Below are 288,358 nucleotides of genomic sequence, written 5' to 3' on the forward strand. Positions count from 1 at the left end.
CTCTCTCAAACTTTTATCTCTCATTACCTCACCTCCCTGGCTCTTTCTCCATCTCGCTTTACCCCATCTCTTTCTATCTGACATTCAGGTTTCTGCCTAATTTCTCTCTCTACCTTACCTCTCTCATTCTCGATGAATCTCTTTTTCTTTACCATTTGTTCACGTCACTTCTCTACCTCCAACCTCCCTCCCTTTTTACCTGTTCATCACCTTCCTTAATAACAAACTCATTTTTTCCTACCTCACTTTCTCTAGCTCTTTTCTCTGTCATTTTCTTCTCTCTCAGTTTTCTCTGCATTTCCACTCATCCTCTTCACCTCTCTTTATCCGTCAAATCACCTTGCCTGTCTCTACCTCTCTACTTCACAACTCTCTGTACTTCACCCTCCCTCTCTCTACCTCATCTTGCATATTTTTCTGCTTCACCTCTTTTCCCTCTACACCTCCTCTCTCCTTCTTCTATTCCCAGTTCTTTCTAACTTCCCTCTAATTGTAACTACTCTTTACCCGACCAGTTTTCTCAGTTTGCCCATCATTTGTTCCTTTTGCTGTTGTCGCCCTAAGTGCGCCGGGTATGCCCAGATGTGGGTCCCGTGGTCACTGCACCACTGGATTCACGCTAGCCTGGCTGATGAGGGATGATACCCCGAAACCGGTCCCAGGATGCTTGTTTCTGGTCCAGGGAGGACCTGGCTTGGATGTTCAGGCTGGACTGTGACCCATGAGGAGCAGGGTCAAGACTGATTTGCATATGGTGGGTCCAAACTGGGATGGCGTGGTGTGCAAAAGAACGATGGATTAAACCCAGATCCTTGTGACTCTGGGTGAGTGTTTGCATTGCTCAGCATTCTGTCCATCATTTGTTCCTTTCAGTGGAGGCTCCTCCATTGGGGCGTTTGGGCGCCGCCGCCCTGCTTTCTCGCAGTGCGAGAAGGCAGAAACATAAATGGTAATAACTACCATTTATTTTCTGCCTTCTCGCACTGCGAGAAAGCAGAAGTGCCTGATCGGGGGTGGGCGGTCCTGCTTGAGGGCAGGGGGGGGGAGTGGCTTGCCCACTGTTGTGCATAGGGACTGTTTGGTCGCCCCTGGGGCCGATCAAACTGTCCGCATGCACAACAGTGGGCAAGCCACTCCCCCCATGCCCTCAAGCAGGACCGCCCACTCTCCTTTTTCTCTATGTAGGCTGCTGCAGCCTACATAGAGAAAATGGTCCCGGCTGGGGCGCTCTCCACTGCGCCTCAGCGTTGTGATTGGCAGAGCGGAGGGAGGGAGGCTGCCTTTCATTGATGACGAGAGCTTCAGGATGGCGCGGGAGTTTGGACGCATCCAGAAGCTGCGGTGTTGCAGGACGGAGCGGGAGTTGGGACGCATCCAGAAGCTGCGGTGTTGCAGGACGAGGACGGTAAGTTTTATAATATTCTTTCATTAAACCCCTCCCGCCTCCACCCCCCGTGACGACCCCCACCCCCATCATGCCGGACATTACTGTGAAGTTATTAATGTACAAATCTATTTTAGGCCCTCCTTAGGCCTAAAATAGTTATGTACATTCATTACTATTTTAGACCCTCCGGTGCCGTATCAATGCCGGTCAGGGCCGGCTTTAGGGCGGTGCGATCGGTGCCACCGCACCGGGTGCTGGCTTCCTGGGGGCGCCGTGTTTGAAAGTTTATTATGCCTTTGAAGCACCTGCTGCAGCGTTTCTTTCCCCCGCAATTACCAGGCCTCACATAAATGTCAAGATAACTCGTGTGATTAATGATCTTCCTGGAGAGAGATCAGCATTTTGTATAGTTGTGGTTTTGACTTAGGTGAAGTTAGTGCAGAGGGTTAATATGCCTGCTGCAAAGAACGTGTACCATGTAGATTACAGATGTAAACAGATCAGCAGGTTACTTGCAATGTATAATTTAAAGTCCTAATATAGAATAGTGAGCTATTAACTTTCATCCTAGAACTGCATAAACTCTGCAAAGTACAGAACTTTGATCAATGTTGCAAAAAGGGTTAATTTGGCTAGAAATCGATTCTTATTATTAAAGAAAACTCCCAACTATGCTGTTTCTTTTTCGACTCTGAGTTTGTGCTTCTCCACACCAAGCACTGTAAAACTATACTGCCTACCAGTATGGATGACATGTGACTCCTACACTTTTAGTCCTTTGGCTTACGTAACATTTCCTACACACTGATTTACACATGTATGATTGAATGTCTGTGTGTGATGCAAAGTGCTCAGACACCCTACACTGGTATGTGTGGCGCTGTATAACTAATTCAATGCATCTGACAGAGTGTGGTTATGGAGACTTGGTCACTGTTAAAGGGTGCTAGTGAGAGAATCCGTGGTGGAGGTGGTCATTGGGGGGGGCGCAAACAAACATTGTCGCACAGGGTGCCACCAGCGCTAAAGCCAGCCCTGATGCCGGTGGGACGGCCCCGCGCCTTATATTCTTTAATTAAACCTGTTACGGTGCTCTGTTCTCTGGTGCGAGGAGGTGATTTACCACATCACTTGTAATATCTCATACTCCCCATTTCCACCTTTTATTTGGCCAACCTTTCCTTCTGAGTGTGGAGTCACCTACGAGGATACACCATGCAAGACAGGCTTGTGGGACACCGGCTCTGGTGCCAAGCGTGTGAAGATCTCTGTTCCCAGCGTCTTGACACCTTTGGGCATTTGTTTGCGCTTTATACATTTTTTTTTTCATTTAGTTTCTGCTGAGTCACAGATGAATGGGAAGAATAAAACTTCACAAACTATGTCAACCAGCACTCGAGGACGTTGCAAAACTTCACTTATATAATAAAAACTTTGCACTTTGGTACGTCCAGGCATGTTTCATTTACTTTAAAGATAGTTTTAGGAATGCAAGTTAGATAAATAAGTTTACAGGGCTATTTTTAGATGACTTCAGCCAAACAATAGGAGCGAACACAGCAATCTTCACTTTGAAAAATCCACAAATATTGAAATATATTTCTGAACGATAAAAACCGAGAAAGTTTGACGTCCATTCCAATTGGATAATAAAATAGATAAGATTTCCCATAAAGCAACGGCTTTATTCCCTTTCCCTAATTATTGAAAAGTTTAAAAGTTCAGAAACTTAATAAGGCATTCCATTTTCCACTGTCTTACTTCATGCAATATTCATACAATAAATATCATTACTTTCCAACGAGTTTGTAATAAAGGGAACTAAAGATATTCCGCTGGGCTCCGTTTTTATGTTGAAATAGGCAGTCTCTCTTGGAAGAGCTCTAATGACAATCTTGCCTTTGCAAACAGCTATAAAAGTAGAAAAAAAGTCCCCCTTTTCCAGTATTAATCCATCAGGAAGCTTTCAGGGATATTTCTTGTCTAAAATATTCATAGACAGCACAATGTCCTGAATGCCCAGTGACTACTAACCTTGACTTTCGCCACAGCCTGTAATCCCTGAGGTGCGTGACTCAGAAGGACCCAGAGGCCTACCCTGGTGAGGAGGGAGAGACTGGGCTGTGAGGTGATTTGGTTTGGTTTTTCGCCTTATAGGTTTTCGACACCCAATCTTTGGCCCTAATGGAGACCTGAGGGGACATATAGTTCATCTTTCTTTGGCAATAAGGTCAGGCGGCTAACGCCAATGTTCCCTATTCTTTTAAAATAATGCAGTCAGGCTAAATGGATGGCACGGGTGCAAGCAGGAATGAAGCACGATATGGGACAGTTTTTAAATGTGTTTAATTATTTCAAGTCTACATATCCTACCTACTTTTATAAATATTCTTGCTTTCTGAAATGTGGTTTAACCTGCATCCTTTGGTCCTTTTTTTTTTGTTCTTCAAAATTTCCTTGGCGTGAGGGTCCTGCAGTTCCCCTTTAGTCAATCAGGCTCGCTACGACACAAAACACATTTAGACCCTTTTGTTTACGCCCACCACTTTCAAATGTCACCAGCCACCACTGGTTCCTTTACATTTTTTAAAGTGGCAGTTTCAGAATTGCAATATAAAATCCGACTTCGCCATTAATTTGGATTCTAAATTGTGATTCCAGAGACACCAGACTTGAAGGGTTTATCTCTTCCCAATTGGGAATTACACTTATAAAATGTAATAAGGTAATCCCATTGTTATCCTATAGGAGAGATAGGCCTTGCAGTAGTAAAAAACAAATTTGAGAGTTTTTCACTACCAGGCCATGTAAAACTTAAAAGTAAATGTCCTGTCTTTGAAATACATTGCACCCGGCCCTCTGGGTAGGCAAGAGCCTATTTTAGGGATGCCTTGTATGTCTAAAAAGGGAAGGTTTGGGCCTGGCGGCATAAGGTTTTTTTGCCACACACAGGCTCTGCAGTGGCAAATACTTAAGTGGGTGACACAATCCATGCTGCAGGCCCACTAGTAGTATTTCATTTACAAGCCCTGGGTACAGGGAGTACCACTTTACTATAGACTTGTAAGTACATTTAATATGCTAAGTGGGGAGGGACCAATATTACCATGTTTAAGGGAGAGAAGACAAGTACTTTAGCCATGGTTAGCAGTGGTAAAGGGTGCCCACTCCTAATACCAGCAAATAACAAGCACAGAAAAAGTGGAGGAGGAAGGCAAAAAGTTGGGGGGGGGGGGCCTAGGCTGTCAGGTCTACCAGCAGTCTAGCGTGGTGATGTATGTATACGCATATGTAACCATGCATGCATATGGCATGAGGGAGCAACAGAAGAGCGGATAGGGAGAAGTCAACATGGAAGGGCATGGAGTGGGTGAGAGAGCAACAGGAGGTGGTGGGGATTAAAAAATAAACAAAAAGTGATAAATGATTAAGTATGAAAAGCATAAATGAGCTGGTGGTTTGGACAGGAGGGAGCACTCAGTGCCCCTGGAAGGGAGAGTGATATTTGGGGGGTCCTTGCAGCCCACAACACTACAGGTGGAAGCAGCAAATCTGGGAGAGTGCCAGAAAACATATATACTCTCATGGAGTGCTGAATGAAAATGTGAAAAGTAGTTACCTGAATGTGAGCAGAGAAAGGATACAAGTCATCCAACCCAAAGGATGGCAAAGAAGACATGCTCCAGGGGGGCAGGAAGAAGAGAAATGAATGCCAGAATGAGTGACAAGAAAGCCAACCAATGATAAGCGGCGGAGTAGTTCTCAGTCCACTGTAAGTTTTGGTATGGTCCACGAAAGGTCATTTGTCAACAGATAGGGAAAAACTGTCTGTAGGAAAGCCCTAAAAAGAAACATACCACCCACCCCCACTACTTCAACCCCTATGCGCCTGAATACCTGTATTCTCGGCCTAAAACCATGCTGAAATGATCGGGGGGGGGCATGAGCTCACAAAATGTTGGAAAGCGACAAAAAGGGGTATCAATACGTGGCAGCGGAAACGGGGAGGGGGTGGAGTCACTAATTGGCTGAGTCATGAGCTGCACAATCTGGCAGTCAACTTATACATTTTTTTTCTCCAAATTCTGCTCCCTGAAGATAGTGGCAACAAGGACGAAAGTGATAGTGTGATTTCTTACGTGGGAAGAAGTGGGCTGCGTTTTTAAATATCTTACGGGATTAAGCACTTACTGCAGAGATCTTCGAATGCCCCACAAATTTCAGGGTGCAACAGCAATAAGATAACTCTGATGGTGCATGCACTTGCTAGAGAAATCTATGTGCAGTCTGTTGACAGGGTTCATTTAATAGAAAATAGTGCCCATTGTGAAGGAGGGTGTATCACTCAGGTAAAAGTTTCATATTTTATATACAAAATTTAGTGAGTTTCTGCTTTTGTTGAAGAGGTCGTGTGTTACCTGGTTAGAATCCTTGTACAATAGCTCACGTAGTGATGACCAAGCATCAAGGAGCTGCATGCAAACAGGCAAAGGATACGTTTAGAACCTTAACTCAATATTCATTTATTCTTTTTTAAATTCAGTAGATTTTTATTAAGAATTTTGTTTTTTCTCCCCAAAACCCATGACATATAACATAACACATACATAAAACAATTAACATGCACTCTGCATCGCTTGTTGTTACAGGGTCGCCCACTTTGGCTATGTAGGTTAAGTTACAATTAGCCTATTTTTGGCTATCTTCCACCCACTGCACTCTTATGGTTCATAGAAAGCACAGAGAGGGACAGGGGGCCAGAGCAAGAGAGAGAGAGGATGGCATAGAATGAGAGTTAGCGTATTCGCTATTGTCTAATGTGGGTTGCTATCCGGATAGTTCTATTGGTACTATTCAGGGCGGATCATACGGGTCTAGGTATATTCTAAGGTTAACAGTCGTGCCTTTTTGATATAATAAACACTCACTAGTATGTTCTATATAACTAATTTTTAGCTTAATCACCCAGAGAGCGATACATCTGACATTCTTGCAGTGGGTGCATTTTTCTTCCATACAGAGTTTGGAAACTTCCAAAAAACTGTCCCCTAAACAAAGTTTCTCCCTTAAGCATTCATACCAGCAAGGTGTTCTTCCTTCCTCTATGACACCGATATCAAGGTGCTGAGCGCCAGACATTTCTCAGCAAGAATGAGACTCGAATTAAAGGAGTGCTTATGGCCTTTTTATGAGGCATATGATTTGAGCCCAACTAGAACTAAAGATGAGACCCCCCCCCCCGTGCAGGTCGCTAGTCTGAAGGCAAAGCACTTAGGGCGCCTGAGGTCGGCTGGGCTGTGATAAGGAATGCATCTGAGCTGTTGGAAATGTACTGGATGTAAATATTATTGCATATTCTAAGTTGTTAGGGAGTTACATGCAGATGTTGGTGCTTAGGGCATCTATGTGTCCAGGTAAATACGATTCCCCGAGTTAAATTCGGGCAGCTTCGACCTATCGAAATTTAGCAACGGGGGGAATCTTTAATACACCTCGTAATTACCAGGTGCCATAAACTGTACCACGTTTAATTACGATTCTACAGAAATTTAACAGGATACTATATTTAAGCCATGCGTGTCCCGGTGGCTGCCATTTACATCCGGGTACGGCCCTAAACCACGGTTGGTTTGGGGTTAAAAACCAGGCCGGGCACGCTAAAGTAGTCTTTTCACAAAACACTGCTTTGGCGAAGTCTTATAATAAGAAGGGGGGGGGCGCTCTGACAGAGGCATGTTATCTAAACTTTACTCAGATAAAACAAACTGCACAGATTAGTCCACACCAGTGGTGGCTGGTGACATTTGAAAGTGGTGGGGCGTAAAGTTTCTGTCGGAGTGCACCATGGCGAGCGATATAGACCTGCAGATATAGACACGTGTAAAGCTAAAAGAACAGTCCAATATACACACATTCGAGGTTAAACACACACACATGCACCAACACACAGTCACACACACACATTCGAGGTTTCTCTCTCACACACACACACTTGCAGACACACTCACAATGTATCTTTGTTTGGCATCCTTGTCTGAACACCTTTTCTCTGAACAAGTGTCCTTTACTGTGTTCTCCCGGTGCATGGATAATTCTCTTTAGTGGCGTCAGCGAAAGAGATTCAGGTAGCTTGCTGACGCCAGTGAGGGGTAAAGGCCAGCCCACCGATGTCAGTGAAGGGACAGAACAGCTTACTGACGTCGATGAGACATACGAGGAAATAGGGGAGCACTCAGCAAAGTAGCAAACTGCAGAAAGCAATACATTAAACAGCGTGATCGCAGCAGAATCGTGAAAGAAAAGGCATTCATAGCATTTTAAGTGACCAGATTTGCATATTTTAAAATTATGTCCAGGAGTGGAACCAGCAGGCACGAGAGGATCACAAATGCGTCATTAGTAATAATGTTTTAAGGTAAAAATAAAATTTAAACAAAGCATTAAGTAAATATTGTGTACAGGGTGCTTAATTCGAGTACAGCAAACTGAGATGACACATTAAGCCTTGGAACAATCATAGCTTAATTCTCATCCCGGCTTCACTATGTCACTAAACTCCGTGATCCTGGGGCGATTGTTTTCAACTACACGGAGCGGGACAAGAAAATAGTTATGTCGCCATTATGCGGAAAACGACGCAGCAGCAGAATTTCATAATTCCAGTGGACCTATCCATAAAAAAGCATAAATTACGTTTCCTCCGTAAGAGAGTTGCAAGGGTGTGGCAGGTGTAATGTTGTTGCTTTTCATAGACATTAATTCAAGAAAAAAATGCATGCAACGTGCGTCTCCTCGTCTTGCCCTCCCTCCCTCACCTCACACTACAAGGCAAAACATAATCTATTTTGGTGAAAGATGGCATCGGTGGGACTGAATTATAGCATTTTCTGGAAGATGCTGTGGGGAGTACCTCAGAGCGACTGCCGGCTGCATTTGAAGAACTACAAAGCGTCTCTACCTCGGAGTCACTCCTTGCTTCAGCCAAGCGTGCGAAGAGCCGCCAACTAGATTTACCGAGGTTTTATTGTAGGGTGTAGTGTGTGCACTCCGTATCGTATGGGAATAGTGATGCAGGAGGAGATGAAACGATTTGCCCAGGGTCACACAGTTTAATGAGGGATAGAAGCTGGGACCGGTAACTATTACAGTCGCGGCTCGCAATACTCGATGGGGGTGGACTCGGGTGGGGACAGGCCCGGGCACCATGAGGTGACAAATGCATGCAAGCCAGAGATGAAACCGAGTGCTGCTGCAAGGCCTTGCAGCGTGACACATCTCGATTTCAGCTTTCTGAAGGAGAATGAACACCCCTTCACAAGGGTGACTTGGCGCACTACCGCGACTTACCCGTCGTGCCTCCAGTCACTCGGGGTCATGCGGTATTAGTGTTATAGTCAGGGGTGTGCACTTTATACCCAGATCTGAGCCTGTAGCCCTAGTCCTTACTGCACAGCAGTCACACACATCATACGCCTCACACTCCAACCAGAAGGTACCTTATGATCTGGCCCGACCACCAGCAGGCCGTGGGACCCACAGACTAGGTATTAGGGGGGTGTTCCACCCGAATTACCCCCCCCTAAAGATACGCCCCTGTGTGGGATGTGTCTCTCTACCATGGCGTCACAGAGGCAACTGAACTAGATGTGTAGCAATATACACTCTACACTGTGAGATACCCTTTGTGTACTGACATCGTACTGTGAGATATCCCTTACTACCGTAACATCATACGGGGACGGGACTGAACTAAACTCAACAATGAAAACTGAACAATTTCCTTTGATCAGTGACGTCGTACTATGGGAAGTCCTACACTGCAGTGACATCACTCTTGCAGATGAAGTGAGCGTATAGGAATGTACAATCAGAACTGCCATTCCCGCGGTGACGTCGTACTGTGGAACATCCGTCATTGTAGTGACACACATCACTACCGCAAGCTAAATGAACCTATAAAAATGCACATTTAAAACTGTCCTTTGTGCAGTGAAATCACACATGCACCATCACTTACGTCCTTGGTAACAACTTCAAGAGTGGAACTGATCATAGTGCAGTGACGTCATACATGGTGGATCGAAGTAGTACTCACTGTTTTCAGCTTGATCACGGCGGGTTTCTCTCGGAGTCCCGACTCCCGGACCGGGTTGAAGCTGGTTCAAGGAAGGAGGGAAATGCTAACTCCGCGCAGGAAGCTGTACTTGAAATCCCGCCTCTTGTCATAGGGTGACTCTGTATCAACGTCATCCAGTCAGGGGAGGATGCGGGATCCTAGAACTTGAAGAATGTTCTGAGCTGAGCTACGTGACTACGTCAGATCAGGGCGAGCCGAAAATTCGACCGAAGTCCTGGAAAACCAGCTGCTTCAGGTAGCGCCTGCTTGCCCTCACCACTGCCTCACAGACACACTCTGCACATGCGTGACGTGGGCGATATTGAAGTCAGAATCAGAATCAGAATCAGAAACAGCTTTATTCGATTTTTAAGATTCAAAACCATAAAAGCATATATACATCAGATTTCATACATAAAATACAAATTTTCAGAGTTAAAAATAGCAGCATGATAAAGATGAGCTAATTCATAGAAATCCTGAATCTAATAACAGTTTTTAAAAAAGTAGAGACCGAAAAGATAAGAAATTCATCATCTAACATTTGTAGTCTGACCAGAGCCGCTCTACATTGTCTCAGCCCTAACTTTTTCAAGACTGGTCGTAAAATACTTTTTCTAGGTTCCGAGTAAAATTTACAAAAAAGAATACAATGTAGGGAAGTTTGGACAGAAATATGGTCGCAGGGACATGGAGTAAGTTCCTTAAGCCAGCAATTCTTCTCGGGGAATGTAACCATTCTATGGAAGATATCAGCCCTAAAACGGGATAGCAACATACGGGTATAGCAGCTGGGAACTACTTTCAAATATGGTTGTATGCCCTGGTGAGTGATAAGTAGCTGATTGGCCATAACAGAGCTCTTGTGTTTCTCTAACATCCAGCGTGCCTCTGAAAGGAAGTGCAGACAAATTTGCTTGAATTTCCTTCTAGAGAAATTCGTCATGCTTGCTGGAGAGTTAAAGAACTCCGGACGGCCTAGCTCGATAAAAAATTTCCTAACATAATTAAGCCAGGGAATTTTCAATGCTCCATGTAAGACTAGGCAGTCCTTTATTATTTCCCTATTTAGGGCTGTCTCAGTTCCAGACCAGACTTTATGCCACAGCAAGATGGGCTCCAGTTTAATAAGGTCAGCAATGTAGGGCACACCCAGCTCTTGATGACAGGCATAAGCAGAAGTTGACCCTGGGACAGCCAGTAAGTACCGCAGGAAGATGTTTTGACAGGTCTGGATTTGGGTGCTTGAGGTATTAACAATCCCCCAAATTCCTGCACCGTATATTGCAGTAGATACACACTTAGCTCTATAAATATCGAGCAAGACTGGTACCGGGCGGCCTCCGACCTTATTTGAAAAATGTTTGACCGCCCCAATTGTTCGTGAGAAAGCTAGCTTACGGGAATCACCTGCCGCAATCCAAGTTCCCTTACTGTCAAAGGTGATACCTAAGTACGAAAAAGTATTAACAGTCATGATTTTTGTGTTAGATAAAAATGTATTACAACTAAGGCTCTTCTTTTTTGTGCAACACATATTAAATGTTTTGGTTATGTTGATCTTTAGGCCTCTACTACCCATATATTCGGAGAAGCTAGTGGTCGATCTCTGGAGACCTATTTGGGTCCGGGACATAATTACCGCGTCGTCTGCATATAAGAGAATGGGGATAAAGGAGTTGCCAATTTTTGGGTAATCCTGTTTATCTGCCAGGAGGTGAGACGCGACCGAATTAATATATAAGTTAAATAAAAAAGGTGCTAAAATACAGCCTTGTCTCACGCCCTTTTCTATGGAAAATTTGGATGTACAATCCCCCTTTTCCCCATAACGAACCCTCGCGCCCGCCTCCCGATATAGTTCTCTGATATTGAAGTCGAACGAACGTCCACCACACGTCATGCGCAGGGTGTGTGTGTTTGTACAAGGCTGGCTGCACTGCTAACACTGTTTCAAGGTGTCTGTCTTGTCTTCCCGCTCCGACCCCGATCCTTGTCCGGAAGCTGGTGGGGCAATGCGTCCGGAGGCTGGTAGGGCAACGCCCCATTCGCCCCTATGCACCAGCCGCCCCTGGTCCACACTAGTGAAACACATCTAAAAACAAGCATTTACAATGCAATGGTCTCGGCATTGTTAAAGTTAGAGCTATTGGCATTGCTCGTGAAATTATTTTTGTTTTTAAACATTTAAAGAAACGGCATTGTTATTTACAATGTCAATAGCTTAATCACTCTAAAATGCGAGACATATTGCATTTGCACCCACACACAGAGCCACACACACAAATCCACCGACACACACAGAGCCACTCACATAGCCACCTACACACACAGAGTTACCCACACAGAGAAAGCCACCACGCATAGAGCCACCTACAAAAAAAGCCACCCACACAGAGCCTCCCACACGCACACAGAGCCTCCCACACGCACACAGAGCCACCCACATGCACACAGAGCCACACACACGCACACAGAGCCACACACACGCACACAGAGCCACACACACGCACACAGAGCCACACACACGCACACAGAGCCACACACACGCACACAGAGCCACACACACGCACACAGAGCCACACACACGCACACAGAGCCACCCACACACACACAGAGCCACCCACACACACACAGAGCCACCCACACACACACAGAGCCACCCACACACACACACAGCCATCTGCGCTCCCTCAGCCGGCTTGTGAGTGTAATGTCCCATGTGCTTGTGCTGGTGGTCACTAGGATAAGCTAGTCCCCATTGTTTGGTTTGCTGCGCGCGTTATTGACCGCTTTGCGGTAATTGTTCATTATATGTAAGACATCAGGCCAATCTGAGCTGTTAGCCGAGACCTAAAAAACAGCTAAACGTTATATATCACTTGTAAGGCATCTCTGGACAGATTTTACACCTTCTGATGGAGTAGGGATGGAGTAGGGATCATTCAAAGATTTCTTACCTCCACACAAGGAGCACCTGTCAAGTTGCTGAAAGAAGAGAAAAAGCAGGAGGAAAAGGCACTTCCTGCAAAATAATGCAAGAATGTGTAGGACTTGGAATGAAGCCAAAAAAGCATGTTTTAGCCCAAAAAAACTAGAAGGCAGCACTTTGTGGATCCTCCTGACAGAAACAAAATGCCTCACTGACCCTTCCCTGCATGGTGGATAGTCTGGATGACTCTGGAGTTCCTTAACGGGGCAGTGTAGTAAATTGTGGGGATTTACAAACGTAGGTCGTTCAGTGATGTTTTCAAACAAATGTATTTACGTTAATTAAAAGGTGTTTCTTTGTTTTATTGACTTTTTCCCTGTTAAATGCTTTACAAAAACGCAATAAACAGATATTTAAAAAAGATAACCTAGTTATTATACAAGAAGAAAAGGACATATATAGACATACACACCCACGTATCCATTAATGAGAAGATAGAAGCAACGAAGCTCCTCGAAATGGTCTGGAAAACTACAATTTGTAGAAGTATCAAAAAGATCACTGAGTGTTGAAAACTATTTTTGTTCAGGATAGATTTAGCAAATGTGCCGCCTGCCCGCTTGTTTAATCACACTGATATCTGGCCCATGTTTCCGTCCAAACAGGTTCCTCAAACATTGGGGAGTGGTGGGGGAAGGGGTCGGCATTTGGAAGAAGACAGTGTACTATTCACGTAGTCCCTGGCCAGCTCTACTCCTCCATCATCGGTCAATGCTCCAGAGGCAACATTCGGGTTAGCGGGTAGGCGTCGGAGTAACTAATACTTTAAGACTGCCCACACGTGACTTGAGTATACTCTCGGAATAGTGGATAGCTATGAAAACGGAGCAGGTGTTGCTCGTTTTCATTATTTCCTTTCTGTGTCGCAGCGTGTAAACAAACAAAACAAGCATTTACAATGCAATGGTCCTGACAGAAACAAAATGCCTCACTGACCCTTCCCTGCATGGTGGATAGTCTGGATGACTCTGGAGTTCCTTAAAGGGGCAGTGTAGTAAATTGTGGGGATTTACAAAAGGAGGTTGTTCAGTGATGTTTTCAAACCTTCGAGCCGAGACCTAAAAAGCTGCCCCTACCCGGGAAGTGGCATTTTCCGAGTGATGTGCACGGGCTGCTGCCTCTGCCCGACTGTGCTGCTGTCACGTGTGCATGCTGGGGCCACTCCTCTACTGCTGAGCCTGGCTGTTCTGTACCAACCCTCGCCTGTGTGGAAGTGACCACTGCACCGGTTGGTGGCTGTTCTTTACTCATCCCGTGAGTCTGTTGGAAAGACTTCACAGCTGCTGGCTTTATTGTACTTTTCTGAGTAGTCAGTGCGCCAGCGAAATCGGAAATTTTATTTTCAGGTCATTTACCTCAAAATGCAAAAACATTGAAGTACAAAAAAAAGGAGAGATAAGGAGATACATATAAAAGTTAAGTATTAAAGTCCTGGGGTATGAGTAACTGTTGTTAGAAATTCATAAGGGTAAGTAAAATGGGGCAAAGCTAAAACGGTAATCTTAGACGAGTATTGGCAAAGCCAATATGTTTCGTCTTTGTGACCTATTTGCTTTGGCAATGGCTTTCGGGCACGTTGAACAGTATCCGCGATGCTGTGGAGCATGGCTAAACTACAAGAAAAAAGCTGTAGACGCAGCCACCCGAGTAAATTTGTAAATGCTGATGCGCACGCGAACAATACGATACAGGTGTGGTTTTGTTGCTATAGTTTTCTAAGCGCGCAGGGGAGCGAAAGCTACACGGGGGGGAATAGGGCAAAGCAACATGCAAGAGAGAGGGGAAGACCAAAGCAACACAGAAGGAGACGAGAAAGTAAAAGGGTGGGAGGGCTGGAGTGGATACGAAACCAACAGGGTGGAAGGCACAGTCTCTAATTGGGAGCAGTAGTGGAACCTACCACGTGCACACACAACTTAACGACACAGCACTCTTGAGTGGTGGTACAGGCACTGGCAACCAGCGGCGAGCGCAACTTTACTTACGGATATCCAAGCGATCTGATCATATCTGGCTGGTAAAGCAAACAATACGATACAGGTGTGGTTTTGTTGCTACAGCAGTCACTTCCGAAACGAACTTCGCCGCCGCTTTCCTGCTGCGGCGTTGCAAGAGCAGTCTCCCGCCTGACGTTTTCCGTGGGAGTGGATTTGGGGCGGGGGAGAGAGCCGCTGTCTAACTCACTCCCAGGCTAACCTCTTCTCAGGTGTTCTTTCGAATGGGGTCCAAGTTTGCGCCTGCGCTGCCCGGGGCCACCAGCTCTACAAAAAAAAAGGCGTCCAAGGCACGGTGCGGATCCCTGCTCATCGAAGGGCAGCGCCGCCAACTATACTCACAACAGCACGAAGATCCTCACGGCCAGAGGACAGCAAAACAATGGCGGATGGAAGCTCCGAAACTTTTTCGGATTCGGGGGCGTGTTCCTGCTGTTCTAAAAGGGCGTGGCTAAAAAGTGGAAAGAACAGCAAAAACACGCCCCCGAATCTGAAAAAGACGGAGCCTATTTGGAGGGACGGCTCTCTCCTCCAACGGCGGGCCTCCGTTTAGGAAGCCAGCCAATGGAGGAGAAGCAAAAAGAGAGGCGGGCTAAGGAGCCACTCTAGGAAACATTAAATCTCGACTTCCGGTTCTGCCTTCGGCAGACCGGTAGTCCTCGACCTAACAAGGGAGGCTACTTCTGCTCAGGCCCCCTGCCCCCGCTCAGTATGCACACATTAATGGGCCGGTCCAGCGAGCGAAAGGGAGGGACACCTCTGCCTGTTGATAAAAGTGAGGTAGTGGACGCCCGCCTGCTTCCAGAAAGGCCACTCAGGCCCCCACTGGGCTGCTGGCGGCATCCGTACAACACAGACACCGCCCAAATCGGCCCAAAAAAGCAGCCCACAGCTGGAACTCAGATACTGCCCCCTTGGCCATTGCCCGAGTGCCCGCCTTACCAATCCGACCCTGATACTGGTGACATATAACTGGCACAGATACTCGTGGGGTCTTTTACCGCAGGCTGGGTTTTACCTCAGTGGCGCAGGGGCACCAGGGCCTAAAGACTTGAGAAGAACCGCTGAAACCCGATTATTGACAGGGGCATAGCTTGCTCAGTAAGATTGTAAACTTCAGATTTTCCAACAATTACACTGGTATATAATCTTAAAATACATTCTCCCTGAGGTGGCAGTGACGGCTGTCTCATCACAGGGATTAATGGTGGCCCAAGGAGGTAGGAGGCAGATGGGGGGGGGGGGGGGTCTCCCAGGGGTCCCCCACCCCAGCTCACACAGAGGGACCCCAAACAAGGTTCTCTGGTCACACCCTGGACTATCTCTATCTTCACCGCTGCCATCCGGTAACCCCCCAAATCTTCTTGTCTTTGCTTATCTATTCCTCTCCTCGCGTGCTCCCTTCTCAGGTTGATCTCATCCTCTTTCCCCCTATTTATGATGCTAGTTCATCTTCCGCTTTGCACTGTCTATCTCTTTATCTCACTCTTTTAAGTGCTTATGCATCCCTGCTTATTCTCTGGTCGCTATTTTATCGGTTTCTCCCTCCTTGTTTCTTTCTTTTCTACCTTTTTTTTGCTTGCTCCTGGTCAAGTCTGATCAATCAATCAATCAGCATTTGTAAAGCTCAACTCTGTCTCCCCTATAGGGTATCTGGGTGCTGATTCTCCATCGAAGAGCCAGGTTTTGAGTCTCTTTCCGAAGTCCGCCAGTGAGGGGGCTGTATGGAGCTGGAAGGGGAGGTCATTCCAGATCTTGGCTGCAATGCAGGAGGAGGAGCGGCCACCGCTGCGGGTGCTGGAGATGCGGGGTGTGTGTGCAAGGGCAAGTGATGAGGTGTGCAGGTGTCTAGTAGGTTGGTGGAAGTTCAGTCGATGGTTGAAGTAGGTAGGTCTTAGGTCGTGTAGGGCTTTGTAGGCATGCATGAGAATTTGAACTGGCATCTGTTCTGGATCAGGAGCCATTGGACGTCTCTCAGGTGGGGATTCTGTATTGTCGGGAGTCTTCTGAGGAGATGGATGGAGATGCCGGCGTAGAGGACACTGCCATAGTCGAGGCAGCTAGTGACGAGGGCCTGAGTGAGTCATTCTGGTGATGAAACATAAGTTCTGGTCCCCAAAAATTAGTGTGGGTTCCCCCACCAGCAAGCATTATGAACTGCCTCAACCCCTTGCTCCATACAGCTGAAAGCCCTCCAGACAAGAGATAGTCGAGCTCTTACACCTCTCTTGCTCGGCTCTGACTGGACTGGAAGCACTGTGGATGCTCAGTGGAAGATGACAAACGCGGGAAGTACGCACAAGCCAAGTCAGGGCCTTCTCTTCACGAGAGCGAGCCTCTCTCAGTCTGTCCTCATCCCGTGTCCCCTTTGTCTCCCCTTTCCCCTTCTTCCTCCCACTCGCTCGTCCTTTGATCCTCCCTCCGCCTCGGCGGCTTCTCCTCTACCCACACCGGGCGCCAGCGGCTTCGGAGAGAGTGGACGGGGAGCGAAAAGGCGGGAAAGATTGAGCGTCTCTTTTCAGCTAGGACTCCGTGCCTGTTGATGATTGTAGGCAGGCATGCGTGAAAAGCACCCTCGTTGCGCACTGTGCAGCCTCACTCCATACTATCAATAAACAGCATATCCTGGGAAAATTTTACCAGTAGTCAGACTTTTTTATATTGTTATTTTCTTTTTGTGGTTAAAAAAAAAAAGGGAGTTAAATCCACGTGTGTGGATGCAACCACCCATTGACAACACATCCTGTTACATAAGGCATCAGTGGGCATGTTTAAAGGCTAACAGACTTATAAACACTCCCACGGTCAAGTGTCAAACGCTCCAAACATACCTTTCTATATTTTGAATCGCCAAGGAGGGTGAGATTGAGTGGGTTTGGGAGTGGCCACTCTGAAATCAAAAGACTGGACATTTACTCTAGGCTGAGGAAAATCTAAAGGGTGGGTGAGAGAAAGTGCCGTCTTTCTGCATCGTTGCCCCCACTTTTTGCTGAATTGCTGATGTGCTCTTTGACTGAGTGTGCCCTGGGCTCCTGCTAATCAAGTACCCAGGGCCTATGTTCTTTCCCTAAAACTGCATTGAAGCCTAAACCCATTTGGCATCTCTGGACACAGGTCAGACCCTGGTAAATGGCACCACAGGTACCCAGGGCACTGTGACCAGAGAAGGCCTCAAAGGGCTGCAGCACTTCTTGTGCCACCCTTTGAGGTCCTGTACCTTTACACTCACACACTGCCTTTGCAGGCTGTATGTTTTGATGCAGAACAAAGTGAAGAGTCGACATGGCACACATCTGTGTGTGCCATTCCTACAACCCACTGCCCTGGCATAGGTCAGTCACCCCTCTAGCTGGGTGCACTATACCAGTGGTGAGGGTACAGGTGCATGAGCCCTGTACCCCTACAGTGTCTAAGTCCATTCTTAGATATTGTAAGCGCAGTGCTGCCATTAAGAGTATATGGTGCTGGGAGTTTGTCATTACGAACTCCACAGCACCATAATGACTACACTGAAAACTGAGAAGTTTGGTATCAAACTTCTCAGCACATTAAACCCACACTGATGCCAGTGTGGGATTCAATTAAAAATGCACACAGAGGGCATCTTAGAGATGCCCCCTGAAAACTAACCTACCACTAGTGTACAGGCTGAGTGGCTGCTTTCAGCTGCCACCACCAGACATGTTTCTGGACCCCTGGGTCGAGAGCCTGATGCTCTATGGGGCCTGAAACAATGCACATCCTGGGACGAGGTGCCAAGCCTCCTCCCTCAGGATGGGCAGGGTTCACGAAGGGGAAGCTTCAAAGGCTTGCCGCCTTTGTGAGCTTCCCCAGGCCACTTTCTGCTCTAAGCAACTGGTCCCCACTGGTTCTGACCCACACTTTGGACGGGAGAACCAGCGGGAAAAACAAGTGAGGAAGAGAGGTGTGCCCACCTCTGCCAACTCCACCCCTCAGGTGAGGGAGGCGAGGTGAAGCACAACTCTCAGTCCACGCAATCTTGAAGATGGGGGGGGACTCAGCCAACCAGGGACAGGCTCATGTCCCCCTCCCACTGGATGGTGGCATAATAGGGGGTGTACCCACCCCAGGGAAGGGACCCATTAGTCCCTGCCTTTTACCTACCTTTAACGCCCCTAAATCTAGTATTTAGGGGCACCCCTGAACCGTGCTTCCTCAGACAAGAACAAACTACAAGAAGAAGGAACGAACAGCCGTGCAGCAAGTAATAAGAAGAAGACGCCCCCTGACTTGGCACCAGCCCTACCGGCCTCTCTCCCCCTCGAACTGGCTCCTACGAAATCCCGGTGTGTCCTGCAGCCATCAACCTCAAATACCCGGTAGGACCTGCCTGCCTTCAGCTACAAAAATGTTGTCTCCCGTGAACACCGGATTTGTTCATCTGCAACCTCTGGCTCCGGTGGGACACGGCGAATACGCCCCACTCTGCACCCGCTGTCCAACAGCCGAGCTCGAGTGGGCAAACACCATGAGGAGGTCCCCCCCGGCGATCCTGACCCGAGATCTGGCAACCCCTGACCTGCAAAACCAAAGGAAATGATGGACGGAGTGTTGAACATTGCAAGCACTCACCCCCAGTCAACTGATCTGGGTTGAATCCACCACCGTTCTTTAGCCCACTCTGCCACCCCAGTTCAGACATGGCCATATGCAAATCAGTCTGACCCTGTGCCTCATGTGAACAGTCCAGCCCAAACTGCCAAGCCACGTCTTCCCTGGACCGGAAACAAGCTTCCTAGGACCGGTTTCTGGCATTTCAGCCGTCTTTAGCCAGGCTTGCTTGAATCCAGTGGCAAAGTGAGCAAGGGACTCACGTCTGAGCATACCCTGCCAACTTATGGCAAACAAAGCAAAACCAAAGGAAATGATGGACGGAGTGTTGAACATTGCAAGCATTCACCCCCAGTCAACTGATCTGGGTTTAATCCACCACCGTTCTTTAGCCCACTCTGCCACCCCAGTTCAGACATGGCCATATGCAAATCAGTCTGACCCTGTGCCTCATGGGAACAGTCCAGCCCGAACTGCCAAGCCACGTCTTCCCTGGACCGGAAACAAGCTTTCTAGGACCGGTTTCTGGCACCAGCCCTACCGGCCTCTCTCCCCCTCGAACTGGCTCCTACGAAATCCCGGTGTGTCCTGCAGCCATCAACCTCAAATACCCGGTAGGACCTGCCTGCCTTCAGCTACAAAAATGTTGTCTCCCGTGAACACCGGATTTGTTCATCTGCAACCTCTGGCTCCGGTGGGACACGGCGAATACGCCCCACTCTGCACCCGCTGTCCAACGGCCGAGCTCGAGTGGGCAAACACCATGAGGAGGTCCACCCCGGCGATCCTGACCCGAGATCTGGCAACCCCTGACCTGCCTCAAACCTCCAGCCGACACCTGCAACCTAAATCCAGAAGGTCCCCCCAACCGCGACCAGCAGCTGGTAAGAAGATCCGACCCCAAAAGGCACCCCTGCACCCAACGCCCCATGGCCTTGTGTGCCCAAACCGACGGAGCCTAACCAAGCCCTAACTTCACAACTTACCTCTCGAAGTGGTGGTCGCACCCAGAAGACCTTCGTCCCCAAGCCTGCAGTGCCTTTGCAAACCGGAGGTTCCTCATTGAAAACAACAGCGCGCCCGATGTTGAAACAGCACCCTGCACCCAGCCGCCCTAGTGCCGCGGAGGGTGCACCTTTGGTGTAACTTTGTTCCTCCATTAGCCCTGAGCTAAAGTACAGGAACTTTGCTCCCACGACCAAATGGCCTGCTTGCCAGCAGCCACCAACCGGAGACCCCCTATCCCCCATTGGATAACACTTGGCCTCAGCACTCCTCACCCGACCAACCTAGTGCCGCTCAGAAAGTAACTAGAGTGCATCCTTGACCCTGGAGGACCCCTGAATCTACCCCGAGAACCTCAACTCCCACTACCAAATACTTACCTCAAAACCGATAACACTATTTTCCTCCGTAGGATAACATTGACTGTTTTTCTGTGAAAAGTTTCTGTGTGGAGTTTGAGAAACTAAAGAAAATCTTTAAAATAGCATAAACTAACAAAAACGATTTTACTCACCTGTTTTCAGGAAATGTCCCCGAGTAGTATCTAGGTATACTACTCCATGTAAGCCTAGTAATCTCAAAAGTTACTTACCTGCTATTTTACTAAAAAGCCTATTCAAGTCTATGTGCTGCATTTACTAAGTATTGCATTTCTCTTCATCCATACAGTAAATCAAATCAAAGTGCATATACAATTATCATTCCAACTGTATTTCAATTGCATTACTACTGTAAAGTATTTATTGCTCACCTGTGCCAGGCTTTCTTGGTTCTAAAAAATAAAATATCTAAAAGAATATTTTTATACAAAAACAATTGGTCTGAAGTTCAATCTTTTGAGTGTGTGAATTCATTTGCTGACTGAGTGTGTACAACAAATGCTTAACACTGTCCTCTGATACTGCCTTACTGCTCGACCACACTACCACAAATCGAGAGTGCGGTGTTATCTAACTTTACCTCTGCCTACCTTTGGGGATCCACTGGACTCTGTGCACACTATACCTCACTTTGGTATAGTATATACAGAGCCAGCTTCCTACAGTGGGTGAACGGACCCTCTGTCTCTACTCGGGCATTTCACTTATTGGCGGGTGAAGGTGAGTCCAAGGAAGGCGACACGCTCCAAAAGACTGAGTGGAGAGGTGCACCCGTGCCCCCATATTTCAAGGTAATTTGGTTCGTGTGTCAATCATGCAAGACCTCATAGTCACTTACTCATTGACATCAGGGGGAATCTATCAAAGTATCAAACGTTTTAAAACCCAATGTAGTCTCACTAGTGTCACTCAGACAATGAGTTTTACTAGCCAAAATACCTCAGTGGAGGTTCACTCATAGAGGCCAACACTTTCAATTTACGAGGGAGGCTCATATTTTTAAAGAATGGCCCAGTTTCTCTCACTCTCTCAAAACTATCTCCCATGCAAGCAAGCAGAGGGGGAAATATTTCCCCCCCTGCCCCCATTTTCCTTTCAAAATATCCCGGCTCCAAGGTCCTCGTATGCTCCCTGGTATGCCAACTTGCTCCTGGATTACATACAAGGGAGTTTTACTCGTCCAGAGACTTCCATGAAGTGGCAATTCTCACTCATCTATGACTGTGGTTAAGTCTCCCTCAGCTACAGCCTTGAGCCTCACCCACAGTAGTAGAAGTCGGTGGAACTTCAACAAGGCCACAAAAACACACAAAGCGTTCCGGAAACAATTTAATACCAATATGAACACCATTACATATCTGTCAACCTGTTGGCCTTTGATTGACGTAAAATGGAAATATCTTCAGATTGAAGTCAATTGAAAAAAAAAAATCTGAACTATATAATAAAGTTATGAATCGTATATTGTGCCTAAGCAACAGATCTGGAGGAGCAGACATAAATTGGGCATAGGGCGGGTCTGGTTGCTCTTCAGGCAAAGTATCCACTCCAGAAACCTATGTTTGCCCGCACGGCTGCAAGTTGCAATCCCTTCAAGCCCACTCAGCCTTTCATCCTTGTGATATTGATAAAACGAGCAGCCTTGTGTAACAATAATCACCTGTTATTCAGGGCATGGAGGCCTCAAGCGGTGCGCCTGCGCTTTACCATACACGGGTTTTGTTACCTCGCTGGCCCCGTCTAGCTCTCCATGAGTGATCGATACAATGTTTCTGAGGCGCACATAGGCAACGCTGGGGGTGAAGATGCGGTGACACTGGGTAACGACAAAGGCCTCACCGCATGGACACAGTGCAGCTCAGCAGGGGCCCGGGGCAGGGTCAGATTGGGATCACAATTAAGCTCGGGCACTCCCAAAAAAGTGGCCCACATTTCCTGATCATCCCTTTCATGGATCACCATCTGGTTAGTGTCACTGGAATCTGGCTGGTCATTTTTTGTTATTGTTTGGATAGCGTGTACTCGGCCAAAAGTAATTGGAGACATGAGCACTAGTTACACTACACAAGATCAAATTCATTTTCATTTTCAGTATGGAGGATAAAGTGACGTGCCCAGAATCACAGGATGTTGAGCTGATGCTGAGACTCAAACCTAATTTCAACGTCTGCAACTCTGACCATAGGGCTACATTGAGTTATATGCAACCCTCTCCTCTCCCCCAACATGTCCTAACAGCCACGGGGAGTAGGGGGGGGGGTTAGAGGTGACAGCACCTGGCTGCTACTGAGGCCACTTCTCTTACTCACCCCCTCCCCAGCCCATTATAACCTCAGGGCATCTAGCTGGCAAGGGAGGTGTCATAAAGCACATTGCTGCTGCTCAGGGGGAGTTTAGGTGGGAATGGCCCAATATCACCTGCCTCCCCTGCGAGGCCCCTGCATACAACACAGTCTCAGTCGTAGAGCCAGATCTTGAGTCCCTTCCTGAAGCCCGCCGATGAGGGTGATGCTCTAAGGTGGAGGGGAAGGGCGTTCCAGAATTTGGCAGCAAGTTGGGAGAAGGATCGTCCTCAGGTGCAGCAGCGGAGATGCGCGGTGTCTGTGCGAGGGTTAGGTGAGCCGAGAAGTAGTTTCTTGGTGGCTAGTGGAATTTTAAGCATTAGGTCATTTATCCTGGTCCTTGGTCGTGGATGACTTTGTAGGCGTGGGTCAGAAGCTTGAAATGGAATTTCTTCTGGATGGGGAGCAAGTGGAGGTCTCTCAGGTGCTAGGAGATGTGGGTCATTTTGGGCAAGATGAGCTGGCTGCTGCATTCTGGATCATCTGGAGTTCTCTCATGAGTTTGCCGGTGGTGCCTGCATAGAGTGAGCTGCTATAGTCCAGATGGATGGTGATGAGTGCCTGCGTCACTGTTTTTCTGGTGCCGGGGGTAACTATTTGAACATTTTGCAGAGCATTCAGAGAATGTGGAAGCCGGCTTCGGAGACGGCGCTAACCTGTCATTCCATGGAGAGCTCGCTGTCTAGGATGATCCCGTGGTTGCAGGCGTGATCTTTCGGAGTGGGGGTCGGTCCGGGGTCTGAGTTCCAATGGCTACCAGGAGTTGTTCCAGAGGGAGATGTGGCTGCAGAAGATCAGTACTTCGGTTTTGTCGGTGTTGAGTTACAGGCAGTTGTCTTTCATCCAGCTTGAGATGCTCTTCATGCAGTTGTGAAAGTTGGTTTTTGTCACAGTGGGGTCCGCTGAAAGTGAGAGGACGAGCTGGGCGTCGTCAGCATAGAGGATGATGTTGATATTGTGGGCTCTGACAATATCTGCTAATAGTGTCATTTAGATGTTGGCTATGGGACTGATGAACGAGCCTTGCAGGACGCCGCAGAATGTGTACTTTGGCTGTGAGGTGAAGGGAGGGAGATGGATCTTCTGTGTGCACCCCAGAGGAAGGATGCCATCCATCTAAGAGCTTTGGTTCCGCTCTGGTGCAGTCGGTTGATGAGTGTGTGGTGAGAGACGGTGCCAAAAGCAGCGGAGAGGTCGAAAAGGATCAGGGCGGCTGATTTTCCTTTGTAGAATGTGGATGTCATCTGTCACGGCGATCAGGGCCATTTTGGTGCTGCGGTTGGCTCTGAATTCTGATTGGGGGATCTAGAAGGGTGTTCCTCTCCAGGTGTTTGGTGAGTTGGAGGTTGATGGACTCCTCCAGTACTTTGGCAGGAAATGAGAGCAGCAAGATGGGGCAACAGTTCTGGAGGTCATTGGGATCTGTTCTGTGGAGGGTTTCTTAAGAAGGGGTCGGGCCTCTGAGTGTTTCCAGGCATCGAGGAAGGTGGTTCTGGTGATGGATGTGTTGAGGATAGTGGTAAGCTAAAGGCTGATCTTGTTGCTTCGGAGGTTGAAGAGTCGATGGGGGCACAGGTCAGTGGGTGCTCCTTAGTGGATGGAGCTCATTAGGGTCTTGGTGTTCGCTGTGCTGAGTTGTTCCCATGTGGTGAGCGGGTGGCCGGTGGCTGTTTTTGCAGGAGTGGGGATGCTGAGGAAGTCGGAGGCTTGCGGATCAAAGTTTCTGAATATGGGGGCTATCTTGTTGTGGAAGTGGTCTGCAAAAGCGTCGCAGAGTTCCTGTGATGATGGGAAAATAATTTTCTGTGGCTGATGGGCAGGAGAACTATCTGACGATGGCGAAGAGTTCCTTGGTCTGGTTGGGGCTGGCCTTTATGCGGTGTCTCAGGGCCTTCTGTTTCACGGTTTTGAGGAGGAGGTGGCAGATATTGAGGGCAGACTTGAGGATGGCTCGATCACGGTTGTTTCTGCTGGAGCGCCATTTTCTTTCCAGTTGTTTGCATCAGTTCGTTCTGGCTGGTTTGGTGGGGGCGATTCGGTTTGCGGTGCAGGTGATCCAGGCGTTGAAGTTCTCTACTGCTTGTTTCAGGTTGGTGGATGCTGAGGGATGGGAGAGGCTGAGGGCATCGGTCTATTGGTGTTGAGTGACCTTGGTCCAGCTGCCGAAAGGGGCACTGTGACGGTTGGGAGTGATGCGAGGGGATCTGGGGGATCCTTCCATTGAGGGACTACCCCGCGGCCAGGGGTAGATTTACGGGCCACATCCCCTGGACCCCCTCTGATTAAATTAGCATTAGGAAGCAGTTCTCTAAAATTAGGGAAAACCCAACCCTGTACCAGGAATAATTACAAAGTGTGCTTGAAATGTATATTTCAAATTGGGCAGATGTGAATCAGTTGCGGAGGCTCAAGGTGAAAGATCAGCTGCTGCAAAAATCAACATGCCCAAGGTTTGGCCCTGGTTTAATGCTGCAAAGGATGCATTACTGAATGTGGCTGTGTGTCTGGTGAAAACAGATTGGACTAAGATTTTGAATTGCCAGCAGGATAAGGGTGAAGCGCAAAAGATTATTTAGACAAGCTTAAAGGATGTGTTTGAAAGATTTTCGGGCATAACCAGTTTGACAGAGATGGCTCTGGAAGCTGTAGGTCCATCTAAACATACCCCAGAAATGTGAGAATGAAGTTCTCGACCTTCTCTGCGAGAACACTAATTGTCTTTCTTCAGTGAACAACAATGAAATGTCTCCAGCTGTAACCTATTTGCATCCCCAGGAACAACCCACATTGAGATCCACAGGTCCCTAAGATGTGGAATTCATATCCTCAATGGAATCAGTAAAAACCAGCATCAACCCACTGCAAAAAGCTACCTAATACATGTCAATAGCTACACAAACTAAAAGCTGAGGCAGTAATTCGTCCCAAGATGGCAGTTTTGAATAAGCAGGGTGTGCTGCTGTCTATTGTCAGCAGGTGTATGTGTTACAGACTTTTAGCCACAGATTCCTTACTTTAGAATAATTCTCATGCGTCGAACTGGATCCAGCAACTTTTCGAAGAGGGCCTCTCTGCGTTAGTAGGTGGTGTCGTTGGGCTTCGCGTCGGCGTACGCACCGGAAGTGATTTCCGCAATGCCTATATAGGCGCCAGCCCTAAAAAGCTAGTAGGTTTAAAACCCGGTGGTGCCCGTCACAGGTAGATGTCTGTGACAGACCCACACCTGGTTTGTCTTCGGTATAAGACCTGCGTGGACAGCTGCGCCATGCACCCAAAGGCATTGCGGGAGTGCTCTTTGAAACTCTTCTCTGCCCAACGACCCTGCCTCAATCCAGATCCCAATCCCCATCTCAGTTGGAGTCATCGGGCACATCCCACAAAAAGAAAAAGTTCAGAAAGTTGAAGTGTTCTTCGACTTCATCGTGCTAGTCCAAGTCTTCTTACAAAAATAATGACACAAATTGAGGTCTTCCACCAAAAGCGTCCACTGCAGACCTCGTTCCTGAGTCTGCTCTGTGCTTCCCAGCGCAACCCCCGCCCAACTCAAGGAGTTTTAGGCGACCATGCTCCTAATATCTGAGGAGGCCAACCCCTCTGGAGCACCTTCCGACTTCTTGGGTTTGGAGGTTGTACCCAGTGGATTCCCGCAGGCTGGTTAATCTTCGGCGCCAGTCAAGCCCCCTGGAGGCTATTGAGTATCTCCGCCCACGAGACTGCGACCTTCCTCAGAGACCGCTCCAGTGCTGTAGTTCCTGGCCTGTCGTCTCCCCGTGGCAGTACCACCCCACTGTCATTACTCACTCTGATACAGAGCTGAATAGGCATCGCCAACTCCGAAGCCGGCCGGAGCCATGCCATACGAGATGGAGCCAGCACCTTTTTCTTTTGACACGCTTGTAGAGAGAGACAATTGGGAAGGGTCTCAGAACCCTAATAGCTACTTCCACCCCCTTGATGAGCCCGAGGACAACTAGTACGAGGAATTGGTGGATGCTGTTGGATTGGAAACCTCACCAGACACTGGCTTTGTCCTCCTCCTACCATGACTATGGAGGAGGGAGCTTCCTTTGCCATGGTGGTGCGGTGGGTGGCTCCGGCCCTGGAAATTTAGTTGCCCTCCGTGGCAGTCAAGACAAATGTCTTGACAGAGGTGCTTGAGCTAAAAGTTGCCTCCTCTGATCCTCTCCTCCCATTTAATGAACCCCTTAGGGACGTCCACCTAAGGCCTGATCCAAACATTTCACAGGGTCTCCTGTGCACAAGACAATTCCCCCCACCATCGTCTCGCTCCTAGGGACCCCCGTTTTCAAAACCAGTACCACACCCCAGAGAACATGGTTGGTCCTATCCTTTGCCTCCATAGTCAACACTGGCATGTTCCCCATCACTCCCCCGAATAGGGAATCCAAGAGGCTGGACACCTTTGGCAAGAAGTTGTTCTCTTCTGATAGGTTAGCACTGCAGGCAGTGAACAGCAAATGCCCTTTGGGCCGATACACCCACACAGTTTGTGATTCGGATGCGCAAGTGCTGCTCATGATCTTGGAGGAGGTCCAAGCCATTCTGCACAGGCGATTGCAGATGGAAGGGATGCAGGTAAGTTCACTATTTGCTGCAGACTGGGCATGACCGACTCGCTAGGCAGAGAGATTGCTTTATTTATGGCACTTAGACGCCACACCTGGTTGAGAACCACTGGCTTTTCAGGGGATGTCCAAGCTACCCTTATGGATATGGCCTTTGATGGCTCTCACCTCTTTGGCAAAAAGGCAGAGCCATCGCTGGATCACTTTAAGGACAGCTGGGCTACTGCCAGGTCCTTGGGGCGCTCTATGGCCACCTGCCAACCCCAGTCTGCTTTTTGCCCCCTCCGTGGTTACGGTAGGTGCTATCAACTGCGTCTTTTCCCGCCTAACCACTAAGGCGAAGAGGCTTCCCAGCCTTTTTGTAGATGGGAACGTGGTACCCACAAACCACATGGGACCACCAGCCAGATGTCAACCCAGTCTGCCCCACCACCCCTGGCAGCTGAAGCCTCAAAACCCCTTTAGTTTGCCCACCTACCATCACAGGAACCCAGTGGGAGGCAGGATTCGCCATCACCTGCTTCACTTGCAGTCCATAACATTGGACAAGTGGGTACTCCAGATCATTCAGCGTGGTTACTCCATCCCCTTTTTGGAAACCCCTCTGCCCATGCCACCTTTTTGCGACCAGCTGACGGAGGACAACCTCTCTCTGATCCGTCAGGAAGTACAGGCTCTTTTGGCCAAAGAAGCCATTAAGAGGGTACTGGCATCAAAAGTAGGTCATGGTGGTTACTCCCAGTACTTTCTGGTGCCCAATGAGGATGGAGTCCTCTGTCCTGTTCTAGACCCGCTCCCTATCAATTTCTTCCTGAAAACTGAGAAGTTCAGGGGTGCTCACATTCATTGTCACTTAGCCCCATATTGGTCTATCTGAATCCCAATTCCCAAGTTCATGTTTATATATTTTGTTGATAGATCATGTCTCAGAAAGGATGATGGAGTCTTGGTTGCAGTTTATGCTGTATGTACTGTATGTCAAATTGTGGAAAGTTATAGCTTACCAAATGTAAAAATTGGCTCAAGCGGCTGACCTTGTTGCACTCGTCTGCGCAAGCATCCTGGCCAAAGAAAAGATAACAATGTCATTACTTTGGATACAGACTTAAAGTATGAGCTTGGAGAGACGCATGACTTTGGGCGCCTTTGGATGCAAAGGCAGTGCCTAACTTCAGCTAGAATGCCAATAAAGAGTGGCCTTTTGTGCAAAATCTACTTAGTGCCCATCTATAACCTCATGAGGTATTGATAGGAAATGCCTTGGCCGATTCAGCAGCTAGAAAGACTGCTTTTGTCTGCAGCCATTTATGTTGTAAGAACTGATGTACTTCCTATACCTTCTCTAAAATATTTGACTCTGTTGTAGGAACGAGACTAAGAGTGAGCAATGGTATTTGATCAAGCAAAAACAGCACTAGGCATGTGGTTGCACTGAAATTCATACTTCCCAACCTTGCAAGGTTGTATCACAGAGCAGCCCATTTTGGTAGGATGGTATATTATGTGCCACAACATTTCACTGGTATGCACCCTTCTTTTCTTCTATTGCTCCAAATCACTGTCACTCCTGTGTCACTTGTCAGTTCCATAATGCTGTGGGATTTAGGACCACCCTAAATGCTCACCTTTCTCCTTATGGCTCCTGTATGCACCTGCAGATGTAATTGTATCCAGATTGCAAGGTGCGTTACATAATCAAATGGCCAGGTGATAGCTTGTATGTTTTTGCAGTGGGTTCAGGCCTACCCCTGCAAAGAACAGATGCAAACAGTCACAAAGCACCTACTTTAAGATTTTATTCCAAGTTTTGGGATGCAGGATCACTTATCAAGTGACCGGGGAACACACTGCATTTCAACTGTAGTGCAGGAGATCTGCAAGCGATAAAGATAGAACAACACTTCCATTGCACATATCACCAAGAGTCAACAAGCAAAGAGGAAAGGAACAATGGCACCCTCAAGAATAAGAAAGCAAAAAGTATGTTCTGAAACAAAACTGAAGCGGAGTTCGTCCACCTGGTGTTCAAAGAACCTGCCAAGTGTTGAACCACCAAGGAAATGCCTTGATGTTCCAGCCATGTCCAGAGACGAATGAGTTACTTACCTTTGGTAACGATGTGTCTGGTAGAGACATAGTCTAGCCGCAGATTCCTTAACTTAGAATATCCCCAGGCATCAGACGTGATCCGGAAAACTTTTCGCAGCAGCACCTCTGCGTGCCGGGGGAGGGCGCCGCACGGCTCCGCCCAGTCGTCGTCCACAGACGTGACGTCAGCAGAGCCATATATGCCCCTCCCAGCGCGCTGACGTCAGTTTTCGTTGGAGAAAGTGTTCCGTGCCGCAACACGGAGCCACCACCAAAAAACTGTTACAATATGGTAACAGTGTGCGAAAATGATGAAAAGACATTGAATGATGAAAAACAGCACCATAAAGGAAAGTACCAGGCACTGTATATTGGAAAGTAGTAAAGGGAAAGAGTAGAGCACCGCTCTGAGAAGCAACTCCGCAAAGTGAAGACCAACCAGCCTGGGAGCTAAATGAAGATGTAAACAACATCATGGCAGACGACAGAAAGTCCGCAACCTGAATGTATAACCGTGAAGGACAAGAAGTCCGGAACATAGGAGCTAGGACAATTTTCCCCAAGATGTCACCAGAAAGAGACGCTGTATCCCCAATAAGAGATTAAACAATATATGGCAGAGCCAATAAACCTCAAACCAATGGAGCACAGGGGTGGTAAGAGACCCCGAGGCGATAAAGAAAGGGAGAGCGGGGGGTGGGAAAAAACACGAATAGAACCCACACTGTACAACCCAGGACACAGGGTTGGAATGGATACATGACACATGAGCATACTGTCCAATTACAAAAATTGGCGGTGTCGAGCTACGAAAGCAGAATGATGCATTCTGTATGGGAGTGAAGTGAAAGTGTCACCCTGCAGAAGGATCAAGACAACCGGAGAGAGGCGAGCGTAGAAAGCCCAAATTGAAAAGGTCCTTTCAGAATGAGGAGGATGGGCAGGCGTTAAGGAATCTGCGGCTAGACTAGGTCTCTACCAGATACATTGTTACCGAAGAGACGTCTAGCCGCAGATTCCTTAACTTAGAATAGATACCAAAGCCATACCCATAGAGGAGGCGGGTCTGCGACTGAATCCCACCAAGTTCTAGAGAGATCTTGGCCGTCAATGTGACCAAAACAAAGCAGTCAATCATGTGACGAAGCACAGTGGGGACAGTGATGTCAGCTTAGCTAACTCCTAGACCACGGAGCTCAGAAGAGAGCGGAGAACAATGGAAGGCAAAGGTACCACAAGCTGACAAGTACAGCATGAAAAACCCCTTTTGTGTGTAATGGGTTGAGAGAGGGAAAAACCCAAGCCAGAATGCGCGTGCTGGAGCAAGAGTTCACAACTTCGAAAGGGAAAGATGAACGAAGCCTAGGGTCCGAGGGATCCGCGGTGTCGAAAGACAACAAAAAGCGATTACCGGTCGACCAGGCAAGACAGTGGAAAAAACACTGTTGAACCTGCGGACTGCAAGATACAAGGGGCAACGGAGGCAAAAGGCTGACTCCTGCCCAGCAAGTGCTGCTACAGAACAAGAAAACGAATACTAGATATGCTAGAGTTAAAAGGAATCTGAGGACACCGCCAGAAGTGGAACTGGACCTAGGGTTTGAGAGATCCACCAGATGTAATGTGTCGCCTGTAAACAAAACACAGAGATGGCAACCGGTATGACAGAAAGCGCATACCGGCCCAGTATGCAGAATAGCGGAAGAAGCACTGTTCAAGCTGCATCAGCTAGACACATGTGACAACATCTGCAGGCGACCAATCCATGGCCAGAAGGCCGGTAGTAAAGTAGAAGACACGCCATGACATAGACGGTCTGTTACAACTGGCGAAAGGGCCAATGGCACACAGCCTAGCATCAAAGTAGGAGCGACACTGTAAGACATCGAAGCATACCAGAAGGCACCTAAGCACATCGTGTGGACGTTGGAACCACACGTAGAAAGAAAAAAGCTTCCTGCAGGGCAGCGTGAGCAGCTCAGATGCGCACGACATCAAGAGGGCAACGACCCAAAAGGGGGACCAGGCAGCCAAGCACCACATAGAGGTGGTGGCACAAGCAGACCGGGTCAGTGACCACAGACACCGCATGAAGGAAAGAGCAACATCCTCCCCTTACGCGGGAGGAACCACAGTCCCCTGCAAGCTAGAAGCACGACAGTGGAAACAGTCAGGATCAATGTAAGTGCCCCGGACCACAAGAAGCAAGTATTCCGAAGAAATACACCCCATGAAAGATCACAGTATGAGCTAAGCAGAAGCGTGGAAACACCTGTGCGGGGCTGCAGGGAATGTGGAAAAAAAAACACTGTAGGAGAAGTGGTGAGAAAAGAGGCCACATACAGCAGAGAAATAAATGCTAAGCTAGTACCTTGGAGGACGAGCCCAATAAGGACTGCGTGCCCAAGTTTGTACTAATAGTACTAAACATCAACGCACAGTGGCGGAGACTGTGTGAGCCATAAAAGCAAGGAAAGAAGCACTACAGACAAGCGGGACCAAAAGGCACCCTTAGTGCGACAGAGCTATGCTAACAATAGAATCGCAGTACAAAAGACAGGGAGGGACTCCCTGAAGGATATCCGCGAGGAATACTCCATAGGAGCGTACGAAGACAAGGCAATCGTCCAGCACCAGCATATACCACACATAGGGTAAGTGTCAACCCCTGATAAGGGGATCCTCTTGGGCAAAACACGCAGTCAGAGGACTGAACAGAAGAGTAAACCAGCCATACGGCTAAAATCTAACAAATCAGAAAAGGCTGAACAGCCGTGGACAGCAATCGGGGAACCTACTATACACGTTTGTGATAGAGGGGTAGGAAAATAAGGCACAGAACTGGTGCAAAAGTTATGGCAACCCGTACAAGAGCTGGGAGACTGCCGAATCCGCATGGGGATCAAAAAGGTCCACATCATTAAACGGTAGATCTCCGAGGGCATCCTGAACATTATCTGGGAAACGATTGTTGGGCAGCCATGCATGGCAGCGCAAAGCCACAGATTGAGCAAGAGCTCATCCCACAAAGTCAGTAGCATCAAGGGAAGAACGGAGCGAAAACTGCGCCATTCCCCTGCCATCAAACAGAAGCAGAAGCAGAAGCAGCTGTGACCGTGGCTCCTCTGGAATAGAAGGGAGAAGGTTCTCTACCGAGGTCCAAAGTGCCGAGGATGAACGCGCGAACACACACGCAATATTCAATGCACGTATACCCGCACTGGTAGAGGCAAAAAGTTGGCGAGCACACGCGTCCAGCCACCTAGACTCCCTAGTGGGAGGTAATGATGGCATGGCGGATGAAGCCTCAACAACGAGGCCCTGAGCCGTAGGGTGAGTGGACAGGCAGAGTGGATCACCTTGAGCAGGACGGTGCCTACGAGCAATTGCCCGATCAACAGGGTCACCAGAGGAGGGCCTTGCCCACGTGCCATGCAAAATGTCAAATAGCAGCAAAGGCTCCACCGCAATAGGCTCCATATGGAGCAGATCCATTAAGGGATCAGACAGCAGGGGGTCCACAGGAGGCTGAAAACCAAGAATAGCAGCCGCCCTGTGAATGGCACGTGTGTAAGCAGCACCAGCTTCAGTTGCCATCCGGCTAGGCGATAATAAGCCATCGGTAGGAGACGGTTGAAGACTAAGCCGTCCACTGGACAACAAAGGTGAAGGAGCCGGAGACTGACCCGAAGGCCAGGCAACACAAGGCACTTGCACCATGGGCCCCCGATCCAAGGAAACCCGAGAAGCGTCAACCTCTTGACAAGGAGGCGTTGTTGCTGGCACCAGCGTCGATCGACACCGCGTGGAGGTCGCAGCGACGTCCGAGGAGTCGGGAGGAGCAGCAACCTCATGAGGAAGCTTGGACGGTGTCATCGGCGTTGATCGATGCCGGGTTGGAGTCGTCTGGATGTCGACGACCTCCAGAGGGGACTCGACCTGGATGCCGTCCGACGTCGATCCCACTGCAAAATTTACCTGTTTGGTTAAGCCAGGCGTCGAGCCTGGCATCGGGGCCGGTGCCGCCTCAGACGTCAACTCAGGAAGCCGCTCAGGGCTATGCGCAGACTGATGGGGTGGGCTGGACAGGCGACCCATGCTTGCCGCTTGTGCTTGCGCTTACCTGCCCTCAAACGACGTTCACGGGAACGACCTCTGGACTGAGCGCAATCCAGAGGGAGAGAGCGGCGACGCGGAGGTGCTGGACCAGACAGCCGTGCGGCCAGCAGTTTCATACAGTGCTCTCTGAGGGATTTGAGCTTCATCCTCTGACAGGCGTTGCACTCTTTGGAGTCGTGGTGCACACAGTGGCACCACATACAGATGAGATGCGGGTCATTGCCAGACATCTGACGCGCACAGGCTTCACAAGCCTTAAATCCCGAAAGCATTGCACACTGTTCCGGCGACACCAAAGGTGTCGAAAAGGCCTAAAAACCAGGCGAAGGAACTGCTGGTTTTCCAGGAACCACGTTGGGACGCGGAAAAGGAGAAAACTGACACCAGCGCGCTGGGAGCGGCATATATGACTCCGCTGACGTCACGCGCAGAGGTGGTGCTGCAGAAAGTTTACTGGATCCAGTCTGATGCCTGGGGATATTCTAAGTTAAGGAATCTGCGGCAAGACGTCTCTATTAGATATAGGGTCCACGACCCCACCCCGCTTTGCTTGTTGCAGTACCACATGGCAGTGGTGTTGTCTGTGAACACCTGCACTACTCTCCCCTTGACAGAGGGAAGGAATGCTTTCAGTGCAAGTAGGATCGCCCGGAGCTCCAGAAGGTTGATGTGGAGCCTGGACTCCGCCGGAGACCAGAGGCCTCTGATCTCCGCCTCTCCCATGTGGCCGCCCCATCCCAGGAGGGACGAATCCGTCACCACTGTGTGCTCCGGTTGGGGAAGGGAGAGTGATCTGCCGCTGACCCAATGCTGGTTCGTGAGCCACCACCGCGATGGTCGTGCAGTGCCCTCCGAGATATGGACGTACTCGGACAGGTTCCCCCGATGCTGCGCCCACTGGAACTTCAGGTCCCACTGCAGAGCCCTCATATGCCATCTAGCATGATTGGTCTGCAGGATGCAGGAGGCCATGAGGCCCAGCAGCCTCAAGGTCATCCTGACCGAAACCCAGGACAAGGGCTGAAAGATCGGACTCATAGCCCAAATGTCCCGGACTCGCTGTTCGGGAGGATAAACCCGAAACTGCGCCGTGTCCAGAACCGCTCCGATGAAGAGGAGCTTCTAAGAGGGAATCAGGTGCGACTTCGGCACGTTGACGGAGAACCCCAGCAAATGCAGGAGGTCGGCCATAGTCTGGAGGTGGGAGACGACTGCCTGGGGCGAGCCCGCCTTCAACAACCAGTCGTCGAGATAGGGGAAGACTGAAACCCCTGATCTGCGTAGATGAGCTACGACCACCGCCATCACTTTCGTGATCACCCGAGGGGTGCTGGTAAGGCCAAAAGGGAGCACAGTGAACTGAAAGTGCTCGTGGCCTACCGTGAACCGCAGGTAATGCCGGTGGGCCGGCAGGACGGGGAAATGAAAGTAAGCATCCTGCAAGTCCAACGCTACCATCCAGTCTTGCGGGTCTAGGGCAGACAAGACCTGAGCAAGTGTGAGCATCTAGAACTGCTCCTTCTGGAGGAAGCGATTGACATTCCGAAGGTCTAAGATAGGACGCAGGCCCTTTTCCTTCTTTAGAACCAGGAAGTAGTGGGAATGACGACCACAACACAATTCTGGCGTCGGAACCCGCTCGATGGCCCCCTTGGCCAAAAGGGCCGCAACTTCCTGCTGGAGAAGTGTCAAGTGATCTCCCGACATGCGGTGGAACTGAGGTGGCATGGCTGGAGGGGTAGTCTCGAAGGGGAGGGAGTAGCCCCTTTGGACTATCTGTAAAACCCACCTGTCCAAAGTGATGGTGCGTCAGTGGGGGAGGTGATGGCAAATCCTGCCACCCTCTGGCGTTTGATGGGCCTGAAACACCGGACTAGGAAGGTTTCGAGGCAGTGGAGGCAGGTTCGGTGGTGGACTGACCCACCCGCTGGTCCCGTGACCCACCTTGGCGGGTCCCACGTCCGAAGCTGCACTGAGACTGTTGCTGCGCAGGCTTGTGGCTCTGAAACGAACATGTTTGGGCGCCCCTTCCATGGCCACGAAAAGAGTGAAAAGCAGAAGCCGAAGGAGTGCGCGTGGACGAAAGGCCCAGGGACTTGGCCATAGGCTGTGAGTCCTTAAAGCGCTCCAACGCACTATCTGCCTGGTCTCCAAAAAGGCGAGTGCCATCAAAAGGCATGCCCATCAGAGTTCTGGACATCCCCTGAAAAGCCAGTTGTCTTCAGCCAGGCGTGACTGCATAGCGCCACTGTCGTGGAAATCACTCTGCCCAGCGAGTCGGCGGTGTCAAGGCCACAACGAATCGTGAACTTGGCTGCATCTCTCCCTTCAGCAATAGCTTGGGAGAGCACTGTCCGGGCCTCCTCTGGACACTGAGGCAGCACCTGCGCCACCGTATCCCACACAGAGTGGGAATAACGGCCCAAGAGGCATGCGGTGTTCACAGATCGCAACCCTGAACTGGCGGAAGTTGCGGAAGAGAATGCGCTCGGGGACGCAGAGGCTTGGACAACCAAGCTCTCAGGAGTAGGGTGTTGGGAGAGGAAAATGGGGTCGCCCCGGGCCGGGTGATGGTGTTGGGCCGCGTTCCTTTCCACAGGAGCCCCTGTGTTGGGCCTGGACCAGGTGCCCAAAAGAACGTCTAAGAGTGCGTCATTAAAGGGCAGCAGCGGCTCCGCAGAGGAAGCCGCTGGCCGAAGCACTTCTGTCAGGTTAGTCCTGACGGCCACTGTAGGGAGCTCGAGGTGAAGAGCCTCAGCTGCCCTACGCAACACAAATGAATAAGTACCACCCTCCTCCGTAGCAACAGTAGAAGGAGACAGTGCGCCAGGTTCTGGAGAAAAATCCAGTCCACCGGCGTCCTCCAAATCCTCTGCCCAGTCCGGGTCTAACTCGCATTGGGCTGCGAGAGGGTCTTCAGACCCTTCCCAGTCCTCCCCGTCCTCCGTAACCTGCTGGGCAGTCAGGAAACAAGCATTTACAATGCAATGGTCTCGGCATTGTTAAAGTTAGAGCTATTGGCATTGCTCATGACATTCTTTTTGTTTATGTTTTTGTTTTTAAAACATTTTTAAAGAAACGGCATTGTTATTTACAATGTCAATAGCTTAATCTCTCTCAAATGCGAGACCTATTGCATTTGCACCCACACACACAGCCACCCACACAGAGCCACTCACATAGAGCAACCCACACACAAATAGAGCCACCCACAGAGCCACCTACACACACACAGTTACCCACACACAGACAGACCACCACGCAGAGCCACCTACAAAAAAAAAAACACCCACACACAGAGCCACCCACACACACACAGACCCTCCCCCACACACACACAGAGCCACCCACACACACATAGCCACCCCCCCACACACAGAGCCACCCCCACACACACACACAGAGCCACCCCCACACACACACAGAGCCACCCCCACACACACACAGAGCCACCCCCACACACACAGAGCCACACAGTAACCTCAAAATGTAACACATATTTACTTTTTGCTGAATCAACTGACAAACCCTTCAACAGGCTATTTTTACAATGCCCGTCCTACTGATAACAGACTATTGACATACATAAGAGTTGCAGGCAGTGGGCTTGTGGAAGAGGGCAGACCATGTCTAATATCAATAGTTCAATTTGGAAAGTGCGGTTGGATTGTCACAGCTGTCTGATTTAATGCGTCTACTGTCCGTCTTAGAGCCTGTCAAGCTCAGAGAAGTAATAGGATGTACGTGGTCAGGTAGGGATCTCAAATTGTCTGTCACAATCTCATGGTTTGATCCCATTCTAGTACTTGTAATCAGTGCTTGAAATGAAAAATAGAAGTGCAGGTAACGAGAGTACCTGCTTGTTTCTGAGAAGTGCAGGTACTCTCAAATTAAAAAGTAATACATTTCTCTTGATACGTGCCTGGACTCCTCCCTCCCCCCTCACCCACACACACTCCACAAATAAAAAAATGCCGGTATTCAGTACCGGGCAGTACTGGTCCATTTATAGCACTGCCTGTAATGTTGATTCTTCTCTATAAACCTATGGACAGTTGGTTACAACAAGTCCCGTCCCCAAAGTAAAAAACATTTTTTTTTAAACGGTTTAACTAAAGCGGCTCTCATCGCGAAAACTTGTGTTATTGCACCTTTTGACACTCCGTATGGACTCACCACATGAATGCATCTACACCATATGGTAGCCATGTTTACAGGGGAATTTGCTTCCTGCAAAGATACTTTCGTTTTAGAGTACAAAAGATGTAAACAGAAACTACAACTCCCAGAAGGCACAAAGATAAAAACAAGTCTAGCGCTTGCAGTACGTCGTCACCATAAGGCTGAAAAGCGATCCATATCTGGACTCCGATGTGGTTCGTGCAATAAACACACTCATAAAACATATATAGTTCTTGCGAAAGTTTACTTAAGTCATGGAGTCTCCACCCCGCTCCCTGCCGCCCTCTCGGCAGCACGCGCTGGAGCCTTACCGTAGCTGCGGCTCCGCGCCCTCCGCTCGCACCGGCCGAAGGGGAAGCGCTCGAAGGCCCTGCGGAAGAGGCACTGCCGCGCGCGGCTCGGGGTCCGGTTCGCCACCATGGAGCCGCGGCCTCCGCAGACTCGGAGGCGAGAGGCGGCCGCTGGGGGCGGAGGGAAGGGGCGGGTTTCTGTCCTCCGATGTAAAAAAGCCAACTGCCACACCTCGGTCCCACCCACGTCTGGGCGAAAGGGCTTTCATGGCAGCTATGAAAGAAAACAACGCACCTTTGCTACAGATGCGAGAGCTGCGGGGCAATCACTTTTCACGTGTTCCGCTTGCCTCGCTTTTTTTTACTCAAAGACACTGCTGGATCTGAAGAGCATTGTTAAAATGCGGCCAAGCCCATTAATGGCGGATTCGTGGTCGGACTGCATAGGAGAAAAGCGTGCAGGGGCACTCGCAAATGGAAATACTGGGCACCGAGTGTGGGTGCAGGCCAATGACACCGAAAGGGGTGAGGGAGGGGCACACCAAAGCGGTCCACAGGAAATCTGGCCTAGGGCTGTAGTTCAGTGACCTCCATAGGTGGAGCGTACGGAAGTTACAGGTTTTCCACCATTCCCAGTCCCGCCGCGCACGAAATGGCACACCTTCGGATGAAAAAAAAAAAAAACAAACACGCCCACCAGCGAAAAAAGGGCCAGGCAGAGAAAATTAGAAAAGTAGACAAAAAAACGCCCCTGAATTCGAAAGGGGCCTGTTCGGAGTGACGGACCTCTTCTCCAATGGCTGGCCAGCATTCAAGAGGCCAGCCAATGGAGAACAGGGGAGAAGAGGGGCGGGTTCAAGCCCCTCTACTCCAAGTCATTATCTCTCGCGAGCGAGACTGCGCAAGCGCAGCCTTCGCTAGCCGAGACCTAAAAAGGAGGAAAATGGAGAAAGGGATAGAAATTCCCCATCGGTGTCGGAATCGGCAGCGATTGACACCAGTCCAGCACAGTCTCCATGTTGGGGTGGAAGACATGACATCGGCCGGGGGGCCTGCCGGCGGCGGTGCCGTAGACGACGACGTTGGTGGAGGTCGTGCTAGGTCAACTGACGTCGGCTGGGATCCATGTGTGGATCCATGGGGGTCTCGCTCCGCCGGAGCCGTCAACGACGTCGGGGCCGGAGCCATCGACAAAGAAGGGCGAGGACCCCCTAGTCAAACCTTTGGGGCCCGAAGGCACGTCGGCAGGGCCCGACAGGCCAAAGAGGCAAGCCATGGCTGACAAAGTCCTGCAGCTGGGCCAGAGTCGCAGACGGACCCGGGAAAGGCGGGTAGGCTGTTGACAACTGCGTAGGCTCCCCCAGAGCCGTGGGGGCGGCACCAGAGCCATGGGGGCGGCACCAGAGCCATGGAGGCGGCGCCAGAGCCATGGGGGCGGCGCCAGAGCCATGGGGGCGGCACCAGAGCCATGGGGGTGGCGCCAGAGCCATGGGGGCGGCGCCAGAGTAATGGGGGCGGCGCCAGAGCCATGGGGGCGGCGCCAACCGCACCCTCAGCCATGTCGCGCCACAGGCTAGGCGAAGAGCGACGGCGCTTATTAGACTTCTTGTGCTTCGCCTTACCTGACCCAGAGTGTGAAGACTTTGTCGAACTACGGTGGCGGCTCCGCGACCGGTGCCTTGACCTCCCACGGGACCCAGACCTTGAACAGCGCGGAGCCAACTCCCGGGCCTCAAGCAACTTTCGGGACCGCTCCCGCAAAGTTTTCGGAGCCATGGCCCGGCAGTCGGGGCACGACGTGGAATCATGGTTGCGCCCCAGGCAGTAGAGACACTCGCGGAGCGGGTCTGTCACCGACTTCATGCGGGGACAAACTTCGCAAGATTTGAAACCGGGCATCCCTACAGCACCAGGAGTCGATAGACTCAAAAAAGACAGAGACAAAAGTCCCAAAAAAACTCAAGTCAAAAATTGAGTGGGGTACCGCTCTCTCCGGATCTTCGCTTGCTGGTGCAGAAAAAGAAAGAACTGACGTCAGCGAGCTAGGGCGGTGTCTAAGTAGCTGCCGCAACGTCATCCTGGCAATCACGACGCCTATGACGGACGCAGAGCCGCACGACGCCACCTTCCGACGTGCAGGGGTACTGCTGACGAAAACTTTCCGGATCCAGTTTGACGCCTGGGGGTAATTCTATGGTAAGGAATCTATCACTAACGTGTCTCTTTCAGATAGAGGCTTGCAACTGAAGGATGATACAGTCTTGTATGTTGTATCTACCGTTTCCATGCTCAGGTCCAAGCTGCCTTATCCTTGTGTCTGACTGAGGCCTTCTGCTCGCTCCAGCCTGAAGACTGGGCCTTCACACAAATGTACCAGAGGAAAACTGATCTGCAACCTCACTGGAATGGCCCATACCAGATCCTGCTCATCCCCAGCAGACGTTAAGTGACATGGTCTGGTGACATGGTTCCACTCCTTCCAATGGAAATGTGCTGCAAACCTCTGGGACGCTTAACTACCAATGCCTGCTTCCACACCTGCCTTAAGACTCTACCAGAGCGGTTCCTGTTGCTCCTTTGCTGCCTGCAGAGGGTCAGATAATCTGTGCCCACTGTCTTTGTCTGCCACTTCACAGCTATGAATGCTGCGCCATTACACCTCATATTTACCACCTCTGCCCAAGTAAGTGGTCCTCTCCCAGATACTGCATCCTTGTTTGGGTTTAGCCTGCTGTTTTTGCTGCTGTCCTTAGTATCTGGCTCTTGGTTGGCTATATTGTTGGTGTGAAATGGGGAGCTGCCAAAAGACCCAATTGTATTGAGTCTGTCCTTGGGTGATGCTGCGGCTCATTGTATGAGAACATGTCCTACATACTGTTGCTTGAGAAATACTGGCAAACAATACATCTGTCTTCTTGCTGATCAATATGCGATGAGATATGCCTTTGATTAGAGTGCCCTTTGATGAAAACAAAACTTGCCTCGACTACTTGTACCATAGGCACAGACTGCCAGAATGTATCAGCATCTTTCTCCGCCCTTTCCAAATGACATGAAAAGTACTGTGAGAACGAACTAGTCGAGTCGAGCGGGAATCCTTCATGACCGACATCCTATGCCCTGCACATAAGACTAGTAGTGCTCCTGGAAAATGAGGTGGGGGGAGAGGCCACACCCCTCACAAAGTCAAAGGGAGAACCAAGAGAACATCACGTTGTTGGGGGAATCGCATGGAGGACAGGACGCCTCGAGACCCAGCGCAACCAAAGAGCAAGAGCAGGTAGAAGCCAATGAGGGGGAAACATAGGACAGAATCGTTGGAGGATCCACAGTGATGAGGAAAGACAGAGACGGGCAGTTTTCCTGGAAGGCGAGTCGCAGGACCGGGCTGGCGGAGGGAAGCAGGTGTCTTCCTGAGAAAGGAGAAAAGGGAAGAACTGGCCGAGCCAACACTTCTGTGTACAGTCACCACGCCCAGTGGCCAGGAGAGTGAAACGGACACCGCGGGTCCCAAAGCCACGACCCTGGATACGGGTCGTGGCCAGAGGCAAGTGTCAGCAGGGCGATCCTTTTGGTGGGGTGCCACAAGAGTCTAAAGACTTGTTCGGGATAAAGGGAGTGTAGGAGAGTGGCATCGCCTGCATAGTTGCCCCCAACTTTTTGCTGATGTTTTGACTGTTTTCTGACTCTAGCCAGGCTGTGGCCCTGCTATCCAGGACCCCAGCCTATCTGCTTCCTCTCTAAACTGATGTGAGTACCCTAGGTACATACCAATTGGATACTGAGGACACCCCATCAGCCCCTTGAAGATGGTACCCAGGGCATTGGTCCCTCAGAGGCCTACCAGGGGCTGCAGCACTTATTGTGCCACCCCTGGGACAGCCATACAAACTGACACCACCAGACCACTACTGTAGTCTGGGTAAGGTGGTGCTTGCACCCCTTACAGGGATATAGTTATCCTGTATCCCCCTTAATACAACACATATATCCTCATAGGTCACCCCCAAGGCAGGCCTTGCTAATCCTACAAGGCAGGGTGCTGAGATATGTGTGAGGGGGAACCCCTACTTGAGTAGGGCCCCTCTGTAACCTTCGTAAAACTATTGCTAGGTTGTTTGTAGTGCAGCCATACCATATACTCTTAACCGCATTATAAGTAATCGCGATAGCGTGATAACTTGAGAGTGGCTGCACAGAACCATGTCGTGTTTGGTGTCAAACATGTAGGAATCATACCCCCCAATCCAACCATGGGAGTGAGGGCATGATTCCCCCCTGCTAGAGGGGTGATATGGTAAAAGCGGCAGATTTTAGACACCAATTTAAAAGTGCACACGTAGTACAAAATGGATGCTACCCGCCACCCACACGACTCTGGCTGCCTGCTGCTGGGCAGAACTCCAGCCACAGCAGCTGGACAATAGGGATCTTGTTGCAGGGAGGTGCTCCCACCTCCCCAGACAGACTATGTGGATTGGAACTGGGTGGGTGCACCATAGGATGTCTTTCAGATTTGCACGTAGGCTTCTCCAGTGCCTACTTCTGCATACACCGCCTCAAACCGGTTCAGGGGCATCCTGTCCCCTGCCCAGGCGGGAAAACGCACAAAGGGGAGAGGGTGTAGCCACCCTTTCCCGCCTGAACTCTCATTGGTGGGCTCTGATTTAGACACTCCCCTAATCCTTGGATAAAGGTGAATGCAGGGTCCCCAGAGCCTCAGATTAATCTTGGACTTCACAGACTTAAACCTTCGACTTGCTGCCGCACAGCTGAATGAAGAAATCTCCCTTGGGGTAAAGGCACCTGAAACACTGCAAGTGACCCGGTTGGAACTTCGCTGCTCCTACGGACATCGAAGACTTCTGCCTACCTTGAGGTGGGTTTCCAAGCATCCCAGAGGCCAGTGAGTGTGCACAGCAAAGCTCAGCACCGTGGACCCCGTGGGTGCCGAGATCCCCAATACCCCAGGACATCGGCCACCTCTTGCATAGCACACGACCCCGACCAGTGGGGAAGTTGTGCTTGGCCCATTATTGAGCCAACCTCTCAGCATCATCTGTGTCAAAGATCGACGCCCTAGCCCGCTCCGGCGACCCGTGGGCGCATCTTTACGCACGCCAAATTGCTGCCTCCCGCGGTCCCTTGTCTCTCGACTGGTGGGCCCTAGCGGAGGTCAATCTTCACTTTAAAGGGCTACCCTGGTTGCTCCAGGCCTGCTCTACAATCTCCTCGCTGTAGACCTTGCTCAGACCTCGTGGGTCTGCACCGTAGCTGTTTTGTGATCCTTGCGTGGGTTGCGGTTGCCAAGGCTTAGTGGATCCAATCCGGACACTAACACCGCAGCGGCCTTCATCCTTCGTGGGACAGTCGCCCTCCAGAAGCTGGCCTTCCTTGAAGCCTCCTGGACCCTGTGGCTGACGATCCAAGCTACCCATCTTCCACCTGGAAGCACCCGACATTGAAGGGCTCTTTCTCCTGAGCCCCCTGGTCACTGTGCCGTGACCCAGACTCTGTCCCCTCTGCTTTCAGGTCCTTACCTTCAAGATCTACATCTTCAATCTGCACGACATCGACGACGCTTCACGCCAGCAGCAGTTCTTCACCTTTTCCCATTGAAAACGAGATCGTGACCCGACATCGAAAACTACCTATGCACCCGGCTTCCCTGGGGCAGGTAACAGTGGTACCTCGGTACTGTTGTGGGTGTGGGTCCTCCAAGAGCTTAACTCTAAGCTGTTGAACTTGAACTCCTGCTAGAAGTGTTTTAATTCTTGCATTTTCCAACCGCGACATTCTCCATAGGGTTTAATCGAGATCCCGACAGTAGTTTATACCACTGAACGCGTCTCCCGTGGGCCCCCTTCCTCACTACCTTGGGTGGTTTCTTAAGGGGCCAGTGACCCCAAGTGCCCTAGGCACTGTCTGTAGAATTGTCGTGGTTCTTATACCACTTTTTTCATATATGGTTTGGTCCCCCCTGGGGCCCTATGATTCCAGTGCTATTTATTGTAACTATCAATGCTTGTTTGAATTGTATCTTTACCTCCAGTTTCATAAAGAGACTAGTGGGATTATTCTTAGAATAAATACATATATTCTATATATATACCTGTGTGGACTATTCTTTCATTTGGTTATTCAAGAGGTGATCTATGGTAAAACAATAAGCTTAACACTCCTTCAAGACTTAGCCTGAAGGGTGCTCTCCACAGCTACCACTAGGATAGCTTTCTTTAAAGGTTGTCTTTTAAACCTATCACCTTAAGAGTCGAATTGGACTGGTGCAAGGTGTTCCCTATAACTAGTGGACAGCATATGCCAGGCCAACTTCTCACATTGGTGTGCAGCGGTTGGATTCAAGCTTGCCATTGTTTTACCAGATAACAAATTGAATTTCTAAAGTGAAAGCCACTTTGGTACTAAAGGTACATATACATTTAGCTTAGAATACAATAAGTTCTACTGAACTTAGGAGTTGTGTGTAGAGGGCTTAGCACACCTTGACTACAACTCAAGAAAGGGTTCAGTAGGCCACACCTAGTGTAGGTAGATGCAACAATCCACTACACTAGAAATGTCTTCAGGATCAGGAGCCCATAAGGCCCTGGAAGGACCTTCAAAGGTCCCAGTCGACAGGTATGACAATCTCACTTTTGCTGAGCTTAGGGAGATATGCACTGCTAGACATTTGAAGACAACCAAAGGTGCCAACACTCAACGTCTCAGAGAAATTCTGCTCATTGCAGACTTCAAGCGGACTTTAGTGTCTGATGGGGTAGACAGGTTGGGTGGGCATCCCACAGAAGAGGACACCCAGGTGGTGGGGACCAGGAAGAGGATAGGATAATGAACTTGACCTGGATGAACCAGACCACTCACAACATGGAGGTGATGGCCCAAGAGGCACTCCCTCCATCCCTAATGGGAGAGTGGTGGATCCAAACAGAAGGGACAGATCCCCCTCAGAGGAATCTAACCATTCTAAGAGATCCACAAGGACCTCTGCCTCTTCTCAGAGAAGAGAGTCCTCCCAAGAGATGAAAAGCAGACTGATCCGGTTTGAGCAAGCTAAGCTTCAGCTCAGGAGAGAACAGTTAGCATTAGACAGGGAGTCCCTGGAGCTTCAGAAAGCTTCAAGAAAGTGGGGTCTAGAGACCCCTGGTGGCAGTAATAATACCCCTAGAGTTAGAGAGAAAGCTCCTGACCATAGGAACCTGCATAAGATTGTGCCACCATATCAGTCAGGGGATGACATCCATAAATGGATCACTGCACTTGAGAGGGCCTGTAAAGTTCAAAGGGTCCCAGTAGACCAGTGGGCAGCAATCTATGGCTCTCCTTTGCTGACAAAGGAAGAGACAAGCTCCTCTCGGTTAGGGAAAAGGATGCAGATGATTATTATATCTTCAAAAATGCTTTGATAGATGGGTTTGGTCTAACCACTGATCAATACAGGTTAAAGTTCAGAGATACCCAGAAAGCACAAAATCAAGATTGGGTAGACTTTGTAGATTGTGCTACCAAGGCTCTGGAAGGTTGGTTAAATGGCAGTAAAGTAAATGATTATCAAGGATTGTACAATCTCATCATGAGGGAGCAGATTTTTAATAACTGTCAGAATCAACTATTGCATCAGCTCCTGGTGGACTCAGATCTGACCTCTCCCCAAGAATTAGGAAAGAAAGCAGACAAATGGGTCAGAACCAGGATCAAGCAAAAGGTCCAGCCCTTGGGGGGTGCAACTAAAAAGGAAGATGCCAAAAACTCTGAGAAGGGTGGGGAAAAGGGAAAAGACCAGCAGTCTTCAACAGGCCCCCAAAAAGCAGCATCTGATAATTCCCAATCCAACAAAGCTAAACAGCCAAGGAAGCCATGGTGTAAAATCTGTAAACAGAAAACCCATTGGACTTCAGACTGTAATAAGGCCAAAGACTCCACAAGTACCACTACACCTGTCCCTAAGGCACCTGTTCCCCCTAGTCCAGCTATAGGTGGTGGTACACAGAACAAGGGTATAGTAGGGTTGACCCTGGGATCTGGAGAGGACTCTGGCCTAGTCAGAATGTCTACTCAGGCTGTGTTGGTTTGTGATGGGGACCTGTCCCTATTTGTGAGTCCCAGTGGCCTGGGCAAATACAAGCAACAGCCTAGGATAAATGGAAGGGAGTCTCTAGCATACAGGGACACAGGGGCTAGTGTCACCATGGTGACTAAGGACCTTGAGGATCCTAGCCAAATCATACTTGGAGAAACTTACCAGGTGACCAATGCGAGCAATGTCAGTACTAACCATGCTCTGGCAGTTGTTAACTTCTCTTGGGGAGGGGTAACTGGCCTAAAGAAGGTTGTGGTGAGTGCAGACCTACCAGTAGAATGTTTGCTAGGGAATGATGTGGAGACCTCAGCATGGGCTGAGGTGGAGCGGACTATTCATGCAGCAATGCTGGGTATCCCTGCAGAAGTGTTTGCCCTGACAAGGTCAAAAGCTAAGCTGACAGAAACTGAACAGGCCTTGCATCCTGGAAAAATGGACCAAGGACCTTCCAAGAGGAGGAGTAGCAGGGGTAAGGCAGTGCCTACCCCCAAGGATCAGTCTGAAGAGACTCTTATAGCAGAAGAGGATCTGACACCTGAAGAAGGAACTGTCTCAGATGCAGTTGAACCTGATCAGGTTGAGTTCTTGGGGACAGGGGGACCTTCTAGGGCAGACTTGAGCCTGGAGCAGCAGAGCTACCCCACCCTTGAACCCCTCAGACAGCAGGCTGCTGCAGAGGCTGCTGGTGGAACCCATAAAATATATTGGGATGATGGACTCCTTTACTCTGAGGGTCGAGACCCCAAGCCTGGTGCAGCCAGGAGGTTGGTCATACCTCAGACGTTTAGGGGTTTCCTGCTCACACTAGCCCATGATATTCCCTTAGCAGGACACCTAGGCCAAAATAAGACTTGGGACAGACTTGTCCCTCATTTTCATTGGCCTCAGATGAGTGAGGACTGTAAGAGCTTTTGCAGCTCTTGCATTACCTGCCAGGCCAGTGGCAAGGCAGGTAAGTCCACAAAGGCCCCCCTGATACCACTACCTGTGGTGGGGGTTCCCTTTGAACGGGTAGGGCTTGACATTGTTGGTCCCCTTGACCCACCAACAGCATCTGGGCACAGGTTTATTCTGGTGGTAGTGGATCATGCCACCAGGTACCGAGAAGCTATTCCCCTTAGGACCATCACAGCACCTGTGGTGGCAAGAACCCTCTTGGGAATCTTTTCCAGGGTGGGTTTCCCTAAGGAGGTTTTGTCTGACCGAGGTACAAACTTTATGAGTAGTTACCTCAAGGCAATGTGGAAGGAGTGTGGTGTTAACTACAGGTTCACCACCCCTTATTATCCTCAATGCAATGGGCTTGTTGAGATTCAACAAGACCCTAAAGGGTGTGATTAAAGGGCTCCCAGAAAGGCTTAGGCGAAAATGGGATGTTCTTCTGCTCTGCCTTCTCTTTGCATACAGGGAGGTGCCACAGAAGGGGGTTGGTTACAGCCCTTTTGAACTTTTGTTTGGTCACCCTGTCAGAGGGCCACTCTGTCTAGTGAAGGAGGGATGGGAGTTACCTCTCAAACTCCCTAAACAGGATATTGTGGACTATGTACTTGGTCTCCGCTCCCGGATGGCTGAGTACATGAAGAAGGCGACAAAAAACCTTGGGGCAAGTCAGGAATTGCAAAAAGCCTGGCATGACCAAAAGGCTGTACTGGTGGTGTACCAGCCAGGACAGAAGGTATGGGTGTTGGAGCCAGTGGCCCCAGCAGCCCTCCAAGACAAATGGAGTGGACTCCATACCATATTAAAAAGAAGGGAGAGGTCACCTACTTGGTGGACCTTGGCACTCCCAGAAGTCCCCACAGGGTACTTCATGTAAACAGACTGAAACCATTTGTGGACAGGGCTGACATGGGCTTGCTCATGGCAACGGATGAGGGACAGGAGGAGAGTGACCCTCTCCCAGACCTGCTCTCTCACAACCCTGATGATGGGTCAGTAGATGGTGTAGCCTTGGCAGGCAGCCTCACTGCCCAGCAACAGTCTGACTGCAGACAAGTTCTCCAGTCATTCAGGCATATGTTTTCACTGACTCCAAGTCAGACCACCTGGTGCACTCATGAAGTGGACACTGGGGACAGTCTGCCTGTGAAGAATAAGATCTACAGGCAACCTGACCATGTCAGGGACTGCATAAGGACAGAAGTCCAAAAGATGTTGGAATTGGGAGTTATTGAGCCATCAGATAGCCCTTGGGCTAGCCCAGTAGTCCTGGTACCCAAACCTCACACCCAAGATGGCAAGATAGAGATGAGGTTCTGTGTAGACTACAGAGGACTCAATGCAGTCACTAGGACTGATGCGCATCCCATTCCTAGAGCAGATGAGCTCATAGATAAATTGGCCTCAGCCAAATATCTGCGCACATTTGATCTGACAGCTGGCTACTGGCAGATAAGGTTAGCTGAATCTGCAAAAGCCAAAACTGCATTTTCTACCCCTGGTGGACACTATCAATTTATTGTAATGCCCTTTCGTTTGAAAAATGCACCTGCCACTTTTCAAAGGTTGGTGAACCAAGTCCTCTCAGGCCTGGATGACTTTAGTGCAGCATATCTAGATGATATTGCTGTCTTCAGCTCTACCTGGGAAGATCACCTGATCCACCTGAGCAAAGTTTTGGAAGCCCTGCAAAAGGCAGGACTCACCATCAAGGCTACTAAGTGCCAGATAGGGCAGAGTCAGGTTGTGTACCTGGGTCACCTTGTAGGTGGAGGCCAGGTTCAACCACTACAGAGCAAAATCCAGACCATCATGGATTGGGTTGCTCCAACCACCCAGACTCCGGTCCGAGCTTTCTTAGGCCTGACTGGTTATTACAGAAGATTTGTAAAGGGATATGGATCCATTGTGACCCCCTTAAATGACTTCACCTCTAAGAGGATGCCCAAGAAAGTTCAGTGGACTGTCAGCTGTCAGAAAGCTTTTGATGACCTAAACCAGGCAATGTGCTCTGCTCCAGTGCTCCAAAGCCCCAACTACTCCAAAGAATTCATAGTTCAAACTGATGCATCTGAGGTGGGGGTAGGTGCTGTATTATCGCAACTGAATGAAGAGGGCCAGGATCAACCAGCAGCTTTTATTAGCAGAAGGTTGACCCCCAGAGAGAAACGTTGGTCAGCTATAGAGAGGGAGGCCTTTGCTGTGGTCTTGGCCTTGAAGAAGCTGAGGCCATACTTGTTTGGCACTCACTTCATTGTTCAAACCGACCATAAGCCCATCCGATGGCTAAAACAGATGAAGGGTGAAAACCCGAAACTACTCAGGTGGTCCATTTACCTACAGGGGATGGACTATACAGTGGAACATAGACCTGGGAGCAACCATGCCAATGCAGATGGCTTCTCCAGATATTTCCACGTAGAACATGAAGACTCAACTGGTCAAGGTTAGTTTAATGTCCCTGTGTTTGGGGGGTGGGGGGGGGGGGGTTATATAGGAGAGTGGCATCGACTGCATAGTTGCCCCCAACTTTTTGCTGATGTTTTGACTGTTTTCTGACTCTAGCCAGGCTGTGGCCCTGCTATACAGGACCCCAGCCTATCTGCTTCCTCTCTAAACTGATGTGAGTACCATAGGTACATACCAATAGGATACTGAGGACACCCTATCAGCCCCTTGTAGATGGTACCCTAGGTACCCAGGGCATGGGTCCCTCAGAGGCCTACCAGGGGCTGCAGCACTTATTGTGCCACCCCTGGGACAGCCATACAAACTGACACAACCAGACCACTACTGTAGTCTGGGTAAGGTGGTGCTTGCACCCCTTACAGGGATATAGGTATCCTGTATCCCCCTTAATACAACACATATATCCTCATAGGTCACCCCTAAGGCAGGCCTTGCTAATCCTACAAGGCAGGGTGCTGAGATATGTGTGAGGGGGAACCCCTACCTGAGTAGGGCCCCTCTGCAACCTTCGTATAACTTTTGCTGGGTTGTTTGTAGTGCAGCCATACCATATACTCCTAACCGCATTATAAGTAATCGCGATAGCGTGATAACGAGAGTGGCTGCACAGAACCATGTCGTGTTTGGTGTCAAACATGTAGGAATCATACCCCCAATTCAACCATGGGAGTGAGGGCATGATTCCCCCCTGCCAGAGGGGCGATATGGTAAAAGCGGCAGATTTTAGACACCAATTTAAAAGTGCACACGTAGTACAAAATGGATGCTACCCGCCACCCACACAACTCTGGCTGCCTGTTGCTGGGCAGAATTCCAGCCACGGTAGCTGGACAATAGGGATCTTGTTGCAGGGAGGTGCTCCCACCTCCCCAGACAGACTATGTGGATTGGAACTGGGTGGGTGCACCATAGGATGTCTTTCAGACTTGCACGTAGGCTTCTCCAGTGCCTACTTCTGCATACACCGCCTCAAACCGGTTCAGGGGCATCCTGTCCCCTGCCCAGGCGGGAAAACACACAAAGGGGAGAGGGTGTAGCCACCCTTTCCCGCCTGAACTCTCATTGGTGGGCTCTGATTTAGACATCCCTCCTAATGCTTGGATAAAGGTGAATGCAGGGTCCCCAGAGCCTCAGATTAATCTTGGACTTCACAGACTTGAACCTTCGACTTGCTGCCGCACAGCTGAATGAAGAAATCTCCCTTGGGGTAAAGGAGTTACCCCCCTGCTTGGCAGGCACCTGAAACACTGCAAGTGACCCGGTTGGAACTCCGCTGCTCCTACGGACATCGAAGACTTCTGCCTACCTTGAGGTGGGTTACCAAGCATCCCAGAGGCCAGTGAGTGTGCACAGGAAAGCTCAGCACCGTGGACCCCGTGGGTGCCGAGATCCCCAATACTCCAGGACAGCGGCCACCTCTTGCATAGCACACGACCCCGACCAGTGGGGAAGTTGTGCTTTGGCCCATTATTGAGCCAACCTCTCAGCATCATCTGTGCCAAAGATCGACGCCCTAGCCGGCGACCCGTGGGCACATCTTTACGCACGCCAAATTGCTGCCTCCCGCGGTCCCTTGTCTCTCGACTGGTGGGCCGTAGCGGAGGTCAATCTTCACTTTAAAGGGCTCCCCTGCTTGCTCCAGGCCTGCTCTACAGTCTCCTCGCTGGAGACCTTGCTCAGACCTCGTGGGTCTGCACCGTAGCTGTTTTGTGATCCTTGCGTGGGTTGCAGTTGCCAAGGCTTAGTGGACCCAATCCGGACACTAACACCGCAGCGGCCTTCATCCTTCGTGGGACAGTCGCCCTCCAGAAGCTGGCCTTCCTTGAAGCCTCCTGGACCTTGTGGCTGACGACCCAAGCTACCCATCTTCCACCTGGAAGCACCCGACATTGAAGGGCTCTTTCTCCTGAGCCCCCTGGTCACGGTGCCGTGACCCAGACTCTGTCCCCTCTGCTTTCAGGTCCTTACCTTCAAGATCTACATCTTCAATCTGCACGACATCGACGACGCTGCACGCCAGCAGCAGTTCTTCACCTTTTCCCATTGAAAACGACATTGCGACCCGACATCGAAAACAACCTATGCACAAGGCTTCCCTGGGGCAGATAACAGTGGTAGCTCGGTACTGTCGTGGGTGTGGGCCCTCCAAGAGCTTAACTCTAAACTCCTGAACTTGAACTCCTGCTAGAAGTGTCCAGATTCTTGCAATTTCCAACCGCGACATTCTCCATAGGGTTTAATAGAGATCCCGACAGTAGTTTATACCACTGCACGCGTCTCCCGTGGGCCCCCTTCCTCACTACCTTGGGTGGTTCCTTAAGGGGCCAGCGACCCTAAGTGCCCTAGGCACTGTCTGTAGAATTGTCGTGGTTCTTATACCACTTTTTTAATATATGGTTTGGTCCCCCCTGGGGCCCTATGATTCCAGTGCTATTTATTGTAACTATCAATGCTTGTTTGAATTGTATCTTTACCTCCAGTTTCATAAAGAGACTAGTGGGATTATTCTTAGAATAAATACATATATTTTATATATATACACCTGTGTGGACTACTCTTTCATTTGGTTATTCAAGAGGTTCTATGGTAAAACAATAAGCTCAACACTCCTTCAAGACTTAGCCTGAAGGCTGCTCTCCACCGCTACCACTAGATAGCTTTCTTTAAAGGTTGTCTTTTAACCTATCACCTTAAGAGTCGAATTGGACTGGTGCAAGGTGTCCCCTATAACTAGTGGACAGCATATGCCAGGCCAACTTCTCACAGGGAGGAAAGGAAAGCATGCATTAGTACAAGGGTGTCTCTTCCCTCACTTCCCCTGTGCATTTCCACCTCCTGATTGGTAAAGGTGTCACTGTGGTTGGGTGACCATAGTAAATCCTTCTAATAGTCTGTTTTGGTTTGTTGTTTCCATTCTGGGTTCCCCCAGGGTCTAGGATGCACTCTCAAAAACACCCTCAGCAGCACTAGGGCGGCCTGGCCTGGTGCAGAGTGCTGAGGCCCAATGTTATCCAAAGGGGGATAGGGGGCCTCCGGCTGGTGGCTGCTTACCAGCAGGCCACTGGGTTGTGGAAGCAAAGCTCCTGGTGTTGGGGTCAGGGCAAAGGGGATCAGAGTCAGCACCCAAGGTAAACCCGCAGCGGCGGCTAGGTGCAAGGTGCTGGTTTGGCGTTGGGTGCCCTGTTGATTGCAATGGGGAGTCTCTGGTTTCAACAAAGACTGCAGGCTCGGGGACGGAGGTCTTCTGGAGGTGACCTCCGGTTGGAGAGGTAAGTTGTGATGCCTGGGGATGCTGGGACACCATCGGTTGGGCCATCCAAGGCTGTGGGACTTCGGGTGCAGGGGTGTCTTTAGGCATCAGGTTTCTCCCACCAACTACGGTCGCGAGGGATCCTCCAGAAAGAGGCTGCAGGCTTCGCTGGGGGGAATCGAGGCAGTTTAGAGATCACCAATTGTCTGGTCAGAATCGCCGGGGAGACCTCCTCGGGGTGTTGGGCCACTCGAACTAAGGCCATCGGCGACGGGTGCAGAGTGATGCGGACTCGCATAATTGGCCGTAGCCAGAGTCTGTGGATGAACAAATCTTGTGTTCACGGGAGACTAAGTCTTTACTTTGGAAGGCAGGGCAGATCCTCGGAGTTCTTGAGGTTGCTGGCTGCAGAATACACTAGAGTTTCGCTTCTGCAGATTCGAGGTGGAGACAGGCCGGCAGGGCTGGGGCTAAGTCAGCGGGCATCCTCCTCTTCTTAGCTTCCAAGCGGCTGTTCGGTCCTTCTTCTTTTCTTCTTGGTTGTTTCTTGTCTGAGGAGGCAAGGATGGGGGGTGCCACTAAGTATTAGATTCAGGGGCGTTACAGGCAAGTAAAGGTTTGGGACCAATGGGTCCCTTCCTTGGGGTGGGTACACCCCCTATTATGCCACTCTCCAGTGGGAGGGGGACATATGCCTCAATCTGGTTGGTTAGGTCCCCCCATCTGCAAGATGGCAGGGACTGAGTTGTGCTTCACCTCATCTCCTCCACCTGAGGGGTGGGGTTGGCAACGGTGGGCTCACCTCCCTTCCTCACTTGGTTTTCCCGCCGGTTCTCCCCCCACAGTGGGAGTCAGAACCAGTGGGGACCAGTTGCAGGTAGTAGCAAAAGGCCTGGGGAAGCTTACAATGTCTAAGAATTGGCTTAGACACTGTAGGGGTACAGGGCTCACGCACCTGTACCCTGACCACTGGTATAGTGCACCCAGCAAGAGGGGTGGCTGATCTATGCCAGGGCAGTGAGTTGTAGGCATGGCACACAGGGATGCCATGTCGACTCTTCACTTTGTTCTGCACCAAGACAAGCAGCCTGCAAAGGTAGTGTGTGAGTGTAAAGGTACAGGGCATCTAAGGGTGACACAATAGGTGCTGCAGCCCTTAGAGGCCTTCCCTGGTCACAGTGCCCTGGGTACCTGTGGTACCATTTACCAGGGGCTGACCTGTGGCCAGATAGTGCCAATTGCATTTTGTCTTCAATGCAGTTTCAGGGGAAAGAACATAGGCCACGGGTACCTGATTAGGAGGAGCCCAAGGCACACTCAGTCGAAATACATCAGCAGTTCAGCAAAAAGTGGGGGCAACCATGCAAAAAGAGGGCTCTTTCTTACAGGGAACATCAAGATCCCAGACTTCCTAAGAAGGGATGTCACTACCACCATCACCTTTGTGAAGGTTTGAGGTGGTGACATCAACCTAAATGCAAGTACATTCTGTCTGCATGCTGGATCGGTTTGTGCTAGTACACATCCTGCAAGCTGAAGGACACTCTCCAGTCTCCTGCTTCTAAAGCCAAAAAGACCCGAGCAAGGGACAGCATCTTAAACTTATCTTGGTGTAGGCAAAAGTTCAGAAGCCTGAGGTCTAGGATCAGACAAAGAACGCCATCCTTCTTGGAAGGCAGGAAGTACCCTGTAGTATCCCTGTTCAATTTCATGTTCAGGCATCAACTCTACAGCTCATATCTGCAGCAGGATTGCCACGTCCTACACTAGTATCCACAGATGTCCCTCATATTGCTGGGCGTGGTTTAAGGCGGTGGCTGCAGGAAGGGTAGGGTATATCCCCTTTCTACATTTTGAAGGACCCTCTCGTCCAATGTTATGGACCTCAAGGAAAGAGCATGCCAGTCCTCCCCTGGCCGCATATGCTCCGTTTGGGCTGAGCAAATACTGTTTTCCAAGTAATGCTTTGATACAAGAGTTGAAGGAGGAGGAAGGCTAGTTCTGGTGCCCTCATACCTTGTACTGATGAATAAAGATGTTTTGCTGTTGGTGTTGCATGCACTGAATCCCTTAGAAAAGGTTCTGAATTTCTAAAACTGATGAAAGTCCATAGCTTGGGATTTGAGTCCTAGGCACCTGACTGACGCCTTTCCCACCTTAAAGCATTCCACCTAGATTCCGAAAGATGCTTATCGTCAAACGACAAGTCCATAACTGTGGCATGTGTATCACCACAGAAGCCAGTAGAACTTAGGCAGGTATGACAGTGGAAGGCCACTGAAGACCCCTTGCCCTGGTCACCAAATATGCTGTGCCCAGACCCGGCTTAAATATGTGTCTGGATCTCCTTATAGTGTTCCCAGTGATGTTCAGGTAGGGTGGCAAAACCACAGCATCCATATGCCACAGGGCCTCCATATAATGTCCAAGAAGGCATGTGGCGTTGAGGGAGTGCGACTCTAAACTACCTGCAAAGAATAGCTTATGCTCCACTCTCTCCAACATCTTAGACTCCCTATCCAGTGGATGGGTAGGAAAACAGCCTGGGTTAAGTTTAGTGGTAGAAGGTGCCTGAACCACCAGACTCTCTGGGGAAGGGTGCAGCAAAAGGAAAGATGGGTCCCCCAGTGCTTGCCTACATTTAATTTTTGTCAGTGAAACTGACTGCCAGGGCTGTGGTTGGTTTGGCCTCGACCTGCTTCCTCTAGGAGGGCCTCATTAAATTGGAGTAGTGGCTCCGCCAATGTGGTAGCAGTCTAGAGGATCTTGGGGAAGATATTTGGTCTGAGCTCCACCAAGCTGGAGGAGCAATTCAAACATCTCAGCTGCTTTCTTGAGCATTGCATGAAAGCATGCCATATCTAATGAGGCAAGGAATGGAGGCCAGTCTATGTTTATATTATTTGACATATCCAGCCCACTTGAATTCTGTAGGCTTAGCAGATGAGCTGTCTCTGATGTTAAGAGGGTTTGGAAGCGCTCAATGTCACTTGTATCCGGGTTGCTTCAAAAAATTGGCAGGGATCCAATCTTTGCCAAAACTCTCATGCTTGGTATCCCAATATCTTTGACACTGCACTGTTCCCCCTTAAGCAAAAGTTGAGCCTCCCTTCTGGACCACAGTGTTTTAACTGGGGCTAATGGAACTTCCTGAGGGAGTGCGGGATATGGTAGAAACAGGAGCAGTCGAGGCACCATCTATGCTGGGACTAGCGGCGTCCTTGGATTTTGGGCGAGTGGAATTGGTGAAGGCCCTGGTGTCGGAACAACATCATATCTCAGCAAAAGTTGTTCTAATGGAGCCGGAGGGATGCTTGGGCCAGAGAGAAGGCTAGTCAGCGGACCCTACAGCAGAGCGCCATATGGTCCCATGAGGCCTGGTGGTGCCCCAAAGAGAACTGCTGCACATTTGAAAGGCCACACCACAGCATGGAGGAATAAGGTTGGGCCCTTTCCCAATATCGTAAACTCAAGATAGGACGTCTCAGTGACATGAAAGGTAGTTGCTTTAGAAGCTGTACCGCCGGCGGTGCCTCCCGAGGAGGAGAAATATCCACCAGTCTGGCAGGAAATATTGAGGCAGGGACTTACCATTAGACATCCCACTAGAGTGTTTGTATTTTTTTTATGTTTCCTCGTCTAATCCTCGGAGGAATTTGACAGGGGAAAGTAGCGGTAAACGGACCTCAAGCACTTCCACCATGATGATTTTCTCTGACCTGGTCCATTAGAGTTTGACTTCCCTCTCTTTAATCAAGTTCAGATTCATTTACAGGCATATGCTGCAAGATCTTGAACCATGCCTCGAACAGAGGCAGACAGTTGTCCTAGGGGGCCGTGATCGAAATCTGACTGTAGCACTTGCAATAACTTTTAAACCTCAATTTCTTTGGTGGGGACATGTGTATAACAGCACTGCACTAACAAAAAAGTTTAACAATCTGGAGAGCAAAGAATATCCTCAAGTGGAAGAGAACAACTCTGGAGCCACATCGGAAAGCAAAGGAAAATCTCCCCTGCCATCTGGGGGCAAGGGTGGGTGCTAAATGGCTCTGGTGAGATCACCCCAGCTCAGCTTTCTGCACCAACATGTAGCCGGTACCCCCTATCAGCATGGGGAAACTATGCAAGAGGTTTCTGCATCCAGCCTGGCACGTGGGGTATTCAAGAGGTGAGGAGTATGCAGGTAGAATCATTCATCAGAAAGAAAGCTTGAACAACAATGATAAAGCCATTTCTTTTTGCGCTTGGATCTAGACTTTTTTGTCGTGGAACAATAATCTTTAACATGGAATTCAGTGACTAATTTGTCCATTCCTCCAGTTATAGGAAAGCCACAGTAAAGTTGACATGATGGCTATTTAATGGACTAGTGCACCATTATAAGATTAGAGGTTATTTTAAGACACTTCGCTAACCATGGATGGCTATAGATAATTTATGAACACAGTGAATGAGGTTTAGTCATGGCCAGGAGTAGTATCAATCAACGGTATGTGATTTATTACACAGTTAGTAATTTTTCACATACTTCTAACACATTAGTTAAATAATGCTTTTACATTACATGTGGATTAAAAAGTTGTGAAACATTCACTATTTTATAAAACTCATGGGTGGTGCTCACACACTCCTTAACCTAATAAATATGGTCACAAGTAAATCAGTGCTGAATAATGGACATACAGTAGAAAACACAAGGATTGCATATGATGTATTTAGATGGACCCAATTGTTTCAGTTCTTAAAATCATTCTCATACACCCTGGCTCTAACAGAAACTGTTTTGTCAAGTATGAGCTGCCATCAGTAGTGGTGTTTTTTCCAATGTTGTAGAAGGCGGTTCTGGTCACTGTAGTCGAACAGCTCAACATTTCCGGAGCCCCAAATGCATGTCCAAAGGCGTACAAATAAATCTGAGGTGGAGTCTTTGTCGTGGTACATTTTGGGCTTCTGAAAGTGTTCACGAGTTACCTATAAATCAAAACTTGGACTTCTGAGAACAATAACTTGCAACACCCATGCCCAACATTTGATAGCAGGAGTGTGCAAAACTTGTGATGTGCAGCTACAAGAGCTACAAACATGTAGTTCCTACATAGCCATTCTCTACTTCATAATTTCACATACATGGAATAATGGGAACACCATATGCTCACGTGTGTACAACAACCATACATTTCATTTTGGACTACAGGCAGCTTAAGCGGTCTGCTGCGAGTGCTCACGTGACATGAATACAATGCAAGTCTGACTCTTTGGCATTCACAATGCTTGCTGTGTTAATAAATTATCCAGCTCTGGTTTCATAGTTTACTATGCTGGGACCACATCAGAAGCATTACTGATGCTCTTCATCCTTTCTAAACAAGTATTTTGCTTGATGTGCCACCATAATAGAGAAGCCTCAAGACATCTGCAAGGCACAGTTACACCAAGAGTAGATCAATGATAGCTACCCTTCATCTTAGGTTGTACATGAATTGCACCTCAGCCCCTTCCATGACTCCTTTCTTTAGGAAAAATAGCACAATGATTCACTGTAGTGAGTTTCCAGCCATTCCAAATGGAAAACTAGCGGGATGGCTCATCACACCACCAGCCAGTTTTCCAATACAATGCGAAATAGAAAGAAGCAAAAGAATAACTTCACATCTAAGCAATGATAAAATATTTCCTTTATTTAAAATGAACTTAAATATACAGCAAAGTCTCTAGAGCCCAAATTATAGTACCAGGCAACTGACAGTTGTCATGTGGCACCCTGCATCTTCCCTAGAGGAGAGGTGGAGGCAACACCCGATCTCTAACACAAGTCACTTCCGCTGTATGAACCCTGACTCACAACAGGGACCTGCAGTAAAGTCTGGAACATGGAGAGGATGCAAGAAGAAAAGACAAAGAAATGAGGGGAGCACTGGAAGGCAGGAAGCAGGGGAGGAAGTGAGGAGGTAGGAAAAACCAGTGAGGAGCTAGGAAGACCAAGGACTAGCTGGGACAAACCAAGGAAAAGCTGTAAAGGCTGGGTAAAAAAGGGGAGCGAGACAGAGGACATAGAAAAACAAGCGAAGAGCAACGAAGAAGAAGGAAACAGAAAGGGAGGCGAAACCATGGGAAGTAATAAAGGGTCAAAAGAGAAACATGGCAAGAAACAGTGTAGAGAAACAGGGGGGTTAGAAATGAACCCAAGAAAGACATGGGGGTGATGGGAGACAGTGAAAAAGGCAAATACAGAGGAGTGAAAAGCGGGGTGACAGTGTGATAAGAATGTTTTGGGGGACAGGCTGAGTGAAAGGAGTAAGTGCAGGAGCTCCAGACTCTCACAGTATTCAACGTCTAGGTAGAGAGCTTGTGCAGAAATCTTTACACCACCATCTTTCTGATCTTCTTCTCCCCCTGCCTTCCAAATAAAATCTCATGACTTTCACCTAGAGACTCGTGGGCTTCACTATGTGAGACATATAAACCTTTATATAAAACATAAAGTTACAAAATGCTATTTACAGAATGAGAATTAAGGCACCAAAGGTGAATATGACACTTATTGGGCGGCGATCCACAGACCACATCTCAGAACCAGGATTCGGACCTACAGGCATCATAGCAAGAACACCCATCGAGAGAAGGACCACCTTATACGTAAGAGAGAGATTACACATTAAAGAGGCATTACCCTCTAAGGGAGCGAGAAAATGTGCATTTGACACGTTAACCCCATAAAGTAGCAAGGCACTGCATATCAGACATATCGATCTCACAAAGCAGCATGAGACTGCCCATGAAGTCAACATTAATTCCTTAACAGAACATGAGCCTGCAGAGGGAAGAGACATTACTTGAACCACTGACTATAACCAAGAGAGACTGAGTGTTAAAGAGGCTTTGCTCTATAACCAAGCAAGGTACTGCATACCATCAACTCAATAACTGAGCAAGCAATGGAAAATGAAGAGACATTCCTATTACAGAGCTAAAGACTGCACTTTGAAAATATATTTTCCCATATCAGCGAGACTGCCCTCTTAGTGACCGAGGGTGCACCAAAGACCCACTAGCTCATCAATAAATAAGAGGTTGACCATTGAAGAGAAGTTCAAGAAAAATAAAGTGGCAAAACACTGAAAGAATATTACCGCATAGTCGAGAGACTGTCCCAATTATGGAGTAAGACAGTGTGCACCCATGAGGCATTACTCTCATAATGTAACAGGAAGCTGTGCACAGAAGAGACATTAACCGGTAGCAGAGCGAGGGACTGTGTATTAAAGAAATATTACTCTATAACAGCAATCAACAAAGAGGCATCGCCCCATAACATAGGAAGGCACTGCAGCCTAAGGAGACATTAGCCTCTTAGGGAGCGAGAGATGGCACAATTACAAAACATGACTCATATAATAATGGAGTGATTTGGAGTGATTTGCCCAATAAGGGAGCAAGAGACTGTCCTTTAAATACATCACCTTCAAAATGGCGAGACATAGTGCGCCAAAGAGATAGTGAAGCGAGAATGTGCACTGAAGAAACATTAGCTGCAAACGATGAAGTGCACTGAAGTGACATTACTCCATAAAAGCGTGAGATTGTGCATCGCTGAGACATTAACCCATAACTAAGCCAGAGATGGTGCACCAAATAGACATTATCCCTGGTACAGACAGACAGGTTTCACTGTGGCATCGTAAAGATATGGGCAGTGTCAAGGAGACAGGAAAGCAACTTGTATAACACAAAGAAAACAGAATATCAATTGATGTAAAGTGCAGGAGGTAGGATATCACCGACACACTGGAAAGGAGTTTGGACCGCCATTTAGGCAATGTAAACAAGGCAGGACATGCACTTGGCCAACGTGGAGGAGAAAGGGTATCACTTCCACAGTGTGAGGGCAGCAGGACATTCAACCAAGCAGTGCGAAGGACGTTGTTCCCACTTAGTACCCTGAGAATACCTCCTGATACACCCAGCTGGATCAATTGCAGTCATGGGTAAGCCTTTCGTTTTCACGACAATTGCATCTACCACATCCTTGTAGAAAGCAACGCCTCTTGCATACAGTATAGCCCCTCCTAATGTCCATTCCATAAACTTGTCCCCCCACACTCCTTTTGCCCATATTTTAAAAGAGTCAATGATGGGTCAGTTAGGAAGTCTTTGCTCCTCTCCATGCCATATGTGGGTGGTCTCGCCTTTGATATAAATTGATGACTGGCATGTGCGGGTTTTCCTTCTCTACATGAGTCTATAGTAGGCACTTTGGTGGCCTCCGCTCATGTCCTTGCCAGTATCTGGGTGGTTATCCCCTTTTCGTGAGTCACTGGCCAGAACTCTGGTGTATTCTGTTAGTTCTGGTTGATGCGCAGATAGGAGGTTGGCACATACCCCTCACCACCTTTCAGTTTCCGCACACGGGTCCAGCCGTCACCTTTATCTTCCTCCATGAGGTTGAGCTCCTCGCCTTCGATCATGGCGATTGTACCCTCGCTGGAGCCTGGAACAAAAAGGCAAAACTCACACCACAAGCAGATTCTGGATTTACAGTTCAAGCCACTTTTCAAGCAAAGGGGGCTGCACACTCCCCAGACAGAACATCAGTGGACACCTGCACAACACCACCTTCACAAGCCAGGAGCTCCTACCAATAGCACTCCACCCAAATTAGACAGGAACACTAGTTACTGAACAGGGATTAAAATCAAGGCCAACCAACTACTAGAAATCTTAAACCCCAAAGAAGGAGGCACAGTCCCGTAGTGTTCTACGACCCTTACATGCCCAAAGAAAATACAAGGGACATTCTACCACAGCCCAGGAACACATCCTGGGGTACTTCATTCTAAAACACCACTATAAAGCAACAAAGCAAATCAGGGGGATTACAATCAAAGACTTGGGTCTTAGCCACTTTAGCAGTCACCCTGAAGGCATTTTCCATCACCCAAGCAGAACTGAAAAAGGACTACATTACTTTTGAATCCCATCAATGATAGCCAACAAAACCAATCCATCCAAACCAGAAAGGATTGCTTACAGAAACCAGGCATCCAGACACTCTTTGATCTGGCAGCCTGTGACTAAGCACCACTTAACCAGGGACAAACAACCACTTTAACAGCAACCAAGAGACAAGGACCACTACCCCCCACACTGTTATGTCACAAAGAGGAGGACCCTGTCCACTACCATACTTCCAGCCAACAAAAAATGTAGGTTCAGGCCAGTAGCCACTCTCCATCATGCAGTCACCAAAACAGTTCGCCACATCCTGCAGACAGAGATTACTATCAATCCCCCCGCATCCACCCCCCAGACACTTTTAAAATGTGATTGTTATTGATAAAGGACTAGCTCTGATTTCTCAACAAGAAAATCACAAATAAAAGCAACTAACAGATCAATGAACTCCAACCTCATGATCATTTGCAACTCCACACCATCACCAAGGTTCTCCTACTAGAGACCCACCACTACTTGTTCATCACTGGCCAGGTTAGGCACAAAGTATCCCTGAGCCAAGTGGCCACCTAGATGTAAGCGGCTGAGAATTCTTCATACCATCGAATGGATAGGCAGCTGTGCACTGTCCGATGGGAGTTGGTGCATCATCATCAAAGTCATCCTCAAATTCGGTGTAGATGGGCTGGTTCGAAGGGTCCTGGCTGTCATCAGAGTGTGAAGCGTCAGTACTGTGGTAAGAGAAGGAGAAAAAAGAATAGGTGTAAGCTAGGAGTGCATGCACCATGGAGTGACAGAGACCAGCTTAGCAGGGAAAGATTTATGCTTGGGCAGAGAGTTGGAATAAATGAAAAAGTTACTTAGGCAACGCTATTTCTGTTGAGCACTATACTGCACTTGTAAATCACTCATACGACGAGCAGCCGTGATTGCTATGAAGAACAAGCATTTGCAATGCAATCGGTTTCGCCTTTGAGACCTTATAAGGATTTAGAAATGCAGCACATTGTGCAGCCCCGGAGCTTTCAGGGTGCTGAGTCGCTGAGGAGCAAGATTCACACCGGTCAGAGGATGGTGAGGCAGGGGGCACTGTTAAACTAAGAGCATTGTCCACAACCCCTCCAGATGGCAGCATTATATGCCTGGAGATAATACATTCAAAAAGTGATTGCCCAAGAGCACACAGGTAGGCCCAATTGGAGGAGTGGGTTGAAAAACATGTCTCCTGGTTCCACAGTTTTCACTTCTGGGTTGGTTGGCAATGATTCTGATAGCAAGGCAAATGACTTCCCAGGGAAATGTAACTCTGTTTTAGGTCCCATCCAGCTTTAGAATAAAGTGTTTATTTTCAGCATATTTAGGTGAAGTGGTCGAGCCGAGATTAGTTGGCAAGTATTTTTAGTTCCATAGCTAAAATGTACCTCTGGGTCACATTTATTTATTTTGTCTGCCCGCCCCAGTGACTTGCCCACCTTGTTAGGGGGTTTTGTACTTTATTTATATATAGTACTCACTGCCTTTTTTTTTGCAGTTGTATATAGTGCGGACTCGACGGTATTGGAGCGCTTTACGGGGGCGCCAGTTACATTACATATTTCTTTGGGTCCTTTGAATCTAGTAAATTACTAGGCACTATGTGTGGTGTCTACTGATATTTTAATGTGCTTGAAATTAGATTGCATTTAATTAAATTTACTTCAGGGCGATTGGTGTCAATACGCCTGGTTGAGGTGGGAAAGAGTGGGTCTCATCATACAACTTAATAGAAAGAGTCCACATCTAAGAATAGAAACCCAGGTGTTTCGACTTGGTTTTTAATAAACTAGTCCGAGCAAGTTGCGCATAGTTAGTAGACCAAACCCTCTTTTCTAAAAATGTATGCCAGGGGTAGTAACGAAATTTGCTTATCAATAGACATGTGCAAATGGCCACGCGCGTCCGTTTCTTCAAACTAGCATTAAGGTTCAGCGTTCACATTTAATTCTTATTTTAAAGCAGGTACCTAGCAAGGAAGGAATCTATGATGTCATCTGCAAATACATTTAAAAACCGCCCTCACTACTGTATTAAAAAGCCCATGACATGGAAAAGGGGTTGAGGCTTGTCTACCAAAGTGCTGCAAAAAAGATCTGCTGCTAAACATCGGCGTTCATGGTGGTCAATGGTGGCAATCGTTCTGTAGGGGGAGCTGTCAAACTTAAAATGCTTGCGCTCCATTAAGAAAAGCTGCCGATAAACATACAAAGGAACGTGTGTGCGATTGGTGCAAGGAGATACCATGCTTTGGGTAAGGGGGGGGGGGGGGGAGGGCGGGCCAGCAGGCGCCTTCACAGCACATTAGGAGAGCGTGTTTGAACCACGCACGGACATTCAGCTGCCCCGGCAATTAACACAGCCTTTCGTTGAGCGCTGCTCATTTCTGTGGCTGTACTTGGATACAAAGGCCATTTCTTACTGCCCTCAGACAATAGACCTTTATATTAAACTGAAAAGCAAACCCGGTTCGGAGCAATACTTCAGAAATCCGGCTGACAGAAATGTACCTCTTGTGCAAGCACCTTTCACAACGCGCGGCTTCTAGCAAGAATGTAACCACTTTGCACAATATCACAATATACCTAAATGCACAGAGTATGGGGGAGGAGACGGGGGTATTGTACCCAAAGGCAACCGTCGAACAGTAGGTCTCAAAGAAAACATACAAAAAGTGTGAGGTTCCAGTCTAAAGTGTCTCGCTGTAAGAGCGTACATTTCAACACCGGAACTAGAGTGTGTAGACACGATAGTGCTGTAGCACCCACTCCCACTTCGCTGCAAGCCTGGGATGACTGACAGAACCTATGAAAACTAGACACGACAAAAACTAATTTAGAAAAAAACAGCAAGCCTAACTTCCTCACATGGGTTGAGTGAAGGGAACCAAGAGCGTCTTGATTCGAATGAAAAAGAGCTGCTGTCAAAATACACCCGAAGTCCCACTCTCGTTTGGACATTTAAAGGCGCAGGGAGGTTTTTTGGTTTTTTTTTGCACATGCTCGATGCAAACCTTTTGAATTGTGTTTCAACAAAGCTATGGGTCGGTCAGCAAGGGAGTTCCATTATTGGGAAGGCCGCTGCCTACTTCCCACGGAGAAGCATTGCGACAGGCTCCTGCTGGCCTCCAGTCAGGCAGAGCTGTCAGGGCAGCCTGGTTGCTAGCGTGCCCCGGGGTGCTCCTGACAGCCACAGCAAACTCAACCCCTCTGCATTTAACGCTAAGGCGACAGACGCAAAGCAGGCCCCCGAGTCCGGCTCGGAGGCCAAAGGGCGTCTACAGAAAACCCTAATTTACAATGGCAGGCCACCGTTTAGCATAAACGGTGACGCCAGCCAATGGAAATGAGGGGTGGGGCTTAAAGCCCTCTTTTGAAAGTCCTGGTTAGCAATAAAGTACGCGAGGTGAGCAGCGCATGCGCTGCCACGGCACGCGAGACCTAAAAATTGTCTTCAACTTGAGAAGACTAAGAGAACAGTTGTGCATCGGCTCAAAAGGAACATGCACAGTTAAGTGAGAACCAAATTAAAGTCCAACTGAGGCATCAAAAAGTAGTTGGCGTTACATACGATTCAACCCTATCAAAAAACTCGCCACAACAGATGATTTGCGGAACAATGGCTGATCAGGTAGACATAAGAGCAGAAAGAAATCTTTAATGGTTGCCAAAACAAGGCCTTGAGGGGCTTAAAAAAAAAAAAGACAAAGCAACAATATATCAGACAATTGTGGCTGGATGTTTCTGGAGGAACACCATACTACAAACTTCTCCCAGAGTCCTGCATAAACAGTTTTGGTAGAGGAAAGTCTTCCTGCCAAGATGAGACCCACAACTTGGGGAAGAAGATCAAAAGCCTTCAACGATCACGGCTCAGTCTCCAAGCATGGTGGTGCAGGATGTGCATGCTCTGGTGCAGGACCCTGCCTTACTGCAGGGATAGGAGGCCCTCTGCAAAGGGTGCCCAGATCGGAGAACAGATGCTCAAGTCCAGAAGTTCCAGGTACCACACTCTCCTCACCCAGACAGGAGCTACTAGGATGATTTGGGCCACAGTCCTTCCTGATCATCTTCAGAACTCTGGGTAAGAGAGGCTGCGGAGGAAAGGCGTACAGGAGTCCCATGCAGAAGGAAAACGTGCCTCAGAAAGAAAGAAGCCCTGGAATTCCAAAGCATAAAAGCTTGGACACTTCATGTTCCCGGAGGTGATGAAAAGATAAAGCCAGGGTTACCCCCACTGCTGGAAGATGCCCTGGCCCACTACTTAGTGCAGCCACCATTTGTGACCTGCTAGGCTACATCAGCTGCGTTTGTATGCCCTGCTGTTTAAAGATCCTGTCAGATACAGTACAACCAGGAGATGCCTTTTTGATTCAGCCACTTCCAGAGGCACAGAGCCTCCTGGTACAGGACCCATGACTCCACTTCGTACTGTCTGTTGCAGTACTAGTGTTGTCTGTGAGAACCTGTACCCGTTCCCCCTTGATAGATGGAATGAAATCCTCCACTGGCAAGCGAACTGTTCGCAACTCCAACAAATTGATGTGGAGGTGAAGTTCCGCCGTAGACCAGAGTCTTTTGATCTCCACCTCTCCTAGATGACCTCCCCAAACCAGTATTGATGTATCAATCATCATCATTAGCACCACATGGATGGGAAGACATAATGATGTAAACAGGTTGGCCATGGTCTGGAGATTGTTCACAACTATGAGGCGATTCTGCCTTCATCAGCCATTCGTCGAGGTAAAGAAACACTGGTATTCCAAACCTCCACAGATGAGCAGCACCCACCACTATCACCTTCGAGAAAACCCAGGGTGCTCTGGTAAGGCCAAAGGAGAGCACAGAGAACTGAAAGTGCTTGTGGCCTAACTGAAACTGCAGGTAGGTTATATGAGACTGCAGAACAGCATGTGGCAGTAGGTGTCTAGCAGGTTCAATGCTACAATCCAGTATCCTGGGCCCAGGGCAGACCAAACATTTGGCCAGGGTCAGTATTCTGAACTTGTTCTTCCGGTGACAGAAGTTCAGAGGGCGAAGATTGAAGATAGGGCAAAGTTCTTCTTCGGCACCAAAAAGGCAACAGGAATAGCCACCAGTTCCAATCTCTGAAGCGGGTGCCCTTTCTATGGCTCACCTGGTCAAGAGAGATTGAACACCCTCTGGAGTATGGCCATGTAGGCCCCTGGCTTGGTGGTATGATGGAAGGGGTGACAAGAAGGAGAAGAAGTAACCATTCTGCACATTGTGCAGTAGCCACTGGTGGAAGGTGATGCTCCTCCACCCAGGACAGTAAAAGGGGATGCGGATCCTACTGGGTGATCGTGCACTGCTGAGGGAAACTTAAGAGCGATTTTGCAGCAGTGGCGCCAAGGGTGTTGTTGAAGTTAGTGCAGGTAATTGGGTAGTATATTGCCCCTCGATGCTGGCGACCAAATCCCTGGCCTCCACCTTGAAAGGCTTGGGAGGCCTGTTGCCGAGGCAAGGTGTGATACAGCCTGTGCTGGAGCACCTTCTAAAGCCTCGAAAGGGACGAAATTGTGGGGGAAACTGTCATACAGGGATTTCCAACCCAAGATAATGTGCCAATACCTTGCTCTCTTTAAAGAGCTCCAGAGCAGAGTCCACCTTCTCTCCGAAGAGACATGTGCCATCAAATGGAAAGTCAATACAACATGCTGGACGTCACTCAAAAAGCCAGTGGGGCAAATCAAAGAGTGGCGCTGCAGTACCATGCTGGTTCTCACTGCCTTACCCAAGCGGTTGGTGGTGTCCAGACCAGAGTGGATGGAGTACTTCATTGGAGGCTGGGCAGGATGTTATCAGGGATGGCTGGAAAGATGTATGCCACCTTGTCCCATAACGCATGCGAGTATCTCCACAGGAGGCAGCTTGTGTTCACAGATTTGAGAACACTCTTTTAGCGAATGCCTACATGCGTTTTGACTGTCTGGTGGGATAGTTGGAAACGCATTTGGGCTGAGGAGACCTGCGCCACCAGGTTCTTTGGAGTGGGGTGCTGCAGAGGGCAGGGTCCCCTGGAGCAGGCCTCTGAGACCTTGCAATCTGCCTGTTCACTGAAGGGCAAAGTACTGGCTTTGCCCAGGTGTTCAGAAGTGTGTCTGTGAGAGTCTCACTAAAAGGGAGAAGAGGATCAGGTTCAGTCGGTTCTGGATGAAGCACTTCAGTGAGGACATTTGTTTTGACTTCAGTGGTAGGCAATCTGAGGTCTAGTATCTTTGCTGCTCTCCTAATCACAGTGGCAAAGGAGGCACATACTTCAGTAACCTCAGCAGGTAAAGGTGAGTGGAGGCCCGGGTCAGGAGTCACCAGGGAAGATGGGGGCGTAGTTACGAGAAGTAGGAAGACACTGACATTGAGCCACAGGCTGGTGTTCTTGGTAGCAAAATCTCCACTGAAAAGGGTTGGGAGAATAAGGATAGTAGTTAGGTGCATACTGTGGGAAAAGGTTAATTTTCAGTGGCAGCTGGCCGAGCCACAATTCCCCCCCACCATCTAAGCAGAGAAAAGAGAGCAGAAAATCCGTAGGAGAAGCATGCAAGACCCTAAACATGAAGTCTTCACACTGAAGGTATGGAGCAAGAGATGGGAAGAGACCATGGAGGTTAAGGAGGAGCTGGAGAAGAAGGTCGCCCAGGATGGAGAAAGTGATCCAAGGAAGTGGTAAAGAGGATGCAGAAATTAGACCTCAAACCAGAAATTACCTGTCTTTCTCTTGGGAGCTATCATTGTTGTTCATGCTCGTGGGGCGTTCCAGTTGGTTGTTGTACCTCATGATGGTATCGCCACGACTGATCGTTTGCCCATTAGCATTAGCCAGCCAGGCCTGACACAGAGGAAACAGTATCAGAGGTCAAAGATCATCCACTTATCAGAATTATGCTCTAATAACAATCAAACTATTTCCTCTAAACTATAGGAAACTTAGTCTCAAAAACATAACTCCACATGCCTCCTCAATAAGAGAGGCCCTCAATACTTCTCTTAGGGGGGTTAAAGGAGGCAGCACTGCTACATTTCTAGATGGACAAAACTACATGTCTGAGTCAGAAAACAATCCACACACACACTGCCTATTTCAGCAGTCAGCATGCCCCACAGGACCCCAGGATTCAATATACATCCTTCTGAGTGATGGAGGGAAGGTGAAGGAACTGCACCATTTCCAAGCTATTATATAGAGGGGGGAAAGGGATTAAGAAAAATACTAAAGAAATTAACACACAAATGCCCAAGGGTTCACCCAGCAACTGTAATTCATGGACAGGCTCGTTTCTTACCCGGGGAACTCCCCAGCAACCTTGTGCAAGGGATCCATCTTGGCAAACTAATAGTGATGGATGTCCTCAAAAACTTATCCCAATGGACTGTCCTACATATCAACCCTGAAAGAATATACCTACAGTCCTATACTAGAAGATTCCACTCATAAACCTACACTAGATGTTTCAGCCCACAGACCTGCAGCAGGAAATCGCCCTGCAGAACAATAGAGCAGAACGGACCCAACAAATGCACATTAAGGTCAGCCTACAACAGGCTCAGATCTATAGATCTACTAGCAGACTTGGCTATACAGATTACAATCGGAAACAATCAGAAGACCTACACTTGGCTAATCACAGACTCACTCATGGATAACCACAGACTGGCCTATGCAGAACAGCCCTGTAATACTCTAAGCTGAATGGTACTTTTGTGTAATAAAATGAAGCACTATGGAGTATCTCTTACCTTATCTGCTCCAGCCCTCTCGCCCACTGCACCACACCACTGCTGGCACCAGCCACATAACACCACTCCCCATGTTTCATGGCCTTGTGCTCCCAATCCTCTTTCATACGCTCACCTCACACTTTTGCACCTCAAGCTGTAGCCTCTGGATGTTGTTCAGGGTTTCTGTGTACTTGGGCAATAAGATGTTTGGATTTCCCATCTGCGGGTTCTTTTCATAAACGTCTTTCATCTTTTCCAGAGCCTCCCTAAACGATCAAATAAAAGAACAAAGCGTTATTTGCCTGTAACCATACTTTAGCAGAATAAAATAATTTTTTAAAACATCCATCTCTTCTGAACTAAAACCACTAGGTGGCCAGATTATGCGGGTTCCCGAAATGTAGAAAAGTCCCCTGCCATTGATTTTATTGAGTCTCCAATAGTGTCACCTGTGGAGTCGATTGGAACTCAAAATGCCCTATGATTTGATTTTAATTTAATTTTTAGGTCTCGCTAAGCCAAAGGCTCGAAGAGACATTTTATATGTGGGATTTTCAAAGTGCTACCCACAGTTTTGGGTGGCCTAAACCTTGAGTGCACGATCACATGCACGTGCACAGCTGCTTCCACTCCCCCCTCCCTTCTCTATAGCTTTGGCTCCTTTGAAGCACTTCAAAGGGTCCGCTCCCCCGCCCCCAAGCGCTCGCGCCCACGCTCCGCCGGGCTTGTCTTGTTTTTCATTTTTCCCCGCCCCCAAGCGCTCGCGCCCACGCTCCGCCGGGCTTGTCTTGTTTTTCATTTTTTTTTTTTTTAACTTTAAGCGTGTGCGGCCAATGCTTGTTTAATGCTTGTTACTGTATTGACATCACACGTCATCCACTCACGCTCTGTAGCCCGGACGGTTTAGTCTGTCTTCAGGCTCTGCCTTGACGTACAGTTAGCCGACGTCACGAGTCGGCTTGAACGTTCTCTACGCCTTCTGCGTAACACCCCGAGCATATAGAAGGCAGTATTGTGTCAACCAGTTGATCTCTTACTAAGAACAACGAAGATGAATATGGTGAGAGTTGCCACCCCTTTCCTTCACAGCGTGATCGGCGTTTGTCCCCGCAACCAGCTATAGATAGTAGATCAATTTAACTCATCGGCCATTCACCCCGACGCTGTTTTTTTAAACGTACGCGGTCACTTTCACTTTGCCGGCTTGGGGGCTTGAACCTCCTCTGACTACTGTCATACGGCATCTCTATTAAATGCACTTGTACGCGACATCACAACGATGCATGTTTACGCTACCATTTACGAGTTGGCGTACTTTTGCCACTCTCACAAACTCTTGAACAGTACCTCCCAGTTAGTCATCAAAGCTTGATACCGCGCGCAGAATAATGTATGTCATTACCTCATTCCAATAATCGGAACACAGAGCCGCCTTTTGCTTTAACGAACTGTGATCAGCGCCACACGGCAAATTTGCAATGTATGCTTAGGTTTAATATCGTGCATTAGTTATCACTTTAATGCACACTCGTGGGTCACCCTTTGAACCGTTCGCACGCATGTATCACGAAGCGGACTAGATGCCAGATCTCCCCTCCCTTATCCCACTTCCACTTATCTCCTTTCCTATCCCTGCGTCTTTTCTTTCTCTCCGCTTCACTTCCTTTTCTGCCAGCTCCTTGTTGCTCCTTTTCAATAGGTCTCGCAGTTACACGAGTTAAAGCTATTGGCATTGTAAATGACAATGCCAATAGGCATTGTTATTTGCAATGTCAATAACTCAAACTCGCGTAAATGCGAGACCTAATGCATTGCAATATATTTATTAGTACTAAGGCACATGCTCCCTCATGGGAGCACCTGGGTACTACAAATAAATACAAAAGAAGCCGAACTAACAAAGCTACAAAGACTAGAAAATTAATCCTTAGAATAAAATGCTTTTTAAAGACTATACAAAATCATTTGAAAGTGAATATAAAGTTCATTACACAGCATGGGACCAGAGTAAATGAGGGTCCTGCCTCCTAACCCTGATATCCGAATATGGGGATGTGAAACAGTCAGAATAGTAGCGTAAGGTCCTACTAAGGACATAAACTGAGGATCCATCATTCAGACATGAGCTACCAATCTGCGAAAACACTTTATGCAAAAGACTCTGAAACAGAAAATATGGTTTATGACACAGACAATGAAGTTTCTGACTAGCAGTCAAACAGGGTAAATTTTCTTCAGATCAACTGTCTGCTAAATTTTGAATCAGTTGGAGTTGCCTTTTCGGGGAGACCAAGGAAAGGGCTGATAAAACATTTACTCCCTTAAAAACACATGTGCTGAGATAATTTTGAATGGAAGGATGTTGGTAAGAAAGGCAGTATTTTGCACAGGTGATGATGTGTGTATAAACATGATGCCGACAATCATTAATCTGAGATCCTTGTGCAGTTTTATATGAAGAGATTTAGATTTTTCAGTTGGAAACCATGGAGCGCATAATAATTGGGGCCAGATGCGACCTTGCCAGTGATGTTTGCTATTCAGATGAGTAGTAGTTGCGTTTTGCTCCCATTTAAGTTAGTATTCAGCCACTTCAGAATAGAGAGAAATCCCCAATGGTAGGAAATTGACTCTAATAAAGATGAACAATTAGCAGAGTACTGCCTGCAAATGTCAGGTCAGAGCGATCAAATGTCCCACTCAATGGTGCCAATGTTTTTATAAACACATTAAAAGGCACCCGAGGTAGTAATGAGACTGAAAATTACAAAGCGTGTCTGCATGATCAAAATGGTTGCAAGATCACAGACTGACAACGGCCTTTCAAAAAGGAAGATAACCATGTGGCTACTGTCTACGATCTTCCACCTCTCCGAGCCAGCCAGAGAGGTTGCTCTATGGCAACAAATAAAACTGCATTCCATGACAATTCCTTAAGCTCATACATAAACACTTGTTCAAAGGGGTCTCCTATACATCTGATCAAAACCAGATTTAATTCCAGCCTTGTATAATTTTTTTTTATTTTTTTTTAAAGGCCAGAATATGAATTGGTGTTCCCTGTTCACTACGTAGGCCACAGCGGCTGCAGATAACCACCTCTTGATGTGTGTCCAAGACCAGATTATTTAATTGTCCGTAAATATAATGGCTTGAATTGCTTTGTGTGGCAGGATGGCACGACACACAAGGGTGCACAAATTGTTTCCACTTTGGTGTGGCTGTCACATTCTCGAGGCAGAACTTCAATTACAAGTTCCTTACTGCCTAGTTGAGTGACGCGGTATTGAGAAGTAAAATCTACCATTCTTCTTAACTAAGGATATTGTTCTAAAGTGGTGGCTTAGTGTGGGTGTCTCCAAACGTTTGAAACATAGTTGGGTGTGCATGTAAGAGCAAACAAGATCTTCCTCATAGGTGAGTGACACATCTTATGTACTAAAAACAAAAGAAGGAGCTGTGGATCAACTGCTTTTGCAAATATCCTTGACCCAGCAATCCACAGCCCATTTCCTCTGGATTGGAGCTAATGCGACAAATGGCTTTAAGTATTTGTGTTTTCTTCTAACAAACCTGATCTAGGTCCGGTGAATTCCATTGTCGGATGTCCTCCTGTAAGTGTGTTTGATTCCAGTTTCAGTGCTCCGACAAAAGATGCTGCACATTGTGACTGCCCAATGCCATAACACCCCCCAATACCCTTAAATCCACAAATAATACATTGTTGCTGAGCTGTTTGTTAAAATCAAGACCACTTAGTCTGTGAAGCATATCTGGATTGCTTGAAGGGCTACCTCTACTGCTTTGAGCGCCTTAAAGTGGAAGTGCAGCTGTGCCTCATCTGAGGTCCATTAATCCTATATCGCAGCACAAATTGGGGTGAATTATAACGAACTTTGCACCTACCTGACCCTTTGAGCCCGTCCCCGTTCCGCCACGGCTGTTGTGCCGATTGTTGCGGAGGGACGTGGCTCCTCCTCTCCCCTCCCTCGCGCAGTTCCGGGGGCTGGACACTCTATATTGGCAGCAAACTGAGGACTCACGCGCCGCAGCTAGCAGCACGAACGCTAGACGCTGGGTGCTTGTAGCGCCGGTAAAGTTTGTGATGTGCTTTTATATTGTGTTTTAAACGTTGGTGAAACCTCTGTTTTTAACCCTGGTGAAACCTTGTTTTAATCTGTGGGGATAGCTCTTATACTTTTAGCCTTTGTACTGTGGCAGCACAACTTGGGGTGAATTATAACGAACTTTGCACCTACCTGACCCTTTGAGCCCGTCCCCGTTCCGCCACGGCTGTTGTGCCGATTGTTGCGGAGGGACGTGGCTCCTCCCCCCTCCTCCCTCGCGCAGTTCCGGGGACTGGACACTCTAAATTGGCAGCAAACTGAGGACTCACGCGCCGCAGCTAGCAGCACGAACGCTAGACGCTGGGTGCTTGTAGCGCCGGTAAAGTTTGTGATGTGCTTTTATATTGTGTTTTAAACGTTGGTGAAACCTCTGTTTTTAACCCTGGTGAAACCTTGTTTTAATCTGTGGGGATAGCTCTTATACTTTTAGCCTTTGTACTGTGGCAGCACAACTTGGGGTGAATTATAACGTACTTTGCACCTACCTGACCCTTTGAGCCCGTCCCCGTTCCGCCACGGCTGTTGTGTCGATTGTTGCGGAGGGACGTGGCTCCTCCCCCCTCCTCCCTCGCGCAGTTCCGGGGGCTGGACACTGCATATTAGTACCATGCCTAAGCGACCGCGCAGCGGACGCGTGCAGCGGGCGCGCCGATGGCGCGCCAAAGGCAAGCCCGTCTGCGCCCGTCCGCGCTCGTTCAGCGACTAGCGCTGGCCACGCTGCTGGAGAGGGACTCCAAGCTCCGAGAATCATCTGGCTACGAAATGAACTCCTCAGCTTCGCTCAAAAAGGCTGTCCGACGCCCTCCTGCATGGATGTATCAGGGTGGGGGAGGAATCTTGAACAATCAAAGGATTGTTGTGATTCCTGTCCCTTCCGCTTGGAGAAGCTTTCCAACAATGGGGTCAAGAGTTGTGGTAGGATGGGGGCAGCATCCTCTATAGCTTTCGTTCAATCACCTGTGATACTACAGGCTTGTATGATTAACTGTAGATCTCTACCTAAATATAGAGATGACATATGGCTTAACTTAAAAACGAATTCTTGGGACATTATGTTTTTGACGTAAACCTGGCTACAAGATAGCTCCAATCCTGATCTTTGCCTGGCAATCCCGGAGGGCTATAGGATGGCAATAGCCAATCGGCCAAACTCCAAACGTGGGGGGGGGACTAGCGGTGATTCTCAGGAAGAAATGGGAAATTTCATCAAAAATTATCAAGTTGGCAGGCCCTATCGAGGCCATGTCCTTTTGTATCAGAGTCACCTCTACTCTTTCATATGCGGGCTTACTTGTCTACCGACCCCCGGACGCTACTCCCTCGCACTGGCAGGAGTTGTTTGATACTTTGCTGTTCTCTCCTTAAAATACACCAATTTTTTTGTCCTTGGAGACTTCAATGTTCATATGGACAAGTCTAATTGCCCTTCGGCTGTAACTCTTACAGATACTCTCCTAGGTCTCAACTTGACTCAGAGGGTCCCCTCCCCTACGCATGTTGCAGGTCACACACTTGACTTGATTTTCTCAAATGACCTCTCACTCAGTGTAAAGGACCCTCTCTCTTTGCCTTGGACTGACCATTTTCTGGTCCCTTTCACGTTAACTGGCCAGATGACGCCCAGTGGGTCCAGTTTGGAGCCTGAGGCAAGAAGAAACTGGAGGAAGGTTCTCCCCGAGCCCATGGGTCTCGAACTTCAAAATACTCTTCTGCCTCTAACAGGTCAACCCGATCAAGACATCTCGGTCTTTGATGCTTGGTTCACGGCGGCTCTTGACAAAGTAGCCCCCATCAATATCACAAAACCTGCTAGGAAAAAGCCCACAGCCCCCTGGTTCTCGTTAGAACTTCAGCGGGAGAAAAGCCTGTGCAAGAGGCTTGAACGGCTCTGGCGGAAAAAGTATGAGGCAGTGGCAAAAGAGACCTACAGAATGGCTCAAAAAAGGTTCCATAAACTAAAGCGAAAAGCACTGAAGGACTATTTCGCAGATCTAATTATGGCATCGGATAATTCCTCTAAAGAAGTCTTTAAAATTGTGAAAGATTTTGTAAAACCACAAGTCCTGAAAAGTTCGATCGCCCCCTCTCTGCACTTATGTGAGGATCTGGCCACCTTCTTCCAAACAAAAATTCAGACCATTTACGCCGCTTTTCCTAAAATAACCACTCCTAGGCCTCCGGCTGAGATCTTGCCTACTACTCTCCCCGCGGAGATCTGGAGTGAATTCCCCCCTTTCAGCCCTGTCTGAACTTTCTAATGTTAAATCTGGCTCTCCAGCCGACCCCTGTCCTCCTAAGTTTTTTAAAATCCTAGCCCCATGGCTGAACCCGGTACTTAACCCTATTTGGAATTCCTCCTTGAAAGGAGGTATTTATCCCACTAACTGGAAAACAGCGTTCGTCCAGCCAATTTTGAAGAAAGAGGACGCCGACCCAGCAGACTTAAAAAACTTCAGCCCCATCTCACTCCTTCCTGTCCCTGCTAAAATACTAGAGAAGGAAGTTCAAACACAGTTGGCTGCATTCCTGGAGTCACAAACTCCTCCACGACTCACAGTCGGGCTTTAGGACAGGCTACAGCACTGAGACGGCCTTACTTGAAGTGGCGGAAACAGTCAGGGAGACGATGGACCAAGGGAACTGTGCGATGTTGGTGCTGCTGGATTTATCCGCAGCATTCGACACGGTGTCGCACCAGATCCTCCTAGATAGACTCGCCGCACTTGGAGTGATGGGTACCACCCTGAGATGGTTCCGCTCCTTCTTGGAGGGGCGTTCCCAAAAAGTGCTTTTGCACCCATATGTATCCTCTCCCACCCCTTTGACATCTGGAGTGCCTCAGGGCTCAGCCTTGAGTCCTTCCCTCTTTAATATATATCTTGCCCCTTTGGCCCCTATAATCGAACATCTGGGGGTGAAAGTCATCTCTTATGCGGATGACACGCAGCTTGTGTTCTCCTTTAGGGAACACTCCGAGGCTGCATTTACGAATTTCAGAAGCTGCCTTCAGAGAGTTGCCTCTTGGATGAATGATAACTGTATGAAGCTAAATACAGACGAAACTGAGGTGCTCTTTTTCAACCAACCTTCCCCCCCCCCCCCCCCCCCAGCCCTAAACTTTGGTGGCCTGCAGCACTAAACCCTCCTCCGATCCCAGCAACCTCGGTAAGGAATTTGGGATTCAAATTCGATGCCTCTGTCAGGAAAAGCCCAGATTAGCCAAGTCTCTGCCAGCTGTTTTTGGAAGCTAAAAACCCTGAGAAGATTCCTGAAGCTTATACCGATCAGCTGCAGAAAGTCCGTTGTTCATGCTCTGGTCATCTCCCAACTTGACTATGCGAACAGTTTGTATCTGGGCATGCCTGAGTACCTTGTTAGAAAGCTGCAGATTATACAAAACGCAGCAGCAAGACTGATTAGGAATGTCCCATTCCGCCATCACATCTCACCACACCTCCGGAGCCTTCATTGGCTACCGGTAAAGAGACGCATCGAATTCAAGGCTTTAACCTTGGCCTTCAGAGCTTCTCGAGACTCAGGCCCTATATATCTCAAGAAAAGACTCCAGAAATACCATCAAGGCAGAACCCTTCGCTCGAATTATCAGGAATTACTGGTAATCTCCCATTTCAAGAAATCTAGGATGGGCGGCAGATCGTTCTCGGAGAGAACTACCATGCCGGAACATCTGCGTAAATCCCCTTCAGAACGTGTCTTCAGGAAAAACCTGAAAACATGGTTGTTTGATCGGGCCTAGACCCTCTTGTCACCTGTGCGTTTTTCTGTCATGCTCTGCTGCTAGCGCCGGGACACCTCCGTTGGAGGTAGCCGCGCGCTCTACAAATGCCAATAATAATAATCGCGAAACCCTCCAAGTCTGTGACCCAACATGCACAGGTGGTTTTGCTTTTATCAGTGAAACTGTGCCCTACATCGGATTGGTCATGTTCCTCCATTGTAGTTAATTCTGTAGCTTGTCCTCACCAGCACAAGATTGTCCCAAAACCAGCTGACCTGCGACCACAAAGGCCAACGAGGCTTTGTGAAACCTGGCATCAGGCAATACACCAACGCTTGATTCCACCTTTTCCAAAAAGACACAACACCTTCAGCGCTCTCGGAGATTTTGACATTTCCAAAATGCAATCATTCTCATAAATCTCTGCATTATCTATTTGGTTGGATAGGATTATGTTGCAAGTAAATCTAAAGTAGCCTTTGTGAATCCTTGCATCTTTGCTGATGTGGGTTTAGCAAATTGAGACTGAAACGTAAATTAAGGAGCAACAGAATGGTCGGCTTGGTTTGAATCAAGGATTAAAGCAAACGATGATAGACTGAGCACTGAAACCTTTCAGAAACTCACCCCCAGTCACAGATCTGGGTTGAATCCATCATCGTTTTTTAGCTCACTTCGCCACCCCAGTTTCGACCCAGCCATAGGCACATCCGTCTTGACCCTGTGCCTCATGGGAACAGTCTGAGGATTACCCTGAAGGACTTCTCTCTTCTTCAGCGACCCATCCACATTGTGAGGGACTTGTGGCTTCAATGTAGTGACACCAATGATACACACGGGAAGGCCTCAGAGTAGAACAGATGCGAAATGGTGGGACAGCTAACTGGATTGCGTTTGCCATTTGCCGCAAATCTCTGGTACTGTTTGAGTAGTAAAGACACGGGGATGAACAAGAAAGTATCATTGAGATTGGTGTGCAGTTTTATAGTCTTCTTCCATTTTTAAATGGTATTCTCTAATAGAGTTGTCATCTTAAAGTGTTACATCTGCACATCGTGGTTGAGCATTCTCCGATATAGGATGGGTCACAAGGTACTATGTGTCCTGGTGATCAGGGAAGTATGGTGTGTGCCCTGCTAACTTTCTGCAAGTGAAACGTACCTCTTCTTGAACTTCTGCTCCCTTTGAATAGAAAGTCTGTTACCTCTTTCAACAAGAGTGGTAAATCATCTGACAGAAATACATCTTATTCATAGTGCAAGGACCTCCTTAAGGTGCCCTTTCAGTGTCTTTTTTAACCTTTTTGAAAACCTCATCTACTTTTAGACCAAATAAGTGATGGACATCAAAATATAGGTTCAGCAAATATAATGATATCACGGTTCAAAATCCAGAGAAATGCAGCTATGCATCACACAATAATAATAGACTGGTGGATGCCTGAAGTCATCCGATTTTATAAAGAGCTGTACTAATGTTAGCATTTCAGCTGGCCCTTCAGCACCATCTCTCTCCTATGTCTTCCTATGAGCATATGGTTAGTGTTGTTTGAAATCCTCCAGCTTGTTTCACCGAAAAAGGTCGAACAGACTAAGACGAGTTGAAAGTTAGTGACATGCCAAGCCACTGGCATGTATATATTCACCTTCTATCCTGTGGCCTTCAGGCAGAGCATTTCAGTATCCTGTGGTTGCCGCCAGATATAAGGAAAATGTTACTTACCCAGTAAGCATCTGTTCTTGGCATGTAGAGCTGTAGATTCACATGCTTTGCATACTCCAGCCATCTAGGGTTGGGTCTAGATGTTTGCAAGTCGTTTTTCTTCAAAGAAGTCTTTACAGTCACGAGGTAGGGTGACTCCTCCTTTCGGAGATAGTGTGCATGGGCATCGATTCCATTGTTCGTTTTCCCTCAGAGGGTGCGAATGGAGTTAGTAAGAGTAGAATAGAGATGTCCATGCATATGTATAGGAGTAAGAAACTGCAACAGGTATAGGTACCCGGGGAGGCATGTGAATCTACAGCGCTACATGCCAAGAACAGATGCTTACTGGGTAAGTAACATTTTCCGTTCAAGTCATGTGAGCTGTAGATCACATGCTTTGCATAGACTATATAGCAGTATTCTCCCAGAGCGGTGGCTAACCTGCAGCTGTTGTAGTTGTTTGAAAGAGTGTTCTAAGTACTGCCTGGCTTACATTAGCTTGCTGCCTCGCTAACACATCTACACAATAGTGCTTGGTGAATGTGTGCGGTGTAGACCATGTTGCAGCTTTACAGATGTCAGCTATGGGAATGTTTCCTAAGAAAGCCATAGTAGCACCTAGTTTGCGAGAGGAATGTGCTCTAAGGGGTATAGTCAAAGTTCTCTTTGCTTTTACATAGCAAGTTTGAATACATTTAACAATCCATCTAGCAATACCTAATTTGAATATAGGATTAGCTTTGTGAGGTGGAGCAAAAGCAACAAAAAGTTGATTTGTTCAGCTAAACGGTTTTGTTCTTTCAATGTAATATAACAAAGCTCTTCTAACATCCAAGATGTGTAGTTTGTTCTGCTATTGAATCTGGTTGAGGAAAGAACACAGGTGACTCAACCGACTGATTGATGTGAAATGCAGGTACTACTTTAGGTAGAAACTTAGGGTTAGTACGAAGAACCACTTTGTCTATGTGAAGCTGGAAAAAAGGCTCTTCTATAGTTAGTGCCTGTAGCTCACCTACTCTTCTTAGTAAAGTAATTGCAAGGAGGAAAGCGACTGTCCATGAGAGAAATTGTGGTTCATATTTATGCATTGGTTCAAAAGGTGAACCCATTAATCGAGTAAGGACTATGTTAAGATTCCACACTAGGGCAGGTGGAAGTCTTGGTGGTATTACCCTCTTCAGTTCTTCCATTAAGGCTTTGATAACTGGTACTCTAAAGAGAGACAAGTGTTGTCTATCTTGTAGGTATGGAGCTATTGCAGCGGGATGTAAGTGGATGGATGTAGAAGCTAATCCTGACTGCTCCAGATGTAATAAATAACAGATGATATTTTGTATGGAAACATCCAAAGGATTGCTATTATTAATATTACAATATATAACAAATCATTTCCATTTAGCTGCATATCAAGCTCTTGTAGTAGACCTTCTGGCATCTTTAATGATGTTCATACAGTTAGGTGGAAGACTGAGATAACCAAGCTCTATGACTTCAGGAGCCAGATCGCTAGGTTGAGTTCTTTGGGAACTGGGTACCTGATTTCTCCATGGCTCTGGGTGAGAAGACTGGATGTGAGATGCAGCTTTTGATGTGGAACTAATGACAGCTCCAGCAGGGTTGTGAACCAAGGTTGACAGGCCCATGTGGGAGCTATTAGGATTAGTGTGAGGGATGTTTGCCTGAGCCTCCGAACCAGTAGTGGAGTGAGTGGGACAGGCGGGAAAGCGTAGGCAAATATCCCTGACCAGTTCATCCATAGTGCATTGCCTTTGGAAAGTGGGTGTGGATACCTGGAGGCGAAGCTTGGGCATTTTGCGTTTTCGTGTGTGGTGAAAAGCTCTAATTGTGGAAAACCCCAATTTTGAAAGTATGGGAGGAGAACTTGAGGTTGAAGTTCCCACTCGTGGATTTGCTGCCGTTGGCTACTGACAAGGTCGGCAATCTGATTGTGTACTCCTGGAAGGTGTTCCGATAGGAGATACATTTTGTGATGAATGGCCCAGTTCCAAATGGCTTGTGCAAGGTGTGACAGTTGGAGAGAGAGTGTCCACCCTTGTTTTTGTATATAGTACATAGCTGTCATGTTGTCGGTACGGACTAGGACAGTTTTACCTACAAGGTGACTTTGAAAGGCTTTGAGCACTAGAAACACTGCTAGCAGCTCCAGATGATTTATGTGGAGATCCTATTGCTTTTGACTCCACAAGCCTTGAATTGTGTGATTTTGAAGATGAGCTACCCAACCAGTGAGCGATGCGTCTGCTGTTAGCACTTTCTGTGGAACAGGGTCTATGAATGGCCGCCCTTTGCATAGATTTTGTGGGTTCCACCACTGCAGAGAGCGATGGGTGCGGCCGTTATCAATACTAGATCGGTTAAATGTCCCTGTGATTGGTTCCACTGACTCGCTAAGCATTCATGAAAGTGAAGCATGCGAAGCCTTGCATAGGGGACAAATATGATGCAAGACACCATCATTCCCAGCATTTGTATATACACTCAAGATTGTAGTAAGTGGTTGGTCTGAAACTGAGCAATTAGAGCCTGTATATTGCGAATTCAGGCTGCATTGGGAAAAGCTAGAGCTTTTTGAGTATCTAGAGTGGCTCGTAGATAGGTTTGTATGTTGGAAGGTTGTAGATGAGATTTCAACACATTGACTGCAAACCCTAGTTGGTGTAGTCATTGTAGTGTTATGTGAGAGGGAAGACATGAAATGGTTGTCTTCTCAGGTGAGCAGCAACTACTGCAAGGCATTTGGTGAATAACCTGGGAGCAGTGGTGACTCTAAATGGAAGCACTTTGAATTGGTAATGCTGCCCCGCTAGCACAAATCTGAGATATTTGCGATGAGCGGGATGTATTGGAATGTGTAAATATGCATCTTTTAAGTCCTGAGTAGACAAAGTCGCCTTGCTGTAGAAGTGGTAGCACTTGTTGAAGTGTTACCATGTGAAAATGATCTGATTGAAGGTAATGATTTAGCTCTCTGAGATCTAGAATGGGTCTGAGAGTATACACCCTACCCTTGATATTGTAGCGGTACGGGCTCTAAGGTTCCTTTTAAAAGGAGAGACTGAACCTCTTGTTTGAGGAGGTGTAGATGCTCTGGTGACATTTTGTGTGAATGTGGGGGAATGTTTGGAGGATTGGCGGTAAGCTCCAGGCAATAACCAGATTGGATGATTCCGATTACCCATTTGTCTGTAGTTATTGATTGCCAGATGGGGAAGAATTGTGAAAGACGCCTCCCGACAGGTGTTGAATGATCGGGGGAAAGCCTATGCAAGTCACAGTTTGTTAGTTGAGAGGGAGGCGCATGTAGTGGAACCTTTACCTCTACCTTTGCTATTGTTGCCTCTGTACCCACCTCTAAAGAAACCTCTCGAGGAAGAGGACTGATTGTTGCCTTTGTATGGAGTAGAGGCAATGTCTGAAGAGATATTCTTGGACCCCCCCATGATAGAAGGAGCGATTAAAGGAGCCACGGTTGGAAGGGGATTGTAGGGCTCCTATGGACTTTGCTACGCCTGTCCTTTTTCATTTTCTCTAAGGACGTGTCTACCACAGGACCAAAGAAATGCGGTTTGTCGAATGGTGTGTTTAGAATGGAAGCTTGGATTTCGGGTTTACACCCGGAAATCCTGAGCCATGTGTGTCTTTTTAATAGTACACTGGTATTGATTGTCCTAGCCGCATTGCCAATGGCATCTAAAGCACACCTAATAGAAGAACTAGAGATGGGCTTCCCTTCTTGCATCAAATCTTGAGCTTTGGATTTATGCTCATCTGGCAGAAATTGCAGCAATTGCTCCATTTTGTCCCAGTGAGCTCTGTCGTACCTGGCTAGAAGGGCCTGGGTGTTAGCAATACGCCAGTGATTTGTTGCTTGGGAGGCTACTCTCTTCCCGGGGGCGTCAATAAGTTTTGACTCTGTCTGGAGAGGGGCATCCCCTGACGTTTGTGAATTGGCTCGCTTACGGACATTGGAGACTACTAAAGAGTCTAAAGGTAGCTGGCCTTTAATGAAAACTGGATCTGATGGTGCAGGCTTATATTTTTTATCTATTGTTGGAATAAGAATGCATGCACAAACTGGGTCTTTAAATTTGTTGTCGGCATGTCTCAACATGCCCTTGAGCATAGGTAGTGTGTAGGTAGATCTTTGTGAACTACTAAGGGTCTCAAAGAGAAAATCCTTTTCTAGGGATTCCTTATGTTATTGTACTCCATGATATTCAGTAGCTCTGCTTAACAACTCTGTATAACCTACATTGTCATCTGGTGGGAAAGGCTTTGAAGGATAAAGGTCAGGATCACTGTCTGTGGATGAGTCAGTATTTTCATCCTTTCAGGGGTCTGCAGGCAAAGGATCATCTCCCCCATCACCCTGATAATCAGGTGTATGTGGCGAATTAGTAGGTGTTATTAGTAAATGTTGGTTTTGTGGGGAAGGAGGTGATGGAGGAGGAGGAGGTGGAGAAGGGTTACTGCCAACATGTTTCCCCTTTAAAGGAATGTGACGAGTGTCTTATGACTCAGCTTTACGTTTATGTGGCAATTTTGTAGAAATATGTCCAGTTTTAGGGTTAATATAGAGTTCTTTCTGTTTCGGGTTCGGTTTTGAAGGTGGGACGTCAAAACGGGTCTCTTGATTCGGTACTATAGTATCTTGGTGTTTAGGTGCCAAGCTTTTTGGCGCCGATGTTTTCGGTGCTGAAGTTTTCAGATCCGAAGTTTGTTTTTGTTTCAGTGTCGAAGGAACCGGCTCCAAGAGTGGTTTGGATTTCGGGGCCAAAGTTCTCGGCTCGGTGCCAGAGTGTGCCCGACTCGATCCTGAGCCGAAAGGCTTCAGTGTGTGTTTCAGTGCCGAGCCGGAAGGCGGGGCGTTGGAAACATTTTCTCTGTGCCGACCATGGCCCGAAGGCAGAGGTGGGACCGGACACTTTTTCTTGGGCAGAGTAGGACTTTGGGGCAAGGGAGGCTCAGTACTCACGATATGCTGACCTTGCGTAACCTCTTCGTCCATATCGGAGCCGGGTTCAGAGACAAATACAGGATCTTTCTGTTGTTCTTCTTTGGCCCCTAGTGCATCGTAGGTGGCTCGCTCGAAATCTCCGAAGAGGTCCGGAATGGATTCAATGCTTTGGCTCTGCATGTCGCAGAGCATTTTCTTTGAGTGGAAAGATCGTCACAGTCTTCTTCGTTGTGCTCTGGAGATACACACAGGTTGCACACAGTCGGTGCGAGGAAACTTTGCGTGGCACTGAGGGCAGAATTTAAATGGAGTCTGTTCCATCGACTGCAAGGTGGACTGATGTGATTAGGCCTGACGGCCTACCACAAATTTCCCGATCTAAATAGAGTTTTTATGTATCCGACACACTACGCGAAGAAATGGTCACTATTTTGGCTATGAGGCGGGAGCAGTTCATACATAGAATAAATATACATGGGCTGAAAAACCCATTCCTACACTGATAGAATTGACTTTGGAATAGTGTATTAAGAAGCCATTCAACAAGCGACTTGACCTGGTTGGTGGAGTTGATGAATAAGAACCCTGAAGAAGCCCTTTGAGGTCGAAACGCGCTGGTTACAGTCGTTTTTATGAAGAATTTTTTCAATAAAGAACCAAAGAAACCGGGACCTGCTGAATTGATGTGCTTCTCTTTACTTTGTTTGAACTTGTGCAAAATATTAATTTTTATACATGTTGGGAGTGCTGAATCATTGATGTTGTAAACGCATGGGATCTTTATCCTTGGAGGTTTAAGGGGTATTGAGCCTCTGATTCTCTGCACCCTTAAATATTACAAAATATCACCATTATAGTCAAAGAGATAGGTGCATTGGTAATTACCCCATACCCCTTGTTTTGTGTTCGTTAAGGTTTGGGCAGGAGTAAAAAAGAAAACTAGAGAGTTGGGCATGTAAGAGAACAGACTTAAAAACAGAGCCCAAAAATGAAACCTAAACCAAAGGACAGGAAGTTAGTGAAATTAGTCAAGGTGTGGAGTGATATGAGCTTGAAGTAAAATGACAATAAAAGAAGGACCAACTAAATCTGAAGTATTTGAAGAAAGGCAAGGATATTTAGGGATAAAAACAAGAACAGAACCTGAACGGACAAAACAAGGGTTTGTGTTAAACGTTTTAAAGAAGATAAAGCAAGGAGCAAATATATTTTGTGAATACTGCAGAGATCAAAATTACAGGTTTCGGAAATAGAGGCGAATTTAGAAAATATGTGAGCAGATGTACAGAATGGCAGCTATGACGGAAGGAAGAAAATAGGAGCAGGAGGAAGAGAGATACTTAATGAAGAAAGGAAGAAAAGGGTTTAAGCTTATTTAGGATTACATTTCACAAAATGAGTGGTAATCCAAACATCCCTATAAAACAGATGAGCAGAAACTTCAGCTTGGAGTTCCAGAAATAAAAAGAAGTAAAGAAAATTTGAGAGCCAGCTTTTTTCGCATGTTTTTATTACTGAATTGTATTTATAGTTGTATTGCCTTTCGTCGATCTGCATGTTGTAATTTGGGTGTCACCGGACATCTGACGGCTCACCTACACATATTTATTTGTAATGTGCTGTTGTATGTATTGTTCAGTTTTTATCGTTTTAATATGAATGGTGTTTATCGCTTTTATAACACGAGCTGTCAAAATAAAGCTTATAATAAAACCATTAAAAATTATAAACGGTATTGGGAGAGTACACAAAGGAAAAATGTAAAAACCCTGGAAGATTATCCTGCAGAACTTCAAAGTGAACAAGAAAGGAAGCTGGCCCAGAGCCCCTCCACAATACAGCAAAAACAGCAGTTAGTTCAACCGAAGCAAAAGCATTTCCAGACAAAACCCAGATATAGTGCAGAGAAATAATTTAGAACAGGAAGTTGATCCGCTGTGTCAAAAGCGGAGTACAGATTCTTATAAAATAATCACAGAAGAAAGCTTGCTATGACATTTAAAGAAGAAAGATGGAAATATATAGCGGTTTCTGTGAAAAACAATGAATCCCAGGCATGTACAGGGGTTGGGATCTTATGTAATTGAAGAGCAGAGATTAACTGGAACAAGGCAATTGATTCTAAAAGTTTAGCTAGGTAAGAAAAGAGAAATAGGAAAGATAAGAAGGGTCAAGAGAAATGTTTTTAAGGAGGAGGAGAAGAACAATTGCAAAGTTGTATAAGTCAGGAAAGACACCAGATGAGAGTGAATCCTAAAATAATACAGAGAAGATGAAAATAGGGAAATAATGAGCACACAATAGAAGGTTGTACCTGATGAAATTATACAGCCATTGCAGGATAAATTAGCAGCTGTAATATGGCAAGCTTTGAGTTCCCTATTATTGCTATGTTTCCTGTCACTGAGGAGAGGCCGGCCTTCTAACTATGTACAGCCCTCTCAGGCCCCCAGGCTCTGGTCCATGACTGCAAACAACCAACTTCTACTTTCTGAGCAAGTCTGCCTTTCGGCTCAAGGTTGACATAAAGAAGAGGTTAAATTCTCATCTCGAAGACTTGTGTCCGCTAAAGCTAGTTCTTCAGATGGAGGCTCATGGGCTGCAGTTCGCCTCAATATTATATCCTTTCAGCAGTAACTTTGTTACAATACTTCATTGCGCACATAAAGGGTGGAGTAATTTGCCTTCCATCACCAACCTTACTGCATTCCTCACTCTTAATCATCCTCGGAGTCTTTTGGGTCTTTCGGTATAAATCATCCTTCACTCACTGCCATTAGTGAGCCCAAAATCAGTTTCTTAAGTCTTACAGCACTGAAGCGCATGAAATGACAGATACAAGGCTAAAATATATTGTTTGAGATTTTTTTTATGAAAGCTGGATAGCCCATTGTTTTTTTTTGCTCTCATCCTATTTTTGGCAATACTTGAGTCTCAGACGACGCTGTATATTAAGTTATTGAACAACAAATTTGACCACTACGGCAGACCGAATGTATTTTTTCTTTTGTCTTATGTATTTTAAAGAAAGTGGATTTTATTATGTGTTGTATAACACTGCTTGCTTTAACTATTACCTTACCAATGGATGAACTGATATTCATGATATGTGTTAATGCTTATCTTACTGTTGACTATATATTTGAAATTTACTTTTTGTATGTATACTTTTTATGCTAGGAAAAAGTAGCGAAATAAAGATTTTATGATGATGGTCACTGATCCAGTGTTGTGTTGATCACTGAATATATAATTGATGCAAACATCATTAATTTATTAGAGGAAAAGCATTGAATAGATCTGAAGTGGGATAATAGGAAGTATTTTCCATAGCCAGTAAACTTAAATATGCATCAAGCCATTCTTAGATAGTGATTCAGCAAGATTGCTTGTTTAAAAATTGTTCCATGTGAAGGACATTGGTCCAAGTTGATTTGATGCCCTGTGTGATGCCCTGATGTTGCATTTTGGTGCTGTCAATGGAAATCCTTAGAACTCTTAATTGTTTGCAATCGGAGAACTCAATTGCACATCCAGACATGCAGGAGAATGGTTGGTTTCCATTGCTGTATGGAATATATATGGTGACGTGGGAAAGAGTCACCCTAAACACGCTCGAGGTCCAAGTAGAAACAAATAAAAATAAAAAAAATTGACCCAATGGTAGATGTACAGTATGTGGATTTATAATAAAAACATACAGCCAAAAAAGAATTAAAAACAAGGTGCATGTAAATTAAAGCACAGAAAAAAGTTCCAATTTGCAAAGACCCAAATACATGTAAAGGATGCCGTCAACCCTGCCTATTGAAAAACCTCCATCCAGAAGCAAACAAGGTGCAGTCATGGGTAATGTCGACGGGAATCTCCAAAGATTGACTGGTGTCATTTTCAGATCGTGTCTCACAGCACAATGATCAAGATGCTCTATACTGGGATTAGGGTGCCAGTCAGACATGGGAGAATCTATCACCTTTGCTGGATCCCACCAGAATTGTGCTGTCAGCAGCCGGAATGGCACAGTGTCCTAAGAGGTACACAAGGACTCCCTCTACTTCCAACACAAACTGATTAAAATTATTGCTTGGCGATTCAACTCCCAATGATTCAGGAAGGTGAACCTTAAAGCCAACATCACAGTCACACTGTTCTCATACAATCTAGATGCCCTAGAAAAACTTTTGTGACGGCTAGCAGCCAGCTGGCTCATCCACCGTCATCGCAGTTTGCATGTAGTTGAGCATTTTGTGTGTCACAATGCTGCTTTCCCTTAAACAGCTCATTCTTTGACAATGCGCAGTAGGATGTGGAATGGAAGTTCAGATGAGCTAGCCAGTTGCCAGCCACCAGAAAGGCCCATCAAAATGCAGTAACTAGCCTCCAGGAAGAAAATACAGAGGGGAGTTAAATAAATGTACCTTTTCCAGTAAAATAAAAAAATAAATTGGTACAAAGGCATCAACCCACTGGAGTCACTGCAAAACCATATGACAAGTAAGACAGCTTGCATACGTTTGGTTAATGTGTAGTGTATGGGGTTCTTTGAGAGACTGTTGCCGGCAGGGCTATTTTGGAATATGTTGTTATTTAGGGTTCTTACTAATGATTGGCAGGAAACAGTTGCTCTGTGGTGTATGTGGTTACTGCGAATGATGAAAATACATCTTCATTACATAAACCATTAAGAGATTCTGCCTTATCTGTGAATAACTGCTTTCTCCACATTTACGATGAGTGATAAAAAAACCTGTTCCAAACCGTTCACAGTAGGTTGCCTAGGCTACGAAGTACTTTTGTAGCAACAGTCACTGGGACTACCAGCACAGCAAGTGATCTATGGACAAAACCATTCAAGTTGAACACGTCTGAAGCTGAAATTGCCATACGTTCCAATGCCAGAAATGTATCAGGTTAGTTCAAAACACCAGCAAGCACCGTGCACCCACTTGACTCACACCTTGTGCATCTGCTGCCAAAACATTCAGTATGTATATGAGGTTATCTTGATTACTAGCCCATGTCAACTGAGTCGTGTTGATCAATAACGTTACTTTTCATTCAGGCTCTATCTGCAAAAAGTTAGTATGAAGGCTGCTGCTCGTATTGTCAATGTGTGACCTCCACATTTGTTTAAATCTCTTTTATTAAGTTTGTAGACAAAGAGAAAATATTAACAAACACCAGGCAATAGGCAGTAGTAGTCAGTCAAGAATACAGTGTATACATCGTTTGTCCACTTCAGTGAAGTTATACAAGATACAGCACACCACTTGGGCAACAAATACAAAAACAACAGGAGGACTCGGCATGGCTAGATAGATAAGAGAAGCCCCCTCCCGGCTCAGAAATGCCAATACTAACCAAGCATAAAGGAGTCCCTCAATTGCTCGAGTCTGGTATACCTGAGCGATTACAATCGTGTCTGCTATAAACCTGTGGATAGCGTGGTGCACTGATACGGAAGTTTGAAGAGACAGTAGTGTATCGCCAAGCAATAAGTACAGCAAAGGGATAAGAACATGGATAGCAATAACAATTATAACAAAAAAAGAATTAACCTGACTGTGGATTATCACTGCAGACCCTAGTGGTGGATAGCATTTCATCAAAATCATCATAGGCTTGTTGCGATCTGTTAGTAACCAGCTTACCAGGGACCAACAGCCGCTAGAGGCACAAAATGCAGCCTGCAACAAGGTATCAGGGGGAGCCCCCATGTCTGCTAGCCTGTGAAGAAAGAAAGGAACAAAAAGGTGCCAAAACAAGAAGCTAAAGAAGGAAGGATAAGAGAAAAGAAGAAAAGAGGAGGGAAGAGGAGAGGGCACAGCGTTCCAGTGGCGAGAACGAGCTATAATGGAGGAGGAGTAAGTCCCCAGGTCAGAGCATCGGATCCAACCACCCCATGGGAGGATTGTATACCCCCCCAGCCCGCCTACCCCAGCTCCTCCTCAGAGTTCTCCCCTAGGGAGCAGAGGGTCATCGAACAGTTGGAGAGCCCGTAAGCGGGGAGGGACAGCTCGAGCATGTTCCAGTTTAGAGAGACTGGAAACTAGGGGTTGTCAAGTGCGCTTGAATTTAGCATCAGTGTGGGCTAGACGATGGGAGAGGAGCTGGCCATTACCTGCCCTAGACGGGTGAGCCACACCGAGGAGGTGGGGGGGGGGTCAAGGCCTTCTTCCAATGGAGTGCTATAACCTGCTTCGCCGCATTAAGCATGTGGAAAATCAAGCGCCAGTCCGAGTGAGTCGTGGCTTTAAGAGACCTCGGCCGGAGTCCAAGAATCCCTACCCCTGGGACACTCGGAATGGGAAAACCAATCACCTCCCTGATGTGGCTCAAGACCTCCTTCCAAAAGATAGTTATTAGCGGGCAAGACCACCATATGTGCATTAATGAACCTGGGGCGGTCTGGCAATGCCAGCAGATAGGCGTGGAATTGGGGAACATCTTTTGTAATCTGAGGGGGGTGTAATACCAACGGGTCATGATTTTGTAAGCTGTCTCCTGTTGCACAATGTTTTTTAAAGTGCCAGGAATGTCCCTTCACAATTGTTCCCAGTGGTCAGGGGAAATGTCTTCCTCAAGATCAGTGTGCCAGCGTGGTTGATAGGTATGAGATGGTAGTGCATATGAGTGTTGAAGGACCTTGTAAGTCCTAGAGATGAGGCCCCGGGAGCCATCAAAAGAGCAGACTAAGGATTCAAAGGCGGTAAGTTGGTGCGTGGCGCCCTCTGTGTATGAAGGAGTATGTAGCCAATGGCGAATTTGAAGGTATTCCAAACGTGCGGTGTTGGGGAGGTGAAATTCCTGCCAGCATTTCTCATAAGAATTTAACCCCCCCCCCCAAGAATAGATGTGAGATTGTACGACACTCCCCAGCTGCCCATGCAGGAAAGGATGTAGGCTGGAGGACTGGTGAAAACCACGGGTTGCGCGCCAAGGGTGTGTGAGGGGAGGGAAAGGAAGTAAGACCTCGGGCCACTGCAATTCTGTCCCATATCTCTAGAACCGTACGCGTTGGGGTAGCAATATATGTGCTACGATGGCGAGCACCCCTTGGCAACCAAGGCAGAGCCCATAGCGGGCGGCAGGCCACACCTCTATTCATGTGAAACCAATGTTTCTCACTTTCTCGAGCCACCCGCTCAGAGACATAGCACAGATGTGAAGCCCAATAATAAACAAGAAAATCGGAGCATGCCAGCCCTCCCCGGTCCTGCGACAGCATTAATACTTTGGTAGTGAATCGCGGCCTTCCCCACCCCTGAAAAAACGCATTAACCTCCCGTTGAAGGCTCACAATGTCCCTTGGGGGAATAGGGGTTGGGAGTGCTTGGAAGAGGTAAAGGATCTTGGGAGAATGGACATCTTGACCGCGTTGAGGCAGCCCAGCCAGGAAATAGGTAGCGATTTCCATCGCCGGAGGTCATCCCTAACTGAATTCCTACCAGCGGGCCAATTTGCCTGTGTCCACGAGTCCAGCGTAGCCGTGACATTAATACCTAGATAGCGTATGGATTGGGAGGCACACTGGAAGGGGATACCATCCCCAAGCTCCTCAAGCTGTTGCGAGGAGAGGGTAAGGTTAAGCGCCTGTGACTTAGCAAGGTTGATTTTAAGCCCCGAGATCAACTCAAAATAGGAGAGTATATCAAGCAGCGCTGGGAGGGAGCTCTCGGGGTTAGTGAGTGTCAAAAGGATATCATCAGCAAAGAGTGCGATTTTGTGCTCGACCCCCCCCAAATGGGAGGCCTTTAATTTCCGCCAATTGGCGGATGGCAATTGCCAGGGGATCCACGGCCAGGGCAAAGAGCAAGGGCGATAAATGATATCCCTGGCGCGTGCCCCGATGGATGGAGAAGGGTGGGGTAAGGAGACCGTTGAGTCTGATCTTCGCTGACGGCACCATATAGGGGGCCATGATACAGGCAATCATGACCAGGCCCAGGCCTATCTTTTGCAACACCGCCTTGAGAAAGGACCAGTCTACCCAGTCGAATGCCTTCTCGGCATCGAGAGAAATGAGGGGAGCCGGGATGTTACGGCGTTGGACCTTTTCCACCACGTGGGCTACTCGCCGGAGATTGTCCGCCCCTTGTCGTTCAAGTATGAAGCCCACCTGGTCGGGCTCAGTCAGACCAGGTAGATGGGGAGCTAGATGTTGGGCTAATATTTTGGTATATAATTTAACGTCAACATTTAGCAAAGAAATGGGGCAGTATGAAGCACACGATGTTGGGTATTTCCCAGGTTTGGGGATAAGCACTATCTCGGCTCCGGCTATGCTCGGTGTGACAGACATTGTATCGGAAAAGAAGTTCAAGAGTCGCAGTAATGGTGCCTGCAACTCTGGAAGAAAAAGACGGTGGAACGGTCTCGTAAGGCCAGCAGGGCCTGGCGCCTTGCCAATAGGAAAACTTTTCAATGCGTTTTGAAGTTCTTTTGCAGTGATGGGTTTGTCCAATTGTTGCTTATGAAAAGGAGCTAGTGGCATTCAGGGACAGGAGGCCAGAAATGGGTCGTTCATGTCCCTACAGGTATCGCCCTGTTCGTAGAGCGCGGAGAAGAAAGCTAAACGCTTGCTGCTTGGCTGATTCCGTGGAAGCCCATGTCCCCACCAGAAGCGCGATCTTGGAGATGTGGTTACGGGAAACAGTTAGACGAAGACGACGAGCCAACAGGGAACCCACCTTGTTGCCCCCCCCATAGAATTTCTGCTTCAGAGCTAGGAGGGAATGTTCTGCTTTGTTGAACCTTAGAGCCTTTACTTGGCCCCGAAGTGAGGCCAGCTGCTTTTGGGTCTGTCGAGATGGCGCACTCTGCCCCTGTTTTTCCAGCAGTTTAATATCGCGAGCTAGATTGGTTTCAACCAGGCGGAATTCCCGCATGCAGTCGATGGAGATGGACGTAATGATGCCTCGAATAGTGGCCTTGAAGGCATCCCATAGGACTTGCCCATTAGTGTCTGGGAGGTCATTATCTACAAAATAGGCCTGAATCGCCTGGCGTAGTTCGGCCACATCAACCTGGTCCCGTAAGGCATGTGGGGGAACTCGCCACCGAGGAGCGGAGCAGGGGTTCCTGCCCATACCCGTCAAGGTAACCTCCAGGTGGGCATTGTCCGAGATAGATATATCCGAGATCGCCGCTGAATCCAAAGAGCGGATGAGAGACTGGGACAGAAAGAAATAGTCGATTCAAGAGTAAGAGCGGTGGACATGGGAGTAAAAGGTGTAGTCCTTAGTCCCAGGTTCTTTGTATCGTCACGCATCTATGAGACCCAAGGCTTCAAAGTCCAGCTTGAGTGCCGCAGACATTGCACCAGTGCCCTGGAAGGAAGATGTGGTGCGATCTAGGCTGAGGTCCCATACTAGATTAAAATCACCCCCGAGGAGGATGGGGTCAGGCTCCCGGGACAGCAAGACCTTAAGTAAGGTCCGGAGATATGCATCTTGTGCATGGTTAGGTGCATAGACATTGAGCATCGTGTGTGCCTTACCATGGATGAGTAGAGTGAGTTTTAAATAACGCCCCTCCTTGTCCCGCAGCACCTGGGAAACTTGTACAGGGCTTCCCACATTAAAAAGAATAGCCACCCCTGCCGTTTTAGTCTGAGCTGACACCCAGAACTGCTTGGGGAATTTAGGGTGGGACATGTGCTGCGTGTCTGTACGCAAGAGGTGGGTTACCTGGAGGAAAATGACATCTGGGTCATGAATAAGGAGGTAACGCCACACCTGCCTTATCTTATTGGGGGCGTTGACGCCATTTACATGGAGGGACAGACATTTAATTTGGGCCATCATCGACTACAGACATAATTGAGCGTGGGTCATTGTGCAAGCCACCATACCACCCTCCCTTGGATCCCGACCTAAGTGGGGCTGGTGTCGGATGGAAAAGAGGATGGGGAGGTAGACAGGATTCGCTCGAATGGGTAGTAGAGTAGCCCCTCTCCCATGCCCAGGAGCTCCTATGCCAAGGAAATAGGATGTCGCGATATATCTGTGCTCTCCACCCAATAGACCAGAGAAAGGAGAAGAAAAGAGAGAAAAAAAGGATAGGGTAAAGAATAACAAACCAAGCAGACAAAAAGCCAACAGGGCCAAAGTACTCCATCCCAGTCCAGGAGCAGCCCAACGGTGCAAACCAGGGCGTCGCTCTGAGGAAGTCACTCCCCACAGGGACTGGGGAATGGCGGGGCGTGCCAGCAAATACAGGAGAATAGTTGCGCCCCATCTGTAAGAAAGTGGCTCTGTATATACTGTTCCCAAATAGGTACAGTGTGTACAGAGTCCACAGTCCCCAGAGGTTTGGCAGAGGCTAAAGTTAGATATAACCTTACTCTCTAAAGTGGTAGCTTGGTCGAGCAGTAAGGCAGTATCAGAGGACAGTGTAAAGCATTTGTTGTACACACAGTCAGTCAGCAAATGGTCTCACACACTCAATAACTGAACTCTAGGCCAATGGTTTATATACAAAATATATGTTTGTTTTATTTTAGAACCAACAATAGGTATTAAAATATACTTTCTCAGAATGAGACGCTTTAGTTGAATACTTTTGAAATATGCAATTGACTTTTGTAGATAGTTACAGATTGTTGCAATAGGCAACACCATTTCAAACACAATAATGCATTGAGCTCAATGGAAGTTTAAAGTTATTTGCAATAGATTACTTTCAGGATTACTTTTGTAACTTCAGGACTGGATCCTAGATTCAGTCCTGGGACAGTTCTTAGAAACAAGTGATAAAAGTCGACTTAGTTACTGTTGTGATTTTTAGGCAATATTTTGCTATTTTAAAAGTTGACACTTAGAAGAAATTTCATAGAAAAACAATCAATGATTCCCTATGGGAGAAAATTCAAGTTGCAGGTAAAGTAGGTTCTCGTTACTTTTATAATCCAGTACTGGGCTCCTAGACTCAGTACTGGGACCTCTATCTAAAACAGGTAAGTAATTACGTTTTCACAGTTGGTACGATTTTTAAAGAATATTTGAAGTTTGCAAAAATCGACACTTAAAAGAAATTTCACAGAAAAACAGTCAATGATTTCCTATGGAAGAAAATTGGGTTACTGGTAGGTATGGTTGTGACTATTTTTCAGGGTCAGTGCTGGGCACCAGGATTCAGCACTGGGATATCTCCTAATAGCAGGTGAGTATTTTCGTTTTCGTTACTCGGTTGATTTTTGGTGAATATTTTAAAGTTTAGAAACTCCACACTTAGAAGAAATTTCAGAAGAAACCAGTCAATGTTACCCTATGGAGGAAAATTGGGTTATCGGCTTTTGGGTAAGTACTCGACTGACAGAGTTAAGGTTTTGGGCACAGACTCAGGGGTCTCCCAGGGTCAGGTAAGTACAGTTGTTACACCCTCAGCGGCACAGGGGCAGCCGGGTGCAGAGTGAGTTAGGCCCAATATTATCCTATGGGAGGCGGGGGACCTTGGTTGGTGGCTGCTAATTAGCAGGCCACGTGGCTGTGGGAGCTGGGCTCCTGGTCACTTGCTCAGGGCAAATGGGGAAGTAGATAAGTGTAGAGGTTACACTGCCAGGGCCACTCGGGTGGCTGGGTGCAGGGTGCTTTTGAGCCTTCAGGCGCTCAATGGATTTCAATGGGAAAGCTCCTGGTTGAAAAAAGGCTGCAAGCTCGGGGACGAAGATTTTTCAGGTGCCACCACCACTTCGAGAGGTAAGTTGGGTAGTTGGAGGATAGGTAGGTACCCAGGAGTTGGGCACAGGGGGCCGCAAGGCGCCGGGGTGCCTTTTGGTGTCAGGAAATCTTACCCTCTGTTGATCGCAGTTGGGGGGAGGTACCTGGTTCTGAGGCTGCAGGCGTCGTCAGGAGCGTCGAGGTGAGTCCTTGGGTGCCGGATTCGGGGTCACCGGGGGGACGTCCTCGGGGTCTTTGTTCACTTCGGCACAGGCCAGGCTTGGCGTGTGCAGGGTTCGCGGTTCCGGGCTGATGCCAGGGGTTAGAAGCTGGTTTTGAGCAGAGCCTCTGTTCATGGGAGTCCCAGGTGCTTAGAGCCAAAAGGTAGCCAGGTCCTCCGGGGTTTGTGAGGTTGCTGGCCACAAGAGGTGCCGGGTTGTAGCAGGAGCAGGTTCGAGGGTCGACAGGCCGGTAGGGCTGGGGCCAAAGCAGTTGGTGTCTTCCTCTTCTTAGCAGCTGCACGGAAGGTCTTCTTTCTTCTTGCTCTTCTATGTTTTCCGGAATCTGGAATCTGAGGAAGGAAGGTTCAATGTGCCCCTAAATACTACATTTAGGGGCGTTACAGGTAGGTAAAGGGCAGGGACCACTGGGTCCCTGCCCTGGGGTGGGTACACCTCCTATCCTGCCACTCTCCTGTAGGAGGGGGGCAGTGGCCTAGTCCTGATTTGGCAGGGCTCCCCATCTTCCAGATGGCGAGAGCCCGGAGATGTGCTTCACCTCGCCTCCCCCACCTGAGGGATGGGGTTGGCAGAGGCTGGCACACACCCTTTCCTTCCTTGGGGTTTCCCGCCAGTCTTCCCGCCAGAGTGGGGGTCAGAACTGGTGGGGGCCAGTTGCTGAGTACTCCAGGCCAGAAATTGGCCTGGAGAAGCTCACAAAGGCGGCATGCCTTTGAAGCTTCCCCTGCCCATTCTGGTGGAGGAGACTTCGCACCTCACCCAGGATGTGCATTGTTGCAGGCCCAGGAGAGCAGATGGCTCTCTACCCAGGGGTCCAGCAACCTGTCTGCTGTGTGGCAGCCTAGGCAGCCCCTCAGAAAAGATGTGGATTGTAGGTTAGGTTCAGGGGGCATTTCTAAGACGCCCTCTGTCGTGCATCTTACAGTAAATCCCACACTGGCATCAGTGTGGGTTTACTGTGCTGAGAAGTTTGATACCAAACTTCCCAGTCTTCAGTGTAGCTATCATGGTGCTGTGGAGTTCGTGTTGACGACCTCCCAGCACCATATACTCTTAATGGCAGCACTGCACTTACAGTTCCCAGGAATGGACCTGGGTACTGTAGGGGCACAGGGCTCATGCACCTGTGCCCACACCTCTGGCATAGGGCACCCAGCTAGAGGGGTGACTGAGGTATGCCAGGGCAGTGTGTTGTGGGCATGGCACACAGGGATGTGTGCTATGTCGACTCTTTGTTTTGTTCTGCACCCAGACACTCAGCCTGGAAAGGCAGTGGGTGTGTGTCAGAGTACAGGGCCTCTAAGGGTGGCACAATAAGTGCTGCTGCCCTTAGGGGCCTTCTCTGGTCACAAGGCCCTGGGCACCTAGGGTACCATTTACCAGGGGCTGACAGGTGACCAGAGATGCCAATTGGGTTTTGGCTGTTAGGCAGTTTTTAGGGAAGAACACAGGCCCTGGGCACCTGATTGGCAGGAGCCCAGGGCACAACAAGGAAAAGTGCATCAGTTATCGGGCAAAAAAGGGGGGGGGGGGAGGGATGGGGGGGGGTTACTGCAACAGAAACCCACTTTCTTACATTGGTTGCTTGGGACGCTGTTCTTTTACCAGATGTGTCCAACAGTTTTGACTCCTTATCAGGAGGTGGAGCATCGCCTGTGGTTTGGGAGTTAGCCCTTTTTTTGGCGTTAAAGACTACTAAAGAATCCACGGGTAGTTGCCCTTTAATTTAAACCGGGTCAGCTGGGGCAGACTTGTACTTCTTTTCCACCCTGGGGTTAATGGCTCTGGTCCTTACAGGATCTTTAAACACTTCTGGAGCGTGTTTGATTACCCCTTTTAACATTGGGAGAATGGAAGTGGACCTTTCAGATGGTGCAAAAGTGTCCATGAGGAAATCTTCTTCTACAGGGTCTGTGTGCAAATTCACACCATGGTATTCTGCAGCTCTGTGTATGAGCTGAGTGAACACTAAAGTGTCCTCTGGAGGGAATGGTCTATATGGGTAGATATCATCTTGTGGTGCATTCGGAACATCGGGTGTGCCATAATCTTCCCATGGGTCCTCTGGGGTGTTAGGGTGTCTAGGTTCCCCTAAAGGGTCATTATCCCCTTCCTCCCCGGAGGTATCCTCATCATCCTGTGGTGGTGGAGATTGTGAGGGTACTGGAGATGGGATAAGAGAGATGTGGTGTGGAGGAGGAGTTGGAGAAGGAATTCTCAAAGGAGAAGTGGCAATGTCTCTCTTCTTTGGGCGTGGAGCTGGTACAGGTTTTGACCATTTTCCTTTTCCTGGAAGGACTAAGTATAAGTTGACCTGTCTTTGGGTCAATTTCAAGAGTTGTTTGGGTTGGATCAGGCCGAAAAAGCTCCTCCCTCAGGAGTGTGTTGTTTCGGTGCAGATTGTTTGTGTGGTACAAGTTTTGGAGTGGTTTACTGCTCCTTAGGCTAGGAATTGGGAGTTTTCCTGGGTCCTGTTGGGGTTTTCAGAACCGGTTGCTTCTTTGGTTCCGGTGATTTTTTCAGATCCGAAGGTTGAGCGCCAGTGGTCTTCGGAGCCGGTTGCTTGTTTGGTTCCGATGTTTTTTTGCGGTAGGAAGATTGAGCGTCAGTGGTCTTTGGAACCGGTTGTTTGGTTGGTTCCGATGATTTTTTCGGAGCGGAGACGTCCATACCAGCGAAATTCGGAGCCAAAGGCACCGATGTGTAACCAGGTGTCGGTGCGGATGAAGACAGTGGTTTCTTCTTTGGTGCCGGGGATGGGGTTTCGGTACAGACGGTAGGCTGACTCGATATCAAGTGGCCCGAAGGCTTATGTATCGACTTCTTTGCCGAGCCCGAAGGCGGGGCATGCAAAGTTTTGTCCCAGTGTACGCCTAGGCCCGAAGGTGAAGGTGTGACCGAAGCCTTCTTGTGAATGGGTGTGGGGGAGGGGTCGACATCAGTACTTACGACCCGCTGCCCTGGAGTGATGTCTTAGACGTCGGACTCATCAGCGTCGTAGGCGCTAATGTTGCCCTCTTCGATCTGCTCCTGCACATTGAAGCCTTCTTGGAAGATATCGTCCAGTATCGATGTTGAAGATCGAGCCATGCTTCTTCGAGCTAGACGATCCAGAATTGTTTTCTTGGAGCGGAAAGAGACACAAGCTGGACAGTCTTTGGACTTGTGCTCAGGCGAAAGGCAATGGTTACACACCTCGTGAAGATCGGCGTGTGGAAACTTGGATCCACATTGAGGACACTTTTTGAAAGTAGTACTTTCCATGAGCCAAAGGCCTAATGGCGCAGCTAGGCCCGAAGGCCTGCGTGGACAACCGGAATCGAAGAATTCAAGTTTGGAGAGATGCGCGTTGAATGGGAAACGCGCTCGAAACAATACAGAAGAACCGATGAAGGATTGCGCGTCGAAAGGTAGAGTGGTAACGACACCGAACTGGAGCGCGACGAACACATCCAAGCCCGATGGCGGAAAAAGCAATCTGAAGATGGAGTCGATGCCCCTGCGCGCTATTGTCCAAAGGAGTCGTCACCTATCTCGTGACTTCCAAAGGTTTATTCCAATACAACAAAGTGCAAACATCCGAGCCCAACACCAGATGGCACAGTGTGTGATCTGCAGCTCATATGCCTCGAACATAGTGTTTCTGTAGGTGATTGCCCAGGCTGGAGTACCTCTGTAGAACATTAGTCTTCACCTCCATAGAAGGTAGTTCTAGGTCTACTACTACTGCTACCCTCCACTAAAACGACATAGAAGGATGCGCTTTCTGTGTTGGCAGGGCCAAGAGAAGAACGAAGGCTAGTTTCTGGAGATGTCCACAAGCCACTGGTGTTTTGTAGCTCCTCATACCAATTTTCCTCATCATATTGGAGAACAAAACCATGCGCTTAAAAAAACTGTTATTGTACAAATCAGTGCCGAAAAGGTTGTGTCAGGTCTGAGTCCTACTTCGTGGTAAAGACAAGGCATTAGAATCTGAAAGCCTGCTGGACAGCTGCACTCTAGTGGGATCAGGGTACAGCCAGGGTAGAGGTAGATTCTACTTGGAGATGGAGAGCACAATGGGTTGTGAATCTCCACCCTCCCTGTGTTGGTACCTGCATTGGTGTGAAGGGAACTGGTGCAGATAGTGATGCCGGAACTGGCATCGGGATTAGGGCTGGTGTTAAACCCAAACTAGATTTGAGGGCACAAACGGCTCTGAGGGCAGACCTGCCGGAGAGGATCCAACTGCAGGTCTCTGTGGAAACCAGTAAAGTGCCAAAAATGTGAAGCATGGCTTCCCTAAAGGCCTACACTTGCTGCGTCCTCACCGACAGACCTGGAAAATTGTGGTCCATCAGGACGAGGCTCAGGATTGGCTCCAATAGACATCAGAAGCGAGGCTAGGGAGCTGGGGCGTAGTGATACCATTGTTGGATTTGGAGATTGGCAGCAAGCGACTGAATTCCTCTTTCTTATGCTTCTTGTATGTACGCAAAAACTTTGATTGCGACAAACATCTCCCTTCAACGTCGGAAGAGGGAACAGGACTTTCCTTTCAACCTCAAATGGTCACAGTGAGGAAGGAGTCTTCCAATGTTTGGTGACAAACACGTACAGCCTTCGGATTCATCTGGTCGCAGTCGTATCAGGCCCTGGAATCATGTTCTGACTCCAAGCACCATTGGCATACAGTATGAGGGTCTTTCACAGACATTTGTTTGTGATAGACCCTGCATAACTTGAGTCCTGTTGGCTTAAGAGATGATATTTTGTCTTGCACACTGAAGTATTTTGTGAAAAAGTCTTGAAAAGACTAAGGAGTAACTCCGGATTTGAGTCAGGAGGTGCAGAGATAAAGGAACTGCCATCCGTGCACATGGGTGGGCGTTTTTATATGGCTCCACTCATCAATTCCGGAGTGGAATGACATTGGTGCATGCTGAAGTACTGCTTAAGTTTTCTGATCCATTCTGACCCTTGGGGAATATTCACAAGAACAATGGGAAAGCGAGGAACAATACAGGGGGTGACAATATAGATAATAATATGCAAGAAAAAATAAGGAAGTAAGATTAAAGAAGAGTATTGCTGTAGAAGGAAAATGTCAAGTTATGACGCTATTGCTGTGGTAGTTTGAAGCATGCAGGGCTGCCTAGTGTGTGACCTGCCCAAATAGTGAAACAATACACTCTACAAACTTATGTAAAAATAACAGTAAAGGGGCACAATAGTGCCAGAACGAGCAATGCATAGAGAGGAAGATGATGAAGATGATGAAGATGAAGTGTTGGCGGTGTCGGACAGTAGTGGTGCAAGGTGCAAAGTTATGTAGTGTGTAGTATCCTTTCTGTGATATTAATCAGCATGGTGTAATAAGGTAAACAGAAGGTTGGATCCACGTTCTTCTTACATTTCAATTGATTTCCAAAGGTTCAGCAGTTTTAAGCTAGAAAAAGCAATGCTGAATATTGTGGTAGGAAGCTCTCTGTTTTGGAAGACTTTGTTGAAGTTCAGGATTAGAAGACTGTATGTATCAAAGAAAGGAAAGGATTTGGTTGGAAGAAGCAAAGAAACTGGAAATGGTTTTAGATCTCAAGCACCCTAAGCAAGTTTTATTGACAAAGAGGTGATGCAGAGCCGTGGAAGAGAGAATTTCCCAAAGTATTTAGTGACAATTGTTGAAGTGGATCACTCAATATTAGTATAAAACCAAATGTCATATCTAAAGTGCACAAAGTCCGATATGTTCCTTTGCCTTGAGGGGATCAGTTTCAGAAGGAGTTGAAAAGGTTGTGTGGCCAAAGGATAACAGAACTCATTGAAGTCTCAGTTCGGTTAAGTCTGATAATTATGGTGCAAAAAAACAAATGGCAAGGAATACGTGTGATAATAGGAGCAATGTGAATTAATTAATTTTCACCCCACTTTACCATAAACCATTAATAACTATGTGGTACTTATAAAGTGGTATAATGAGATGAACCCCCACCAATAGCAGTACGTTAATTATCCTTAAACCAATAACTATGATGTAGCAGCAGGAGACACGATTAAGGAGTTAATGGGGTTAATGGGGTTAATGGTTGAACAAAGAGTTCACCTTCACGCTGTCTTCGCGCATATATCCACGCATTCGATTAAGCAGGGTACCAAGTCTGCTTCAGCTCCCCGCTTACAAAGACTGACTGTCGTAATACATGGAGGCCATCTCTAGAACTAGTGGGCCAGAGTGAATAAGTAACAGCTCAGTAGGCCTGCAACAGAACTTCTAGCCAGTAAGCACACAGTCCATTTTGATGCATATGAGGACGTGCATGGCTGGGCAGTGAAGATGTGCCTGGATTCTCCAGAAGGAATTGTGCAGAGCTATGGTGACAGGGTCTAACCAATGCTCTACATACAGAGATCTTGTGTAGCGACTAAGAAAGCCAGTGTTGTGCATTTGGGGCAAAATCGGTTTGGAGGCTGTAGGAAAGAGTCCCTTTTTAACATGATCACTCCTCCCTTTTGCCTGGAAAATGATGTGATTTCAACTTTAAATGCACTGGGTTCCTGTTAAACAAGTCCCCCGTCCCAGAGCTCCTTCCGAAAACTGTACAGGTGTTCCCCCAATTGGCAAAACCTTTTAGCACTCTCTGTCCGTCCCTAGTAAATGGCACCCTGGTACCTAAAGCCTGAGGTGCTAAAGAGGGCCCCTAAGGGGTGCATCACAAATTGTGCCACCCTCAGGTACCCCTCACCAAGCACATGCAGAGCTGCTATCACCTATTGGCTACTACACTACACTCCCCTAAAGCATGCTATTGCCCAGTGGCTACTTCCCTACACTCCCCTAAAGCCCCAAAATTTAGTATTTAGGAGGGCCCATGGCACCAGAAAAGCAGATCCTGATGACCTAAGAACCTAAGAAGAGAGAGGGCACCGAAGAGCAGCAAAAGCAGAGAGGAGAGAAGAAGCAGACCTGGTACCAACCCAGCCTGCCTATCTGCTTCCCTCGTCCAAAACGGTGCCAAAGTTGACTCATCCTACAGCTGTTGAATCAAGAACCTTGGGAGGACTGCCTGCCTTCAATAAAGACCCAAGATCTCCCGTGAACAGTGGACCTGTTCTCCTGCATCAACTCCGAAGCAAAGACTCTGAGGCCTCCGAAACCGCCGAACACCTGAACGAACCACTGCACCCGTCACCTCTGGCCGAGTTGAAGTGGGCTATTGGTGTCAACAGGGTCACCCTGAGCTCAGGTCCATCGTGATTTCACCACTTGTGGACTCCCCGACATCGCCTGCAGCCTCTGCACGTAGGCCCCCTCGACTGACTGCTCCTGGTAAGAAAACCAGATGCCTAAAACACCTCAGCATCTGCCAACCCTGGGCCATGAATAAGAGTACCCCAGGTGTCCCTACGCCCCCAAGCATTGCAGGCCTTTAACATCCCCTGTTGGTTCACCCTAACTGGCCTTCCAGCCAGAGCTTGCAGCCTCTTTACACAGTGACCAATCTCCATAAAAACCTACTGGGCTCCCAATGCTGTTTTGCGCCCGGCACCTAGCCGCCCTCATGCTGCTGGTAGTGTTCTGTTGGTGATGCCTTGAACCTTGCCCTGGCTGCTCGACCACACTACCCCCTAATAGTGCACTTTTGGATTGCATAGACAGCCCCTGTCTACTCATAAGGGAAACCTCCTGGACTCTGTACACGGTATATCAGCTTCAAAATATATCACAATAAGTGACAGCCCAGACTCAGAGGAAGTGGAGTGTACCTGTCGAGTCCTGAACCCGGTTCCCCAGCTTTGAGGTCAACCAATCTAGCCGATAGGATACATCCTCTCCTCTCATTTTACTTTCTGTGCCTTTCAAAGCCAGATGATTCTCTCTTCATTTTGAAAGACTTTTAGGCTTACACAATTCTCATCATGATCAAGGGAAGTCAGTCATCCTATTTGCCATTTCTGACAGTTTATAATGTTATTCATGATATCAAGTTTGACAGAACGAAACAAGTATGCGCTCTAGTCTAGAAAAAGACACGAAAGAAACTGTCTTCTTGCTATACAGCACTGAAAATGAGGGCTTCCTGCAGTTTCAGATGGCATTTGATATCAACACCCTTTGCCAAAAGGCAATCTTATTAAACTATTTCCAATCTAACTACTTAATGGTACATGTGCAAAGCCTATGAATCTGTAAAATGTAAATCCATAAAAGACTGAGGCACTGAATGCTATGCTAGGGTAACCAGTGTGAACATTCACAATATTTGTATCTTTCAGTGCCAAGGTTAAGATTTCAAACAGTTTTTGTGCAACTAAGTTCAACTTTCTCAGCTGCAGGAGAAGCTCCCTCATATCCCTCACAAAACTATGTGGAAATCCATGACTTTGCTTCAACCTCCTCCTCTCGATGTGAAACCCCCTTCAAGAGACCCCTTTCTATCACCCACTTCTTTTTTCACAATCTCCTCATTCCAGTGCATGTGAAATCTCACTGCACTTTCCACGTGAAGGTTGGAATGGACATTTACAGGGAAATCCATCACTGGGCTGAGGGCTGTTTTTAAGGGCTGCCTGAGTCAATGATTTCTCAGATCCCCCAGCCCTAAAAGCAGTTTGAGAGAGAGCAGCATACGCTTTTGTTGTCAGGGTATACATGATCTGCTTCTCATCAGCAATAATGCTCCAAGGTATTAGGCAAAATGGTGAGGTACTGAAATATTTTACAAGCATCTCCTCAGAATTGCCTCCAAAACCTATGAATTTTCGAAACATATAATTATAAATTATCTGAAAACAAACCTCATGGATAGAACCCCTCTGCATAATAACACACATAAACAGACTTGTTCGCTTTGCTTTCTTGGTGCATTGTGGATCTGCCATTTAAACACGTTTCAGGCACTCCACAGACCCTCCCGGTCAGTGTGAAATCCTTTTACAAATCACCCAAGTGAAAGCCCCATGCACTGTCCATACCACCCCATTCAAGGTACACAACCCTCAGAGTCCTTCCTCACAATGTGAAATACCCTTCCACCCCACACCAGCACCCATCACACCCTCCTCACCTTTGATCATTTTCTTTCTGAAGTTCTCGGTTCCACTCATCAAGTTTCTGCTGCAGTTTTTTCCTCCTCTGCTCTGGAGGCAAGTGACTGAAGTCCTCACTTATAACCGCCTATCATCCAGAAACACAAGAAGTGACATGTCACACATTGCTCTGCACACATGCACCACCTATACTAACAGACACATGCAACAGTATTGCAGCATACACCTTCAACACTTCTCTCACACATACTTTACAACTCTCACACCAGTCTGCCAGTCATTTCACTCCTTTTGAGTAACACACGCTTTATTGTCAGTTTTTAACAACTGATTGGGGTTGTGGCCCTGCTATCATGCACACCTTCGTGAGGTAGTGTTAGTCTTTTGTCATCGTTTTCTGGGAACAGGGGAATTCCGATTACCTGGAAGATGACCAAAAGCCACATGTGCCTTGATTTCTCAGGCACACTGTGATTCCCATTATTTTCCCTTGCCCTGGATCCTGGCCCCCAGCTCACTTCTGGAATCATAAGACTACTTCCACCCATCCACCTATGTCAGGGTAAGAACAATCAAGCTTAAAGTCTAAGGAGGCTTCCTCCTTAATCCATGTATTTGTCCTTCCTGCACTTGAGATACCTTAGGTTTGGGAGTGGGCACTGCCCAGCCCACGGCACTGGAGAATCTGTGTGTGAGACAGACAGACAGACAGACACCCACACACACACACATTAGATGCCCACTGGATTTCCATAATCGCACATCACATTCAATAATTTTTTAATATACAAATAATGTGTTAATACTCTGATACAAATGCAGGAGATGTCATATTCGAACCATTTATGCTGATAAGGCACTATTTATGAAGGCACTGAGTAAGAAGCGCTTACATCTGTGCGGAGAGCCAAATAAAACTGAGGGGGCTCCAGATTTCTCTGGGGTGAAATATTACTGGCATCAACGCCCCGTTGTTTTCCAGTCATTCTTGGCAATAGGCTGCTTCCTTCAGCCAATCATCATGTTCAGGGCTTTGTCGTCATCCCCTAGTGCATCGTCACCCTTATCTTAGCAAGAAGCAGCAGCATCGCTGCCAGGCGATATGTGCCTAATGAAATATCTTTGACATACCCCAATAGGGCGGTGAGGAGAGTGTGGGGCATAGTATTCTGTTATCAAATCTATGAAGTTGAAGACAGCATTCTAGTATTCAATTACTTCTGCCAATGCAAGGTGCAGGAAGCCAGACCTCTCAACACCACAGCGCTCGCAACTCACCTCCTAAGCAAGGCCCATCCTCTGCAGGCTAGCGAGCAGGCTAGTTTGGGGGCAACAATACTTCCATGTTTCATAAGTCACTTCTGCGCCAATGTCCATTTGTCATCTCATCAGCGCTTTATGTGGGACTACTGATGCCTTGTTCTGCATAGCGGCGTACAGACAAATTATCAGTCATCTAGGAGAGGGATTGTCCAGCCTGTATGTGATCTTCACACTTATCATGGTGATCAAGAGGAGAAGGATGCTACATCCTGGAAACCTATGATCCCACAGGGCTTAAAAAGTGAAAGAACCTCATGTATGGGTAGCCACTCACTCAATCTTCATATAAGAAAAAAAGATGAGGGGTGTTCATAGACGAATTTCTTTTATGCACCGCCACAGCTTTAAGAGCAGGTTTCACTTCTCCCCAAAATAAGTTATTAACCTTCACTCTAATGACCCAAGAACAGGGCCATTAAAAACAGCCAGCAAACCCCTTGTGATGCATAGGATTGACCCCTAATTGTTATTCAGTAAAAGATCTTACCATGGGATAACAGGCATGTGTTGCCAAATGTAGAGTTAAAACAACAAAAGACAATCTGTGACAAGTCAGGCTTATATTTCCAGCTGATATGGAATACAATAAGATAAACGAGTGACACTCTGAGATAAAGAAAAAGCGGAATTTGATTGGTCTGAAGAGTACTTAAGTTCACTGAAGTAAAATCGGTGTACATCACTATTGGAATCTAGCACAAATGAGGAGAAGCATGCAGGGCACTATTCTTTCTGGAAAGATATGTTCTGGAAGTGAAATGAATGACTTTCTTGGGCAATGAAACTCTTGTCTGTTCAGCATTAATTAGGCACCTCTTTTAAAGGATGTTCTCACTTTGTGCCCCTCTTAAATATTACAATTAATATCTTCGAGCCTTGTATGGTTTTTGCTAGTAGCTTTCCATGAGTTGTTTACTGGGCTTTTTCCATAATAAAATAATTGATGACGTCCTTTATTGAACACATGATTAAGGTGGCACTGTAATCCCGATATCTTAACTGTGGCGCCCAACCTCAAACCTTGGCAAATCTGGCTTTCTTCAAAGTGGCATGGCACAGGAATTGTCAAAAGTGTAAAGGAGCACATTCTTCTGAGATGCCTTGAAAAGCTCAGGAAATAAGCAAAACAAAAATGAAACAGAGAGGGGCAGCAAACAACAGCTGCATCATGTTTCTGATATTGTAGGTTCAACATGCTTGCTGCAACCTTCAGGGTTTAAAGAGGTGCAATGATCTACCAGGTTCCTCTACACTGCTTGGTGGATTTGATTTGCAGGTCGAGTCAAACCTCCAATTTAACTTTGTCTCTCAATCTGACACTTTATAGAGGGAGACCATCCCCCACCCCACACCTGCTCAAGCTCAATATGCACTTGCACTAGCCCCCTCCATTTCAGTCTTTGATAAATACACATACACAAGTACACATAAAATCCCAGAGTTCATACACCACATGTAAATATTTGCAACACATCCCCTGCATCACACCATACTGAGCAAACCTCAGCTGAGCATTAAGAGCACACTTACCCCCCTCTTCAGGGTGCGGAATGATGGGATCCGGGGTTTCACCGTCCGAGTGATTTCACTCAGACAGTAGGACAGGGGATCCCGGCTGAACCTGGTCGTGAGGGGTCCATTAGCAGCAGACGGAAGGGGAGAGCTTGAGGGTAGAAGGGGAGGGGGTGGAAGCTGAGGACAGGGAGGAGAAAAGAAAAAAACAAGTGGAAGCTCAGATAAGAGAAGAAATAGGCACACCACCACAACTAAGCAGAGACAGAGGACCTCAAGAAGCAAGAGAACCTATGAGTTTACGAAGATATAAGTAAACCACCACCAAAAAAAAAAAAAAAAGTGGTCAGAGGAGAAAGAATGGTGAGACTAAGTAACCATTCTTAGAGAAGAGAGAATATTAATGGAATCCCAAAATGGACCAGCAAATAACACCACGAGGTAAAGGGGGTTAGGAGGTGGGGTAGGGAGTTCGGGGGACTGAAAGAAGGGTCACAGGAATGGGCAGGTCAGCAAATCCCCAAACTAGACTGCAAAAGACTAGGGGACCCTGGAAACACGACAGCAAACCAAACCTAGAGCTTAAAGGAAAAAGCGGAAGAGGCAAACCAAAACTGGAGAGATCAGGAACCAGAATCAAGTAGGCACAGAGGTCACCAAGAATGGAGAACACCAAACCAGGATACTAAGGGACATAGGGGACTCAAAAATGGCAATCAATAAGAAGGCATCCCAGAAAGAGCACCAGCAAACCACTAGCTGAGAAACCGAAGGAATTCTGAGAATGCACAAACCATCACACCATGACCAGTGTCAGGGGGGAGAATGGGAGGGGGCCCAACAAACAAACCCTAGCGTAAAGTGCAGATCGAGGACTGATGGACACCAAAAAGAATGGTCAATGATCCAAAACCAGAGACAGTGAGAATCTAAATCACCACCAAAGATGAGGCCCAGCAAACCACCACCATTGACCAAGGGAGTGATTGCCATGAATGAAGAAATTAGCAATCTGCCATAAGAGACAATACGACAATAAGGGTTTGCAGGAATTTAGTCCACAAAACGAGCTACACGGATTGGCTGGGGACAGAATAACTGGAGGCCAAAAGACCAACATCAACGATGATGGGTCGCTTTACTTAAAAAGATACCAAGACCACAATTCCCCATCAGAGAAAAGAAAGGACATGGTTCACCTCAAGAAAGGAGAAACCATCAAAGTATCACTAAGTCAAGGGTACACTGCAAGGACCCCTACAGCGAACAGCAAACCACTGCCTGAGACAACAGAAAACTGGGGAAATGGGGGAAACCCCAAAATAGAGACCATCAATATACCACCAGAGAACGGGGGGCAGGAGGGGGCGAGAAGAGGCAAGACTGAAAACTTGCATACTACTATCACAAAAAGGGGGCATTGTCTCAATAATTGTCAAACCAAAGCATAACCACCAAAAAAATGAGTAAATGCAGAGCTGGGGTCCACGAATTGTAAAACCAATAATGACCAGCGGGTACAAGAAGAGATAAGGGAAACAGGAATGGGCACCATCAAAGCACTTCAAGAGACATGGGGAGTCTGTGGAGTAATACTGGAGACAAACAAACTACCATCAAAACCCGGGTGAGACCTGGGGTGAAAGGGCATGGGATTACATGAATATGCTCCTAAATGCCACCATAAGGCAGATAAGAAGACTAGGGTTGGGGGAAGGATAACCCAAGAAAGTAGACCAACCACCCCAGGACAATGGAGACTAGAGGGAAGGGACGGTAAATTAAGTTTTGTTTGCTCAACTATAGATAGCTTTAAGTTCAGTCCTAAGGTTGTCACAGACAGGTGTTTGATGTGTAGGTGGCATGTCTGAACCAAGATCCATTTGAAGCTAGAGCTTTAGGATGACATAGGCTGAGGCTAAGAATGAATCCTTGGGGTGGTAATATCACATCTCTGCATGGTGAATTCACTGCCCTGCTCCACGAATACATCTTACCTTGTTCTTTTTGCTGAACAGCCACCGCTTGCCCTTATGTCTTCCTATCTGCCGTGTATCTCCTCTGGGGTCCATGGTACCTTTGGGAGTTCCCAGGCTTCCTTCAGAAGATGTGCGATTCATCGCCTGGCTCAGGTCATCAAACTCTACATCACTAGGCCGCTCAAAACCAGATTTATAAGCCTCGATAAGGGCCAGGGAGTCCTGTTAAGAACAAAAATGAGAACAACTCTCAGCAAGAGGAGAGAGGCCTAAAGCTCAAAGAGGACTACTTGAGGCAGACAGCATTAGTGGTCAAAGGACCTCTTGTAAGTGCTCCCAGACTCTAGAGCAAACCAGAACAGTTCTCATGGGCTAGGGCTCATTCTCAAACCCTGTGTTCTCCTTTTGCTGCCAGCTCTTTCCAAGTCCAAATCACATACCTGTCCTGCTCAAATAATTATCCCCGGTATTAGCAAAACCGATAGCACACCATCACATAGCTTTGTTTACCAGACTTCCTTATTCTGGGTTTTCACAGGGTACCCTGAAGCTCACCTGCTTTTCATCGATTGAGTCTGCGGCTGAATTCATTCCATCCAGGCATTTGCCAATGATTGGAAGCACCTGCCGATCTGTGTCTGCAAAGCCGCGATAGCCGTCCCTCAGCCTCAGAGTCCGTCTCTCATCCATAGCCTGCAGCTTCTGGAAAAAAACACAAGAGAAGGGTGAACAAGAGAGTATTGGAGAGTAAGTGAACTATGAAAAAGGCCCTGCCCAGGAGATGCTTTGGCATGGGGTGGAAGAGAGAATTTCAACTTCTCTGCTGAGAATTTAAAAACCCAAATATAGCTTAATCTTGGTTTCTCTACCCAACAGAAAACTTTAATTTGTGTCCGGTTCAGAATTACTAGCTGCCTTGGTATGAAGGCCTAAGAAGCAGCCTGATCTGCTCATCTCAGAGAATCATTCCTTTTTGAAAACCGAGATTCAGGGAACTTTGACATTTCATTTTCTGCTGGCATAAATATTCAACTACACTGCTGACTTGGTCTGCAATTATTATTAAAAGGAGGAACCATCAACACTGCTCTACCAACCTGACAAATATTAAGTATTTAGAGAAGAAGACGATAAAAAGAGGGAAAAGTGAAAAAATGATGGGTTTCGGTTAAGGGAAAAGAAAAGAGACACAGTGCAAGTTCACTAACGCAATCTCTTTTTTTCTTTTTTTTTTTTTAAAGTATTTATTGAAATTTCAAATAAGGCAGACATTCTACGATACAGGATCATTGAAGGCAGAGGAAACATAACTCCTGCAACATCCCCCCCAACCCCCTCACCCATCCCTCCCTAGTGGAACAGCAGCATAGAGACAGTACACTGTGGACAGCAAATCTGCAATTGATAGTATAAACCCAGAAAGAGTCAGCATTAGGCGGAGCCCATCCCACATAACTGTACCTATTAGTCAAAGGCCCATCCCCATTCTAACGGAACTATGGAAGACAACAGAGGGGCTCACAATATGTCAGAATGGGACATCAGATACTCCGTCAAGGGGGCCAAAAAAATCTTTCGGACGAGAGGATTCCGGCAGTTCCTCATAAGTCTGTAGTTGAGTTTTACAGAACACCAGGTCCCGGAGCCACTTCTTTACAGTGGGCGACGTTTTGGCCCCCCAGCATTGCGCCACCGCCCTTTTTGCAAACAGAGTGGCAACGGCAACAAGTCTCCTATTGCACGGCTTAAAACACTTGACATACCCCAGCAAGCAAATCACTGGAGACCAATCCACAGGCTCCAGCACAACATCAGACAGAATGGCCACCATTGCCGTCCAGAAAGCAAATACACTCCCACACATCCAGGCAACATGGCGAAAGTCTGCACCCTCTGCACCACATCTCACACTATTGGAAGTTTCCTTGAGACCATATATGTATAGCTGCAAAGGGGAATAATATACCTGCTGCAGGAACTTAAAGTGTATAATTCGGAGATTACAATTGGCCGTAAGTCGGCTAGTAAGCCGGCAACACGCGGTCCACACCTCCAGTGCGACAGGAGCACCCAGCGCCGCCTGCCAACGCGAGCAGGAGGGGTGTACCCCAATATCACCCTCGCGCTGAGAGGCATTATAAAGTCGAGTAACTAATTTCTTTCGGCTCGCTCCCGTCAGCAGCACCTGCAGAGTGCTCAAAGTGGTAGGTTCAGCAGGGTAACCCGGATACGCCGCGCCGATAGCCTGGCGAACCCGAACATATGTGAAGTTAAACATAAAGCCCCGCTCAGGGCCACTCTGCGCCTCCCCATACGTTTTAAATCTACCCTTCACATATAAATCACCCAGCCGGTGTATGCCAGCCGCAGCCAATTCTCGCCGGGCAGACGCCTCCCGAGCCGCCGATATATCAGGGTGGGAGAGCAACGGCAATGATGGTGCGTACAAATAAGAGAGTTCAGCTCTTGTCACAAGCATGCGCCAGGCCCATGCCGTGTACTGCGTAGGGTTGATCTCGGTCCGTGGGCCGCCCGACCCCCCCGAAAGTGTCTCCCCCTGCAGCGGCACAAACAGCACCGCGTCCACCTCTATAGCCACATGTGGCTGATACCGCGGAGGGAAATGCCAGTAATGCGCGAACTGCGCCTGGGCACACAGATAGTAAAGGCGAAGATCAGGTGCCTCAAACCCTCCGCGTTCGAAGGGCTGCACCAATAAATCCCATCGACACCTTGGCTTCCTACCTCCCCACACAAACGTAAGCAACACAGACTGGAGGGTGCGGAAGACGCAACGTTCAGCTTGATAGGGATGTTAATAAAGAAGTACAGAAGTTTAGGCAGAAAGGCCATTTTTATCACCGCAATCCTATCCGCCAGGGAGAGGGGCAGGTGGGTCCATCTGGCAACCTGCTCAGTGATGCAAGACACTGTACGTCTGTAGTTTTCAGAGATCACGATGGCAGGATCCCTGTGCACCCAAACGCCCAGATACTTCACTGGGTCAGTGGTCCACGCCAGTTGAAAATCCAAATCCACCTCTTTGGTGAACGCGGTTAGGGGGAACACCACCGACTTAGACCAATTGATCCCCAGGTCAGAGAAGCGCTCAAATTGGACATATTCCCGGAGCAGCGCAGATAGGTGTAACTCGGGCTCTCTGACATATAACAGCATGTCATCTGCGTAGAGAGAGAGTATCAAAGGCCATTGTCGAAACCGCAGTGCAGCTGCGGCATGCCGCTGCCGCAGTTTGCATGCGAGGGGCTCCAGTGCCAGGGCGAAAAGGATGGGAGACAGCGGGCAGCCCTGCCTCGTGCCCCCTCCGATAGGAAACAATGAGGACACCCACCCATTTACTCGAAATGTGGCGACGGGCTCTTTGTACAGCACCCGGAGCCACTTCAGAAAGAAAGGGGGGAAGGCCATCCTTTCCAGCAAAGTAAACATAAATGACCACTGTAATGAATAGAAGGCCTTGGCCGCATCGAGTAGTACGGCCACCGCCTGAAAGTCAGGCTCAAAGTAATGCAAGGTGGAGAAGAGTGTACGCAGATTATGAGTACTGGATCGCTCCGTCACGAACCCCGATTGGTCCGGCAGACCTGAATCCACACCTTCCAAGGCAGAGAGGCGCTGCAGTTGGGGAAAGCAAGTCAACTAGCAATGCACATATAAAGCCCCACGTGCTCTCAGAGCAATATGCAACTGGCACTGATCTCCGCGACTAGCCTCCACAATAATGTATCCTAGAGGCCAGTGGCTCCCCCGCGTCACCAGCAATAGTCCACCGAGGTTATGGCAGCAGGAGAGTCAAGCGCGGGAGGTAGCAAGGAAGAGAGAAGATAGTGCACCCCAGGCCTCAGAAGTGGTTCACTCAGTGGGCTTCAAGCAGCGCCCCAGGCCAGTATTGGAATTCAAAAAGGAGGACCACCAGAGCTCTCGCTGCCCCGGCAAGAGCTCTCCAGAGTTGCGACCAGGCAGCACTGAGAGGGAGCAGAGGGGAGGCTACGCGCACCCCAGTCCAGGAGATGTGAATATGAGGCGCCCTGCAGATGTCAAGATCAACGGTGCCTCCAGCGACAGCGCACCAAAGGTCGAGGCGGGTGGCTCACCGCCCCGTTACAGCAGGGAAGAGCAGGCGGCCTGGCCAGCGGTCCGCGGCAGCGCCTCAAAGGACCACAGATGACCGCCGTGTAGCAGGCCCAGCAGCAGTTCGCGCCTCAGACTCTCTCAGCAGGAGCATTGCGAGCGCCCACCCCCCGCACCAGCCGCAGCTCGCGGGCGGCGGCCCGGCTGCAGGCCCGATCCCGCCTCCGCAGCACAGAGCTCCGCCAGGCCCCGAACCCACTCACCGCAACTGGCGCCGACGGGCGCACAGCAGATCCAGCGACGCTCCGCTTCACCGCAGGGGGGCCGCCTCCGCCGATAAGGACCTGCGTCCAGCCGTCCCCCAGGCACCACCGCTCCTCTCTCCGCCTTAGTTGGACGACGGCCGCGCAGGGGGTATCCAGCCGCACTCCCTCCAATGTAGCCGCACACCAGCTGGAGTCGCCTCGGGCACCAATCCCCCAATGGCAAGGGGGAGACGTGTAGCAGCCGCCGCTCCCCGGCCTCCAGCAACAGCTCGGCCTACCGCGACCCGGCAGCCGCCATCTTCCTTCGGCCGACAGCAAAGCAAGGTCAGTGTATTTTCAACCCGCTATGGAGCCCTCTCCGGCCCGCAATCACCATTGGCAGAAGCAGCAAGCAGGGAGAAAGCCCCTCTGTCGTCGGGCAGGCATACAGGCCAGTACATGCAGCAGATATTTGGCGGATGACGGCTTGGTGTGGCAGAGCCTCACAGAAGTGCGGCCATTTTGCAGCGCGCTCTCTAGCGCCCCCACTAACGCAATCTCTATCTACAGTGTGGGTGTACAGAGGTTAGGTATATTTTTGTTTAAACACAACTGGCCCAATCAGATTTCTTAAATGAAGAGAGCAGAAGTTATGTTTGAAACTTATACAGCACAGCAGTCACCTGGAATTTGGCACTGACAAGAGACATCAACAATTGACCAAGAGCAGTACTGGATGGACTTTTTTCAGTGCACGGGTAGATTTTACAATTGTGAACGTATGAGATCAAACCATAAGTGTAGTTTTGTGAAGAGGATGCTGCTTTCCGCAGCGTTTAGTCTTTGGCTGAAAATGAACGGTCACCAATGTGCACCAGCAGGAGCAAAGATCCTTAATTAGATATGCTGAGGAGGGTCATTAAGTGCTGGAAAAGGCAATGAGTTGGGATTTTTTAACGAAGAAAACATGAGCAGTGGCCAAATAGGGCACGAGAGCCCATGCAGAGAATGAAGAGCCACTTAATACCATGCAGGATAGGTGCAACAGAAGCCTCTGAGAATTCACATACCCTGCCTTGCAACAGCACTCCGAAGCCACAGAGTGAGCCTAAACAAGAAGGCCACAAAAATCCCATTACCTCAGTTCAGTCATAAAGCTACCGCTGCAAATGTAGTTTGAATTTTCTGATCTTGCTCTAAAAAAAGGATGATCTTCTACAGAGCAATAAGATGGGAAACATTCCTGTGTCTACAATTTAGGGCATGAGTTCAGGGCGGATTCTATAAAAGTGTGATGGTAGAAGGGAAGTAGTCAATGAGCTAAGGCATTACAATCTAAAATCTAAGTCCTTGAGTTACCGTTCACCACCAGCTGTGACTTTGAAGGATTTAATTTGTGACAGCCTACCTATCAAACAACCAACCCACCACTCATGCTTTGACTAAGAAATGGTGCAGAGCCAGATGATGTTCATGGTATCACCTCTCGAATGATTTACATGATAACTGTAAAAGTAAACAAAGGCATCTAATGACTAAAGTAATAAATGGTAATGCAGCACCGTGTGAGACTCCACATCAGAGCTCAGTTTTAGCAGAGAGATGGGTCATGTGCTGAAACATCTATCTTGTGTAAAGTATTCAATAAAATTCAGGGTTGTTCCCCTGGTTTTAATTGGACACATTTGAGTTGCAGAAATCAAGTGATTGACAAGTGTCGAACATCCCCATCAGATACAGGACAACAACTGAGCCATTAGCCACAGTTTAGCAAAACAGTCCTATTGTTTTATGCATGAATTGGGGAATCTAAACCTCTAAGCAACCAAATCTGAAATAATACTCTTCCGTGATGGCAAAGGCTGTCATGGAGGGAGAAAGAACTCCTGCGACCATACAGTAAGAACATCGGCAAAAATCTGAGTTCCCACAATGTGTAATAGGAATCATGCCAACAGGGTTTGCACTGAGGATCGCTAATAAGAGTGAGAAAGAGATAAAGGGAGTGGTTGAGAGAAAGAATTAGTGTTGATGAGTGAAATGGAGAAAATGATTAATAAAGAGAGAGAAAGATGGAGTGAGAGAAAGGGAGAGTTGGAGAGTAACAGAAAAAGTATTAGCAGAGAAAAAGAGAGTTGCCAACATATTTCAGCTATCTCTCTCTCTCGATATATATCTATCTAGATCTATATTCACTTAAAAAACCATAGATTTCACACGTTATAGTTAGGTGGACATTTCACTCGTAAAAAACTAATGAAATTCCCCCGTTATAGTTAGTTGAGATAACTATAACTCGCGCGCCTGCAATCCTCTGCTCATGACGTCACATATTACATCACTCATGACATGGTCAGTGGCATCACTCATGACATCACTGATGACATCATCCTTGTGATAGAGTGGCGGTCGCGCGAGTTATAGTTATCTGAACTAACTATAACGGGTGAATTTCATTGGTTTTTTACGAGTGAAATGTCCACCTAACTATAACATGTGTGAAACCTATGGTTTTTTAAGTGAATTTGTACGTTTTTTTAAATGCTAAGTTATGTATGTATTATTATATATATTTTTTTTTAAGGTTTTTCACTGTGCGCTATTTAAAAAAAAAAAAAATGTTTTTTTCACTTCACCCTTCGGGGTCCTTTAGGGACCCCTTGACAAAAGCTAGGGGGTCAGGAACTCTCTACCCTGCCCCCTTTTCACGTTCGCCACCTCTCTTTTTCACTGTTGCACCCTAAACAAACAAAATGGCGGACGACACTTCCTGATTTCGACCGATTCGAACGTTGACTGACATGTAACCACCGATCAGAATTACGCTCGCGCACGTTAGGGTGCGCGGCTATAGATATTTATGTACTTTTAACTGCAATTGTCTCAGGAAATACTGAACAGATTGACTCCATATATGCAAAAGGCACATGCCTGACCTGAGGACTACCTCTTTGCCAAATTTCAAGTAAATCTGTTCAGCCGTTCGGGCTGTACCTTCGACTAAAGGTCCTATGGGAAAATGCATGGGGAAAACGCATTTTGGGACCCCCCATTTTTCTCAGCCCCCGCTTGACGAATCACCCCGAGACTTTCATTGTAGGAGCTGAGCGGAGCGCCCCATTAGTTTTGAAAATTTCGCGAGGATTCGTCAACCGATATATATATATATATATATATATATATATATATATCTCAATGGTGTAGTCAGGGGGACAGAACTTATACGCTCTAATAGTCATAAGAGACCACCCAGTAACGGGGACAAACAAGATCTATATCCCTGTGCCAATCTCATAAGCCCATCAAGTACTAGAGGCAATAGGGTCTATAAACTAGGGCCACTTGTCTGAGCATCTTCTGCTGGCAATTATCCAGACCTCACCAGCTACAAAGTAAAGTTTCACCCTCAGTCTGAAGGCATCAGTAATTTGCTGACTTACGCTGAAGATCTGCGGCATGTCAGAGAAGTAGAAGTGTCCTTGGTCCTGATTGTATTTCTGCAAGTACAAGGCATACTCGTTCTTACTTTCTTCTGCCATCTGCATCCGCTGGTGAGAGAGCACCCGCGCCTAGAGGAAGAGAAGGAAGAGGTGAAGTGAGAGTCCACGGTGACTACCGTAGAACAAAGCGATTCCCTGCATCGATTCCTGGGGTATATGAAAGGAGAGGTAAGACATGGAGTGTCCGTGAGAACAGTACAAGACAGAGCAGTACCTAATCATACCTTGTTAACAAGCATTGGCATAGCCAATAGGTCTCGCCTTTGGGACCTTATAGGTGTTTAGCCATGCAACAGTTGCATAACTAAATACTTATAAGGTGCCAAAAGCGAGACCTATTGGCTATGCAAAGCGGCCCTGCGGCCGCGAAAGTGAAAGTGATCGCAATCGCGATCACGATCAAACATCAAAGCGGCCGCGAAAGTGAAAGTAATCGCGGTAAAGCGTGGCGCGCGCGCCCGTGCACATACACTGTAGCTCTAGGCTGGCCTGGTAGCACTTTTTGGAGCCCTCTCAATAAGTCTCGCCAGACCAGCGCATGCGCTGGGTCAGGCGAGACCTAAAAAGGAGGGCGGCAAAACATGGGTCTCAAGGAGTACAGCACAAAAGGCTATCTTGTAAACGCAATATCAGACAAAGAGGAGAGAGGGGAAACAAGAGGCATCAATGGGTACTAGCAAAGAAGAGAGTGATACCGTGCACCTTCACGATACAGAGAAAGGTTGTGAGACATGGGTCACACCTGGGACTAGCAGCGAGATATATACTGCACCTATACCTGTATGTAAGATGTAAGAGAGGTGAGACCTGTGGGATGCCACGGGCTGTGACAAGCCAGTATCCTGCATCCATCCCTTGGGTGAATGGAGAGGATGTGAAACCTGGGTATTCAGAGGGATCACTGATGTCCAGTGGCTGAGCCTGTAACCACTGTGTAACTGAATAACTATCTCTGCTGTTGGGGCCTGGAAGTTCTGATTAAAGCGAGGAATAGCACTGCATGAAGCCTAAGCTGCAAGACCTCGCACCTACACAATTAGATTTGTTTTCTGAGACTGTGTGACTTTTGTAACTGGAGGGCTATTCCTGTATTCAACATCCGAGCCTGTGACATCTGTGTAACCTGATGGGATGTCTTTGCTGTCCAATTAGTGAGCCTGCAAGGTCTAACTGAAAGCAAGCATATGGTGTCTGAGGCATAATATCGTGATATGTATTTAAATGGGGGGTACGGCCCTTTTGTCTAATACCCAAGTCTGATGTCTGAGGTTTTCGCCTATGAGATCTGTATAACATAAAAGGGACATATTGGCTGATATGTGCCCAAGCGATCAGTGTTACCCAAGGTAAAGCTCTGTTTTACCAGGGACACTGGTGAGATCGGTGCTACTCTAGGTGAACCGTTCCTTTTTCAGGGATGCTTGTGAGAGCTCTGTAACCAGGGAACTATTCTGGTTATCTTAAGGATGCATGCACAATCTCTTGAACCTGATGTGTAGTGCTGCTGTCAAAGGTGGCTTGTAAGGTCTCTGTAATGAGAGGACCAGCCCTTCTATCAAAGGGATCCTTATGAGTTTTTGGTAACCTTATGAATAACCCAGCTGTACTAGGCATACCCTAGCTCTAGGTACCTGAGGTATAACTGTCTCAGAGTTACTTGTGAGCTGTGTGTAACCTAAGGCGTTGTCCTGCTGTCCCAGGGATGCACTAGATCTTTTTAGCAGGTGAAAGTACTAAAGGGCAGGGAAGAGAGACCTAAGGACAGTGAACAGACCTCACCTTCTCCACATCGGCTTTGGTTGCGTTAAGGTCTTGATCGAGTCTTTCAGCCAGCAGCACGGCCTTTTCCGCCTCCCGGCAGTCTCGCTCAAACTTTCGTTTGCTCTGTGGAAGAGAGGAGGTTTACTCTGGCACCCTATGGATGGATGCTCAAAACTATATTGCAACACTGCAAGCCCACTAGCACTTTGCTATATACCAAACATAACCTAACTTCTTCAGGGCCCTAAGTCCTAATCACATCAGTCTCCACAGGGGATGTAACATTTAAAATACTGGAAAGATGTGCTAAAATATGGAAGAAGACTATGATTTGGTTAGGATTTAGTGCCCTGAAGAAGGAAAATGCTACTTACCCAGTATGCATCTGTTCTTGGCATATAGAGCTGTAGAGTCATATGCTTTAGCGTAGATCGCCATCTGGTGTTGGGTCCGGATGTCTGCACTTTGTTTTTGTTCGAAGAAGTCTTGTAGTTACGAGGTAGGGGACTTCTCCTTTCAGTGATAGTGCGCATGGCCATCGACTCCATCCTTAGATTGTTTTGCCATAAAGGGTGATGATGAAGTTAGTAAAGTAATAAAGGGAGAGATCCATGTAAATTGTATCCAAGTAAGATATCAGTGCAACAGGTAAAAGGTACCCGGGGAGGCGAGTGGGCGCATATGACTCTACAGCTGTATATGCCAAGAACAGATGCATACTGGGTAAGTAGCATTTTTCATTCAAGGCATATGAGCTGTAGATCATATGCTCTAGCAAAGACTATAAAGCAGTTATTTTTGAAGCGGTGGCTAACCTGTAGCTGTTGCAGTGGTTTGAAAGTCTTCATAAAACTGCCTGGCCCACACTAGCTTGTTGTTTTGCTAACACATCCGCAGAATAATGTTTTGTGAATGTGTGTGGTGTAGACCATGTTGCAGCTTTGTAGAGGTCATCTATGAGTAGGTTTGCTAAGAATGCCATAGAAGCCCCTAGTTTGAGTGTAGAGTGCGCTCTAGGGGGAATTGGTAAACTGCGTTTAGCTTTGATGTAGCATATTTGAATACGCTTAACTATCCACCTTTCAATGCCTGATTTTGATATGGGATTGCCTTTATGTGGTGGAGCAAAAGCAACAAAGAGTTTGGTTATCCTAAAAGGTTTTGTTCTTTCTATGTAGTATAGTAATGCTCTCTTAACATCTAATGTGTGAAGGGCACGTTCTGCCACTGAATCTGGTTGAGGGAAGAACACAGGCAACTCAACAGATTGGTTGATATGAAAGGCAGAGATGACTTTAGGTAAGAATTTGGGGTTAGTTCTAAGAACCACTTTGCTTTGATGTATTTGCAAAAATGGTTCTTCTATGGTTAGTGCCTGAAGCTCATAGACTCTTCTTAGAGAAGTGACGGCTATAAGGAAGGCTACCTTCCAGGTGAGGGATTGTATTTCACATTTGTGCAACTGCTCAAATGGTGGACCCATGAGTCTTGTAAGGGCTATGTTGTGATTCCACACTGGAGAAGGTGGAAGTCTGGGAGGAATGAGTCTTTTAAGTCCTTCCATAAAAGCTTTAATAGCGGGCACTCTAAAAAGAGACAGGTGCTGTCTATTTTGCAGATATGCAGCTACTGCAGCGAGATGTAAGCGTATGGATGTGTACGCTAAATTAGAACATTGTAGGTGTAATGGATAACAAATTATGTCTTGTATGGAAGCATCTAGTGGATCGATCTGATTGTTGTTACAATAAACGCCAAACCTCTTCCACTTTGCTGCGTAGCATGCTCTTGTGGTAGGGCGTCTAGCCTCTTTGATAACATTCATACACTCTGGCAGAAGATTAAGGTAGCCAAACTCTAGGATTTGAGGTGCCAAACCGCAAGGTTGAGCTGATTGGGATCTGGATGCCTTTTCTCTCCATGAATCTGAGTAAGACACTTGGGGAGAGGTGTCGTTTTGGTGGGGAACTACTGATAGCTACAACAGATTTGTGAACCAGGGTTGTCAGGCCCATGTGGGAGCAACTAGGATAAGCATCAGGGAGTGATGTTTGAGTTTCCGAACCACTTATGGAATGAGTGGGAGAGGTGGAAAAGCGTAAGCAAATATCCCTGACCAATTCATCCATAGTGCATTGCCTTTGGACAATGGGTGTGGATGCCTGGATGCAAAGTTTGGGCATTTTGCGTTTCCGTGGGTGGCGAACAGATCTATCTCTGAGAACTTAAGGGTGAAGTTCCCATTCCTGTATCTGCTGTCGTTGACGACTGAGCAGATCTGCAACTTGGTTGTCTACTCCTGGAAGATGTTCTGCAAGGAGATATATTTTTTGAGGTATGGCCCATCTCCAGAGGCTCTGTGCCAGCTGTGAGAGCTGGAGAGAGTGCGTCCCCCCTTGCTTTTGTATGTAGTACATCGCTGTCATGTTGTCTGTGCGAACCAGGACAGCTTTGCCTACTAGATGAAGTTGAAAAGCTTTCAATGCTAGAAAAATTGCTAGCAGTTCGAGATGGTTTATGTGGAGTTGTTTTTGTTGCAGAGTCTACATGCCCTGAATGGTATGTTTTCCCAGATGTGCTCCCCAACCAGTGAGGGATGTGTCTGCAGTTAGCACTATCTGTGTAACCGGATCGAGAATTGGCCTCCTCTTGGAAAGGGTTTGTATGTTTCACCACTGCAGAGAGATGAGTACAGCCATCTAGCAACACCACATCTGATAACTGACCTTGAGCCGGGTTCCACTGACGTGCTAAGCATTCCTGTAGGGGACGCATTTGAAGTCTTGCATAGGGAATGATTAAAATGCAAGAAGCCATCATTCCGATCAATTGCATGGGCTGGTACTGAGTATTGAGGCCAAAACTGTGATATTAGAGCTTGCATGTTGCGAATCCTGACTGGGTTGGGGTACGCTAGAGCTTTGTCAGTGTCTATTGTGGCTCCTAGAAACACTTGTGTGTTGGATGGTTGGAGGTGAGACTTGGTGAGGTTTACAGAGAACCCCAGGTTGTGAAGCAGTTGGACTGTCCTTTGAGTGGGCTGTAGGTAGCTTTGTTGTGATCTCACTTTTATCAGCCAGTCATCTAGGTAAGGGAAGACATGACCGTGCTGTCTTCTTAGATGAGCTGCAACTACTGCCAGGCACTTGCTAAAAACTCTGGGTGCTGTAGTTACTCCGAATGGGAGAACTTTGAACTGGTAATGTTGTCCGTCCACCACAAACCTGAGATATTTTCTGTGAGCAGGGTGAATGGGAATATGGAAATAGGCATCCTTTAAGTCTAGAGTGGATAGAAAGTCGCCTTGCTGAAGTAGTGGGAGCACCTGTTGGAGTGTGACCATGTGGAAGTGGCCCGACTGTATATACAGATCAGCTGTCTGAGGTCTAGTATAGGCCTAAGAGAGCCGTCCTTTTTGGGAATTAAGAAATACAGGGAGTATACCCCAGTCCCTGGATATATGAATGGGACAGGCTCTATATATGTAGCATGTTTTTCTAACAGAGATAGAACCTCTTGTTTTAAGAGGGTGAGATGTTCCGGTGACATTGCATGTGCTCTTGGAAGAATATTTGGGGGAGTGCTTGTAGGCTCCAGGCAGTAACCATATTGGATAATTTGTAGCACCCACTTATCTGAGTTGATTGAATTCCAGACATGTAGGAATTGGGAGAGACGTTCCCCGGCAGGAGTGGAATGATCGGGGTAGCGGAGGGAAGTCACTGTTTGTTTGCGGGGGAAGTGCAGGTGGAATTACCTCTACCTCTTCCCCTACCGTTGTTTCCTCGATAACCTCCTCTAGAATAACCTCTGGACGAGGGGGAGTGGTTGTTGCCCTTGTAAAAGGTGGAGGCATTCTCAGTGGACACAGTTTTTGAGCCACCCCTGTAAAATGAGCGAAAAGAACCTATACTGGTAGGTAACTGTAAAGCCCCCATGGACTTTGCGAACTCAGGGTCTTTTTTCATCTTTTCCAGCAAGGTATCAACAGCTGGGTCGAAAAGATGCTCCTTGTCAAAGGGTTGGTTAAGTATGGATGTTTGTACCTCTGGCTTAAATCCAGAGATTCTGAGCCAAGAGTGTCTGTGTAATAGTATACTGGTGTTAATTGCACGAGATGCTGTGTCTGCTGCGTCTAGTGCACATTTAATGGAGGTGTTGGTAATGAGTTTACCTTCCTGAATAAGGTCATTAGCCTTAGATTTATTTTGGTCAGGCAAGTGTTGCATGAGTTTTTCTAGCTCATCGTAACTAACCCTGCCATAACGAACTAGCAGCGCCTGGGCGTTGGCAATGCACCAGTTGTTTGCTGCCCATGAAGCTACTCTTTTGCCTGAGGCATCAAAAAGCTTTGATTCATTGTCAGAAGGAGGGGTCTCTCCTGTGGCTTGAGAGTTAACGTGCGTTGGAGACTACAAGAGAGTCTAAGGGCAGCTGACCTTTGATATAAATAGGATCGGTAGGAGCGGATTTGTATTTTTTATCCACACTAGGTGTGATTATTCTTGCCCTTACAGGATCCTTAAAGACCTCGTCGGTGTGTTTTAACATGCCTTTCAGCATTGGCAAGGTATGAGTAGTTCTGTGTGAGGGAGAAAGTGTCTCAAAGAGGAAATCCTCTTCTAAAGGCTCTTTATGAAGTTCTACCCCGTGATAATGAGCAGCCCTGTGAAGGAGCACCAGATAACCAATGTTGTCATCAGGTGGGGAAGGTCTGGAGAGATACAAATCAGGGTCATTATCTGCATTTGGATCTGTGTGGTAATCTTCCCAAGCGTCAGTGTCCTGATCCTCATTCCCATCCCCTTCATCCTGTGGGTCAGGTGTAATAGGCCTTGTTGGTGAATTTAATGGTGTAATAATCAAGTTAGGAAGAGGAGGAGGAGAAGGAGAAGGAAGTGGAATACAAGGAGGGGAAGGGTTAGTGCCCACATTCTTCTTCTTAAGAGGAATATTTTTTTTTTCTCCGAATGGTTGCCTGAATATGTCCTATTTTAGGGTTTATAACCAGCTTTTTCTATTTTGGGTCGAAAGTTGGCTCATTAGATGGAAGCTCTTGGGAGAGAGTCTCTTTCTCTTTCCGTGGAGATTTCGGGCAGAAGTTTTCGGCTTCGAGCCTTTGGGCGTCGATGTTTTCGGCTCGGAGTGTTTGGGCTTGGAGGGTTTCGGCTCAGAGTCTTTGGCCTTGGAAGGTTTCGGCGTCGATTCTTTGGACTTAGAGGGTTTCGGCTCCAACCCTTTCGGCGTCGAAGGTGGAATCTTCGGTCCCGAAGGTATGTTGACCGATAGATGCTTGGTCTTATGTTTTGTTGCTGAAGGTGTCGGTTTGGCATCAGAGCGGGGCTGGCCCGAGCCAGAAGGCTTCTCTTTTTGTTTTGGAGCCGGGCCGGAAGGCGGGGCATCGGAAACCTTTTGTTGGTGCCGACCTGAACCCGAGGACGAAGGAGAGACCAGAGCCTTTGTCTTATGTGGAACGAGCACAGGGGGATGCTGACCCCCAGTGATGTCTTCCTCTTTTTCCATGTTGGAGTCGGCCTTGGACATGGAGATCTGCTCTTCGTCCTCTGGCTCTTGAGCTGGATGTTGGATACTGGAATCTTCTCCGAAGATGTCCGGAAAAGATTTGCTCTGATCCTGCATTTCGTGCCACCGAGCCTAGAGATCACGAAGTGTCTTTTTCGATCGGAATGATCGACACGCTTCGCAGTCCTTCTTGTCGTGTTCAGGGGACAAGCAGAGGTTGCAAACTTAGTGCAAGTCAGTGCATGGAAATTTAGCACGTCACCCGGGACATAGCTTGAATGGAGTCAGTTCCATCGACTGCTAGTGCGTTCGGCACAGGTAGGCCCGACGGCCTGCCTCGAGTTTTCCGATGGAAAGATTTTTGAAGTGAGACGATGTGTGTCGAATGAGGAACCGCGATCGATAACAATACCGTCGAGGGTAGTGGAGTGCGCGTCGAGGGGGTCCGAAAACGGTACCGAATCGGAGCGCAGCAATACACATCTGAACCCGATGGCGGAAAAAAACAATCTAAGGATGGAGTCGATGCCCATGAGCACTATCACCGAAAGGAGGAGTCGCCTACCTCGTGACTACAAGACTTCTTTGAACAAAAACAAAGTGCAAACATCCGGACCCAACACCAGATGGCGATCTATGCTAAAGCATACGATCTACAGCTCATATGCCTCGAACCTGTAGTTTCTGGGACAAAACAGTTTGGCTGTGTTCCATATTGATGTCACAAGAATGAAAGACTTATTTTTTCAATAAACTGTCTTAGTGCCTTTGGGCTACATAAGTACATTATTCAAAATATGTGGATCTGTGTTTTGAAATTGGAACAATAATAGCCTATCTGAAACTTGAAATAAACAAGGGACAACTACATTCTCTGGTGTGCCTCTCACATCTTTTGTAGAAATAGTATGAATATTAAGGGTGTTGGAACAGTTAACCAATGAAGGTGAGCATCTGGAATTTGGAACAACACGGAGTGTGGCAGTGCATGTCACAACAGTTCTAGTTTGTGCTACTTCCATTACTAATAAGTCTGTTTTCCGTAGTTTTCAAACTCCTTCAGTTTCAGTACCTGAGGGAAAACTAGTTAGCCTCTTGGCCTCCAATGCTGGTATTAACAAATCACATTAGACAGTTCAAATCCTTGAGAAAATATGTGAAATTCAAGCAAACGTTTTTACATTTTGGCAGTAAAATCTGCAGGAAAAACATTATGAAATCTGCAGACATGTATCCTTTTACCAAAAACAATCAAATAACATCAAACCAAACTAACTGTAAACCACATTTGTACTACAATACACATCTAAATGGAAAAGAAACAAGGTTTTTTACTCCCTTATCGCCTTCTAAAATTCCAGTTTAAGCTAACAAATTCTATCTCTGAGATGAACCCCTACTATTCAGGATGGAGTGAGAAAAGAGTTCTGTGATCTGGTAGCCTTGCAGGGACCACAGGTTTAGCTTTCACTCCGAGACAGCTGCCAAACTAGACCCAAATAAGTTATTCTCACATACAAGATCATATGCCTCTCACGCACAAACACAGGCAAACACACAAATGCTTGAGATGAGACTCACAGCTTCCAGCTGCTTAAAGCTGTTCTCCAACTGCTGTTGCGCTCTTCTCCCCTCCTGAAGATACTGGAAAAGAAACAGAGAGTTAACTAACAAGTCTGTGATTCATGCAAAGAACACAACCTTGCCCTCAAGGAAGACAACCAGTCAAGCCTTGCGCACCGGGGAGCAAAATGCACACAGCAAAAGGACCTGATGCTGTAGAGACAGGAGGAGATTCTCAGCATGCAAACTCCTGCCCACAGCAGCTTTCTGAAACCTGTTCGGGCATTGCTGCAGAGCAAGGCTCCCTAGATGGGCTAGAACAAGGCTCATGTCCCCTTCAAGTGATGTGAACTATGAAACATACTCATGCTGGAAGACTACACTGGGAGTAACTGGTACGGATTACAGACACAAAACCCAGCACATCCCAATGTCAAGACATAGAGAGCAGGGGACGCAAGAGCCGACACACACTGCAGTCAGTAAGAGCACAATGGCATAGTGGGGTGATCTGAGAGGAGCTCCAATAAGAACAGAGGTGATATTATTCCTTGTGTGTCAAGCTTCCAATATACAGTGAAAGCACCACCTTTCAGGGCCTGGATGTTACAGGTATACGATACACAAAATCCTGGCAGGGGTGTGCAGCACAGGAAGGTCCTGACACAAGTGTACAACAAAAGGTCCTGGTACAGGCACACAACATATGTGGGCAGTGGAAGTAGAGTACATGTCAATGCAGGCGCTCTGGCATAGTACATGACAATTTTAGCAGTGTGGCATGGTACATGGTGGTCAAGGTAGTAAAATACAGATCCAGGACTCCAGGTGGTTGGCCAAGTCGGTCCTGGAAGCAGGATGTAGGAACCTTAGCAGCTCCTTACGTCAGGCATGGGGCACATACTGGCCATGGCATGCAAACTCTTTGCAGGTTGTCTAAGGGACATAACAGTCTTAAGAGAGGGACACATGCCAGCCCAGACAGCATGGAACTTGCGATGCTGCACATGGCAGACCCAGCACCCAACTTGTGCATTACCATCTTTCTCTCCTGCTTGATCTCTTGTGAAAACTTGACAAGGTCCAGGCAGATCCGGGTCATTAACGTTTCAGCCACCACCTCCCGCTGGCCAGCAAAGTCATTGAGCTCCTTGACCACCTGCTGGAAGGAGACAAACTGGGAGAACCTGTGGGGTGGGTGACAAGGGGCATGGAAGGGATCAGGATAAAAAAGGCAGAGTGAGAAGCAACAGAAAGGGAGGAGCGAGGTGCAGGATGGAGAAGAAGGGGTTGTGGGTTGATTGACAGGACAAGAGAAGGAGGAAGAATTAGGAAGTGTGGAGGTATAGGAATGGTAGAGGGTGAGAAGAGAAAGATGAAATTAATAGGGGACAGGTATAAAAGCAGTGGGGCAGAAAAGAGAATAGAAAGACTCAGAGGGGTAGTTGATTCAGATGGTCAAGAGGGCAGGATAGGAAGGTCACAATATGGTGTGGAGAGACCAGAGTAAAAGAAGAGAGGAGAAAGTATAGATGAGGGAAGGGGAGAAAATGGTGAAAAATAAAGGGAGGAACAGTGATAATCAAAAGAGGGAGGGAGAGAGATTGTTAATAACTTGGGTTGCAACAGAAAACAATTCACATGCAGAAGAAAGCTTAATAACCTACGTTTTTGCAAAAATTATATTGGGGGCTTAATTTTCCCTTGGTAATCCAAGGGTGGCAATGCTCTGACCCCGTTGCCTCCAGTTTAAACGCTAATCAGCTCACTGTGACCTATAATGGATAGATCCACTTCAACCACGACCCCCCCCCCCCCCACCCCATCCATAACAGCCTTCTGCTGACACTACTGGGGTCCAGGCCTAAGAGCTTCAGAAACCCCAGTAAAATAAAAGGAGTTGCAGGACAAACACTTCTTTCCAGTGCGACATGAACTATGATCTTCCCAGGCACTATGCGCAACTGTGCGTTCTCTCTATTCTTGGGAAATTCCATACTTCATGGTCACTCCTGTAATTACGCATTCACATATCTACTACGCCAGACCAGTCTTCCTACCTACCCAACTCCTGCCATTTGAGGTCACAAGCAGAGAGAACATTAGATTTCACAAGTATAACAAGCGCAATGTGGGATTTTGAAAGTTGAAATCCAACTACAGCATTAGCAGAAATAAAGATAGGGACTTAAAAACATCACAAGGAAAGATAGCAGCACAGAAGGAGAGGAGCAAGAGTTAAATTAAAAGAACTCTAAGCATAGGCAAACACACAATATAACAGCTCTCTCTCTCTTAGATATGTTTTCATGACCCTTGACGGCAGGACTGGAAGTGGTGAGCACAGGCATAGGCCTTATCCCTCTTCCTGGGAGTACAGCTAGCACCATCATTCACAGGTGGTCCACCACATACTACTCTGGTGGCTAAATCTCATCAGATAAGCAAGTGACACTGGTGTCTGTGTGGCCTTTTGGCTTAAATAGCACTGCTCTTTCAGTGCGCCAACATCATAGCCCTGAGCAACCCACGCTATTATTTGGCCTCAAACAGTTCTTACTGTAGCACAAAGGTTGTGACAACACAAGCAGCTCTAATGCATCTGACACACAATTCTCTGCAGCACGTCTTTACTCCTCTGAGTAATCAATGGGGTGAGGCTTCATGGCCAGTGAGCGAACATACTCTATGACTCCTACACACCTGCCTTCCAAACTTGTTCTCCAGCTATCGCTTCTTTTTGGGATCCTTTTCAGGTCGAGCCTAGAGCAGCGCGCACACGCTTCTCTGCGAGACTTTTAGTAAGGGGCTTCAGAAGGCTGACCACACGCTTGTGCGTGTGTTTTTGTTTTTCTCACAGGCTACTGGGCTTTGCGTGAGTCTTTCCAAGAAAGACAGCACGCAATTGGGCAAAGGCGGGTGCATGTCCCGCCTTTGCTCCACCCATGGCCTATTGCTTGCGGTTACCCGCACGGGCGACATCGGTTTACAATTATCATGCTCTCGCGCACCACTCGCAGGCTTGTTTTAACAGTCTCCGTGTAAAGGGTTCATACCAGGTCATCTCTTAATAGAAGAAACTAACAAAACTACACTCTGATTTGTGCTCCATTGTCGAACTGCAGTACCCTTTGTGTGCCAGACAAGTAGAACACCAGACGATGCGAACATCACTTTAGAACTCTTAGTGCAAGGTGAGCTTGCAGGCAAAAGAAGTATGCAGCGACGAAAAGAACATCCCGCTCCAAAGGACACCATGTACAGACAGCCAGACAACACTGGGAGCAGATCACCGGCTCAGCGGCGGAACAGGATGCGCTGGCACCGAGCCAAGTCTTGAGAGAAGCTTCTGCAGCAGTGCGAGGCTATCCCTGCCGGTGGCGGGAGGGGGCGCTGCTGCTGCCAGCAAGATATCAAGCAGGCTCAGGCAGCGACCGGAAACTTCCAGACCTGTCAGGCAGGCACTTCTGCACACCGGAGCGCACGAGCCAAACACGGCCATCCGAGTTAGACCCTGTAAGACTGGACACTGACAGAAAGTGCTAATTAGAGGGCGCTCTGAACTGACAACAAAATCAAAGGACACGCTTTTCAACCCGAGCAGCTCAGTCAGTCTGCACTTCAGTGACGGAGGTGGGCAGTCTGCCTTTGATCTAGCTGCCAGATTCTTGCGCGCAGTCTGGAAGCGCCTCGGTCCGGCGTTTTGCACTTGCGGTGGAGCCTGAATTAGAAAAGCACACCAGAGAGTCCGGATGAGACCTCGCCGACATCTGTGGAAAAAACTTGAAAAAACCTCGGCTCAGATCCAAATTTTACATAAGGTCCACATCCTATTCCAGATCTGAGCCTGCTACAGTGGTGCCCGATCTATATTTAGCATAACTCTATGTTTAACAATATAATAATTTGCAGTTTCGTTGCCAGATTCCTAAAAATACACTCACCGAGTGCTCCATCCTTTCACTCCACATACCTGTGAGTTGAACTAAGATTAGATAGGAAAATGATAATATAAAATCTGAGGTGAAATGAAAGCCCCAATTAGGAATTTCTGTGCTAATCACCAGTGTGTCAGATATGGTTTTCGAAATGTTTTTCAAACGCATTGCTTTGTGAGCCTGGATGGACAGTGCTTAATTTCAGTCAGTGGTTGCTGGTGGGATGCACTCAGCGGCGGCTCCTCTGCAATGGTGGAAGAGCGGCGCCTTACTGCCTGGCGTAGAGCCAGCAAATGAAAAACAAGCACTGGCATAGCCAATAGGTCTCGCCTTTGGGACTAAGTGTTTAGCCATGCAACAGTTGATGTTGCACCAAGGATATTGTGCTGCATAACTAAACACTTATAAGGTCCCAAAGGCGAGACCTATTGGCTATGCCAATGCTTGTTTACCTTTCTCACTGTCCCGCCAACCATATTTAAATGGAAGCATTATACCGGCTAGAGTGTAAACTTGAAGCTGCACCCCGTGCACCACTAAGTGATCATTCCAAAGCCTCACAACTTTCTAAAAAAGAAAATCCCCATAGAAAAGGGAATACAGTTAGAGAACAAGTGTGTGTTGGGGCAGGGGATGTATTGAGAACATGTATTATAAACAACCTGAACTAGTCAAGTCAAAGAACCTAACCTAAGGGAGAGGAAGGTGTCAGAAATCTATTGGATTCTGAAGTCCACCAAATAGAGAGAAAGGAAAAAATTATCTCTTTGAGTCCCCTCACTCACCAGGGTTTCCCCACGGTGACATGCTTCATCATTGGGGTCCTCCCAGTCCTCTACGGACTGAGGCGTGCTGCGACTTGCGGATTACGTAGGAGCACTAAAAATCAGATTATGTGTAGTGCAAGTGAAAGTGTGGTGGAGTGGGATAAGGTAAATTAAAATAATCAGCTAGTGGGCCAAATATATTTTATTAATGCTCCTAGCTAATTGACATTAAAAACGGAGTGATATGCTGAAGGCCCTAACTATAATGGATAGGTGTACCTAGCATATGGTCAACTAGTTTCGAGCTTCCACAGCTCTTCTTCAGGACTCCACCGGGACCAGCCCAGTGTGAAAGCACCACTCCTAGTTAACCTAATTAAGGTGCAAAAGTGAGACGCTGCAACTGTAAGGCATGCGTTATAATTAATACATACGTAATGTACGTCAGGCAATATCTGTAGGATATAATAAAATACATATATTAAAGGAACAAAAAGTCATATGCACTGTAATCATTATCAATTGTGAGCACACTACACCCAAGTGTTCGTACACTCTTGCCTCTGATGTGCCTCTATGTGGTTTAAAAAAAGAAAGAAACGTTTGGTAACTTTCTCCATGCCGGCGCTGTGCTGCGAAGTGAGTCGAAAATCGCAAATTATACAAAAGAACCTCACACGTCTGACACAACATACAACACACACATGACTAACGATAAAAAGACATTACATACATTTTAAGAAGCAACAGTGTGCCTCATGTTCAACGGAGGGGGTGTGGCGATCTCGTACACCTAAGAGAATGGTAAATGAGGTAGTTAAACGGTGGCGAGCCCCGTATCTGTGGCTGGCCCTTAGGGATAAAAAACGGGAAAAAGAATCGCTCTCCACGATATGAGTGGGCATGGTGGTCTTCCTAAAGGTTATCACTTACTTGTACGTGGACAACCACACTCACGAACACCTACTGGGGCCAAAACCTCACAGACCGCATTCTGGCGTGTCCACGGTGAGGAGCTGCTTATCAATGGGTATTTCCGCATAGAAAGCGAGGAGGGCTCGCCGTCGGAGTCCCTTCCGGGTGGTGCCATTTTGGATTGGGATATTATTACGAGAGAGTGTGTACTTGCGTTACGGCTTCTGTACACTTCAAATCATGCGTGGAATGAAAAAGATAAGGAACAATACCTTCATAAAGCAGAAAATCATGCCTCATGCAATGTATATTAAAAAAAATTATATTGAAAAAGGGAGGGCATTATCTCTATGGAGCGGCCATGATGGATAAGGTCAAGTTACAACAGAAATAACTTGATAAACCTCATAGAAGACGAGTATATAGTGCTTGTCCCGATAGGGGAACCAAACAGAGGTAGTGGAGTTTAAATAAAATCGCAGTGTGATAGATAAATCAGGGCGACCAAAAAGTAGAGGAATCACAAAACTCACGTTAAAGTTAATGAAAGTAAGGAGGCATGATGGATATCAGGGATGTTCAAAATGAACCTGCATTATAAAGGGTTGTAAGGTTAAGGCAAGTACATCGGATTCCATGTCATGTAAATTGTCCCCAAGGTATATCATCATTTAGACCTTTGCAGTCAGACCGTAACTTAAACACCCAACGTTGTTCTTTTTCGTGCAGTTTTCTTTCAATATTGGGGTGATTGTTTACATGTTCCAGGATAACCCAGTTGAGGTCATTAGGTGTGTGTTGTTGTTCCAAAAAATGAGTGGTCATTTTTGTGTTACGTTTACACCTAAAATTGTATCGGTGTTCGATTATTCTTGTGTTCACCTTCCTTGTGGTCATCCCCACATAATGAAGGTTGCAAATGCAGGTGATAAGATATACCACCCCTGTTGTATTGCAATTGGTGAAAGATCGAAGATTCCATGTCATTCCATTGTTATAGGTTACTGTTTTGGTAACTTTGGTTAAATGACATACACTACAGTTGCTGCATGGGTAATGGCCCTCGGGTAGTGGATGGAGCAGACGTAGAGGACCAATGGTTTGCGTGGGATTGGGGCGGGTATGTACCAGATAGCTCCTCAGATTTTTGGCTTTCCGATGGCTGAACATAGGTTTTTGTAAATCCAAACCTCCACTATTCAGGATCCGCCAATGTTTTTTTGTTATTTTGGTTACTTGGTCTGATGCGATATTGAAGGTGGTGATGCAGATTTGTCTTTTTCTGTCTTTTTCTGTGGTCTCAGGTTTGTCTTCAAGTAGTGCCTCTCTGTTATTATTTGAAGCTCTTTTTTGGGCCCTGGACACAAGATGTTGTGGGTATTGTCGTCGTATCAGTTTCTGTGATAGATCATTGGCTTGAATGTTATAATCTTGTCGTGTGGTGCAATTGCGTCTCAGGCGCAAAAATTGTCCAAAAGGAAGGTTGTCTTTTAAGCTTCTAGGATGGAAACTATCGTACACTAGTAGGCAGTTCCTTGCTGTGGGCTTAAAATGTGTAGTAGTGATTATACGTCCTTCGTGTGCTGTTATGTTGAGATCAAGAAAAACCAGATTGGACCTACTCATAGTGAAGGTGAATTTCAGGAAAGGGTCTGGTTGGTTTAGCCAAATAAGGAAAAGATCAGCCTCTGCTTCGCTCTCTTCCCAGATCAAGAACACATCATCTATGTATCTTTTCCATAGTTTTATATGGTCGATGTGTGGATTATTTTGGTGGAGAATCTTTTGTTTCTCGAGGTGATGTACATAGAGCCCTGCTACGCTCGGCGCAAAGGTGCTTCCCATGCTGGTACCGTGCGTTTGTTTGTACAGAGAGTCGTTGAATTGGAAGAAATTTTCTGTCAAAGCCAGGCGACAGCATTCAAGGACCACATGTCTGGGTGTGTGGTAACCCCAATTCTTTTGAAAAAGTACCTCCTCCAGGATATCTAATGTGTCCTTGTGTGGGAGACTGGTATAGAGGCTCTCCACAGCCAGACTAATCAGTATACTGGTTGTGGGGTTAAATTCGAGATTCTGAATTAGACAAAGGACTGCTTTTGTGTCCTGTAGATACGTATCGGTGGCTTGGACCAAAGGTCGTAAGAATGCGTCCGCAAACTTAGACAAAGGTTCCAGAATGGAACCTATTCCTGATACTATTGGTCTACCAGGGTTTTTTTTTTAAACCACATAGAGGCACATCAGAGGCAAGAGTGTACGAACACTTGGGTGTAGTGTGCTCACAATTGATAATGATTAAAGTGCATATGACTTTTTGTTCCTTTAATATTTGTATTTTATTATATCCTACAGATATTGCCTGACGTACATTACGTATGTATTAATTATAACGCATGCCTTACAGTTGCTGCGTCTCACTTTTGCACCTTAATTAGGTTAACTAGGAGTGGTGCTTTCACACTGGGCTGGTCCCGGTGGAGTCCTGAAGAAGAGCTGGGGAAGCTCGAAACTAGTTGACCATATGCTAGGTACACCTATCCATTATACTTAGGGGCTTTAGCATATCACCCCGTTTTTAATGTCAATTAGCTAGGAGCATTAATAAAATATATTTGGCCCACTAGCTGATTATTTTAATTTACCTTATCCCACTCCACCACACTTTCACTTGCACTACACATCTGATTTTTAGTGCTCCTACGTAATCCGCAAGTCGCAGCACGCCTCAGTCCGTAGAGGACTGGGAGGACCCCAATGATGAAGCATGTCACCGTGGGGAAACCCTGGTGAGTGAGGGGACTCAAGAAAGAGATAATTTTTTCCTTTCTCTCTATTTGGTGGACTTCAGAATCCAATAGATTTCTGACACCTTCCTCTCCCTTAGGTTAGGTTCTTTGACTTGACTAGTTCAGGTTGTTTATAATACATGTACTGTTGGAGGGTGAACCTAACCGTTAACCTTTAATTCCCCCCTATTTTTTGATAACCATGTATTGAGAACACACAGCTGGCACGAATCAAAGTATCAAACTGTAGGCGGGATGTTTAATTAATGTACATGTTGAAATGTATTTATGGATTTTGCTGTACCCTTGAGAAAAAAAGTCCATGGGATTTAGAATGAGAGACAACGGTAAAGGGTCCCCTTAAGGCTGTGGCTTTTATCCATGAATTTAGTTCAAAGAAGTAAAAATTAAAATTAGATGCAGACTAATGCACAGTTTGGTTTGTGCAGAAATGGGGCTAACGTTATTAGACCTCAAAAACACAAGTTTTCTATTGAAGTGCAACTCAATCATAACTACACATATGCTATTCCTCAAAATGCAACAGACATAGTAAAATAGTGAGAAAGAGAAAGAAAAGTGTGGGGACAGAATTAGAAGTGGACAAAAGACATCGAGTATCAGTGCGAGTGGGTGAGCATACACAAACACAGAAAGCAAATCTGGTTTTGTTGTTCACCATGTTTGCCCAGTTAACAAGATTCTCAATATGCGAGCATTTTCTCCACTGAAATTTCCAGCTATTTACAAATACTAATATATCCTTGCCTCAAAAAACATACTGTTAAACGAGGTCCCACTTACCGAGGTTCTTGGCCCTAACCACTTGCCTATATTTAGCTCAAATCTTTTTTTAAACTCTTTCAGAGGATCCAGATGCCCAATGGTGCAAGATCGTGCATCATGTGAAATGTCCATCAAAGGAGCGCACTATCTTCCTGCAACAGCCTTGAGGCCTTAATGCCAGGTATTCCTTAGTTTTCCTCTTTTCCTTTTCCATCAGGGCTTGCCTGGTGGTGTTTGATGCGGGATTGGGAAGGGTCCCATCATCTAATTATGATTTTTTCATGAGCAGGAAGTTGGAAGGTCAGCTGCCATAGGTGTTTGTTGCTAATGGCCAGAGGATTTTCTTCAGACAGGTGTTGATGAAGATCTGGACTTTGTTGGTGGTGGTCACTGTTGACTTCCAAGTTACTGCTCCATACTGAAGAAGTGATTTTAGGTTGATTCTAAAAAGCCTGATCTTGTTTTGCCATGTTAGGTCCTTGGAACTCCAGATCTTCTTTAGCTTAATGTAAGCACCCCAGCTTCGACCATTCTTGCCTTGACATCATCATCAGTGCCGCCCTGCTTGTCTATGACACTGCCCAGGTAGGTTAAGGCCTCAGCCTGCAAGAGTGGCTGTAGTTGTGCTGGACGTGTTAGCCTTCAGGATCTTGGGTTTCCCCCTGTGGATGTTGAGGCCAAGTTGTGCTGATGTGGCTGCCACATTGTCAGTCTTCTCTTGCATCTACAGATAGGTATGGGAGAGTAAAGTCAGGTCATTTTTAAAGTACAGGTCGTCAAGATGCGGCCAAGGTGTCTACTGGATCCCATTTCTTCTCCTTCATGTGGATGTCTTAATGATCCAATCTATGACCAGCAGGAAGACAAAAGGCAGGAGCAAACAACCCTAGTGGACCCTGGTCCTCACAAGGCAGGATTCCTTGCGTATTGCTAATGAGCACTGTAGGAAATGTGCCGTTTCTGCCTGATCACACTGGATTTTTCATCTCTGCTGGACCCCATTTTGTTGGCTGGTTTTAGAACACTGTGTGCTTACCTCTGCTAAACTATACTAAAGTGTCCATGCCCCTCCCCTTTAAATATGGTTGAATTGGCCTATTCCAGATTGGTATATTCATGTCATCTGCAAGTCCCTAGCCCATGGAATGAAAAAAGGGGAAAATAGACTCAGGGTATGGAAGTTAAATATCACTAGTGAACTGTAGCACTTACTGTGCCATAACTAGTGTGACAAGGAAAACATGGCTTCAGGCCTACCGTTGTTGTCTGACTGCTGCAGTTTAAATCTAAAGTACTACAAGTTAAAATAACTATATTTAATATGTAAAAACCTCTCTTTTAAATATTAGTAATACACCCCTATGTAGAAAATCAGAGTACAAATTGAAATACTAATGCTGTATCTCGCGAATGTACAGAATGACAGTTGTAGGAAAGTAGGATCTGCTTCTTATGGTTACCCCTACTTTTTGCTTGATGATACACTGTTTTTGACTGGTCAGACTGGGATCCTGCTAATCAGGACCCCAGTCTATCTGCTTTCTCCCTAAAATGTAATGACATGTACTTAGGTACACTCCAGATTGGATACTGGGGTACCCTTATAAGTCCCTAGTATATGGTACACCTGTACCCAGGGCATAGGTACCCCAGAGGCCTCCCATGGGGTGAAGCATGTATTATGCCACCCATGAGAGGTCATGCAAAATGGAACTACAGGTCTGCCATTGCAGCCTATGTAAGATGGTGCATGCACCACTTACTTTATATATAGGTTACTATATCTATAGGTCACTACACTTAAAAGCTATAGCAGGCCTTAACAATCCTGAAGGCAGGGTTCTGGGTTTTACGTGAGAGGGTGCCCCTACATGAGCAGAGCACCCCTGCAGCCTTCAGAGACCATTCGCCCGGGTTGTCGGTGACGCAGCCTGATATATAGGGAGAGGTGTATTATATGCTTGCGTAAAATGCTATGTGTGTGGTGTGAGAGGTATGCTTCCACCCTTCAGAAGCAAGCTTCGTGGGGTCCCAGGACTTCCTGGTACCAGACTTCTCGACCCAGACAGCACAAAATGGTTGCTGCCGACCAGAGACACATTTCTGCCGTTCTGCTGCTGAGCCAAGCTCGAGCAGGGGAAGGCAGCACAATAGGCATCCTGTCAAAGGGAGGTGTGACCACCTCCCAGACAGAATTTAGTGTATTGGAGGTGGGTGGGTGCACTTCCAAAGTGCCTGAAAGTCTGCACGAGGGGCACATTTGGTGTCCCTGTGCATAGTCCAGCTCAAACCAGTTTTAGGAGCCATTGGCTCCTGCTCTGGCGCGAAAAGGACATGGGAGCAACCTCCCCACTGTCCTGATCCTCCCCTGGGAGGGTCCCCTGAATCTGTCCAACCCTCTCCCGTGGGCTTAGATGGCTGTAGGACCCTAGATTCGATGTGGACAAGATTCTGAATAAGAAACCAATGACCTTCGACCGTCTGGACACGCTGGACTTCGACTGGGCCTGACTTAGTCTCCCTCTCCATCCAAAGCCTTGTCTGTGCCCGTGCACCATACAGGCTCCGTGCAGGACCTGTGGCGCATCAAGGATAAATGAAGTATCTCCCTTGGTATGAAGGAGTCACTCCCCTGCATTCGCAGGCACCCTAACGCAACTGACCGGTCTGCTGATCCTGAGCTTATGCGGACTCCGAAGGCTCCAGCAACACAGGAGGTGGGTTCCTACGTTCCTTGAGGTCAAGCTACCCTCTCACCAAGTTTGAGGCCAGCATCCCTCGTGGGGACCGCATAACCCGAACCCCTGTGCACCGCGTACATTTGCAAGTGCATATGCTTGTTGGTGTTCCCCAACTTCATGCATTGGGCTGTCGATAGCCCCAACCTCTGCGTACATTTAGAACAAAGGACTTCGGCCTCCTCCCACTCTGTGCCCTGCAAGCTGTTTTGTGAAACTGCTAGAGGTCCCCTCGCGACTCCTGTGCCTTCAGCCTGTGGGTCCATTTGAGGGACAATCCTGATTTCCTTGGGCTCCCCTGGTTGCTCAAGACCTGCCCTGACTCCCCTTGCTGTGGTGAGTCCCCTGGTCCTTGCTGGGACAGACCGTAACCTTCTTTGACCTTCTTCGTGGGTTGCTGTTGCCAAGGCTTGTTGGTGCTCCCGCCGGACACTGACCCCCAAGCACTCTACATACTTTGTGGGACAGCTCGTATCCGGCTCCTGGTCATCTTCAACGTCTCCTGGTCCCTGCAGCTGTAGAGTCAAGGTCTCCTTCTTCACACCTGAAGCACCAGACATCGGTGGGCATTCGTCTACCGAGCACCTGGTCACTCCTGAGTGACCCAGACTCTATCCTCTCTGCTTTCAGGTTCCTTCCATCAAAAATGCACTTGCGGATTCCACCGGACACTTTTCTTCTTTGCCGCAGTGGCATTTCTTTGAAGACTCCCATTGAGAAGGACTGTGGTTTCCGACACCATTTTAGCCTTATGCACCTGGCTTCCCTGGAATAGGTAACTCTAGTACTTCGATATTCACAGGTGGGGTGGCTCACCAACCTTTTATGCTCCAAAGGGTTTACACGTAATCCACTGGGAAGGATCCTTAAACTTTAAAATTGCAACCGCGACTCTCCCATTGAATTGTACATAGCACGCAGTTGTGTTCTCACACAGCACTCGTCCTCCGCGGGGTCCCTACTTTCTCACCTTGGATGGTTCCTTGGGGTCCCATCAATTCTCTACTCTCTAGACACTGTCTTGACGCGAGTCGTGGTTCTTATACCACTATTTTAGTATATGGTTTGGTCTCACCCGGGAGCCCACTGTGTATTAGTGTTACTTACGATTGTTTATGTGCTACAATATTGTGTGCTTTGGGTTTATCTACGTGTAACAGATACTGTGAGGTATTTAAGGTGTTATAATAATAAATATATTTTCTTATAACTACTGTGTGGTTCTCCTTTAATTTAACTCAAAAAATAAGGTTGCATTCTGGTAAAACAAGCTGCTTAACATTCCTTCAAGACTAAGCCTGAAGGCTACTCTCCACAGCTACCACTAGGATAGCTTTCTAAAGGTCATCTTTGACCTCTTAAATCACCATAAGGGTTGTTTGGACTGGTACAAGATACTCACTTTAATTAGTGGACATCATATACCAGGCCAACTTCTCACAACAATGACATCAGATATTGCAGAGAGACAGTATGTCCTGCAGTCTTTGCACACATTATTCAAGTCAATGAACTCAAAGGGCATCACAGAGACACTACCATACACATTGGAACAGCGAAATTATAAACTTGCACATCTCGTCTAAAAATCTTTTGACAACAAAGAAATCGGTCCTGCTGGTAAATTTGTTTTTTTGGTAAACTTTGAAGCTATATTTGACTGATGGCCTAGGCGATCAGTAGTAGCACGCTGGTGCCGACGAGGTCCTCTGTCACAGATTTCCATTACTGTCACCTACAAGTTTGACCCCTCCTCTTAAATAGGATAACAAGATATGGTGTTATATGTCACTGTTTTATTAAATTATGAAAGTTTTCTCCATTAATGGATATCACCTTGTCCTTTGGTAGAAGTTATAAAAGTGAGTGATTATAGCCAATACCCTTGTTTAGCAAAGAAACAAGCCTGCCTCAATATTTGAGCATTATCCATGTACAACCCTGAAATGGAAGTCAGTAAAAATGTTTTGACAGACTGCTGCAGTGTATTAAAAACCAAGGTGTAGGAGAGTAGGGTCTGCTATCCTATGGTCACCCCAAATTTTTGCTTTTTTGCTTCACTGGCTTTTGACATATTGAGGCTGTGGGCCTGCTAATCAGACCCCCAGCCTGCTGTTCTCTCTACTAAATTAACACTATGCACTCTAGGTGCATAACCAATTGGATCTGGATCACCCTGTGAGCCCCTTGTACCAGTGTACACTAGGTACCCAGGGCATTGGTGTATCTAAGGCCTGCCAGGGGCTGAAGCATGTATTATGCCACCCCAGGCTTGGCCTAACAATTTGACACAACTGGCTGATTACTCAGCTGGGGTAAGTTGGAGTAATCACCTCTTACTTAGGTGTAGTATACCTATACCTAACCTTAAATGGGACACAGAGTAACCTATAAGTCACTCCTATGGCAGGCCTTAACAATCCTGAAGGCAGAGTGCTTGGTTTCATGTGAGATGGTGCTCTGGCATGAGCTGAGCCTGTCTGCAGTGATCGGAACCACTTCCTTTTACTGTTTCCAGATATCGTCATACCATATACTCTTAAGTGCATTATGAACCTCGCGGTTAAATGCTATCTTTGGTTTGGCTTTATCAAAACATGTCGAGTAAGGTGTCATACGAATTGGAATACTAACCCCTCGCCAATTCTGGCGACGGGGTTAGCATTCCACCCTTCTAGAGGGACACGACATGTACAGTACCTGAAACCCGGGTAAAATCAGACATAGCCTCAGCTCCACAAAATGGATGCTGCCACCACAGACACAAGTCTGCCCTCCTGCTGCTGGGAGTCCTTCCAGCTTGGGAGACGTGGACAAAGGGTTTCCTGCCAGGGGAGGTGCATGCACCACCCCAGACAGGATTTTGTGTATTGGTCAGGTAGGGCTTCAATAGAATGAGACATGCCTGAGGCTCACAAGGAGCCTCGGTGCATATGCCAGTTCAAACCGGTCCTGGGGTACACCAGCCCCGGACCTGGGGCGAGCTGGACAAAGGATTGGGGGTGTAACCACCCCCCTTCCTGGTCCCACCCATAGGGAGGGACCTAGCAGGTAGTCCGGCCCCTAGAATCCGCTTAAAGGTAGGAGCTGTGTCCTAAGACTTCAGACATCCTGGAATCAACTTAACTACAAGAAGAAGACGGGAACTTCGACGCTCTGCCGCACAGAGGACTGAAGCCAATCTCCCCTGTGGTCAGGGAGTGACCACCTTGCTAACGCAAGCACCATCCAGCGAATCAACGTCTGCTTTGCCGCCGCCTCCCGCCGGAGCCCGAGCCCAGAGACTGACAAGACCTGGACCTCCAGACCTCTCACCGCCCAATCCACAGTCCCTGAAAAGAAGGAACCCGTGGAGGCACCGAGACACGTGGAGCCAGCCATCTTGAAAAGACCACGACAAGCTGCAAGTGCAACAACCGAGGCTCCCTCCAAGTTGTGCTTTGGGATCTGAGAAGCCCAACACCCGAGCAGCATCTGCACCAAAGGTGAGCCCTCCAGCATCTCCACGATCTGCGTGGGGCCCCTCTGCACTTTGCATCTCGACGCGCCTGCCCGGTCCCTGGCCCGTTGGCTACTGGCCATTTTGGCGACCCATTTGAAAATCAACGACGCTGGTCTGGATGCTCCAGACTGGCCCTAGCTGCTCTCCAAAAGAGCAGCCCCTCTGACCTTGCTGGTCAGAACAATCAGCTTTCCTCTTTCCACGACTCCTGCCTTTGCCAAGGCTTGTTTGCTTCTTTCGAGTCGCCGACACCGCCGACAGCGAGAGCCTGCGTGGGACAGCTCGTGAACCGACTCCTGGACGTCGTCGACCTTCAGGGACCACGTGGCTGCGGAGACAAGCTACCCCTCATCACCTGTTTGCACCCAACATCGCCTGGTACCTACCTGGTGCCACGCCGGTCACTGGCTAGTGACTGTGAACACTGTCCCCTCTGCTTTCAGGTCTTCTACAACTCCGATCCACCCTTGGATCCAACGCATCTCTTCTGGACCGACCGCCTGCAGCATCTTTGTCATCAGGCTCCAATGAATCGATAGAAGAAACCCGACGCACTTCGAGACCTATGCACCCGCTTCCTGTGGGTGAGGTAACGCTGGCACTCCGGTGCCCAAGTGTAGAGAATCATCTCTAGTGTCTGTGTTTCAAATCTTGAGATCGTAGTCCATCCAGAAGATCCTTTCTGCAGTAACTTTATCACTTTTACGCACCCATTGAAAACCTATGGGAGCACGCGTGTGACTTTACTCACTGCACACGCGACCCGTGGACCTCCTGGTCACTAACTGAAGTTAGCTCCTTGTAGGCCCAGCGATTCTAGAGGCCCTAGGCCTTTTCCCTTTCCTGTTCGTGGTACTTATACCACTATTTTAGTATATGGTTTGAGTGGCCACCAGGGCCCATCCATATAAAGTGAAACTTCTGTATGTTATAACATTGTCTTGTTTAACGATTTCTACTCATGTGCTCATAAAGAGTCTAGGGGATACTTTGAGAAATAAATACATATATATTTTGAATATATATCTGTGTGGTGTCCTTTCATTGGTATAAAAGGGGGTTACATTTGGTAAAACAGCCTGCTTAACACGCTTTAACGAGTTTAGCCTCAAAGACTGCTTAGCCTACGCTACCACTAGGGCAGCTAGTCCGAAAAGGTTGACTTACAACCACACCATAAGGGTTGCTTGGCATGGTACAAGGTGCTCACTTTAACTAGTGAACATCATATACCAGGCCAACTTCTCACATTGGTGAGCAGCGGTTGGATTTGAGCTTGCTGTGTTTTACCATTGTAATCTCTTGGTTACCAATTGAAAGATCACATAGGTACCTGTAGGTACATATAAAACAAGATAGATATACTTAAGTTCTACTGAACTTAGTTGTTGTAGAGCAAAGGGAGTAGCACACCCTGACTACAACTACTAGATAGGTTTAGTAGGTAAACCCAAGTGTAGGTAGATTGCAACACATCCACCCACACTTAAGAGCAATGGAGGGGGCAGAGGGGTCCAAGGTACCCATCTCTGTCGAGAGTGACCCCCAGAGGGCACCAACTCTCTTTGCTACCCTAAATCAAAATGAGCTCAGGCAGTTGGCAAATATCAGGGGCCTTAAACAGCCCAGGAACCCTACCTCTGCTGAACTCAGAGAACTCTTAAAAGCTGATGAGGATCAGAAAGCTCTCAAGAAAGCCTCCCAGTTAGGGCCCTTAGGGACTGGAACAGGAGGCTCCCCTTCTGAAGATGCTACTGAGGTACCCCTTTCCAAGAGTCACCCCTTAGATGAGATTCATACTACAGAGGATGAAAGTGATAGGGATACAGATGGTAGTGAGGATGAAGGGAGAAATAGCCCAGTGCCAAGTGTTATACTTGGCCCAGCTAAACTAAGGCTATTGGGGACTGACAATGGGATCATCCCATTGGATCTCCCCAGTGGACTTAACCAGGGGCTTGGAAGGCAAAGGAATCACTCAGGTGACTAATGCTTCTCATGCCTCTAGAGGCTCTCAAGGTCACTCCAGGAGAAGGATGACCACCCCTCAGAGGAGGGAGCATGAGGCCAGAATGCAGGAAGCCCAGCTGAGGATCAGGAAGCAGGAGCTAGAGGTAGCCCTGATGGAAGAGAAACTGAACAAGGCTAGGCAACCTAAAGAGAGTGGGTGTATACCCACTGGTGGCAGCATTGTCCCTAAGGACAAAGATAGGGTCTTTGACAATAGGAACCTGTCCAAGGTTGTGCCCCCCTACAAAAGTGGGGATGACATCCACAAATGGATGACTGCTCTTGAGAGAGCCTGCAAAGTGCAGCAGGTTCCTGAAGACCAGTGGGCAGCAATCTTATGGCTCTCCTTTGAAGGAAGAGGCAGAGATAGACTCCTCACTGTTAGGGAGGAGGATGTCAGAAACTACAGGGTCCTGAAGAGTGTCCTAGTTGATGGGTTAGGCTTAACCACTGAACAGTACAGGTTAATGTTCAGAGACACCCAGAAGACACAGACTCAGGACTGGTCTGAATACATCGAATGTGCCACTAAGGCTTTGGAGGGTTGGTTGCTGGGAAGTAAGGTATCTGATTATACAGGATTGTACAATTTGATGATGAGAGAACAGATTTTAAATAACTGTCAGAACCAGCAACTGCATCAACACTTGGTTGACTCAGATCTGACCTCTCCCCAAGAATTGGGAAAGAAGGCAGACAAATGGGTCAGAACCAGAGTTAAGCAAAAGAACCAGAACCAGGGCCAAGGGGGTGATCAGAAGAAAACAGACCAGAAGGGTGGAGATCAGAAATCTAAAGACCAGAAGTCTTCAACAGGGCCCCAAACTACTGCTAAGGAGGGTGGGTCCCAACAACAATCCAAGGGAAAGAAGAAAGAAGGTCAAAAGAAACCCTGGTGCAATCATTGCAAGAATACAACTCACTGGACAAGTGATTGTAAGAAGGGTGGAGCCCCCAACACTGTTGCCCCTAAGGCACCTGCTCCCAGTTCTACTGTTAGCAGTGTTGGTCCCCAGACAAAGGGTGTAGTGGGAATCACTGTGGGAACTGAAGGAGATTCTGACTTAGACAGAACCCTTACACAGGCAGTCTTGATCTGTGATGGGGACATAGATTTGTCCCTGACTGTGAGCCCCAGTAACCTGGGCAAGTACAGACAGACTCCTTTAATAAATGAAAAAGTGGCTCAAGCCTACAGGGACACATGTGTCAGTGTCACTATGGTGACACCAGGCTTTGTGGACTCTGGACAGTACATACCAGGTGAGAATTACCTGGTGACCAATGCCAGCAATGCCACTACTTCACATAGTGTGGCAGTTGTTAACTTCTCATGGGGAGGGGTAACTGGCCTCAAAAGGGTTGTGGTTAGTGCAGACCTCCCAGTAGAATGTTTGTTGGGCAATGACCTAGAGAGTTCTCTATGGTCAGAAGTGGAGTACAGGACTCATGCAGAGATGTTAGGTATATCATCACATGTCCTTGCTGTGACCAGGTCACAGGCCAAAAAGTGCCTCACTGAACCTCAGGTCTTGGATCCTGGAACAATGGACCAAGCACCTTCCAAGAAGAAGAACAGGAGGGTCAAGGCTGTGCCTTCCCCCCTGCCTACAAGTGTGGATCAGACTTCCCAGGAAGATGATCTCGAGACCCTTGAAGGAACTGTCCCTGAAGAGCTTGAACCTGACCAGGTTGAGTTTCTGGGGACAGGGGGACCTTCTAGGGCAGACTTGGGGCAGGCTCAGTTAACCTGTCCATCTCTTGAACCCCTCAGACAGCTGGCTGCTGCTGAGGCTGCTGGGAATGCTCAAGGTACCCATAAAGTGTATTGGGATGAAGGGCTCCTTTATTCAGAGGCTAGAGACCCCAAGCCTGGTGCAACCAGGAGGTTGGTTATACCTCTGCAATTTAGGGGCTTCCTTCTTACCTTGGCCCATGATATTCCTCTAGCAGGACACTTAGGCCAGAACAAGACTTGGGACAGGCTTGTCCCTCACTTTCACTGGCCTCACATGAATGAAGATACCAAGGAGTTTTGTCGCTCCTGTGTAACCTGCCAAGCCAGTGGCAAATCAGGTGGCACAACAAAGGCCCCCCTGATACCACTACCTGTGGTGGGGGTCCCCTTTGAAAGAGTGGGAATAGATATAGTGGGTCCCATGGATCCTCCCACTGCATCTGGGCACAGATTTATACTGGTGGTAGTGGATCATGCCACCAGGTATCCAGAGGCAATTCCCCTTAGGACCACTACAGCTCCTGTTGTGGCCAGGGCCCTGCTGGGAGTATTCTCCAGAGTGGGGTTTCCTAAGGAGGTGGTTTCTGACAGAGGTACCAACTTCATGTCAGGATACTTGACAGCTATGTGGAAGGAATGTGGTGTCAACTACAAGTTCACCACTCCTTATCACCCACAATGCAATGGGCTTGTTGAGAGATTCAACAAGACCCTAAAGGGTATGATCAAAGGATTACCTGAAAAGCTCAGGCGAAGATGGGACATCCTTCTACCCTGCCTTCTGTTTGCTTACAGAGAGGTCCCACAAAAAGGAGTTGGCTACAGCCCCTTTGAATTGTTGTTTGGGCACCCTGTAAGAGGCCCACTGTGTTTGGTGAAGGAAGGATGGGAGTTACCTCTCAAAAAGCCTAAACAAGACATAGTGGACTATGTACTTGGTCTCCGCTCCAGGATGGCTGAGTATATGGAGAAGGCATCCAAAAACCTTGAGGCAAGCCAGGCCTTACAGAAAGCTTGGCATGACCAAAAGGCTGTCTTGGTTGAGTTTCAGCCAGGACAGAAGGTATAGGTGTTGGAGCCAGTGGCCCCAGCAGCACTCCAAGACAAATGGTCTGGACCCCATACAATCCTGGAAAAGAAGGGAGAGGTCACCTACTTGGTGGACCTAGGAACTCCCAGGAGTCCCCACAGGGTACTCCATGTTAACAGGATAAAAGCATATGTTGACAGGGCAGACATGGGCTTGCTCATGGCTACAGATGAGGGACAGGAGGAAGAGAGTGACCCTCTCCCAGACCTGTTGTCTCAGAACCCTGAAGATGGTTCAGTTGAAGGAGTGACCCTTGGAGGCAACCTCACGGAGCATCTGCAGATTGAATGTAGACAGGTTCTACAATCATTTCAACATATGTTCTCCTTGATACCTAGTCAAACTGACTGGTGCACCCATGTGGTGGACACTGGTGACAGTCTGCCTGTAAAGAACAAACTTTACAGACAACCTGACCACGTCAGGGACTGTATTAAGGCTGAGGTACACAAAATGCTGGAACTGGGTGTCATTGAACCCTCAGAGAGCCCCTGGGCTAGCCCAGTGGTTCTGGTCCCCAAACTTCACACCAAAGATGGCAAGAGAGAGATGAGGTTCTGTGTGGATTACAGAGGACTCAATGCTGTCACTAGGACAGATGCACATCCTATTCCAAAGGCAGATGAGCTCATAGTTTTTGAGCACATTTGACTTGACAGCTGGCTATTGGCAAATCAGATTATCTGAGGAGTCTAAGGCCAAAACAGCATTCTCAACCCCAGGTGGGCATTATCAATTTTTGGTGATGCCCTTTGGTCTGAAGAATGCACCTGCCACCTTCCAAAGGCTGGTGAATCAAGTCCTTACTGGGTTGGATGACTTTTGTGCAGCATATCTTGATGACATTGCTGTCTTTAGCTCCACCTGGGAGGATCACCTGATCCACCTGAAGAAGGTACTTGAGGCTCTGCAAAAGGCAGGCCTCACTATCAAGGCTACTAAGTGCCAGATAGGGCAGAGTAAGGTTGTGTATTTGGGCCACCTTGTAGGTGGAGGCCAAGTTCAACCACTGGAGAGTAAGATACAATCCATCAAGGACTGGTCTCCTCCAACCACCCAGACTCAAGTTCGAGCTTTCTTGGGCTTGACTGGGTACTACAGGAAGTTTGTTAAGAACTATGGGTCCATTGGGACTCCTCTTAGTGATCTGACATCCAAGAAGATGCCCAAAAAGGTTCAGTGGACAGTAAGCTGTCAAAATGCATTTGATGACCTGAAGAAGGCCATGTGCTCTGCACCTATCCTGAAAAGTCCTGACTACTCCAAAGAGTTTATTGTCCAAACAGATGCTTCTGAGTTGGGTGTGGGAGCTGTGCTGTCACAACTTAATGTAGATGGTCAAGACCAACCCATTGCTTTTATTAGCAGAAGGTTGACCCCCAGAGAGAAGAATTGGTCAGCTATTGAGAGGGAGGCCTTTGCTGTGGTGTGGGCCCTGAAGAAGCTGAGGCCATACTTGTTTGGCACTCACTTCAAGATTCAGACCGACCATAAGCCCCTCTTGTGGCTAAATCAGATGAAGGGTGAAAACCCCAAACTGCTTAGGTGGTCCATTTCCCTACAGGGGATGGACTTTACAGTGGAGCACCGGCCAGGGGAATGCAGATGGTCTCTCCAGGTACTTCCACTTAGGACATGAAGACGAGACTGGTCAAGGCTAGTTTAATGTCCCTGCGTTTGGGGGGTTGTGTAGGAGAGTAGGGTCTGCTATCCTATGGTCACCCCAAATTTTTGCTTTTTTGCTTCACTGGTTTTTGACATATTGAGGCTGTGGGCCTGCTAATCAGAGCCCCAGCCTGCTGTTCTCTCTACTAAATTAACACTATGCACTCTAGGTGCATAACCAATTGGAACTGGATCACCCTGTGAGCCCCTTGTACCAGTGTACACTAGGTACCCAGGGCATTGGTGTATCTAAGGCCTGCCAGGGGCTGAAGCATGTATTATGCCACACCAGGCTTGGCCTAACAATTTGACACAACTGGCTGATTACTCAGCTGGGGTAAGTTGGAGTAATCACCTCTTACTTAGGTGTAGTATACCTATACCTAACCTTAAATGGGACACAGAGTAACCTATAAGTCACTCTTATGGCAGGCCTTAACAATCCTGAAGGCAGAGTGCTTGGTTTCATGTGAGATGGTGCTCTGGCATGAGCTGAGCCTGTCTGCAGTGATCGGAACCACTTCCTTTTACTGTTTCCAGATATCGCCATACCATATACTCTTAAGTGCATTATGAACCTCGCGGTTAAATGCTATCTTTGGTTTGGCTTTATCAAAACATGTCGAGTAAGGTGTCATACGAATTGGAATACTAACCCCTCGCCAATTCTGGCGACGGGGTTAGCATTCCACCCTTCTAGAGGGACACGACATGTACAGTACCTGAAACCCAGGTAAAATCAGACAACCACAAAATGGATGCTGCCACCACAGACACAAGTGTGCCCTCCTGCTGCTGGGAGTCCTTCCAGCTTGGGAGACGTGGACAAAGGGTTTCCTGCCAGGGGAGGTGCATGCACCACCCCAGACAGGATTTTGTGTATTGGTCAGGTAGGGCTTCAATAGAATGAGACATGCCTGAGGCTCACAAGGAGCCTCGGTGCATATGCCAGTTCAAACCGGTCCTGGGGCACACCAGCCCCGGACCTGGGGCGAGCTGGACAAAGGATTGGGGGTGTAACCACCCCCCCTTCCTGGTCCCACCCATAGGGAGGGACCTAGCAGGTAGTCCGGCCCCTAGAATCCGCTGAAAGGTAGGAGCTGTGTCCTAAGACTTCAGACATCCTGGAATCAACTTAACCACAAGAAGAAGACGGGAACTTCGACGCTCTGCTGCACAGAGGACTGAAGGAAATCTCCCCTATGGTCAGGGAGTGACCATCTTGCTAACGCAAGCACCAACCAGCTATTGAACGTCTGCTGTGCCGCCGCCTCTAGCCGGAGCCCGAGCCCAGAGCCCGACAAGAACTGGACCTCCAGACCTCTCACCGCCCGATCCACAGTCCCTGCAAAGAAGGAACCCGTGGAGGCACCGAGACACGTGGAGCCAGCCATCTTGGAAGACCGACGACAAGCTGCAAGCGCAACGACAGAGGCTCCCTCCAAGTTGTGCTTTGGGTCCTGAGAAGCCCAACACCCGAGCAGCATCTGCACCAAAGGTGAGCCCTCCAGCATCTCCACGATCTGCGTGGGGCCCCTCTGCACTTTGCATCTCGACGCGCCTGCCCGGTCCCTGGCCCGTTGGCTAGTGGCCATTTTGGCGACCCATTTGGAAATCAACGACGCTGGTCTGGATGCTCCAGACTGGCCCTAGCTGCTCTTCAAAAGAGCAGCCCCTCTGAACTTGCTGGTCAGAACAATCAGCTTTCCTCTCTTTCCACGACTCCTGCCTTTGCCAAGGCTTGTTTGCTTCTTTCGAGTCGCCGGCACCGCCGAGAGCCTGCGTGGGACAGCTCGTGAACCGACTCCTGGACGTCGTCGACCTTCAGGGACCACGTGGCTGCGGAGACAAGCTACCCCTCATCACCTGTTTGCACCCGACATCGCCTGGTACCTACCTGGTGCCACGCCGGTCACTGGCTAGTGACTGTGAACACTGTCCCCTCTGCTTTCAGGTCTTCTACAACTCCGATCCACCCTTGGATCCAACGCATCTCTTCTGGACCGACCGCCTGCAGCATCTTTGTCATCAGGCTCCATTGAATCGATAGAAGAAACCCGACGCACTTCGAGACCTATGCACCCGCTTCCTGTGGGTGAGGTAACGCTGGCACTCCGGTGCCCAAGTGTAGAGAATCATCTCTAGTGTCTGTGTTTCAAATCTTGAGATCGTAGTCCATCCAGAAGATCCTTTCTGCAGTAACTTACTTTTACGCACCCATTGAAAACCTATGGGAGCACGCGTGTGACTTTACTCACTGCACACGCGACCTGTGGACCTCCTGGTCACTAACTGAAGTTAGCTCCTTGTAGGCCCAGCGATTCTAGAGGCCCTAGGCCTTTTCCCTTTCCTGTTCGTGGTACTTATACCACTATTTTAGTATATGGTTTGAGTGGCCACCAGGGCCCATCCATATAAAGTGAAACTTCTGTATGTTATAACATTGTCTTGTTTAACGATTTGTGCTCCTGTGCTCATAAAGAGTCTAGGGGATACTTTGAGAAATAAATACATATATATTTTGAATATATATCTGTGTGGTGTCCTTTCATTGGTATAAAAGGGGGTTACATTTGGTAAAACAGCCTGCTTAACACGCTTTAACGAGTTTAGGCTCAAAGACTGCTTAGCCTACGCTACCACTAGGGCAGCTAGTCCGAAAAGGTTGACTTACAACCACACCATAAGGGTTGCTTGGCATGGTACAAGGTGGTCACTTTAACTAGTGAACATCATATACCAGGCCAACTTCTCACACAAGGCTTTAGCAGCTCGGGCAGAGAAGAACAGATGCCACTGGATACTTTAATAGACTGACAAGTGCAAATGAAATCAGAATTTGTCAACACAAGGGCTGTGCTACACCTGCCTACCCAGAGGAACTGTATGAAGGATATTGGCATATTTCTGACAAATTGACAGAATGTAATGCCGGTTTTTACTAGCCCCTCACTCAAATGTTAAGTGTATTGTTTAAGCTTCGGGGTGAGGTCATTTCTAAAAAAAACCTTACTAGTTCACCACAGAGGGTGCAATCTCACTGGGATTAACGCCCTTTCCTGCTGTTGCATGTGTTAGGTTTCATTTTAGTTCAAATTCCCGCCTGTGCCAGTGCTTAGTTATCACCATAGTTGTCTGTCAGTCCTCTGTACTCCTGGCTAGTGTGTGATACCTTGCAGAGCATTGCATGCCACAGGCTTTATTGCCGACTCACTTGCCTTGGGCAAATCTTGCCAGGCTGTCTGGCTTGCAGGCCTTTTCACACTGCAGGGGTGGTAGGTTAATGCCGTCTCCACAATCAGACGTATCTGGGCTCACCAACACATCTCCGTCTTAATCTTTTGTGCTGCACATGTCACCCACTTTACTCCTCACGTTCAACCAACTTGTCTCTCCCTAAACCCCATGCATTTGTTCCCCTACAAATGGAACCAGAAGAACTTACTTGCATTCCGGGTCATCCTTGGCGATCCGCTTCGGAAGGTACTTCTTTACCAAATTCCTGCACAACGAAGAGGGGGTGCAGGAGAATGGGTTACAAGCAAAATGAAGGCAAGAGACGGAAGAATCAACCGAAGCATCCATGACCACGCAAGCAGCCTGCCCTTGCTGAGAAAGGCCCATCCAACCTCCTCTTAGGCTACGATCTCGCTTCCCCTCACAATAGACGTAAACGCCTCCTCCTCACATCCCCACTGTGGCTTTGAACGGCCATCTTAGAATGCAGCCAAACCCAACACACTATGCAAGGGGACCTGATCACCCAACACCTTGCTAGAGCCACCAACACCACATCCACTGGGAACCAAAGCTCTTCTCCACATGCTAGGACTGTGAAGAACAAGGTGTCCACACCCTGCTGGGGCCACAACTATCCAACCTGCAGTGGTGACCCGACCAGCCCTGCCCTTGTTGGTCCTGGGAGCCCCCTTACACAGATGGGGTTATGAGGCTCCTTTACCCTCCTCCCAATGGGGAACCAAGGCACCCCCACCCCTGCAGAGACCGAGTCCCATCTCCCCAGCGGCCGCCAAGAGGTCTCCAGGCCCACTGAGGACCAGAGCACTTCATAGATCCTCACCACCCGAGTACCCCCAACCTTTGCTCCCACTACTGCTGGGAACCCTCACACCAGCCCAGTTTGGTGTCTGAGCCTCCATCCATACTGGAGACCCAAGGACACTCACTAGTGCTGCAGGTGACCCACCCCTTTTTTTTAAAAAAACATCTTTTTATTACTGAATTATAGAAACCTCTGTATACAACCAATTACGACTTGGTCAGCTTACATTTCCACATCAATCACAACCAATATAGAAATTACTTCAGCGTATTAATCCAAGTCCAATTCTCCCTCGATCACTGTTCCGGGATTGTCATTTTGTCTCCTGGTCCCATTCAGCATCAATGTGGGGTTAGTGCAAATTCCCCCTCTGTAGGAGTTCCATTTTCTCCAGATCAAGTCCCACTTCTTTAGACCCACCACTTTTTGATACTCAAGTCCTGCACCACCCTGCGTGAGCTGTAAACAACTCACCCTTTGGTGTAGGACAAATGACTAGGGGGATGCTAGAGATCAGGGGAGCTGGTTCTCTCCTCTCCATCAGAAAGGAGTTCTCACCACCACTTCCCCACACAACTTTACCTGAATAAACTGAAACTTTAACCCCAGTTTCTTCTCACCTTCACCCTACCAGCACCGGGAGCTCCCACCAAGGGAGGAGCTCAGCTCCCACTTTGCTCACTGCTGTCCACCAGCAAAGGAAGGCCTCACATCCGCTTCCCTCTACTTCACCCAGTCTACTAGGGCTCCCACTTCCACTCTGACCCCCTCCTTAATCCTCAGTCCATAGGCAGCAAATCCCTCACCTCCTCCCCTCTGGCAAAGTAAACACAGACATTTAGGCTCTCTCCCCAAGAGCACCAGGGTCTCCGCTTGCACTTTCCTTGAGTGAGAGTGCACTTACTGTTACCCGTCAGCAGCTCCTGTCCTTCCCTTCAGCTGACGAGTCATCCCAGGAAGGGACTCCTCTCACATGCATCCTACCTCAATACGCTTCTAACAGAGTACGGTCACACCTATGCGCTCTCTTTCTCCATTTCCCTTCTATCCCCCCTACCTCAATCCCAATTAGCGAGTGCCACCTCCTCCCTGCTTGTAGCACTCACTCCCCCAGCAGGCAGCGCTTACACCGATGGTTCTTCCCTCCAGGAGGGTGTCCTCTCATCCACACGTTTCTTCATCATCCCAACTCCTGCTACCATGGGATGCTCTCACCCCATCCCTTCTTTCCCATCCCCCATTGCACAGGTCTCACCCCCATCATGCAGTACCCTCACCGCCACTCTCTTCACCGCCCTTTTCTGGTAGTAGGCGCTCTCATCTACTGCATCCCTAAGCACCCTCTCCCCCACCAGGGGGTGCTCTGCCACCACACTAGCTCCACCACGCTCCTCAGGAGGAGATGCTCATGTCGCCAGCCCCCCCACCAGGGGTCGCTCGTACCTCAGGTGCTTGGCATACTGCTGCTCGATCTCGGTTCGCTCCCTCACAAACTTCACATATTTCTCCACCAACTCCAGCCCCCATTGGGTGTGCCGCTCGATCACGTCAAACTGGTCCTGAGAGAGAGAAACAGAGGAAAGCAGCGAGAGGTCACAAGCGAAGGATACAAAACAGTCCACAGCCACCTCCCTGAGACCTCAGTGCTGAATGACATCTTCCCTTCTCGCGTAATCACAGAGACTTTCAAAGTAGCAGCAGTTGTTCACACCCTTCTTTTCAAAATGTAAGCTAACTATCCCCTCCATACCAGTCATATGATGGTGAGGATGGTAAGGGGTTCTTCATTACGGCAGGAAACCAAATGTTGCTGGTTTTGCGACGTTACGACTGAGTGCGAGCTTAGGAGACGGCACATCAGTGTCAAAGTCAAATGTGTCTGTTAATAAAGGTCATTGGAAGCTGAAACCGACAGGGGATTCCAGAAAGGCCGGCTTGGGGATCAAAAAAGGATGATCTCGAGTCATCACTAACCCCGTGTGGCCACTGGGAAACATTGTCATTGCTGAAGGGAAGGAGAAGACATCCATTTCATGAGAGGGAAAAGGGGAACTCCACTGTCGTCCACAGACACAGAGTACACCTGGGTATGAGGGGTGGATGGGGGCGGTTGGGGGTGCTATAGACATTTCCCTGTAAAAATCTCCTTTTATTGTTGTCCAAGTGACAAGGTTCGGCGCTGTCCCAATCTGTAGGAGTGTTTTCCGATTGTTAAACTAATTATAGGATTATTCTTAGGTGTTCCATATTTATGTTCTGCAAAGAAAATGTTAACTTCATTTCAAAGTGTAAAAAAAGAACCTTGGCGGTGGGCAATTTGTGCTGAGAGCTTGCACTTTCCTCCTGAACCGGAAAAAAAAATTCTGGTAATTACAAGTTCTCTTTTCCTCTGGCAAGCAACAAAACATCCAAGACAGACGGTGTTTGGTTACTGTACTTCTGAGGCACCTCGGAAGTACCCAGAATGAGGTGGTGCTGTGGTGCAGTGAAAAACAGACTATCAAGCAATCAAGAAGTACTGAGTCCCCTCTGCCCCCGCACCTTCAATTCTGCACCCTACCCCTCAACATCTTGGGGCCGCAGACATATTCTGACCCAGCCCTCAGTCACACAGCACCCAGAGTAGCCACTGGCTAGCAGTATAACACTGTCATTGACCCTGAAACCCTTCTCCTCATCGGGGTTGTCAGGCAAACTCCTCCTTTAGGGATTTTTCAGGCAATGTCCCTCCTGCGTGTGACCTACAAAAGACTAGTAACTGATCAGTTCACCAGAGGAGGGGATCACATTCTTATAACCCTTTCACTCTATCTTGGATACAAAGCTGAAAATAAAATCTCAAAACTTCTAGAGATGGGATCTCCTCATCACCATCACCAAGGATATTGAAAAGGAAATAGGAGCTGGAGAAAGATAGATTGGTGGGCAAGGTCGCGTCAGCACAGCAAATAAGAAATGGCAACGCGCAATGAGAGGCAACTCCATCATTCTTTCTCAGGGTCCATCTTTTTAACGTGTTGGGGTTAACATGTGACTGAACTGGCTACAAGAATCCATGGGCAAGTTAAATAAGCCAAAAAGAAAAGGTAATGGCAAAGCCAGAAGGAACAGACAATGCAACAATGTTCAAGCAACGGGTAGTGCCCACCTAGTCTCAATTAGGCCACCCAGAAGTCTACAGTTTATTAAGGACCAGGGCCAATTTAATATTTCCCTGACTCAAAAGCATGTTTCCTCAACAGTGTGCCACATATCCCCTTTCTCCTGCATCAAGTCTCAGAATACTGAAGGAGACAGTTGCCAAATTAGCAAGACAGTCACATATATGTCCTCAAAATGCTAACATTTGTTATTAATGAAAAGACAGTCATTACACTAAACTACAAAGACCTAATTATTCCTGTATATTTTTTTGTTCATGTCTGATACAATGTGTTCTATATATAAAAAAAAATCTAATGTTATTAAAAAAACACAGACTGGGGCAAAGTCCCATCAATCTACTCTCTATTGAAGGCTACAATGTTGACATATTTTGACCAGTAGGACTTGGTTCCAAACACGTCAGCAGGATTTCTCCTGGTAAAAACATTTGAAACATTCTGATTATGTTTAATAAACATTTTGAGAATGCAACAGTAGCAACTTTGCGCTCTGTGTTCTGCAAAACAATGGAAATGGAATGTGACCTGGTCTGAGAGTGCGTTCCCTTTATTTTGAATTACAAAGAGTGCCCCAGATTTGTCCACTTAACATATCACAGACCTAAATCATCCTGACTTCAAATTAGGATACAGCAAACGTTGGCTCAGTGAGTTAAACACTTGTCATCAATATCAGCGGTCTTTGTGGGCCTCGCAGAGGGAGCGTCGCCCCACTGCTCGTTGAGCAGTGGAAAATAAAAATAAAATGATGATAACAAGAAGTTATTATCATTTGCGAGACTCCAGCCAGGTCGCGCGGGCGGGGATACGCTCCCCGACGTCAGAGGGAGAAGGAGTGGTTTGCACTCCCTCCCTAAGTGTGAATGACGCTTGGTCGGCCCTCTGGGGCCGGCCAAACAGTCATGCGCACAGCCCCAGTAAAGAACATGCCCAGGCTCAGATGCAATGCCTGGGCGGCCAAAAAGGCCGCTCAGACCAATCACGATGCTGCTCCTGCAGCGTAGTGACTGGCTGGAAGAGTCTGGGAGCCTGGGTGCTTCCGGTGCTGGCAAGGATGGAGGAGAGATGTGCAGCGGCTGCTGCGGCAAAGAAGGTAAGTTTATTTTTAATTTTCTTCATTTTTCTGCATAATTATGGCTTTACAGCATTTGCCACATAATCCATAATCTGCTGCATAATCCGCAGATTTGAACAAAAGAAGTTTGCTTCTATCTCAAACTGATGAAAAGTTACTAAAAAAAGTGATGGCATGGGCTCAAGCGCAGTGAAAGGCCCTCTGTAAAAGCTAACTGGCCATTTTTCAGTTGTTTCTTTCTGTATTTGGTTGTTAAACTGGTACTAATGAGGTGAAATTTTTGTTGAAAAAGTATTACCATGTTAAAAACTACAAAATCATGAAGTAACATAAAAAATGTGTTCTGCATTATGCCACACAATTTGCTTTTTCTTGCCACATGATTTCGTCAACCCTCCAAATAATTTGGTACTACCCTGCCGCATAATCCCAGTGGCCCAACATGTACATCAGAGTGGTACCAATAATAAGCATATTGTGCCACAAGGTACTTTCAAGTTTAGGGGCGGAGAAGCCCAGCCCACCCAATAAGGCAATGTCAATACTTACAGGACAATTCTGGGCTGTTTTACACCTCACTGCAGCCTGGTCATTACCAATCTTAACTAGTCAAAAAACGTTTGGCTAAGGGGAGTGGGCATGTGCTAGACCAGGTGCAGCAATTTGGACAAAATAATCATTTTCTTAAGAACCAGGCATTCAGCCATTGACAGTCGGAGGAAGATCAATCTGTTTACCTAGCTAGTGATGTAACTTTATTCGAATTCAAAATTCATGAAGTCATAAAAGCAGCAGGTTCATTACAAAGACAAGTATAAAAAATGTTAAATGCATACGAAATTACTCTAAAAATTGATTAAACTTTTCCTAGTGATGTAGTCTATCGCCACTCCATAGCTATTCCCTCCTCATTGGAGATATATATCCCTTTGCACCTGAATATCAAAGTAATACACTGCTGCGTCCCTGTCACTTTGGCAGAACGTCCGTTTCTCATTTTTGCGGAAATGACATCAATGGTGGTAGCACAGATTTAGAACAATTGTTGGTGAATCCCTGTATCCCGCTCCCGCTACTTGATTCCTGATCAGGGGTCGGTCTAGTTTTATGTCTGGGTTTTAACATATAATACAATATTATGTCGCCTGTAGTGAATCTAATTTTTGATGGGTTCCAAATCGTAAGCCGCTGCCAGAGTGGTACTGCCTCAGCCAACTGGCACGAGGTTCTACTGCCTGGGCAAACAGAATAGGTTACAGGAGCACCCTTCTCTAGGGCCCTTAGTTTTTGGATAAGTCAATTATCCCCTTACGTTTGCACCTTGTTTGCATAAATTAGTTTGATCCATTTAAGCAGTCCCATCCCTATGGCCATCCTGCCCACGACCACAAGGATGAAAGCCCACCTGCCCAACTGAAACACTTTAGCTACATCAGGAAGGTCGCATCTGTCCTGATCTCAAGGTTAAGTTGGTGAGGTATAGAGAAAAAAGGTACATAGGTTGTCACTGTGGATCTGCCCGGTATGAATCCGGACTGGTCCAGCAGAACCAGTCCTAGCATGTAGGGCATTTGTCTATTTACCATTAATTTAATCTATTCCTTTTCAAAAGGGCCTCATTTGGCAACTCAAATTTTGCCCAACTCTTCCTCACCTCCTTCCATCATCCTCATATGGCTTGCTCATCTCTCTTTATAAATGGTTGGCCATTGCCATCCACTTTGGTATGAATGTTGTACAGCACCTCCAGTACACAACCCACCGTTGTCTGTACAACACTCTTACGGTTGTGTTCTTTTTCCCTGAATTTGCACTGCAAGCACCTATGCAAATAAGTGCACCTCTCTTTGGTGGTTAGCCGAAGAGCAACACATAATCTGATCTTTCCAGCAGCAGCAAGGAGTTATTGCACCTTTATTGCACAACTCATTCTCCTCTCTGTGACACCCACCCCCCGACACCACACTACTCCATTGTCAGACCAGTCGTCCTACAATGCACCAGGAACAAGGGTCTCTGAAGTGCATCACTGCCACCATCTCGTCCACAAACTTGTGACACAAGGTACTCTCCATGGTGTTCAATCTCAAAAACTTCACTGTCTGAGTGCCACCAAAATCCAACCCACAGAGGGTAGACTTGCTTCCTCCTTCAGGGCACGATTTCTCTGCTCCTCTAGGTCACACATCCAGAGTTGACCAGCAACCACGTGGCCTCACGGAGCACACAGCAGTCGCCGCCATCCAGTGTGCTGCCAGCCACGCACCTCCCACCCCTCACCTTCCACCTTTCTTTCCACCCCCATGGTGAACAAGTCGGTATTTAATGTAAAGGAAATGCAGATATTCCTCATGAAAACCTAACATGGGTTGTATGCATTATTATTATTAGTCAAGCTGGAGGCTTTGGAGTCAATCCAAAAATATCTTTAAGCTTTTGGTATTCCCGGAGCCAACGTCCCCATCTCAGCTAAATATCAGAGGCCATGCCCCTGGCCACATCTTCTGCTCCTAGCAAGATAGAACGGCCTCAGGCCCTAGACTTTGCTGGACGTGCGTCTCAGTAAATTATTATAGTTTGGTTGCCACGAGCCATCCACTCTGAAATTCGTGACCTTAGGGTTCTATCCCCTGTGCAACAGAGCAACTAGGTTTACTGGCTGCATCAGGTCACCGGCTGGGAACAAACACCTTATAATACGCCAGGTTGCCGCATGCCTTGGGCACTAGGGAAGGTTACATGCTGCTAACTTGTGCTGTTCAGTTGACTTGGCCTCTGGACTATTCAAAACTAAAAAGGTCATTTCAAAGTTGATTAGTTGCCTCAGGCCAATGTACCTCAAGGTTAGTACGTCCTAGCTATAGAGGGACTTTGAAGTATCAAGCCATAACGATATGCACTTGGTGCCTCGTGGCAGAAGCTACAGTGGACTTGCGCTTCAAGGGTTAATGCAAGCGCCAGCTTCATGCTCCAGGTTCTAAGGCGCTTGGGCCTCTAACGTTAACACATGGTTGCCTCAGGCACTAGGTAAGACACACCTTGCATGGATAACACAGACTTGTTTGCCTCGTGTCCTGGATCTCTATGAGACCTATGCACTACCTTCAAGGGTTAAAAAGCCCCTGGCAACCCAGGCACTGGCCCTTCAAAGGGTTAAGTCTCTTTGCTTGCCTGCCCCTTGGATACGCAGGTACTCGCGCCTGCAAAAAGTGAATACTTTCTGGCTTCCTCGTGCCCAGAATGTGCAGAATGCGCCAGGACAGGTTCTTCCAGTCCTGGAGGAAGAGCTGGGAAGTCCGTGGTGCCACTCCCCGGCCTACCGGTGAACTCGGCCTTTGCTTTCTACGGGCCGAGAATGTCGGGCTCAGCCCCGCCCAGCCCTCCATGCTGCGCTGCCTAATAATGTGCACCTGGGAGAGCGCGCGGGCAGCTCGGCTCTTGCACAGGAGGCCTGGACGCTGGCGCCCCTCCCGTGCCACCATAACACAAGAGGCCTGACCTGGTACAGCTGGGTGGGTGAAGGGGACAGGCTGCGGCGATGCCTACAACGCAGGACCGTGTTGTCGTATTCGGGCGGGGGCACTGGGTTCAGCAGGCCACTCCCATTTACACATGAGCGAATAACGCACTCCCTGGGGTGAAAGTGAGACGGCGCTGCGGTTGCCTCTACGCAGGTGTCCGACAAGCCACACAATTTGCAATTCTGGGACTCCTATGTTATGGAATGCATAGTAAACGCAGAGCCTGGCCGGGAGAGATCCGAGATTAGGCCCGAAGAGGGCTGCTAAAGCCCGAACGAAACGTGTTCTTGTATTGTATCGTAATTGCATGTATATAGGGTTTACGACCCCGCCCAAGGCGCTGAAGCGTTCTTGCCACCTCAAACTTCCGGGGCTGCAGAGTCCCACTTACTGTGGGGGAAAGGAGGCATTGGTTGAAAACAGCGAATACGAAAAACTGCCCCCTTATTCCACGAGACCCAGCAAAAAACAAAAATGGCTCAAGCCACCAAAATATCACCAGGCAAACACAAGACAACATGTACGTCAACGACAGCCTGGATACGGAAGGCATTGCTGCCTGGAGAGACCCGAATATCGTTGGCCACCATGCAGGCAGGTGCACCCCGCCAGTCTAGAGATGACCGTAGGGCTCAGCGATATTACAGGCAGGTAAAAAAAAGTGAGAGGCAGTGAGCTATGCTGGGGGTGCAAGCAACACAGCTGCACACGGGTTTAAATAACAAGCAGCATAACTGGACAATGGGGAAACGAGTGACACACCTGAAAAGAGAGAGCAGCAGTCGAGTGCTCAGACCAAGATGTAAAGACACAGCGTCACACTCAAGTCAGCGGCAGCCTGGTCTGCTCTCCTAGTTTGCCAATTGTCGGTCTCACCTGAGACAGCACATGCGATGTCGGTTGAAAGAGATCTTGTCTACTTATGGGGGACTTAGAGGCCCTCCATTGCTTATTATTGGTTGGTTCGATCGTCACTCTCGTTTACTTGCTTCTCTTTGGCCAGCTCGTGAAAGCTTCACTTGCACTTCACTATGTGTTCTTTTTTTTAATTAAAAAGCATTATAACGTGGCCAGCTTTAAAAAAATGTTATTACTGACAGACAGGGTGGGGAAAGAAGCATATATACCCTCCATGTCGCATGCTGTTCCTCCAGTCAAGATGCCCCCTGACCCACCGTTCGCTAGCTGTTGTACAACATGGCAAAAAAAGTTACTGAGAAAGGCAATAGCTCGCATAGGTGGGGCTTTACCAATGCTCGTTTCGTTTCTTCCCCCAGTTCACCTGCATGTTTGGTCTGGCATTAGCAAAGACCTTTTGTTTTTACCAAAAACTATGCATGTACATATTCACAGAAAAGGACCACAGTAAAAAACACAATCGTAAAAAACACAATCGCAAAAAACACAGAAATTCTCCAGTAACAGTTAGAAGGTAAAACCACACAAATATAAAAGAGTATTACCCCTTTAAATAGGGCTATGCAAATTTTTTCAATGCTAAGATCCAGGAAACCAAACCGATTTATACCAAACTCCACCATCAGCAAACACAATTCGAATGCCAAACCGCCGCCGCAGCCAACATACTCAGCCTCCTCGCTCCCAAAGTTCCTATATCCAACCACTGGATTACTGTTTGGGAACAGCTCATCACGCAGAGCACCGCTGGTATCATGCACTCCGTCCACCCAGGAGCACCCACAGACCCCTGTCCTGACCACATGTTCAACCTCAGCAACAAGTTAACACAGCCATCTTCTCAACACATTCGTCACCTCAGCCAGTTTACAAGATGAGCGGGTACACGCTAAAGTCAAACCCCTCCTTAAGAAATCGTAAGCTGACCCAAACAAGCTCAATAACTACTGGCCCATCTCCCTGCTCCCCTTTCCCACCAAAGTCCAAAAAAATGCCATCAATCGCCAACTCACTGAATACCTTGAGAACAAAGATCTGGACACATCCCAATCTGGATTCTACACGAATCACAGCACCAAAACCACCCTGACTGCAGCCACAGACTACATCAGAATCCTCCTAGACCGGGGAAGAGTGTCCACCCTGATCCTCCTTGACCTCTCAGCTGTCTTGGACACTGTGTGTCCCACCACACCCTGATCAAGATGCTTCATCAGATTGGAATCCAATAAGACGCCCTAAAATGGATCACATTCTTTCTCACCAGAACACAGAGAATCTGCCTTCCACCATTCACCTCAGAGCCCAACAACATCAACTGCAGTGTACCAAAAAGTTCATGCCTCAACCTTACCCGGTTCAATTCCTACATGACCCCCCTGACCAACATTGTCAGGAACAGACAAAACATCATCTCCTGCCTAGAGGACACCCAGCTTATCCTCTTGCTATCGGAAGACCCATCCACCACGAGGAACAACTTCCACCTATGCATGACCAGCATCGCCGACTGGATGCAAAACAACCGCCTCAAGCTCAACACAGACAAGATAGAAGTACTGCTCTTCAGGAAACACGCTTTCCCTTGGAACGACTCCTGGTGGCCTGCTGAACTGGGTCCCTCTCTCACCCCCACGGACCATGCCCGAAACTACAGCATCATCTTGGGCAGCAAACTCACCATGAAGAACCAGATCAACTCAGTCTCCTCTGTCTGCTTCTTCACTGAATGCATGCTCCAAAAGACCTTCACATGGCTCCTAGTCTCCACCAGACACTCCGTCACTCAAGCCCTCGTCATCAGCTGCTTGGACTATGCAACGCACTCTATGCAGAAATTACCTCACACCTCCTGAAGAGACTGCAGACCATTCAGTACTCAGCAGCCAGACTCATCCTCGACTTCCCCAGATAAGTCCACATCATCCCTCACCCGAAGAAACTCTACTGGCTCCACATCCACAATAGATCCCAATAAAATATCCGGACCCATGCCTACAAAGCCCTGCACAACCAAGCACCAGCTTACCTCAACCACCACCTGAGATTCCACAAACCCTTCAGACTCCTGCACTCCGCCTCCTTCGTTCACACCCCCGCATCCGCTGAAGCAATAGTGGAGGATGCGCCTTCTCCTACCTCGCCACAAAGTCCTGCAACAGCCTCACCCTATCTACAGGAATTCAGAAGGGGACACAAGACCTGGCTATTCAACTGATGCCACCCGAACTGCCTGGCTCTTAGTGCCTAGATACCCTCACAGGTTATTAGCTGCACTTTACAAATCCTGATCAATTGACTGACCAAACCAAAAATAGGGCATACTGAGTAAAGTTCTACTTTCATGCCAAGTTTTGTATAAATCCGTACAGCGGTTTTTGCTTCATATTTTGGCAAGATTTCCTCCGGTAACTGTTTTTGTTCATGACCCATAACATTTTTCCAGCAGACAGACCTAATAAAACTCATCATTATGAAACTTAGCTGACTGAGACCCATCTAAAGGGTCAAACAGTACAGGCAACTCAAACAAGCATTTGCAATGCAATAGGTCTCGCATTTGCGAAATTTTGAGCTATTGGCATTGTAAATGACAATGCCTTTTATTTATGCATTTGAAAACCTGCACGCTGTGCGTAAACAAGCACTTTGTACTTATGGTCCATGCTTATGAGAAGCAAGGCTGGCAGTCTCTTTTACTGCCAGCCTGGCTTCTCGTAACCAAGGACTATACGTACAAAGTGCGTGTTTATGCACCGCTTGCAGGTTTTAAAAACAAATGAATAAAAGGCATTGTCATTTACAATGCCAATAGCTCAAACTTTCGCAAATGCGAGACCTATTGCATTGCAAATGCTTGTTGAGAAATACAGCTATGTCAAAATAATACCCTACAATCATGCTGCTAGTATTGGCGAGGTTTGGATTTGGCCTGAGATTTCGACAATGGGTGGTACTGCTATACACAGATTTGTTGGGACAGGTCAGCGTGAACAACCACACGTCACGCACGTTCGCTCTACAGAGAGGGACCAGGCAAGGTCGTCCCTGTCCCACTTACTGTTTGCGTTGACTCTCGAACCGCTGGCCCACTGGATAAGGCGTGATGCCTCTATAAGGGGACTGCGATGGAGTGAAGACAAAGAGGACAAAATCTCGCTAAATGCCGATGACATCCTTGGATACTTAACCTCCCCCGAGCCTCCATTAACAGTTTGCTTAACGTCATTACCAACTTTGGTAAATATGCAGGTTATTCCATTAATTGGTCCAAATCGGTATTGTACGTATTGCATGGCCCCCCCACCTCGCCTGCCCCGCGGTTACGCAATAAAACTGGCCTCCGACGGCTTAAAATATCTGGGCATTTTTATCACACCCGATCCAAAATTGTTCTATGAGCACAATCTTTTGGGCCCTCTTCAGCGACTACAAGAAGATGTTAAGCACTGGAGGTCGCTACCCTTGTCCCTCCTAGGCAGGGCGGCCTTATTTAAAATGCTAGCGCTCCCTAGATTTTTTATATGTACTTCAAAACTGTCCTTTCCATATAGCAGACACTTATTTCAACACACTAGAAGGGGAACTACGTATCTTGTGCTAGGATGGGAGGGCACCTCGTATCGCTCTTCAAAAGCGTACAAAGGGGTGGCACGACGGGGGAAATTGCTCTTCCAGATTTACGTCTCTACTACTGGGCCTCACAGCTAGTGGCCATTAACCAATGGCGTTACGGATCCCCTACGAATCTGGCCTTCCACTTAGAACACTACCAGGTGGGTTGAAAGGGATATTTGGGTGCGCTTTACAGCAAGGGACGAAAAAAACGCTACTTAGGGCCGATGGCACAAAGCCAACAAATGCCTGGGGTGGGCAGACAAACTCACAAAAGCCACACCGTTGTGGTCGTCTCAGAGGTTGGGCTCACTTTGCTTCCACACAGGGTTCAACAAGTGGGACACTATTGGCATCACTAATCTAGGGGATTTGGTCAGCAGGGGAAAACTTCTCAACTTTCGAGACTTACAACAGAAACGTGCTCTTGCACAAGGAGAGGTCTTCCGATACCTGCAGATCCGACACGCTATTCTTACACAAGTTCCGGACCTTCCCTCCTTGCCAGACTCTTTCCCCCTAGAGGACCGTTTGCTTTCTGAGCCACTCTTGACAAAAGCAATCTCATGTACATATCGTAAAATACGCACTAACTTACCTGACTCCTTCCCGACTCAACTAGACCATTGGCAATCCGACATAGGACTACTGGACGATGAAGATTGGCAGACCGCGCTGATGTCCCCCAGGGAGACAGCGATAAATCATCGCTTCCGCCTGATACAATTAAAAATACTCCATAGATCCTACTTTTCCGGGGTCCTCCTGGCCAAAATCGGTAGACACGCAGATGCGTTGTGCCTGAGGGGCTGCGGCCAAACTGGTACTTTTTATCACGTCTTGTGGGACTGCCCCCATATACGGCCCCTAGGGGACAGGGCAACCAAAAAAATGACCAACACAATGGGTAAACAGATTCCACTATCGTCGCGGCTGGGGATCCTGTACATATGGGAGGCCACAGATCTGACAGAAATAGAGCAGCAATGGGTGGCACTGGGATACTTGCTAGTGAAGCGGGTGATTGCGATGCAGTGGGGATCCAGCACTCGGCCATTGACGATTGGGTGGGTGGCAGACATGGACAGATGCATGATTGCAGAAAAAGAGGTCTATAAACAAAGAGGCTGCCCCAAGAAGTGGGACAAGAAATGGGGACGGTGGAAAGCCTTTAGAGGCGAGATTTGTACTTCTACGACAGAAGATATGGCAATGGAGAGGGCTCGGCTCGTTGACCCTGTGACTCGTTAATGCCTACAATATGCCAACACCATTGTTTTGTATTATGTGCTCCTTGAATTTCACTGTGATACTGTACCGATGATTCTGTGCTTCTTTAAAGAATAAAAATTGTTGTACAAAAAAAAAAAAAAAAATCAGGCTGCTCAATTTTAAAACACATAAATGACCAAAGAAACTGTGACATGACTGGTGCAGTAAAATCCGCCACAAACTTCACCATAAAAGTGGAACTAGTAGACATATGTGGAAATTACAGAGAGCAACCTTGAACAAGCATTGGCATAGCCAATAGGTCTTGCCTTTGGGACCTTATAAGTGTTTAGCCATGCAACAGTTGCATAACTAAATACTTATAAGGTCCCAAAAGTGATACCTATTGGCTATGCCAATGCTGGTTTCTGTTTATTACTGCTCTGTAGTAATGGCGGCACCCGTGCTTTAGCTTAAACATCTTAATCTAAAGTCGGTGATGTTTGGCTCACTTAAAACCACCCACTCTGAACAACTTTCATTTAAAGAGTCATGTGATCTGACAACATGAGCAACGCGCGTCAAAGCATTGGTACAAACGTGGGTGTTTTTTCCCCTCAAAAGAAGGCCATCAAGAAAAATGAAGGGTGATGATTGATCTGAAAAGAGAAACCTGTAGTCCAAACCTTCAACTGAGATATCGGTTTATGTAAAGCGGCAATAGCTGTCCAGATTACACATCATAAAAGAGCAAAGTATGTGCCTACTTTACCAGTTTTTATCCAATTTGTAGCTCACCAGCCTGGCATTAAAATTACACAGTCGCAACCTTGTACTGCACACACCAGCAGAACGCAAAATAATAAAAAGTAAGCCCTGCAACGGAGAGGATGTGCGCATTCTGGTATCAGTGTGCTCATCTCAGTAGGGAGAGGAGAGTGGTTGCAGAAAGCACACACCTGCAGTGACTCTTGACGTTGCGTTCACCTGCGCTTAACAGAGAAATGGTGCATATGCCGAGAATGCTGTTCAAGGGATGGAGGGTAAAACCACAAATAGACAATTAATATTGCTTGTGCTGTAGGCTCCATACACCTGACCCTCCCCCTTTTTTTACAGTATTCAGTGGCAAAATTGGCGTATTTTGGAAAGCTCCTACTTTTACCTTCAGCCTGGACCATCCTCAACCCCCTGAGTGCGGCTCCAGACTGTGATGGAGAGCTCCTCTCAGGTGATCGCACAAAGACCGAGCCTCCTCCCTCTGGGGCGGTGTGCTAGGAACACCTACAACCAGGGGCTGATTTTGGCTCCTCGTTTGGTGGGGTCTTCACGAAGCTGCTCGTCAGGAGTTGTTCCAGGGTTGCAAGCTGAGACTGTCCATGGTTCCTTATTGCCAGAATCCCTGTCAGCCAGTTAGGCTCTTTTTTTTTTTTTTGGAAGGGTATATATTTTGACGGCTATCTTCTTCGGCCTCCCCGAGCTTGCGCTCGCCTAGGTGCCTCCTCTTCCTCTTGTGCACGCGCGAGCAAGCGCCTCTCAAGTCAGCTGACAATGGCAAAGGAGCGCGAGCCGGCGGTACAACGCTGAAGCGTGCGTTCTAGCCTGTCAGCGGCGGAGAGAAAAGCAGAACCCTCCTGCCATTGGCTGCTCTCACGGCACGTGACTTTGAGTTCGAAAACCTCAGAGGGAGCCAGCAGTGGGTTGTATTGACGCCATTTTGGATGCCGGGGAACAAGGTTTGCGAGAGTACGTAGTAGAGGAAGTGGTAGTCCATTATGGAGAGTCAGCGGCGTGTGTTCCTTTTACATCCCTTGAGCTACGAGCAACAAAGCGGGCAATTCTGTTATTTTAAACGTAGTTTGGCACAATTCATCTGTGAGTTACTTCACGTTACCATGAGTGCGGGGAATACCTGGGGCTCTACTAGTCACCACACTTTTCATCTCATCAGTGAAGCGGTGCTTTTGGGGAAATACGTCAAGGTCCCACCTCTCACTTACGAGCATCGGGTGATTCCATTCTGTCACCAAGTCATAGATGCCAAAGTGACCGCATGTTATTTGGTGACGCTGTCTGGAGGAGACGCCGTGCGCGAGCATGCGCGAGCTAAATCTTCAGTCCAGGTGGGTGGGGCCTAAGGGAGACAGGGCGGTCACCAACCCCACTTCCAAAGATACCAGACAGAAAACTAATGATAATAGATCTCGCCAAGGCGAGCAACACATGTGCTGCAACGCAGGCGAGACCTAAAAATGGCTTTCAGTGGAAAGTGCTGTTGAAAAACACACACCCCGACCCGCCCGCACCCCCGCTGCACAATGAAATTTGAGGGCCACCCGCAAACTACATGGAGTGAGCACCCCATGCTCCAGACTGAGTCAGGAGCTCTCAGATCAGGGGCCGGTCGCCCCTGCACAGTGACGGAGGGGCCACCCTGGAACTCGGTGGGCCCCCCCTCGCACAGAAAGAGGCTGCGGGGGGGGGGGGGGGGGAATAATGTTGCAACACTGACACACACACACACACACACACACACTCGTGCACCAGATGTTTACTTTTTTTTCATCACCAAAACCAGATTTTCGAATATCATTCTGGGTCAAACGTGCAAAACCACAGAAATTCATCAGTTATGGCATGCAACGCACAACAGGCACACCATAACTGTGTGTAATCTGCCAGGTTTAACTCTTGGTTTACTGCCTTTTTTCCAATGACATTTGCATATGGATGTTTTTTGTGCATGGCAGGCATCGCAAGTTATGATGTGGGCTGTGTACGTCGCATACCAAGACTGCTGAATTTCAGTGGTTTCGCATTTGAGGCAAAACCATAGCTCAGTTTCTGGGTCTTTTCAATAAATCTAATTTTTTTATGGCAAAGAATTTCAAGCCCATGCTGAGGAAGGCCTCCAGCAGCCTACCATATGCAGTAAACACCTACACTGCGCACAGCTACCAATAATTTAGGAGTGTGTTTTTTGTTAATGTTTTTATTCGTTTTTAAATTAACTTTTTAATGTTTTTTAAAGGTTTCATAACAAAATTTCTAGGGTGGACCCCCACCCTCAGACCTTCTACTGCCAGGTCCGGTCATGTTTATTTGTAAAGAGCACAACTCACCCAGGAGACTATCCTGGTGCTGAAGCAGGCTTGGAACCCCAGCGTCGAGAATTAGGTGAAGAGCCAAATCTTCAGTTTTTTTTGTGAAATTCAAGAACTGAGGAGGTGGGTCTGATTTGGAGAGGCAGGTCCTTCCAGGCTTTAGGAGCAAGGTAGGAGAAGGCGCAACCGCTAGATGTGGTTATTCTTAAGTGGGGATGAGTTGGAGTCCAGACAGCTGAGGTGTCTGATAGGTTTGTGGAAGTTTATGCAATTGTTGAAATAGGTGGGACAATGTTGCGCAAGGCTTTGTATGTATGCGTGAGAAGTTCGAAAAGAGGCAGTTTATGGCTAGAGAGCCAGTGGAGATTTTTGAAGTGCGGGGTGTTGTGGGAGCAGGATGGGAGTCAGATTGTGAGCCTGGCTGCTGAGTTTTGTACTGTCTCCGGGTCAATAATGCATTGATTCCAACTTATATTGCATTCCTGTAGTCCAGCTTGCTGTTGACGAGTGCTTGGGTGACAGTTCTGCGGGTGTTGAGAGGAATCCATTGGAAAAACTTCTAGTGCATCTTCAGGGTGTGGAAGCAGAAGGCAGAGACTGTGTTCACTTGCTTGTCATGGTGAGCTGATAGTCAATTACAATAAGGTTCTTTTCTTAGTTGGTAAGGTTTAGAGTGAGCCCGAGATATGAGGCGTCTTTGCCGAAGATGACCGCTTCTATCTTGTCTGTGTTAAGTTTGAGGCAGTTGGTCTTCATCCATCTGGTATCTTCAGACATGCAGGTGGCGAGATTAGTCTGGGTAATTGAAGTTTTGTCAGAGAGGGAAAGGATGAGGTGGGTGTCGTCAGTATATGAAATAATGTATAATCCATGGGTCCAAATGATGCTGGCAAGTGAGGTCATGTAGATCTTTAACAGCGTAGGGCTGAGGGAGGATCTTTGTGGTACTCTGCAGATGAGGTTGGTGGTAAAGGAGATGAAAGATGTTGATGACTGACTGAGTGCGGTCTGTCAGGAAGGAGCAATTGCATTGTGCTGGATGTCCTTGGATGCAGTTGTTGTGTAGGCACTATATATAAAGATCGGGTAAAGACACGGTATCAAATGCAGTGGAGAAATCCACTAATAGGAGGGCTACGGTGTCTCCTCAGTCCATGACCAGTGACATATCGACCGTGGAGGTGATGAGGGTGGTCTCAGTGCTGTGGTTGGATCTGAAACCGGATTGGGTGGCGTTGAGGAGCCGTTTGCCGCTGAGGAGGGCGGCTAGTCGTTTGTTTACGATTTTCTGTAAGACTTTAGCCGGGAAAGTTATCAGGGAGATGGGCCAGTAGTAGGGTTCCCTGAGGGCTTAAGGAGGGAGGGGGGACTGTGGCATATTACCGGGCATCCAGAAAAGGTGGCTTTGTTGATTGAGTGCATCAGGGTAGGGGTGAGGGCAGTGCTGAAGAGGTCCAGTCCATTGGTTGAGATGCCATGAAGGCATGGATCCAATAGTTCTCCAGAATGTATAAATCACACGGTAGCTGTTGTTTCTTGGATGGTGATGGTGGGTCAGGTGATCAGATTGGTCTTCTAGTTGTCTGAGATGATGAGGAGGATAACTGCGAGGGTTGATGGGTCAGGTTGGGGCCCAAAGTTGTCAAAGATGCTGATGATTTTGTTGCTAAAAAAAGGGACAGCTGGTTGCAGATGTCCTTTGAGGGAGTGATGCAGATGGAGCTTGCTGCCGGAGAGATGAAGTACTTCAAGATTATGAAGATTTCCTTGCCATTGTTCGTGCAGTCCTGGATGTGTTCAGTGAGGGCAGTACATTTTGTGGCTATGATCTGTTGGTGGTATCATCTAGGGGTGAATTGAAGGTGCTCTTGTCGGTGTCATCATGGCCTAGTTTACATGTGACCTCTCGCTGCTTGCAGTGGCGTTTGGTGAGTTCAAGCTCTTCTGTTTGCCAGATTGCCCGAGTTCGGCTTCTGGTGGCCTGGTGATCTTGACAGGAGCTAAGATGTCTGCGCAGAAGGTAATCCAGGCATTGAAGTTGGAGATGGATCAAGTGAGGTCGTTAAGGTGTTGTGGTCAGTGGAGAAGGAGCCCTGAGGACCAGGATTCATCGGAGACCTGGTCTCAGCCACAACAAATGGATGTGATGATGGCGTTCCTGCGGTGGTGAGGAATGAGTATGCTGAAGTGGACGAAGCCGTGGTCGGACCAGGTGACAGGTGTAGGCATGTCCACTGTGAGGTTGCTAAAGTGTGTGAAGTTGGTGTCCAGAAGGTTTCCTACTAAGGTTGGGCCTTCCACTGTCTGGGTGAGAACAAAGTCAAACAGGTCCTCCAGAAGGTTGGATGTTTTGGGGTTGGCAGGACCTCCAGGTGGTAGTTAAGGTCAGAGATGAGTATGAAGGCACTGGAGTATAGTATCAGAAGTGCGACGATATCCATGCTTGTACTTCAAAGGGTGTTTAGGGGTCCCGGAGGTTTGTAGATGAGAATACCAAACATGGTGAAATTGGCAGTGATAAGGAGCTTGAAAGACCTGTGTTCCACTTTGCCATTGACGTCTGATGCTATTGTGGTCCCCCGGATATGCTCCTTTAAGATGATGGCAATTCCACCTCCATGCCTGATAGTCCTGTATCGGGGGGGATGCAATGGCGATGTTGGGGCCGACATGGTAGTCAGCCAGTTTTCAGTTAGGAAGAGCAGCTCCAGCATGCAGTCATGAAGCAGGTCCCAGATTTCGGTGATGTGCTTGGTGGGTGAGCGGGTGTTGAGAATGATGCAGGATATGGAGGGGTGAGGTCGAGAGGTGGAGGAGGTAGGATGAGTGTGGTTGGGTGTGCGGTGTTTGCATTTAGTGCTGTGTATGTTATGTGTGGTGCATGCAGCAGGGATAGGTGTGGGAGGGTGCAGGAGGCCAGGAGGAGGCCCCTTTGGTATTCGCCATGGAGGATCGGCTGTAACGCGTGGCAGAGCGGTCGTTATTGAGGCATGGAAGTAGGTGAAGAGTAGTAGCAGTGGGTGGGGGAGAATCATGGGTCCTATTGCAGAAAGCGCAGGAGGGCTTGCCTTCAGCTCACCGGCATTGTGCCCGCTGCACACGTTCATGATGTGACCGTCATTAAGTAGGGGTAGGGGTGGGCTTCAGGGGCATGGCTTAGAAGTTGTCAGGAAGCAGGAGAGGAGCACTGCACGAGAGAGAAGACAGGAAAGGCCACCGTGGAGGGTAAAGGGAACAAAATTGCGGGAAGAAGGAGAGAAGGTAAGAGACCAAAAGGTGGAGGAAAAAAGTCCAAAGAAAAAGAGAAAACAGGCACATGGAAGTAGAAATGAGAGACTGCCGAGAAAGCAGAAAAGAATGATTACAAACACAAGATGGGACAACACAGCATCTTTGCTAATCCCTCTGGCTGACGCAGACAACCCTTTGTGCAAGTATTCAAGCAAAGTAGAGGATAAATGCTACCTAAACGAAAACAAAAAGACCAGCCCAGATGGAAAAATGGCAAGCCCAAACGCCACATTTTCTTTCTTATTACATTGATGGAAGCTATCTGGCCAGGATACCAAAAAAGTCCCGCTAAATCAGTAACTCCTAAAGTCATATCCCTGGTGGCTTGTAGTAATGGTTTCGTACAATGTAGTATCTTGAGCTAATGGGAGTGGTAATTGTTGTCAACCACAACTGATCGTAGCTCGGCTCTCCCTGTCAATTTGTTGGCTTGTCTGCCTCTAACAAAAAGCTAGGCGAGATTCATTTGGCATAATTCGTAAAAATACTGTAATATCTTGGGATGTCCCTCGAGCCTTCTTTCCTTTTCACTCATCCTCATTTACTTTTTAAGGAACAAATCCACCTGAGAAGTGGCTGCACCACTGCCCCTCCCCTATTACATTGCCCTAAAACCCGCAAACATATTCATTCTCCTCACAAGGGCTGCGTGTAACCGCCGTTAGACGCAGTTGCTTGTGGTTACACACAGCCCCTTTGCTATACAGGTCTTAGGAGTACAGAGCGTTGACACAGAAGTGGAGGAACACCTCATATTCAGCAGTAATTGTACAAGTACAATTTTACTCAGATACTCGCACACGTTGCTCACTTCCCCGCCCTGTGTCTGTGTAATGATCCACTCGGACCGTCCCTCGGTCGGGGCTGCCTCCTCTCCTTGGGCAGGAATAGTGACCCATGTCTGCATCCAGCGCTATCCTAGCTTAGAAGAAGCCCAAGTTTATCGGGATTTAACAGGCAAAACTGTGTGGAGCTCCAGGGCTACGCTCTTCCACTCCCTTTGAGTCCGGATCTTCTGAAACGAAAGTGAAACCCGCCGAGGCATCCACAGAGCCAGGGCCTGCTAGTATTTACCAGAGATACTTGTTAGGTCGAGCCTAGAACAGCGTATGCGCTGTTGCTCGACTTTTAGTAAGGGGATTTTCAAAGTGCTGCCAGCCGCTGGCCTCAAGCCTGCGTGCATGTGCGCGTGAACGCGCGCTGCCGCCATCTGTCTTTTCTCGCGGTGTGATGCTGGCTTTCACAGCATCATGCCGAGCTGCGACTGTGAATGCGACTAGTGTTTAATCAAGCATTGGCATAGCCAATAGGTCTCGCCTTTGGGACCTTATAAGTGTTTTGCCATGCAACAGTTGTTGTTGCATCAAGGATATTGTGCTGCATAACTAAATACCTATAAGGTCCCAAAAGCGAGACCTATTGGCTATGCCAATGCTTGCTTTTCTTCAGAGAATGAAACGTAGGCGACGCCATGCACAAGACAGGCAGTTCTGGAGTTCTCTGTAGTTTGTACAGGCATGTAAAAACAAGCATTTGCAATGCGATAGGTCTTGCATTTACGCGAGACCTATTGCATTGCAAATGGTAGGCATCACGGACAACGGGAGGGAGGGCAGGGGAAGAAGGCACGGAAAGGGGAGGGGGGAAGAAGCCACGGACAGCGGGGGAAGAGGGCACGGACAACGGGAGGGCTGGGGAAGGGGTGAAGGTATGGACAACGGGAGGGCGGGGGAGAAAAAGAAGGCACCAAAGCACGTCATGCCTGTAGTAGGAGAACCTCATTAAAGAAAATAGTGCTTACAATCTAAATAAAACGTATGGTGTAACAGCCGAAGTAAAGGGGCCAGTCACCATGGCAGGCGACCCATGAAGAGGAGGCAGTACTAAGGAGGGACTAACAAGCCTATTGACGAATCAAAAGCCAGCATTTAGGACAGACAATGACACACACCAATGGCAAATATGGGTGGAGTGGGCAGAGCTTCTATTCACCTACTCCTCTACAATAAGTCTCGCAGAGCAGCGAATGCACGCTGGCTCTAGGCTCGACCTAAAAAGCAGGCACCCCAAGCCAATTTTGATTGGTAAGACTTTATTATGTTTGTTATATCTCAATTCAACTTAGAGTTGACTCTGAATCAACTATTTTGACTTGTTTCAAAGAAAACACATATGAAGGGATGGCTAACGCAACACATACTGTTCTTTTTACACATCGTGGCATAGGCGTACCCGCCGTCGCCACTACATTTACCACAGTCCTTTGGGGCAACTTGCTGGTGTGACGAGCAGTGTGCGACCAACTTTTGCATAACATATGAAGGAGTTGATTTGGGACGGAGATTGGGTTCTAGGCCTCAAGGGCAACTTCTTAACTTTCACTTCACTCTCAGATACCAAGGAAGCACCTTAATAGGTTCCTGCTTTAAATTATTTCACCACTCTGGACAGCTCCAGAGTTAGCCTCGGTGCTGAAACTTTACAGCAGAACAATATCCCATTATTCCTATGAGAGAATCCTAAAAGGCTCAGGCGAGACCTGTTTTGAAGAAGGTGCAGCATATTTGGTCACATGAAAGAAGGGATGCTTACCTTTGAGGCTTATGCACGCGACTAAAACTATGTGAATCTGGCCAAAACTAGCACGGTGTGCCTTAAATAGTAACGACAAGAGGTACAATATGTAAATAAGCCTGATGTAAAAAAAAAAAATACCTGTGCTGTTATTTAGTAATGGTACAATTACATTCGCCTCATCACAACCTGTTTTTTTGTTAAATTGTTCAACCTGGCACACACAATATTATTCTATTTTTCATCCAAACATGGTTGAGGTGCTCTTGTCCCCAAAATACACTCTATGCAAAGTGCTGCTCCTTTCAGCTAGGTTCAAGCTACATAAAGTACCATCAATAAAGATAGACGTTCCCTAGTCCGTGCTGGGGGTGGAGAGGTCTTTCTGCAACTTTCCACCATTTGACACGTTGATGCAGTTCATAGTGGGAATTCACCAACGTACGAATGGAAAGATGAGAGCACGCTCCCATGTTCTGTGGTCCTGTTATCCACCAAGACTCGCCGCCACTGCCTGGGACTCAAAAGGGTGAAGTGTCCCCCAAAAACAGATGTAGACATCTGATCTTGTGCACTGGGTCTGTAACCCCACCCACTGTGGAGTGATGAACAATGCAGCAAATAGCTAGCTGTAAAAATTCACTCATCTGCCATCCCACAGGTATGCCGCCCATGAGGGACCACATGTGTGCAAGTTATTTACACACACTGAACCTGGCTGAGAGAGACTTAACGCTGTGCATGGAGGCACCAGGGTACATAAACTGAAGTTCTGTACATAGTTTTGGGGGGGAGCTCAGAATGCAAAGGGGACGGGAGTCATGATCAGTGGACTAGATGCAGCTCGGATAGATGAGTCTTCTCCTCTTTCCTGAACTGCGGAACTGGTGAGATTGGGCTTCCTGTATGGGTGATGTGGTTCTAATTTCTGGGATCGTAGGAGATACTGGTTTTGTTTTTTTAGGTCTCGCCTAGCTATTGCGTTTACGCAATCGCTATGCGAGACTCTAGTAAGAGGGGCATTTCAAAGTGCTCTCAAAAGTGCACAAAAAAAACAAAGAAAAGGTGATTGGGAGTCTTTGCGCAGAGTGGTGATATTCGTGGTAGCAATAAAGTATTCTATTAGAACTGTTGCTTCAAGGTCAACCATACGACGATCACCCTATGTCGTAAAGTATGAGCAAAGCCCACTAAACCGTTATTAACAAGAGGTAAACCGAGCAAAGACAGCCCTTAGAACAGTGAAACAAGTAAAAGCCAAAATGTCCGTTCTATATTAGTTTCTTCTTCTTTAATTCACTCTTGAACATATGTTTCTCTTATTCCTGTACAAGTTCTTCATGCTAATGCCATCAAGCCAAGCCAACACGTGTTTCGTCCTCAAGGCTATCCGCCCAGGACTTCATCAGGGCCAAATACTAAAATCAATATCAAGCCGATAAAAAGGTACAGTCTTCAATGTCCTTAAGAGAGGTGTAGACAAGCTCCTTCACGTATGGTAATTATTGAAGTCAAATATTAGGTATCCTTGGTGTAAATAATATATGGCAGCCAAATATCCTTGTACTGCATTGACACGGTCCGCTATCTGAACCATAAATTCGAAAGTCGACAAAAGTGGATTGCATGGCGAGCACGCGCACAATCACGTGCATCGTGCCGCCATGCAATCCGTTTGGGGAAGCGCTTCAGCCCACTGGCGCGTGCACGTGTAGCCACAGCCTTGGCATCATACTTCAAAGGGTCCGCTCCCCCGCCTGGAATGCGCTCCCCCGCCGCCGCCACAGCATGCCGAGAGATTGTTTCCTCATGGCGCCTCTCACAACTGTCCCTCCCCCACCACAGGGCTAGTCTCATTGCCATCCATCAATTTCACTTTCATGCCCGTGTTCTCTTTGCCTTTCAGCACACAGCCGCCCTCCCCCCTCCATGTTTTCTTGCAGCTTTGCCCAGATCTGAGTCTCAAACAACCAAAATAATAAGTTTGCCCTGCACGCTTTCTGCGCTTACAAAGTTAACATATGCCGCGCTCATTCCCTTTTCATCCTTCTAAGGTCGATAACATTAGCTCCATTAATTCTGCGTCTATAAGGATTTAAATAACCATATGTTTTCTTGCAACTTTAGGCACTTCACACACACAGCCCCACTGCTCACACACACAGGCATCAAGGCAGCAACAGAAAGCTCTGAGCCCCACCAGTGTTTGCCACACACACATGCCTCTCGCATCTCGTGTTTTCTTCCAGCTTTGGCCCGTGTTCTCTTTGCCTTTCAGCACTCAGCTTCCCCGTAACCACCATCTAACTAACATCCTGCCACACTCATTCCATTTTCATCCTCGCTTTCACTTTCATGCCTGTGTTCTCTTTGCCTTTCAGCACACCACTTCTCCGTAGCCACCATTTAACGACCATCCTGCCGTAAACACCATTTAACTACCATCCTTTTAGTTAAAATAAAAGAATTGCCTCTAAGGGTTTAAGGAACCATAGAAATACAAGGCAAGGCAACATACACTCCAAATGCCACTCAGAGCCACATAATTGCATGCCACATCACTACAATGCACTCAATACAACAGACACTCCAAAAACCAATCCGTGCCACATAGTTACACACCACATAATTACACTACACTCAATGCCACATGCACTCCAAATAACACTCAGTGCCAATTAATTACAATGCAAACAATGCAAGATACACTCAAAATAACACTCAATGCCACATAATTACACGCCATTAAAATCAACATACACGCCACACAAAACCACTCAGTGCCACATAATTATATTCTACATAATTACACTCTTTCTATCGCCCTCACTCTCTATCTATCTATCTATCTATCTATCTATCTATCTATCGGACTATTGAACTCTATCTATCTATCTAATCACCACAGCATCACTTAGCACCACCACAGCATCACTTAAGGGCACCACTACATCACTATGCGCTACCACAGCATCAATTAACGCCACAGCATCACTCGACACCACCACAACATCACTCACCGCCACCACAGTATCAATCTGTACAACCATTCAACAACAACTGGCTTTAATATGTTCTCTCAATATTTAGGCTTTATTACAAATGGCACAAAAAAAATGATAATATTTAACTTCTGTTCTTGCAATTAAATACACTAAACATAATCTTCACAAGAGTTATTAACAAAAGTTTAAACGATTGCCATTATAATTTACATTAACATTTAAGTATTAATTATTTGCAAAAATTAAAAGCCATTGTTATTTGTAATATCAATACATCTAAGTCACGTAAATACAACACATATTGCATTACAAATGCTATAGGTGTCACATTTGCAACAGTTAAAACTATTGACATTGTACATGAGAAAGCTAGTAATTTCAATATTTTCAATACCAACACATAAATAAAAAATTAGTCAATTTACAATACAAAAAGCTCAAACTTTCCTAATGTGAGACCTATTGCATTGCAAATGCTTGTTTTCTATCCTGCATTTCTTCATCGCCAGTCTGGTGATGTCCTGGCATCTTGGTTTTCTGTTGATCCCTTTAGGTGGCTCCTAAGGGGAGAATGTTACCACAAAGTCAGCCACATCAGATTTTGGAGCAAATCCAAATTGTGCTTTTTCCTACATTAAAACGAGTTCATACGATTTTCATAAATTTAATTCTTTAAACTAGCCTTTCATTAACCTCTACCGGACCTCCTCAAATGACATACCCTTCGTCTATTTTTCTGAATACATTTCAAGTAGATTTTCCTTTTTTCAATGTGTACACATCTGGTTTACCTTGCCTGTGTTTTCAGCTGTATTGTATTTACTTTTGTTAGGTCTACTCCTCTAACCGGAAGCCTTGTACACAGCCTTGGTACCAAAACAGGTTTAGGCTCAAGACCTGATGGAAGGGAATGGCTGTGGGGAGTCAGCGCTATGTTCACAGGAGGTGCAGTTTATCTTCTGATCTCCTGCTTGTCTGCTCTCTGGGATATGTGTTTACACATCATTTGAATATTTAAATCACCCCCAGGAACGCTGTGACAGGTGAGTAGGAGCAAATAATGTATGCACCCACCCAGAGCCATAAAAGACGCCCAGATTCCGAAAGTGCTATTAGGCTAATGTGCATACCGTATCAGAAAATTAAAATGTAAAACAGTCTATGTGAGGTCATAGAGGGCAGATGCACGAAAAATTATCTTTGTCTGAGATAAGTCCAACACTGATCACCCCAGACGGACTATACCTAGAGAAACGTCAATACTGACTACAAGAATCCGTCCGAAGGAGAATAACCAACCCCCCGGGAACGCCGCCTTGAGAATACCCAACCCTGACCACCCCGGGGGACGGCACCTTGAGAATACCCAACCCTGAACCCACCACGAGGACGCCACCTTGAGAATACCCAACCCTGAACCTCCCCCCCGAGGGACGCCACCATGAGAATACCCAACCCTGAACCCCCCCCGAGGGACGCCACCTTGAAAAAACCCAACCCTGAACACACCGGGGGACGCCACCGTGAATACTCAAAGCTGGGGTGCCAACGGGACACCCAACTTGCAACCCTGCAGGGTTGCAACATAAACCCAGCACTAAGTCCCCCTGGACCACTGTACTGAAAGTACTGTGCTAGCCTACCCTTGTCTACATGGCACCTCCACTGTGAAATGATGCCAAACTAAGCAGCCAACATGGGGCGGTTAAGAGCCCTATACAGATTACCAAACACTGCATGTAGACAGAAGAGGCCCCCTCTTTTTGATTGGGAGGGCAGGATTCCCATGATCTGGGGCAAAGAATCTCTCCAGTAGGAACAGGTTTCTCTTTTAGTAAAGCAGAGTTGGTTAGGGAGGCAGGGCAAGTCAAACCGTACACCGAAGGGGTCTTTCACAGACACTCAACGCCGATGCATTCCACACCCACAACAAGTCCCTGGAAGCAGCCTGGTATTTGTAATCGGAGCCGGGCCTCAGCTGACTGTCACCGGTGTCATGCCTGGACGTGAAGAGGGCGAGGGCACCCGATGGAAGGGGCCCAGAAGGAATCCAGTCCCCTCCACACTGACCCGGCTACTGAAGCAGTGAGGGATGGGGGGGGGGGGGGGGGGGGGTAGGGGTGCAGCCAGAGGAGCAACTAGAGCCAAATTTCGGGGGGGGGGGGGGGCTAAGAAAAAATTTCGGGGGGGGGGCTGAATCTTTAAGCAATGGCAGAGTGGAGCTGCAGGGGCTTTTAGAAGGGGTGAAACAACAGCGAGGCCTCATTAACATGCAAATGGTCTTTTAAAGACCTGAGAAGTACTTGGGTGCGGCCGTCTGTGCCCGGGAAGCTGTCTCATCCCGCGCTGCCACACACGATGGGGGGGGGGGGGGGCTGAAGCCTTTTGAGTCCAATGGGTGTTGCGCGCCTGGGTGCAGCGGGGGCATGAGACGAGCAAAGACGGATAGAGAGGGCTGAGAGGCAGCGAATGGGAGCAGCGAGGATTCTGATGGCCCAGAGTGGGAGAAGCCGGGTTGTGAAAGGGCACTGTGGGGGAGATGGACTCAGGGAGGGTGGACGAGCACAGCTCAGTGTTCGTGTCGTTCGGCCCCCCAACTGCTCCGTGTCTGCTGGCGGTAGCATGTCAAAGGTTTGGTTCAGACGGACCTCTTGTGTTTTATCATTCTAATCTCTGTGTAGATGTAGTGGGCGCACACTGTGCCCCTAGATACTACAACGAGATCACACTCCGTGAAAATCTTAGTTGCCCTTAACCTCCTAAAAAATGTTTCCATCCACTTACTGACTAACTGGGAAAGACCATACTTAAACTTACTCATGGATTCTGGGATGAAAGGTGTCTGAGGGTCTTACAGACTTAAGTGGGAAAAGTACAGGAGTAGAGGGGAATGAGAAGACCACTAGACGGAGTATCTGGGAGCGACCCCCGTGCGCAGTCCACCATGTTTCCAGATCTGGCACTTTCATGTACAAGTCATGGCTATCTGGTTCAACACTCCAATGGTTCAAGGGAAGGGCTAGAAAACTACATTTCCCAGAACACAACAGATTATTAAACGAAGTGACAAAACAGGTAAAACTAGGCCAGGGAGTCAGCACAGAAGTGCAGCGAGGGTGCAGAAACCAATGCGGGGGGTAAAGGCAGGGAGAAGATTCGAAAGCAGGCGGGAACATTGGGCTCTGGGCTGCGCTCGTACAAGGATGGAGGAAACAAAGGGGGGAGTGGCTCGTAAGGGTATCAGAGGATGGGAAGAGGCCGGGCTGAGGAGTGGTCGAGGTGCAAGATTCATGGGGCCCCGTACATGTTCCTGTCCACGGCCCAGCCGTCAGGCTCGCTACGGGCCCTTTTGAGGCCTCGGAGTACTGTGCTTAGTCAGCGCTCTTCCCAGCACTAGGAATTTGTTTTCCTCTCACGGCAGACTCAGCCCCTGAGGGCAAGGGGAGGGTGTCTCCTTACTCGGAAAAAAATAGACCGATCCTTCCCCCATTCCCTCCCTCTCTCCTTCCGCTGTACTCCCAACGTCCCCCACCAGGCCTGCAGAGGAGGCCGAGCTGCACTTCCTGGCCGACAGCCGGGTCAGCCGGTGGCGTGGCAGCAGCGGCCCAGGGCCCGCAGACTCCCGCAGGCCCTGAACGGTCCAGTCACAGAACACACGGGGCCAGACAAGTCTCGGAGTCCCACTTACACACACAGGCGCCTGAGACACCTTAGAAACACCGAGCGCACAGCATGGATGTCAGCTCACTTCACCAGAAAGCTGTGTGGGGATCAGAGAGCTGCGCGGTGGATCTTTTGTTGACCAGGCTTTAGATTAGAAGTCCACATTATCCACGCCAAAGCTTGGTCTTCCATAGGGGAACATAGGAGGGCGCGAACAAGACATTCTCGGTCATGGGCAAAGCCACGTAAAACGCTGGTGATCAGCTAGAGGAGACCGTGGATTGAGCAAACAGAGGTATGGTCGGGTTGACAGGGACACTGGTTGGCCAGGCTGAAACCTGATCAGGCAAGATGGGGAGGGGTGAAAAGAGATGCTGAATTTAGAGGGAACTCTAGCTTGATCAGGGCCCATTATGGCCAGTCAGTCTTTGTAGGGCACCTCTGTGTTGGCCAGGCACACAGTTTGCGATTCCTGGAGTCAGCAGCTGGTTAGGAGGACCCTGTGATGCTCAAGAGGAGGCTAGGTCAGAAACGATAAGAAACGCTTGCTTGGTAGAGCTCAACCCCGGCTATTTTTGGAAGGACTCTTGCTGGCCAGGGTTAGCCTTGATAGTACTTTGAGTGTGTCAGATTGAGGCACGGTCAGTCTGGGGTGTGACCTTGATAGCCTAGATTAAGCCAATAAGATCCAACATTCTGGAAAATATGATCTTCTGCTAATTGCACCAGGAACCAATACCTGCTTCAATGGATGCGTCCAAAGACAAGTACATATAAGACCTCACATTACCAGAAAAAATGCTATCCTTTGTAATTTGCCAATAAGTTAAAGGACTATAAAATGTTGTGAAATATTAACCTTAGTGTTGGACCTGGCCCTTTTTGCAGGTTTCTCCCCAAACTTTTGCCTTCCTACTGTAGTTTTTCTGACCTGTTTTTGTTGGCTTTAGGACTCTGGACATGTTACCACTGCTGTTCAATGATAAAGTGCATGTGCTCTCTCCTTTAAAACTTATGATTGGCTTAGACCCGTTTGGCATATTTAATTTACGTGCAAGTCCCTTGACAAGTGGTATCCCATATACACAGGGCCTGTCAATTAAATGCAACTAGAGGGCCTGCAGCACTGTTTAAGCCACCCATAAAAGGAGCCTTTCAAACCTGTCTCAGGCCTCTGCCACTGCAGGGCCTGCGTACATAGTATACTGCAACAGTGACTTGGCATTTAAAGTTACTTGCCAAGTCTGGAACTCCCCTTTTGGTACTTATAGGTCACCCTTAAGGTAGTCCCTAGGTAGCCCTATAGGCAGGGTGCTTTGTAGGTAAAAGGTAGGAGATGTGCCTTGACTGTGTGGCATGTCCTGGTACTGACAAACAGCCTATTTAGTTTCTCACTGCTGTGAAGTCGGCTCCTCTCACAGGTTTGCATTGGGAATTCCCGGATATGTTTTTCAGTGGAAATTTCTGATCTGGAAGGAGCAGCGTTGCCATGTTTGGTATGTTTGTAATAGTAGTGACAAATCCTGCGTATTGGTGAAAGTGGATTTTTTATTACTATTTTAGAAATGCCACTTTTAGAACGTGAGCAATTATCTGTGCTTATGATTCTTTGTGCTTTGCAGCCAGACTCCAATCAACGCATGCGTGGTTTAGACTGACAGGGACCTATTTGTGCATTCACTCTAGACAGTCACACAAAGGGAGTTGATGTATGCTCTGCATATTGTGATGGCCCATAACACCGGCTGATGGGCCTTTCAAAGCTAGAGCGGTGGGATGAATTGTCACGGACACCTGAATAGGGCTGTGCCGGTCCTCTCACAATGCTGTCTCCACCCTCCGGTAGTGTATATGAGGCCGGGGCTGGGATTGAATGGAGGTGTTGTGCACTTCTAAAGTTTGTTTGAGGTTACCTCCACATCAAAGACATTTTGAGTACAAGTACAGGGGCTTTGACCCCATGATTTTAGACACTGCGTGGACTTGTAAACAGATGCTGCTTGCTTTACATTCTGTACCATGGGGTTGCTGTGCTGCTTGGAGGAACCGCCATTTTGGACTACTTGTTTTGTTGGACTAACCTGCGGCCTGCTAGGATGCTGAAGGGACAGCTACTCTGCCAAGTGACCCTGTGTGCTGGCCTGCCTGCTGTCGCCTGAGGGCTCCCCGGGTGTTCTCCTGGGACTGGGCTGCCCCAGAAGTGTCCGTGGGACTAATAGCGCATGAAGAGAGCTTTATATTTCCCTGTACAACCAGCACATAGCGAGCCCTTTATTTCCTCATTTATTTCCCGAGGAGAGCTTTTCATTTTGTCTCCATAATGAGCGCTCTATCATTCCTCCTCAGTCCTCCTTTGACTACAAGTCAGCGCTGGTGATGGTCTCACATATCGCGTGTTGAGCGCTCTCCTGTACACTGATCAGCGTGGGCCTATCCTAGTGCGCCCCCCCCCGAACCTAGAAAGGGGACCACGACGGACAACCTGCTTGGGAGGAGTGCAGCGCTGAGGGATTGTTCCCCTGCACTTCACTCTGATGCCGGGAGAGACGCCTAAGTCAGGAAGAGTCCCTTTGGTGGCTGCCTTCTGTTCGAGTCGCCGGCAGGTAGAAGCACCTCAGGGGGAAGTACCTGAAAGGAAAACAAAGGAACTCCACTGTCATTCTGCTGTGGGCAGCGTGTGGCATTGCCATAGTCTTTATTTCAACACGGGGTCTGGCGAGGAAAGCTGCGCCCATCCTTCATGGCCGGAATCCTATTCTGGCTGCCTGTGGTCTGATAGCCGCATCGGAGGCTCAATGCTGGCCTTAGAGGAACAGTGTCGGTGAAGCAGCTGCGCCGCACCGTCGCTGGCAGCTTCCTCTCACTGTGTGGTGCGGGGGACCCAGCGAGGTCTCTCTGCAGCACCATGAAGTGTGTGTCTGTGTGCCCTCTTCCAGTGTTGGAACATACCTTTGGGGGCATTGGATGAGTGTTACAGTAAGGGGCAAGACCTCGACGGGGGCCCCTGGCCCAGAACTGGATACCTTTTGCAACACATTTACTGTATCACTTGTAGTAGGCACGCAGGTGCTTCTGCGGCCTACGTGTAAACCAGCAAACCCTTTTTCTCACCAGGGCTAATACATACCATGCATTTGTAAAGCACACGTTCACCCACAAAGGGGCATTTTGGCGCTGAATAACTGATGTTTGTTACCCAACTCAATGGTACTCATTTGATCGACCTCAGATGGATGAAAGGCTGAGTGGACCCGCCAGGATTTGAGCCTGTGACCATGAGGTCAAATACAGGCCCCCACAGTGGATGCATTAGTCCACTGAGCCACCAGACCCGGCCAGATCACTGTAATCCCCGCTAATAGAGTTGCAGGAGTACATTTGCCCATGTGATCTTACAGCTGTGGCTGTATTTATGGTGCTATTTTGTTATTTCTGTAAAACTGGTGATATGTGGTGATTTACGGTGATGCTTATAACCTACCTTGTGCATTTTACGCCACGATTTATGTTGTTTTATGCCTTGCATTGACAGGCTAACAAGTATTATTTCAGGATGTACATTATATGAGCAGTGATGGTGTTTTTATGTCGTGTGCAACATAGAAGCCTTTATTTTATTGCACAAACTGTGATGTTATGGCAATTGCCTACTTGGCAAAGTGACTATTTGTTCATGTTGTCTTGGTCTACGTTTATATGCAATACAAATATGTATTTTTTGTTTACTACTGTGTGTTATCTCGTTTGTGGTGTATTTATCGTGTCACTGGTGTGTGTGTGTTGCACAAAAGCTTTACACATTACGTCTGGGATAAGCCTGACTCCTCCTGCCAAGCTCCCAAGGGGGTGAGCAGGGTTTATCTTGGGTGTGTAACTCCCTTAGCCCGACTAGAGTGGCGGGTTCTGCCTGGTTTAGGTGCATACCCTGGCCATCCAGAAACCCCATTACGAACACTTGGATAAGACTACTGCAAAATAACTTAAAAATTCTGCTCTACAGAATACATATTCTGCATTTCTAATTGCTCACCCATCACTGTGTGGTTGTCAATCTATTCTAACAATATATAATCCGATCTATAGGGCTTGATATGACACACAACCCTTTTGCAAGACTTCAGATATGTTCTGGGATTTTATGCAGATTAGGATTATCAAGCACCCCAGATTTTTTGCCATGGCAATCCATTTGGCCAACACAGAGAGTACCAGACACAGACCTTTGCTCCTAGTAGAAACGTCTTCATTTGTTTATACAACAGCTGTAATTCCGCTAAGTGACATACTTTTCAGAAAGCCTCTTCCACTAGAAGCAGGTGTTCAGACCAGACTGAATGGCAATAATTTATTATAGCAGAGGTGTTGTTTTCTTTTCTTAATGCAGGTGGGGAAGTGATGTGACAGACTGCATTAAGAATATCAGATACACGTTTTATACAGTTAATGCAAGCTTCTATGTATTAAAAGATAGAACACAATTTTAGGTCCACCATCTATACCTTTGCCAGTGCACACAAACTGAGCCACCAAGTGACAATCTAATTGAGCCAAAATAGTAAAGGGAGTACACAGTTCTCAGAATCAGTGCATAATCTTTATTAAAAGTCAAAATACAGCTCTTTTGAATACAGCACTAAGAGGAAATATGAAATGAGAATTTTTCTCTTTATAGATACTTTGGGGACACAGAGCAGCATTAAATGCAAGAGATCAAAGACGTCTTGCAATAAAATCAGGATATAGGGTGGATATTTTAGTTACGTAGCATGAAAACAGTGTGGCAGAGTTTGATGTACACAATATAATACTGAAATTGGTACACGCATATTAATTTGTATTTGTGGCTTTAATGGTTGTCTCATGAAGTTTTGAAGCCCTGAAGAAGCAATAAAATCGTGATACAAGAGTTGGCCAGTGAATTTAATAAATGGAATGAACTGATTCCAAGAACTGTGCTCTTACCTTATTATTTTGAAACAATGTCTGAATATATATAAAGCTAGGTAAGCTGATATAAACTGTGGTATCAATGATCAGACTACCAGATGTGGATGTCCTTTAGAAGTGTATTACTACAACAATCAATAGTGCACCAAAAATTTCTTCTAATATTTTATTGTAAGCATATGCAACATAAATAAAAATAGTTAAACACAGAAAACATGGCACAACCTATACATGGCAGCCATATATTTCCAATAGCAATATTACATTAAATCAAAACTAACCTTCACCTATAATTTTAACAGAACATGCTTTCTAGTAAGTAAGTGTCCTTAGAGGAGGTATAGAAACCTTTTTTCTTTTTAGTGCACATCATAGGAAAAACATTTTGTATGTTACAAAGAAGATTTTTTTCTGATTTAAATTTCTGCAACCTACAAACATTGGTTAAACATGCAAAAATGACTACAAATATATATGGATAAAGAATGGAAACTCCAGGCAACATAGTACATATAAATATATATGTATATGTGCTATGTTGCCTGGGGTTTCCATTCTTTATCCATATATATTTGTAGTCATTTTTGCATGTTTAACCAATGTGTGTGTGTGTATATATATATATATATATATATATATATATATATATATATATATATACACACACACACACACACACACACACACACACACACACACACACACACACACACACACGTATCTACCCACAGTTCTCTGCTTCTTTTTTGCATAATTTATGCGTCACTCTATGCCTGAAAGGGTTTTGTTTTTACTTATACTGGGTGCTCCCTTTTGTCTGGACAAAGCTATACCTCTATGAAGGGCTCTAATGAGAGCGAAACACATGTCAGGGGTTGCTTTTATTAATTTCAAGTTGGCTTGGATGGTATTTTACCAATCCAAAGCTGTAACAATGTGCCTGGAGTGGTAAAAGGCTTCAGTCGTTTTACAGCTTAGCATGGATAGCACTGTGCTATGCTTAAAGACTTTGCTGTAGAAATGGCAAAATGCCATCCCTTTTTATTTAGGCGTGGGGGGCAGTGAGCTAATCCTATGCTTAAAGACTTTGATAGAAAAGCAGACATTTGAGGTGAGCACAAGTAGAGTGTCGCTGGTGTTGAGGGTGCTCTATACAGGAGCTGCTTTCCACCTAAACTTGAGAACTACCCAGAGTTCTCTGCTTCTTATATACATTGACACATATACACACACAAACATTTATGAATGAATTGTTTTGATGACGTGTGGCTTGCAAACAGCTGAAGCCAGTCTTAAAGGAGGTGGATAAGTGATTCCTTATCTCAACTCTTATGATGTTAACTGTAAGTGTGAGATGTGATAAGAGAAAAATTACTGCAGTCTACAGGTCTCAAGAGGTCCCAAACTAAGTGGGAAAAATTAAACGAGCAAGGGGTTTCGGCTCAAACTGGTTACTGTGCAATATGAAAATCAGTGACATTGACAAGACAGAGAAAAAAGAAGGTTTCATGGTATTTGTACGAGGGTTTTACATACAGGAAAATCAGGGGAAGAACCAGGGCAGTGATACTATCACTACAAATGTATAAATATTACACACAGCTCGCGGAATGCACTTCAACAGATAGCAGGGTGCAGCAAATACTACAAGTGGAAGCAGCGTATGACTGGACAAACAGGTATTCCTACTCTAGGGACATCTGTAGTGTCATATCAGAGTATCACCGCCTCTGCTATTTTTAACATACTGCCATAGTACTTTAGCTATGAAGCCCTATGCATATCTCACCTTGCCGCGTGCCTTCATAATAGTCCAGCCAACTGCAAGTTGTCAAAAAGCTGATAAGCCGCCAACTAATCTTTCAGATAAGCGAGCACTCTTTCAGATAAGCGAGCACTGCTCATGAATGTCATGACCTGCACTTTATGTTACACTCACATACTGTGACAGGCACACAGTTAGTGGCACTCGGGTAAGGTACATTACATGGACCTACAATAGTCAGCCTGGTACCACTTCAGACCAAAATATCGAGCTTTATGGGCTATCCGTTCATGTTGATTACTGATCATATACTAAGTCTGACAACACCAGTCTTGAAACCAGCCTCTGCATCTATACTCGGTCATCGAAGTTTCCCTGACTTTAGTTATCCAGCTTCAAAATTGTTTTTCATCAATCTTTTGAAAAGCAGACGTCACCTTTCCACAAGTGCTGATGTTCCAGTGTCGACCTGCTCAGACACATTCTCCAGAGTCTGCACCCTTTTGTGACTCCTGTCCAACCCAGCCGACTCAGTGGGTCTCTGGAGGGACCATGGACTTGGATGCCTCCAATCATACTGTGCAGCTTTTGGTACAAGCCTTTCATCCGTTTCCCACCACCAGCTATTTTGGATGCTCCTCACGGTCATTTTAGGGATGGAAACATGGAGTTGTAAGGCACCCCCACCCCGCCCTGCATGTCAAGGTTTCCTTCCATAGGGTGAGCGGCAACCGGGAAAAGAAACGGCGGCAGCCAATTCCAGGGCGTTGGTCTAGTCAATATAATCAGTGCCACAAGCATGTCACTTCCGCTGCACATGCAGATCAAACTATACTCAATCATCACTCTATAACAATAGTACAGACTAGGCAACTCCTCGTACCATCACGAGAACAGCATGGCTCCAAGCCATTTATTGGACAAAGAGTATCCCACCTCCCTGGAACCACCACATCCAGATGTAACCCTCACTTCATCCTACACCAACAGAAAACAATAAACTGTACTCCGCACCATCATGAGAATGACATTGATTCAAAGCTGTATAAGCCGGATAAGTGTTCACCCCCTTAACAATGCATGCATTTAAGTTATTCTGACATTTGAATTCACAACAACATAAAAGCAAGTAGGTGTGCTGGTCCTACTGAAAGGTAGGTCAGTAAATTCCTGAGTGGTCAAGTCCGAGGGATCTGATCCTTCAGGAGCAAGGGCCCTCACACACCCCAATGGGTGTCATGCTTCATCGGGCAGCTGTGTGTTGGGCCGGCGCTGCAATGCCCAACGGGCCCCGCCAGGGGGTACTTTGCCGGAGTTCTTTTGAGCTGCCGTTTGTGAAGTGCAAGTATGGTGGTGAGGGAGTAGAGTGTGAGTGGAGTACTAAGGATTAGGGAATTGAAGATCAAGTTTAATGTGTTAAACTCTAGGTTATGTCAGAAACAGGTGTAGGCCAAGGTGGGTACAATGGTCCACTTTAGCTCACGGTATAGGTGGTGGCCAACATGTATCTTGCCATTTAAATCGTGAAAGATCAAGGCAGTTCGTCAGGACCGTGAAGAACAAAAAACAAAACTACTCTTAATGAATCAGTCTGAGGCATATGTCTTGTCTAGTGCCGCGCTGTCCCACACGCAAAATGATATAGAATATACCTTATTTTGAGATCAACAAATGTATCGACCTAAAAGGGGAAGAAGTGGGGAGAAGGAATGAGAGGCACAACAACAGTACATACATTTATGTAGTGACAGTAACTGTGCCTGATGGTGTGCGCATGCTAAGTGATTGCATGCTTGAATTCAGTGCCTCGCTGGTCTGACAGTGCGCCGGGATCACATTCAAAAGTTAACCGGATAGAATGAATGATCACAGTAGGTGAGCGAACATTTCTGGTTCTCAAGTCCAAGGGCTGCATAACTGGGAGTGTTGATCCCATGTGTGACAAAGTTAGAACCAAAGCCCCATGAGGCACATCGATATCAAAAAGGTGTGTGCCGCTATGCATCTCATTCATACTCAGAATACATGCCACTATGAGGTTGGCGACTATGACAGGGTTAGTGAGTCGTAGCGTCAGGCATACATACACCAATGTGATCAGTGTTTTAAAATGGCAAGTAGCTTAAACTCTCATACGCTTTGCGAGATGATTTTAGGGCAAAAGGTAATCAAGGTGTCTTATCACTAGGTACAAGGGGCAATGCTCCAATGAGAAGAGTTGCGCAAATCGTCGTTCCGCCTAGAGGCAAAGGGGTAGGGAATAACTATACAGTGCATAAGGTACCGTTAAATTGTTTTTAACCTAGAGCTATGTAGATGTACCCAAGGTTCCGTTTTGCCGCAGACAGAGTGTCACCTACCCGTTGCTCTGCTGGTGCTCGAGTGTGAGTACTTCTGCGAGAATAAGTAAATAAAAACATAACCAGCAACATATATGTGGAGAGGTCCTTTGGAGACAGACACACCAGAGACATCGGATGGGTGTGATTTACATCACCAACAATTACAGAATCTGTCACCACTAGACTGATATTGGATCTCCCTCATGTCTGAAACTCTTATGTATGAGTGTAGGTTTGAATGAGCAGGTTTGAATGGTGAGAGTGACTTGTTGATGGCATATATTGGGTTATATATTTATTTACTTATTGACTTTTAATACATTTTGATTTAAAGATTGCATTGGAGATTACCTAGTTCACACATAATGAATATATGAAATATTCCAAATGCTAACTATACAAGTATAATCCTGCAGATCCTGCCCGAAAAACCTGCTAAAGTGCACTGGAACTGAATGCGGCGACACTGCGCCATCATCTGAGGGAAAATTCCGGGACCTTGCGGCTGGAGCGATGCCATGGGCAGAGTCTTTCCTGAGGGGGGACCCCCCCCTCCTCTAGGAAGGCGGCCTAGTGAGGGAACCAAAGACCGGCGCACTGCTGACGCTGTAGTGACGCTGGATACTTTTAGAGGAGCCAGGAGTGGTGTTGCCAGCAGACGGACCCCTGGTGGCGTGTGAGGCTGGTGAGTGCGCGCTGCGTCGGCAGATACGGACTGCCTCGCTGTTCCGCTGGACTGTGGTGTGGGCCCAGCCGGCCCTGATATCGTGTCGCGGAGAACCGGGGAGTGGATGGTTCCCACCCAGACTGTTGAAAACGGCGAACAACTGAGCCCGCTGGGGGAAGAACATAAAGAGACATCCCCACCCAATCCGAGCCGGCGACCTGAGGTCGGGTGCGGGAACCGCGAGTCGGATCGGGGAATCCCCGCCTGGGCCTGCACAGGGGCCTGCATCAACTACGGCAGTCCGCGCCTAACGATCGCTGCAGAGCCAGGCGCGTTCCTGGGACCATTGTGAAGCCGCGGTGTCCCGGATACCACCAAAGATCCTACCTGCCTCGCCCAGCGTCTGCGTTGCACAGATGGGGCAAACAGACCCCAGGGGGCCCCTACAATTGCCATTGCCAAGTCAAAATTATTGCACCCGGAAAAGCGACCTCTTCACTCAGCGCCTGTTGGACGCTTGTTAGCGAAGCTGAGATACAAATAATTGCGGACTCAAATATAGGCGCCATAACTCCCTAACTACACACCTCCGGAGGGAGGTAACAGCATTGCAATATCCCTACAATAATTAAACGCCGCTTTTAAAATTGCGCATTGAGTATGAAAACGCTCTTGAAACTGTACATGTGACGTAATTAACATTGCGAGGGCCTGGTAGCGTGTTAATTACCTGGTATCGTGTTAATTAACGCCTTCAGAGAGGTGGGGCAGATATCACGATACACCAGGCTGTCTGTTTGGGCGCTGAACTGAGGGAGCTGCTGCACTGTGGCCCTGGCAGTACAGACACATTAGTCATGGACACCTTGCGCTTGGATTGTGCAGACCATCCTGGATACCACCCACATAAAGAGGGCCCACAAACCACCACTGAGACATGTGCCAGCATAGTGTGCGTCCCCTTCCTACTTCCAAGTGCATCAGGCATGCAGGTCCAAGCTGACAATGGGTGAAACAGAACGCAGGCTGCTTCGCCTCACCTTTGAACCGCATAAATCAAGTAAGTCTCATCAACGTGCCACATCGGATTCGCAAATGGACAATCCAATGGACCGCTTATCTACGATAGAAAAGACGGTTGCGGCAGTCCAGGCCAGCCTACAAAGCATTGATGACAAGATTGACAATGTAAATTTACGAATGGATCACATATCCGTTAAATGGATAACCAGGCCCTGCGCATCAGCGAGGCAGAAACGAGAATATCAGTTGTCGAGGACGGACTTCAACAGGTGGCAGCTAAAGCATCGGCCAAGGAGAAAGTGCTGGTGGTGATCCAGGCCAAGAATGAAGATCTTGAGGCCCGGTCAAGACGCAATAACCTGCGCATCACAGGCCTACCAGAGTCCACATACACGAGCCGCCTCGAAACATATCTTGAGACTCTCCTACAGACGATTTTGGAGCAGAGAATCCATCACCGGTGCTGATAATTGAGCACGTGCATCGCTCTCTGGCAGTTAGACCCACGCCGGGGGCCCTACCATGCCCCATAATAGCACGGCTCCTCAACTACAAAGACCGCAATGCCGTCCTCCGTATGGCTAGGTGTGAGAAGTTGGCCTGGCATATGCTGTCCACTAGTTATAGTGGACACCTTGCACCAGTCCAATTCGACTCTTAAGGTGATAGGTTAAAAGACAACCTTTAAAGAAAGCTATCCTAGTGGTAGCTGTGGAGAGCAGCCTTCAGGCTAAGTCTTGAAGGAGTGTTAAGCTCATTGTTTTACCATGGATAACCTCTTGAATGACCAAATGAAAGAGTAGTCCACACAGGTATATATTCAAAATATATTTATTTATTCTAAGAACAAATCCCACTAGTGTCTTGTGAGGCTGGAGGTAAAGATACAATTCAATAAAGCATTTAAACAACAATAAATAGCACTGGAATCACAGGGCCCCAGGGTGGGACCAAACCATATATTTAAAAAGTGGTATAAGAACCACAACAGTTCTGCAGACAGTGCCTAGGGCACTTAGGGTCGCTGGCCCCTTACGAAACCACCCAATGTAGTGAGGAAGGGGACCCACGGGAGACGTGTGCAGTGTTTAAACTACAGTCGGGATCTCTATTAAACCTTATGGGAAATGTCGCGGTTGGAAATTACAAGAATCTGGACACTTCTAGCAGGAGTTCAAGTTCAGGAGCTTAAAGTTAAGCTTTTGGAGGGCCCACACCCACGACAGTACCGAGGTACCACTGTTACCAGCCCCAAGGAAGCCGGGTGCATAGGTCATTTTCGATGTCGGGTCGCAATCTCGTTTTCAATGGAAAAAGGTGAAGAACTGCTGCTGGCGTGAAGCGTCGTCGATTGAAGATGTAGATCTTGAAGGAAAGGACCTGAAAGCAGAGGGGACAGAGTCTGGGTCACTAGCCAGTGACCAGGGAGCTCAGGAGAAAGAGCCCTTCAATGTCGGGTGCTTCCAGGTTGAAGACGGGTAGCTAGGCTCAGCAGCCACGGGGTCCAGGAGGCTTCAAGGAAGGCCAGCTACTGGAGGGCGACTGTCCCACGAAGGATGAAGGCTGCTGCGGTGTTAAGTGTCCGGATATGATCCACTAAGCCTTGGCAACCGCAACCCACGCAAGGATCACGAAACAGCTACGGTGCAGACCCACGAGGTCTGAGCGAGGTCTCCAGCGAGGAGACATTAGAGCACGCCTGGAGCAACCAGGGGAACCCTTTAAAGTGAAGATTGACCTCCGCTAGGGCCCACCAGTCGAGAGACAAGGGACCGCGGGAGGCGGCAATTTGGAGTGCGTAAAGATGAGAGCGTCGTCCTTTGGCACAAGTAATGCTGAGAGGTTGGCTCAATGATGGGCCAAAGCACAACTTCCCCACTGGTCGGGGTCGTGTGCTGTGCAAGAGGTGGCCGGTGTCCTGGGGTATTGGGGATCTCGGCACCCACGGGGTCCACGGTGCTGAGCTTTGCTGTGCACACTCACTGGCCTCTGGGATGCTTGGAAACCCACCTCAGGGTAGGTAGAAGTCTTCGATGTCCGTAGGAGCAGCGGAGTTCCAACCGGGTCACTTGCAGTTTTTCAGGTGCCTGCCAAGCAGGGGGGTAACTCCTTTACCCTAAGGGAGATTTCTTCATTCAGCTGTGCGGCAGCTCGGCGAAGATTCAAGTCTTTGAAGTCCAACATTAATCTGAGGCTCTGGGGACCCTGCACCCACCTTTATCCAGAGATATGGGGAGTGTCTGAAACAGAGCCCACCAATGAGAGTTCAGGAGGGAAAGGGTGGCTACACCCTCTCCCCTTTGTGTGTTTTCCCACCTGGGCAGGGAACAGGATGCCCCTGAACCGGTTCAAGGCGGTGTATGCAGAAGTAGGCACTGGAGAAGCCTACGTGCAAGTTTCAAAGACATCCTATGGTGCACGCACCCAGTTCCAATCCACATAGTCTGTCTGGGGAAGTGGGAACACCTCCCTGCAACAAGATCCCTATTGACCAGCTGCCGAGGCTGGAGTTCTGCCCAGCAACAGGCAGCCAGTCTCGTGTTTGTGGCGGGTAGCGTCCATTTTGTACTACGTGTGCACTTGTAAATTGGTGTCTAAAATCTGCCGCTTTTACCATATCACCCCTCTAGCAGGGGGGAATCATGCCCTCACTCCCATGGCTGGATTGGGGGAATGATTCCACGATGTTTGACACCAAACATGACATGGTTCTGTGCAGCCACTCTCAAGTTATCACGCTATCGCGATTACTTATAATGCGGTTAAGAGTATATGGTATGGCTGCACTACAAAACCAATAGTTTTTACGAAGGTTGCAGAGGGGCCCTACTCAGGTAGGGGTTCCCCCTCACACATATCTCAACACCCTGCCTTGTAGGATTAGCAAGGCCTGCCTTAGTGGTGACCTATGAGGATATATGTGTTGGATTTAAGTGGGATACAGGATACCTATATCCCTGTAAGGGGTGCAAGCACCACCTTACCCAGACTACAGTAGTGGTCTGGTGGTGTCAGTTTGTATGGCTGTCCCGGGGGTGGCACAATAAGTGCTGCAGCCCCTGGTAGGCCTCTGAGGGACCCATACCCTGGGTACCTAGGGTACCATCTACAAGGGGCTAATAGGGTGTCCTCAGTATCCAATTGGTATGTACCTAGGGTACTCACATCGGTTTAGAAAGGAAGCAGATAGGCTGGGGTCCTGGATAGCAGGGCCACCGCCTGGCTAGAGTCAGAAAATAGTCAAAACATCAGCAAAAAGTTGGGGGCAACTATGCAGTCGATGCCACTCTCCTACACTAGGGAAAAGGGAAACATTGATCACGAGGGCAACTCCCTGGCATTCTACCCGGACTTCACTGCAGCAGTGCAAGCAGCACAGAAGGAGTAGCAACCAGCAAAGAAAATATTTATGGCCGAAAAGGTCCCCTACGTAATGCTGTACCCTGCAAGACTGCAAATTGAGATCCATGGTAAATCACAAATCTTCACCTTACCGAAAGGCGCAATGGACTACACGAAGACATTAAAGCGGAAATCCATGAGAACCCCTACTCAAGAGGACGACGACAAGGATGCTTCATCGCAAGGCACAGCAGAGAGATAGTATATTCGCACTACGTTGGTTATTCATTACAAACAGCGCTGGGGACACGTCCTGGCGGGACTCAAACGCAGGCGCACCCCACGTTGCAATGCGCGTGGATACCTCTTGTATGCTGGCCCGTGCTCTGAATCGGCAGATAAGACTTTTGATATCCTTTCTATGTTCCCAAATTTTCTAGTTATTATTGCTGACCACTATTGACCTTTGCTAAGTTTAGGGTGGGTCATTATGTTGTATGTCTCCCTTTACATCTGGGAGTGATACAGCGCTTCAGCGCTCCCCCCATGGGTATACCCCACAACTGCTGTGGCAGTTTCTCTCTCATATGGGTTATTGTTTGGGTGGATAGGGATGGCTTTGGCAGGTTGGGGTTGCTGAAGTGGGCAGGGGGTTGGGGGGGGGAGGTGGGTAGAGGGAAATTCTTCTTGTGGCTTAAAGGTACTGAGACATGTTGGAATATTTATGGTACACGTAAATGAGTATAAGTGAAGACTCTTGATGGCCCATGAAAAAATTATATGTTTAACGTGGAATGTGAGGGGACTTAACTCCCCCCCAAAAATATGACCGGTACTGGCCTACTTAGATCGACACGAGGTAAACATTGCACTCATCCAGGAAACGCACCTCACATGTCATACGGAGGCACGGGTGGGGGCAAAATGGGCGGGCTACCGCAGACCTCATCCTATTTGTCATACTCCAGGGGAGTACTCGCCCTAATAAAGAAAAACTTGCCCTTTATTATGATAAAAAGTTGCTTAGACGACGCAGGACGATATGCCATAAACCATGCTAAATTGGCGGGAGAACTTATCAATTTGGTAAACGTATACGGCCCCAATGCAGAAGATCCTGATTTTTACGACCGCATATTCACCATATTACGTGAATGGCCAGATGCCACCATATTGTGGGGCAGTGATCTGAATGCACATCTAGACCCGAGAAAGGACAAATCGAGCGGGGTGGCGGGACACTCTCCCAGATCATTAATGAAAGTATCGAGGAGCTAAGCTCATCAGATGTTTGGTGACTGCGTAATCCAGAAAAGCTAGCCGGCACACATATCCCCACTGCATATGCTAGATGGTCACGACTGGACTACTGGCTCATGAGTGATAGCAGCACTACTTGGGTCTCAGATATAGAGGTGCTCCCTAGAACTTTGTCAGATCACAACCCAGTTAGACTAGAACAACATATCCCACAAGCATTTTTCCGACAGTTCACCTGGCGTTTCCGCTCTGCGGCTCTGCTGGATCCCCTATACACCCATACCATTCGGGAGGCGATAACACAATACTTTGCGCAGAACAAGAGGTCTATCGATAGTGCTGTGGTCCTCTGGGACGCCTTAAAAGCCACGATAAGTGGAGTATGTATCAGCATGTTGGCAGGGATCCTCAAAGACATACGGGGTCAGCTAGAAAAGACTGAACACACTCTGCAGCGCCTCAAGAGTGCCTATGAATGCTCCCCCAGCACAGTGCTCCTGGCACAGATTAAAGACTCTATAATGGAGTATAACAAGCTATCAGAGGAGGAAAGCCGATATTAATCCCGGCGCCACATTGCTCATGCATACGGGGAGGGGGGCAGACCGGGACACACATAATCGCTCAAAATTAAAGCCAGGGAAGACACACACACCATCACTAAAATAACGGACGCCCACGAAGTAGACCATTATTCAACGAGAGACATCGTCTCACAATTCCGAATAGTTTACACAGACATGTACTCTTCACAGACCAGTGCATCGCCAACAGAATTAGATGAATACTTATCGGATATTGCGATTGCAGGGCTATCAGATAACCAAAGGGAATATCCATGTCAACCTATAACTGAAGAGGACATAAAAAACGCAATAAAATCCGCTTACGAATAATAAAGCCTGAGGCCCCAACAGTCTCACCAGTGAGTTTTATAAGGCATTTGCAGAAGAATTGACGCCCTACCTTATTGAAATGTACGCAGAGGCACACGAGACGGGCTTGCTTCCTCCGACACATAGGGAGGCCCTCATAATCACCTTGCTCAAGAAAGACAAACCACCAAACCGATTGTCCGCTCTCACTCATAAATTTAGATGCAAAGATACTGGCTAAAATTCTCGCAACTCGCCTCACACCGTTAATGCCTAACCTAGTTCTACCGGACCAGTCCGGATTCATCCCCGAACAGTCCACATCACATAATCTGAGGACATTGTTGGCCATGTACCACATTCTCAACCCTGAATTGCAGGTGGCGTCTGTGATGTTAGATGCAGCTAAAGCCTTTGATTCCATCCAGTGAAGTTACCTTTTTGGTATTCTACAGCGGATGGGATTCCCGCCACTCTTCATCAAGTGGATATGGCTGCTGTACACCGACCCATCAGCTCGTGTACGCATAGAGGGTGTTACTTCAGATCTCATTCCGATCCGAAGGGGTACGAGGCAGGGCTGACCCTTTTCACCATTATTACTTGCAATAACGCTAGAGCCGCTAGCCTGTATAATTCAGCAACGTCACAGAGCAGCGGCACTGAAGTTTGCCCATCGCCCGGTGATCATCTCCCTCTATGCAGACAACATGCTTCTATTTGTGAGGGAGCCACACACTTTTCTGTCCCCGATACTGAGAGAATATATTCGCTTTGGACAGTTCTCCGGCCTCAACATCAACTGGTCTATGTCAATAGTAGTCCCACTCACCGCCTCCACTTCTCCCCACTCGCTGGAGTTTCCGCTGGCGTGGTCTACGGAGCCCGTGAAATACCTTGGGGTATGGGTCCATCGTGACCCAGATGTCGTGATCTTGAAAACAACGATATGGCCTGTACAAAGCTGGAACACCAAGTAGATCGATGGATACGACTACCGCTATCACTGGCTGATCGAATGGTGCTTATAAAAATGGTTATGCTGCCTAAGTTTCTTTACCTTTTCAGCACCATCCCCATACCTCTCTCTACAGCGTCGATGGCACGCAAGAGAGCACGCAATAACAACAGACCCTCGCTTTTGGAAACATACCCAAAGCACAAGATGAGATACTTACATGTGTAACATAATTCACATCCCATGGCCATAATAGGCAGGTCTTGAACCTCCATATGGGAAGGAGCGCCCTCTCATGCGCTCTGCCAGGTATGTATGCTCGTATGGGTCTTTGTTACTACCTTGGGGTTTTCACCATCTGAAGATGGCACCCATCTTTCTTTAATCTCATTGAAGCACCTACTTCACTCCAAGATGGCCCTCATTTTCGAAACGCCATCAGTCACAAGCTTGGGCCCGGTTTGCTCTGTACGCCGTATCCAAGTTTCGGTCTATTTGCTTCCGAACCACCACAAACTCCATGCTACTAGAACCACGGATCTTGCAGAAGTACTCACACTCTAGCACCAGCAGAGTAACAGGTAGGTCGCACGCCGTCTGTGGCGAAGCTGAACCTTGAGTACATCTACATAGTACTATGTTGTTTATCTCAATTAATTTAACGGTACCTTATGCACTGTACAGGGATTCCCTACCCCTTTGCCTCTAGGCGGGACGACGATTTGTGCAACTCTGCTCATGCTCTTTGGAGCATTGCCCCTCGTACCTAGCGGTAAGACACTATGGATTACCTTTCGCAAAGCGCATGAGCGTTTAAGCTACTTGCCATTTTAAAACACTGATCACATTGGTGTGTATGTATGCTTAACGCTACAACTTTCCCTAAATCCCTGTCATGGTCGCCAACCTCATAGTGGTATGTATTCAGAGTATGAATGAGATGCATAGCGGCACACACCTTTTTGATATCGATGTGCCTCATGGGGCCTTGGATCTAACTTTGTCACACATGGGATCAACACCCCCAGTTATGCAGCCCTTGGACTTGAGAACCGGAAATGTTTGCTCACCTACTGTGATCATTTATTCTATCCGGTTAACTTTTGAATGTGATCCTGATGCACTGTCAGACCAGCGAGGCACTGAATTCAAGCATGCAATCACTTAGCACACGCACACCATCCGGCACAGTTACGGTCACTACATAAATGTATGTACTGTTAATTAGCCTCTCATTCCCTCTCCTCCCCTCCCTTCCCCTCTTCTTCCCCTTTTAGTTCGGTACATTTGTTGATCGCAAAATAAGGTATACTGTATATCATTTTACACGTGGGACAGCACGGCACTAGACAAGACATGTGCCTCAGACTATCATTAAGAGTAGTTACGTTTTTTGTTCTTCATGGACCTGGCCTTGATCTTTCAAGACATAAATGGCAAGAAACATGTTGACCACCACCTATACCGTGAGCTAAAGTGGACCATTGTACCCACCTTGGCCTACACCTGTCTTTAACATAACGTAGGGTTTAACACATTAAACTTAATCTTCAATTCCCTAAGAGTTATTTTTAATCCTCAACACTCTACTCACACACCACCATACTCGCACTTCACAAACGGCGGTTCAAAAGAACTCCGGCAAAGAGCCCCCTCGCGGGGCCCGTTGGGCATTGCAGCGCCAGCCCACAGCGGAGCTGCTCGATGATGAAGCATGACACCCCTTGGGGTGTGTGAGGGCTCTTGCTCCTGAAGGATCAGATCCCTCGGACTTGACCACTCAGGAATTTACTGACCTACCTTTCAATAGGAACGGCACACCTACTTGCTTTTCAGTTCTCTTTAGGGGCGGGTGGGCTGGACCTTTATTTAGCCCCCTGTCCCTTGATTCACACCAACATACACATTGATGGCATCAAAGCTACACAAGTGAGCAAAGCTCCTTGAAACATAACCACCTGAAGCCAAGCAATGGGTAACCACGCAATCCAGCAGAATGAAACACAGCGAGGGAATTCGCACACATATTCATGTGCATAATGTTCCATGCGGACCCTTAATAGGATCTAGCCAGCCACTAACCAATGTAACCATAACTAAGCAATATATCAGTCCACTTCAACCGGTCAGTCACTCTCCAGTGTGACCTATCTCTAACCAGTCCAAAGCACAACCAAATACAGGATCGACAGAGCACTGACTCTAGCTAACGAGAATCCTAAAACTGAAAAGGAAACCTGGATTCTACAGACGTGTCGAACAAAGGTGGGTATGCGTTATGCATGTACACAATGCATTATGCCAATGCATATACTATAATAATCACACATCCACATTGTAAACATTTAAAAGGTTATGTCTTGAAGCCTTTGAGTTGTGGAAACAGGCTATTACAAACCCTCCGTAGAGGGTCACTTCCCTGCAAAGAACAACACAACAGGAACCCTGTAGTAGTTTTAACGTAGGGCTTCACCAATAGCACAGCTATGCGATGGGCCAGCAATACTAGCCACCTAGGTATGGCATGTCAGACAAAACATCTCAAAGAACTAACACGCAATAGAACACATTACCCAGAACATCTTATCTACATCCAACAAAGAAAAGATGCGATATGCACCCACACCGCACCCCTCCTTACAGCATCAAGAACTGGGATCTGCCACACACAGATGCAGCAGAACGCCTTAACTAGAACTGCTTTTAAAAATCAATCATATGATGGAGATGTTGTGTAGTCTGTAATTTTGCCTCTCCAAAATTCAAGCCATCACTGTGCACGGTCTAACTCCTAATTTGCAGGCCACTTACCAGTCTAAGAGCCTCATAGCCAATAGTAAATCCCTCCTAATACAGACTAAAATCCCATACTTCAACTCAATGAACAAGACACAGCCATTTAAACATCTAACACGACCACTAACGTGGCCTGAAACTTAACCCAGTTCTCAACATTTGTGTCACACAATAGACAGCACAATCTTGGGAAAGGATCAGAACACAATATCCCTGAAAACATACTATTGTAGAACACTGTAGACCAATCTTACAACACCATATGACAGACAGAAGTGTGCACATAAAGAGATGACAACAGAACCCAATAGGCAGTGTTGACCAACCTCGATTTTGGGATGAATACATCAAATGGGGGAAACAACAATATCTCAACCAATCCCAAATAACAGATTTACGCCAAACCCATTACATAATGTGGGACATTTTTAAGACAGCACACATTTTGGAATTATTACAGAGTTTCCAGGGACTATATGATGTGCTTCCTTTTCCATTCAGTTTCCAAACAGTCAAGCACATGTTATACAGACAACCTAACTAGTAACTGTGATTGAATAACTCCTTGCTCCCAAAATATGGCACCTCTGTAATCTGGTCATCAGGAAGAGAGTGGAAAAAAAGACTGTAAAAGAATCAATGTCACATCCAGCAAGGAAACAGACACTACGATCAACAGGCCCATTACACTGTGCCCAAGATAACATGTTAGCTCTAAATAAAACACAAACACAAATATTCACAAACCTTATGAGAGTAACGCAACACCTGAAGCATTAGTATAGAAGACATGCAAGAAGAGAAACAATATCATGAGTTGGTCATGTTATAGATCCAAGATACGTCACCTTCTAAAATAAAGAGAGAAGTGGGGTGCAGAGGGCCTCCAACCACCACTGAAGGATTTCTGACTGCAACCAGAGACAGAAAAAATGACATAACCAGATATTACCGTACACCTTGAACAGTCTTTTGATCAGTTCTTTTGAATAAAATATTCAAATTGATAAGATTGCGCTATCTTGCCCTCGTCTTAGAACCGATATATCCATCACACTGTCAAAAACTCTTACATTCAAGCATTACACGTCTTGTTGCAAAAGATTTTTTATTTCTCAAAATCTTGGGTGATCATCAAGACAGGGGCCCGACAAGAACCCACAGTGCTAGACTTTTTTTTTTTTAACTTTCTTTATTAATTTTTTCCCTAGCCATATACATTTGTAACATGAGCTATTAGCACAAGATACAACAATATCTCATAGCATATAACAAATTAACCCACAGTGCTAGACTTCAGGAAGTCTATTCAAGTAGCTCAGTCGTGACTAGAGCCTTACAGCAATTAAGATGCCAGAAAGCAGTGAATTTGGTTTCAACAGTGTGATGCAAAATATCAGTCTTCTACTAGAAAGCTTCTCTGAATTATTTAATAAACAATCTCAAATTTGTTTTGTGGTCAAGAAGGTCAGCCACAAAAAATATATGGATGGAGATTATTATTTATAGATAGCCTATTCATGCTATAAAGTCCTTCTCATTGTTTAAAAGATTTGTATTGAATTGTATTTGCATTCCTGATTTGATCTTGTAGTGTTCTGTAAATTCAAATCACCAGAAAGAATTCTATGAATGGCAACAGGTAAGTGTAATTCTTCAGAAATTATTTCATTACATTTTTATATGGTGAGGACAACAATTAAAAAACCTGGTATCAACATCATAATAAAATGTTTTACTGCTGCATAGCCATTATAATAGGGTGCAGTGCTAAATACCAATCATCACAAAATGAGTTATCCAGGGAGCAGTGTCTTATTAAACTATGATCCTGCTCAATTAGGTATGTTAGTCACCCACACAATTTCAAATCCCTGGTTTCATAACACTCAGCAATAAAGGGACTGCTACCAAAGAGAGTCTAAAAGTAGGACAATCTTCATAATCTCATGTCTAAAAATATTTTTTTCAATTCAGGACCCTTCATCATTTTGCCATTGAGAATTCAGAGCTTTCACAGATACACATATTATAAAATTAATAAAAACAATATATATCGCAACACATTTAGATTATCCTGGTTAGCAGCTGGTTATATAAAACATATTGCAGGGAACAGTATCTGTTAAAAATTATAAAATGACTGTATAAGACATTGGAGGAAAACTATAGATCTAGCAATGCATTTGAAAGGTGAGTTTTAGAAGGCAAGTCCTGTGACCAGCGTCGAGAAAAGACTACGTTTAAGCATTGCTAGCTTCATTCCGGATAACAATCACCACCCATGTGATGCTGCTGCTTGCTACCTTTAAGGACCACTTTATAACCGTAGTGATTTAAACAAATCAGACTACGGATTCATCAAAAGGAATTATATCTTTACAATTTTCTAAGTGCTAATCCCTGGCTGTTTGTTCTCATTTACAATCGTTGTCAATTACCATATTGCTTTGTGGAGTTTCAGCAGGCTTTAAAACAAAGCATGCATTAAGGTAAAGCACTAGTCAAAGATGATGTCATGTCAATTCATCCAATGTCACTGAGGGGGTTCAGTGGTACTGCACTTCACTACAGCTACCCACATGATTTGCATAAAACGATACTACTAGGAGGTGTACCAAAAGGCAGATCCAAAAACGTAAGAAATAGTCACATCCTTTGTGGAAATGTCTAAATGGGCAGAATCGTTATTACACCCTAGCTTACTGGGCTTGCTAAAAAACAGAAGCAAATATTAAATAATACCCTGTTTGGCGATCAGAATAAATGGAGAAAATATTCTTAAAGCTCAGCGGTAGTAACTACAGAGACAACTGGAAACATTTTACTACTATGAATTCCCTAATCCCTTTCTAGAGATTCTTCCCTCCGTCTCTCCTTTTACTCATCCCAAGCCTCATCTTACTACTATGCTCTCCCAAATAACACTTTCTAGACTCTGATCCATCCATTATCCTATTCAATCCAACTAACAGAATTTCATGTCCACCGCTCAAACTAACACATATTTCCCTATACTAATCCACCACTAATCCTTTTTTGGTTCTGGAGTAGCGTTTCACTCGCCTAAAAGCGATTCGATGCCCCATCAGGGGTAGTAAGTGCTATATAAATACAATTAGAGCTATGAAAGTACACATACCTCCTAATAATATAAAGCATCATTACTGCTATCACATATACAACCCCCATTGGCAAAGCAAGCTTGTGTTATGTGCAACACTGACCCTATACCATACACTTCATGGGTATTCAAGTTTATGTTGACTACCAACCACAGATAAAAGGACGACCTATCCTGCACACGGTGTTCAAGCTGTATACAACTGTTTAGGGAAAAAACAACTCCCTCCAGATACTGAAGCCTTATTACGTAACTAATGGCCTACTAAGGACAGTATTTACCTGTATGAAACCCCCGATAGGCACTGAACATGCATTGGCTACAAGTAGAAAAGTGGGTACTGTTCACATTGTTTACTCTATGGAGAGTTTACTCTGCACCACACTGTTGGAGGATGGTAAAACTCTCATAAGAAATACACCAAAGAGTATTAAAAAGTATCTGCTAAGAACAGCGTACACTCTAAGCAAAACATGTACAAAGAGCAACTATTCACTTAAAATAAACAAGGTCTGAAGGTGCTAAAGATCATACTACTTGCAGCCTTTACAGGCAAGGCCCTTACAAGTAAGAGCAGTAGGGCGGGTGGTGTGGGGGTTAGTCGACAGACGAGGTAAAGTTAAATAATATATCAATAAAAACTTACCTTGCCCTCACCACATCACCGAATCGGCGATGCGGGGAGAGCAAGGTAAGTCGTTTTCCTTTTTTTATTGATAACTTTACCTCGTTGTAGTCTGTCGACTCCCTGCCCCCATCCCGCTCTTACCTGCACGGGCCACTCCAGAGCCTTTATACTGTGGTGAAAACTTTACAGACTAGCCCATCTTTTGAAGCAAAACAAGCACATGTACATACGCTAGTACCTGGTGCATAATGTCTTTTATATTAATCAGAAATTGTCATGCTGAGACACTTCTGTCTCATAACTCAAGACTGCTTACAAGACATAGTACACAGTACGTAGAATCTTTGCCTTGCTGGAAACTTTTTCATAGTACCTCTGTACAACATAATGAACACAAGTCATCAACTGTCACCTGCACACAGAGTTACTCTTCAATAAAAAATATTTATAATTTGTGCAATACCTCACCACTTATGGTAGGAGCACAAGCTTTTTTTTTTTTTTTAAATAAAAATTTTTAAAAAACACACAAATTAGCTGAAAACAAGCTGTACAAAATTAGGTAGAAAAGTGATATGGTAGTTACCCGCCACTATTCACACTACAACACATACTAGCACACTCATTGGATGATGTCATGAGTGATGTCACAGAACATGTCGAATGATGTAATATGTGAGGTCATAAGCATTGCATGGTGTGGGTGCAACTTATAGTTTGTTATCTCTGCTAACTATAACTAGTACATTTCAGGGGGGGTTGTACAAAACACACATACACACAAATAATGTTCTCTGAGGCACTACAAAGAGATCTAAAATATGATATCATTATATAGACCAACAGCCATCCGCATGCACAGGCAACTGTCCGTGCTAAGAATGATCAGAAATTACTCAAATAAGAAATTTTAGAAAAGTATGAGATTATTTGGCAACTGGCAAGAGATGAACTACTCTAGAAACTTTTAAACAATATCAAAAGACACAACCATAAGGGTTTGACCCAGCCTAACGCCACATTTCAGAATAACTGGCTCATACTTAAGTGGATTAACAAATAGCTTGGCATGCCTGAATGGAACACATAATAAAGTTCATAGGTGATCTTCATACCCAATACAGCTTTATAAACATGTATGAGAGCAAATGAGCTCTGATCGAATACTGAACTAAAAATAACAATGATTAAGTTGTTGTATTTTGCATACTATATTTCATCTTTACGATTGCAAAGCACTCCTTACTACCAAGCTCACTCTCAATGTAGAAATACTGAACTAATGAATACATGTAAAGAGTACAATCTGCTGAGTGAACAAAGTAAAAGAAGCGCATCATTGGCTGTGACACCTTAAGTAAAGATATGCAACGCGTCCATCTACTTCTGACACCTGTTTGCACTAAAGCACCTCTATGACACAATCCAAAGAGTGAGCTTGAGTCCCACCTTAGAGTATCAAGACATTGGGAAAAATATTAGAGGTAAAAAAGTATTATAAGGGGTTTGGACCTGGCCATAATCAGGCAGTCTCTGCGTTATCTGTGGTGTCTTTTTTATTATAATTGAAAGGTGCTTATTTTTTATACAACTGAATGCTTAGTTTAACATCTATGACTGAGGTCGGTCTTTCTCTTACTTAGCACCCCACCACTGAACAGTCTCACCCACCATACAAGATCTTGTGCTGACTTTGGAAGGTTTAAAACACTTTTGAAAACCTGGCTTTTTTGATCGGTTGTCTTTGTTTTGAGGAGCACCGAGATACTCCTTCGGGAGGGAGTTATTTGCACTATATTAAGAGTCTGTAACATAACATAATTTGAGTATTATATTAATGGTGGTCAGCAGTTCTAAAATACAGCTGAGGTTTAGTGAAGGTTCCTAAGAAAGCAGAATTTTACAATCTTTCGCTCCATATGGAGGAAATGGGAATATTTAAACTACTGCACTTGGTCTGTTCCTAATTGTGAATTAATTCCAAGAAATAAGAGAAAATGTAAATTACCCAATTCATTCCTGACCGTTTCCTTAGTAACCGAATGTAATAAAATAGTGGGAGTCAATACAGCATGGCCAAGTCTGATTTGTCTCATTTTGAAGATTAAATATTGTTTACCTACTACAGAGTCACTGAAGGACATAGAGGAAAACCAAAATAACCCTTCACTGGGAACTCTCCCAAAGCATCAACCCAAGGGTGCATGCCAGTCAGATAGTTCAACTGGCTAACACGTTTGATGCAGAGATATGATCGTGACGACTGTGACCTGAAGATCACACGGTGCAAGCCCAGCTGGGCAACTGTGTGATCTACTGGCCCAAAGTCAATAAAATGAGTGTAATTATGGTTGGTAAATAGAAAATGTTAAGAAAAATCCATGAGCAGCATACATTGTATTATAGGCCAGTATTCAGAATATTTAACATTAGGGATATGGCTGCGATCATGCTGTGTCAGTGACATTTGTAAAGGATCAATGGAAGAACTACAAAGATGATCTGGTCAGAGGATGCACTCAGGTGTCCAACAGAAACAACTATCTTGACACATGAATGGACATGGTTTGGGAATTAATGCTCGTGTGAATCAATGATGCTCTTCTTACCCACAGCAGATGAAGTTCCAATACATAGGTAAAAGAAATCGATACCTAACTGGTGTGTCCACTCTGAGTTTGCATTTGGAAACTCGTTGGTTCATCATTGAACTGCTTCCACTCTACCTAATAGGTGGTTTACCTTTGTGAGAAGTATTAGTGAATGTAAACAGCTGATAGCTTTTTAATTCAGACACACAATTGTGGATTCAATACATTAACTGTAGCACAGCTGATACTGATTACTCATCCAGTATTTCATTTGGCATTCTCTCCTCCTGCCTCTCGCTGGGGAGAATCATTCAAGTGTTAGTACAGCATCACAGCGCTTTCTTGAACACGGCCCCCTTATTGTAAAGTTCAGAGATTTCTGGTGATTGGAAACGTAGGTTTGTTTGGCTGTATATTCTTGCTTGGATGTTAATACCAGAAGCCAAAACTATGATGCATTTGGACCACTGAAGTACCGCTTTGAGACTCCTCCATATATAACTATCTCAGAAAGGGGGAAGGTGAATCTCCTCCAAATGGCATGTATAGGATGCTGTGGCAAGATATGTGTGATGTTCAAACTGAGAGGGGAAGCTCCCAGTTGAATGTAATGAATGATACATCTGACCTCATGATGTAAACAACACAGCCTTAACAAAACAAACTTTATTTAGTAAGTAAAAAAAGAAGCCATTTATAGATTCTTTCTCCTATACACTGCTCCTGACCATATGCCCAACATTGGTGCTATACGAGCCAGAGTGGAGAAAAGCAATGGCCCGGGTTAGAGCGGTTTGTATATTCGAGACTTCTGGGAGGCAGGGTTTCATTTGTTACAAAGAAGCGTGTCCACTCAAATGCCCCACTTATTGCCACCTGCATTTTGGAACCATTTATATGTTCTTTCACTTCAGCCTGAACCCACTTGAGCATACCAAGTCTCCAGTAAACATGGGCATATTTAAAGTACGCTGGCAACATTGTATTTTTGCCATTTATTTACTTTGTATTATTGGTCTTTTGATTAATTCATTCATTTCTCATATGATTATCTATCTGGCACATTCCGATCACTTCTTGCACAGAACTGCATTTAACAAATTAGATCATATATATATGAATAACATATCTTTAAAAAAACAGTTTCCATGGCTTTGTTGTTCTTTTTCAATAACCTGGCATGTCGGTTACAGCATGTGTGTACCTTAATTTATCTGCAAATTGAATGTATATAAAAATACATACTACTAATTGATTGCACAAACAGATGCCCAGGCGAAAAGAAACAGCAGACTACCAGGATCCAAGTCACAAAATTTGATTCTAGAGAGCCACACTGAACTAGGATGAGAGTACTTAGTTATGAAGAATTTGTAGGGAACAAAGCATCAACAACATGTAATTGTGAAAAGTGTTGATAAGTTGTAATTCTATTCAGTAACAATGGAAAAAACTTTTTTATATTACTGCCATTTTAAAAAGAAAACACTCAAATGGCATGGGTGTGTGTTCAAATTACAGTTTGGGAGAGGGTCCCAATTAAGGTTAAAGTAAATCTAGGTTATGTTTTTGGAAAAGTATTTGGGGTTAGGATTTAAGAGTTGGAGTCAAGGTTAGTATCTGGGATGGTGTCAGGGTTAGGGTTAGCTTGGGTGAGGGCGGGTGAATGCACGTCTTCCCCAACATGACGTACTTGTCATGGATTTGTTGTAGTTCAACAATGGGTGTCAATTCTCTTTGAAGCAAATGGTTTCAATAAACAGGATTCTCTTCTGAAGTATTTTTTTGCATCGGCATTCTTCATAGCAACAGAGATACAACTGGAGATTTCTGGACATGCAACTGTAGTACCTGTATCTAGCATCTACTTCAGCTGAAAACAACCTTTTAGGTCTCATCTACAGATAGCTTTAGCTGTCTACAGATCTATTGATCATATATAGACTTCGAGTGGACTTTGTGTCAGCCCATTGCTCACGATTCGATTGTTTTCTTGTCCATCTCAAATTTTCTGCTCTTGAGTTCAGTTCACTGTGTTTTGATTGAAGATGTATTCTCTACTGCTCATGTCAGAAGGCACTAGGGACTATTTTCTCTCCTTTTGTGTCTGTCTATGCTCCTCCACCACTCGTAATCTCTCTTTATCAATTATTAGCACACCCATCTCCCTTGCGCAATCACAGCTGCTACATTGGCAGCTGGTCATCTTTAAATGGATTCAGCGTAGAGCTCCCGTCATGCCCCATGGCGACGACTACTTCCAGGTGAGTGACATGGGCGGCAGTGTGAACAGTTGATAGTGGCCCTTGGAGGAATATGTGCCTCTGAGTTTCCAGTTTACCGTTGACCCGCGAGGGATTAGAAACAAGGAGGACTTTTGTGCTGTGGAGTGCTTTCGAGCTGCGACGCTGTGGAAAAGTGGCACTGGTGGGAGAAAGCAAAGTTATGATGAGTTGCGTAATTTGGAGGAGGAGCTGGGACATCTGGGCAGGCGGATGGGCAACGCAGCTGGTGCGAGGTTCCGCCATAGGACATCAGCAGTGGGGTGAGATGCGTAGCCACCAGTGGTCGGGCCAAGATGGTGGAAAGGGACATTTCGATGATAAAGGTAACCTGCCTATCTGTATGAGAATCACAAACAAAAATACAATACCCCCTGCTGAAGCTGAGAGCACGAAAATATTTTAGTGAAAACATCGACACGGAAAACAGCAGCAAGGCAATTAGGGACAAGAGGGTGGGCTCCTATAAGAGGTGCATTAGACACCTCTTTTAAGCGAAAAAGTCCCTTTGGGAGGGTCGCTGAGGCAGTCCACTTAGTGATGGTTGCAGCCTGCATCACTCTCGGGGCTTCTGCAGGCTCCCTGATTCAGGCTAGGTCAGATTGTAGAAGCTGGGAGAAGAACCGTGGAAGATGTCCATGTAGGTGTTGAAATAAGGAACTCAATGAAGTGCTCTTCACTTTGTGAAGTCTCAGTCAAAAATAGGCTTACTGCAAAGAGGCCTAAACATCGTTGAGCAACAAAGAGCACAGGTAAAATGATTGAATCACCAACCTTGTTCTCAGGACAAAATGAATTGTCACTGAATACGGACCTTGTGGTGGCTAATAACAATACTAAGCCGGTTACTTGAACGAGGGGACCGTGAGGTGTTGCTGGTGTCCCCTCAACCTCACCTGGAGTCTCGTTGTTGTTTGCCTGGGCTCCTCTCACCGCCGCTTTACCGCGCGGCCACACAGCGGCGAAAACTACCGCTCCCAGGTGCCCCAGCGGCTCCTGACGACGGAGAACGCGCCCGGAGGCGCTTAAAACACTGGTGCTCCTTCCGCGTCGCGGGACGCGCGCGGGCGGACGCCGGGCTAAGCCCGGGCAAAGGGCGGGCCCTCTGTGGCCCTCAGAGGACCGATTGAGGCCGGGACGGGCCCCTCCACTAAACCGTAAGACTTTGGATTGTTTTTAATTGAGTGGTTAATAAGTTTCACTAGGTATATTGACACATGTTGGCGTCGCCGCTCTTGTGAAAGTTTAATTGAAGTTTTAGGCCCTCTCAGGGGCATAATAAAACATGGCCAAAGTGATAGCAGGAGGTAAATCAGCACCTACCTCAACGTTGGATAACTACCTAGTTAAAGTTGTCACCAAAATCAACAGTGATAGACGTAAATCACTAGGTCATGGTTCAAATGCTTTGCCTTCAGGTCCTTTGTTGAATGATATAGACATTGAACTCTCTACCTCACCCCATGTCACAAATTGTGAAAATGAAAAGAATGATTTAACACCTTTGGATGATCACACTCCTAGGGATCAGGATCTATGTGAAGTTAATAGAGATCTAACAACTGACGTTAATGAGACTGTAGAAGATTCTCCGGAACGGCCATCCCAGAGAATGTTAAGATCCCGTAAACGGACTCATCTTAAACAGGGTCCCACACGAAGCAATCTTAAGAAGACGGGCTCTGTGCCTACCACTCAGGCTACTAAGGATACAGCCACTACTAATCATCCTATGGCTAAGTTAGATTCAGATCAACTTGAATCCCTGTTAGGCCTCGTAGAGACTAAAATCTTGAAAATTGTTGAACCCTTAGTTACCAAAATTGGCGAACTATCCGTCGAGATTGAAGGTCTACGTAATCTCTTGGCAAATAAGACCATTTCTTCTGAGAACCCGACCAAAGCAGCGGAGGACCTACCAGTCTCTGTTGATATCACGAAGCACTCAAAGAATACTTTAATTAGCACAGCCCCACCGGTGACTGTTCCATTAGTAAATGAGAAGATTACCTCTCCCTCTGGCAGTTGCCCAAGCAAAAATGACGTAATATCAAGTACACACCTGGGAGGTGCAAAACCAGATCTCCCCCCTGATTGTGCACCTTTTGTCATTGTGTTAAAAAATGTTCCTCCTTTGAAGGATGTTGCCCAGAATTTCTCCTCTGAAACCCATGAATCTCTTAAAAACAAATCAGTATCGTGGCTAAACAGGAATTTTGGCTTTCCAGCACATTTATCCCATTTGATTTTGACCGCGAGAAGAGTTTCCTGGGTTGGGCGATCACGCAAGACTATAAAGGGGGACTGTGTATTAATAAATTTTAGTAATCCCCACATAGTGCACAACATTCTATCAAAAGCCACCTTGCTTCCCTATACAGGTGAGGGTATCACCCTCCATTCATTGGGCCATTTTTATAAAGAACAGAAAATACTACCCCACAGTGTTCTATGGGAGCCCAGAGCAAGTCATCCTGAAAGCCAGTTTCCTCAGGGACTTGCCATTTCAAATCGCTTTCAGGCCCTGAGTAACTTAGACTCTAATGATTGACTGCATCATGGGGGCACTATAAGACCTGGCATGGAGAACTTGCCCGCTGTGGAGGGTGAGTTCATGGTACCAGGTGGTTCTGTATCAACCATATGTGGAGAGGATACACAAAATGTTATGCCTGCATTGGGGACTGTCAATGATGAAAGAGTGGATGCAACCGTCAGTATCCCACAATTGCCCCTTGGCTCAAGCGTCCTTAGTTGGAACATAGCTGGATTAAACAACAAAGTGCACGACCCAATCTGGAGGGACACTCTATTAGGTCATGAAATTATTGGCCTGCAAGAAACTTGGGACACTGAAAACACTTTTCTACTTGATGGTTTTTGTGCCTTTTGGTCACCAGCGGTTGCCTCAAATAGGGGAAGGGCTAAAGGCGGTCTTTTGACCCTTATTGCATTAACTATTGATGGCAAATACAGCAAAGTAGAAACGGGTTCACCTTACTGTTTAGCAGTCGAAATTAATTCCAAATTAAATGGGATCTGGCTTATAGTAAATTTTTATAATTCGTTTATTCAGAATATGCCTAGTGAACACTTACGCAGTCTATCTGATTTTTTACAAATGTATAATGAACTTTGTAAAAATCCGTATTCGGTTATTGTGCTTGGCGATTTTAATGTTCATCTATGTTTTAAAGATTGTTTTATATGGGACAGTTTAGGTCCTCAAGATCAAGGTAACTCCCATTTTGAACATACACCACAGGGGATCCTTTTAGACGAGCTTCTAGTTGGGAATCATTTAGTTTACCCCGCAAATGATATAAATGACACCCCGACTTTTAAAGGAAGCGGATTAGGTTCCACCATTGACTACATTTTTGTTACATCAAATTTAGTTGGAAATGTATGTCATTATAAGGTTAATTGGTCTACTTTTAGCGACCACAATCCTGTCCAGTTAACTCTTATTGATGATCTTAATAAAGGAATAGCGGATAAACCGACTGTCAGTTTACTGGACATAAGGCCGACAGACCAAATGCGACGCCTGAAATGGTGTCAGTTGGTCCCAGAAGATTTCACCAAAAATCTGTGGGAGATGGTTGGGGAGGAATTACTTCTGTGTTCACAAGATGGGATCTGTAGTGATGCAGTGTTGACAGCTTATCAAAAAATCTGCTGTCAGGTGAACAGTGATCTTAAAAAAGTATGTAAGGATAATCCCAAAGTTGGGGAGAAATGGTTTGATCACAGCTGCTCACTCTCCCAACGGAAGCTTATGTCAGCTCTTAAAGCGGTTCCACCGGACAGAGCGGAAATTGCCATCTGTAGGAAGGCCTACAAATTGGCTCAGAAGAAACGTAAAACTGAAATCAGGGAAAATGCATGGAATGATTTACTGTCCACTGATGTCATTAATAATAGTGCGAAATTCTGGTCTATTATAAATAAACCTTTTTTTAATGGTAAAAGCAACACTGAGCTTGAATGTGGCATCCAAGAGGATGCCTGGTATGCTCATTTTAAACAGGTTTATGATGGAGATGGATTAAGGGTGGGGCCCTCATTTAATTCTGATAACTATACGTTGACCTTCACAGAATTAGAGGTGACAAATGCTATTTTACAAATGACAAGTAATAAGGCCCCGGGACCCGATGGAGTCCCGGCTGACCTTTTTAAATCAGATATTAAACTCTGGTCTAAAATTCTTTTTAATGTTTTTACAAATGCATGTCAAAAGGGCCTCCCATCAACATGGGCAAAATCGGTGATCGTCCCTATTTTTAAAAAGGGGGATAGAGGCGACCCGAGCTGCTATCGACCAATTTCTCTTATAGACTCCTCAGTGAAAGTCCTGGGGAGAGTTGTTCTTGCCCAACTAAATGGTTGGCTAGAGGAATCTGGAAAACTCTCTATGGTCCAGTATGGATTTAGGAAAGGGATGGGTACCATAGACCAATGTTTAAACTTACAACTCTTAATTGGTAAATACACGGTGGCCAAAAAAGGAACCTTATTGGTTGCCTTTATGGACCTGTCTTCGGCCTTTGACCGTGTTAATAGATCAAAACTATGGCCCATGCTCCTAGATCTTGGTGTTGATAAAGAGATTGTTTATTTTTTAGCGGACCTACATAGAGAGTTAATAGCCACAGTTCGTTATGACCAAAAGGGAAACTGTACCAAAGATATACCCATATCTTATGGGGTCAGGCAGGGGTGCATTTTGGCACCTCTCCTTTTTACTTTATATATAAATGATTTGGACACTACCCTTGTCGCCTCATGTAAAGATATCCCCCATGCGGGGAAACACTCAGTCCCTGCCCTTTTATATGCTGACGATGCTGCCCTAATCGCCAGAACGGGAGTGGGCCTTCAGCTTCTGTTAAATTCTTTCGCTGATTTTATGAAGGATTTGGACTTATCTGTAAATTTTGTAAAATCTCATGTCATGGTCATTGGCCCTAAATCTGCCAAATCCAAAACTTTTTCTTGTGGGGGCCATCAATTATCGAGAGTCTCTTCTTTTCCTTATCTGGGCGTCCTCTTTGATGATCGAGATTCCGGGGTAACCCAGATACAGGCAAAAAAGATTGTGTTTTCAAGAGCTACAGTAGGAGTGCTGGGTTTTGCAAGAAAACTGGGAGCCAGACCACTGAAGGCTCTTATCCAAGTTTACAAGGCTAAGTGTCTATCCATAGCCTTGTACGGAGCTGAGGTTTGGGGCATTAAAAATGCTAAAAGCATCCAGACTGTCGAGGATAGATTTTTAAAAAATCTCCTCTCAGTACCAATTTGCACGGCTAATTATATCGTCCACCAGGAATTAGGAATTGGTTACCTTGAAGACCGCATTGCTCTGGCCCCGATCCTGAAATGGATTAGCATCTGGCTCAACCCGGATTTACACCTGAACCACACCATTTTGAGGGATTGTCTCTCGCTCGATTATTGCCCGCATATACCATGGTTGAAATATATTCGGACCTTGGCCAACAATCTCGGGAGACCAGAGTTGTACCTTTCCCCCGAGAATTTGGTAAAAGGCGACATCAACTGGTGCAAAGAAAGTTATAGTTGCATATCCTCTTTTGCAAGGGAAGAGAAGGAGCTGGTTAAGGGTTCCGTTAGGAGCCACCAGCTCTGTAAAACAACACCTCTCATGGAACCCTATCTGGGATATGTAACAAACCCAAATCATCGCTTTCTTTTAACCAGATTTAGGTTGAATCAACTATACTCTTTGATTGGAGCTAAGACAGATTGGAAAAGGGTGTTTGACCCTAGCCCTTGTTCCTGTGATAATTTCTCCACCCAGGACATTATACACCTCTTTTTCTTTTGTGAGCACTTTATTGACATCAGGAAACGTTTCTTAATCCCAATTTTAAAAGATAAAGGCTTTGTCCAAGTGAGACCTGCTTTTTTGTATCTACAGCTTTTAAATAATGTTTGGGAAACCTTTAATATTGCAAGTTTTTTAACTGTGGTAATTCGTACTCTGAAGAAATGAACTGTACCCTTTTTAAATGTTGGTAATGTGTTATTAATGAAATCTCTGTTTTTAATATGTATTTATTGTAGTATGCTTTTATGGTTTGCACTAAACCGAATAAAGACTTTTGACTGACTGACAATACTAACAGTGACGTGAGGTCTTGGATTTCGTCGGCCAATATAGGTACACTTGGGCTACCCTGTTTGGCACAGGTCCACAGAATCAAGCAATGCAACAATCAAAGGAGTACTGCATCAGGACAATTGTCATTGGCTCCACCCACAAAGTCAACATGCCCAATATTTCCACAATTTGCAAAGCCATCCCTCTAGGATCAAATTCTGCTGCCGCTCTCCTCGACCACTACTAATCTAGGGCTTCATAGTCCACCACACAACGAGGCATCATCACTGGAGAAAGAATTTTCCAACAGCAGCAACCTCTAAGATGCCTCTGTATTAAATATCAATAGTAAGGAGGCGGATATTTCTATTACTGAGTGTTTGAACCTTTAAATGCTCCTCGTTTCGCGGACACAATCAGACCAATTGATGCAGGCACAGAGTTCGCAGCAAGGGAGCTTTCATGTTTTCACCTCAGTTCAGCAAGCAACTGACTATGTGGAGAGTATACATTACTCAATAGTTGAGGACTAGTAGCTGCAATCCTTCTATCTCCTATTTACTAGTCCCCCTTTGGGGGTTTTAGTTCTTTCTTAATTTGATATTATGTTTTCGATCTTTGAATTGTATATTGAGGTTTTTTTAATTTGTGCATTTAAAATGGATGGCACAATGATCTAAATTGACATTATCTGGTAGGTCGACATTGTGAGCAGTACACTTTGTTTAATAGAGTCGCAGATAGGATACAAGTAGCTTATGTAGCCATGCACCCACTCCACCTGAGATAACAAACCTGGATGCACTACCAAGGTACCGAATTCAGTGTGGTTTCAACGGGGGTTCACTATGAGAGATGGCACGAAGGAGGGAGTGTGGTGTTATCCTCGGGAGCCCTGACTGAGGAGGTTCCAAGAGGAATTGCTGGGGGTGGTATTGGGTGGGGGAGGGCTCACTTTAAACAAACAAAACAAAAGTCCAGATTGAATATTCTCGGTAGGTAGGGATTAGAAGTATGAAAGCGAGATTCTGCATCTGTTAAAGAAGAATACAAGGCTGTAGGTCTTGGCGAGTAGAGATCCCTGTTGTACTGAGTCAAGTTAGGCTTCCCTTCAAGCAGATAAGGCAATTATGATCCCTAAACTTATAATGTAATGTAAATGGAATTAACAATAAGATCAAGTACAGGAAAACACTGGCATGGTTAACAGCATCCAATGCAAACGTTATTTTTTGGCAGGAAACCCACCTTAAAATCTACTGTGCCTCTGCTAATTATCCCAGGCCACATCTCTTATGCGTTTTTTGCCTCAGCCAATGCAGCAGTCATACTGTGGTCATACTGATTTTCAAGGTGCTCCAGTGTGATGGGTAGCAGGTGATAAGGGGTCCAGGGGCAAGGTGGATTTGAGCAAGCAGTCTGATACAGCAGCAACTTGTCAATTTTATAATCTATTATGACTTCATTGAAGATAACACCACCGTTTTATAAGCAATATATAGTTTTGCCACATGATCAAGGTGGTCAGTTGTGCTTGGGGGTCATTTTTATGTTATCCAGAATGCAAGGCTTGACTGTTCTGGAGCCAATAAACAGCAAAACAAGCTAAAAATCGACTTATTTTCTGCAAAAGTTATAACATGACCTTGCATTAATAGATTCATGGTGGTCTGATTATCCGCAGGGTAAACTATATACTTGCTATTCTAAGTGCTTTTATTCAGCGTCCTGGTTTGATTTCTTTTTAGTATTGCATTTTTTGCGTTGAGGTAAGGTGGATACCTTAGCAATACCTTCTCTGATCACTTAGTTGTCTCTATTGAGATGAAAATAGAAGATCCCAGGGCGACTCGCCCTAGATAAGGCTTTGACAAGTGTCTCAACTAATGAGACTTGGGTTGCAAGTATGTGCACCACATTAGAGGAATTCTTGAAAAGAAACATCAGTACTGCTACTTCCTTTTCTATATGGGGAGGGCTGAAAGCCTCATTTGAGACGAAGCAACATCTTTCAAAGCGAGAATCAGTAAGCAAAATAAAGCGATAGCTAACCAACTTCAATCTGCTTTAAATGCTGCTACTATAGCTTTTACACAGTCCGATACATCAATAGCCAGGATAAAGCTAACACAAGCATGGCAGAATTTAAAAGATTACTTGACAGCTGCCGAAATAGTGAACCAAACATGTTTTTTAGAAAAGCTATGAGGAAAGAGAGTATGTTGGCGTATATTTAGCATGGTCAATAATGAAAAGAAGCAATAATGGCATGATCAAATCAAGCTTTGATGTGGTCACCAATAAAGTTGTTAGTCGACCAGATTTAATTGGAAAGGTTTTTCTCAAACACTATGTAAATGTAAATGTTTTGTACTTGTATAGCGCACAGCTACCCGCAGGGGGTCTCCCGGCGCTTGTACGACTACCGCAATGGAACCCTTCCTGGTTTTCCTTGTGAAGTGTCCACTCCTGGGCACCCCCATGGTGAAACCAGGCATCCCTCGCGCTGTGGGGGCCGTTGTGGAGACTAAGCAAGCTATTGCCCAGAGTTGCAGCGTGGGACCCATGATTAGAATAGGCACTGAGGCAAGAATATCCGGTCAGAGGAATTTATAAGCCCGAGATTAATGAAAAGAAGCAATAATGGCATGATCAAATCAAGCTTTGATGTGGTCACCAATAAAGTTGTTAGTCGACCAGATTTAATTGGAGAAGTTTTTCTCAAACACTATGCAGAACTTTATAACAGAAAAACCCATAATCGACATGATGGAAAACTATATGAAAGCTAAACAGTTGCCTGCTCTTATCAGTTGATCAACAAGCAGCAGCTGTTGCTCCTATTTCACTATGTGAGGTGGAAAATGCAATAAAAACATCCCCTAATCTAAAACGTGTGGGAGTGATGGTCTACCTGCAGAAGTGATAGCTATTTATGAACCAATTAAGTAAATGTTTGGTCACTCTAATGAAATTTTAGAAGGTAAGGGCCTTCCCAGGTCCTTCACAGAGGCAGTCATTATAATCTTTTTGAGAAATGGTAAACCACGGAAAGCCCCGGATCTTTTTGTCCAATTAGCTTCTTAAATTGAGACTATAAAATGTACGCAAAAATAACAACAAGTAGAATGGCCCCATTAACACATACTTTGGTCAATAAAGAGCAAAACGGCTTTCTACCAACAAGACTGATAGCTACTAACACTAATTATTTAGTTCAAGCTATCGATTATTATTCAGCTAATGAGACCAGGCCAGCTATTATTATGCTGGATGCTAAAATCGCTTTCGACATGGTGCAGTGGGAGGCAGTGGTGTGGAATTCCTACAGCCAGACGCCCAGGACATATCGCTTGGGGTCAAGAACAACATGTTTTCCAGCTTAATTTGTCCTTGGAACAGGTAGGCTCAACCTTCTGCACCACAAACTCTTTGGCTACCAGTTTACAATACCATATTATTAATCAGGTAAAGGCATGGTCTACAATTAAGGAAATATTTGAGTACATATGTTGATGTTGTTCGAACTTGGATTTAGGGTTCATTAATGCAAAGCCTTTATGATTAGGGTGAGCATTCTAAGGAAATGCTGTAAGCTCGGCCTGCACTACAGACAGTGGTTTAAGTGTTTGCAAAGTTTAATATAAGACTACACATTATGCTCCCAGCGTGGTCTCTGGTTAGATGCAAATATTTGCAGAAGATTGAAAGCAAGATTCATGATTCTTTGCTTTCAAAATAAAAAAATGCAACTTGTAAAAAATGTTTTACTAGACTACTGTGAAATTTTAGGTACCATTTCTTCTAAGCCTTATATAGTAAAATATGTTAATTTAAAAAAATATATTTTTTATTGGCATTTTATAGTTTATTATCTTACAATCCACATTTTGTGCCATTTGCAGTAGTAGTACATTCAAGATGACATGTTTTCATGAGGAGGGTATAGGAGTAGAACAGCAATAGGCGTATACATATTCAGTTAACTACCCATATTTCCTTTCTTAAGCAACTTGCATGTCTGAGTGTTGTATTTTTCTACTCTATAAAGTTAATCTCATGGTCCTGGTGTACCAATGGTTCGTGTGGGGGGTACGTTGCGTTGGCTGCCAATATCTTGTACCCATGTCACTCTATGTGCAGTATACTTTTTTTTAGAAACAAAAAAACTCCAAAAACAAAGAAGGAAGAATAAACCCAACTATTTCAACCTGGGGTCAAAACTCAATCTATTTACAGTTCCCTGTTCTTTGCGAGGGTCTGATTATCCCAAAATCTTCATAACGGAAAATCAATGTAACTGGTTTCAACAAAATTAAGGGAAACATGAAAATAAACAGGCATTGGCAAAGCCAACTGGTCTGCCATTGGTGGTCAGCCTTTTGGTTTCATCAATGCTTGCCTTGTTTTGACACGTTTTTGAAAAACTTTATTCTTCTGAGAACTGCCAGACTCCCATCATTATTGCAAACCTTGGCAAAAAGCAAAAATAGTTTTTGGTCTCAAAAGGTATGCATTGGCACAGTAGTTCCTGGCACTGACAAAACTACTTTGTGTGCAGATATACTCCTTGTGAAAGAGCAGAATGCTGTCACTCACGGCGAAGACAGCCAATAGATAGAGAGAGAGATAGAAGTTTAATAAATACAAAAAGGTCTTGGTTAACATCAGACTTAATTAGGGACCCAATACTTAAAATCATAAAAGTGCACCAAATGTAGATGCCCTGGCATTAGTGTAGATTTACAGCTTCAGAATTCACAAGAATTTACAGAAGTAAGCCAGGAAATCGTACTCCTCGAAAATATTTGTGAACTGCATTTTAGCACGACCAAATATGCATGTGTAATTTGCTCACACGGAAATATGTTGAGCTTTTACAAGTTCACTTTCCATCCAACCACTTTTTTCCCAGACCTGGACGAAGTTTTACGTCTGCCATTGTTGGGAGAAAATGTTGTACCTTTCTCAATATGGGGAAATATTAAATAAGAGCTGGTGAAAACCCCTAAAACATGCAAGTTAGTAGCTGAGTTTGACTCAAAAGGGCATTCCAAGCCTGAAGCCATTGCTTACTGCAACTCCAGCCGCAGTATGTAGATCTGTGGAACGGTGTCAAAATAAGGGAATTGCTAGCATTCAAACCCTACTATAGTATCAGCTCCGGCATAATCAGAGAGCCTATTATCAGAGCTCTTATTTAATAAGAGTGCTGTCATAATTTGTTGCCGCACTACATGGCAACAAAGGGACAGGTGTTTTCATTTTTTTTAACACAGGACAAGTAGGTTTATGAAGCAACCTGTCCATGGACAAGAAGATATTTTATTAAATTCCACACCCTGGGGGGGGGGGCGTGTTATTTGCTATATTGATGAAATTCAGGTTCCCGCCTAGACTGGTTGACCTGCTGTGAAATTTATATAAAAAGTCAGAAGTTAAAAATGTAATCAACCCCAAAGTAGTGGGGCACATTCCTACTAGGTGGGTGAGGCAGGGGAGCCCTATGTCATCTGTTCTCTTTACGCTATTTAGCGAGACCATGGCAAGTACACTTAGGCAAGATCCTAGCATTTTTCCACCAGTCAGTGGTGCGGAGACATTAAAATTGTTTGCGGATGATACAATGTTGTATCTGGCTGCAGAACAAAACAACATTAGGAATGTGTTCAACAGAATTGAGGAATTCACTCGTATAGTTTTCTATAGCGCAAACTCAACCCAAAGGTATCAGAGCACTTTACATGCGCACCAGTTGCATTACAGCCAGACACATTCATTGTTGTTAGGCACGGGGAGATTAAGTGATTTGCCTAGAATCACAGGATGTTGAGCGTGCCTGCTGAGACTCGAACCAGGTTCCCCAGCTTCGAGGTGGACCGCTCTAACCATTAGGCCACATTCGCTCTCATTCAAATACATTTTATCTCGGTATGATGTTAGAAGAGGCAGACGTTAAGCTCTCCACGTTTCTAAAAATAACTAGGCTGCCAAATCAAGCTAGGTACAATATGCCCCACTTTCTTGCTAATAGATTTGATAAAGTATGGCAGGAGTTTCATGTTCCTTGGCTTCACTTATGCCCAAGCTTAAGAACTTGTCGCACAATAGACCTACAGTTAATAATGTCTGCTATATCCAACGGGGAGATGGCGGGGGTGTCTCAAGCTTGAAGATTTCACGCACACTGGTTTATTAATATCATGGCAACAGTTAGTTAATAATCATCCCGAAATCGCTCCCAGTTGGTAGTTTAACTATATACAAATCAGAAATGTTCTCAGTGAGAGCAGACAGGTATTCTGCAAATTAGCAGCGAGTATTAGCAAAGCGTACTTTGTAACTTGTCTTAAAGGTATAGGAATTTGATATAGTCTGTGGCACCAGAGAAAGTGATACCTTCTTTTTTAGATACCATTGCAGCCACCACGAATTGCAAGATTGAGCGACGTCATTGGGAATTCGATGACAAAATTGGCTGCAAAGACATACAGTTAGCGAATTACAGAAGGATGTCCTTTTTCAGCAGGGAGGATTATATATCGTACTTCATACCTTATCCATCAGATGTCCCAGCATTTTCAGCTGAATTTTTCAGGTGTGATAACGTGAACGGTGATTGGTTGCATATAAGCTTTACATGTTCAAATCTTCATTGCTTTTGGGTTCAGGTGTTCAGATTCGTTAGTGAAAAACTCCAGCTGATTTTACAAACAGATCCCTATGGGGCTTTATTTGGAATGATTTCACAACCTAGTAATATGATTGTATGGCAACAGCAATTTGGATTTGCCACCTTGCTGACTGAAAGATCATTAATATTACAAAAATGGAGATGGATTGAGGTGCCTACTCTTAATCAATGGCTTAATAAGAGCAAAAGGGTTAAGCAGTATGAGAGTTCATATCCTGCAAGAATTAGGTCTACAAAAAAAATTGTTAGAAATGTGGTTATTTCTGCCTCTAGGAGTTGTTCATTTTTACAATTAAATGGGTTATTACTTAGTCGATATTAGATTTGTGCCACATAATGAACGATGCTGAACATTTTTAGGGTGCAATGGAGAAGATGATAATATATTGGACTACTATATATAATGACTTGTTTTACTTATTAAAAAACTTATTATAAGAGGTCATACTACCCACCAGGCCATGTATTCACCCACTCACTTTTAAATATTTGAAAATAAATACCCCACCCCACAAAATCTTCATAATTTTCTGCTTCCTTCTCTTTTTCAAAAAAATGTATTTAAAAACAAGTGATCTTTCTGTAAGGTGCTCACGCAGCATGTGTTTTTTCAGAAAATGTAACACGGATCTGCCCCCATCCAGGACCTTTTTGGGGTACCCCTATTCTACACCAGAACATAACACCACCATAAAATCTACCCCAACCCCAAAATGCAAACATCCCATTACTAATGATACGTTGCATGTGTGGTCGTAATTATACAAATATCGTTTCCGGACTAATTTAGCATAGTTTAGCTTCAGCGTCTTATACGTGTAAGAAGTTTGTTTTTAGAATAAGGTATTTGCAGCAAGAAGTCAAACGTACCAGCGGAGCGCGGGGAGGCGAGGGTAGAAAGGGCTGATTAGTGCAGATTTCTAGCAGAGGGCTCTGCTATCTGACTAGTCAAAGTGCAATCTCGGTGCCCCACAGAATTCAAAAAACATTTTTCAAGCAGCACTCAAGCAGTGCCAAGATACCAGGGTGAGGGCCTTGCAGTCCGTGGGGGACCCATGAACCAATGCCCAACTCCCACCTGTGAAGTGTTCTTCAGCGTCTAAGGATACATTACTTTAGATCAGGCTTCTCCGAGTGGCTAGTGAGCTGCTGGTAGTTCTCCAGCCATCTGTAAATAGCTGTAGTACATCCCAGTCTACTAAATTTGAAGCTTTTGCTTGGCTGAATTAATATATACAAAAATTGAAAAGTTTGCATCCGAGACGAACATGTGTGGTTCTCAGACATCATAAGCGGATGCTTGGAGAAAAATAGTTGAATTTCCAAAATACATTTAAAGCGGATATTTAAGTGATAAATCATGTAGCATTGGGGGGAGAGTTATTACTAGTATTGTTCACTTGCCGCCAAAGGCATTGTAGCTATAGTTGCTATGTATTACCAAAGTAAAGGCATTACAAATTGACAAAGCCTTTTTTATATTGCTTCTTGCAGCCCTGCAATGGGGTGACCACTGATGGTAATCTGGTCTGATATGGATATTATTACAACACTGACAATATTAGTAGCTTGAGATGATTTTCATTGAACATAAGTAGCTCGTCTTACATAAAACGTTAGAGGACCCAACTTCAGATCTCCTATCAACCCGCACCCTTTGATGTCCACCAACCACTGTGAGCATGCTGCAGCTTCCTGGTGCTTACGATGCCTCAAGGAGCTTAGTAGCTTCAATAACGCAGAATATTAAAACTATGTAAAACACTGAAAGAAACAAATAATCCCTTATAATAGGTATGCAGTCTCCCAAAAAGAAAGCATGCACAGTGGACAGCTCTGCTGGAGGATGAGTGTCAGCCACATCAGAGCACTGCCAGACTCTGCCTTTAATCCTTCTGAGATCGACAATAAGGGAACTAATGGGAGAAGTAAATATCAAGCATGGGCACCGCCAATAGGTCTGCAGTTTTGTTTGGGGAAGTGGGCCACTGAGTGTTGCCCTTAGCTGTCCTAGTAATATCCCATAATGAGGCAACATTGCAGGCTACAAAAAATATTGAAGCTGGGAGTGGGGCCCCTTTCATGAACAGACTACACGGTCAGATTTAAGATCTACACTTAAAGAAAAGTGTTATGAAAAGGAGTCATGTGATGCAGCCTACGTGTGAGCCTAAAAAGCAAACACAGCTTAAATACTGTACAGGAGTTCCTTTTGGCAAAGGGTTAATATTTCTGCTGCACCTTTAAGAAGGGCCTTCTAATATGAGAAAAAAGTTAAACAACATTTCAACATGACAGTAAAGTAAAACAAATATATGCGCACGGGCGATTAGAGAACAGCATAAAGGCATCCAATTGGCAAGCACTACCTAAACAAATAAGCCATAAACTGACAAATAATGTCATGTCACCAAAGTAAACACATCGAAATACACACAATGGCAGTAGTCGAACAAAACAAGCATTTGCAATGCAATCAGTCTCGCCTTTGGGATCTTTTATGTATTTAGCTATGCAGCACATTAGCCTGGGTGCTGAACCATCTACTGTTCTTTAACATGAAGGGAAAGTAAGCACTAAACTGTGTGACACGCCAAGTATGGGAACACATGGAGAGAAATATTGCCTTTCAGAGGGTATTGGTATAGTCCAAAGCTCTGCTTTTAATATAAAATCATGGCCTTCGGTGGTCACTGAAAATACTGAAAATATTATTGTCTACGGGTGCTCCTGGAAGACAATTTCTATGGACTGGAATCTAAAGAATGCTAAAGTGATTCTGGTATTTTACTGACCTCTGCTCGTCGTTTTCAATCAAGAAAGTTTAATAGAGGCAGTTGAATAAGCAGAAAGCAATTCTGGTATTTTACTGACCTCTACTGGTCGTTTTCTATTAAGACAGTCAAATAGAGGCGTTGAACAGAAAAAAATCACTAAGTGGAAGCAGACAAGTCCGAGGATTGATCTCCAGAGCCCACAAAGTACATACACATATAAGGATATACTAAAGTATATACAAGAGGTCTCAAATGCTCGACCTAAAAAACACTTGATGCCCCATCACCAAATCCTAACGGGAGTATAAATGATATAATGTAATCATCCACAAAATGATATGGCCTTGATAGACTGCCCACCCAAGCAATGGTAAACCCTAAAGAACTGATGAGAGCCAATGGCTTAGGGGTCAGACACAAATCCCACCATCTGTGTACTTAGTATTGTACTTTATTTAAAGAATTGATGACAAGGCTTTCCGAACGGCTAAAGCTATCTGAGCCACATCTAAACTGGAGAGATATAATTACAATGAGACTTCCTGTCATTACAGTGATTCTCACATATCCAGGAGGAAGGAGCCTGAGGGCACTATCTAAGACGAAATTCACCTTCTGGATTTGTGAGCACCCAGTCCACTTGCATTCTGTAAACAACTTCTGAGTTACACCTAGCATATTACTAATCGAGCACATCATCTTACCTATTTAATGTAAAGCCAGTCGTCTCGTTCTGTAGCTTTGAGAAGTGCTCTTTGGGGTAGGTTTGTTCTGTCAAATAACCTAAACAAATGCCATTGTAATTAGGAGTGTTATGCTCTCTAGAGCCTGGAACATCGTCCCAGGTATTTCCATGCCTATGGAGATGTCTTTCCTGGCTACGAAGGAAGTTAACCTGGTGGAGACTGGGTTGTGGGAACATTTAGATCCCTAGGTCCTCAAGTTCAGGATCACTGCTAGAGAGGTTTGGAATGAATGGCTGTGCTGGTCTCAGGCCCACTTGCTGCCAACTGCACTGTCTGAGAAACACTTGTAGTGATCCTCTTTCTGCTGCTGGGATAGACCGCTCTGGGCAAACGACAACCCTTTTATTCTGAAAGGCCTCAATTATCTCCTTCCCATCTCTCGTGGGGGCTCTTTGAGGCATACCACCATGAAGTCTAGTTATAATTTCTACAGAAGTGCATCACATTGAAAGAGAAGCCATACCATTCAAATGCAGTGGCGCCTCTTGTGGCAAAGTGTGCTGTCTTCATCTATCTGCTTGTCAGAGTCATTCCAGTAGTGGCAACTTGGGAAACAAGAATATAGCCCTATTCATCCATATTCTCTGGCTGAATTCTCAGCAGCATGTTTGCTTACTTGTTGATCTGTGACACGCTGCACAACTCTCAGTATCATATGTGCTAGATAGAGGAGACAACGTGATAGGTCGCCACCAACTTTGAGGGACTATTCTCTACAGACATTTGTCGATGCTCCTGAAACTCTGGGAAAGGAGTTTTCCCTAACTTTGCAAGGACCAGCTGAAACTAAAAACAGTGCTGGAAGTCCAAAAATAAGTTCAATTGAATTGTTTAAAGGCAGCACCTAGCATAAGGCATTGCTGGGATGACTGGTGTTGCATGTCAAGTACAGTCACATTTGGAAAATGTATGCTGATAGTTGTCTGAGACAGTGGCGTGCACTATGCTGCTGTAACTATTAGAATGCAGCTATTTATAAGGCAACATTCCAAGCACTTCCTACTTTGAAAGTCTTCTGGTGTTTGGTACTGATACTAGAACAGTATGTTAAGAGATCGATGAACTTGCAAGCAGCGGCTGAAACTTAAAACAGCACAGGAAATACAAAGTGAAACTGACAGGAAATTCTACATTTACCATAACGTATTGCTGGGATGACTGGTATCGTAGTCTAGCACAGTCACTACTGACAAAGCAATTAATAAGTGTGTGCTGCATGGATTGGGGTGGGGGGGGTCTTAAGGGAGCGTTTGTCGACCTAAAAAAAGGACGACAAGCTGTTTATTTAACCCAGCTAAAACCATGAAAGAGCTTTTCTGACTTTCAAAAGCTTGGGGGTTCTAAAATGAATGTAAGCAAAATGGAAATTATTCTTCTGAACTGCTCTATAGACACTTTAGCTCCAGAATTTAGGCGGATATACAATACGCATACAAAGAGATATCTTGGAGTACTTTTTTCGGATAGCCCAGATGATCTCTTTTCACTTAATTTTTTACCTTTATTAAAAAAGGTGGGCTCACTCTTAGATCATTGGAATTTACTACCCTTGTCTCTTATGGGGCGGGCATCGCTAATTCGAATGTCGGTGTTACCCCTTTTTAATTTCCTTTTTAGCGCAATTCCCTGCGCAATCCAGGCCTCTTACTTTAAAAAAAATAGAAGCTTTGATCTCCTCTTTCTTATGGGCAAAAAAATCTCCCAGATTAGCACTGAGCACTTTATATTTATTATCCACACAAGGAGGGCTGTCCCTCCCAAATATCAAGCAGGGCTCGACAAATTCACTCGACCGCTCGCATTTGCGAGTCAGATTAATTCAGGACGAGCTATTTTTAGGTCCTACTCGCCCTTACTGGCAAGTAGGAATACAAACTGACCCTTGACCTCTGCCTCTGAAAACAGGGGAAATGTGACAAGATAGCAAGATTTAAAGGCATCTTTATTGCTCACAAAGTAAATGAGCAATAAAAATGCTTTTAAATCTTGTTAACATGTCACATTTGCTCAGCTTTCAGATTAGAGGTCAAGTGCATTTCAGCTGGGTCGAGGAGATTTTGTAGGTTACTAGACCTGCAGGTCTAGTGCATTTTTAATGATTTTTCGAGCCCTGTCAAGGAATATTATTTCGCGTCTTTTGCACATCATAGCCACAGTTTTTTTTTAGATTTGCATGAGACAGATAATTTCTTTATGAAAAGGATGTTGTTAGAATTGAAAATCCATGACCCGGTCAGAACCATGAAAGATCAAAAAAAAAGTACGATATAAATCCCTCCAGTGGATTTTCAAGGTGAAAACTCAGTTTTTTAAATTTTATGATTTACCCATTCTAAGTAATAAGACGAATTTAATAAATTTTAGCTTGGGAGACGCTTGTTGTATGGACAAAAAAATATTAACACTTTGGAAGGAGAATGGTTTTGAGAAAATTGAAGACTTCATGCTGGGAAATAGGTGGAAATCCTGGGATGAAATTCATAGCCAGTTAATCCACTCGCACTTAACGCTGAACTGGTCCTTTATTAGGATAAATCCAAAACTCAAAGGAGAATGGTTTTGAGAAAATTGAAGACTTCATGCTGGGAAATAGGTGGAAATCCTGGGATGAAATTCATAGCCAGTTAATCCACTCGCACTTAACGCTGAACTGGTCCTTTATTAGGATAAATCCAAAACTCAAAGAACTTGATATTGGAAATTTATCCAATAAAGAAAATATTTCCACTATCCTTAATAATAACATACAAAAGAAAATGAGTTTCTGGATTAAAATATTAAAAGAAAGTAAGGACCAGGACTTCTACAGCAAGATTACTGAAAGATGGGAAAAGAGGGAAGATATTACAATTAATCAACAGGTATGGGACAAAATAAATAAATTCAATAAAACCATCTTTCGAGGAGCAAATTTTAAACGTATGCAATTTTACAACAAATGGTTAATATATAGAACCCCATCCTTTTTACATAATATCTTCCCTCAAGTAGCCGACAAATGCTTTCGTTGCGATGAAAAAGGCACTTGGAAACACATTGTCTGGGAATGTCCAAAAATCCAGGTTTTATGGAAGGAAATAGAAAAATATCTTTCAATCGTTCTCAAAACTAATATTGTATTTGATGATCTAATTCCCCTCCTAGGTTGCTCTCATATCCATACCCAACATGATGAGTCCCTTTTTATAGCTTCTCTAATAGCTAAATCCCTTATATTACAGTCCTGGAAAACAGATCTTGTTCCATCCTTCCAGGCATGGAAGACAAAACTACTCCGAATCCAGGATAGGGAAAGAAAATATGCTCTTAGATCAGGGGCCCTTAAAAAATATGATAAATATTGGAGGGTGTTTGATCTTTAAATTTGTCCTGCTATTACTTAACTAGATTTATACTTCTGCGAGAACATCTATTTGTTTACTAGTCGTTAACGACTGTCTCGATTTCGCACACTGCACTTTACAATTCAGCTCTGGATTATCAACTGAGTAGACGCTCATTGTATTTAAATACTATGTACTGTTTTTATTCTAACAAAATCTCTTGAATATTAATGACAGTTGATTGATCGTTTGCTTCTATACAACCCTGCACTTTATAATTTAAATGTTAAAATGACAATCTGTATGAATGTTTTCAGTACTCTTTTTCTCGCACTGTATTAATCGGATTCGACTGTATCCTTTTTTCTATATTGTATTGTTATATTTGAACTCTCAATAAAAAAAATAAAAAATAAAAATTAAAGAGCTTTGATTGCTCAGGAAAGAACCACACACTTTGGTTACTATAAACTGGCTATCTTTTAATAAAGGGACCCTCTATAAATAAGGACTTAAATTAGCAACTTCCCTCATTTTTGTTTGCTTTTTGCACCTAAAATAAGAACTAGCCTTTTCAGGTTTGTTTCTGATACACCAAATACTGATAACCTTTTCAGATATTCCATCCATCCTCTCAAAAATGATGAGGTCTGTCTGTTAAAAACATACCGCTCTCTACCTTAAGTTTAAAATTTAGAAAATATTTATTAAACACACTTGTCTGTAGGCTTCCTGCAGTGGAGGAATTGTTTATGACGCTGCTCAAGGCCTACTACGCCTGAGGAGGGAAGCAGGTACAACTCTAGCCAAAGAGATGGCGATGAGTGCCAGAGAAACTACACAAAGCTGCAAATTATACGCTCTGGAGCACTACTCAACATTGACTCTTCAGGACACAATTATGTGCTTTTCTGTACTATTTAACTGTTCTAGGTCTCTCCAGCCCAGATGAAGAACGATTGTTTTGACTTCAGTGCTGAAACAGCATTATTGCCATTTCTTAAAAATGCCATTGCTCACACTAAATTTCTCTCTTAAGACTACAGTACATTTTTTTCCAAATAGAACAAAGCCTCTTCGAAATCTAGTGACCCCAGCGTAACCCTCCAGGTGACCTCCCAGATTGCCACAGTCTCACTTCCCAGTAACAAAAGACTAACACCCAGTGAGTCTCACTCTCCCACACACCCCACATTGACAGATTAATAAAAACAGATGAACGAGCTCCCTTGCTCTGCAGCCAAAAAAAAACATATTCTCGCAATGAGTGATCTTAAAGTTTCATCTCTACTAATGTCATTGGTTCACTCTCTGGCAGTAATTCGATCATCCCAGTCCTCAGTTAATAACTTTCAATTCATGTCCCCAGAGTAATAAAGTATCACACCCACTGATCAAAGTCTCATTCCCTCCGACCCCAGTGACAAGTGACCGTTGTCTACCTCCATCAGTGCGAGTCCCACCCACAAACTGACCACAGATTGATGTTCTTAAACCTGTATGGTCAAAGTCCAACCCACTCCATGACCTAGGAATTTGAGTTTTCGTCAGTGGCTATAGCATCATGTTGTAGATGAATCACAGGATACTTCTAGTTAAGTTGCAAGATAGGTTTATTAAGACACAGCAGAGCACATCACCTCGTCAGCTGACCAGACCATCAACTGACAAGAACAGAACACTCAAGAGGAATGTAGAATGCACACAGGTATTGTGGGAGGTGGAAACACAAAGAAAGGTCTATTGACCACAGGTGACCATGTTACGAGGACCACAAGTTTACTACACATCACAAAACCCCCCAAACATATCTCCCGAATAAACCCAAAATTGTACTCCAGTTGACAGTCTCACTCCCTAAATGGTCGTAGGCTAATCACTCAGTGACCATAAAGCCTTACAACCATCCCTGACAAGTGATGCATAAAGTCCCCCCGCGACCAGACTCTCACTTGCCCAACCACTTACTGCTGCGTCAGAGCCTCAATCTTCCAGCATCACTTCCAAATCACCCTACAGTGTAATAACCCGAAGTGACCCCATTCCCCTCCTTGCAGCCAGCCCCACCCCCGCACTCACCCACAGCTCGCTACCCCAGTCCATGGTCGCTCCTGGCTCCTCCGGAGGTGCGCTTCCTCGAGAATGAGGCGCGTGGGTGCTCCGAAGATAACGGACCTCCCGCTTCAGGTGGGGGGTCGGCTGCTCTTGGGGATGACGATAGGGGGACACCGCTCGCCACAATCTTCAGACGAAATCACGGAGACAGGAAGTGATTCCAGGGAAGAGTCACAGAGCCAGCAGGAACAGGCCCGACCCACAGCCCGAAGCCACGCCCATTACCGATGACCAGCCCTGCCCATTTGTCAAATCACGGCCCCTGTAGCAATGGGCCCCACCCACCAGCTAGACATCTCAGCAGGGCACGCCCATTTAATATCGACTTGCCCACATTGAGAAGGTAACGTCAAACTCCGCCCATGCGAGCTAGACTGCAAACCCACTTAGTCCCAAAACCATATAAACTCCCGGTCCTCAGTTGACAAACGAGCCCACAAATCATTATATACAACCTGAAAGCCAAGAAACACGCCCCTGGCCCCGGAATTACGCCCATAAATCCAAGACCTCGCCCACGGGGAGCTAGCGTGTACTTTTATACAGTTCCCGCCTACAAGGCTGAAGAAGTAGAAGCCAACAGCGCCCCATTCTGTGGCTCTTTGGATGGCCCTCTCCTAGCCCTGTGCTGTCTTCCCAAAGTCGTTGTTTACTTAGTAGTAACTGTATTGATAATACTATAGCGCTTACTGTCCCTGACGAGGATTTGATGCGCTTTTTTTCCGGTGGGCAGCAAAACCCCGGTTTAGTGGATTAATCTACTAAGTATATTGATTATCGGTTTTATTTTGTGTGTTTTTACTCTTGATTGAAATGTATAATACCGTTTAGTATTGTTTTAAGATTCAGTTCATGCCTCCAGACTAGGTTTATTATTGTTCAGTGGTAGATGAATAAATATTTAATTTAGAGGAGTTTGAAACGTCAATGCAAGTCGTTGATTTGTGCGAACATGGTGAAGTGAGCAGGATTATTATGTGGATAGGGAATATTTTGTTCTGGGGAAGGGTGTAAAGAGGGTTGAAAAGGTAATCTGATTTAGCGTTTGGTGATTAATAAGAGGTAGCACAGACAGAAGTGGATGGTGGAAGGAGAAACATTCGATAGCCGCGCGTCAAAGGAACACCGGAAGGAGTGATGGTTGACACATGTAGCCAAGTGCTATGTGCTGTAGCATCTTTAGCATTCCATTTGGCTGTTGATGGTGTCAACATTCGTTCTTTGACAGATTAGTGCCATTGTTTTCGATTTCATATTCAGCACTTTCTAATGTGAGGTACCGTGTTGTGTGACATGTTTGAATACCTGAACCTTTGGGTTTGACAAGAGGGAGTGGACCATCTCTATGATTGCATTGGTCATTCATGCTCTTGTTTGAAACAGAGGCTTGGCTGGACTGTTTATAGGGGAATTGGGGTGATCTGGTTCTCCATTGATCCTAGAGGGAAGTGTTGGGGCATCTGTTTGTAGCCGGAGAGCCCAGAATTTGTGTTGGCACTTATTTTTATTAACAAGATCATATCAATTCTCTGAGGGATCACACTGGAAATAGCTACGTTTTTTTACATCTTCTGAACTCTAAGTAAATCTTTGTTGCTGTCAGCTTTGCAGGTAGGGAATTCTATTATTTGGACACCTGAATGGAGAAAGTAGGGCAACCAATGGCCCTGTACCTGGAATTAATAGATGCAGTGCCTGTCTGGAACATTACGTTTTTTGATTGGGAGTATTTAGTGATTTTTGATTTAAGGAATTTTGTTCCTTTTCCGTTTATTGCTCTGTGAGTGATGCATAATAGGTTGGGAGACAATCTTCTTGCAATTGGGAGTGGGAGCCAGCAGAGAGCCTTCAAGACAGTAAAGATGCAGTTTCTAAATGTACTTTTTGAAGTTGTCTTGCTGCTAAATTCTGAGTTCTCTGCAGCCTTCACCTGGTTGAGAATTGAATACAATGGTAAAGTCCATTTATAAAATCTAGTACAGAAAGAATGACTGGTGGTGTTGCTTCTTCGTTTTAAAGAAATCCAAAATATAGAAAAAAGCCCCAAAGGGTTTTCATCATGCAGATGATTGGTTTAGACAGCTTGTTAACTTGAGCCTTCATGAAGAGTGCAGGATCGAGGACAATTCTTATATTTCATACATCTTTAGCTATTTTTTGGGGAGGTCCCAGTTCGGATGGCCAGAAGGATAGATGATTATAACTTTTCCATTCATCTCTGGTCAGTATTTATTTTTTTCCAGGCATTTAAAATGGGTTGATTCCAGGAGGGGGTTGATTGAGTCTGCCAGTTGCTTACGCTGTCAGGCTCAGTCAGGAGATTTTCTACATGGAGTTTGGGGCTGCAGGGTTTTGGCTTCCTTCTGGATCTAAATAGCCAGAGATATCCTAAGAAGTATTACAGAATATAGGAGGGGTGGGCAGCCTTTCCTGAAATTCACTTGGAGCCATGTCCCTAGATGCCGAAATCAGAACATTTGGGATATGATTCAGTTATTGGAGGGTGGCGGGTGAGATAGATGGTGTGGTGCAAGCCGTATTTTGAACACTGTGGGTTGCGTTGTTGCTGAAGGGTGTGTTGTTTTTCATTTTCTTTGGTTTTCTTGTATTGGGTATTATCAATGGGGGTTGTACGGCAGAGTTTGGGGCCTCACTGGTCCAAGTGTAAGCCAGCCCGTGTTGTTACGGAGCCTGCCTGCTGTATGCCGTTATTGTTTTGTATTGCAGTCAAAGATAAAATGAGGTGATTCCACACCATCCATTCGTCTGTGATTATGAGGCAACTGTTGATTTTTGATTTTCAATGTCCTGATGGTTTTCTAATTTGAGACTTAGCTGCCTGTTCTAGAAGGTGAGCTCAAAACCACTGATATGGTCTGGTAGTGGATTCAGGTAGATGCTGAAGATGACAGATCCGTGTGGAACTCATGATTTAATGTTGTAAGGATTTGGTGAAAAGGAGACTATATGAATCAGGCATGGCCTGTTGCTTAGGTAAGAGGAAATCCAAGTTAGATCAATGGCATTTATACCAACTTCTTTGAATCTAGGACCTAAGGTATCATGGTGTACTGTGCCAAAAGCTGTTGAAAGATCCAGACGCAGTAATGTAGCTATACCATTTTTGTAAACTGTTTTTTAGGTTGTTCCAAATCACGATTAGGTTTGAGTCATTCCCTCTTCCTGGGCACAGTTCTGTTTTCCAATCAGAGAGTAGCTGAAATTCCAAAATCTGGAGAATTGCTACTCTTGCATAAGTTTGCCAAGGAATGGTCCATTGGGGATTTATTTAAAGTTCAAGGGAAGTAACATTTATTTGCAGTTATTTAAAACCATAAAATACAACATTCAATCTACAGACTGGTCTGCCATCCACTGCTCACAAGCTATATATACAACTAAAATAATAAAAGAGAGATGGCATTTTAAAACAAGCTAAACAGCAACAAGTTGGGGGCGTGGCCAAGCCGCGGACCAAGATGGCCGCGCGGCATTGAAGCTCTGCCAGCCTTTCCAGGTCTGTGGCGATATCCCCCGTAAATGCAGCAGTGTTAGCACCCAACGTCGGCATCGTGGATTGCCCTATCTTTGCTGACCGCGGCGATCCATCCAGAACGCCGAACGGCGTCCCCTCAGCGAGTGCCCGGCTCCCGACGTGCTGGATGACGGAGCGCATACTGGAGGCGGCCTGATCTGCTCCTGCCTGGTGTGCTACATAGACTGAAGTGGGTGGCGGATGGCACTGGATCATAGCTGGGACCCATTGTGTCAGTGAGTGCTCTGGGCGCGGGTCTGTTGCTCTCTCCCCCCGTCTGATCTCTGTGGCCTTGCTGGGCCGCGGCTGCGTTCGGCCACCCCGATGCATACCATTTGCTCCCGCTGTGTCCCTGAGGCCCCGCAGGGACAGGGCCCGCGGGCGAGCCTGGGCGGCATCCTCTCGGTCGCTGGGAGGCGGTGAGCGAGGGGGAGTCAGAGCGGGCCCGTCGATCCCCGCGCCTGGCTGCATTCTGACGCTGGTTGCACTTACTCGCCATCTACCCTGCTGGAGACCTACCACTGCAGGGCCCAGTGCCTCTCCTTCACCCGAGGTGGGAGGCCCGCAACTGGCTGCTGCCGCCCTGACTGGTTTGGTGGCGGGGGACGGCATCCTCCCCCTGTGCTGGCGCCCCACATCACACATTGGCTCCTTCCACATCGCCTGCAGCCAGCGCCCTACCGGTGTCTAAAAGGGCTCCCTTATCTTGACATGCCGTGCCGAATTCCCGGTCATAACCTCTCTCGACCTCTTTGTTGAGAAATTGCTGGCTGACATGTTTGGGAAGGACTCCTTTACTCCCGACTGTGTGGTGGAGCGCGCTCACCGCTCCTTGGGGCCCTGACCCAACCCTGGCTGCCCTCCAAGGCCTATTATAGCCCACATTATGAACTTTCGGGACCGTGACACTGCACTACGTCTTGCCAGAGAACGCGGGGACACCACGTGGCAGGGCTCCAAACTCTCCTTATATCCGGACTTTACCATCATGGTACTAGAGGCCCTCCACAAATATAATGGGGTTAAGGCCACTCTCAGGAACTTAGGCTTGAAATATGGCATGTTATACTCTGCCCAGTTAAGAATTGACGTTAATGGCCGTCCTTGAATCTTTGACAACCCCACTGAAGTGCAGGAATTTTGTGGTACGTATAAACGGACCAATACACAGGCGAGCGCGGGCGGTGGTGTGACCTCTCTCCCGCACAGTGGCTCCGATGCAAGCATGGAACGCTTCTCTGGCTCCGGTACTGCTGATGCTGCTGGTCTGTTCCTTTTCCATTATAACAGGACTGAATTGGGATAACGTTATTTGTCATACTGTAATTTTCCAAATAGCTGGTAAGCTGACGTGGCTTTGCCACCCCTCAAGGTGTACACCTTGGGTTTGTTTTTTGATGTTTGGTTGTACCTTTCCAGGGTTTCCTCATTTCATCGTAAAGCCAATAGGTACTTCACGTATTGTTGTCTGTTATGGGTTTGCCTCACTTTTTCCTTAGTGAGGGTGGGGGGAGGGAGGGGGAATTGCAATTACATTGTCATTTATAGTTATCTTCTGGTTGAAGCACTGTCATTGTTAGCGTTTGACTGTTGGAGCTTGTATTTATCACCCACGCTGCGCCTAATAGATGGCTCAGCTGGGTAATATTGAAGGTCCCTCTGGCTTATCCTTGATGTCTTAGAAGAGAGTTTTTTTTTGCCAATAACTTTGACGCCGCTTGACGAATCTTCACGAAATTTTCAAAACGTATACTTTAGTCAGTTCAGCTGCTGTGTTAAGAATTGGTGTGATTTGTCACACGGGGGTCAGAAAAAGGGGAGGTCCCAAAACTTGTTAAACCCATGTTAATTCCAACAGGACCTTTGAACACGTCTACAGCCCTAACTGCTTGATGGAATTATACCAAATTTGTTAGAAATGTAGCTTTGGTTACGCAGATCACACTTTTTGCGATTTGGTGTAAATCCATTCAGTATTTTTAAAAATATTAAAGGTAAAAAAAAATAATACAGATATATAGGGATGTGGACCCACTGAAGGTAAATCCGCAGATTCACACGCCAAAGTAAAGACCTGATGGCTGGCGGTAGCTTCACAGAAAAGTTGCGTCCGCCATCTTCTTCTATCGAGAAATGGTTCCCGGGGCTCAAATTTGGGCAGTAATGTTTATAAAGGGACAGGGTAGAGAGTCCCTGACTACATGGGGGGGATATAAGTAGGCTGTAAGCATAAGTTGCTTAGTTAAAATACATGTATATCTTTTTTTCAACGTTTTCCGAGGACCGCAGATCTGCCTGTGGGGATCAGTGTAGCTGCGGTGTGAATTCCCAAGCAGATCCGCGGGTATCGGCAGTTGTCAAAAAAAAGAAAAACAATATATAATCACACACCCACTCAGACAGGCAGCCAAAAACTCTCACACCCAGAGAAATACTCGCACATCCATTATCCCAGCCAGCCTGACACACCCTCACACCCACTGTGGCAGGCAGTGACACCTTCTGACACCCAGTATCACATGCAGACAGATACTCTTACATACATATACATCCATACACTCACACCCATTCACAAATCCATTCTGACACTGCCACACCCATTCACATACTCTACAGACACTGTTACACCCATACACAGACTCTCACACCTACACATACACCCATACAGACATTCTCACACCCATTCACAAACCCATGCACACACTGTCACACCCATTCACAAAACTATGCAGAGACCTACACCCACACTTACACATACAGACATACTCTCACACCTATTCATATACCCATACAGGCACTGTTACATCCATTCACATTCTCTACAGACACTGTTACACCCATTCGCAAACCCATACAGAGACTCTCACACCCACACTTACACCCATACAGACTGTCATGCCCACTCACATACCCCTACAAACCCTCTCAGACCCAGTGTCACACCCATACAGACACTTCCACATCCATTTATAAACCCATAGAGACATGGTCATACCCATTAACAAACCTATACTCTCACACCCACACTTACACCTATAAAAACACTTACTCACATATACATACAGATACTCTCACACCCATTCACATAGCTATGCAGACACTCACATCCACTGTTACTTCCATGCAGACACTGTCACATCCATTTAGCAACCTATACAGACACTGTCACACCCATTCATAAACTTATACAGAGACTCTCACACCCACACTTACATGCATATACATACTCTCACACCCATTTGTATACCCCTACAGGCACTGTTACACCCATTCACTTACTCAACAGACACTGTTACACCCATTCACAAACCCATAAGGGGACTCTCACATCCACACAAACACTCATACAGACACTCTGACACTCATTCACAATCCCATACAGACACTGGTCCAGCTATTCACAAACCTATACAGAGACTCTTACAAACACACTTACACATATAGACATACTCTCACACCCACTGATATACCCATACTGGTACTGTTACACCCATTCATATACTCTACAGACACTGTTACAGCCATTCACAAACCCATACACAGACTCTCACATCCATAGTTACACTCTTACAGACACTATGACACCCGCTCATATACCCATAGAAACCCTCTCAGACCCAATGTTACACCCATACAGACAGTGACACACCCATTCACAAACCCATACAGACATGGTCATACCCATTCATGAACCTATACAGAGACTCTCACACCCATACTTACACCTAGAAAAACACTCTCACACTCACTCACATATACATACAGATACTCTCACACTCACATATCTATGCAGACACGCTCACATCCACTATTACATCCATGAAAACACTGTTACAATCCATTCAGTAACCCATGCAGACAGTGTCACACCCATTCACAAGCCCCACAAACACTGTTGCAGCGATTCAGAAACCCATGAAGACACTCTTACATCCACACTTACATCCATTGAGACACTTTCACACTCAGTTACATACATATCCATACACACTCTCTTACACCCACTCTTACACCAATAGATTTAGTGGTGGATCCTCTGCTAAGGCAGAGGAGCGTCACCCCAATGCTTTTAAGCAGTGTCACTAAAGGATAAATAAAATGATAATAACTAAGTTAACGAAGATTTTTTAAAAATCCTTGTTGCAGCAGCTTTGCGGGCGGGAAGAGGCGGGGCTGCCCTGCTGAAAGAGCAGGGGAGGGGAGGAGTGGTTTGCACTCCCTAAAGTGTGCATGAATGTTTAGCCAGCCCCAACATTTATGCACACTTTGCATGTTCTCCATGCAGGCTGCATTACAGCCTGCATGGAGAAGAACATGCATAGTCTCCCATTCTCTGGCTGAGCGCCGATCCACGATACTCAGACCAATCACAACACTGCATTGCAGCGTTGTGGTTGGCTATCGGGAGGCTGGGAGCCTGGTGCATCCTGCTTCCTGCCCTGGAAGCAGGGAAGAGGACCCAGAGAGTGTGGCGGCGATGGCGAGTGGAAGACAGGTACGTGTGCATTTAATTTTTTTAAATTTCATTCCTTCCTCCGCCCGCGACCCACCCCCCCACAGCCTTCATATACCACACACCACTGAATAGAGACACTTTGACACCTATTCACAAACCCATACAGACAGTGTTATACCCATTCACAAATATATACAGAGACTATGTGTGAGAAGTTGGCCTGGCATATGCTGTCCTCTAGTTATAGGGGACACCTTGTACCAGTCCAATTCGACTCTTATGGTGATAGGTTAAAGACAACCTTTAAAGAAAGCTATCCTAGTGGTAGCTGTGGAGAGCAGCCTTCAGGCTAAGTCTTGAAGGAGTGTTAAGCTTATTGTTTTACCATAGATAACCTCTTGAATAACCAAATGAAAGAGTAGTCCACACAGGTATATATATAAAATATATGTATTTATTCTAGGAATAACCACACTAGTCTCTTTATGAGGCTAGAGGTGAAGATACAAGTCAAACAAGCATTGATAGTTACAATAAATAGCACTGGAATCACAGGACCTCAGGGGTGGACCAAACCATATATCAAAAAAGTGGTATAAGAACCACGACAATTCTACAGACAATGCCTAGGGCATTTAGGGTCGCTGGCCCCTTGTGAAACCACCCAAGTTAGTGAGGAAGGGGACCCACGGGAGACGCGTGCAGTGGCTAAAGCTACTGTCGGGATCTATATGAAAGCCTATGGAGAATGTCGCGGTTGAATTTTACAAGATTAAAAACACTTCTAGCAGGAGTTCAAGTTCAATACTTTAGAGTTAAGCTTTTGAAGGGTCCACACCCACGAGAGTACCGAGGTACCACTGTTACCTGCCCCAGGGAAGCCAGGTGCATAGGTCGTTTTCGATGTCGGGTCGCGGGCTGATTTTCAATGGCAAAACGTGAAGAACTGCTGCTAGCACACTTGCTGCGGCAGCAAGTCGAAGTTCAAGTCTGTGAAGTTCAAGAATAATCTGAGGCTCTGGGGACCCTGTATTCACCTTTATCCAAAGATTAGGGGAGTGTCCAGATCAGAGCCCACCAATGAGAGTTCAGGCGGGAAAGGGTGGCTACACCCTCTCCCCTTTGTGTGGTTTCCCGCCTGGGCAGGGGACAGGATGCCCCTGAACCGGTTTGAGGCGGTGTATGCAGAAGTAGGCACTGAAGAAGCCTACGTGCAAGTCTGAAAGACATCCTATGGTGCACCCACCCAGTTCCAATCCATATAGACTGTCTGGGGAGGTGGGAGCACCTCCCTGCAACAGGATCCCTATTGTCCAGCTGCCGTGGCTGGAGTTCTGCCCAGCAACAGGCAGCCAGAGTCGTGTGGGTGGCGGGTAGCATCCATTTTGTACTACGTGTGCACTTTTAAATTGGTGTCTAAATTCTGCCGCTTTTCCCATATCGCCCCTCTAGCAGGGGGGAATCATGCCCTCAGTCCCATGGCTGGATTGGGGGTATGATTCCTACATGTTTGACACCAAACACAATATGGTTCTGTGTAGCCATTCTCAAGTTATCACGCTATTGCGATTTACTTATAATGCGGTTAAGAGTATATGGTATGGCTACATTACAAACAACCCAGCAATGGTTTTACGAAGGTTGCAGAGGGGCCCTACTCAGGTAGGGGTCCCCCCTCACACATATCTCAGCACCCTGCCTTGTAGGATTAGCAAGGCCTGCTTTAGGGGTGACCTATGAGGATATATGTGTTGTATTAAGTGGGATACAGGATACCTATATCCCTGTAAGGAGTGCAAGCACCACCTTACCCAGACTACAGTAGTGGTCTGGTGGTGTCATTTGGTATGGCTGTCCCAGGGGTGGCACAATAAGTGCTGCAGCCCCTGGTAGGCCTCTGAGGGACCCAAGCCCTGGGTACCTTGGGTACCATCTACAAGGGGATGATTGGGTGTCCTCAGTATCCAATTGGTTGGTACCTAGGGTACTCACATCAGTTTTACGGAGGAAGCAGATAGGCTGGAGTCCTGGATAGCAGGATCCCAGCCAGACTAGTCAAAAACCATCCAAATACCAGGCAAAAAGTTGGGGGCAACCATATAGTCAGATTCCACCTTCCTACACTATGATACCCATAGTTACTGCTATACAGATACTTTCACACCCACTCACATACCCATACATTCACTCTTACACCCAATCACATACCTATATAGACACTCTCACAACTAGTCACGTACCCATAAAGACACTCTAACACCCACTGTTATACCCAGACGGACTGTGTCAAACTCACTCACATTCCAATACAAACACATTCATACCCACACTTACACCTCTATACTCACTGTCACACCCACTCACATACCTATATATTAGAAATAGATTTTGAAAGCCTAAGAGATTTACTGAAAAAAAACAAAGATTAATGGGATGTTATAGTTAGGATATAGACTTTAAAAATCCTTGGAAATTCACTGGAAAAAAACAAAGGTTACAGGGGCATTATAGTTAGGCTCACATTTCACTCGTACAAAATTATAGAAATTCAGCAGTTATAGTTACCTGAGCTAACTATAACTTACGCCCCCTCAATGCACTGCTTATGACCTCACATATTACATCACTCATGACATGGTCAGTGACATCACTGATGGCATCATTGATGACATCTCAAATTACAACACTGATGAGGATGCCATTAGCTCTCTCTGAAGTATACAAAAAAGTGATGGATGGAATGCTTGAATTAATCTCAGCCACTGGTAATTACTCTGGCCGCATCCCAATCCATTGTTATTTTGCACACCATGTCACGTCAGTTTGGACCCAGCTATATGAAAATCAGTCTTGACCCTGCTCCAATCGGAACAGTCCAGTCCAAACTGCCAAGCCAGGTCCTCCCTGAACCGGCACAGGACCGGTTTTGCCCTAGTTATGGGCTCATTAGCCAGGTCAACCTCGGTTCCAGTGACACAGTGTGCACTGGACCCCCCTCTGGGCATGGCCGTCCCACTTAGGGTGAAACACTAAAGTATACAAAAAAGTGATGCAGGGAATGCTTGAAATAATCTCAGAAGTAGGTCCTGGGAGTTCCGTGCACACTGTGTCAGTGTCAGTCTGACCTTGAGACTTATGTTTCCGTGCACTGCATAAAAAAACAGACACACAGACACACCCTTTCCCTATTTACCAGAAAGACCAATGCTTAATTTGAGTGTGTGGTTGTGGGTGGGGCCCATTGGTGCAGCAGGTGCAGTGGCACCTGGGCCCACTGAGCTCTGAATATTGCTGTGTTTTATAATTCCGACAGCAGCCAGCTGGCTCATTTTCTTTCTTACACTAGGGTCCATGACACACTGTCTACTTTACTGGGCCCACCAGCACTGACGTTTGTGGACCAGCACTTTTTTTTCCTCAACAAAATTGGATCCAGAGCAAGAAAAAACAAGCATTTACAATGCAACGGTCTCGGCATTGTTAAAGTTAGAGCTATTGGCATTGCTCATGACAATGCCGTTTCTTTAAATATTTTAAAAACAAAAACATAAACAAAAATAATATCATGAGCAATGCCAATAGCTCTAACTTTACCAATGCCGAGACCATTGCATTGTAAATGCTTGTTTAGTGCTGAACTATACTGAACTATTGACATCCAGGGTCACATGCCGGCAGCAACAGATGCGACCCAAAGAAAGTCGAAGTGAATCGCTGGCTCTGTCCGAGAGTCGAGTCTGGGATGTCCGACAACAATTTTGTGGGTGGGGGCAGTCTCGCTTGCTTTGCCGACCTCGGGCGTACAAAAATTGACTCTTCCCTCATGCGACTGAATTCGGCAAATAGCAAAGTAAGCCAGCGCCGGGCATTTTAACACTTTGTACTATCTTACCAGCTAGGAGGTGACTCGCTGGTCTCAGGCCCCCTCAATACATCGTGCCACATCTGTTTCAAAAGCGAAGAGTTACGATAACGTGAGGATATCACTGCCGCTGTCCCACCAGATCTGCAGAAAATCGGCCCCTTCTAGGCTCCTCCCTGCATTGTTTACAAGATGCGACGGGTGCAAGCGGCAGCCCCCTTTCGAGACCTAAAAAGGGGCTAGATAGAGAAAGGAAGCTGTAGATGGTCATAACTTCCACAAAAGCGAGTAGCACCAGCTGGGCTAATAGACTGTGGGAATAGGGCAATAGCCTGTAGACGACAGGTACACCAACAAAAGATTTCTAGGGCGTTTGTTACTTCTCAAGTGATACTAAATCCCTGTATTTCCCAACGTCGTAAGCAGTTCAAATCTTTACCCACCGGTCAGAAACCTCACATAAGTCCAAACTGGAGCCTAACATTGTAAACTTGATCGCTGGGAGCCGGATCACGGGCACCAGCAGACAGCTGGAAAGACACATAGTGAACGACTCGAACTCACCTTCCTCGCCGTCGTACATGTTGGCGGTGTGAGGGGCCCGGGGGCTGAGGGGTGGTGAAGATTTTTATTAAGGTAGAAAGCCAACTGCGCACTGCTTAGTAGGCAGTCCCCACTGCCGGCCGGGAAAAAGCGAGCAAAAACACTAACGCCGCACAGGAAATGACGTCCCGGCGCTTGTTCGTAACGTGTACACTTTCGCCCCGTGAACTTGCGCGCGCATCGCAACGCGTTGCCTGGCTTGGACCAGCGAGATTGGATGAGATTTTCTACTACGTTGAAGTTTGTTGTTTACTCATCACCTTTGGACCTAGAGGAGAGATACGCTAGAGACACCGTCTTCAATGTGAATCTGCAGAGATGTGAATGGCAATACTTAACTCGTGTTGCTTCAGAGTCCTAAAAAAAAAAGCCGAGGGCACCGGAAGACACCACCGCCTTTCTCCAAGGCAGAGCAGAAATGCCTCGGAGAAACGCAGCGTCCTTTTCGGATTCGGGGGCGTGTTTTGCTGTTGTCTCCTCCTTGAGACTTCTCGCAAAAAACACGCCCCCCGATCCGAAAAGGACGGGGCCTAATCAGAGTGACTGACCTCTTCTCCAGTGGCTGGCCAGCATTTATGAGGCCAGCCAATGGAGAACAGGGGAGAAGAGGGGCTGGTTCAAGCCCCTCTTCTCCAAGTCATTAAATCTCCGACTTCCGGTTCTGCCTTTCGGCAGACCGGTAGTCCTCGACCTAATAAAGGAAAATATACCCAATTCCGGCCTCATTAGAAGTGAATGGGAGAAATACATTTTCCCGATTTTTTTTTTTTTTAAATCTCCCACCCTTCTCTTAGGAAATATTGGCATGTATGCCACACAACACACAAAACCATAATATTGGTTTTGGTGGTAAAATCATAAAACTGGGCATACTCATTAATACCACAAATGATATGTTTTATTATTAGAGTCACGTTATTATTGGTCGGATTTCTTAGATCCAATCAAAGGCAGTATGAACTGTTCTGATTCTAACATGGGCTTTGCGTAGACGAGTCATTACTCTAAGTAATGGGCGTCTCCTTCTTAAGTCCATTGGCTGTGTTAGGGGCGGGTGAACGAAATGATCGCTTGCGATTGGGAGTGAGGGTAGCGGCCATCTTCGAACGGGATGAAATGGCTTATTTTAAATACCGGATTAGTCACATTTTAAAATTGCAATCTTGTTAAAAAATAATAACGATAAAACATTCTGATTGTGTAGCTATAGTCACCGGTGACTGTACCTACTGGTATGACCTGTGACCCCGGAGCAAAGTTCAGAATTATTTAATCTTCAGAAGATGGCGGCCCTGGCTGTGCCAGGGAATGACTGATGACGGCCGCCGCACAACCTGCCCTCCAGGTTCAGTCATGGGGGTGCACTATTGCCCGGTTTGCCGACAGACCTCCTTCACTGGCAAGGGACACTCCTACAGCAAGAAGCACCAGCAGAAGTTGAAACAGGCGCTAGGTGGCTTTCTGCTCAAGGTACAACGTATATGCTATGTTGGGCGTGAGTGTGCCGTTCTTGTACAGGTGTGTGGTGTCTTGCGTACCTATTTTACGTGATTCCTCTGCTGTACAGGTGTATCGTCGCTGTACGTTTGGCTCAGAAGGCTGTGTGTTTATACTTAGTTGGCATGGGGGTGCATGGTTAATTCATATCCGCCCTCTCAGGAATGTTGATATGTCATTATGGGTCTAGTGCGGGGATTCTATAACGGTTGTGACAAGCGGTTCCTGCTGGTTGCTGGACGTGTTGTTTCCTTACCTCTTCAGTACTTCAGTAAATAATATATCCCTGCGGAATTGCATAACAATTTTGGCAACGATTATACTCGCGCAGTGTTTTTGTTGTTCATCTCGTCATCCTGCTGTGTTCCCTTTCAAGCTTCAGCTTTGCTGCGTACCTTCAGCTTCGTTGATTTGCAGGTGGTCTGGTGAGTGGGAGACCAACACGCATTTCCAAATTACCTTACTTTCACCTGTGTTTCGGCTGGTGAATATTTAAGTGAAGACTTGTGCGCAGATCGCCTCACGGTTTGTTTCGGCTGTACATCTGTTTCCGTAAGGGCCGCGCACTTTTACCGCCATCTTGGGAAGGCTGCGCCAGTGAGTTAAATGCTGTGCTGTTTCAGCTCTTCAGCAACCACATCGAGCACTTAACGTGGCCATCTTGGAAGTGACTTTAGATGCTTGCGTGCGTCATAGCGTGAATTAACTGCCGCAATTGGGTCACCGTTGTAGTTTCAGCTCTTCGATTGCGTCCTCATTCACGCAACGTTCGGCCGTCTTAGAGGTACATTTTGCTACTCGACGTGCCGCCAATTTGGGCATCAGGTTTGCAGCATAGGTGCTCTAAATTACACAGAAGGAGTCTGTTGGCAATGTTTTCTTCAACGTGCGAAACTACGGATGTTTCGTAGTTTCGTCAGCTGATCCAGGATTCTTCTACCGACGGCTGCGCGTACTGCTATTCCTTACACCTGATTTTCTTTACTAACTGGCACAATTTATTACCGCAACTGCAAGCACGTGTCAGTTTCCTAAATTACTAAAAAAGCCGAGGGCACCGGAAGACACCACCGCCTTTCTCCAAGGCAGAGCAGAAATGCCTCGGAGAAACGCAGCGTCCTTTTCGGATTCGGGGGCGTGTTTTGCTGTTGTCTCCTCCTTGAGACTTCTCGCAAAAAACACGCCCCCCGATCCGAAAAGGACGGGGCCTAATCAGAGTGACTGACCTCTTCTCCAGTGGCTGGCCAGCATTTACGAGGCCAGCCAATGGAGAACAGGGGAGAAGAGGGGCTGGTTCAAGCCCCTCTTCTCCAAGTCATTAAATCTCCGATTTCCGGTTCTGCCTTTCGGCAGACCGGTAGTCCTCGACCTAAAAACACAAAAGGGGGAAGGAAGGAGGAAGATAAAAATGGAAAAACGGTGACAAAGGGCGGAAGCAGGGATGAAAGAAGAACTTCAAAGATGCCGATAAAGGGGCAGGGAGTGTCTGGTGGGGGAACAAAGAGACATGAGGTGGAATCAAGACTTGGTATTCTGCACCTGCCCTTCGACAGCAGCTGCCACAAGTTTCTGAAACACAGCTTTGGATCCCGACAATTCTTCTTTCACAAATTAAGCACTGACGCTGAACACGTTTTACTTGGGTCATAGCCGATGTTGGTTGCTCAAGGAAACACAAGGTGTTATTAAACAACGAGCGTCCCGGGCAGGACTCCCATCAACAGCATCAAACAGGCAGTGTTGACATATCAAACACTGACACGCCTGCGTACACTGTGAGCTGGCATCTTCCTCTACCTGCTGGAGAGGAGCCCAGAGTGGAGAACAATGGCGAAAAAACCTAAACAAACAGATGCCGGAGTGCAGCGATCAGACCACCACTCACTCACCTCACTGAAATCAAACACATGCTTAAACACGTGCAGGATCTTATCAGCACCCAAACAATGTTCTGCAAAAAAGTGTCAGAACCTCCTGTGACGTCTCTCTCCCTCCCTCCCCCCTTCCTCACTTCCTTCCTTCCTCCCTCCCTCCCTCCCTCCCTTCCTCCCTCCCTTCCCTTCTCCATCCTTTCCTTCCTGTTGGTCAACCAGCACGCCAAGTTAAACTAGGCACACAATGAAAGGAAAAAATAATTTCGGAAAATACATTTCGTTACGCTAAAAAACGAATCGTACCCAGAATTACGACATTAGTCACGGGATTCTCAGGGTTGAACAAATAATCCTCTTTAATGCTGCACCCCGGAGTTAAAGAGGACCCCCCCCCCCCCCAATATTTTCAGCTCCTGGAGATGGCATCAACACCTTCCCACTCACACTCACCCCCGAACTCGTAATGAGACACCCAAGTGTCAGCAATGATAGGTCTGAGGCGCCTCGTCAGTGATGACACGCAGTGCTTAATTTGTAAAATATTAAGTGCCAGGGCTCTGACCAGAAGGCCACTGCAGCTTGCACCACCCATTGCCCCGTCATCGCTGCCAATGGTGGCAGTAACAAAGCAACTACTCACCATCTCTCTCGCCTGCAAGAGAGACAGTTCAGATTATTCCAGGTCCCCAAAGCGAAAGAAATGGCTGGGGAGTCAGGTATTAGTATTTTTTTAATGTAGAATGTATTCATAAACAACCGCTTCTCTGCTTAGATGAGCAGCGCCACCATGTGGCAGAGTGTCATAAGTGTGGTGATTACAGTTAAGTGCCGGTGCGGAGCACCGGAAACCACCGGCTCAAATTAAGCACTGATGACACGACATTAGGTGCTAGACTGAATGAGGGTGACACAGCCATGTCACAGGCAGTCATTTCAGATCAGGACTTCCTGAAGGCACCGATGCTAGCAATTGAAGCACCAGGTCAACCATGCATCCTTCCTGTCAGTTTCCCCCGGAAATGAAACAGCTGGAAACTGCAGGGCAAACATGACAGGCCCTACTTCGAAATTCTGAATAGGTCTGCAATTGCCCCTATGGCAATTCCGGAGCAGACCCTGCCTTGTTCCGGTGCTCAGGTTCTGGAGAGCACCTACTGGGGGGAAGGCAGGGGCGTACCAGAGCCTCCTGAGGCTTAGGGGCCCCTCGACCTTTCAGCCCGAGGCCAATGAATTTATGTGAGGCCCCTCATCATATTCTGCAGGGGAGCCCCATCTTTTCCCGTTACGCCACTGGAGGGAGGAGATGGTGGTGCTCAAGCAGAGAGAGAGAGAGACGCTTTGACAAGTACACATAATACCGAGGGCCTTTGTAGAATATAACATAGAATATATGGTTTTAATAGGCCTGGTGCACAGCAGTAGCTGAAACCTGTATGCAGTTAAACCAAGAAGTAAACTTGCACCTTGTAGCCAGCCAGGGCCACTGGAACTATGTGGCAGGGGAGAATCAACATACGTGGTAGGTTGACCAAATCAAGCAGCATGAAAAGGCAAATAATGCGGCCTTTATGTAGCACATTTTGTGACAGTATTACTGCATTATGTTGTCTGTTTTTACACGTTACCACTGTCCGGGCATAGGTTCCACTTCTTTAGTAACAGTAGAATGCTCAACTACAGCAATAGTCATTCTTCGCTAAGGGCCCCCACTTTGTGGCAACATGTGTTGCTGTGTTTTAAGTAACTTTTGATCTGTTTGAGCTAGAAAATCAAAATTGGTTAAACGTGCAAATTATGCAGCAGATGAATTATGTGGCAAATCCATAATTATGTGAAAAACGTCACCATAACGGAGTCACACAATTCCAGTGGCTCTGCTTGTAGTGTGTCTAGTGTCACTTAGACAGTACACTGGTAAGGAAGTGGTCTTCTCCAAGCTTGCTCTGCTGCCAAGTTTCTCCCTATGCTTCCACGGCTCATAATCACCATGCCCTCGTCTGAGGAATCCCCCAACACGCCAAGGCTCAAGTTGGAGAGAATGGTGTCGGCATCATCTAGTGCTGGTAGAGTGGCTGCTGCTGGCCCTGCCAAGGCACTAGATTTGGGAGGGCCTTCTCCATTTGACCTGTCAGTGTTAAGCAATCTTTGGGTTAATAGGGTAACGGAATGTGAGATTTTCATAGCTGCTGTTGGCATTATAAAGGTCTTCTTATGCACGGTGTGAGTTGAGGCCCTCTGGACATTAGGTCTGAATTGCCACGTGACACTGAAGTATATGTAAATCTCAAGACCAGCCTAAAGAGTTATTCGCTGCCCCAACAAAACAGACCACACGATCTTCATATTTCATTCTATGCGTAAAGAGCACGGCACAAGTTTCGTTTCCTTTATCATTCGCCTGAAAGGGCAAATGAGGGACTATAAGTCTGATATATGCAGCTCTAAGAAAACTCTGAAGGCTCAGATCATTGCAGGATGTGGATCCTCACCTTTCAGAACTGAACTGTTTCAGAACCCTAAGAATCTGTAGGGAATCCATGAGAGAGTGTATGCAGCTCACTCTGCGGGCATAAAGCGGAAGCGACGGACCACCACAAGCAGGCTAGCGCCAACCACATTAATGGCTAGATTACTTACCGGTAATCTTCATTACTCTCAGTCCTACTCGTTCTCATCTCAGTCATTACTTGTGAGGTGAAACTCACCTCTGAGACAGGAAACATCAGGGGTGATAAAAATGCAGGCCCCGCCCACCCTCAGCTGGGGGCCATATAGGGCTGTCATTGCCAATATCCTCCCTTCATTTTCCAAGCATTGTCAAAGGCTTCGAAGCGATCGCACTGACTGGGACGAGGCAACTAGGGCTAAGAGTAACGCTGAGAGCCAGTGCGTAATTGGGCGTTTACTTCTCCATCTCTATAGCCCTTGTGCTTCTCCCAATGATTTCTTGTGAGGTATATCATACTACAAAGCCTTTGAACATAAAATATACCAAAATCACCTTCATTTAATAACCATGACAATTTAATGTATACATGGTGAGACAAAGCTTAAACAGAAATGCAGTCATATATACAGATCAGGTTATTATGACATTGCAGAATTTAGAATTGCAGAACCGAAAGTCATGAGAATTCATAATACTGTGTAAACAATAATGCTTCATAAATGTATGTTCTGATGCTCATGTCCCAGCTCTACAGACCACTTTAAATGAAACACCATGAAATGCAGCCCAAGAAGCTGAAACACCTCTCAGAGAATGTCCTTGAATCTTATATGGGATATGACTATTGTGTCCCATTAATGTCAATGTGATGGTGGATTTTACCCATTTTCTTACAGTCATTGAAGATGTCTTTTCACCCTCAACAGACAAGTCACAAACAAATGGTCTGATTGTCTGAAAGAACTGGACCTGTCAAGATAAACCTACAAAGGTCTTTTAACATCAAGAAAATGCAATCATGTTTCCTCTTCAGAAGAAGGTGAAGAAAATAAAGTTGGAAACACTACTACCTGTTAAGTATGAAAAAATGAATTTACCTTTGTAAGTAATGAAGGGTTTGGCCTTAAAACCACTCCATCCTCAAAGAAACTCAAAAAGAAGGATGGAGCAATAAAGCAGCCAACTCATCTATCCTACTTATTTTTTTATTAATTCATGTATTTTCATATAGCGTGTACTTAACTCGAAGGTGTCAGTGCGCTTTACAATAGAACCACTTACATTACATGCGGACTTCAGAGTACATGAATTTCATATAAGATGCAAAACAGATACATGCTTCTAAACTCAAAATGAATGGTAGTAAGTGACAATACATATATCTACTAGAGTTACTGGTGGTGAGAGTTACAGATATACAAGTTGGAAATTCACTCAAAATTACATATTAAGAAAAGTTGAAGTGATTAGGGTTGGACAAATATATATTACATATTTACAGAGCATGATCTTCTCGCCCTTGGTGGGGTTCTTGCGGTGTTTGTTCAGCCAGGCCTTCAGGGTGCTGGTGCTGTTGGGAGGCGTTCTTGGGCCTGGAGGGATCCCCAAATTAGTACTGGCTGTAGGGGTAGAAGGCCGGGTGGCGGTGGACAAAGACGACGTGCTGGACTCCGGGACTGTTCTTAAGCTCGTACTGGGCACCCATCTGTGGGAAGAGGGGTAGCTCGGCGCTGTAGGGCAGGAAGGCTCCATAGCTGGCATAGGGCAATTTGTACATGGAGAAGAGGCAGTCATCAGTTTGCAGGACAACGATGCTGTGGGAGAGAGACTGGGGTTGTGGGAGCCAGCCAGTCAGCAGTGTGCTGCTTGATGGCGTTGATGCAGAGAGACTTGGGCCGCACGAACAGGCGGACGGGCAGCCGATAGTATCAGTGGAATGAGGCAGTAGAGACAGCCCTGATAAACTAGCCCGACCATAGATGAGCCACTGGCTCACCTTAGTGAACACCTTTGACTCCTTCAGTCGAGATGTGTCAGTATCCAAGATGGAGGAGGGCAGCGTCCGGCTCACCTCTTGATCCTCCACGCCTCCTACTTTTCCACTTACTCTCCACCTTGCTGACCCAGGAGCTTTGAATGGGGGTCAGATGTCCTCCCCACATTTTGTTCCGGTTGCCTCAACTTCTGGGACCTTGAGAACGGTTTACAGCACAGGGGGCCAGCTCAGCCCACAGGAGGCTGGTAGCAGAGGAGTGCGGTGGTGGGAACATCATGGCCGCCTCATTCTCTCTATCCCCCGCTCCTGCAAGTCGTAGGCGGACAGGGAGCAACTGGGACAGCTTCATTGAAACTCTGCCTTTTGTCAAGGATTCAGGCTCGGGTTGCCATTCCTCCGAGTCGGAACGGGCTGCAACCGGACAGCAGGGCGCTGACATAATAGCAACCAAGAAGGCTACTTATAGGAAAGAAAATTCAAATCAACAGAAACTATTGGTTCAAACAGATGTGCCTGAAGGAATTTGAGAACCATAAGAAGATCCCAAGGTGAGATAGAATAAGAAGGTCTAAAAAGAGAAAAACCTTTAAACAATCCAGACACTTGCACTTCACCATCCTGTAGGCTGTTATCAGACCCATGAAAAGCCTTCATATCAAATCAATGCACATTCAAGGTGCAAAGGCAAAGATAAAGATGGAAACATCCCATAAAAACTGTAATATAGAAGGCAGTGAACAAGAGACAGCAGGCACTGAATGAGAAATAAACCACTTGTAAAAAAAGACCAGTGTCTACAGTATGCCTTTAAAGTACATCTGCCAGGTTTCTGTATAGGTTTAGCTATGTGTAATAGAAGACCTTTACTTTGAAAAGCATATCCACTCAACTTCATGAGAAACAGAAACAGTCTAATTAGATGAGGAGGAGTCAAGGGCCTGAGAGGAGATGAAAACACTGAAAGAATCCAAGGAGGAAGAAAGCGATGGATTGGGGAAGAGGAGACCGAGACCAGTGTGGCCAAAAGGGAACTTCTACCACAGTCTCTGCCTCATGCTCCTGAACTCTAATCAGGAGTCTTGGAATAAAGGGATTGACATGTCTGCTGAGCCACAAATAGCACAAAGCAAAGACGGCGGCCTAGCAGCCTACGCACCAATGTGTTAATGTGAATGTAAGTAAGAAGGTCAATAAGTATGCAAGCAAATATAGTCGCGGTCCAACATTACTTAAAGGTGTTAACGTGGAATGCCTAGTTTGCTAATCCTGCACTTGAGATCCTTGCTGAATTGTAACGGACTGCAGTACGGTCCTGTGTTTTGGAATTCTTTTTAAGTGTAAGCGGAAGCCTCGTGTCGACGTTCACGTAGTAGTGACACAAAGTATCATCCATTGGTCTTACTGCAATCTGTTAGTAGAGATAATTAAAGTCTGAAAATACACTTAAAAAAATTAAATTTTTAAATAATGTCACAAAATAATATGTAACTTTTGGGACAATTAAAAAAAAAACATAAAATAATAATAAACATAGAAAAACACAGAGCTGCACATGATGGTGGTACTAAGCATCTTCAACAATAAAGCCGCTGTACCTTGACGGGGACCAAGTCATGTTGCAATAGTTTTCAGGGCAAATGTTGCAAAAAAGAAACTCAAAGTGCAAATACAACAGGCAAAAATTAGACTATCCTACAGCTAGTATTACACTGTTGCAATAAATGTATAAAACAGTGTTTGTAATATATATTTGATTTAAAAATTCCAAAATGGCATATGCATGCGGTCTTATTACAAAGATAGACATAATACCAATTAGATCATCTACAAAATAGGATATTTTTGAGTTAGCCACTTGTAAAGTATCCTCCCATGTTCCCCATTTCTTCGTACTCATTTAGTCCCTTGTTAACTGAGTCCAATAGATGCATCACTTGCATTTCCTTAAATTGAGAGTTGTCCCAATGTCTCCACATTTGGGATTCTTCTGCCCTTGCTCCAAGACCAATCACTGCTTATCTTCTTGTTTGTGTTTGGTTGTGTTGCACTAGTGGAGCTCTCGCCTTGGCACATCTGATGCGGCTTCAGTGCGTCTGTTTTGTCTGCCCCACATGTGGCCGATTACACGGACACATCACAACATAGATAACATTTGTACTGTTGCAATTTCTTTTGTGTAGTAAATCATATTTTCTGTCTCCACACTCAAAGTGTTTTGAGACTGCACAACTAGCACACGTTGCATGCTTTGCAACTCCCACATTTGTAGTGTTAGGCCACTCCAAACGTGGGAGTTGCAAAGTGTGAAGTTGTGTCCAGCCTCTCACCCAGGTACTAGCATAGCCTTAACACTGTGCACCCCCAACAGCTGCCGGTTTCAGAGACCATTACAACCAGGCCGGGTAAGGTTCACTCTTGAGTCGAGGTGGCAATGGGCATAAGCCCTTGAAAATGTCACATTGCCCAAAAAAGCATGCGTAACAATCATACATACATGGCCAAGTGCTTCACATACAATACAACAGACAGACTGGAACAAAAGTAGCTATACATTTGCCTGCAAATGAATGCAGAGCTACCAAATGTAAATGCCAGCAATTATCTCCTTATTTCCATTTCCCAGACTCGGTGCATGCACTGTACAAAAGACCCACACGCGTGCGGATTACTGGGTGTGGCAAGAGCAAAATCAGAACTGGCCTCACAGCTCACCTACCTCACACAGCCAGGTAGGTGTATCAGCAATATTAATCCTACTCACACACTAATCATAAGTGCCACAAGACTGCTTGCTGGACAACACCACCAGTTCATAGGTCTCCCAAATATTCATGTCTGTCTGTGCACATCATACATTGTCTCACAATAGGGAATCGTACACAAAACATCCCCTTTCAGCATCATATACATTACCTTTGCAGAATCTGTTTTGCCAGCCCCTCTGTAATATTTCATGAACTCCACAGTTGTTTCCATTTTCTAGGATGCCATCTAAAATGGCCACGCATAGCAAACTGATGACAGAGCCTTGTAAGTTTTGTTTCACATGGTACAAAACTGACACTCCATGCTTGATCCGGTGTATGCTCATCAACATGTCCTCCCCAAATGTTTCAAAGTAACACACCATCATATGCATGCTATGTCATGCGCAACAATGGGCCATATGCAAAAAAAAAGTGGTGCAATTTGTGTAGCAACTTTTTGCGACCACTACATTATGTTGCAAACCGACTTATGTACTAGTAGGTCAATTCTTAAATTAATGATTTGGAGAGGGTTGAGGAGTGATTGGCCTAATTAATTAATTAAGCAGGTCGCACATTTTGGCTCCCTCTAATAGGTTGATGTAGGAAGTTTACTTTTTCTGCAAGCTCACCCCAGATATTTCACCTTTTGCTGGAGCTTATAATTTTGCTGGTGTTAGACTTCTTTCTGTGCGGTTTAACTCTGCCAACCAGTGGTAAAATGCCTGTGCTCCCCCTTTTAACATGGTCAAATTGGCATATTCCTAATTTGTATATTCTATTTACATATAAATCCCTAGTATATGGTACAAAATGTACCCAGGGCCTGTAAGTTAAATATTACTGGTGGACTGTTGCACCTATTGTGCCACTCACTACAGTGGCAGTGTAAAACATGGTACCAGGCCTAGCATTGTAGTCTGTCTGTGGCAGTTTAAACACTGCAATTCGACCTGTCGGAACAAACCCTTTTGACATCCCTTTTAAAGATTAATAAGTCACCCCTATGTAGTACTTGTGGTCCACAAGGCAGGGTGCATGGTTTTTAAAAGTATGACATGTCGAAACCTACTGTTAACATGCCCTTACAATGACTTGCACCCATAAGCTATTTTTCACTGTGGCAGGGAAAGCTGACCTATGTAGACAAGTAGAGTACAAACTATATTCTTGATACCTTGGGAATGAGACTAGTTACTAAAAAAATTACACAACTATTTTTAATAGTTATTAAAAACCTAGTGTGATAATGAAATTGGATTTTTAATAAATATTAAGGAAAAGTAACTTTTATAAAGTTACTTTTTCTCTGCCTGAAGTTCCTGGAGGCAAACTATGCATTTGCTCTCCCCGTTCTGCCAGCCTGTAATTTGCGTTTTAATAGGCATGAAAAAGGTGTAAAATGCGTTCCAGTAGCAAACAACAGGCTGACCTGAATGGGCAGAGATGACTCCACTGAACCTGACTGAATATCCAGGTAGGACTGTGAGCATCCTTTTGGACAATACAGTGTCAAATCCTGCTTTAATCTCAAATCCAGCTTGATAGGTCTTCTGCATTTACATATAACACTGGTGGTGCCCTTGAAAGGATAGGAAAACAAGATGCCAAAACAGTTCTTGTGTATCCACTCTCTGGTTGCTAGAAGACCATGTTTTGTTCTTCCAAACTTCTATCTATGGGTATTTTGGGGATAGAGTGACCTCCCAAAATTGGAGTTTAGTTTTAGATGTGGGGGGACACTAGGATTACCATAGTTCACTCCCCAGAGACACCCTCTTCCCACCCTCAGAGCCAAAGTTTAGTGTGGCCAAAGACTTCTGTCCATCAACAGTTCTTTTTGCAAAGACTTCCACCATTTTCCAAAGTGCCCAAAATTGGTAGAGTTGGCCTTGGGAACCTTTACCTCATTGGTTAGGGCATACCCAGGAGTCATTCCCACCTACTAGCTTGTGCCAAGCATAAATATGCCACCTTGAAGCACCCACTTAAAACATTCCTGGACCTGAGAAAGATCAGAAGAGGACTGAACCTGCTGTCTGTGACATGAGAAGAGCTCTGGAGGACTGGACCTGCTCTCTCTTGGACCCAGCACAAATAAGTGGACTCTAGCTGTCATAAGCTGACCTGTTCTTAAAGCTACAGAGACACATAAAGCTACAAGAGGCCTTTTCCTGCATTTGTACAACTGATCTGGACTTGGCCCTGCTGTTGGCCTCTACCTTGACACCCTGCAAGTCTCCAGAGACTCCCTTGAGGTCTCAGGGGGGCTTTAGAGGTGTATTTCTGTGGTGGATTTGGACTGAAAGAACTACAGTGTGAAGGTTAAATCTTTGACCAGGACGAACCTGGTTGGTGTATCCGACCCTCGCTCCATCGCAGTCAGCATCAAATTGCGCCATTGACTGTTATTGAAACTATATGCTTCTTATGCTTCCTGGCACTATTTCTCCTCCAAACGTTTTAAACGTTCATATCTCCTGTTCCCCTTATTTGTGTCATTCTGGTGTCATTTTGTTTACTATATTTTACTCTAATTCTCTAATGTGTATTTTTTATTATGTTACGTTTTAACTTTATTACTGTTTTGGCACTGCATAAATGCTTTACACATTGCCCTATGTTAAACTTGTCCGCTCTGTGCCATAGCTACCAGAGGGTTGAGCTCAGGTTACTTTTGCAACTTTAAGGGTTTACCCTGATATGGGTTGTTATTATTCCTTGAGGGAGACAGTCACCCACCTCAATTAATAATCCACTTTCGTAAAGCTGCAAAGGCAGGGATAGAGGCCTACAAAGGACAGAGATCTCCTTCTCTGTCTTTCCACTTCGAAACTGATTTTAAGTAAGCCAAAACAGCCCAATTTCTTTAAAGGCACAAGGCTGCTTTACTAAAAAAGCTTTCAGCTTTGAAAAACTTCATTGAGAGTTGACCGTGGTCCCCTCAACCACCTTCTACTTCCCTGAAGCTGCCATCCCAATTTGCAAAGAGAAATGGACCTCAAGAGAACCCATTCCGATTTTCAAATGCGTTACCTCCCTGACTTGAAAGTCAGAAACTGTTCAATAGTTTGTGACCAGAATTACAGTACTAATTTGGTATTTGGGACGGATACCCAAAATGTGTCCTTTCTAAATACTGAGCCTGTAACAATTTTAGTACATTGGCAATGCCCCCTGCTCGGCCTGTAATGGCACACCTACCTGAGGAGAACTGGAGGCCAACTGGAAGGAAAGCATCATTGTATACTATACCTGAAGCTGCTCCTGACTCCAGCCCTGACCAATGAGAAGACTAGAAAGACTGTTGAACTATTAGACAGGGGGTACTGAGAAAACCAGAGGCCCCTGACGACAGCAAATTACTGTTGTGATGGCTGATTAATGAGAGGGCTGAGAAACAGACAATAAATTAGTTGATATATTATAGCAGGAAGTCAAACAAATTCTATAACAGTGCTGTCCTATAGTGAAAGTATCACTGAGAAGGGCATCGCCAAACTGTTGAGCGGAGAGGAGGAGGCCTTTTGATGGACTGTGCAGCTCTGCACACCTCAAAGAACAGCAAATTAATATCCCCTACGGATAACAGAGAATTTTCTACAACAATGGTGAAAGATAGACCACATAAGACAACCAAGGCAAACAAGATAATGCAATACACAACATTCCCCAGAGTAGTGGTCTTGGAGGGTCAATCACCTCCTCCTCAGTCTGTAGAGAAAGAAGCTGGGCCATCAACAACAGATTCATTAGCGGTCACATGCAACTCATGTACAGCTCCTATGCATTAGATTGATACAGAACAAAGGCAACTGAGGACGCTGTGGAAACAATCATGAGTGATTTGTCTGAGATGTGTACCTCTTTGACCAAACATCAATAGATACCAGGAGTACTAGAAGGAAGGGACAGTGACAACAAACTCCAATGCCTGAGATTCCCATAACAAATAAAGGGATGATCAGCAGACCTCTTCTTGGAAAAACTGGATCATAACAACATTAAAACCTAAATGGCTTTCGTAAGAAATTGGGTTACTGGTTGACTGGGGTGTGAGCCCTGGTCAAGCAGCAACCACAATCATAGTCTGGGTAAGGCAAAAGCAAACCCCAAATTAACCTGTGCTCAACCTCCTGGTAGCTTGGCACAGACTAGTCAGGCTTAACTTAGAGGCAATATGTAATGTATTTGTGCAACACTTCAAACAGTAAAACTGTGAATACACCACATAAAAAGGACCCCACACCAGGTTAGAAAAATAGGGCTTAATTTAATGAATTAAACAAGACCAAAACTACAAAAATCCAATTAGTAGAACTGGCGAGATTGAATTTTTAAGTTTCTAGAGAAGATAGCCCCAAAAAGCACAACGTGCCAACTGGGGGCTATCTGGTCAAGATAAGGTATGAAGCCTTTCAGGCCCTCTCTCCAAAATACTGGAGAAGGTAGACTATGCCAAAGAATCAGGCGCTACAATAGACCTTGACGCTTTCGCGGGCTGGGCTCAGCGTGTGATCTACCAACTGGGGAACTCAAACTGCATTTGCTCCATAGAACGTAGAAGGTATATTCTCCTTACGATTGTCTTGATGTGATGGACCTTGCAACTGCAGCCGAAGGCCTGATTGGGAACAGTCTTTGGTTTGGTGAAAGGTTTGTTAAGGACTTAGGAAAATTTGTCAGCACGTTTACAGCCTTGGGCAAGGCCCAAACCTCATTGAGGAAAGTTTTTCAGACAAACCTTTTTGGTCAGACCAGCCAATATAGAGGGCGATTACCCAGCCAATCATCATCGCAAGGTCCTCCTAGAGGCTTCCATTATTTTTAAAGTAGATGGCTTGATCCCACAAGAGGAACAATCTTCCCCTCCAGGGCCTTTGGTGAGCAAGGATTATATGGTTTATGGGGATTCTGATGGACAGGGAATTTCAATACAGGAGCAAACACAACAGGTAAGGATTGTTCCAACAGCGTTTGTGGTTTTAGTGGGTACGATAAATGAGTTTCTGCTCAACTGGCAACAGTTAACATACAATGCCTGGATCTTGGAAACTGTTCACGGTTTCAAAATAGAGTTTTATAGTTCCCCCAGACAAGAAAAGATCCCCCAGTCACTCATGTTTTTACGGAAATTTGTAGAGGCAGAGATCAATCAACTGTTACACAAAGGTGGTATATTCCCCACGCAACCCCACTCCCTGGGATTCTGTAGCAATATTTTTTTAAGTGAACAAGTAAGGCAGGGATCTCGATTAATAATCAATTTGAAATAATTCAATGGGTGGATCCCTTATCACCATTTCAAGATGGAAGGGATTCATCTTCTCAGAGACCTGTTACGAGATAACGAGTGCATGGCCCGCCTTAACTTAAAAGATGTGTACCTTACAATACTACTTTTTTCCTCCTCACAGGAAGTTCTTGCAGTTCACTTCAAAAAGGCTCTGGTACAAACTCAAGGTTCTCCTGTTAGACCTATCATCCGCAGCATGGTATTTCACCAAGATGATGAGGCCTATAATAGACATTTTTTGAATCGGAGGTGTAAGGCTGATTGTTTACCTCAAAGATATCCTCCTGAAGGCTTAAGACAAGAGATAACTCACATGAACTGGATAATCCAACTCTGTCAGAAGCTAGGGTTCCTGGTGAACAAGAAGAAGTTATTGTTGACTCCGTCACAATGCAGAGTTTCTGGGGTTCCAGATCAACTCAGTGATGTTGCAACTGTTGTTGCCGACTCAGACAATAAAGAAGAAAGAATTGAAAGCAACATTGGGGAAAACATTGACAGTCTTGGCCAGGATTGTGGGATTGCTGTCTTCATCCATCCAAGCCATCTTTCTAGTCCCTCTGCATTACAAAGTCCTGCAGAGACTCAAAATCCAGCACCTATAGAAAGGAATTTCTTATTCAGAACTAGTCCAATTGTCCCAGGAAGCCAGAGCAGGGCTGCCATGATGATTGGCTCACATGACAGCGTGTAGTGCCATATTTGGCTTTCAATCAGGTATAGTCATAGGATCAGACACCGGTCAATGTGGCTCGGGGGCCAAGTGCAAGGCCATGTCTTCAGGGGGCCGATGGTTGGCAGACGAATTGCTGCATCCTCCTATGTCTGGATAATGTGTTAGCAGTCCAGTACATAAACAGATTCAGGTGCATGACATCCAAGATATTAGCAGAAATAGCAAATGACTCCTGGCACTTTTGCATGTAACATAGGATTTCAGTTGTGGCGGAGTACTTTCCAGGTCAGAACAATGCGTGAAAGCAGACTGGAACTCAAGGTGTGGCTGAGATTTCATCAATTGGAGGCTGAACCCAAGGCTATTTCAAGAGCTTCAAGATCAATGGGGCATGTGCAGCATGGATCTTTTTACCTCTTGCTTGAACAGATACATTTTTCAGTTGGAGGCTGGATCTGATAACTCGGCCAGGCCGGTCCCAAGCCCAGCTGAAAAAGAAGGAGGGTTATGCATGGGGATAGCTGCCCCACCATGTAAAAAAATCTATCCACAGAAACGTCAACCAAAAGACATCCCAGCCTTGGGAGAGAGGAAACTCCTTCATGGAGAGCTATTGCTCCTTGTGGTGAAAACCATAGATCCCTGGAAGCCACAAAAAACATCACCATCGGGACATGGAATGTGAGGACCATGTAAGAGGCAGCAGAGATGAAAAAATACAACCCTGCACTGCTTGGCATCAGCGAGGGTATTCAGACGAACTATCGAAATTAAAATATCTGTTGACTCGAAGATTCCTCGGGAGCGGAACGATGCAAAAAGGGGTCCACCTCTCGACAGCCCCAACCCTGACTGCTATTAAAGCACAGGAGAGTGGGATGGTCAAGCGGGGGAAGGAAAGGATGGGAACAGCTGGGAGGGAGATCTGAAAGTGAAAGACACTAAACACATTAGCCTATTCTTTAATATGCTTGTTCAACTCACTCTAGAGGAAGAATGCGTACCTGCAAACAAACTTAAACAACGTTTTCTCCAGGTGTACTCATCCTGGATCCCACTCAAGCAATACCCTGTTCTGAATGATCTAGAGAGTTCTAGAAACAAAAGGAAGGCGACATGAAAACACTTCCTCACACTCTGTGGCCCAGCAACCCGCAACACTCTATTTGTGCTCCTTATCATACACACCACAAGGGTTGACTTGCTTCACTTCACAGGGGATGAGCAGACTGCCGCCTCATGGCCCCCTGTTAATAAACAATGTTCCGGAGTTAAAATGCTTCTTTCAACTCCGTGGCATTTATTTCACTGTCAACCGTTGGTTAATGTTTTCAGGGTGAATATATACAAGTTCCACTAAACACCTAAATCACCCAGGAACGTGTGCACAGGGAATGCGAAATAATAACACACATGAACATAGAGTAGTCAGGAGACCAAGGTAATCACTCAGCAAGGAATAGCAAGATATGGTCTCTCTCGCCTCACAAGAAAAGTCTAGGCAGGAGTACGAAGTCTTTGTAAGAACTATATCGAGAGCAGCGGCTCTCAATGATCCAGGTGGTGCATGTGCACCCTTACCCTACACGGGCGAACTGCAGATGTCGGGGATCTCGGCTGCAACGGAAGAATAATCAGCAACGAGTGAAACGCCGAACGGCGTTTTCAAGGTTTACCTCTTCCGGTTTCTTCCCATGTGATCGGACTTGGTGGCGGAAGTGCAGGGATCATGTGATCGGACTGGGTGGCGGAAGTGCAGGGATCATGGGAATTGTAGTCCTAACTCCTGTTTGGCTCTCGTTCCGTCTCCACCATCCGGCTAACCACCCCATCAGCGCTCTCGTCTTAGCATCTGGTGAGCTATTCAGGGCATGACGTGAGTCAGGCGAGGCACGGAGAGGAAGGAGTGTGACAGCACATCCTTTCTTCGGGGCCCCTCTTTGAGGGCCAGGTTTACTAGGGTTCTTTTTATGGAATAGATGTATCAATCGAGGGGCATGCACGTTCTTTGCTGGCTCCCAGGAGTTTTCTTCAGGTCCGTAATTCTTCCAAGCCAAAAGGTACCACAAGGATTTGCGTCTCCACTTGGAGTCGAGTATTCTCTTTACCTCGTACTCAGGTTGTCCATCTATTATCGCCGGAGACGTTGGTTGTCGAGGTGGTTTGGCAGATGGTTTCAGAAGGGAAACGTGAAAAACCGGATGGATCCTCATGTGTGTGGGTAAGGCGAGTTTGAACGCCACGGGATTAATCTTTTTCACTATGCGATACGGGCCCACGTATCGTGGATTGAATACACTGTATTTGCGAAACCTGAAATTCCTTGTGGACAACCATACATAGTCACCCTTCATATAGGTGGGACCTGGTCTACGATGCTTGTCGGCCTGTTTTTTGTATTGTTCCTTGGTTTTTTGTAGATTACTTCTGGCGGTTTTCAGAGTTTCTTGAATGGCTGTTACTCTTTCTTGTACACTCGGTATTTTCTCATTATACTGAGGTTTCCCTATGGGAAGAAAGCGTGGATGAAATCCATATGTACAGAAAAAGGGTGTCATTTTGTTGGAACTATGCTGAGCATCGTTGTAGGCCACTTCTGCTAACCACAGAAGGTCCACCCATTCGTCCGTTGTTTGATCCACGTAGCAACGTAAGTACTTCTTTAAGGATTGGTTCAGACGTTCTGTTTGACCGTCTGTTTGGGGGTGGAAGGCCGTGGAGGTGTTGTTTGCTATGTGAAGTGTTGAGCACCAGGTTTTCCAAAATTTGCTGGTAAATTGAGGACCCCTATCCATAATGATGACTTTGGGTATCCCATGAAGACGTACGACATTAGTGAGCAGCAAGGTTGCCAATTGAGATGAGGAGGGCAAGTCAGCGCACGCTATGAAGTGACCCAACTTAGTTAGGTTATCCACGACCACTAAAATGGTTGTACAGCCTTTATCCTTTGGTAAACTGACTATAAAGTCCATTGATATGTATTCCCAAGGTTCTTCTGGAGAGGGTAATGGTTGTAGCAGTCCTTGAGGTTTTCTATGGTCTGCCTTGGCCTGACAGCACACAACGCATTCTTGGATTCTTTTTGTGATGTCTTGTTTAATCTTGGGCCACCAAAAGTGGCGCTGAATTTTTTCCATCGTTTTCTCCAAGCCTGTATGTCCAGCGCATGGGTCTTCATGGCACCAAGCGAAGACAGTTTTTCTTAGTGCAGAGACAGGTATTAACAGTTGATGCTGGCGCATGGGAAGACCGTCTTTCAAGTGCCAGTCTGTATTTTCCTTCATCCAGGTTTTCCAAGAGGGCTTTTTAATGGCCTGTTTTACTTGGTCTAGGAAGTTCTCTGTTTGTATTACACCCACAATTTTTGTGGAGGGAATGATGGCCTGCGGCTCCTGTTTGTTCTCAGCAAGGGAATTGTCACGACGAGATAAGGCGTCTGCCTTCCTATTCTCCACCCCGGGTCTATAGGTAACCACAAAGTCGAACTCCGCAAAGAACAACATCCATCGTAGTTGACGCGGAGTGAGTAACCGAGCCAACTTCATAAATTGCAGGTTACGATGGTCTGTATAGACCGTTACGGTATGTCTTGCCCCCATTAGATGATGCCTCCATTCTGTAAAGGCGTCTTTGATAGCAAGGAGTTCTTTTTCTGCTATGGTGTAGTGGGTTTCCGCCGTGTTTAATTTTCGGGACATATAGGCCACCGGATGTAATTGCCCGTTCACTTTGTTTCTTTGTGATAAAATGGCTCCAATGGCCACATCCGAAGCATCTGCCTCCACTACGTAGGGTATGTCACTGTCAGGGTGGGCAAGAATAGGTGCAGTGGTGAAGGCGGTTTTTAACACCGTGAATGCCTTCTGGGCTCCTTCAGTCCACACATAAGGAACGTTCTTCTTCAGTAGTCTGGTCAGAGGAGCCGCCACTTGCGAGAATTGCTGAATAAAACGTCTGTAAAAATTGGCAAACCCCAGAAAACACTGCAGTTCTTTTACGCTTTTGGGGGGTAGCCAATCTAACACAGCTTGTATTTTCCGTGCTGCCATCTCTTGTCCTTCAGCCGATAGAATGATTCCTAGGAATTCCACCTTCCTCACGTGGAATTCACATTTGCTTATTTTACAAAATAAGCGATGTTTTCGTAGCGTGAGCAGAACCGCTCGAACGTCTTCTACGTGGTTTTCTTCTTTCTCAGAGTATATTAAGATGTCGTCAATATAAATGATAACCGTAACATCAAGGAACTCACGCAAGACGTCGGTCAAGAAGAACTGAAAAGCGGCTGGGGCGTTGCATAGGCTGTATGGCATCACACAGTACTCAAATAAGCCATATCTTGTGCGGAAGGCCGTCTTCCACTCGTCCCCAGCACGCATTCTTACCAAATGGTAAGCACCTTTCAAATCCAGGCGGGTATATATTACCGCTCGGCGTACTTGGTCTAACAACACCGGAATGAGGGGCAGAGGGTAGCGATTCTTAATGGTGATGTTATTCAACGCCCTGAAATCCACACAGGCCCTGAGTTCTCGATTGGCCTTAGGGATAAAAAAGAGGGGAGATGCAGCGGGTGATTTGGATGGTCTTATAAACCCGTTGTCTAAGTATGTGTCTAGATAGTGGCGTAAATGCTCATTTTCTGGTTCGGTGAGCGCATATATTCTTCCACATGGCACCACAGCCCCGGGAACCAGATCAATTTGGCAGTCGTAGCTACGATGCGGTGGTAAAATATTGGCTTGGTCTTCGTCAAACACGTCCCGGAGGTCGTGGTAAGGTGAAGGTAAACAAACGTTTTTCTCCTCAGCAGTGGCTATCATATGCGTTCGAGAGGACCCTTTCGTTGTGCTCTGTCGATTAGAACTACAGTGTTCTATGCAATAGGGTGAATTAAATTCAATTGTCTCTTTCTCCCAATCAATTATCGGATTGTGTTTCCGGAGCCAGGGAAGACCCAATATGATTCCGTACTGGGGTGCCTTTATCACATTGAAACAAAGCGTTTCCCAATGTTGTTCTTCCCAAGATATCTCTAGGTTTTCCGTACAATATCGAATGGGACCAGAAACCAATTGTCGCCCATCTACCGTCATCACAATTTCGGGTTCTGCCTTAGGTATTAGTTTTAATTTCAAAGCGTGAGCTAAGTCCTTGTCTATAAAAAGACCAGTTGCCCCCGAATCTACCATGGCCTTGAGGGGGCGTTTCTGTTCTCCCAGATGGAGGTGTAACGACACATGTAAATGGGACGTCGAACTGTCATCAATGTTTTGTACGGAAGGGATCGCCATTATGCCCAAGAACCTCCCTTCTTGTCTTCTTGAGCCTTGAAGTTTTCCGTCTTCAGATTGTCTCCACTCCTACGGGACAAGACCTCTCTATCCCTTCCTGGAGGTTTAGCCAAACACTCCCTCACATAATGCCCTTTCTTTCCGCAATATAAGCACAGCCCATTCTTGCGTCTCTGCTCCTTCTCTTCTGTGGTAAGAGAGGCTCGAACTGAACCTATTTCCATGGGTTCCGAAGTAGAGTTATATCCTCCAGGAGCTGGTCTAGCTCGGTCAAACCGAAATGAGGTTTTCTCTCCTCTCCTTCTATCCACCCTACGATCTGCTAATCTGTGGTCTAACCTCTGGGTTAGTTCAATAAGAGCCTTGCAAGAGGTGGGTTGTGGATCTATTGTAGCCAATGCATCCTTCAATTCGTCTTTAAGACCCTGATAAAACAACGCGCGTTGATTATTCTCGGGCCACTCTGTCTCTGCAACTAATCGTTGGAAGGCGTTGACATACACAACTAATTCTTTATTCCCCTGTCTTAATTCTAGCAGTTCACGTTCAGCTGTAAAGGTGGCGGCCCTGCGATCAAACACTCGTTCAAATTCGTCTCGAAATGCATCCCAGTCATACAAAAGCGGATCATCGCGCCGCACCAAGGGAACAGCCCACTGTGCGGCATCACCGTTCAAATAGGAAATGGTGAAGGCTACTCTAGATTGATTGGAAGGAAAGGCCTTGGGTTTACACTAAAAGTGTAGCAGGATTTGTGTAATAAATACCTGCACCTTATGGGCATCTCCTGAAAACCTTTCGGGAGGTGCAAGGGGAATAGGTGTAGGTAGTTCTACGCTAAATGGTGTGGCTGAGGCTGAAAAGCCACCTAAAGGAACCCGCCCCATACCTGCATCAAAGGGGTTGCGTTGCATTCCTTCAACCCTCTGTCTTAAGGCTGCGGTTTCGGCTCGAGAAGTGGCTAGTTCTTGCTGTACCAAGGCTAAGGCCCCTACAACTTCCTCTAATGTGGCCATGTTTTGCATCGACCCGCCCAGGAGGAAGTCAATTCGTGGGCTGATTATTCTGTTGACTCGAAGATTCCTCGGGAGCGGAACGATGCAAAAAGGGGTCCACCTCTCGACAGCCCCAACCCTGACTGCTATTAAAGCACAAGAGAGTGGGATGGTCAAGCGGGGGAAGGAAAGGATGGGAACAGCTGGGAGGGAGATCTGAAAGTGAAAGACACTAAACACATTAGCCTATTCTTTAATATGCTTGTTCAACTCACTCTAGAGGAAGAATGCGTACCTGCAAACAAACTTAAACAACGTTTTCTCCAGGTGTACTCATCCTGGATCCCACTCAAGCAATACCCTGTTCTGAATGATCTAGAGAGTTCTAGAAACAAAAGGAAGGCGACATGAAAACACTTCCTCACACTCTGTGGCCCAGCAACCCGCAACACTCTATTTGTGCTCCTTATCATACACACCACAAGGGTTGACTTGCTTCACTTCACAGGGGATGAGCAGACTGCCGCCTCATGGCCCCCTGTTAATAAACAATGTTCCGGAGTTAAAATGCTTCTTTCAACTCCGTGGCATTTATTTCACTGTCAACCGTTGGTTAATATTTTCAGGGTGAATATATACAAGTTCCACTAAACACCTAAATCACCCAGGAACGTGTGCACAGGGAATGCGAAATAATAACACACATGAACATAGAGTAGTCAGGAGACCAAGGTAATCACTCAGCAAGGAATAGCAAGATATGGTCTCTCTCGCCTCACAAGAAAAGTCTAGGCAGGAGTACGAAGTCTTTGTAAGAACTATATCGAGAGCAGCGGCTCTCAATGATCCAGGTGGTGCATGTGCACCCTTACCCTACACGGGCGAACTGCAGATGTCGGGGATCTCGGCTGCAACGGAAGAATAATCAGCAACGAGTGAAACGCCGAACGGCGTTTTCAAGGTTTACCTCTTCCGGTTTCTTCCCATGTGATCGGACTTGGTGGCGGAAGTGCAGGGATCATGTGATCGGACTGGGTGGCGGAAGTGCAGGGATCATGGGAATTGTAGTCCTAACTCCTGTTTGGCTCTCGTTCCGTCTCCACCATCCGGCTAACCACCCCATCAGCGCTCTCGTCTTAGCATCTGGTGAGCTATTCAGGGCATGACGTGAGTCAGGCGAGGCACGGAGAGGAAGGAGTGTGACAATATCGAGAGGCAAAAATATTGAGTTTGAAATATCGTGATGCAAAAATATTGTGTGCAAGAATATCGGTGACAAGAATATTGGTTTTAAGGTAAGTATTATTGATTTTAAAATATATCTATGTAGTTAAGATCGTTTTCAAAAATATTGTTGTTGATAATATAATTTTTAAATTATTTTGATATATCTTAGCATATATTTTAATTGTATATGTTATAAGTTGTTTATATAATTTTTGTTAATGTGTTTTTGATATATAGTTTGTACATTTTTTGTTGTTTTTACATTTCATTTATAACGTTATTGTTATTTTTTGTGCCGTAGAGGGATATGGGTTTATAGGTGTACAGGGTGGGAAGTAAATTAATTATAATTATTTAGGGCCTCATTACGATGTCGGGGGAACTTAGGTCCATCCAACACAATTGCGGTTTGGTACAGCCCGAACTTAGGTCGGCGGTTCCGACCTCAGTATTAGGATGCAACCGCCCATAGCGCGGTCGGAAACATCCATTCTACAATGGAAGTTTGGGCGGGGGGCAGAAAAGGCCCACAGCACAAGCTTCCATTGAAAAATAGATGTTTGCAAACATCCCTGCTTCGTGTGGCAGTCACCGCACACGGTGCAGGGACCAGACCCGATAGTGGAGGGCGAGGGGGTAAGGGGGCCATGCTAGGGGCCCCCAAAGACACTTTCCAACGGCCTTTCCATGTCGGAAAGGCCGACATGAAAAGCCTATTGGAAAGTGCCATCATAATCTCGACGACGGAGCCTAGCCTGGCTCGGCTGTCATTAGAGAATTCTGATGTTTTCTGACACACCAACGGGGGTTACTTGAACCCGTCGGAAGCACATCGTACAGTCCGTCTGCCTGATGCCTCCGCCCACGGCATCGTAATGCGGCGGGCGGACTGCAATGTGAGATGTTGGGTGGACCGCAACCGACGGTCGGTCAGTTGCGGTCCGCCCGACATCGTAATCGGGCCCTTAATATTTAATATTCAATGATCTGAATGATTTAATTGGTAAATAATTATGTTACTTGTGTAATTCTTTTTTTTCGATTACGTTAAGTTTTAGGTGTGGGTTCTGGGGTTTATAGAGGTACAGGGTGGGAAGAAAATTAATTATATTTAATAATTAATTTTTAATTATTGTTAAATAAATTGTCTAATAATTTAAAAAAATGTCTTTATATTTTTGGTATGAGTTGGTTTTGCAGGGGTAAAGGTAGTGAAGGATATTTATCATAATTAATCATTAATGTCAATTATTAATAGTTACTTAGTTGGAAATTAAATATGTACATTTTGTAAATAAGATACCTTTTAAGTTATATATGAGGTGGGGGTTGTTGAGTTTGTAGGGGTAATGGGTAGGAAGGTGATTAAATATAATTTGTTTATTATTAGTTCATTGTTAATTGTTTAATTGATAAATAAGTTAATGATGTCAATAATATAATTTTTAAATATATATTAGGTGTGTGTTTTTGTTTTTGTATGAATAAAGGGTAGGAAATTAATGAAATATAATTATTCTAATTTTAGTTAATTATTATTCATTATTACATTGATGATTAATTATGTAAAATGTGTAATTAATATGATTTTAAGATATATTTTAGGTGTGTGTTGTTTAGTTTGTAGAGGTATAGGGAGGGCAATTGTGTAAGTAATAATAAATTTAAAAATAGTTATTAATTTATTTACAATTGTGCTATTTATTTTGCTATGTATTATTTGTATAATGCTTTTTCATTGTAAATAAGATTATATTTGTTGGCAGTTATGATTTTAAATTTCTTGGGTGGTATTTTAATAAGATTAATAATATTTTTATTTATTTATAATATTTATTAAACCGTGTAGTCAATATGTTTTTTAATTTAGATATATTCTTTTTATATTTACAAATTTATATTTTTGTTATTTAATATAGTTGTTAAAATATTTCATTTGTTTAAAGTGAAATACTCTCTCTCTGCTGTTGCACAGACTGAAGTGGGAATGTAAATGTTACCCTTCTGCAAACCAACACTTTCTCTACTGTTGCACTGACTGGAGCAGGAATAGTAAATTTTACCCCTCCGGAGTCCAACGGTGTCCCTACTGTTGCACACACTGGAGAGGAAATAGTAAATTTTACCCCTTCGCAATCCAACACTTTCCTTACTGTTGCACTGACTGGAGTGGGAATAGTAATTTTTACCCCTCCTGAGTCCAACACTTTCCCTACTGGTGCACAAAATGGAGTAGAAATAGTAAATTTCACCCCTCCGCAATCCAACACTTTCCCTACTGTTGCAGCAACTGTAGTGGGAATAGTAATTTGCACTCCTCCTGAGTCCAACGCTTTCCCTATTGTCCTATTGGTGGTCAGGCCATTCATAACAGTACCGCGCTACAATGGAACATAGAGCTATACATAGTATGGAGTGATAATGCTACAATTGCAAGTGCTGCCAAGAAGAGATCAACCTGGTGTCAAAAAGTACAAAGCAACAGCCAAGTGCAAGAGAACGTTGTGAGTATAAGTCCTGCAAGGCAGAGATCACCCAGGTGTAAGCAAGCACATACAGATGTCATAAGCAAAGCTAACTAGATGCAAGAAACAATTGTCTGCTTACCAGAAGTAATGTAATACTGCCACACTAGGCACAGCAGCCCAAAGAAAAGTGCCTGGGTTGTAATTATGGAGCCGTCCATACTTGAAGAGGTGAGCCACCAAAGCCACTGAGTAGGGCTCAGAACAAATCCACAGGTCTTTGAAGAGTGAAAGTCACTGAGGAGTCCAGTATAGTGGCAGGTTGTTGTTCTGATGGAAAACAAGAAACAAAATCACATTTCCAGTTATTATCAAGGATGATCTAGAGGCCAGTATATCACAGGGTCTCAGAGAGAATGTGCTAGAAGCAGTGGCCGAAAGAAAAACCCACGTCCCGCCTCAGTTCCACACTTGTCTATAATGCTGCCGCATTCTTGAAACCACCATCATCATTTGATACTGCCGAAAAGCAAAATATTGGCAACTGATGGACTGCGTGGATAGAGACATTTGAAGATTTCATCGATGCACTAGAAGAGACTGATAACACAAAGATTATCAAATACCAGAAAAATCTTGCTGGCGATGGCGTAAAGGAAGTCATAAAGAAAATGCCATGAACTGATGAAGAAATCACATACCATCAGGTTAAAGAAACCTTGAATATCAAGTCCAATCCAATGCTAAATGTTGACTATGAAAGAAATATTTTCAGAACGACATAAAGTTGGCGAAACCATTGATGAATTTGTAGAAAGACTTGACACACTCCTCAAACACTGTAAGTACAGTAAATTTAACGATGAAGAGACCATACGTCTCAGGGTTATTGATGGATGCTTGTCCGATTCATTAAGACGGTGAATGCTGAGAGAAACTTTGAGTCTAGAACGAGTGTTGATGGCTGCTAGAGCTGAAGAGTGTGCTGATTGACAAGCTGCTGACATGGAAGCCGGAGGTGCCCAGAATGAATCAATCATGAGTGTGAAAAGCAAGTCAAAGCAAAAGTCTGAAGGACACAAGGTGATGCCTACACGTGAAAAGAAGTTATGTTTTAGATGTGGATTTTCATTTCCACATGAACTAATGTCCCGCAATTGGACAGACATGTAAGGGCTGTGGGAAAGCAAACCATTTTGTGATGGTGTGCAAAACTAAAGGAAAATTATTGAGTCACAGCATTAAAACAAAATGGCCACCGGAATGTTCCAGAAGCAATGTTTGACCCGCACCCACAAGGCCCAGCGAAGTCATCAGGTACGACAAATCGACATTGAACGAAGTCGATTGTCATCTAAATCATAGTCAAACAATTCATCCACATCAGAATCAAGTGAAAGTGAAGAAGATGGTTGTGCCATGTTGACGTTTACTTCAGAAAAGCGTGCGCATGTCGGACTGGCCGCATGTTAAGAAAGATGTCAGTCAAAGACCAGCAAAAGCACCAAAGTCATTCTAACATTGTCTGAAAATGACACTGGTTGTTCAATACCTTTCATCATTGACAGTGGTGCGTCGATAAACATTATGCCTGCGGAGAAATATAATTAATTGCACCCCTTATCACAACTTATGCCGTCGAAAACCAAAGTGTTTACATGGGCTGCATCAACACCCTTAAAAAGTCAAGGTTCGTTTGTAGCGATGATGAAACACAGCAAACAGAAAGTGCAAGCACCCATCCATGTGCTTCAAGGGACACCGTCAAGTGCCTGTCTACTCAGCTTCAGCACAGCTGCTGATATGGGACTGATTTCTGTGAATTACAACATGAATGCTCACCATGAAAAAGTAAGTAAGTTCCCTTTGTTGTTTCATGGTTTGGGAAAGCTTAAGACTGTGAAAGTAAAGTTGCATATTAATGAGGACGCCCGTCCTGTTGCTCAGAGACATAGGTAAATTGCTTTTTATTCACATGATGCTGTTGAAGGAGAACTTGAATAGTACTTCAGCATGATATCATTGAGCATTCTGCTGGTCCAACGTCATGGGTTTCTCCCATCATGGTAGTGCCCAAAAAGGACAGTGGAAGAACGGCATGTATATGTGTTGATATGCGTCAGGCAAACAAAGCAATTGAACGAGAACAACAGCTATTTCCACACATTGCTTACATGATAAAGCAACTAAATGATGCAAAGGTCTTCGCTCGCCGTGGTTTAACTAAAGGTTATCATCAGTTGGAACTCGAAGAAGATTGCAGGTACATTACAACCTTTTCTACACATCCTGGTCTGTTTTGATACAAAAGACTAAGTTTTGGTGTGTCATCTGCTGCAGAACTGTTTAAAGACGTCATTCGATGTATCATACAGCCTGTTATGAATGCATTCAATTACAGCGATGACTTCGGTTTTTGGAGCTACCCAAAAAGAACATGATAAAGCTCTCACTCAAGTATGTTGTTTACTTGCCGAAGCAGGTTTGACTTTGAATGCAGACAAATGTGAGTTCCATAAGCCAAAGCTAAAATTATTTGGCCATATCTTTTCTGATGGGTGTCTGACACCAGATCCTGCTAAAGTACAAGCGCTGTCAAATGCTGAATCCCCCACAATATGTTTACATGGTGCGTTCATTTCTTGGCAGTGCCAGATACTGTTCTAGATATATACAAGACTTTGCCACTGTAAGTGCTCCACTGAGAAAGTTGACGAAAAATAATTTTTCATTTCAGTGGTCAAATGAAGAAAATCAAACAAGCCATGGCTTCTTTCAATCTGAATCTTCATATAGAGGTTGTTGTAGACCCTAGCCCAGTTGGGTGAGGTGTTATCCTTGCACAGCACATTGGGAACCTGAATGCTCAAAGGCATATTGTGGCTTATGCAAGTAGGAGTTTGTACCAATCAGATCGTGCTTACTCACAACCTGAGATAGAAAGTGTACCTGTGGTATGGGTGTGTGAACAGTACCATGTATTCCTGTACGGAAAGCCTTTTATGCTGGTGACGAATCATCAAGTTATACTAACAATATTCGGTAATCCAAGGGCCAAGATTCCTCCTCGCATTCAACGCTGGGGACAATGACTACAAGAGTACAATTATAACATTGTCCATCATCTAGGAAGGGATCAGAATCCTGCTGACTACTTTTCAAGAGTACCCATTCAAGGTCATGGGACTCCATCCAAGTCAGCTGAAGTATATATCAATTTCATTGTAAAATCAAACACACCAGCGGCCCTTTCATCAGCCAAGATTATTGCTGCCAAGAGTTATGATAGTGACATGCTAAAGTTGAAATTTATAATTACACATCAGTCGTGGAATCAGCACACTCTACCTCCCACCAACCAGTGAGGGTGAATATCAAGAATACAGAAATGTCAAAGACGAGCTGTCCATAACTCAAGAGGGAGTTATATTGGGAGAGTCGAGAATCTTGATTCCGGAGACTTTATGGCAGAAAATGATTGAAGTGGCCCATTAAGGATTTAGGGGAATAGTTGCCATAAAACGAGCTCTCTGAGACCGAGTCTGGTTTACATATCTCAATGAGCGAATTGAAAAGGAATTGAATGCCTGTCATTTAAGCAACTGCTTATCTACAAAAGTTACTCAACACACGCTAAACATGTCAGAACTCCCCAAGCATGCCTGGGAGAGAATAGCCATTGACTTTTTCGGTCCACTCGACAATGGACATCACATGATGGTTATTGTGGATGAATAGTCACGATTTCCATTAATTTAGGATTTCTCATCCACCCCTCAAGAACAAGTCCTTGGCAGACTGGATGGCATTTTTGTGACATGAGGTGTTGCAGCCATACTAAGATCTGACAATGGCCCACCTTTTAATATTTGAGAATTCAAAGATTCTTAGAGCATCTGAGTATAAATCATCAAAAGAGCACTCCTCTGTGGCCAAAGGCCGACGGACTAACTGAGAGATTTATGAGTACAGTAAAGAAAGTGGTGCAGCGTGCTACACTTAAAAAGCTAAATTTACAAACTGCCTTAAACTTTACATTGCGAGATTACCATTCAACACCTCGCTCAACCGCTGGTGAAAATCAGTCAACATTGATGAGCGAGAGAGCAATGACAATCAAAGTACCCCAGTGGACCAATCAGAGAGAAAGAGATGACAATGAATCTTGTATGATGGAGTTGGTTCAGAAACAAAAGATGGAAACATATGCTGACTGAAGACGCCATGCAAAAAACATTGTCTTCCAAAGAGGAGACAGAGTGCTTGCATGACAGATAGGGAAACGAAAATCTGATGCTCCCTTTGATGCAGAACCTTTGTAAGTAGTTGTCAACAAACGGATACACGTTGGTGACTGCCCAGCACCCTGGTAAGTCTATTACCAGATACTCGTACTTTCGGTGTTCAATTCATAGTCCACCAGATCTCCATGGTGTAGGAGACACTGATTCTGAAACTCCTGTGACTGCTGCTGCCTTTTCACCATCCCAGGAGATCTTGGATCATGATGGTGGCAGGTTTCAACTTCACATGACATGTTCAGGTTGAACCATTATAATGCCAAAGAGATTCATTGAAGAGATTTAAATGTATATATGTGTGTATCTTTTTGTTAAATTTGCAAGTTTTCATTTAACAGAGGGGGAGATGTTGTGTCTTGTGAGTTGACAACGATGGAAACCTTTTGGCTCCTGGTGAACGCCACAGAGCTATGACGTAATGAATAGAGTTTATTGCAGTGAAGGATGCTTTCGAATGTTGAGTTCGCAGTTACACATAGACAAATAAAGACGTGTATAGCTAAGCTCTGTGTGTGGCGTAGTTAATGGCAGGTACTCCAACTGGGAAAACACTATAACCTGAACATTCTGGGTCTAGGCGGTAGTGTATTCCCACACAAAGGAATACACAATGAGCCCACATGTGACATCGCAAACAAGGAGTTAACTGGCAGATCTTATCCTGATGACTCCAATTTTGGGAACTCAGTAATAGTTCCCCGTTCTTCTAGAGATGTTCTGGGATGCACATGATGATTCCTCATTGTCTGGAGATTCGGATAAATTCAATGGGCCAATTCCATTCACTAGTTCTGAGAGGCAATCTTCACCTCATGGCATGGGAAATTTTGGGGGTCACTAGCAAATGCCAGGAATTTCAGAACAGGTTGCATTTTACATTAAAAAGGCATAGTCCAGCGGTACCAATAAAATATATTCTTCTTCATGGAAGAGATGGGTACGTTGATGTGACGAATCGAGAGTGGCCCCGTGGGATAGAAGTGCCCCTAATTACAATTTTCTTGTCCTAATTGGTTACAGATGGCTTGACTTACAGTTAAGTAAATAATTTTAGATCCCCTTGTCTGCAGATCATGTCCCTGGTGCTAATAAGCTGAGAGGAGACCACCCTCTGGTTTGTAAACTGATGCAAGGGATTAGGTTGTCAAAACTTCCAGCTCTGAGGCAGTCAACTCTTTGGCACGTAAATGTGGTTATGAGGGTTTTTGAGAGGTGGCCTTAAAATGGTGATATGTCTTGAAAACAGCTTTCAGCAAAGATGACTATGCTCTTTTGCCTGATATCCTCTGGAAATGCAACTGTTGTCAATGCATTGTATTTAGCAAGTAGAGTATTTTCGCTGGAGGGTGTTTCATTCCATACTACCCAAAGTACTAAAACACATTTGAAATGTATTTCTTACCCTAGTTTTCCAGTTAACTGTAAGATGCATGTGATTTGCTGCCTCAAGGAGAATGAAAAATGTACTTGAGAGGTTAGGTCAGATAGCAAGGAGCAAGTTCTTATCGCTTTCCAGAAACGTTTCAACCAGTATCTTCTGCTACACTTTCTAGATGGGTAAGATGGCTTATGGTGGAAGACGGCATTGATGTGAGTGTTTTTAGGGCACATTCAACAAGAAGAACTGTATTTTCTAAATCTTTTGCTCTAAGGTATAGATTGGAAGTTACCACGAAGGGCTCAGATTGTACTTTTAATGCATTCTGTTAGTTGTTGAAGTCGTGTCTGTGGAGGTGCGACTGCTCTGAACAAACATAATCTGACACTCTGGTCCTGACAAAGAATTTAAAAATTCTCGCTAATGCATCAAGTATTTTTTATGCTATTAAGGACATGGAGGTGAGAATTCTCCCACCCTTTCAATGGAGATAGGCCTATTCTGAAATGCTATAATGGCTTTGCAATGTTGTGATGTGTAATATTGTATTGATTTTTGTTTCCTCCCCGTAAGTTTTGGTAAATGTCAGGACTTGGCGTTTAGATTCTACCTCTAATATTTTTGTTTCAGGAAATGATCAGGGAAAGATTGAATCCTGTTTTGGGAGTGGAATATCTAAGAAAGAGACAGCTAATGTGTTGTTGACGATAATTGAAGTCTGAGAAGAGCAGGTATTGGTGGACTGTTTGTGATTTTGTTGTCCCCTAAGTTCATGGGATTTGTAGTTTTGTAACATGGTTACTGTTTATTGGCTGCTGTGAATCTTGCAGTAAAGAAACAGAAGCATAATCCTAGCCTCTGTGTCCTTAATAGAGTTGACAATTATTGTCACATTTGCTAGAATTTGTTTTATTATCATTATACCTTTAAATGCAATTGTTTACATCTGGAGGCTTTGAGCGGCAGGCAAATTAACTTTTCATCTTCTGTGACATCTAGTTTCTCAAAGCAAAAAAGAAAGAAAATTGGAAGAAAGAGAAAAAAACAGAACAATGAAAGGAGTACTAGACTGTAAAACAGTAGAGATGAGAGACAAAGAAAGCACAGAGAAATGAAAGGAGGAAAAGATATACCTTAGCAGACGAGGTGAAAGAAAGGCAGCAGCTTAAGGATGAAGAGATAAATTAAGACAAGGTGAAAAAAAGAGGAGCAGAGAGCTAAAAGGTGAGAATCCAGACTTTTGAGCATTAAGAATAACTTAGAAGTCTGAGACTGTGCCATCTCAGTGATCATAGAATTCTCACTGAGGACTTAGGGCCTGATTTAGAGTTTGGAGGATAGGTTACCCCCTCACAAAAGTGATGAATATCCCTTTTGCCGTATTACAAGTGCATTATATGTTATGGTATGTTAGAATATTTGTAAAGCGCATGGCTGCCCCAGCAACGGGGCGTCCCAGCGCTAGTCTTAGAATAGCCGGCAGGAGATTGGACAGAGGATTTGGTGGAGAATACCAAAGTCTTCAAGGCATTTCTGAAGGCCCAATGACTCTGAGTGCTCCTGATGGACAGAGATAGTGCATTCCAGAGGGCAGGGGCTTTGGCACAGAAAGAGCACCCTCCTGCTTGCGTTCTTTTGATAAGCGGAACACAGGCCAAATAAAGATTGGCTGAGCGCAGGGCTCGCAAAGGAACATATGGGTGCAGCAGATTAGAAAGAATAGATGGCCCCTAAGAGTTCAGAATTTTGTGAGCCATGTATAGAACCTTGAAATGAATTCTCTTGTCCACATGGAGCCAATGCAGCCTGTGGACAAACCTGGAAACCGAGCAAAATTTAGGGATGCCACATAGTACCCGTGCCGTAGCATTTTGGGCCATCTGTAGTCATTTGGTGGCTGTCTTACTGGATCCTAGGTACAGCACATTGCAGTAGTTCAGCCTAGAGAGTATGTTTTACTGGGTAATAACCTGGCAAGTCTGGGAATAAAAAAATCCTAGAATGGGTTTTATCCCGCGTAGGAGTCCAAAACATACACCTGCCACCGATTTCGCCTGCGCTTCAATAGTGAGAGCGCTATCAATCCAGAAGCCCACATTTTAACCACTCCTTTGGGCTGGGGAGTGGCCCTAAACTGGAGGGCCACCAGTGGTCGCCCATTGTTGGATGTCTCATCCTAGAAGAAGAATTTCTGATTTGCTTGAGTTTAACTGTAGGCAGTTGGCCGTCATCCACTCAGCGATAGCACACATGTCATCTTGGAATTTGACCAGATTCTGAGTAAAGTTAACCAACAGGGGGGTGTTATTTGTTCTGTCAGGTTATTACTGAGCGCTCACTAAATTTACGTTCTCAAGTTAGCTCCAATATATTTGAAACGGTGCCACAGGAGAGGGAAAAAAAACCCCTAAACCCTCTAGTGGTGGGTCGCGGCCCACTGTCGGAACAAAACACAAACTGTGCACACGTTACGTTCTGTGTATGATGCGTAATAGCGTTCGTTTTCAACAAATTTCATGCAATAAAACAACTGAAGAACATGAAGGACCACAATAACAAAGGTAAGTTCAGTTTTTCTGTTTATGACGTATTCAGAAATTCCAGCCAGCCAACACGTGTTTCGTCACGGGGTACAAGACCCCCGACTTCTTCAGGGCTGGTGAGAAAACATATATGGGGTACGTGTCACAAATAAATTCGTTGCATCTCAAATGAATATAAACTTCAGTATTCCATATCTATGGTGGGGAAGGTCACCCAATCAAAACATCATTACACCCCACATAAAACCATGTGTGTTGGGTTAGCTAATGAACCCACTGTAATCAAATACAAATTGAGTTGAGATTAAAAGGCGTTTGAAAAGTCTTCACCAAGATAGGGAGAAAAGAGTGTCCACCGTCAGGCATGCGTGCAATTTGATTCAGTTGTGATATGGGATCCGAACTACAGACATCAGTGTCATTGTGAGTCGAACTTATGAAAAGTAATCCCGTGTCACGGAGTACGAGGAAAGGCACAGTATATCAGTGTGCCTAACCGATGAATCACAAAGTGAGGGTGCTAAGAACCATTTCAATACCCCATGTAACAGAGTAAACGTGCGAGTGGTTGTTTCAAACCCCTACCTTCTCTTAATGAATCGAATGTATCAGACCTGTAAACACATATGCAACCAAAAGGACATAAATAACCGCATTCTACTAAGTATCAAAATATATCTACATTAGTGTAAACTAATAAGAATTCGCGTGTGTATCGTACAGCCAGGCTGTTCCCTGCTCTCTGAATGACGGATCTACTGTAGCCTCTTTGTATGAATCTGGTTTCCATGTCGTGTAGGCATAGTTCGAAATCTGTGTCTGCACTGCAGTTGCGTCTAGCCCTAATGAATTCCCACTTGAGAAAACTGGAAGCATTTTAGATCATGCGCCTACGTACCCAGGACCTAGGTTTTAATAGTGTCAACGAGATGCACTATTTCCTAGGGGAGTAATATCTGAAGTTATGCATAACTGTTTTTTGGTTCATGATACCTCATTGACTTCTACAAGATGTACAGGGTGTAATGTTTCAATTCGAGCTAGATAATTTTTGATGCTTGCTATTATAATGTGTGTTCTACTTGTACGCGTGCACATATGTAGAAAGGACTTAGAGACACCTGAACTGTCAATCTATGGGTGTCTTAGATTGAGTAAATCGATAGTCTTGCTCCACATGTTCTTAATTCTATACATCTCATTTCTATTAATGTTTAATAATTATGTATCCTCCATTTTGTATTTTTACCTGTGTACATATCTGCTCCTCAGTACTTTATACTCCTCATGTTGTACCATCAGTGATATCTCGTAGGTCCCATATGCTCACCCAACTAATCTGCTCTCTGATTACACACTGTGATTTTACTGCCAAGTCGTCGCCTTAATTGCTCCGCTTTTCCGTTGGACTGAAAATGACATCACCTACATTGATTTGCGCCTTGGTTTCTCTTATTGTACAACTTCGATGTAATAGCTTCCTTGCTTCTACCTGTCTTGTTTTTCATTGTTTACATAACTAACATAACTTTATTAACACACCACTTGTGAATTGACATCTCTTGACAAATTTCGGGATGCGCTGCACTATACATCACGCATGCACACTGATAACGTTTTCTGGTACACACGTTCTAGTGTTTCCACCGGTCTTTATTATAAAAAGCACTTCCGGGTATGCGCACTGTGCACACACGGAATCACACACGGAGAGAGATAGGCTGAGACGGATAGACGCACTCGTCTTTAGGTAAGACTCAGCTCTATGGTTACGTGTTTTACTTGTTCATATTGATTTGCGAGTCGGCAAGTTCATTGTTGATCGGGTATATACTTTTTACAGGGTCCAAGAAATTTAATTCAGCTACACTTGGACGGTCGTTTCATTAAGGATTTCATTGCATCCTAAACTCGTACCATTTGAATACCTCGGATTCGCTTAAATGACTAAGACCTACTGGGTCGGAATTATCACCAGGTTTGAGGTAAGCCTGGCTGTACAATACACACGCGAATTCTTATTAGTTTACACTAACGTAGATATATTTTGATACTTAGTAGAATGCGGTTATTTATGTCCTTTTGGTTGCATATGTGTTTACAGGTCTGATACATTCGATTCATTAAGAGAAGGTAGGGGTTTGAAACAACCACTCGCACGTTTACTCTGTTACATGGGGTATTGAAATGGTTCTTACCACCCTCACTTTGTGATTCATCGGTTAGGCACACTGATATACTGTGCCTTTCCTCGTACTCCGTGACACGGGATTACTTTTCATAAGTTCGACTCACAATGACACTGATGTCTGTAGTTCGGATCCCATATCACAACTGAATCGAAGCTTTAGAATTCAAATTGCACGCATGCCTGACGGTGGACACTCTTTTCTCCCTATCTTTGTCAAGACTTTTCAAACGCCTTTTAATCTCAACTCAATTTGTATTTGATTACAGTGGGTTCATTAGCTAACCCAACACACATGGTTTTATGTGGGGTGTAATGATGTTTTGATTGGGTAACCTTCCCCACCATAGATATGGAATACTGAAGTTTATATTCATTTGAGATGCAACAAATTTATTTGTGACACGTACCCCATATATGTTTTCTCACCAGCCCTGAAGAAGTCGGTGGTCTTGTACCCCGTGACGAAACACGTGTTGGCTGGCTGGAATTTCTGAATACGTCATAAACAGAAAAACTGAACTTACCTTTGTTATTGTGGTCCTTCATGTTCTTCAGTTGTTTAATTGCATGAAATTTGTTGAAAACCAACGCTATTACGCATCATACACAGAACGTAACGTGTGCACAGTTTGTGTTTTGTTCTGAGTAAAGTTGTTGGAAAAGGATATCACAAGTTGGGCATCATCAGCATATGATACAAGTGTGATCCCCCAGGCCTTAGCAACCTGAGCTAGTGGTTGGCTCTAAATATTAAATAGTGTAGGGCTCAAAGCGGAACCCTGGGAGACCCCATGTCGCAGAGTGTAAATTTGGGAGTTGTGAGAAAGAGAGACGACCTGAAAAGATCTTACAGATAGAAAGGAAGTGAACCAGGTTAGTGCCGTTCCACCAATGCCTATCTCCTGTAAGCATCGCAGCAGAATACTATGAGATACAGTATCAAAAGTGGCACTTAGATCAAGCAGAATCAGAGCAGAAGAACTGCCATGATCTAAAGAGCCCCACAAATGCTCGGTAACCAAGAGCAGCGCAGACTCAGTGCTATGTTGTGGTCTAAAGCCGTTTTGAAAAGAATCCAAAATAGAATTGGACTCTAAGAAGTTGGTTAGAGTATCAGCAATGTGAGACTCGGTAACTTTGGCAAGATAGGGTAAAAGGGAAATGGGACAGAGGTTTTCCGGCTTGGAAACCTCCAGTGCCGTTTTTTTCAAAAGAGGGATGACTTTAGCGTTTCCATGCAATAGGTACTAGTAAGATAGAGAGAGATTTATCAATTCAAGACACACTTGGAGGAGACAGTCCTGAAACTTAAGAAACAGGTCAGGCTTTAGGGGACCACCAGGGGAGCCTGATTTGACTTTGTTGTAGAGAATTTGGAGCTCTCCAAAAGACAGCAGGGAAAAAGATCATAGAAAAGGCGGGGGCAGCTCATAGGCGCCTCTAGGCATGAGACCCTGGTGTCAGAGGCCAAGTTCGAGTAAATGGGTTCCACTTTTCTGGTAACATGCTCTGCCAATTCCTCGCATTGTGTGTTAGGGGTGCTCCCAATGAGGGTTTCATAAGACCCTTCACGAGAGAGAAGATGGTTGCTACTGCTTTTTATTTCGTTAGCGAAATGCTCGGCCCTAAATTTCCGGATAAGTTTATAATATACCATAATGGCAACTCTATATCTTATTTTATCAGAGGGTTCATAGGAGTGTCTCTAGGCTTGTTCAAGAACCTTGCAGTTCTTTTTAGCCAAGGTCAAAGTCTTGTTGAACCAAGGACTGGCCTGAGTTATTTTGCTATAGATCGGGTTAGCAGGGATACACCTGTCAAGGACATGCATGAGCCAGTCGTGGAAGAGACTATTAGCTACTTCCATGCTGGTGGTTAATTGAGGACTCTGCGATCGGAGTAGGTCACAGAAATTCCCAGAATTAAGCTTGTGCCATGGATGCTTAGAAATAGGGTTGTAGTAGACTGACAGTTTAAAGCCTTCAGAGTGTAATGACTGTAGGAGAGTGGCATCGACTGCATAGTTGCCCCCAACTTTTTGCTGATGTTTTGACTGTTTTTATGACTTTAGCCAGGCTGTGGCCCTGCTATCCAGGACGCCAACCTATCTGCTTCCTCTGTTAAACGATGTGAGTACCCTAGGTACTAACCAATTGGATGCTGAGGGTGCCCTGACAGTCCCTTGTAGATGGTACCCTAGGTACCCAGGGCATGGGTCCCTCAGTAGGCCTACCAGGGCTGCAGCACTTATTGTGCCACCCTGGGACAGCCATACAAACTGACACCACCAGACCACTACTGTAGTCTGGGTAAGGTTGTGCTAGCACCCCTTACAGGGATATAGGTACCCTATATCCCACCCCATTACAACACATGTACTCTCATAGGTCACCCCTATAGCAGGCCTTGCCAATTCCCACAGGGCAGGGTGCTGAGATATGTGTGAGGGGGGACCCCTACCTGAGTAGGGCCTCTCTGCAACCCTTGTAAAATCATTGCTGGGTTGTTTGTAGTGTAGCCATACCATATACTCTTAACCGCATTATAAGTCTATTGCGATAGCGCGATAACTTGAGAATGGCTACACCGAACCATATCGTGTTTGGTGTCAAACATGTAGGAATCATACCCCCAGTCCAGCCATGGGCATGAGGGTACGATTCCCCCCTGCTAGAGGGGCCATATGGGAAAAGCGGCAGAATTTAGACACCAATTTAAAAGTGCACAAGTAACACAAAATGGCTACTGCCCGCCACCTACACGACCCTGGCTGGCTGTTGCTGGGGAAAACCCCAGCCTCGCCAGCTGGACAATAGGGCTCCTGTGGCAGGGAGGTGCTAGCATCTCCCCAGACAGGATAATGTGGATTGGAACAGGGTGGGTGCACCAAATGTCCTTTCAGAGTTGCGCGTAGGCAGCTGCAGAGACCTCATTCTGCATACACCGCTTGGAACCGGTTCAGGCGCATCCAGCCCCTCGCCCAGGCGGGAAACACACAAAGGGGAGAGGGTGTAGCCACCCTTTCCCGCCTCACCACTCATTGGTGGACACTACTCTGGACACTCCCCTAATCTTGGGGATAAAGGTGAATAACGTGGCCCCAGAGCCTCAGATTAATCTTGAACTTTACAGTCTTGACCTTTGACTTGCTGCTGCCCACTTGACAGAAGAAATCTCCCTTGGGATAAAGGAGTTATCCCCCTGCTTGGCAGGCACCTGAAACACTGCAAGTGACCCGGTTGGAACCTCGCTGCTCCTACAGACTTCGACGACCTCCAGCACCCTTGAGGTGGGTTTCCAGCGCATCCCAGAGGCCAGTGAGTGTGCTCAACGAGTTTGGGCACCGTGGACCGCGTGGGTGCCGAGATCCTCAATACCCCAGGACACCGGCCACCTCTTGCGTAGCACACGACCCTGACCAGTGGGGAAGTTGTACTTTGGCCCGTTTTCGAGCCAACCACTCTACAGCAATTGTGCCAAAGACCAGCGCCCTAGCCCACTCCGGTGGCCCGTGGGTGCCCTTATACGCACTCCAAATTGCCGCCTCCCGCGGTCCCTTGTCTCTCGACTTGTGGGCCCTAGCGGAGGTCTATTTCTACAATCAATAGTTCCCCTGGTTGCTCTAGGCCTGCTCTACAGTCTCTCCAAAGGAGACCTCTCCCAGACCTCGTGGGTCTGCACTGTAGCCAATTTTTTTATTCTTCGTGGGTTGCGGTTGCCAAGGCTTAGTGGATCCAATCCGGACACTAACACCGCAGCGACCCTCATCCGACGTGGGACAGTCGCCCTCCGGAAGCTGGCCTTCCTTGAAGCCTCCCGGAGCCCGTGGCTGCAGATCCAAGCTACACCACTTCGCACCTGAAGCACCCGACATCGAAGGGCTCTTTGTTTTGAGCCTCCTGGTCATTTTGCCGTGACCCAGACTCTGTCCCCTCTGCTTTCAGGTTCTTCTCTACAATCTTCACATCTTTGATCTTCACGGCATCATCAACGCTTTTGGCTAGCAGCACTTTTGAACATTTTCTTATAGAAAATCAGCTAAACTCTGAGTCAGGCCTAAGACCTTGGCAGTCTGAGGCACAAAGCAGCAGCTTGAGGCCTCAGACTGTGAGGTCTGCGTAGAATGAAAGGCAGCTTTGATATCAGAAGCATCAGCCTTAATTAAGATCCGTGGAACCTGAGAGAATACTCAACTATGTAAACTTGTATGTGTGTGGTAGGAAAAACCTATGGGAAAGCTGAGCACTACCCTATGCTCTTAAGAAGACTAAAACATCAGTGTCAGTGTCAATCCCATGGGTGGAGGCCTTAGCGCCACACACAGCGCAGCGCTGGACATTTACAGCCTGCACTGCGCCATGACTTTAAACAACACAGCAGGAAAAGATGGGTGAAGGACCATCGTGGGTTGGGGGGCACCTTCTGGGCGGATTACAGATTGAGCAGGATTATGGGGTGACGGTTAACAAAAAACACAGGAAGGGGTAATAAGGCACAGGGGCAGCTCCACATGTGAATAGAATAAAAGGGAAAGTGGTTGAGGGCCAGCCCTGAAGCAGAATAAGAAAACTCATCTGCGTCACACCTTGCTGACTTCAGCTAGCATTCTGAAAAGTCTGTCTTTCCTGGAAAACAAATTAAATTGAGTATAAATGAAGGGCATATAGTGTGCAATGGGGACTTTCCCATGATGAGAAGTCATAGAACCAATCCCACACATCCTGCATGTGTAGAATAAAGAAGCAACCATCTCTTGCACCATTCAATCTCCCCCCCACCGTCCCCTAAAATTCTAACATTACACATTTCTAAATAAAAAATCCATGGGAGACAACATCTCCTCCTCTTTAGGTTAAATCAGTACATTACACTATCCTTGAATCCTGTATATTAATATACCAGGGTAGCAAGGCTTGCGGCCTGCCACTTAGTTGGTCCAGCACGTTCATTCGAATGGTCCAGTCCAGTGTTTGTCACGTCAGTTGGCACATTGGCCTCCATACTCTTGTGATTACTCACCATTGTTTCTTCCTGTAGTTCCTTTGCATCTGCGTGCACCTTTCTTGTGACCACCTTACACTGGACACTTGTGTTACTTCGTTAGTGACAGCCTGAGTTGGTTGACTTAAACAAAATGCAAACCCTTCCACCAGAGCCCAGTCTTTAAAAGCAATGCAGAACCCTTAGTTTGCTTGAGACAAATGGTTTGTAGGATCTGTGCGTCATCCGTGTAAAACAAAACACACTGTTATTTCAGCCTTAGCATTACAACAATCATATTGATGCTTCTTCCTACTTTTTTGCTTGCAGCTCACTATCCTTCTAGTGGAATTTCTTCAATTCTCCCCTTTTCCACACTTCCAACCAATGTAGACATCACTTGGTAGAGGCCATTCTCCTCCTTAATAGCTTGAAAGGTGTTTTCCCTGTTGTACTATGCAGTTTAGTGCTATGAACCCATACGGTCAGGGCTGGCTTTATTGCTGGTGGCGTCCAGTGCGACATTGCTTGTTGGGGCCTCCAATGACCACCTCTGCCACGGATTCCCTCACTACCACCCTTTAACAGTGCCCCCCAAGCCTCTCTCTCAGGTGCATTTAATTCATTGTGTAGCGCCTCCGCCACTCATACCAGTGTAGGGTGTCTGAGCACTTTAGATCACACACACTACAGAGAGACAATCATTCATAGGTGTGCAAATCAGTGGATAGGAAATGTTACATAAGACAGAGGACTACAAGGTGAAGAAGTCACATGTCTTCCATACTGGTAGGCAGGATAGTTTTAGATTGCTTGATCTGGAGAAGCACAAACAATGAATTTTATACATAACACCATGGTTGGGGGTTCTCTTTAATGATCAGAATTGATTTCCATCCAAATGCACTCTTTTTCCAACATTGGGATAACAAAAGACTGAGGAAAAAGCATGACGCTCTAATCTATACTTTGCAATTTGCATGCAGATCTTTGATGGCAGTTAATAGCTCACTGTCTTATTTTAGGATTATAGCATATAAAGCACTCGTAACAAAGGATCTCTCGGACAAAAGCAGCAACCACCTGACATATTTATATTATATGCACTTTGTGATCTGAATGGTACACGTTCTTTGCAGCCAGGGCCGGACTGCCTACCGGGTGTTTTGGCATGCTGCCGAGCTGGGGGCTGATGTTACTGCGGTGGGGGCTAATTTCGTTGATGGAGACCTGTGTGTGCTTCGAAATAAACAAAGCAAAACAAATTTCGTTCATCACACGCAAGTCACCATCTACGAAATCAGCCCCCAGCTCGGCAACATGCCAAAACGCCCGGTAGGCAGTCCGGCCCTGTTTGCAGCAGACATATTAACCCTCTGCGCTGCCTTAACATGAGTCAAAACTTCCACTAGACAAACCTCCCATCTCTTTCTAGGAAGAAGATTAATCACTGGAGTTATCTTGACAGTTTTGTTGTTGCCTGAAAATTGCTGGAGGCCAGAAACACAGCAGCAGGTGCTTTTAAAGCCATAATATACTTTAAACACAACGCCCCCACCCAATATCAGTGCCCGGTGCAGTTGCATCGCCCTACAGACTGCATTGATAACAGTACACTCGTTTACTATAATAATCCATTGGTACAACGGTGAAGCATAAACATATGTAGATTATTCATAGGTCCCATTAAATCACTAACCTTTTGCCATAGTCTAACTCATTGTATCACAGGATTTAAGGGACATGTAAGAACCTTTAAAGATTTTTCTACTATCTGCATGCCAGGGGCGTAATGAAACCTTGGGGACCCTCGGCAATGTACTGCGAAGGGGACCCCTTATTCAATCATCATACCACCCACTGTTTTCAAGCACCTCACTCTTGCAACCTACCCCCAAGCTATCAGCTGGATTTTCAGTGATATAAATTCCTTCAAGGGGATCAACAA

At 46.2% G+C, this 288,358-nt stretch overlaps 1 protein-coding gene across 2 annotated transcripts; it reads right to left on the minus strand.

Annotated features, from left to right (window-relative positions):
- Positions 1–58,470: 58,470 nt before the first annotated feature.
- Positions 58,471–232,232, minus strand: TRIP10 (thyroid hormone receptor interactor 10). Of its 2 annotated transcripts, XM_085600426.1 has the most exons (15): positions 232,007–232,215; positions 153,959–154,074; positions 151,898–151,954; positions 127,554–127,701; positions 126,533–126,595; positions 119,447–119,551; positions 117,608–117,736; positions 110,386–110,532; positions 109,849–110,052; positions 107,870–108,031; positions 105,034–105,143; positions 69,670–69,802; positions 68,525–68,646; positions 62,365–62,495; positions 58,471–61,300 (listed from the first exon to the last, which is right to left on the minus strand). In XM_085600426.1, the coding sequence occupies exons 1-15, from the start codon at positions 232,028–232,030 to the stop codon at positions 61,152–61,154; spliced, it is 1,800 nt and encodes a 599-aa protein (XP_085456552.1). In that variant the 5' UTR covers positions 232,031–232,215; the 3' UTR covers positions 58,471–61,151. The 2 variants fall into 2 exon arrangements, with proteins under 2 accessions (XP_085456552.1, XP_085456553.1); XM_085600427.1 differs by lacking the exon at positions 107,870–108,031 and having other exon boundaries at positions 232,007–232,232.
- Positions 232,233–288,358: the final 56,126 nt, after the last annotated feature.

This window comes from Triturus cristatus, chromosome 4_2 (assembly GCF_964204655.1).
Source record: "Triturus cristatus chromosome 4_2, aTriCri1.1, whole genome shotgun sequence".
Taxonomy (NCBI): domain Eukaryota; kingdom Metazoa; phylum Chordata; class Amphibia; order Caudata; family Salamandridae; genus Triturus; species Triturus cristatus.

Bases quoted from the DNA above. Each gene is read 5' to 3' on its own strand.
- TRIP10 (XM_085600426.1), bottom strand. From the start codon at position 232,030: ATGGACTGGGGTAGCGAGCTGTGG. The intron at 108,032-109,848 runs GTAAGATGTATT...CCCTGTCCTCAG, and splicing joins TGTTCAGCAAAAAGAACAAG to CTTCCACCCCCTCCCCTTCT. The intron at 105,144-107,869 runs GTAAGTGTGCTC...TCTGGATGATAG, and splicing joins TCCGCACCCTGAAGAGGGGG to GCGGTTATAAGTGAGGACTT.